The sequence below is a fragment of the Trachemys scripta genome, chromosome 2 (assembly GCF_013100865.1).
Source record: "Trachemys scripta elegans isolate TJP31775 chromosome 2, CAS_Tse_1.0, whole genome shotgun sequence".
Taxonomy (NCBI): Eukaryota; Metazoa; Chordata; order Testudines; family Emydidae; genus Trachemys; species Trachemys scripta.
This window is the reverse complement of record NC_048299.1, coordinates 197,037,700-197,311,528: the sequence shown is the minus strand read 5'-3', so window position 1 is coordinate 197,311,528 and position 273,829 is coordinate 197,037,700. Positions and strand designations below refer to the sequence as shown.

Genomic DNA, 273,829 nt, shown 5'->3' with positions numbered 1-273,829 from the left:
GTACTATTGTTTCTTTATGTAATGGAGGCATTTGAATACAGGGCTGTCCCAGTTGTGACCTTTGAGGGTAACTGTAATAACTTTCATTTATTAATTGAAAATGTTTCCTGAGCCTTTGACTGTGATTTTTAAATAGTCTGCATTAACCTGATGGTTACAGGGAGGACAGAAAGGACACTGCCTCCTACCACTTCCTCTGTAGCTTTAGGAACATCTCTGTGAGTCAGGAGCCCTCTAAGCCAGCGTTTTTCAAAGTTTGGGTTGCGACCCAGTACGGGGTCACAGCATGTCAGGCACTGGGTCGCTCTGGTCAGCACCGCCAACCGGGACATTAAAAGTCCCATTGGCAGTGCTGCCCAGCTAAGGCAGGCTAGTGCCTACCTGTTCTGACACTGCGCTGCGCCCTGGAAGCAGCCAGCAGCGGATCCAGCTTCTAGGCAGGGGGGCCACGGGGCTCCATGCGCTGCCCCTGCTCTCAGCACCGGCAGGAACGTAGTGCCTACAGGCGAGAGTCGCGCGAAGCTGCTTGTGCGCCTCCGCCTAGGAGCCAGACCTGCTGCTGGCCGCTTCCGGGGCACAGCGCTATCCTTGGCGCCAAGACAGGCGGGAAGTCTGCCACTGACCGGGAGCTGCTGGAGGTAAGTCCGTACCCCAACCCCACGCCCCTGCCCCAGCCCTGAACCCCTCCCCTGAAACCTGGAGCCCTTCCCACACCCCAAACCCCTCATCCCCAGCTCCGTTGGGTCACGGGCATCAACAGTTTTCTTCAACTAGGTCCCCAGAAAAAAAGTTTGAAAACCACTGCTCTACGCAGCTGCTGTCCCTTCCCTGCTCTAGCTTCCTCTGCTGGCTGGCTGTTGCTCTGGACAGGAGGGAGAACAGAATTGACGGGAGCGTAACTGGTTCTGTCTAAGCCTAGCTGAGCACCTAAGAAAGGATTGCTCCCCTCCGCTACCCAACTACCTGGGTATCCTGAGTAGAGGAGGGGGAAGAGAAGCTGGGAACCAGCTACATGTCTCTGATTCTCTCCTTCAGATCCCCCACTGGTTAGAGCAGCTGTCATTTGCATCAGCTGATTCATTTCTCAAGGAACCGTGCACCAGCCTTGACTAATTGGGGTCATAGCACACATTGCCATTTCTGCTCTCCTCAGACACCTCTCCACCCCAGTATGTTCTCTGCACTAGGTGCTGCAGGGAGGGGAGGCAAGGCAGCCAGTTATGCTAGTTCCTTTAGCCACTGGGGATTCCTCCATGTTGGAGGAATCAACTAGTGCAAAGGCAGCAGAACCCCACCCAGGAGTGCCACAGAAGAGTGGAACAGGGCAGAGAATCTGCCCCAAAGTAATTATGGCCCCTTGACCTCTTTGCAATAATGGGTTAAATCTTGGGTCCATTGAAATAAATGGGTATTTTGCTACCAACTTTAGTGGAGCTAGGATTTTGTCTAACATGTTCTACCTTCAGATTGAATTGAATGCTACTGTTCTAATAGCATTGTAAATCTCACATCTGTGATAACTGAAAAGCATGTTCTGAGACAGATGCAACATTTCGTTGCATTTACTATAATGGACTTAGCAATTAGTTGCCTAGTAGGTGGTACTCAGCCTCTGGCTTATGAATACATAATTTCTTTATATCTAGATGGGAGGAGAGTCCTGAATCTGGAAAGGCGGTCCTGAAATTTCTTTGTTGAAAACAAGGGTTATGGTTTGGAAAAGGTTCACAGGCCTATCAGATCTCTAGTGACAATCACAGCTATGCTGTCTAGACACAGACTCTGTTCTATTAAGAACATGAGAACCGCCATACTGAGTCAGACCAAAGCCACTTGCAGCTTATGAGCCTCAGTCTGAGTATCACTGCCTTAAGCCATGCCCTCACTACCACTTATGTCGCTCAGGGGCGTGAAGAAAACACCACCCTGAGTGACAAGTTTTGCTGGCATAACTGGTAGTGTGCTCAGTGCTATATCGGTGGGAGAGTTTCTCCCGCCAACATAGTTACTGCCGCTCATTGGGGGTGGTTTAATTGTCGATAGAAGAGCTCTCTCCTGTCAGAATAGAGCAGCTATATAGGAGATCTTGCAGCTGCATATTTTCATCAGTACAGCTGTGCCACTGTAAGCTCTCTAATGTAGACATAGCCTTCGAGTCTGCGGACCACAGGGCGAAAACCACCAGGTTTAATGCAAGTAGTTTAGTACATATTGTAAGGGACCAGTCCAGATAGACCCGTTAACACCTCTGTAGTATGTAGGACAAAAAGAAAGGGTTGTTGGTGGGATACAAATTGTTGTAATCCAGTGTCTGTGTTCAGTCCATGGATTTTTGGTGTATAGCAGAGTAATGAATTTAAGCTCCTCTCAAGTCACAGGGCAAAAAGAGGTAACAAGCTACTGTACCTTGAATGGTCCCTTACAATGTGTGCTAACTACTTATGCTGTTCCACCTTGCATTTTACTGTGACACTGGGAATTCCTTTCCCAGGCCTGAAGAAGAGTTGTGTGTGGCTGGAAAGCTTCTCTGTCACCAACTGACGTTGGTTCAGTAAAAGATATATTGTGTCACCTACCTTGTCTCCCTAACATGGCAATAAGCAGTTTGCAGTGGTAGGCAAAGAGTTTGATCTTTATCTTCAGTAAATCAATTCCCAGGCTCACCAAATCAAACACGAAAGGAGGATGTTATCTTAACGGATGGTATTTCCTCCCTCAAATACACAGATGTGGGGGTGGGGAAGTGGAAAGCTAATGTGGTACATATCTGCACCTCCTCTCTCTTTCCCTGACCTGCCTGCCCTCCTTCTCAACCCCAAATGCATCAAGCAGAGTTCAGGAAGGAAATCAACTCATTTGGAGGAGTGCAGAGAATACTGAGAGCAAGTCTATACTACAAAATTAAAGCAACCTAAGTTACATCGACATACCGCCACTGCAGTAATTTAATCGGTTTTACACGTACACACTACGTTCCTTGTGTCGGCAGTCTATGTCCTCACCAGGAGCGCTTGCACCGATTTAACTGCCAGCGTGGGACATTGTGGGACTGTTTCTGAAAAGCAGCAACTGTCAATGTAAGCAACGGAGTGTCTACCCTGACACTACATCAACCTAACTACTTGTGGAAGTGGCATTATTAAGGCAGTGTAGTGGGCAAGTTGCATCGGTGGGAGCTACATTTTAGTGTAGACACTTAGGTTGACATACGGCAGTTTATGTTGACCTAACTCTAATGTAGATCAGGCCTGAGTTTAGACTAGGAACAGGAATCTGTTCAGATGTTCCTTGCACTCCAGCCTCCTCCCCCTGGAAAAAGTGGGGCCATTGCAGATCCTCCTGCTCTAGCAGATCTTATGGTATATGGAAAGGCAGAGGGACTAGCTGAAGGGTCTGTGATTCTGGCATCAAGAGCTAGCAGTACTGTCCCACCAGACAACAGATACAGATTTTGTTAGGTGGGTTAATCCCTGGATTCCAGGACACTTGGTCTGACTAATTAAAACTCTTTGCCCAAATCAGGGTTGCAAATTGGAGGATGGGCCTAAGTATGGGAATCATTCAAAAAGGAATAAAGAATAAGACAGAATATCTTATTGCCCTTATATAAATCCATGGTACACCCACATCTTGAATACTGTGTACAGATGTGGTCTCCTCATCTCAAAAAAGATATACTGGCATTAGAAAAGGTTCAGAGAAGGGCAACTAAAATGATTAGGGGTTTGGAATGGGTCCCATATGAGGAGAGATTAAAGAGGCTAGGACTTTTCAGCTTGGAAAAGAGGAGACTAAGGGGGGATATGATAGAACTAGGGGCCACCAAATGAAATTAGTGGGCATCAGGTTTAAAACAAATAAAAGGAAGTTCTTCAAGTGATTGTTCATGTCCATTCCAAGCAGGTGTGTGCGCGCCACCAGAAGATTTTCCCTTAGCAGCGTCTATAAGGTAGGCCTGGGTGCCCCCTGGAGTGGCGCCTCCATGGCACCCAATATAGGGGCCAGCTGACCCTCCGCCCCCTCAGTTCCTTCTTACTGCCAGTGACAGCTGGCTGGAACTTTGCTGCGCTCTTGCAGCAAGCCTAGCTGTCTCAGTTCATGTATATAATTCTGATTCTCATAGTTTTATAGTTAGTGATAGTTGTAAGTTAGCTAGCTGTTGGGGGGTTCCCCCCACCCAAATCAAACCCTGTCCCCTCCTGGGGCATGCCCAGGTCCCCAGGGTTTAAACTCTGTGTGGTCTTCGGAAAGTTTATACCAAAGAGTGACCCGCACTCTTCCTGCTTGAGGTGCCTCGGAGAGGGCCACCAGAAAGATTGGTGCCGTATCTGCAAGGGGTTCCATCCCAGGACTCTCAAAGATAGAGAGCAGAGACTTAGAGTTCTTCTGATGGAGGCGACCCTATGGCCACACACGGACCCCGAACCTGCTGACCCAGCGCCTAGCACCTCGTCCTCAGTGCGCAGCGCTCCGGCACCTCTAGTAAGAGAAGAGGCCCAGTCTAAGGACGCCAGGCCCCGGCACCGGAGAGACTCGGGACATAGGAGGTAGGCCTCCATGCGGCACCGCTAACCATCCCCAGTGCCCATGAAAAAGAAGAAGCCAGTGAGGGGTCGGTCACCCCACCAGGACCTTAAAAGGCCGGTGGCGTCCACAAGTGTGGTGGGACAAGCTGTGCAACTGGAGCCTCCTCCCAAGGTTGCGCTGACTCCCGCCCCTGTTGGGGTCCAGTCGAGTCTGGACCGGTCCAGGTCCCTGGACCATTGCGAGGACGTGCACCTCCCATCGACACCAGAGGCGTTCGAGGTGGCTTCGGACCTGATAAGTCTGCCGGTGCTGACCTACCCGCGCTGGAAGGAAGAGCCACCAGTAACTACCCGGCCCCTGATCCAATCAAGGCGCAAACCGACCATGATGGCGCCACAGTCCCCGCCTCACACTGTTCCGGCACTGCCGGCGCAGAGGGAAGTGCCTCCTCATTCCCTGGCCTCGCAGCACCACTCGCTGGCACCACTGCCCCCTTTTGGTCTTCATACTCAGAGACCTTGGAGTTGGAGGGGGAATCCTATCACTCCAACAGATCAAGGAGCCAGAGGTCAGCTTCACAGAGAAGTCAGCAACCTTACCTGGCGCTGTGGCAGCAGCATTGGCAGTGGCCTTTCTGAACTCCCTGGGCAGGTGCACGGTCCATGCTTCAGATCTGCGTCGGTCTCCGTAACATCGGTAGCTCCAGCGCAATTGCCTCTACCAGTGGCACCACCGTTCGAGAGGGGTGTGCCACCTATTCAACAGGATCCGGCACTGCCTCGTCAGACACCAGCACCGATGGAGGCCATGTCTTCGACGCCGCAGGCACCGCCCAGCACGCCTCATCGTTCGGCGTCGACCCCAGTACCGGTCACGGTGCCGCCCCCTCCATCTGCACTGGCCACACAACCCGAGTACCGTGTGCTGCGGGACCCTGCAGAAGCTGAGGGTAGCGACGAAGGTCGTCTGCTGGCGACTTCCTCCTCTTCCTCGCCGGACGAAGCCATTGCGGGGACTTCGACGGCACTGGCTCTGGAGGACAACCAGGTGCTTCAGCAACTGCTCAGACGAGCTGCCCAGAGCCTGGCTATTCAGGCTGAGGAGGTCGAGGTGGGTGTGGACCCGATAGTTAACATCTTAGCTCCCTCGAGCCCATCTAGGGTCGCTTTACCGTTAATCAAGCATGTGTTGTTCTTCTTCGAGTGATTGTTCATGTCCATTCCAAGCAGGTGTGCGTGCGCCGCGTGCACGCTAGCCAGAAGATTTTACTATAGCATCATCCGTAGGGTCGGCTTCGGCGCCCCCTAGAGTGGTGCCTTCATGGCGCTGTATATAGGGGCCAGCCGACCCTCCACCCCCTCAGTTCCTTCTTACCGCCGGTGACGGCTAGCTGGAACTTCGCTTGCTCTTCAGCAATCATGGCAGTGTTCCATCTTAGTTGTAAATAGTTAGTCAGTTTGTTAGTTTAGTGTTAGTTTAGATAGATAGTTGTTGGGAGTTTTTTTCCCAATGTTTTCGTCACCCTATTGGGGCATACCCGGGTCCCCAGGGTTCAAACTCTGCAGGGACTGCGGGAAACTTATGCTGAAGAGTGACCCACACTCTTCGTGCTTAAGGTGCCTCGGGGAGAGCCACCAAAGAGACAGGTGCAGTATCTGCAGGGCATTTCGCCTCAGGACTCTCAAAGATAGAGAGCAGAGACTTAAAGTCCTCCTAATGGAAGCGGCCCTGAGGCCACAATCGGACCCTGGGCCTGCCGATCAGACACCCAGCACTTCACCCTCGGCGCGCAGTGCCCCGGCACCGGTGATAAGTCGTGAGGCCAAAGCCTCCAAACCCCGGCACTGGAGAGAGTCAGCACACAAGAAATTGGCCTTGGTGAGATATCGTCAGTGCGTTAAAAAGAAGAGGCCGGTGAGGGAACATTCCCCCCACCAGGACCCTAAGGAGCTGGCGCCGTCCACGAGTGCTGCGGGACAGGCCGCACCGCAGACCCATTCTGCTATCCCGTTGACTCCCGCCCCAGAGAGGGTACGGTTGAGTCCGGACAGGCCTAGATCCCCGGACATCATAGAGGAAGTGCGCCTCCCATTGACACCAGAGGCGTTCGAGGCTGCCTCAGACCTCTTCAGCCTGCCGGTGTCGCCGCAGGAGAGAACCTCTGGATTCCGCTCGACCCCAGTTACAATCTCGGGGCAAACCAGCAATGCTATTGCCACGCTCCCCACACCGTGCCACCCCAGTGGCACCGGCGCAGAGGGAACTTTCTCCGGTCCAGCGGCACCGATCCCCGGTGACAGTGGGTACCGCCCCTCCTATGTCCTCGTACTCGGAGACTTCTGACTCAGAGGCGGACTCATACCACTCCAATAGATCGAGGAGCAGACGATTGGCCTCGCGTGCAAGTGCCCAGCCTTACCCGCCACAGTGGCAGCAACAGTGGCCACCCCCCCGCCCCCAGTGGCCGTCCTGGATACCATGGGCCTACCATCAGTCTGGGGGTCAGGCGTATGGACCCCGCTCACGGGCTGCATCGGTCTCCTCGACGTCGGTGGCCCCGCCGCTAATGCCCCCACACCGGCACCGCCGTCTGACAGGAGTGTGCCACAACGGGACACGGCACCGCCTAGTCAGGCACCGGCACCGATGGGGACCATGCTCCCAACGCCTCAGGCACCGCCCAGTATGCCTCGCCACTCGGTGTCGACCCTGGTACCGGCCGCAGTGCCGCATCCTGAACCCGCACCGGCCGCACAGCCTGAGTACCGTGTGCCACAGGCCCTGTTAGAGGTAGAGGGTATAGAAGAAGGCCCTCTTCAGGGGATCTTCTCCTTGTCCTCGCCGGATGAGGCAATAGCGGGAACGTCAGCGGCACCGGCTCTAGAGGACAATAGGGTCCTCCAACAGCTGCTTACGCGAGCAGTCCAGAGCCTCTCGATCCAAACGGAGGAGATCGATGCAGATACTGATCTGGTGGTGGACATCCTGACCCCGTCAGGCCCATCCAGGGTAGCCCTGCCTCTCATAAAGACCATTGCAGACACAACCCGCACCTTGTGGCAGACGCCAGCCTCATTGGTCCCCACGGCTAAAAGGACTGAGAGGCGATATTTTGTTCCATCCAAGGGCTATGAACATCTTTATACACAACCTCCCCCGGGCTCCCTAGTAGTAGATGCGGCCAACCAGAGGGAACACCAAGGGTTCCAGGGAGCTACGCCAAAAAATAGAGAAGCCAAGAAGTTGGACCTGTTCGGGCGAAAGGTGTATTTGACAGGGGGTCTTCAGTTGCGCATAGCCAATCAGCAGGCCATAGTGAGCCAGTATGGACACAAGTGTTCGGCTTTGTCTAGGTTCGCGGAACTCCTTCACCAGGAATCGCGAACCGAGTTTTCAGCCCTGGTCGAGGAGGGAAAATTGATTATCCGAGCTTCCCTCCAGGCAACCTTGGACGCGGCTGATTCAGCTTCGCGCACGCTGGTGACTTGTCTGGTCATGAGGCGGGGAGCCTGGCTTCAAGTTTCAGGCCTCTCACATGAGGTCCAACAGACAATCCAAGACCTCCCCTTCAAAGGGCCTATGCTCTTCTCGGAGAAGACGGATAAGAGGCTTCATAGCCTAAAGGATTCACGGGCTACCCTTCGCTCACTAGGCCTACACACCCCAGTCACTCAGTGTAGGCAGTTCAGGCCGCCACAGGCCCCACGGCTGTACCAGCCTCAAAATCGCATGGACACATTGCGCAGAAGGGCAAGGACAGGCAGAAGGAGGCAACAACAGCAGCCCACCAGCCAGTCATCTGCCCCACCAAGGCCTCCACAGGGGCCTAGACCACCATTTTGATGGCCTGGTCGAGGATGACCTACCAGTCAGAACTCTGGATCCTACCAACCTTACCTTTTCGTCATGTCTGTCCCCCTTCTATCGTGTGTGGGCCCAGATCACATCGGACAGTTGGGTGCTTCGCACGGTAGAGAGGGGATATTCTATCCCGTTCTCTTCTCTCCCGCCCCACCAGCCCCCTCTCCCAGTCCCTCTTCAGGGACCCCTCTCACGAGCAACTTCTAATTCAGGAAGTGCAGCCCCTCCTCGCAGCAGGGGCAGTAGAGGATGTTCTTCAGGAGCTATGGGGTAGGGGCTTCTATTCCCGCTATTTCCTAATACCGAAAGTGAAAGGGGGCCTCAGACCTATTTTGGACTTGCGGCGTCTCAACAAGTTTGTAAAGGAGCTCAAGTTCCGCATGGTCTCCTTGTCCTCCATCATACCTTCCATGGATCCAGGAGACTGGTATGCCGCCCCCGACTTAAAGGACGCATACTTTCACATTGCAATAATCCCTCAGCACAGGCGTTACCTCAGATTTGTCGTGGGCAACGCCCATCTACAGTTTACGGTTCTTCCCTTTGGACTGTCAGCAGCCCCAAGGGTCTTCACAAAGTGCATGGCAGTCATGGCAGCCTTCCTGCGCAAGCACGGTATTCAGGTGTTTCCCTACCTGGACGATTGGCTCATCAAGGGCCGTGCCAAGGCACAAGTGGTCTTCATCAGGCAGACCTTCCTCGAGCTCGGCCTCTTACTGAACGAGGCCAAGTCCACACTTTCTCCAACCCAAAGAATCGAATTTATAGGGGCGGTTCTGGACTCGACACATGCCAGAGCATACCTCTCAGAAGCCAGGTTCCAGACTATATCCAACATTATTCGCGGCCTCCAACGTTACCCGAGCACCACAGCAAGAAATTGGCTCAAGTTGCTAGGGCACATGGGGGCATGTACCTATGTGGTGAGCCACGCCAGACTCAGACTGCGTCCGCTCCAGTCCTGGTTGGCAGGGGTGTATTGGCCAGTCAGGGACTCCCTAGAATCTGGTGATGCTACCTCGGCCAGTGTTGGACTCCCTCCCATGGTGGCTCACCCATAGGAGTGTCTTTCCTCGGCCCCGAGTCCTCCCTATCCCTGGTAACAGACACATCGGATGTGGGATGGGGTGCACATCTGAGCGACCTCAGGACCCAAGGCCTTTGGTCACGGGAAGACCTTTCATTACACATCAGTGTCAGGGAATTACTAGCGGTGCGCCTCGCTTGCATAGCCTTCAAATCCCAGCTGGCGGGCAGGTGCGTTTCTGTCCTCACGGACAAAACTCCAACGATGTTCTATATCAACAAAAAGGGTGGTGCTCGCTCCTCTCCCCTGTGCCGGGAAGCCCTCGCATTATGAGACTTTTGCGTACAGAACGTAATTCACCTGACAGCATCCTACCTCCCGGGGACGCAGAATGGGCTTGCAGATGCCCTCAGCCGCTCGTTCCAAGGTCATGAGTGGTCTATCTGCTGGGATATAGTACTCTCAATTTTCCGGCTCTGGGGTCATCCCCAGGTGGACCTGTTTGCCTCCAGAGAGAACAGGAAGTGTCACCAATTCTGCTCCCTCATGGGACGCAGTCCGGGGTCTCTAACGGATGCCTTCCTCCTTTCTTGGGCAGACGGGCTATTTTATGCCTTTCCCCCGGTTCCTATGGTTCACAGAGTAATCCTCAAGGCCCGCAGAGATCACGCTCGTGTCATCCTGATAGTGCCGGCGTGGCCACGCCAGCTCTGGTACATGTCGCTCCTGCATATGTCTACACGGGTACCCCTCAGGTTGCCCTTACTCCCGGACTTGATCACACAGGATCGGGGTCGCCTGCGTCACCTGAATCTGGAGTTGTTCCACCTCACAACCTGGATGCTCCATGGCTAAACCCCGTGGAGATGCAATGCTCGCACCAGGTTAGGCAGGTCCTTCTCAGTAGCAGGAAGCCCTCAACAAAGGACCACGTACTTGGCCAAGTGTAAGTGCTTCTCCCTCTGGGCCAAACAATGGGGTCAGGCTCCCTTGCTTGCCCCGGTCCCTCTCATATTGTTCTATTTGCTACACCTGGGACTCTCCCTCTCTTCGGTTCGAGTACACCTTGCTGCAATCTCGGCGTTTCACCCTGGAGTGGGGGGTACCTCAGTGTTTGCGGACCCACTCATTGATCGCTTCCTCAAGGGCCTTGACAGGTTGTTCCCGCACATTCATCAACCTGTCCCTGCTTGGGACCTCAATTTGGTCCTGTCCATCCTCACAGGGCCCCCCTTCAAGCCACTGGCTTCATGTTCGCTGTTATATCTTTCATATAAAGTCGCGTTCTTGGTGGCTATCACATCAGCCCGGAGGGTGTCGGAACTCAGAGCACTGACATCTGACCCTCCATACACCGTCTTCCACAAAGACAAGGTCCAACTCAGGCTGCACCCAGCGTTCCTTCCTAAGGTGGTTTCCTCATCTCACATGGGTCAAGACATTTTTCTCCTGGTGCACTCCTCGGCTAAGGAGCGTAGGCTGCATTCCCTGGACGTTCGCAGTGCCCTCGCGTTCTACGTTGAAAGGACAAGACCTTTCAGGAAATCAACCCAACTTTTTGTTGCGGTGACCGACAGGATGAAGGGGCTCCCGGTCTCTTCACAGCGGATCTCCTCTTGGATCAAAACCTGCATCTGGGAATGCTACAGTCGGGCTAACATTCCAGCCCTGCTAATCATGGCCCACTCCACAAGACCACAGGCCTCTTCCGCTGCATTCCTGGCCCAGGTCCCGGCACAGGAAATTTGTAGAGCGGCCACGTGGTCCTCAATCCACACTTTCACGGCACACTATGCCATCACGCACCAGGCCAGAGACGATGCAGCCTTTGGCCACCGCGCAGTACTCCAGTCTGCTGTGACATCCGACCCCACCACCTAGGTTCAGGCCAGTGAGTCATCTGCTTGGAATGGACATGAACAATCACTCGAAGAAGAAAAAACGGTTACTCACCTTTTTGTAACGGTTGTTCTTCGAGATGTGTTGTTCATGTCCATTCCAATACCCACCCTCCTGTCCCTCTGTCGGAGTGTCGGCAAGAAGGAACTGAGGGGGTCGAGGGTCGGCTGGCCCCTATGTACAGCGCCATGAAGGCGCCACTCCAGGGGGCACCTAAGCAAACCCTATGGACACTGCTATAGTAAAATCTTCCGGCTGGCGTGCACGCGGCGCGCACACACCTGCTTGGAATGGACATGAACAACACATCTCGAAGAACAACAGTTACAAAAAGGTGAGTAACCGTTTTTTCATGTCCATTCCAATACCCACTCTCCTACCCCTCCGTCGGAGTGTTGGCAAGAAGGAAGTGAGGGGCTGGAGGGTCGGCAGGCCCCTATATTGGGCGCCATGGAGGCGCCACTCCAGGGGGCGCCCAGGCTGACCCTATGGATGCTGCTAAGGGAAAATCTTCCGGCTGCTGTGCACGCGGTGTGCACACACCTGCTTGGAATGGACATGAACAACACATCTCAAAGAACAACAGTTACGAGAAGGTGAGTAACCATTTTTTCTTTTCCACACAGTGCACAGTCAACCTGTGGAACTCCTTGCCTGAGGAGGTTGTGAAGGCTAGGACTATAACAGGGTTTAAAAGAGAACCAGATAAATTCATGGAGGTTAAGTCCATTAATGGCTATTAGCCAGGATGGGAAAGGAATGGTGTCCCTAGCCTCTGTTTGTCAGAGGGTGGAGATGGATGGCAGGAGAGAGATCACTTGATCATTACCTGTTAGGTTCACTCCCTCCGGGACACCTGGCATTGGTCACTGTCGGTAAACAGGATACTGGGATGGATGGACCTTTGGTCTGACCCAGTATTACCATTTTTATGTTCTTATGGGCTTCACTGTCTCTTTCAAACTAATATTTTCCATTTAGTAGTACAAGTATGTCTAAAATCAAAATATTGCATATACAGCATGGACCCTAACACATCAAGTTTCTCATTGTTACCATGGCTGGTTGTCAATATACTATTGCATAAACCTGGGCCTTGTTCAAGAACACATTTATTCTTTCCTTGTGTCTGTAATTTCCTAAAATATATATGTATGTTCCAATGACAAGTGTGTCTTCGGTCTTTGGAAGGTTGGTATCTTTAATCAATTGTACTTATGTCTTGAATGTGAACTGTAAAAATAAAGTATACAGCTTTAAGGAAACTTAATAGGATCATGCAACATAATAGGGTAAAACATAAAGCTTTTAACCGTACCCAGATAACAAATTAACATTTTGATTCCAGAAGGGAAATAAGCTTTGAATGGCATGTGCACTAATGGAGAATGCCCATTAGGGGTCACTGGAGTGCTACATGTAAAAGAAGCATGTACAATGCACCCTGTTAAACCAGGAACTGGGTTTGTACTTTTTTACTACATTGAAAGCAGAAGTTCAGATGCTTTGAAAGAAGAAGAATATTTCAGTGTTTTTTTTAAATGTCAAAGTAGTGAACATTTGTAAACTCTGAAGATACTATGGCGAAAACAATGCAAGTATTGTAGTGATACAAGGAAACTTTTTTGAGGAACTGAACGTGAAAAGATCCTTTCTATAAACAAAGAATTGTGTATGTCCCTTAATATATCTCCTCCTGCTGAATAGATGTTTTAGCTAGTTTCCAGTGAGCTGTTTCCTATTATTTAATACTAAATTCATGAATATACTTGCTAAAGAGTAATTTTTGAACTTTTCTAAAATCTAAATTCATTGCTTCTGTGCCTCTTGCGTTTCCTAGCGCATGAATCTACCAAAAGTGAACAATCCTGCAAGTGACTTAAGTCTTGTGATTACAGAATAATAGGGCACAACTTGTAATTGTAAAGTCTCATCATTACATTTTTAGGATTGCTACTCAATGTGAGTTAGTAGTTATTGGTGGCTTTTTGAAACAATGTTTTTTCTTTTGGCTATCAACAAAACATGAATAATGTACTGAGGGTGAAGGATGCCATTCCATAGGAACACAAAATTTAAATTTGTGCATTGCGTTAATTATAGGTACAGTAAAACCCTGCTTATCGGATCTAATTGGGACTAGGGCCGGATCAGATGATCTAAAATTTGGATAATCGTGAGAATGGGCAGAGTTTTCTATCCATTATTTTAAGATGTGGAGTTGTTTTTTAAACCAGCTGACCCCTCCCGGAAAAGCATTAAAACATACCCCCCATCTCCCTTCTTATCTACTTAACACAATATACAAACAATTAGTTGTTGTAAACAATGTTTTGGTCACTTATTACCAGGAAAACTGCTCTGAGTTTTTAACAAGTTGTATTTGATCAATTTTACACTCTCTAACCCTGAATGTTATAGGGACCATCTACAAAGTCTGTTTAATGTTGCACAAGTCACCATCTCTATTTAGCTTGTTTACACATAACATCAAACAGTACCATTTTTAAAAAATGCAAACATGATCATTCTTACAAAGCATTAAAACATAGTTCCCTATATTTACAGTGTACATGAACCATCACTTCCAGTAAAGTTTTTAAAAATGCACTAATGATCTTTTTAAATTGCAACAACAGCAATACTAATGGTAGCAACTACCTACAATAACACTATGTAATCTGCATAAAGTATCCAATTAAAACACAGTACTGTGTACAGCACAGTGGTAGGTACAGCAGCACTCATCTTTATAATGGCTGGAAAAAATCTGACAGTTTGTGTTGTTTTAGTTGAGAGCTTCTCTTCTTCATTGCACGATCATGGAGTTGGTATCAGGCTGTTGTTCCAAGTACTGAAGGAAGAGGTTTCCCGCTATTGCAGCATCACAGTGAGAAATTTTTTCCATCAATTCTTCCTCTGCAGAATCTTCAGCTTCAGCATCACTGTCAGCATGTAGTACAGTCTGCATGATTTAAACACCATCCAGTAACTGATGGCCAGGGTCATTAGCATCATTTTCAAGCCAATCTGCAACATCATCTTCATCAACTTCTGTGCAGCCAGTAGTCTGTGGAAGAGGTCAACAAATGCACTGGTCTCTTTAGCTGCCAATGCTGCTGTTGCAACTGCAAGTTAACTGTCCTGAGCATCAGCAATAACTTCAGGCCACAGATTTTTCCAAGATTGACCTGGGGATGTCTTCCCATCCTACTGCAACCCTGTATATAGCATCCTTTGATACTGATATTTTTCCAGTGCTGCAACATGTTGCCTTCGTTCTCAGATGCTTCATCAGACATCAATAGTCAAGTAAGGAGATGCTGTTTATAGCGCCGTTTTAGACTCTCCAGCACGCCTTGGTCCATAGGCTGCGCAAGAAATGTTATGTTTGGAGGGAGAAAAACCCCCAGAAGATCAGGTCATCTTGGGAGGTTAGCCCTCTGTCATTAGGGTGAGCGGGTGTGTTGTTCAGTAGTAAAAGAGTTTTTGGTGGGATGTCGTTCAGATGAGCCCATACATTTGGTACAAAATTTTAAAATACCAATCACAGAACAAAGCACTGTCCATCCACGCTTTTCCCTGTGATTGGTAGATGATGGGCAAAGCATTCGTGTTTGCATTTTTAAGTGCATGCGGATTCATTGCTTTACCGATGACAGTTAACAGGAGCTTGTGTGTACCACTGGCATTAGCACAGGCCAGGATTGTTAAACTTTCTTGGCTCAGTTTTAGCCAGGTGCAGATCTTTCCGTTCTGGCAGCAAATGTTTTTGATGGCAACATCTTCCAATACAAACCAGTCTCATCGTCATCTCAGTTGTAAACTTGTTTTGGTGACAAGTTGTGCTCGACTAAGATATCTTGCAACTCTTTTTTTTTTTTTTTTTTTATAAATAACTCCCAAATTGGCAGACAGCTTTTCCTCGGTGACTGTTAGTTGTCAGATGTTGTAACACTTTTTAAACCAACTGAGCCATCCCTGACTAGCAGAGAAACATCCATCCCCGCCTAAAGTTTGATTAAAGCTCTTAGCCTTCTTGCATAGTAAAGGACCATAAATAGGAATGCCTTCCTCTCTCGCCTGTATAACCACCAGTAAAGGGCATCACCTAGACCAGTGTCCTTTGGTTGCTTTGTGGTCTTACGGGATGCAGAGTTATTCATGCTGTGTTTAAGAATTTGCTTGGCATTGTGTTTGATGTCCGATACTGTGCTTTCTCCAATGTTATAATCTAGGGCTATTTTTGCCAGTGACTCTCCTTTTTTTATTTTATTAATCATTTCTATTTTAGCATCCAATGACAGTACTACACGTTTTCACATAGTAGTCGTCATTTTACAAGGTTGAAAAGGCACAACTCTTAGAGTAGCGTTGCCATACAGGTGATGTCAATTTCCCATAGTCCTGTGTGCATGCTGGTTGTTCAGTTAATATGGAGAGCTGGATAATGGAGGCTCGGCTAAACAGGGTTCTGCTGTATTTGAAGATGTCCCTTTCTGTACCTTCTTTTGTTGTTCAGCATTGTACTAAGAGACAGAGTATTATATTATCATAGAAGTTAGAAATGAATATTTTGTCACCAGGGCTGGTTTGGATAGAAAAATATAAATATGTTATGCCAACCCCTTTAAGATGATCAGTTCCAGCTGAGGGAATCCAGTGCACTCTAGTCCCCATCAGGTAAAATAGCTATGAAATAGTTAACTAATTTTTTCTGAATGCTAATTTTATATTTTCTCATTTAAGATTTTAGTTTCTTTCAGAGGAGTTGGCTTGTTCACTGTATCTCCATTGTCGGTGTCACTAGGGAGAGGCGAATCTATTTCTTTCTGGCATGAAAGTTGCTATCTCTTCTGCTCATGAGGGGTTTCTCCTGCCAACACGGAAAGCAGTATTTAATCAAGACATTGGCTCTCACTCTAAAACGCTGTCTCCTGGTTCCTACAGTAAGGGTAACATCAGCCATGGGTCCCTCTTGACATGTCACTATGGACAATACTTACTACACGTCACAGCCCTAGTCAAGCTCCTCATCTGGATATTCACCAGGCTGGTGTGTTTAGGTCCCCCTACACTGGAGCCATGTGCTCTTAAGATCTGTGCTTAAGCTTAGTGCCTCAGTACTGTTTCGTTCTTTGTTGTCTCTGGCACACAATTACCCATCCACAGAAGTGGGAACTTGGAATCCAACTACGTTAGGCCCCCAAGACCAGTGTAGTCCCATCACCAAAGAACACCCTTGTTGCTTCTGAACAGCCTTTCCCAAAGCTACAACCTTGTGGGCACTCTGATCTACAAGGATAGGGGATAGTTAAAACACCTAAATAACACACAGATGTTGCAAGAGGTTCCAAAAACAATCACACTTTACTTTAGACAGCATAAGAAATACATGGACCTAGACAAGACAATAAAACCCCTATATGCCATTTCTTCACCACTCTTCAGCATTTGGGACAGTGTCCTTTTAGTATTCCAGGTCCCCGCTCTTGGACCTCTCTCCTCATGTCTTCTCAACTGGAATATGGACTTTTGCCTCTCAGTCTTCAGCCAGCTTCATCTGACCTTGACTGGTCCCACAATAAAAGTCCTCTGCCACCAAAAGTCTGTGCCTTTGTCTTTTTAAACCTGTGCTCTGACCTCTGTCCCTTTCTTCTCTTCCTTTGGGGATTTTCCACATTCCACTCCCTGAAGATAAACATGGACAAACTGGGTTTTTTTCCAGCTCAGGCAGCCTCCTTAGTGTTAATCCCAGAGCCCTGGCAGGGCTATGGGTACAACTTCTTTTTTTGGTTTCATGGCTTCTTTGAGAGAGGATGTGTGATATGTGTCAGGGACCTTTTCAGCCCATGGATGACTCAATACACATTGCACATTCAATTATGAAGTAATTTCATAAAATTAATCAGAATTCATAAATTATGCATAGGTTCCTCAAATTGTCACACTTCACATGCCATTGTCCGTTGGTAGGAAGTCCCAAAGGTGGCATAGGATCATGGATCCTAATAAACTGCCTGGAACCCAAAATCTGTCAAGGTTCTACTGTATTGAGTCCCCGCTCAGAGAAAGTGGTATGCAATATTGCAAATACAAGGAAATAAGTAATTCAGCAAGACAATCATAGTGCTGGGGTCTGCCAGGGTAGAAAGAAACCTGGTCTTTGACAACATTGAAATAGCCAGGAATCTAAAATACAAAACAGACATCTTCTCCAGGAGGCCTGGGAACTGCTCCCAAAGGTGTTTCTAGTTATACACCAGAAGCAGGACATATTCCAAGTGGAACTGTTAGCCATCTAGGGAAACTAAAACGTCCAAAGCTGCATCTGCAGATCCATAGGCTTGCCGGCCCTCAGAGAACAGTGGCTTTGTTGCTTCTATAACATTTTGGTTAATTTCCTTCTAGTCCTACAGAAGATGACGTCCTGGCCTTAGTTAACCTGTGGTCTCAAACTGATCAGGAGACCCTGCTTTCCAGAACTGCTAGACTTCTATAATTCAGGTGCTTTTAAAATTCTAGCTGTCCTGCAGAAAGCGGTTTTCCCTTGCCTCCAGGAGTTCTGTGTTCAGTGCAATTTATGCTAGAGGACAGGAAATCTTTAGTGGCAGGCAGAACTTTATGGCTCCTGGACTGTCCATAGTCCAGGCTTTTAGGAAAACACAGAAGTTGCACTGGCTTAACTTAAATCAAGTTAAAAACAGCATTAGTTTAGTTACACTGGTGCAAATCTCTGTATGGCCATGCTTATTGGTTTGAAACTGGTTATATCTGTTTAGCTTGTACCAGTAAGCTTAGGTCTCGTCTACGCACAAATGTGCACCAAAATAACTACATTGGTTGTAATTCATGCTTTCTGCAAGTCTGTGTGTGGACACTTATTTTGGTTTGAGTGTCTTATTGATTTTATCCTGTCCATTTTACTGACTTAAGCTAAATCAATATAGTACACTTTTACTCTGAAATAAGTGTCCGCATACAGAAGTGCACTGAAATAACAAATGGTGAGAATTACTACCAATTTAGTTATTTCTCTGCAAGTTTATGTGCAGACCAGGAAGCTAAACAAGATTAAAATGGCCAAAAATGGGGGAAGAGGGACTTGCACCACTTTAACAGAATTGCTTTATAATCAAACCTTTATTTAAATTAGTGCAACTTTGTGTAGACCAGGTCTAAGGGTGGGGAAAAAGCAATGTGAGTTAATGCTAACCAAACACTATACGCTAAAGAGAAAATTAGTTCATTAATAAATGAGAAAATTAATCAAAAAGGGCTGTGATGGTTTTTCTTTTCTCTCTTTTTTTTTAAGATGTCTTCACCTAGGAAAAATGAACCATGGAAGTGAGATAGATATAAATTTTTATTTATAAGAGATACTTGGAACACACATGAATTGCCCCATGTGGATGGTAGCAGTAAGGAAGTTAGCAAACAAACTTACTCTAGCTCTGAAAAATATTTTTGAAAAGTCATAAAGAATGGTAAGGGTCAAAAAGAGAAGAGAAGTGCACAATTACCCTCTAGTAAGTCAATCTTCAAACAAATAATTATCTGAGAAAACAAAACACTAACAAAAGCAACATTGTTTTATAAAGAATAATACTTTTTATAATTACAAAATGCACAGTAGACACACCTGGATTTTAAAGGATAGAAAGATCTTGTCAAAATTGGCATGGATACAAAGATGGTTTAATGGAATGAAATACTCTATAAAGGACAATAAACAAAAGGTTCCCAAGTATTTACCCATGTAGAGCCCATGTCTGTTGTGCAGGCATATGCGGTGGAATCCAAGGTAAGTAACAATGCTTTATCATAAATGATGATGTATCAAGGAGGGAGATGATTCTGGGAATTTCGTAGGCCCTTACCCTGCGAAGACTTAAGTGCGTGTCTAACTTCATTGAAATCAGTGGAACTACTCACAGAGCGTAGAATTACATACATGCTTTAAGTCTTTGCAGCATCTGGATCATTTTGATCAGCTGTAAGTTCAGTCTAATTGAATATGAAAGTAAAAAGCACACCAATAAACTGGTAGGTATTACTGTGAGGACTGATGAGATGCGACAGCAATACCTGGAAAGGTGAGAAAGCCGGGCAGTCCACAACAAACTGAGATACAAACTTGAGCAAATGCAAATAAACTTTGCCAAATAAGATTTTTCAAAACACTCTAAAAATACATGCCATTGATTCAGTGGGAGGGAGAAACTTGGAAAGCCGCAATGCTGAGAGAGACCCTGGGATGAATTTCAAATTGAATCTTATTTTGTTAGTTCTGGTCCTTATTTGTAACCTCCCTTGATCCCTTCCTAACATTTCTACCGTCACATCTCCCAAGTTGGAATGATGTGCTAATATGCATAAAATGAACATCTTCATTGATGATCCGAAAATCAGGGGAAAAGAAAATGACCTAAGTCTGTGGCACCCTGCTCAAAACGTCCTATCCACACAATGTATTTTAATGCAACGATAATAATAATTCACAATTAACTACAATTGTGGACTTTAATTTCTAAATTATAAAATATTGTGCTCATATTCTATGAGCTACTCTATGTAACTTCTTGTTCCTACCACTCTGATCTTGTCCTCCTTTCCCTCTACCTCTTATACATACACCCTTTCTCTATTAGTTTGGTCAACCAACTTTTTTGCATCTTGTCTCCATTCCGGTTGTAAGCTTTGGGGGAATGGATTGTCTCTTGTGTTTTCATAGTGTCTAGCACAATGGGGCTCTTCTCCTCCTGACTGGGGCTGCTGAGTGCTACTCTGATACAAATAATTTTATCCAGGTGATTGCCAACATGGCAGTAATTGCCATTTAAGAGGCTGAGGTTAAGGAGTGAACTTAGCTGTATGCTCTTTTTGGCCAGGGGAGGCTGAAGGGCAGCACATGTTTGGAAAGGGAAGAATTCCATTTCCCCACAGTTGTGCTAGTCCCTGTTGATGCATAACATAGCTGCCAGCTAACGTTCATGCTGGCACAGGTAATAAAAACCCCAAAGTGGGAAAGAGGTAGGAGAGCTTCTGTGACCAATTACATTTCCCACTCCCTGGGAAGTGGGAACCCCACAATGCTAAGCTAATAAACCAAAGAAAAGACCCACACTTCTTTGCAAAATTTTTCAATATCTAAAACTAATTTTGAGACTTATAATTTCTTCTTTACAGCTATTCAGGAAAGAAAGGTCTGATCAAGCATCTCCTTGAGTTGTCCAATCATTTGGAAGGGGTAAACTATTTTTTTTTAACTCTTGTACTGTATTTAATTTTGACCATAAGCCTTGCAGAAATGGGAGTATGCATAAGTTACTGAGGTCTCTTGACGGAAACATTTTTTCCTAGGAGGGGTGCAGGAACTTCTTGTGAATCCCAGTAATGATTAGTGGGACGATGACAACAATCCCCTGTACTAGCTGCCAGTGCTGCCGGTCCTGATGCGGATGACACAAAGTTGGGCAGTATTGCCAGTACGGAGAAGGACTGAATATCATAAAAGAAGATCTGGATGATCATGAAAACTGGAGAAATAGAAATGGGATTAAATTTAATAGTGGAAAGTGCAAGGTCATGCATTTAAGGACTAATAACAAGAATTTTTGCTATAAACTGAGGAGTTATCAGTTGGAAGTTACAGAGGAGGAGAAAAACCTGGGTGTATTGGTTGATCATAGGATGACCAGGATTTTTGGATGACCACACCAATTTGATGTGGCCGTGAAAAAGACTAATTTGGTTTAGTCTTGAAATCAGATGAAGGTTTCTAACCATCAGAGGAGTGCCTTCCAAGGGGAGTAGTGGGAGGAAAAAAAATCTAACTGGCTTCAAGACTGAGCTTGATAAATCTATGGAGGGGATGATATGAGGTGACTGTCTACAATGTCATGTAGCCAGTCTGTGACTGCTATCAGCAAATACCTGATGGGACACTAGATGGGGAAGGCTCCAAATTATTACAGGGAGTTCTTTCCGAGGTGTCTGGCTGGTGGGTCTTGCCCACATGCTCAATGTCTAACTGATCACCATATTTGGGGTTGGGAAGGAATTTCCCCCCCCCTCAGATTGGCTGTGGGGTTTTTTTTGCCTTCCTCTGCAGCATGGTGCGGGGTCACTTGCTGGCTTAAACTAATGTAAATGGTGGATTCTTCTAACTTGAAGTCTTTAAATCACGATTTGTGGACTTCGGTAACTCAGACAGAGGTCCTGAGTCTATTACAGGAGTGTGTGGGTGAGGTTCCGTGGCCTGTAATGTGCAGGAGGTCAGATTAGATTATGATGAGGTCCCTTCTGGCCTTAATGCCTGTGAGTAAGATTTTGGACACCCCCGTGAAAATCAAAATGCCCATTTTTTACTGTTGGTGAAACTAGTTGATGCCAAAACTTAGCTAGAGGATCAAAACCTTGGATCTGGGTTCATATCCAAGTTCACACTTTGAACCTCTCTGTAAATGACTAATTTTGAACAATGAATCTGAACCCTCCTCCAAACCCTAAGCAGAGTTTCAAAGTGGGATTTTGAGCTTGAGTCCATTCAGATATATGCAGTTGGACTTTCCCAATTATAAAGGCATGAAGTTCATATCCTGGTGTGTGCCCATCTCTTCTCCAGACTATTTGAATATACCAGCTTTTTGTGCTAATCCTGTAGAGAAGTTAATTTCACGCCCTTCTCCTCAGAAGGTTAATACACTCATAAAAATTGAGGGGGTCACATGGTCTGGCTGATAGAACAGCAATGTGCATCTCAAGCTCCTGCTGACCTGGGTTTAGGAAACTATAGTTAAGGATAATTTAGCCTGCTGAACTTTTCAAAAGGGCACCATAATGTCTCAGCCTGATCTGTGGCACAATGCTGAAGAACAAAGAAACCTAAAGAAAGTAGAAAAGAAAACGTCTCAGGAAACATCAGATACCAAAGGGAGGAACTGCAGATGAAACCAACAATCAAGACAGTAATTGCTGAAATGACAATCAACATGTCACTGTGGCAGGATGCACACATTGAAGAACTAGAAAGCAAAACTCAGAACATAGGTTACAGAGTAAATAAAATAGACAAAGCAGTTAAAGAGAAGGACCTACCAATTTCAAATCTGGAAGACCTACCAGCAGACAACGGGATGCAGAAGGCTAACCTAGAGGATCCTGAGAACCAAGGTCAATATGAGATTATAAGAATTATAGACCTCCCTGTTGGAACAGAGGAGAAAAACCCCATTGTTGTATTTTTTTTTTCAACATGCTATATTGGGAATGAAAACTAAAAATGGTTCTATTAGAAATGAATGGACCCTACCACCACAGGCAAACAGCAGCAGGTCAAGGACTACCATGATCCATTTTCATAATGGATTGGTCAGTAATGGATACGAGTATCTTTAAGGATGAGGAAAGATGTCAGGAATGCAGGATTTGGCCACCACTTCTTTGTCTTGCATGTTGGTATCTCCAAAACACAAAATTAAGTTTCCAGCTACAAAATGTGATTCCAGTTTGGTCATGGAGATCTAAAATTAGCAAAAAAAAAAATTTTTTAAATTTGTTACAGTCTCTCTCAGCTGCGCTCATGCACAAATATGGCATTACAAAGTCTTGGTTTCTTTTTTAAGAGATTGCCTCCTGCTTCTTCCCCAGGCACCCAGGAGACACTGCTTCCCTATGTTCCCCTCCCAGGCATCGGCATGCTGCCCCTCACAAACCCAAAGGGGGCTAGGGATGAGGGGATAGTCTCTAATAAAAATACAAGGTGATCAATGCAATCTATCACTTTTCAGTCAATGTTGGGAGCCCTGGTTCAATTCCAACCATGTGCCTGATCCTTTGACCCTCTCTCAATGGGCCTGATTTTGATTTTACATACACCTGTTTTTTAAACCAGTATAAAATTCTTGACATCAGTGGAGTTATTCCTGATTTATCCCAGTATAAGTGAAATCAAAATCAGGCCTAGTGGGACTACTCACAGCAGTATTGACTATCTACATACATAAGAGTTGTTGTCTTGGGTCCTGCAACTCACCCATAAGAGTTCATACTTGCTTTATAGAAAGGAAATATATAAACAGAACCCATCTCTCTCCTTCTATAGACAGCTTCTCTTTAGTAACAGTGCCACACATCTCCTATGTCATAGTACAAATTATTGGCAAAACAGCAAGAAATGTTATCAACTGTTTTATCCATGAACTCTTTTTATATGCACACTTTAATTCTAGTACAATTCCAATGCATACACAGAACTGAGAAGTGGCTCAGTCAACAGTTATATGAAAGCATAAATTCCAGTCAACCTCTTTCAACTCCAACACCAGTGTGAATAACAAATGGAGGGCAATTTGCTTATCTGGTGGAGTGGATTACAAGAGACACCCCTCCCTCCCCATTATACAGGGAAGTAAAAAATAAGATTAAAATTATAGAAGATAGATTAGAGATTGAGGAAAATACTGCATGAAGAAGGGGGAAAACATTTCCCCTTTCACCTGAAAGTAATGCATAGTAGATGGTGTAGAAGCATAGCTTTGTGTTTATCTAGCAGTTACAATTTAATATTCTTTATCACAGCCTGTCTCTTTGCCCCCATCACCTTTCCACTGGCATCAACTAGAAGAGACAAGGATTCAAACAAGGGTAATTTCCCCATGGTCTTTGCTTGGCAGTATTTTTGCCTTAGTCAACAGCAAGTTGAAGTTTAAAGGATGCACTGTCACTCCAACTAATTTCCCCCATACACCTTTTCTTACCAGGGTTAACCACTCAGTCAGTCAGCTAAGAAACTAGCATCCCCCTCTCCCTTGCTTGTGCCACCATGCAGGCTCAGACTGAGAACATCACCATAATCTCATTAGGACTTTGAATTTGCAGCTGGGGCTTGAATTCCCACCACAGAAGGGCGGTGGGCTAATGCAATCAAACAGAAATTAGCATTGTAAGCCATTGCATGCTGTCCACCTAATGCTCTGAAAACAGACTAGACAGCTTCCCTTCCTCCTGACCTTCATTATTTAAAGAACACTTACAGAATATGCACAAATGGAGAAGCGATTCAGAGAGAACAATACTATAGTTCTTCCTCAACTATGAAAAAAAAATCAAATGGGGAAATAATTGTTTATCTGGCTGAAACTATATTTCGGGAGTTTTCTGTCAGTTTGCTGACCTTGCCCATTTTTTTTCAATATTCCCATCACAGATTGTTTTTGATATATGATTATTTTATTTGTATAGCAGCAACAGTGTTCTAAGGATTGACAGACAAGCGTGAAGCAAAGAGCCTCAAAGAGTTTATAATCTACAAACTCTACAAATTAAATAGATCTGCTATTTTTCATTCGCTCTGTTGTACACTTTCAGATCTTACCTATGCCATATGTTATCATGTATTTGCGATTAGAAGAAGGCACACAGAAGGACTCAGAATATGTCCTCTGTTTTAAGCAACTGTGTGACTAACCGTGTCACACCAGGCAAGCAAGTTCAAAGATGCAGCTGTGTAGAATTTTCTGAGTAGTATACTGACTATTCACTCTACTATCAGTGCTTGTGTCTGTTCAGTAACTGTGGTGATGGCCTTCCACGTCTGGCTTACAGGTTGTGTTGCAGAGTCTCTCTGGAAGCTGGAAGCCTCGAGAGGATCAAAGGGGAGTGTGCTTGAATAAAACCAGACTAAAATACTAACTGTAAGTAAAAGATAAATAGTCGGTGTATCAGATGAGGGTGAGCTATTGCTACAATCAGAAGCTGTATTGAAATGGAATAATTTACAGAGAAGGGGACAAAACCCGTCTCTCACTATAAAACCTAGGGAATTAGGAATAACCTCCTGCAAGATTTGTTGCAGTTACAAGCTATTTAAAACAAAATGCTGCATTTTGGAGACAAAAAAAAAATTGCCTTCCATTGTCTTTAGGGTCCAGGGATGAAAGTCAGCTTTGGAAAGGATGGTTTATCAATATTATTATTACAGTATTGACAATCCATTCCAAAATCATGAGTTTAAAAAAAATGCTGAACTGGGAGTTCTATTTATTAGCCTTCTGGTTTTTTAGCCTTTGGGATACATTTGGAACTTGTTTTCAAGTGTCTTTCAGCAGCCGTGAAGGCTGGAAATGTTGTCGTTAAAATTAAGGCCAAGATATTCACCTACTAACAGACTCCGGGAAGTGGAGCTGCAAAAGAAAGACCAAATGTCATGAAACTTGCAATAAAATCAGAGGAGTTGGCAACAGTACACTAGGATGCCAGTAGCTTACCACATTTACTGCAACTTGGAGGCAAGCACTGTAGGTGCTTCAGCTGATAGGCCTTGTAGATGTTAGCCCTAATTCAGGCCCATGGCTACTAGGGCTGGCAGGAAAGGGAAAGTTTAGATACCCTAGATACAGAGGCTTAAACAGTTACAGTTCAAAGTGAGCAGTAGCAGTTCCTGTTTGGGTCTCTGGGGAAGTCCAGTTGAGAGTCAGGGATCTTCATGTCTAGTGCCTGGAGCTCCATCTCCTGTCTTGTCTCTAATCCAGCAAATAGGCATTTGCAGGTTTCCAGGGCTAATGTCTCTCATTGGGGTCCCTCTGCACTGACTCCCTGCCCAGGTGCTGCTGCTCCCCCATAAGTCCCACAGAGACCTGCACGTAGCTGTAACATCCAGCAGTCACCACCTGTTCCACAGATGGCTCTGTCCACAATTCGTGGGGCTTCGCTCCAGCTTCCTGATGCCATGTGGCACCTGTTGCTAAACAGAGCCTGAACACTTACTGGTTCAGGACCTTTCCCCTTATCTGGCCAGGGGAAAATGAAGTGCAGTAGGGAGGGAGCTGAAGGGAGTTGTAGTTCCCTCCTTTGCAGATGCATCACATGAGATAACTTCACTTTCTGAAGAGCTGTTTTTTATGGTGGTTTACTTCTACAAGAAGAGACAAATATGGTGCTAAGTCTAACCCCTTTGGTCACATTGGAGGCTTGCACAGTTTGGAACCCCTGTTAGCCAGATTATCTTATTTTTGTAGTAAATAAGTGCCATGATTTAAAAATGTTCCAAACTTTCTGAAAATAATTCAGACCTATTCAGTGATTCCATGCCAATGTAAGTCAATGGTAATACTTCGGTTGACTTAAATGGAGCAGGATTTCAGCCCTTGACTCTGTCCTCTGGTGATGCCATAAGGGGAAAACTATGTAAAATATCTAACTTGTTTTTAAAAAATCAGTTTAACCTAGACCACAGATACTAAAATGCCTAACTATAATCATACAGTTCCTTTATGACATTACTACAGAGCAGAGTTAAGGTTGTTTGGGTACCTTAACTATGCATGTTTCACTTTATCATGTTTGGATTTTTTTAAGTGTAACCTAAATCCTGAATATCCTGGTTTCTAATACTTGGGTTTCAAATAATTATAACATCTCTAATATATTCTACCCTTAAGTCACAGATATACAACTCCATTTTAATGCAGTTTTATCTGAGAATGTCCTTAGTTTTTAAAAATGGTTTAGAAGTTCATGTATGAACACTAAACAAGAAGCCCAAAGACAATATGACCATTTGGTATTTCTAATTATATGAAGATATATAATATCAACCCTCAATCATTTTTTGTTAACTTTTAAGGGCAAATTCTCCAGTATACCAGAGCAGCATATAGCAGCCAGAGGAAGACAATATGAGGCTGAGAGGTGAGAAGAAATTCATTGCTGATTGAAGGAAGTAGTAAGAAATGAGAGCAGGTATGGGGAGAGGAAGTTGATCTGCTCCCTCTTCTCGGTGCTTAGAGTCTGTGGCAGCACCAAGCCTCATCATGCAGCTGCTGCCAACCACCTGAGAGCAGGTGGGGTTAGAGCCAGCTGAGGGAAGAAGCTATAATGCAGGGATTGAGAGCAAAATTAGAAAGCAGTGCTGCAGGAGTTTCCCTAGCTCCCTGTCTTTCCACTTTCCCAGTCTCCATGGCAGAGCCAGTCCTTCTGGATTCCAATTGTATTGGTTGATGGGCACTTTCCCAGCCCAGGACCCAGATCTAGGAAACCTGCTTAATTCACCTTTGGTGGGTATAGAGGTAGGAAGGGCAAAATTATGCAGAACCTTGAAGGTGAGGAGGATGTGAAGCTTCAATTTCATAGAGGAAGGATGGGGAGAGCTAGTGTAAGGATTCTGAAGATGGTAGTAACATGGTCCAAGTGGTGCATGGTGAAGATGATTTTTTTTTTTTTTTTGATGCAATGTTCTGAATGGACTGGAGTTGAACAAGATGGAGATCAGGGATGCAAGGGAGGAGCAGGAAGAGGAAGAGATTGCAGTAGTAGCAATGAAGGGATAACCAAGGAGTTGACCAGTGTTTGAGCTATAGAGACAGAGTACCAGAGTAACACAAACCTTGCACCAGAATAGCTGTCAGTGATGCTTTTGTTTCTTTTTTTAGTTCGGAATGTTGAGAAGAGAATTTAATTTCCCTGATGTAATCACACACGAAAGAAGGATATTAGGCTAGAATGCAGGATACATTTCATATCTTTTTAATACGTGTCTGTTTCTTGAAATTAAAAGCTCTATTTTTGTTGTGAAAAAGGTCTGACATACAGGATCTACAATAAAGGGGTTTTAAGTTACAAATGATAGGCTTAAAACACTACTAACAAGCTGCAATTTTAATACACGCTAAAGATTTTTCTTGCCCTTCAAAGACAAGAAGAAGCAGTTACAAAAACGGATGCACTTCTCTGGAGTGTGGGGATATGGAAGTTTGCCGCTTATCATGATTGCCATTCTTGGCCAGAAGAAAGGAGAATTCACCTCTCCCATGGTATCCAGGAGCAGTACAAGACCATTGACAATGTACAGTTGACCGATAGTAATAACAGGCCAGGTATGTACTGTTCTTTGTTCCTACAATTGTTGTCATAAGAAATTATTCATATTGTTGCATTTTCAATTGTACAGAGTTTGTCACTACAAGGAAGCATCTGAATTTTAATATCAGCGCTTTGGATGGTCTCATTCTCCTCTGTTGACAGCACCAGTAGTAATTCATGTGAAAGCAGAAATGACTAGTACTCAAAATAGAAAATATAAAAGGTCAGTGTTGGACCACTACTATTTCATGTGAAGAAAAATATTGTGCATCATCATTAACATGAAGATGGTAACAAAACCAGAATCGGTACAAAATCAATTCATTTGCAATAGTGAATTAAAAATGAGAAACAGTACAAACTTAATTTGTTCTTGGAATCAGACTGTAATACTATGGTCCTCCTCATATACCACATTATGCTTCCATACTCAGGAACAGTGCTACTCACCATATAAGAACTGAAGAGCCACTTTTTCAACTAATGGGAAACAGAGGCACAAAATAATAGTGCCACAAAGGCCTGTATTGTGATGTGTGCATCTGTATATTTTGAGGATGTGTTGTTCCAACAAATTACAACTGGTATTGATGCAGTGTCACAACATAACATTCTCATACTTTCTTGCTCCCTTCACCCCTCCTCCCTCCGCAGTGCTTAATTTCTAGCCCTGGCACCTCTAGGCTTGGCAATTTATAGCCCAACACCTTTGGGCTTGGCTGCATCAGTTCTGAATGTAAAAAAATTCCTTGAGCCCTGGCATCTAATTGCTTGAGCCTTGGCCACTTTTTCATTACAAATTAAGCATTGCCCCTCTCCTATTTAAAAGGGGCATGTATGGGGAGCAGGGGCAGAGAAAGAGGTTGAAGTGTTTCTGGTTACTAAGGCTGTAAAGCAAGAACTTCCCAGCCATGCTATAATGCAAGGGGCATCGTGGTCATGAAGGGCTTACAATTGTTAGAGGTGTTTGTTTTGGAGACATGCATAACCCAAATAGGCTTTGCTTCACTTTGTCTCCAGCCAGCTACTCTTTGTGTCTCACCCGCCAGAATGTCAGATGTTACTTGATTTTACTTATACTGTTCTGTGGATTTTGTCTAATTTCACCATGACAAAATTGTACCCATATGTATTATACAAGACCAGTTGGTCGCCATGGCTCCCAAAACTGTCATTTCCCATCCAGATCTTTGTAAAAAGACAGAACCTGAGCCTAGGTCTTCACTACCAGCATGTGTCTGGAAGCAGTGCCTTTGGGATAGGGTGACCAGATAGGATGTGAAAAATCAGGATGGAGGGGGAGGGATAATAGGTTGCCTATGTAAGACAAAGCCCCTACTATCAGGATGGTCCCAATAATATCAGGACATCTGGTCACCCTACTTTGGGATGACTAGAATGCCAAATGTTAGTTTTCCATACTTTGTTGTGCAAAGTGTTCTTGGCTTCTAACCTACAGGATGCTTTTTTTTTAAATGAGGCCAAAAGTTGCGTCCATAACCAATGATAACTTCCAGCCAAAACTGCTGAAAGATTACTGCAAGAAGTTACTGCTGTATTCCCACGTTTCATTTTGGACCTTACAAACCATTCAACTTTATTTCTTTGAATGTCCCTATGTTTTCTGTTTCATTTTTTCTGAGAATTTTATTTCTACTATGAACCACATTTTTTTTTTACTTTTCCTGTATGCTATTCTTATTCACATCATTTTTAATGATTTTTACATCTTAATTAAGTATTTATCTCAATAATCACCAGTTTAATTATATGATGGATAATAAGTATTTCATTTTTATATTTGTAACATATTTTTGTTGCCTTTTGTAAAATACTTTGAGTTTCCTCTTGCATAATAGGGGAAGGGAACAGAAAGGCTCATTAATATTCTCTTATCTTTTATTGTTCCTGATACTTCTATCATATCTCCTCTTACACGTTCCCAAACATGACTAATCTTTTACAATTTCTTTGAGTATGCAACTCTGTGATTGGAAAGGAAGTGTGGTTTTGTGGTTGGAGCCTGGAAATCAGTCCTTATTTCTATTCTCTTGCTTGCAACTTTACCAATTTGGGATTAGAAGCAATGCCATGTGATTTATGTGTCTATCAAAACCAAGCACAACTTGAATTTCAGATATGGGGTGTTTGTCACAAACAATCTCTAAAACAAGAATGGGTTGGATAAATCATTTGGTGAAAAGGTTAAAGATGGATTCCAGTTCAGGTGACATGATCACATGTCACTGCAAGACTTAATTGCCCACTTGCCAGCACACAGGTATACTGGAAGACTTACAGGTAAAAAACAGCCATCTGCAGACAATTGTCCTGGTTAATGGGAGTCATCAAGATTCCAAACCACCATTAATGGCCACACTTTGCATAATTACAATAGGCCCTCAGAGTTATATTTCATATTTCTAGTTTCAGATACAAGAGTGGTACATTTATACAAATAGGATGATCGTACCCAGTAGATTATAAGCTTTGTAATGATACCTTACAAGAGACCTTTTGCATGAAGAATACTCCAGTTGCATTATATTCACTCATTAGCATATTTTTATAAAACCATATAGACTGCAGCGTCACAACAGGATCACAGTCCTGATCTATTTTTTCTTTGGAGATGAGATAGCATCATGTCCTTATTAGTTCTAAAAGCCTTACAGACAAAGCTAAAATCCACCTATCACTTACGCTTTTGTAACTTCATTGACTCCATCTGTGTTACTGAGAGATGCTTTTGACCTAAGAAACACAACCAGGGATAAGTGTCTGATGATAACACTTCTAGTATCTCATGTGAGTAACTTGCTGCTAGTAACTAACCTAAGGGTACGTCTACACTACCCGCCGGATCGGCAGGTAGCGATCGATCTATCGGGGATCGATTTATTGCATGTAGTGTAGATGCGATAAATCGATCCCTGATCGCTCTCCTGTCGACTGCTGAACTCCAGCTCGGTGAGAGGCAGGAGCAAAGTCAACGGGGGAGCCGCAGCCATCAATCCCGCGCCGCGAGGACGCGAAGTAAGTAATTTTAATTCGATCTAAGATATGCAACTTCAGCTACGAGAATAGCATAGCTGAAGTCGATGTATCTTAGATCAATCCCCTCCCCCCCAGTGTAGACCAGGCCTAAGAGGCTAGAATTGCTGCCGATGTAAGCAGAGTTAGGATGAGCTTTACCCTGACATCTGGTGGTGAATTGTGGTGAGTTGTGAAAAAGAACTTCAGAGGCTGATCTTGTTTGCATAGGCACACCCACCCTGCCTAGCATGAGCCCAAATGGTCACTTTGGCTGCTGTGGGATCCCCAGATTCTCTGTTATTGGGGCAGGAAGAATAAAGTGTTGTTACCCTGATTAGGTACCCTGAATCAAGGACAATGAAACTGTTTTATGACAGAGGGACTCGCCATCAACTAAGTAGCACTCGCTAGACAAGGGACATAGGTTTCAAAACCCAGTGAATTGAGAGAGGTTGGGGACAGGTATTTGTACCTGATGGTATGGGCCCCTTTTGAGAGCCTGAAATACCAATTGCACTGCCTCCTCTCTACTGTGGAATATCAGAGCTAATTTTATATTCCATTAGTAGCCTAGTTACAGGCTGCTGAGCTGAATTCACTTCAGGTCAATGGTGCACCAGCACTGGGGTTCCCCTACTACAAGCTGAAATACTAGAGAGCTAAAATTACTAAGAGCTGAAATCACTGAGTGCTGTGGGGGGGCCTGAAGATATGTTGCTGAGCGGCTGGCAGAGCCATTTGCGGGACAACTGGAGCGGCTCGTGGGACTGCTGGTGGAGCGGAGCAGTTCACAGAATGGCTGGAGCAGCTCACGGGACAGCTGGTGGAGCAGCTGGTGGAGTAGCTCGCGGTGAAGGCTGCAGCAGAACCCCATGGAGAGACTGGGCAGTTGACCTTGGACCACGTAAGGTGCCCCTTAACACCGCTGTGCCCCCCCCCCCCACAGGCAGGGAGGTAAAACTCTGCAGATAAACTTTTGAACTCTGGGGCTGCACTGACCAGGGACAGAGACTTTTAGGTTATTGGACTTTTGGGACTTTGGGTGATTTTTGGGTTGCTGGACATAAGACCCTGAGGGGAAAAGGATACTGCCAAACTTACTTGGGGGGGTTGGAGTGGGTCTTTTGCTCATGGTTTGTGTTATGCTCATAACACCCAATTTTACAGAGGCAGAAATTGAGGCACAGATTTATGTGTATTTCCCAAGCTCATACAAAGTCTGTTGCAGAGCTGGAAACTAAACCCAGATCATTTCAGTCCCAGTGCAGAGCTTTAAACAAAAGATCATCCTTTCTTCCTCAAGAAGTGGCAGGAGCAAGAGTGTAGGGTCAAAATAGTTGATATAAAGTTAAAAAAACAACCTGGGATATATGCCCCTCTAAATGTATTGCTCCTCTTACTCCCCTCCACCCCTTTGTTGTCAGTGGGGGACACTATCCCACTTCAACAAATATCTTAAATAAACCCTAACAGCTGAAATATGGATCTCTGATTAGTTGTCTGATGTTGTATCCTATTCCTTTTAAAAATATATTAATTTTGAGTACTGAATGATGCAAATGGTTGGTTCAAACCAACCTCAGATCTGAATAGCTACAAACTTTGGAGAAGTCTAGTGTAGAGTCCAAAATGTACATCTTGGACTAGTCTCCAGTTCTTGTTACAGAACTGTAACCATTTGGTGCTAAATCTGACATTTTTTCAGTGTATCCTACTCCTGATATGGTACTATACAGAACGTTTTGTTGCTTTTTCAAAATATTTCTGTGTTGAACTTTTACTGTCTTTTTATGAATGACTCCATTGTTGGGCCACTCATTACAGATGCAGGAAAGACTGCATATAATGTTTGGGCCATTCGTATTTCTGCAGAACACAAACTGCTGTCTAATGAAAACTGCATAAAAAGCTAATAAAGCCAAGCAAAACTTGTGCCTTTTCCTCATGGAGACAAAGGTACCACATAGGGCCGGCACAACCCATTAGGCGACCTAGCCGGTTGCCTAGGACGCTAACATTTTGGGGGCGGCGACTGTGGCGAACTGATCTTCGGCTGCCCTGGTCGTCGTCGGCATTTCAGGGGTGGAACCGTCCGCCACCTCTGTCAGGGGCGGCATTTTGGGGGCGGGACCTTCCACCGCCTAGAGCGGCAAAAAGGCTGGCGGCGCTCCTGGTACCATGTTTGAATTCACAAATAGGTGCAAGGGGCTTAAATTCCTTGCTGGAATAGGGTTGACCACTGTCCATCTATCACTGATGCTAACTTCCTGTGAATTAGATGTGTCTGTACTCAGATGGCCCCTATCACCTTAGTACTTGAACACCTCATAAACAATGAATTTGTCCTCCTCGCAGCATATGGAAGGCAAAGTTACTTACCTGTAATGCTGCTTCTTTGAAGATGATGTCGTACAGGATTCCCACTGTTGGGTTTCCACTTCCTAGTGTAAAACAGATTTGAACTCCCCAAGGTTTTAGATTTCTGGTACTGAGAGGCACTTACAACTTGGCACGAGCTCCCATGTTCCAGTCTAACCACCTCAGCTCCTTCTAGAACCATCCCAGTCAGTTTTAGAATGACCAAGAACAGGCGTCGGCAACCTTTCAGAAGTGGTGTGCCAAGTCTTCATTTATTCACCCTAATTTAAGGTTTCGCATGCTAATAACACATTATAATGTTTTTAGAAGGTCTCTTTCTATAAGTCTATACTATATAACTAAACTATTTTTGTATGTAAAGTAAATAAGGTTTTTAAAATGTTTTAAAAGCTTCATTTAAATTAAATTAAAATGCAGAGCCCCCAGACCGGTGGCAGGACATGGGCAGTGTGAGTGCCACTGAAAATCAGCTCACGTGCCGCCTTTGGCACGTGTGCCATAGGTTGCCCACCCCTGACCAAGAAGCAAGAGCTCCCCTGAAAATGCCAATTGCACAAATCACAAGTGTGAAATCTCCAGAAGTCACTCTGTGAGAATCATCTCAAGGATGGGAATAATCCAGGCCTTGGCAGTAACACACCATTGTAGTACAGAACCTTAAACTCTGAGGGAAGGTGTGGGAGTGGGAACTGCATGTGAGGATACCATCAAAGAAGAAGAATTACATAAGCAACTTTCCTCAGCCCTGACAGGACAACAGATGCATTTAGGACTAAGCCACTTTCCTAAGCTATCACAGTCAGAATACTTGGAAGAAGCAATTATTCTGGACTTTCACAGACAAACTAGGGATCAGTTGCCTCTAAACCCAGACTTAACTCAGCGGGAGGAAAAATCCCACCCCCCCCCCCCCCCGCCCCATACACAAACTAGGAAGCAGCCACTAAAGCCTGAGACCAAAGGCTTAGCAGCAACTGCAAATGGATTAATTGGAACTACTGAAGAGGGGAGAGACCAAAGCTTCCTGAAGTGCAACTGCATCCTAGAAGGAGCTGAAGCAGGAATGAAAAAAATCCAGGGTGCAGTCTGTGGAGAGCTCCTTCCCAAATGTTGGTCAAAGAGGAACTGATTGAAAAGATTTTAGGGTGAGATGAGGCAGTGATAGCTGGAACAAAACAATGAGGGAGATTCTGATATGTTTGCTGTCAAAAATAGCTCAAATTTAACCAGGGAGTTAATCATATTGAATGCCTATTCTAAAACTTGTATTTGTTACCCTTGGACATATATTTTCCGCACCAGCAACTTTCTTCAGTCCAACTGCACACCAGCAATGGATAATTTATTATGATATCCTAAGAATATTTTGTTCCCTGAGAACTGACACTTGTCCCTGTTGATTATCCAAACTAATAACAAAGTCTACGTATACTCCTCTGCAGGTAGGCTTTTAAACATATGTTCCATAGATCTGTGAAATATTTCAGGTGCTGATTGTAATATCCAAAAAAACCCTTTCCAAACTGTATTCAATATCCGTATCTTCGCATGCTCATTGTGAAGCTTCAATTGCCAGACTCTGTGAAAAGTGTCTGTCTTCGGTAAGTAGCAAGCATTAATCTTTCTCCTCATTTGAGTATCTAATAAATTAACTCTGTCTCTGTATGTGAGCATTCAGCTCCTTAGCATCCATGAATACATAAAGTGCACCATTTTTCTTTTTGACATGCCAGATTTAGCCCAGTCTGTGACTGTCACAGTGATTCTTAAATTGCATTCAGTCTCTCCATTTAAGTGTAGCCAAAACCACCAGTCAGTATCTGGAGTTGTGCACTTCCTCACATGCTGCTTACTATTTGTTGTAGAACTGAAGGCTTGAATGCATCTGTTGTAGTATAGATTTTTTTTTTTTTTGCATTGCACACTTACCGCGGCATTTAAAAATATATAACATTATTTTGCAGGGTAACAGAGTCACGATTCAGTTCAGATTCAGCACAGGCTAGTAGACCAATTATCTGTTCAATGTTTGTTGAATGAGCTGCATGGAATGAATTTTGTGTTGTCACTCTGATTCCCAGTGAATACTATTTATTTGAAATTAGATGACAATTTTTTTGTTTGTGATTTATTTTTTATTTTTTTAACACTAAGGCTTGATCGTGAACACTAGGGATTGAGCATTCAGATACCTGAAAACCGAACTGTTGGTTAATTTTGACTGGTCATATGGCTTTTGTTCCCTTACTGAATGACTGTTTGTTTGTTTGCATTATTGTAGCTCCCAGGAGTCCTGATCAAAAAGCGGGGTCTTTTTGTGATTGGCCATGTACAAACAAGTAATAAGACACTCCCTGCCCCTGTGAAATCATGATACCGGTATAACTCCTTTAATCCAGAGTAAGGCTTAAAGTAACAGGGTCTTTGAATCTCTCAGGAACAGGAAGCAGTTTAGGGAGAGATTGTACAAAAACTGGATTAGAGAATTTTAGAAAATGTTAAACTTTCCTTTCTGGGCTACACACACATTATTAGTATTATTTATTTAATTTGATATTATGTTAGCACTCAGAGGTCTTTATTGGGATTGGTAGTCTTTTGTGCTAGACAATACAATTGACCCCTGCCATGAAGAGTTTACAATCCGCGAAGAACAGCAACATATAGAAGGGGGCTGATAAGATTGTCTGTCAATCTAATTTATCTATCTATACAGTCACATCCATTTGCTTTTTTGTAAAATATTAATGTGCTTCAACTAACTCTCAGCCTCGCTGGTTGATTTATTGTGGTATGGCAGAAGTGGATCCTTAAGAGATTTGAAATAGGAGAGGGTAGTAGCCTTGGCTTATATTACTATAAGATGTACTGGCCGGGGGCAGAGTTTACGTTTAGTTTTGTCTCATATTCATACAAAATAACTGTAAACTTTTGTGCAAGGGCTCCTGCAAAGGGATTAGGGAACCTTGCAAGTCTGTGGTTTCAAACAATATCTGGTGTGAATGGTCAGGTGTAAAATTCACTTTCCATGATCACTTTTGCGAGTAAAACTGAAATCCTCAAGTGTCTGCATAAGCCAAGCACACAAAGGGCTCCAACACAGCTAAAACAAATTAATGGTTAAATTTTTATGACTGTGTATTTGTATTACAGTGCCACCCAAAGGCCCCAGTCAGGATCAAGGCCCCATTATGCTAGGTGCTGTACAAGCATATAGTAAGAAAGTCCTAGCCCCAAAGAGTTTATAACCTAACTTAAGACAAGAAAAAACAAATGGAGGGGCTGGGGGAAAAGAATGAGGGTGAACCTGATAGGAACACACAATTTCACAGATTTGCTATGTGCATTATTAGCAAGTTTCAAGTAAAAAAAAATGGTTTGATATTTAAAAAAAAACAAAAACAAAAAAAACCCCACCTCAGATATATGATATCCATAATCCTTATGGGGCATCTACCTAGCCAACTACACATGGACAGATTTGTGTGGTATGCACCTAGCTCTAATATTAGGATCTTCCTCTTATTCACACTAAGGGCCATTTACACCATGCTGGCAATGTAAAGCCTTAAAGTGGGCATTGCATACACAGCAGGGGAATCGGGGGATTAGGCCCTAATACTAGAGCTAGGCACACACCACAAAAATCTGCCAAATGTATTTAGCTAGGCAGGTGCTCAGTAAGGATTACTGATATTGTATTTCTTGTTTATTTATGTAATAGACACCCACATTAAGCCCATTGCACTGCCAGAGCAATTTAAACAGGTCTTTGTGTAAATGAAAATTAGGCCTTTATTGTAATGTATGTTTTGCTGTCTCTTGCTTTGTTTCATTTATATACGCTTTCAGCTCCTTCCTTATTTTGTTTGAATAGTGATGTAAACAAATCTCATTTTGCCACCCAGCTGATTTTCTGCTGCCTGTAAATAGAGGGGATAACTAGTCCAGTTTTACCCTTCTGTGACAGATGTTGTTACAAGGCAAGCTGCACCTCTGCTCCCTTTCTGAGTGTACCCCTCAGGTATCAGGCCTCATGTCTTTACCTCTCCTGGCGTGGAATTCTGCAAGTCTCAGATTCTTAGAGTGGGCCCTGAGCTATATTCTGGCACCAGCAGTTCTTCTCTTCAGGAGTCTGTGACAGTAGTGAATACAGTGACAAAACAGCCTTCTGAAACCAAAGTATTGTTTATTTCCACAGTAGAAACTAAGCATTACATGGAAAGGGATTTGAAAACAATAGTCTAGATATGTCTGTCTTACCTAAAGGCTTATCAGCCCCTAATGGTAATCTAGGCAGGCCTAACTTCTTCAGAGACCCCAACAAGTCCTTTTTCTGTCCTGGGTTTCTCTCAACAACCGTAAGTGTTTGCAGAGAAATGGCTTATCTTGAACCATTCGTTTTCCTTCATTCCTGTTTTACTTTACATCACCCTATTACCCTAAACCAATATATTCATACAGTAAATAGTGCAATAACCAGGTCAACATATATGATATAATTCCTCAATTAGTGCAGAGCAGCTCCACTTCCATCATGAGACATTTAATTAAAAAAGGAAGTGGAAGTGGAGAGGTATCATGGAGCTCCATTCTGTGCTTAAAAAATAACAAAAAGCTGAGTGGTGGTGGCGGCAACGTATACAGAGCAAAGGAAACCCTCTGAGTTATGGGCAGATCCATCACTAGCAGCAGTTTTCATGATAATTAACATTACTTTTAGGGTGGGAGAGAACAATGCTATCTACATAACACTAAAATGTTAGAAAAAGAGAACAGATGCATTGTGTACATGTACAACTCAAGTCATCCAACTGATAAGTAATTATGTTAACAAGAAAGCAACAATACAGCTGCCTGTTAGAAAAGATTGATATATGTAATGATATGTTACAAAGGCTACTGCCGTAAAGTACTGCTATAAACTGTTCTGCTAAATAGAGGTCAAGCAGAGTCACTGTATGTTGCTCCTGCTGACACATGGCTATCCTGTGTGATTAGTAATCATTGAATACTGATTTTATGTGCTAGAATAGAAGGGCTGGCTTAAATCTAAAAACATATTTTTGTTTTAAATGTGTTGTGTGAATTGTAATGCTTGCAAAAGGAGCTGACCTGATGTCTCTAGAGACCAGTCTTCTCTTTTTGTGCAGGACATGCACAGACAGGCAGCAGCAAGTGCAAACTTTGACAGACTGCTCAAAAATGCCTCCTAAGCTGACTTAGAAGAAGTGCTTGTAGAGGCAAAAGCAGTTCATTTTTCTATAGCTGAACCTCCAGTGGTGATCCCAACTGAGGAAACTGTAAGCAGAAAGAGAAGCTAAAGTTTTCAAGTAAAATATAGTAATTATCTACATCATATTAAGGGTTTGAAATAATTTAAAATACTCCCATTCACTTCAGTAGGTATTGGACCTGGCCCTACCAGCAGAAGACAGAAATTCACCCATGGACTTTCCATGATTTCCTCAGACCTTTAAATCAGGCCTTCTCCAAAGTGCTGCCCCTTATAGAGACTCTTCAGGACCTTTTTTTAGATCTGAACAAAAGCAACAACACCACCGAGCCAAAAGCAAAGCACAAACTGCTTTGGCTGCAGATAACCTCCTGTGGAATGGTAACAGTTTCAGACTGTCACTAAGCAAGCTCTCTATTCTAGAACTTAGCCACCCAAACATCTATAAGATACCTTTGTGGTGATTTACTGCAGTGATGCCTGCAAATGGTTGCAGAGACCAGTTTTATTATATACAGCAGTTCTGTTTTATATAGTCTTTCATAATCACATGCTTTACAAAATAATACAATGTCTGTATAGGCACTCAGCAATAGCTCATACATACCCTTGGCCATAAAAACCTCTTCTACTGAAAGAGTAAACTTTCCTCAGGATACCAGTTATTGCAATTTTTTAATAAATAGAAGTGCCAAGTGGTCTTTAAAGCCATAAATCACCCCAGTTTCTTGAATATCTCATCCAGAGAATGGTACCTTTACTGCAACACCCTCTCTAATGCACTACAGAAGCAGATATAGATATAAATCTAAATTCTAGTGTGGCACTTGAACTCAGGCTGGCGCTATCCGTTGGTCACTTGGTTAGTGTACATTGACTCTGCAAGGGAGGAGTGGTTATCTGGCTTTCTGACATTCAGCAATGCCTGGTGGCTTCCACCTTTCACAGTAATACATTGTATTTCTAATAATATAGAGTGGGAGTTTCAACAGTGCCAAAGAATGTTAGGTACTCAACTTCCAGTGACTTGAGAGCTGGACCACTAACTTCCATAAGCACCTTTGAAAGCACCTTCTATTCAGAACTTTACACACGAATGAATTAAGCCTCACAACACCTTTGTGAGATAAGTATTTATTTATTATCCTCTTTTGACAGATGAGGACACTGAGCCACGGTGAGTCAGCGCAAGAGACAGAAATCCCCTGACTCTCACTGCTGTGCTTCAACCACTAGATTGGGTGGGCCCCTTCTGTGCTTTAATCCCTCCTTCCTTTCATTTACTATGTAGACAGGGCTGCCCCGAGGGGGGGCAAGTGGGGCAATTTGCCCCAGGCCCCACAGAGTTGCCCCCCCGAGCATATAGTATTCTATAGTATTGCAACTTTTTTATGGAAGAGGCCCCTAAATTGCTTTGCCCCGGGCCCCCTGAATCCTCTGGGCAGCCCTGTATGTAGATGCCTTCCAAATTTAACTACTACAGTTTTATACCAATGTATCCAGCAGACACCAGAGGGACTGTTCCATGCCTTTTTGATTTCAGCACACAGCCAGCTACTTGCTTATCCTCTGGGTAACTAGACCTGCTTGGGGGTTACTTTGTGTCTTCAGCAAAGATATAATGCAGGTGGCAGATTGTTGTTGTTTTGTTGTGGCGAACCTATGGGGAAAGATTCTTTGCAAAGCAGTGAACGCTAAAAAAAAGTATTTAACCTGAAATAGTACATAGCCAATGGCTGAAGAATTACATTCCCTCAAATCTGGGTTTATTATAAGTAGTAACTGGTCCAGGAACCCTTATAAAAACGCATACAGGGAGCTCTAGGAAAAAGTGGCTTGCATAGAGCAGTTTGGCTCGGTGACAGAGGGGGGAGGATCATGCGCACAGACTGGGGAAGCGTCAGGACTGGAGAGAGAGACAGCAGCGTTTGCAGTTTCCCTATTTCAGCAGGAGGAGGAAGGACCCTGAGAAGACTGGAGGGTGCAGGCGAGAGAGAAGGAGGGATGGGAATGAGATGGGGGGGTAGCCGTTGGAGTCTGATGAATGATGGTTTGTGAGCTAAGGGAAAAGAAGAGAAGGAACCTGGAAAATAGTCATTTGCAGCGGACCAAAGAAAAAGCGAGACGATTTTTCGGGCTGCAAAATAACTTGAGCTGCATCAAGCTGATCCAGAGAGAGGGAAGAGCGGCAGGGGCAGGAGGAGAAGGCTGCCACTAAGGGATTTGCCTTCATTTTATTGAAACAAGCCAGTGCTTAAAAGAAACAGACGAGGGTGGGGGCTGAGGAGGGGCAGGCGCGCGGGGGAGGGGGGCTAAAGAAGAAAAGTGTGAGGCTTGTGGTTGGGGAGCGGCAGAAGTGATGAGAAAACAAACGGCAAGGCTGGGGGAGGCTGCTCGTGCTGCTGCGCTCTGCCGAGAGGCTCGCTGCCGCTGCTGCTATTCCTGTGGGTGGACAGGATTAAAGAGCCTCAAGTGCCCGACACCCCCAGGGCTGCGGCTGCTGCTGCCTCTGCCTGGACCATGGAGACTTTAAATGGCACCAGCCCAAGTGATAACCTCAAGCAACAGCAGCAGGGCCACCACCACCCCCACGCTGAGAAGAAGAGACTGAACCGAGCCCCTTCCCCGGCCAGACCCTTCCTCAAGGATCTCCACGGCCGGGCATCGTCTGCCAAGCCCCCGCCGGTGCCGCCCAAATCCCCCAGCCTCTCGGGCAAGTCGCCGCAGCAGCCGGGCCCCCCGCCTCAATCCGCCGGGCTCCTGGCCACCCAGAGCCGCCTCTCCAGGCGCAGCGGTTCCCAGGGCGCGAAGGCAGCGGCAGCAGCCGGGACAGGCGGCCGAGCGGGCAGCGCCAAAGCCTCCCTGTGGAGCAAGAAGGCGGCCCGAGCCCAGGAGCAAGGGGGCGGCAAGGCCGGGGGGGAACCGGGCCACCCGCCCGGCAAAGGCAGGAAGGGGAAGAGAGGCGCCCCCCCGCAGCAGGGGGGATCTCTGGCATCAGCCGCCGGGCCCGGGCTGGGCAGCGGCCATGTGGCCGGGGCGGCTCCGGCCAGGCTCAGCCACACGGACAGCAGCTCCGACCTGTCCGACTGCCCCTCCGAGCCGCTCTCCGATGAGCAGCGACCGGCCCAGGCCGCCAGCAGCGACGCCGAGTCCGGCACCGGCTCCAGCGACCGGGAGCAGCCGCCTGCCCCGGGCCGAGCGGGCACCCCGGTGCCTGGGGCCAGCCACCCGCTGGGCGCCCAGCCTTCCCCGGAGAGCCCCGCCGGCCAAGGGGCGGCGCAGCCAGCTCCGCCCTGTAGCCCGCAGCCCGCCTCGTCCGCCCCCGCGGCGGGCAAAGGCAGCGCGCCCGGGGAAGAAGAGGCGAGCTGGGGGCGAGCCGCCGAGAACATGCGGCTGGGCAGCAAAGCGCCCGCCCCCTGCCAGCCGCCGGCGGAGGAGGAGGAGCTGCTGCGGGAGATCGAGGAGCTGCGCTCGGAAAATGATTATCTCAAGGTAAACAGCGCCGAGGGGAGGAGCCAGCGGGTTTTCGCATCCTCCCAGCCCAGGGAGGCGGTGGGGCATCTTCCTCCTCCGGGGACCTGGGGCTGAGCACGTGCGGATGGTTGGGTGGGGCTGGAGCTGGTGTGTTGGAGGGGGGATGGTCTGTGCGTGCATCTGGGGTAGATGGCAATTGCTGGGTTCTTTCCCTCTCCAGGTAAACGGGGTGGGGGTTGTGCTCGTGGTGTAGAGGGATCATGCTGGGGGATGCGTGGATGGGCGAAGGGCTATGTTCATTGAGTATGGATGTGACTCAGTTGTTGGGCACTTCCCCGTCAACTATTTGACAGTGCAGTAAAACTGGCACTTAGGGCTCCAGTGGCTCTAACGGTTGTGATGCTTGGTCTCCAGTACAAGGCATTGTAGTAGGCTGGATGAAACTTTTGGAAGAAGAGGGGTGTTGACGGCTCTATTTTGATTCTTAAAAAATATAGTCTTCCATAAAAGGTCTGCTGTACTGGGATATCTGCTGAAAGGAATCCAGTACATTACTCCAAGCCAGTGTGTGGCAACAGAAGCAATAAGGGTTGGATTCTTTAATTAAAATGCCGTAATTGTGTCAGTCTAAATTCAGAAGGTGTTATTCTGAAACCGAACTAAAGCTAGCATCTCTTGGGCGTAAATCACCCACCAAAATCAGTGTTCAAATTTTGCATGTTATATTCACCAAAACTGTGTAAAATAAATATGGACACACAGTATAAGTACATGACCATTTGACCTTTTGACAGCAGTGTGAAGATCTCCCAGGAAGTAGTGCCATGGCAAAGCTAAAAAGGGCAGATACAGGATCACATGCATTAGTTCCTTTTCTCTATAAAAGCCTGATTTGTGAAGTCTCTGAATGCATATAAATCCAGTGCAGTGTGCACTGTAAGGCTGTTATGGTTAGCCGGTGTGTGATATTTCAACAATCCCTACATTTTCTTTCTATCCAAAGCATTATGCTTTCTCTGTTGAATACACACGAAATATCTTCCACAGTTTAGCTTTTCTTTAAACTTTTTTTTCCTCACTTGAAATGGTAACAATGACTTAGTGTTATACTGTCCATTGTTATATTACTTTATCATAGCAAACCCAAGTCATTAATTGTGAAGTACTAACAGGTTCTGGCTGAGATCAAGATCAACAACTAAAGGCATATTTACACTATTATCCTAGTGTAAAAATACACTTTTCTGTATTAATTCTGCCTCCTCTCACTTCTCTATGTATTCTATCCCCTTTAATTGGGACTGCTACTGGCTGAACTGGTCCGCTGGAACCTTTAACTGGACATGTACATATGTATGATCTTTTGGTATGGCAAAGAGATTACATTCATAAAGCTCTATAAATAAAATAAACTGAGCTAACTGGGTAACCACACATACCATACACTGGTTCTTGGATACAATCTTTGTTCTCTGGTTTTGCAAAAGCCTCATCCTGCAGGCTTTGCTCAAACAAAACTGCCATTGAAGCCAGTAGGAGTTTTATCTGAGTAAGGACTGCACCAGAACAGAGCCCAAAGAACAGGTGATTTGGGTAACCCTGAAGGAGAGAAGGATGATACATTGGCAGAAAGAGGGACAGGAATTATGAAAATCTAGTGATTTGAGTAAGGACAAACCCACACTTAAAACTCTGCATTGGTACAAATGCACTGATGCAGTTGCCAGGGCCAGCTCCAGGCACCAGCCGAGCAAGTTTGTGCTTGGGGCGGCAGCTTCTATGGGGCGGCAGCGGCGCAGAGGAGGGGAGCGCCCTGCTGGCAGCGGGCTGCATGCTCCGTCTGTCCCAGCCAGTGCCAGGTCTGTAGCAAGCCCGGCAGGGCAGCCCACGTCTTTCCCTCCCCGCCGACCGGAGCGGAGCGGAGCCTTCCCGGCAGGCAGTGCAGCGGTCGGGGCCGTGAGGCGAGCGCCCCGCTGAAGCCTTGGCTGCCCCCCTTCTCTCTCTCCCCCCGCTCTTTCCCCTTCCCCCCTGCTAGCCGGGGCACGTCTGCAGTGCAGGGAGTTCCCCTGCATCCTGGCTCCGGCCGCCCCGCAGGCTTTTTTTTTTTATTTTCCTGTTTTGCCGCTCCGGCCGCACCGGAGGTTTTTTTTTTTTTTTTTTTCCTCCTTGCTTTTCCGCTCTGGCCGCACTGCAAGTTTTTATTTATTTTTTTCCTGCTTTGCTGCTCCGGCCGCGCCACAGGTATTTTTGTTTTTTTTTTTCTTTTGGGGCGGCAAAAAAGCCAGAGCCGGCCCTGGCAGTTGCGCTGCTGTAGTGCTTTAATTAAGACACTCTATGTCAACAGGAGAGCTCTCTCCTGTTGGCGTAGTTAATCCACCTCCCTGAATGGCGGTAGCTATGTCAATGGGAGAAGCCCTCCCGCCAACATAGCACTGTCTACATGGGGGGTTAGATCGATATAATGACATCGCTCAGAAGTATGGATTTTTCGCACTACTGAGTGACATAGTTATACTGATATAGGTCTGTAGTGTAAACCAGACCTAAGAGATAGGAAACAATTTTCATCATAGCAAAGAATTAACAACAAGGTGCCTCAACATTCTGTAGGTCCAGTGTTGCTCATGATTTGGAAAGGGGAGAGAGCAGTGACATAGGAAAGCTTGTAGTTGATTCAAATTTGTTTAGGTTACTCAGGTCCAAAGAGGATTGGGAGGAACTCCAGAGGAATCTAACCAAGCTAGGGGGGATGGATAACACAATGGCAATGAAGTTCAGTATTGAAAAGTATATTGGAGAGGAAAAATGAAATACTCATACTACTTACTGGGTTCTAAATTAACTATGTTAACTCAGGAAAGATATCTGAGCATCACTGTAGACAACTCCATGAAAACCTCTGCCCTACATGCAGCTGAAAAAGCAAACAAAATGTTACATTGCTGAGGAATAACATGGAAAATGTAATGGTGCATCTGCATCTGGAATACTGTGTGCAGTACTGGTCACCCATCTCAAAAAGAATATTGCAGAATTGGGGTTGAGGCAAGAGCAAAGAGACAAATGATTAGGGGCATGGAAAAACTCTCCTATGAAGAGAGGTGGAACAGAGTGGGATTCTTTATTTTAGAAAGGAGGTAAGGGGGCATGATCAAAGTATATAAATAATGAATAGTATAGAGAACAAATGTTGGATTTCTGATCTCCTTGTCTCATAACACAAGAATGGGGGGAGGGGACATTCAATGAAAAAGGTAGAAAATTCAGAGCCAATAAAAGGAAACACTTTTTCATGTAACAAGCAATTAACTCTGGAATTCATTGCCATGGGATGTCTTTGAAGCCAAAATCCTAGCAATATGAAAAAAGGGAATTGGACAATTATATGGATAACAAGGATATCCAAAGTTAATACTAAGAAATTTTGGAAAACATATTAAACTTCATGCTTCAGTGTTTAACACAATCTGTAACTATTAAGGAGTAGGAGATTTAATGTGGGAGGACAGATTATCACACAACTGATTACTGTGAAGTTTTTTGCACCTTCCTCTGAAGCATCTGATGCTGGCCATTGTCAGAGACAGGAGACTGGATGAGATGAACCATCGATCTGATCCAGTGAGGCAATTCCTATGTTAAAGAAATCAGTTTAACATCATTTCAAACTACTTCCTCTGTGTTATAGTTCTAGTCTTGTGTCCTTCATTTTGAGTTATCACCTGCAGCAGTTGGGGCCCTATAGTTGTGTACTCTGCTTGTCTTGAATGTTGACTTTATTAATGTGTATTCATAAAAACATTTTTCCATTCTAAAAATCAAAACCACAACATTGTACATGTGGTGAGCTAGTTTTAATATCATATTATTTTGTATATATATAATCTTAAAATTCTACTTTCCTCTCTGATAAGGAGGCTAGCTTTTTTTTTTTTTTTTTTTTTGCTTTAATTGAAGGTGGTTTAAAGAATAATGGATAAACTGTCAGTCATAGATGGACAAATGATGAGGTAAATCCCAAAAGATACCATTAATTTGTTGAGCATGTTCATTTGGTGAATTCTCTTGTGTGTAGTCCAGAAGGCAAGGCCAGCCATCACTATCCATTCACCCGTTTCCCTCCTACCAGCTGGGACATGGCAGTTGGTGCAAATAATTTGAAGAAACGTTTCTGGTGTTAATCTGATATGCAGTATATTTTCTTACAAAAAAGCTTCAGATCATGGTACTGTTTCAGTCAGATTTATTATAGTGCTAGATATTAATAGAAATTAAAAAGAATTGAATCAACAAACAGAATTATTTACTTCTATTTATATTTTTAAGATGCTGTTGTCTTTTTTCCCTCCGGTATGCTATGCACAAGCCTTTGCTGAATAAGGTGCTGGTCCTGCAAAGAGGAAAGCATGTGCTTAACTGGACACACAGTGGGCCAGATCTTCAGTTTAGCTATGCCAGTTTACACCAGCTGAGGATCTGGCCCCAGGAGTGCCCTCCTACAGCATGTAAAGTTAAGCCTGTGTGTAAATCTTTGCAGGATGAAGATCTAGCTGCATAATCTCACTGCTGTAACCCCCATCTTTTACCTTTTTCCCCATCCTTTCAACTATGTCTAAAGGTTCTTCAGGTCATCTTTGTTGTATTCGTAGAGCTTGTCTACATGGCGGGGTTATGTGCTTAAGAAATATGTGATTTCTAAAACGTACTAACGTGTTGCGCATTAATTGGTGCATGTAGATCCTGTTGTTGTGCACTAAAAGTTCCATAAGTGCACATTAACATACTGCTGTTTCAAACAGCACTGCATTAAAGCACACTAGGGACCCTTTAGTGCGCACCAGTGGGGTCTAAATGGACTAATTAATGCGTAACATATTAGTGCACTTTAGAAATCACCCCCCTCACCCTCCAGGAGAGTACCTTACTTCTCCATGTAGACAAGCCCTAAGTTATCTATCACACTTCTGGGTATTATAAACCAGTAAATAATAATAATTAGAAAAATTATGTAGAATACCAGTTTTTAAAATGACCAGTGCAAAAATACACAAACAGGAAACTTATATTTCATTATTTCTTCAATGTATTAGCCTTCACATAAGCACTTCAAGAAGTGCAAATTGTGAGATAAAAAAGAGGATTTTTGTCATGTTTTTTTTTTAATAAAGTTAGATCTCAAGCAAATCAATTTCTTTGAAATCAGACTAGTTTATTTTACCAACAGGCCTTAGGACCTGGTTTAAAATCCATAGTATACCAGGACATCACCATCCAGTTCTTATATTGTGATGGCATTTCATAATTGACTCATTTTCATGTGTTTTAGCAAGCCTCTTTGCCTAGGTAGTTTTATTTAATCTATACAGAAAGAATGGAACCTTCCAATAACTTATATAAGGTATCATGTTATTTTCTGAGGCAAAGTTGTCACATCCACTGTGAAATGTCGTGACTGTTGAGACAGTGAAACCACAAAGCATTCAGGCAGAAAGAGAATAAAAGCTAAGAGAACAAATTTTAATAAATGAATAAGCCCTAGAAGAAGCTAAGCTTTAAATGTACCTAAATGTTTTTAAATCAACCTTGTTTAGAATATTAAAGTGATACATGTAAATTATTACTATTTTTCAGGTTTACTTTGCAGACTGCAGTCCGTGGAAAAGGATAAATGATATACTAGTCCTGGGGGGGAGAGAGAGGTATGTGTGAGTGACTGAGAGAGAGAGAGAAAACTCACTAAGGGCTTTATCTGGTGCTCACTGAAATCAGTGGTGCAAGATTGGACCTTAAAGGGTTTTCTCTTGCTCCCTTTCGCATCAGTAAGAGTTTTACCACTGGCTTAGTGGCACCAGAATCAGGGACCAAATTTTACTCGTTCAAAATTTCCTTGCTTTCGCTTCACATCAGATTAATTCAAATCAAATGAATTAAGGAAATGCTTATTTTAAGTAAAGAAATTTATTGGGAATAGTGATAATATTAAATAATGGATTTTGCTATTCAAAAATAAAGGTGGACCCTTGATAAGAGATGCTGCTTTATAAATCCTCCCATCTTAAGTACTTTGCATGTTTAATGAACAGTGTATGCAAAAAGGTCCTAAGCAAAACTTGAGCACTTATTACAGTCATTAAAGTGCAACTAGTGCTTTCTCACATATACACTATTGGGTAGTTTTCACTGTGTATCAAGTAGCATAACTTGAAAATGCCATGAATGTTGCTACACTGCAGGCTAGCACAAACTGTTCTCACAAACAGCATATCCCCTAAAATAGCACTTACATTCTTAGATGAATGTCTTGCTTTGTCTTTCTTAGCAGTGACTTATGCTGTATTTCATTGGAAAAGGGGGTATTCCTGGGTGGGAATATTAATTTTTGTTTAAAATTACAATATGTATAACATGGTTATGCTATGCTTCACAACTTTCAGCTTCTTTTACATTGTAGCCCTTCTCAATTCAATGCTTCTGGATCATGTGTTTGAAAATGACATACAAAGGTGTTTGGATCAATATACATCAGATAGACTACATGATAGTTTCCATTCAATGACCTACAGTAACTTGGTGTGTGTCGTAGGATCTCTATATGACACGAATGATCAGAACTGATGTGACTAATATTTTCATTTAGCAAGGGTTACAGAGGTTAGTAAAGCAAAAGTTATTGTAGTCTTTCTTTGACATGCCCCTTTCCACACCTAATATGCATTAGTCATGTGGAAGAATAGAGGTGGTAACCCTAGGCATCAAAATAATGTGAATCATTTCAGACACAGGGTCAGTCAGCTGTTAGAATGAAATGTCAGTTTGGTAAACAATGGCAGTAGGTCCATGTGCTTTGTTAGCCACAGCTGTGGCTCTGCTGAAAACATTTAATTGTCCAGGGGGCAGCAGAGTGGATTATTTGTATAATGTGATAGACAATAGTTTCCATCTGTAGGTTTTAGTAGATTATAGTAACATTGCACTAGCCAGATGACTACTCCAATTGTTCCAATGGTAGCAGCTAAGGAAATGTACTGAAACAGTAATAGCTCTGATTATTTGAATAAAATGCATAAGCTCACAAATGCATAATTCTGCTTTCTGTTTTCCACTGTGGAAAAGCAAAACTTCCCTAAAATCACAGGTATTAATCATGTTAGAATTGTCAGAATTCTAAAATTGTTTTGTGCAGCCAACATACTGTATGATAATGTAATGCTACTTGCTCACAACTGATACCAACATTTAAGGATCAATTTAGGAATTTTAAAGTGGTTTGACAGTTTGATAGCTGAATAATAATTTGACGCATGCAGGGAATTTGCAGTTCATTGGCACATTTTGAAAAAGGCAAAAATACTATTGTTTGATTAAATCAAAAACAATCTTCTTGGGGCATATTCATCTCTAGTGTAATTCTGCTGAAGGCATTGGAGTTACAATTGGGATCAAATTCATCCCTGGTGTAACATGGTAACCTACATAATGTTTGCAGTGTTGTTGTAGCCGCTTTGGTTCCAGGCTCAGAGAAACAAGGTAGGTGGGGTAATATCTTTTATTGGAGCAACTTCTGTTGGTTTAAGGTACAAGCTTTTCAGCTACACAGGTCTGCGGAAGGAAGCAGTTTCTGAGCTAAAAAATACAAGTTGGGACAGATTTCTAAGCAGAAGGGGTAATGCGTGGAGGTGGTCACTTGAAATAAATTGGGAATTGAGGTTTAGATCGTTATGTGTAAAGGGTTTGAAGTGTGCAGTTAAGGGTAGCAGGCAATGTGATGTGTTACAAATTGTTGTAATGAGCCATAATTCCAGTGTCTCTGTTAAGTCCATGGTTTTTAGGTGTCAAGCCGAGTTATGAATTTAAGTTCCCAGGCCTGCCTTTTGAAGGTGAACAGGTTTCCTCTGAGGACAAGTATTGAAAGATCAGATATAGTGTGATCACTTTGTGAAAAAGTAATCGCCCATGTGATATGGTGTTTTTGTCTTTTATCATTTTCCTGTGTGAGTTCATTCAAGAGCATAGTGATAACTTGTGTAGCTCAAAAGCTTGTACCTTCCACCAACAGAAGTTGGTCCAATAAAAGATTACCTCAACTACCTTGTCTCAACCTACATAATGACATTATGAGATACTTAAAATATGAAAATGGGAATGACATAAAATTGCAACTCATGAATCTTTTTAAAAATTTGACATTTATCAGGGGTTACCTAGAACTTACGCAGTCACTAGAACCTCGGCAGTTAATGCTATCTTTTTTTCACTGATTTTAATATATAACCTCCTAATTCCAGTGCAAATATTGTCATACATTATAAGCATAAATTGTGTTCCATTTTGTTGGATATTTAAAAAGTTGCTTGTATGTTTTTCAATGTGTGTAATTAGTAGGGCTGTTGATTAATCACAGTTAACTCATGCGATTACCTCAAAGATAATTACGATTAAAAAAATAATTGTGATTAATCGCAGTTTTAATCACACTGTGAAACAATAGAATACCAATTGAAATTTATTAAATATTTTTGGATGTTTTTCTGCATTTTCAAATATACTGATTTCAGTATACAACTGTGTTGTACAGAATACAAAGTGTACAGTGCTCACTTGATATTATTATATTAGATAACAAATATTTGCACTGTAAAATTATTAACAAAAGAAATAGTATTTTTCAATTCACCTCATACAAATACTGTAGTGCAATCTCTTTATCGTGCAAGTGCAATTTACAAATGTAGATTTTTTTTTTTGTTATATAACTGCACTCAAAACCAAAACAATGTAAAACTTTAGCGCCTACAAGTCTACTCAGTTCTACTTCTTGTTCAGCCAATTGCTAAGACAAACAGGTTTGTTTACATTTACGGGAGATAATGCTGCCTGCTTCTTATTTATAATGTCACCTGAAAGTGAGAAAAGGCGTTCGCCTGGTACTTTTGTAGCCAGCATTGCAAGGTACTGATATGTCAGATATGCTAAACCAGTGGTCTCCAACAATTTAAGCACAAGATCACTTTTTGAATGTAGGTACAACCCAGGATCTACCCCGCCCCTTCCCTGAGACCCCGCCCCTTCCCTGAGGCCCCGCCCCACTCACTCCATCCCCCTCCCTCTGTCGCTCACTCTCCCCCACCCTCACTCAGTTTCAGCAGGCTGGGGCAGGGGATTGGAGTGCGGGAGAGGGTGTGGGCTCTGGGCTGAGGGCGAGGGGTTCGGAGTGTGAAAGAGTGCTCCAGGCTGAGCTTGGGGCAGGGGGTTGGGGTGCATCAGGGGTGAAGGGTGCAACCTCTTGGAGGGAGTTTGGGTGCATGAGGAGGCTCTGGGATGGGGCAGGGGGTTGGGGTGCAGGCTTCCGCCAGGAGGTGCTTACCCTGAGTGGCAGCACAGTGGGGCTAAGGCAGGCTCCCTGCCTGTCCTGGCCCCACACCACTTCTGGAAGCTGCTAGCACGGCCCTGCGGCCCTGGGGGGGGGGAAGGGGTCACATGACTTTGTGTGCTGACTCTCCCTGCAGGCACCGCCCCTGCAGCTCCCATTGGCCGCAGTTCCCCGTTCCTGGCCAGTGGAGCTGCGGGGGCAGTGCCTACAGGCAGGAGCGGAGCACGGAGACTCTCTCCCTCACCACGCAGGGACATGCTGGCTGCTTCCCGGAGCGGCGCGGGGCCAGAGCAGGAAGGGAGTCTGCCTTTAGCCCTGCTGTACCGCCAGACTGTTAGCAGCCGGAGACTACGATTGACTGGCAGAGGCTCCACAACTGTCTACCGGTTGGTGACCACTGCTAACATTTGTATGCCCCTTCATTCTTTGGCTACCATTCCAGAGGACATGCTTCCATGCTGATGACGTTTGTTAAAAAATAATGCATTAATTAAATTTGTGACTGAACTCCTTGGCAGAGAATTGTATGTCTCTTGCTCTGTTTTACTCGCATTCTGCCATATATTTCATGTTATAGCAATCTCGGATGATGATCCAGCACATGTTATTTGTTTTAAGAACATTTTCACAGCAGATTTGACAAAATGAAAAGAAGGTACAAATGTGAGATTTCTAAAGATAGCTACAGCACTTGACCCAAGGTTTAAGAATCTGAAGTGCCTTCCAACATCTGAGAGGGACGAGGTGTGGAGCATCCTTTCAGAAGTCTTAAAAGTCCAATGCAGACACTACAGAACCCGAACCACCAAAAAAGAAAATCAACCTTCTGTTGGCGGCATCTGACTCAGATGATTAAAATGAACATGCATCGGTCCACACTTTGAATCATTATCAAGCAGTACCTGTTATCAGGATGGACACATTGTCTCTGGAATGATGGTTGGAGCATGACAGGTGACATTACAAACAAGAAGAGGGCAGCATTATCTCCTGCAAATGTAAACAAACTGCCTTATGTTGACCAACTGTGTTGTGTAGCCCAGGTCATAGTTTCACAGAAGGAAACCTCTGAGGGTATGTCTATGTTGCAAAGAAAAACACATTGCACCAAGTCTCAGAGCCCAGGTCAATTGACTTGATGCGGTCCCACCAGTCTGTGCTTGTTTCCCGGGCCCAGAATCGGCGTTCCACGGAATGAACCTGCCCCAGTGACACCATGATTTCCACATTGCTGGGGCCTGTGCCTTGTGAGAGGTCTATGTCCATGTCAATTTCCTCATCACTCTCTTCGCCGCGCTGCAATCGCCTCCTCGGCTGGTCCGGGTTTCGCCTTGGCATGTCCTGGCTCTGCATATACTCCAGGACAATGCGCGTGGTGTTCATAGTGCTCATAATTGCCGCGGTGATCTGAGCGGGCTCCATGATCCCAGTGCTAGCTATGGCGCCTGGTCAGAAAAAAGGCGCGAAACTAGTATCTGATGGACCAGGAGAAGGAGGGAGGGCGGGAGGGAGGGAGGGAGGGAGGGCCGAGTGACGACATGGCGTACAGGTACAGGAACAGGGAATTAAAATCAAGAAAGGTGGCTGTGCATCAGGGAGAAACACAAACAACTGTCACACAGAATGGTCCCCCCAAAGATTAAACTGAAAACCCTGGGCTTAGCAGGCCGTTGATTTCACAGAGGAAGGGGAAGCAAATGAATACAGAACAAATCTATTTTTTACATCTTAAGCTGGCAGCCGATGGTGCAGCATGAGTGATAGCCTCTCCAGTATGATGATGACGGATACCAGTCATAATATACCATCGTCTGCCAAAAGGCAAGGGGCTGCTGCTGTGTAGCAATGCAGCCCCACGTCCGCCAGCCCCACGTCCGCCAGCACCCAGCATCGCCCTCGGTCTCTTCTGGGTGCTTAGCAGACAATACTGGGCAATTGGCAGAAAATAGTATACTACGATTGGTAGCCATCATCCTCGAAACAGTAGCATGTCTGCCCAGGTGGCCATGATTGACAGCCACTCCAGTACGACGACGATGGGTACCAATCATAATATACCATCGCCTACCAAAGGGCAAGGGGCTGGTGCAATGCAGCCCTACGGTTGCCAGCCCCACGGCTATCACTCATGCTACACCGTCTACCGCCAAAAGGCAGTTAGCAGCTGCTGCTGTGTAGCAATGCAGTCCCACGTCTGCCGGCACCCAGAGGACATATGGTGACGGTGAGCTCAGCTGAGCTGAGCGGGCTCCATGCTTGCCGTGGTATGTTGTCTGCACAGGTAACCCAGGTAAAAAGGTGCGAATCTATTGTCTGCCGTTGCTGTGACGGGGGGGGGGGGGGGCCTGACGACATGTACCCAGAACCGCCCGCGACACTGTTTTTGCATCATCCGGGCATTGGGATCTCAACCCAGAATTCAAAGGGGCGGCGGAGACTGCGGGAACTGTGGGATAGCTGTGGGATAGCTACCCATACTGCAATGCTCCGGCAGTCGACGCTAGCCTCGTACTGTGGACGCGGTCCGCCGACTAGAGCACCAAGAGCATTTTATGTGGGGACACACACAATCGGCTGTATACAACCGATTTCAATAAAACCGGCTTCTATAAATTCGAACTAATTCCGTAGTGTAGACATACCCTTAGGCTTGTGAGATTCGGGCTGTTGGCCAAAAATAGCAGTGTAGACTTTCCTGCTTAGGCTGAATTCTGCGCTCTGAGACTCTTCCCGCCCCCCCCACCTTAGTTTCAGAGTCTGGGCTCTAGCCCGAGTGAGACTGTCTGCATTGCTATTTTTAGCTCTGCAGCTTGAGCCCCATTAGCCTGAGTTAATTGATCTGGACTCTGAGACTATGCCATGGATTTTTTTTTTTTTTTTTTTTTTGCAGTGTAGACATACCCAAAGACTATGAAGTCTGGAAAACTTGCAGAGTTTTCACTGAGGCACTTTGGGCCTGATAAACTATTATCCTCTAGGAACAGAATAATAAATGTGTGAATGATCAGATACTCACAAGTAGATAATCAAAGTGTAAGAAAGAGTAAATTAAGTTCTTGGCTTATAAAGTTGTGCCTGACTGGTTACACTCAGAAAAGTTCAATTACTGAATCTTTGGCTTCCTGAGTTTGTTGCTACTAAATTCTCTTTATTTGTTCTGGAACGAGAAGACTGTATTGTCAGACATTGTAAGCATAAATGACATTCCATTTGGCTGGATCTAAAAAAAAGTTGTGTGTTTTCTAGTTAAAAATCTTTGCTTTATCTCCAGTAATTCCATTTCTTTGTTTGTGTAATTAGACTGACATCTGGAAAGAAGAACTGCTTAACTTTTTTCTAAGCAATATTCTCTCTCTTCCAGGACTTCAGTGGGAGCAGAATCAGGCTCTTGTCATCATGAGATGAGAGGAGACTCAAAGTGCTTAGCATGTTTAGCCTAAATAAAAGAAGGCTGAGGGGCGATATGATTACTCTCTATAAATACACCAGAGGGATAAATACCAGGGAGGGAGAGAAGTTATTTAAGTTAAGCACTAATGTGGACACAATAACAAATGGATATAAACTGGCCATCAACAAGCTTAGGTTTGAAATTACATGAAGGTTTCTATCCATCAGGGAGTGAAGTTCTGGAACAGCCTTCCAAGGGAAGCAGTGGGGGCAAAAATTCAAGACTGAGCTTGATAACTTTATGGAGGGGATGTTCTGATGAGACTGCCTATAATGGCACGTAGCTGATCTGCAACTGCTAGCAGCAAATATCTCCAACGGCCAGTGATGAGATACTAGATGGGGAGGGCTCTGCGTTACTACAGAGAATTCTTTCCCACGTGTCTGGTTGTTGGGTCCTGCCCACATGCTCAGTGTGTAACTGACTGCCGTATTTGCGGTTGGGAAGGAATTTTCTCCCGGTACGATTGGCAGAGACCCTCGGTTTTTTTTTCACCTTCTGCAGCATGGGGCATGGGTCACTTGCAGGTTTAAACTAGTGTAAATGTAACTTGAAGTCTTTAAATCATGATTTGAGGACTTCTGTAACTCAGTCAGAAGTTAGGGTCTATTACAGGAGTGCTGGGTGAGTTTCTGTGGCCTACAATGTGCAGGAGGTCAGGCTAGATCAGTGGTCACCAACTGGTAGGTTGTGATCGACAGGTCGATCCTGAAGCTTCTGACAGGCGATCGTGATCTCCGGCTGCTAAAAGTCTGGCGGTGCAGCGGGGCTAAGGCAGGCTCCCTGCCTGCCCAGTCCCCATGCTGCTCCTGGAAGCGGCCAGCACATCCCTGCGATCCCTGGGAGTGGGGGGCATGGGGTCTCTGCGTGTTGCTCCTGGCTGCGGGCACTGCTCCCATTAGCTGGGAATGGGGAACTGCGGCCAATGGGAGCTGTTGGGGTGGTGCCTGCAGGGAGGGGCAGTGTGCGGAGCCACATGCCCACCCCCAGGGGCCGCAGGGACGTGCTGGCCACATGGGGCCGGGGCAGGCAGGGAACCTGTCTTAGCTCTGCTGCACCGCCACCTGGGAGCCATCCAAGGTAAGCACCGCCCGGTGGGAGCCTGCACTCATCCCACACCCCAACCCCCTGCCCCAGCCCTGAGCCCCCTCCAGAAGCCAGCACCCCAAATCCCCTCCTGCACCCCTGTACGTCCTCCTGCATCCCAACACTGCCCCAGCCTGGAGCCCCCTCTGCACCCAAACTCCCTCACCCCCTTCTGCACCCCAATCCCATGCCCCAGCCTAGTGAAAGTGAGTGAGGGTGGAAGAGAGGGAGGGGGGATGGAATGAGCAGGGTGGGGCCTCGAGGAAGGGGCAGGGCCTTGGGGAAGGGATGGGGTAGGTCCTGGATTGCACTTAAATTCAAAAAGTGATCTTGTGTGTAAAAAGGTTGGAGACCACTAGCCTAGATGATCATGATGCTCCGTTCAGACTGTAAAGTTTGTGAGTCTATCAGACATGCAGAGAAGTAAAGATCATCATGCTCTCCACCTTGTCTTGCAATTGAAATGGCCACTTTGGGATATTGGAGCAGAGTGTATATATATCAGGACCCTGTTTAAGTATAGGTCCATCCTCTCAGTAATATATTCTTTTATAAACCATATCAGATCAGTTCTCCTTTACTAGATGAACAAACAGACATTTCTTTTATGTATTTATTTACTTTGATGTCTACTAAGTGCCCATTCCAAGTTCTCTATGCAATTTTACAACATTCAAATATACTATCATAACACACGTAAGAAGCAATATCCTAATAATGTTTGTTCACCCACAATAATAATGAAAACAAACCTTAATGAAGGCATGGGTTGAATCCATCCGTCATTTCCAACTCTCTCTCAACCAGACTGAATCTTTTTCTTACGCTTCTAAGTTTGGGAGCTATTAACGTTCTGCGTCTCCTGTGCTTATGCTTTAACTTCGATGATGACTGACGTGTTTTCCTCTAGTGTGGCTTGATTAGTACATTTAAAAACCTGGGCCATTATAGTTTCAACTGTAATTTCCACTTCTCTGAGTCTTTTCTCCATGTCTGTTGTGAGGATTGCAAATTGTCACTCTTACTATTCACATCATCTCAGAGGCTTCAAATAGAATTCTTTCAAGTCAAATAACCAAACCTTCAGGCTAGTCTCTCTGGTAGTGTATTTATGCTTTGGGAGTTCCCCCTGAGAGGTCTGCCAGGCTGATGTGTGCAGTGTAAAAAGGAGGCATCTTTCTCGTTCTTGGCTGTGGGCGTTTATTTAGATGTGTTTCAGGACCTGGTTTTCATTGAGCACTGAGTCTGATGTATGCTATTTTATAGTATACTATGATCAGGTTTAAAAAAAGGGAGCCCATGTACTGACATTCAATGGTTACATGCCTGCTCTCTTTAGCAACAGACTCCGCCCTTTAACACCACTCGAAACACCTTTAGGGCTGAGCACCTTTAGAGAAGAATAAACTGTTATTGAACAATTTTTTCATTTAAAATGGACAAACATGCATCTCTTTTGCATGGGCATACCTGTCTTTTTGCCACTGTGTTTGTTTTCTTCATTAGGAGCAAGGTCAGACCTTTATTTTGGACAATGAAAGGGTAACCCCTTTCTCCATAAATTATGTTGAGGTTCTCTGTCTCTCACATAGAATCTCCAAGTGCTATCGTGCAAAATCACATTCTGAAACCACATCTGATGTTTGGATCTGACTTGATATTTCAGAGTAATAGAACTTTGACTTTGCACCAGCAGTTCCACTTTTTAGTATTTAAAATAGATTTTCCTGATTTTCACATGAAGATGTTCAGTCTATTCCTTTTCGCTTGGCTGGAGAGTTGTGCATTGATCCAAGCTCCAGAAAACATGAGTGGAACATTTCTAAGGCTGCCCATGTAGCAGTGTCAGGGATAACAATATGTGCAGAATATAGCTATTTTCCCACAACATACTATGAAACCAACAAGTTCCTTGGGGTACATATTAGCAAAAGCTATTTTTTATTTTATCTATTTGTTTATTTAGTGCTAAATACTATATGAAGAACACCATGGGGGTGAAGACTACTTTTCTTATTCCCTTATGTGCTCAGAAATGTTTGTGCCATCATTTGAAATGTGCACTCAAATGCCTTGTTGTACAACTCTGAAACTCACCCACGTGCTGAAGAACAGCCCCTTTGCCATCGAAAAGATTAAGAGGGTGGGTTCTAGTGCATTAAGAGGGTGATTTCTAGTTCATCCCCAAAGTTATATTTGAAAGAAATGAAATCTTATGAAGATATAAAAGAGCCCAGAGGCAGGCAAGTATAACAAATTATGACAGGCTTGCAAACTAAGAGCTGTGAGCAGAAAGGTTACGTGAATTTAACATGTGTAGTCTACAGTAAAAACAAAGGGCAGAGATGAATGTCTACAGAAATATAATTCACACCAGCTTGAGCAATTTTGCTGGGAATCATTAGGATGGAATGATTGAAGGAGGGGACTGGAGTCAACTGTCCAGCTAATAGAGGCCCCAGGATGAGACCTGGGTGACCATTGGCAGGAGGTTCTAGTCTAGAGACTAGTTGGTTGAGAATTTGAGACAGGGAAGAAGTCAAGAGTGGACCATTTGGAGGTTCTTAAGAAGCAGCAAAGTGGGCTCAATTTTTCTTAGCTTCACTGCTCATTAAGGTCAAGTTCATCTGTCCATGTTTGTGAACAGGCATAGTTTGATTTGGGGTTGACACATGTTATGCTCTAGGGGTATTGGGGACTTTGGTTTGACTGGGATAGTTGTTTCAACAGTTGGGATTGTTAGTGGGATGACAAGAGATTAACTTTCCAATTTGGATTGCAATTAGTAGTTTTTGATATGTGCATAATCCTTATAGCCATAATTACTTCAACCCCTTTATTGGATTATTTGCTTCTGGGAAGCGGCCAGATTACCCAGATGCAAGTACTGGATTGGATGAGAAGGAAGTGTAAAGGATGCTAAAACTGTTATCTGTAGGCACTACTTGGGGTTCATGCCTGAAGGATGAGTCTTTGCTTTTGGCATGTGGAGTAAGGGTATGGAGTTAGAAACAGTGCCCCATGAATTCTGCAGCTATGGATGCCATCCACTACCGTGATATTGTACTTCGGAATCTTTCATTTCAAATCAAATAATGTTTCTAACCCTTATGGTTGTGAAGATAATTTAAAAAATGTGAACCAGCATAGTCTTTCTGAGTCAGCGGTGAGCCTTAAACAATAGATCTGACATGTATGAATGTTCCATTCATCTTAATGTGTTGTTAACTCTGAAATCTAAAGATGCTAATTTTAAAGTCAACACTTAAATATTAGCTAATAACACATTACCAAGCTGTCATCCTCATGTTCCAAAGACACAACTGTCCCCTAAGCTGCTGCTGAAAACTCCAGCTTCCCTCCCGCTTAAAAAATTTAAAGTGCTGCTATGCGTTATTTATACAGAAATGTACAGCATAGTGAAAATGTGGGGACAGCAAAAACAAACCAAAAAACGTAAAAAACAAAACAAAATTTATTAAAATAAACAAGGCTGGATTACTTTATTACATTTTTAATTTCATATTTCATTCATTAAAAAGCTTCTGTTTAAACAAATGTTCTTGCCAGTTTCATTTATGTTCAGTCTTCTACACCAGAATGCTATAGAAATCTGATTCAGTTTACCATGGAGTACACAGGGCCTGGATTATATGGTGTATATAGTATTTTGAAAGAATTCTGTTCAATTTGGTGTGTGTAGGGTTTAGTTCATTGTTATAGTATGTTATTTGTGGTTAATTAATTGACTTGCAACTTAATGGTTAACTTCATTGCAGAGTTAACTCCCATTTTTTACACTCGAGTTACTCCTCCTGAGTTAGCCTAGCTTGAATAAGAGTAACCACACTGAAATAACACTTGAATTGCTGTGTCCACACTGATGCTGCACTCACTTGTGTTTTTCCCTAAGACTTCTGAGAGCACATTCCGTGATTCTTAATGCTGCAGTATGTTGAGCCATGTTATGAGTTCTTTCACAATGTATTGTGTGAGAACTTGTCTGTCCTTTCTGAGCACCCAGGGAGTATTGTGGGAAGGCATTGGAGGACTGGAGGTAGTCAAGCCTGCATCCACACTGCAATATTATTTTGCTAGCAGCTGATGAGATGTGCGCACTCAAGCTTTAGCCTATATCCCTTGATGAGCTAGCTAGTTCAGGTTGAAAAATACTCCTGGTAAGGGTTTTTGTGTGTGAAAGAGAGTTGAGTTAGTTGCAACACTCAATTTATAACTCAAGTTAACTTTGCAGTGAAGATAAGCCCTTGTTGTTAATAAAGTTAAGCAAAGTTGGATGCATCTTCTTTTGGCCAGGATGTTGTAAAGAGAACAAGCATCCAATACTCATTCGTTAGCAAAGATAAGATGGGAGATAACGAGCTTAAGGTGGAACAAGATAAATTTAGGTTAAATATTGGGAGAAATAAAACTACATATACAGTTGGGCCAATGGCCAACATAACATAAGAACATAAGAATGGCCATACTGGGTCAGACCAAAGGTCCATCCAGCCCGGTATCTGTCTACCGACAGTGGCCAATGCCAGGTGCCCCAGAGGGAGTGAACCTAACAGGTAATGATCAAGTGATCTCTCTCCTGCCATCCATCTCCACCCTCTGACAAACAGAGGCTAGGGACACCATTCCTTACCCATCCTGGCTAATAGCCATTAATGGACTTAACCTTTATGAATTTATCCAGTTCTCTTTTAAACGCTGTTATGGTCCTAGCCTTCACAACCTCCACAGGCAAGGAGTTCCACGAGTTGACTGCGCTGCGTGAAGAAGACCTTCCTTTTATTTGTTTTAAACCTGCTGCCCATTAATTTCATTTGGTGGCCCTTAGTTCTTATATTATGGGAACAAGTAAATAACGTTTCCTTATTCACGTTCTCCACATCACTCATGATTTTATATATTTCTATCATATCCCCCCTTAGTGTCCTCTTTTCCAAGCTGAAAAGTCCTAGCCTCTTTAATCTCTCCTCATATGGAGAGATTTTTTTGAGATGAGGAGACCGCATCTGTATGCATTATTCAAGATGTGAGTGTACCATGGATTTATATAAGGGCAATAAGATATTCTCCGTTTTATTCTCTATCCCCTTTTTAATGATTCCTAACATCCTGTTTGCTTGTTTGACTGCCACTGCACACTGCGAGGACGTCTTCAGAGAACTACCCACGATGACTCCAAGATCTCTTTCCTGATTAGTTGTAGCTAAATTAGCCCCCATCATATTGTATGTATAGTTGGGGTTATTTTTTCCAATGTGCATTACTTTACATTTATCCACATTAAATTTCATTTGCCATTTTGTTGATCTATCGCTTAGTTTTGTGAGATCTTTTTGAAGTTCTTCACATTCTGCTTTGGTCTTAACTATCTTGAGCAGTTTAGTATTATCTGCAAACTTTGCCACCTCACTGTTTACCCCTTTATCCAGATTATTTATGAATAAGTTGAATAGGATTGGTCCTAGGACTGACCCTTGGGGAACACCACTAGTTACCCCTCTCCATTCTGAAAATTTATCATTTATTCCTACCCTTTGTTCCCTGTCTTTTAACCAGTTCTCAGTCCATGAAAGGATCTTCCCTCTTATCCCATGACAATTTAATTTACATAAGAGCCTTTGGTGAGGGACCTTGTCAAAGGCTTTCTGGAAATCTAAGTACACTATGTCCACTGGATCCCCCTTGTCCACATGTTTGTTGACCCCTTCAAAGAACTCTAATAGATTAGTAAGACATGATTTCCCTTTACAGAAACCATGTTGACTTTTGCCCAACAATTTATGTTCTACTGTGTCTGACAATTTTATTATTTACTATTGTTTCAACTAATTCGCCCAGTACTGACATTAGACTTTCCGGTCTGTAATTGCCGGGATTACCTCTGGAGCCCTTTTTAAATATTGGCTTTACATTAGCTATCTTCCAGTCACTGTGTACAGAAGCTGATTTAAAGGATAGGTTACAAACCATAGTTAATAGTTCTGCAATTTCACATTTGAGTTCTTTCAGAACTCTTGGGTGAAAGCCATCTGGGCCCAGTGACTTGTTACTATAAAGTTGATCAATTAATTCCAAAACCTCCTCTAGTGACACTTCAATCTGTGACAATTCCTCAGATTTGCTCAGGTTTGGGAATCTCCCTAACATCCTCAGCTCTGAAGACTGAAGCAAAGAATTCATTAAGTTTCTCTGCAATGACTTTATCGTCTTTAAGTGCTCCTTTTGTATCTCGATCGTCCAGGGGCCCCACTGGTTGTTTAGCAGGCTTCCTGCTTCTGATGTACTTAAAAACCATTTTGTTATTACCTTTTGAGTTTTTGGCTAGCTGTTCTTCAAACTCCTTTTTGGCATTTCTTATTACATTTTTACACATAATTTAGCAGTGTTTATGCTCCTTTCTGTTTACCTCACTAGGATTTGACTTCCACTTTTTAAAAGATGCCTTTTTATCTCTCACTGCTTCTTTCACATGGTTGTTAAGCCACGGTGGCTCTTTTTTAGTTTTTTACTGTATTTTTTAATTTGGGGTATACATTTAAATTGGGCGTGTCTTTGAAAAGCGTCCATGCAGCTTGCAGGGATTTCACTCTAGTCACTGTACCTTTTAATTTCTGTTTAACTAACCTCCTCATTCACAAGGGAAGTTGTGAAATCACTATCATTGGATACAGTCAAGGCTAGATTAAACACACACCTATTAGAAGTGATTTAGAAATACATTAATCTTGCCATGTTGCAGGGGACTGGCATAAAATGATGCATCCAGAGTGATTCATGACAAGTCTGTAAGTCCCACATCAGAGTTACCACTTGTTAGGGTAACTTGATAATTTTCAGTTATGTTTGAGTTTAAAGGGACATTGCCAACTAGGCCAGTGTGTGGCTAGCTCCTGTGTAGGCATCTTGGGTTTGATGGTGGAGGTGAAGACAAAGGAGCTCCCACCTCTTTTTTCCAGCTCAAGGGCTGGTCAGGAACCTGTTGATGAGTATGTTCCCTGCTCCTCCTTTGGTCTTGTGGGTATTAGGTAAGTGAAAGGAGGGAGGGGAGGGAAACATTGTGGGAAGGTTTGGGTCACAACCCTACCTTTCTACTTCCATTCTAGCCTGCATTTGAAAGGGGGACATGTACACCCCTGTCAAGGATTGGATAACTTCCATGCTAGTGAGCACTGCTTCAGAACCCCTGGCAGAATTTTTAGTAAGACATGAACAATATGATAGTTACTGATGTTTATATTACTGTAAAAATAAACAGTTTATATGGAAATAATTTTGTGGAAATGTTTCCATTTACGTTAAGCTTTGTAAAAACAGCATACAGTTATCCTGGAACTAGAACGTGCAAAATAAAAGGTGTTGAATACCCACTGTGATTGACACTGTACAAATACATGTATAGACAAGATCCCTGTCCCAGGGAGATTACAATCTAAGACCCCGATCCAGCGAACACTTACAAACATGCTCAACTTTACACATGTGAGTAGTTCCATTGAAGTGAATAGTACCATCCATGTGTACAATTAAGCTTGTGCAACAGTGTTTGCAGGATGGGGCATAAGAAGACAAGTCACATAAGATGTGTGTGTTGGGGTGTGTGTGTGGGGGGAAAAAAAGAGTAGGAACTGAAAACTTAGAAAGGGGAACAAGAAGGATGTCATCTGCTTTAGCTTGTGCATGTTTTAGAAGCAAGAAATTTAATTATTAGCTAAAAGTAGGCAGGAGACAACTCTGAAAATACTGCAGACATATTATGTAACAGTTTTTTCCTGTGAATATTGCTAATAGTGCTTGATTCTGTTGCTCATTAAAATACATAACTATGCCTTTTTGATTTGGCTAATAATCTACTGCAGCTGTATCAGTCGTTCTGGAGGATTTTATGGTGGAGAACATCTCTTGTCCTTGCTCTTTGCCTTGGCACGAGTCCATTCTTATTTTAAACTTCATTAATAATAGAGCTGTAGAGATCCCCTGAGCCACCATGTAGTAATTTAATGGCCTATACCCTGAGCTGGAAGGCCTATATAAGAGTTTTAACTCAAAAGCGTCAATCACGCACAGATTAAATGACTGGGAATGATAGAGCTTATCCTCTTCCAGAAGCGGTTTACCCTGCTGTAAACCTTAATATCTGACTTTAGCGGGCATGTTCCTCTCCTGGTATAATTTAGAATTGGGACAATTAAAAGATTTTAGGGATGGCATGGCCTGTTTACATTCGTGTTGACACAGATATTTTTCTGAACACGTGATTCTGGGATTGGCAAGTGTGTCTGTGCGCACACCCTGCATAGGTGAGGGAGGGGGTTTTCAACTGACTGGGAATTCAATGTGCATGCACTAAAAGACTTGGACATAAAGCATTCTGATGTGGAACAGTTGATTATTTGACTGTAAATTGAAAAGTTCATGTTGCAAAGATTTATTAAAGCAGGAAAGAACATTTTATTTCTTCAAAGCACTCTCTATTATAAAGACATCACACAGAGAAGTTCAGGCGCTTAAGTAGGTTTGCTATAATTCTGATGAAATAAACAATCAGCTAAGATAATGGCTAATTATTATGTAAATTTCATTTTAATTCATTAGGGGAAGGAAAGGGGAAGGTGTTATCGGTTTCAGGAGACAGATACACATCCTGGTAACCCTGGTCCATTCTTAATTACCATGGCAATTAAAACAAATAGAACAGACATTCATTAATGTAATTCAACATAACTATTCTAGTAAGGGATAATATTGATATTCCCGTGACATCTGGAACTGCATATTGGAATCTACATCACCTTTTTGATATTGTATCTTGACAAGCAAGTTTCTTTTTTATTCTCCTGGATGAGATTTAGAGATATAATGGAGAGGTGTTTTGACTTTTCACAGGATGAATTGGATGAACTTCGGGCTGAAATGGAGGAGATGCGTGACAGTTATTTAGAGGAAGATGTTTATCAGCTGCAGGAACTCCGGAAAGAGCTGGACCGTGCAAACAAGAACTGCCGCATCCTGCAGTATCGTCTCAGGAAAGCAGAACAGAAAAGTTTGAAAGTTGCGCAGACAGGCCAAGTGGATGGAGAGCTCATTAGAAGTTTGGAGCAAGATTTAAAGGTGGGTAAGGTACTTGTATGGAATATATTCATAGCAAAAAGTGAAAGGGCACAATCTTAGTCTTTGGTCAAAATAACAGATATAAAAGTAACATAAAACAATTATTTGTATTTCTCAAAATATCAGACCCAGTGTCCTTATTTCTTGGCAGAGAGCAAATATGCAACTTAACGTCATGAAAAAGGGACTTAACTAAATGAAAACTATACACAAATTCAAATGAAAGGAACACTTATCAAGTTACATTTATATCTTCTTCACTTTTGCCTTATCCTGTCAATCAGGGTTGGTGGCTGTTGTTGTTCATCTCCAAGTGTTATTGTCAAGAGCATCTTCCAAGCTGACATCAACCTCCTTCATGTTCTTCTTCAGAGTCTCAAACTACCTTTTTCTGGGTCTCCCTCATGGTCTTTGTCCCATGATTACTAGCTCTTGTCCTCTCTGGCCAACATATCCCAGATCTCATCATCTCAAGTGACCCAGCCATCTCAGTCAATGCTCCCTCAGCTGCATGTGGCCAGAATACAATAGCCTTTGCCCATTTTTTATCGCCATCAGGTGAAGCAGTTGCATGCTGCTTCCAGTTGATGCCCTAGTATTGTACTGATATATTCTCTGAAGATGAAGACCATAGAGCATGTGTGACTGGCACAACTTTTACAAAGCACCCACCGGGCTGATGTTCTTGGTTTGAAATTGAAGTTCCTTCTCCCATATGGACTGCCTGCCACATCTAACGAGCCCCACCTGCCCATAGCAATCTGGCTATAAAGTGCCAAACACCCCCACCTTTTACACTCTCACTTCCAGTTAAGAACTTCTCTGCCATGAGAAGGCAAGTGGTAGGAGTTTAGCAGTCAGAGGCTTTGTATTGTGCCAACTGCATGAGGCATTTTAGGGAGTGAGAACTGATCCTCAAACCCACCTCAGCCATAATAGTTCTTTGGGAGTTATTTTCATAGATTTCTTGTAAAAATGATTTTCTTTCTGTATTACCAAAATTCTTAGAATCCTGTATCTAAATTTTAAAAATCTAATATATTTTCAACATTTATGCTGTTTATTTCCTTTTTTTGCATTTCACTTAGCTTGGAAAATTGAAAATAGACTAATAAAAATCATGTTTCCTTTTAGTCAGTTCCAATTCATGGTGATCATCCATTAGCAGTTTGGTACCATGTTTGGGTTGCAGACACTGTTGAAAAATACCATTCCTATAAAAATAAACAGTTTATATTGAAATAATTTTGTGGAAACGTTTCCATTTACGTTAAGCTTTGTAAAAACAGCATACAGTTATCCTGGAACTAGAACGTGCAAAATTAAAAGCTTCCTGCAGCTGCTAATTGTATTACAGTCCAAAATCAGCTTCACTTTTCTAAATATGTTTGGGGGAAATATTCATCGTTGCCCATGTTAAGTTGAACCTAGCAAACCTGTGTAGTCTTCTTTATTTTTTGGTTTTCTTATCACTTTTACCTAGTACTGACTGCTGTTGATGCAGCAAGACCTGGTAGATGAGGCTGCCACACAGTTGCTGTTTTGATCAAAATGCTGATCTGTCAATTTTAACAGTATAACTCCTGCATTTTTATTATTATTATTATTACTATTATGCTATCCCTAGGGTTTCTGAGCTTGATGTGTCAAGGGAAATGCTTTGATAGGTCTAAAGTTCCCATCTTCATTTTCTCCATTGGAAACATGAATGTAAATGAATAAGAACTATGGTTTGAGTATTCAAAACTGGGTCTAATAATTTAAATTGAAGATCCCTTGATTATCCAAGATTGTAATGTGTGTGTATATATATTGCATGTTCAGGTAGTTAGACTTCATATGGGATGTTTATGCCATTCTAACCAGGTAGCCAAAGATGTATCTGTCAGACTGCACCATGAACTGGAGAGTGTGGAGGAGAAACGTGTTAAAGCAGAAGATGAGAATGAAATCCTTCGGCAGCAGATCATTGAGGTGGAAATATCCAAACAAGCACTGCAAAATGAGCTGGAAAGATTGAAAGAGGTAAGCACTAGCCAGGAAAATCATGCCAAACCATGTTCTTGGGTTAAATGGAAACTTGTTATCAAAACATCTTAGAATATTTCGGAAACAAAGAATATTAAAATACCTGCTGCCATTGGAGTTGCTGATACAATTGGCACTGATAATCATCTGCAAAATATTTTTAAATGCCCAGCGGCATTCATAATTTAGAAACCATTGTGAAGCCATCAACTATTTTTTATCCAGTGCCCATCACAGTGCGTATATCCCATTTTATACAGTACGGACTAGATCAGGGATCGGCCACCTTTGGCACGCGGTCTGTCAGGGAAATCCGCTGGTGGGCCGGGATAGTTTGTTTACCTACAGCGTCTGCAGGTTCAACTGATCGCAGCTCCCACTGGCCGCGGTTCACTGTTCCAGGCCAATGGGAGCTGCAGGAAGTGGCGTGGGCCGAGGGATAGGCTGGCTGCTGCTTTCCGCAGCCCCCATTGGCCTGGAACAGCGAACCGCAGCCAGTGGGAGGTGCAATCAGCCGAACCTGTGGACGCTGCAGGTAAACAAACCATCCTGGCCCACCAGCGGATTTCCCTGGTGGGCTGCGTGCCAAAGGTTGCCAATCCCTGGACTAGGTCCTGCGTGTCTCAGTTTTTACTCAGGCAAAACTCCCATTGACTTCAATATGATAATGTAAGATCTGGAAATTTTGCTTACGTTAGGTTTGAGTAAATCTTACAAGATTTGTTCCTGAAAGGTTAATTTAGATTTACAGAGTAAATCTTGGCTTACTTTACTTGCTGACATCAGAGGGACTATTGGCGGAGCAAGGCAGATAGGAATTGGTTTGTAATGCACAAAAACCATTGAATTGAGAAACAAAAATGCTGCGTGTTAGGAAAAGGAATAATTTCTATTGTACTTGACACATATTCATAATGGATAAAATGATGCTGCTTGGAAGGAAGTGAGGTGAGGAATGGAGGACACAATAAAGGAAGATGGAAGACCAAACATGGCCCATATCCTGATCTATAGTAGCATCTCTTTTCTTGTCACAGTACAGCATGTTGGTAGCCCACTGTCTCTGGTCGTTCTTAACCCAGATTGAGATAGAACATTTAAACATAATGAGGTAAGGCATTTATCCTCTGAGCTGTGGACAGATTTAGAGAGCTAGTGTAATGATGTGTTTATTTTAATCTTTCAAACAGTTCTTGTGAATCAACTGGCACAAAGCCTGATTCATTTGTATAAGGTTGACAAACCGTATTTAATTTCTGTGTGCATTTAGGTTGTGAGGAGAATGAGTTCATTGCAACAATTTTGGAGCTTACTATACATAAAGTGGCAGCTCCTCAGCTGGTGTCAACTTCAGTGGAGCTATGTCAGTTTATACCAGCTGAGGATTTTCCCCAAAAGGACAGTCTGGCTGATGCCTTAGTTATAGAGGGTTTTGTTTATTTGTTTTTTTTACTTTAAGCTATTTGCAGATGTTGTGCTTATAGGGCATCATAATTTGCTAAAAGAAATGGCAAGCGCATGCCATACAAAACCCTTCCATCCGCTATACAAGCTAATTTTTATAACTGGCTATGCATTGTTCTAATGTAGTGGTTATCAAACTGCAATCCACAGAGCCTCCTGCCTGGTGGTCTTTAGGAGGAGGTATTTTGAGAACAAAGGTATGGCTGATCAGAGCAATGGGAGACCAAATGGTCCAACAAAGGAAAATTCACTAGGGAAAGGATAGAACAGTAAGATTCAGTCAAGCTGAGGACCTGTTAGGGAATAGGTAAGGCATAAGCCCGAGTCATTTATTGAAAACGTACCAAATATTTGTATGTATTGAGTGCCGGAGATTCACTTGGCACTGAAAATGAAGAAGACATAGTTCCTGCCCTAAAGAGCTTACAACCAAATAAGTGGAAAATGTCATTTCTCTTCAGCATTATTTGATAGAGACAAAGCTGTAAAAGAATATAGTGTAGACATGCTGGTAGGAAAGTTAGTCCATTGGTGATCAGTAGAAAAGCCAGCCTAAAGGCTGTTCAGAAAACCCTTCATCTTTTGTATACTGTAGTGTTCTTGGAGGCCTTTGCAAGGTGTGATGATGGCCTCAGAACCAGGAAGCTGTATAACTATCTCGGTCATTCTTTTAATAAATAAATAAACAAGGCTTCTGTTCAGATTGCTGTGATCCACCATGCCACGTTTAAATGTTTTAATCTGGAAGGAGGGGAGAAGAATGTGTTTCCTGCTCAAGATGAGGATAGTAATGCATACTGAGAGACAAACTCTGGTCCCTCCCACCTGGCCACAGCACGCCCTTAACCAGAGAAACGATGCTCAATAGCTGTGCAGATGGGAGGTAGATAGGATTTGGAGACCCTGCACCACATTCTGCAGAGCTCTGCATTGTAAGAGCAACCTGCAACCAAGTGCAGAGGGAGAGGAGGAGTGGCAAAGTGGGGTGTCAGGAAGGGGCAATCTATCTAGTTATGTGGGATAGGATGGATGTGCACTGGCTGTGAGGACTGCTACAGCCCTGTGGTTGCAGTAGTGGCTGTAATGTGCCTTTGTGACTATTATGCAGGACGGGGAGTAGGACTACTCCTTCCTCCCAGCCTCTGACAGAGGTTTCCAGTGTGTAGCTTGTCCCTCATGCCTATGTCCTGGGATCTAGGATTTGGCCTTTATGGTTGGATAGTAGTTGGGATAATGTTGTAGATAAAATTATATATATAAAAAAACCTACAATAAAAGAATGTTGAAGATGTGAAGACTAGCTCTCATAAGTTAGGAAATGCCAGAATTAAGGCTTCCTGTGCAACCATAATGTGGCCCCCTTGTGCAACCATAATTTGACCCTCTTGGTGCATGTGCATTATGATACAGTCTTTTAAATTACATGGTTACAAACTGTTTTTTCCAAAGGGCCCCTTCCCTATTCGAGGCATAGGTTGGATGGTGCTCACTGAGTGGGTAGTTAATGTATAAAAATTTGATTATCAGCTCTTTAGTCTAGCAGACAAAGATATAACAAGATCCAATGTCTGGAAGCTGAAGCTAGACAAATTCAGACGGGAAATAAGGTGAAAAAATGTAACAGTGAGGGTAATTAACTGTTGGAACAATTTACCAAAGGTCACAGTGCATTCTCCATCATTGGCAATTGTTAAATCAAGACTGCATGTTTTTCTAAAAGATCTACTCTAGTTCAAACAGGAATTAATTCAGGGAAGTTCTATGGCCTGTGTTATACAGAAGGTCAGACTAGATGATCAGTGGTCCCTTCTGGCTTTATAATCTATGAATTTCTCTTTATCCTCATCATTCAACATGTGACTCCATGCATTATTTACTGCACACCATCCAAACATTGAACCAAAGAGAATTATTGATTTCCTCTTGGGTTTTCTTATGGTGTTCTCTCATCATAGTATCCCAGTGCTTCACAAACATTAATGAATTTATCTTCATAATGCCCTTGTGAGATGAAGTAATATTATCCCAGGTTTAGAGATGGGGAACTGATGCACAGAACTGTCAAAAGTATCAACTCCTTTTGAGTCTATATCTGAGATGCCTAGGACCTGATTGTTTCAGAATACTTAGCATTTTATAGCACTTTATATATTCAGAGCAGAGCTCCCTTTAGCTGAGCTGCAGCTGTCAGTGCTAGCACTTCAGCAAATCAGACCCCAGTTGTCTCAATTTGGGTACCCAAAAAATTAAGGAACACACGGTGGACACCAGTGAAAATGTTAGTTTATACAATTTGCCCAGCATCAAATAGGTGGTAGAGGCAGGAATAGAATTCAACTTTCTAGGGCAACATTCAACTGCTTTAACCATGAAACCCTCCTTTCTCTTCCTGCAATACCCTGCCTCGTTCACTACACACCTTCCAGTTTCTGCAGCAAATGAAGCAGGGGTCTTACAGGCAACAGCCTCCTTCACTACACAATCCTGATTCATCCCCAGAGTGGATGCATCCTGTGAACTGAATAAGGCAGCGATCCTGTGAGAGAAATAATATGTGATCATGTAATTAAAGACTGCATCATAATGTGTGTTCACAAGAAGGCTGAATTAAGGTTGCACAGGCAACCTCTATTTCAGTCATTTCCTAACCTTTGAGTGCCTGACTTTGCAACCTTTATGTTCTTTTAACCTTTGCGTGTGTGTAATTTTCTAAGATTTTTTTTTTAAGTTTACAAATTGAGAACACAAATTCCATTGTGTGGTACCATAATGACCACCCCCCCTTCAACCTCTCATGGGTCAACATCAGTGTTGGAATCTTTAGAGCCTCATTCTTGGAAATGACTGAACCATTTTAGCTGAAACTAAGAAAAACAACATAGAAGCCTGAGACAGTCACCCATCATGGAAAATTTCAACCTGAGTGGTTTATGTTTGGCAAAATTATAAGCAATGAAAACAGGTCCTTATAATGGAAAGCATCAGTCAACCTTAGCTTTAAGTGACACTACTTGTGCTGCCTACAATATGGTTCAGAATAATCCATTCTCCAAACTTCAGTAGCTGCCTAGAAATGGCAATGAACCACCCCCGCTCCACGTTGCACAAAAGTATTGAAAATGCATAGAGCTTGCTTCTTTTCCCTGAGAGGAGAATAGTTTGTGTCTCTTATTTGCAGCTGCTAAATGTATATTTTGATGTATTCTTTGTGCTTGGAGTTTTCAGCCAGCAAAGAGAAAAAGACAGACAGTGACATGGCAGGGTTCAAGTTGCTTAAAAAGGGTAGCCCTGCTGAAAAAGACAAAGAATGGGGAGGATTAGGAATGAGGTAGCAGCTGCAGAAAGATTTGACATGAATGTTATAAAACGGTTTAGCAAGAAATGAATGAGATTGTGTAACCAGGGAGAAAGGGGGATTTATTTTCTGTGGAAAAGCCCTATTGAGCAGCTGATAACCTTCCTCTGTTGTCATTGAAGGCAAAAGAGCTGGGGGGGAGGAGAGCAATCTGAGATTGTCACTTTCTCTGTCATTGGGAGCTGTGACATAACTGCCTTCTCCTAGTTCCCCCTGTCCTGCACAGGCTCTCTGAGCTAATTCAAAGATAAAATCATTTGCATTTAGAATCCTTTCCCTTAGCAGGCATGAATGGTGTTCTCCAGATTTCTTTATTCAGGAAATCACTTCCAGTTATTGGGGGGCCTTTATTGTAACTTAGGCTTGTTATCATTCTCCAGAAGGAAGGTACAGGTAGAATGGGAAAGCAAGAGAGTGAGAGGAGACAGGTCCTGTTCATTTTCATCTGAGGGGATGGAGAAATGAAAGTCTGGGGACCAGCAGTACTCTTGTTAGGGTGCATGAATTTAGATGAAAACTAAAGCATACTGTAAATGAGGTTCCGCAGGATGCTGCAAACTCTTTAGGACAATTGTGTCTCCCAATGCTCTTTATTTTGGAAGATCACATGGTAATAGAGATACTCTCATGTACCCGTCCCAGCCCTCAGCCCCACCCTACCCTTCCACTGCTTGGCTCTTGGAAAGTTCTTACTACAAAATACCACATAGTGCTCGAACAACCGCAGCTCAAGAACCGCTACTTTCAAGTAAAAGTTAATTTTCTGTTGTGGTTGAAATATTGTTCTGTTTAACAAAATGGAAGGCTGTATTAAGACACTAATAAAAATAGAAGTGATGGGTCACTGAACTGGCTTTATCCTATCCTGTTTAGAGCCAAATTCCAACCAGAGAGACACATGCACAACTCCCTTTGAAGGCAGTGGAAGTAGAAAGGATGTGTCTGAGAGAAAAATTTAGCTTTATTTACATGATATGGTAAAACAAGCTGGAGGTTACTTTTCAGGGCTGTGCACAGGGAGTTATCCTCAGGGTCCAGACCAACTGCTGGCTGCTCCTTGACTAACTGCTGCTAGGCAACAAATGAGCCCAATTCTGCTGCCTTGGAACTGACAGAGTGGCCACAGCCCCTGATTGGCTGCTGATTTAGCAGCACTGCTTATAAGCCTGGCCCCCACAACAGATAAGCGACTCCTCAATGTGTATCATGCCCACACCTGCATTTGCCCTTGTTTCAGTCTCCTCTCTGGTGTAAATATACAAGGTATGAGGTAAAGATGGATCAGGCTTCAATTCCTTTGGCACAGTTGGCAGAATTTACTCCTCTAGTATATCATTTGGAGAACACATATCCTATAATCTATTAAGCTAAGACTCTATGCTTATATGGTTATGGTAGTGCTTGACAGTCTTCAGTCACTTCTCTAGTGACGCTAGAGGGTGGATTCTCATAGCTTCTTGATTCTTTGTATCAAAAGCAATTATATTTTTTTCATGCACCTTTTGTTTCTGTTAGCTAGCACCAGGTTTGAATTGTAGGAATTGGTTGGGCACCAATGCAAGAAGAGGGGAGAGAGAACCAGTAAAGTACAGAGTCAAGTAACATTTAAAAAGCATAGCAAAGTTATCCTGTTGATATGGTAATCCTATTTAGGGGTTACCAACCATGAGAGCTATAGTAGTGAAGTCTTCTGCAATGATTAGTGAAGAAATTGAGAGGCAAAATGTTCTCCTGTAGTGCAATTTTGTAGTGTCTGACTTTTTTTAACTTGGAAAAATAATGAACCAGAAGACTCCAATATCAGCCACTAAATACATTCTGATCATGCACATCATTCTAGGTATTTCTTACTACAGTCCATGTTTGGCAGCAGTCATTTGATTGTGTTTACAAGCCCAGTGCCACAATTTGAGTATAATATTCTGGGAATGATTAATTAACAATGCCTCTGCTGATCATAGTCTAGCTTTTTAAAACATGCCTGCAAACCTCATCTCATGGTACTCAAACTGGGCACAGCCTCCAAAGAACACTGTCTTCCTATAAATCAGACTGTCCACAGCCTCACTCCTTGAGGCTTTTATAGACCTCAGCTGACCTTTACATGTAGATAATGTTACTGTTTGGGATGATGACATTCACAGTGGGAAAGTGATCTACCGTAGCTGCAGATTTGCCCAAATGCCAGTTAGTTACAATGAAACCTGCCTAATAAATTAGCTGAGATTTGGCAAATGCCAGATTGTAGGCACTTTTGTTTTTAAATATTTTTGAAGCCTTTTGGTATGAAAACTAGTGCAGATCTAAGCCCCCGAAAGTTCACAACATGCATCCATTTCCCTTTCTTCCATCCCACTGCCAAATACACCCTCCCCCCCTAAAAAAACCCCTCAAACATGTTCTGTATCATATGTGCTGTGGACTCGGCCACTGTGGTGCAAGCTGTGGTCAAGGTATCATCCTGAATATTCAGTCTTTTATTGTGAAATTCCTTTGGGGTTAACTCTGTGATGAAGCTTAACCCCCATCACCTGCAAGACTAGTGAATGCACCCAGTTAGTCATGCTCTGCACTTGGGGAGGTGAGTACCTAATTGGCTCCTGGCCAGAGTGGGCAGAGCTAAGCCATTATAAGTAGACTGAAAGAGGTCAGTTGAGGGGGAAGACTATAGGAGAGACAGGGTTAGGGTAACAGACAGAAATAATGGGGACAGCATGTAACAGAGGCAGCATAGGCTCCTGTGAGAGAAGCCGCAAAATAGGGATTTTGCAAGTACAAGAAGAGAACTTCAGTAGTCCAAGGGGGCAGAAGAATTATCCAGATTTAGTTGGACTTGTTGGTAATACCCCAGATGGGGGTTTGAACTTTGTGATTTGGCCGGAGGGGCTGAACCACAGAAGATCTGGAGTCAGCAGCAGGCAGCCAGCAGGAGGCACTGAAGTTGAAGATAGTGGCAACATCCCGCACTGATGCAAGGGGGCATTTGAAGGGTGAGTGAGCCCTACCACATATTGGTACTAGCATGGGATTGTGGAGACTCACCTCTGAGGAAGGAGGGAGATACCAACTGCCTTAGAGGGGCAGACGGACAGACTAAATCTCTCTTTTTTTTTTTTTTTTTTTTCCCCCCCTTCTTTCCTGTGGGGAACCTGGAGGCTGTAATCCGCATGCTGGCAGCCCAGCACAAGCAGACGCATGCCTTTTGTTGCATCTATTACAAGGACAGCAACAACAGCAAGAGGCTCAACAGGCTCGGCAAGAACATTTCCTGTCATGCCTAGTGAAATGGACCCCAGGGTCCTGGGTAGTTTCTGACGAAGAAAATTCTGCCAGAGCAGTATCCGGCCTAGCAAAATTGGGCCCAGCTGATGACCCAGAGGCATTTTGCGCAGCTTCAAGGGGGTAGTGACCGCAGCAGGATGGACTGAATCCTCTTGGGCAGCTCGAGAGGCCCTGTTCCTCTTGGGAGAAGCTCAAGCGGCCTGCCAAGCTTTGTCTGATGAGCAGGCGCAGTTCCGTAGAATTGTAAAAGATGCAATTTAGCATAGGCTGGGACTGAGCCTGTCCCCTGAGGGGTGTGCCCTAATGTGGCAGCGCAGCATTTACGAGATCTGGCAACACTGGCTGCTATTAAACACAAACTCCTTAGATAAGGTGGTGGATCTTTCATAGATTCTAGGACTGGAAGGGATCTTGAGAGGTCATCGAGTCCAATCCCCTGCCCGCATGGCAGGACCAAATACTGTCTAGACCATCCCTGATAGACATTTATCTCACCTACTTTTAAATATCTCCAGAGACGGAGATTCCACAACCTCCCTAGGCAATTTATTCCAGTGTTTAACCACCCTGACAGTTAGGAACTTTTTCCTAATGTCCAACCTAGACCTCCCTTGCTGCAGTTTAAGCCCATTGCTTCTTGTTCTATCCTTAGAGGCTAAGGTGAACAAGTTTTCTCCCTCCTCCTTATGACACCCTTTTAGATACCTGAAAACTGCTATCATGTCCCCTCTCAGTCTTCTCTTTTCCAAACTAAATAAACCCAATTCTTTCAGCCTTCCTTCATAGGTCATGTTCTCAAGACCTTTAATCATTCTTGTTGCTCTTCTCTGGACCCTCTCCAATTTCTCCACATCTTTCTTGAAATGCGGTGCCCAGAACTGGACACAATACTCCAGCTGAGGCCTAACCAGCGCAGAGTAGAGCGGAAGAATGACTTCTTGTGTCTTGCTCACAACACACCTGTTAATACATCCCAGAATCATGTTTGCTTTTTTTGCAACAGCATCACACTGTTGACTCATATTTAGCTTGTGGTCCACTATAACCCCTAGATCCCTTTCTGCCGTACTCCTTCCTAGATAGTCTCTTCCCATTCTGTATGTGTGAAACTGATTGTTCCTTCCTAAGTGGAGCACTTTGCATTTGTCTTTGTTAAACTTCATCCTGTTTACCTCAGACCATTTCTCCAATTTGTCCAGATCATTTTGAATTATGACCCTGTCCTCCAAAGCAGTTGCAATCCCTCCCAGTTTGGTATCATCCGCAAACTTAATAAGCGTACTTTCTATGCCAATATCTAAGTTGTTAATGAAGATATTGAACAGAGCTGGTCCCAAAACAGACCCCTGCGGAACCCCACTTGTTATGCCTTTCCAGCAGGATTGGGAACCATTAACAACAACTCTCTGAGTACGGTTATCCAGCCAGTTATGCACCCACCTTATAGTAGCCCCATCTAAATTGTATTTGCCTAGTTTATCGATAAGAATATCATGCGAGACCGTGTCAAATGCCTTACTAAAGTCTAGGTATACCACATCCACAGCTTCTCCCTTATCCACAAGACTTGTTATCCTATCAAAAAAAGCTATCAGATTGGTTTGACACAATTTGTTCTTTACAAATCAATGCTGACTATTCCCTATCACCTTACCACTTCCAAGTGTTTGCAGATGATTTCCTTAATTAGTTGCTCCATTATCTTCCCTGGCACAGAAGTTAAACTAACTGGTCTGTAGTTTCCTGGGTTGTTTTTATTTCCCTTTTTATAGATGGGCACTATATTTGCCCTTTTCCAGTCTTCTGGAATCTCTCCCGTCTCCCATGATTTTCCAAAGATAATAGCTAGAGGCTCAGCTACCTCCTCTATTAGCTCCTTGAGTATTCTAGGATGGATTTCATCGAGCCCTGGTGACTTGCAGGCATCTAACTTTTCTAAGTGATTTTTAACTTGTTTTTTTTTATTTTTATCTGCTAAACCTACCCCCTTCCCATTAGCATTCACTATGTTAGGCATTCCTTCAGACTTCTTGGTGAAGACTGAAACAAAGAAGTCATTAAGCATCTCTGCCATTTCTAGGTTTCCTGTTACTGTTTCTCCCTCTTCACTGAGCAGTGGGCCTACCCTGTCTTTGGTCTTCCTCTTGCTTCTAATGTATTGATAAAAAGTCGTCTTGTTTCCCTTTATTCCCCTAGCTAGTTTGAGCTCATTTTGTGCCTTTGCCTTTCTAATCTTGCCCCTGCATTCTTGTGTTGTTTGCCTATATTCATCCTTTGTAATCCGTCCTAGTTTCCATTTTTTATATGACTCCTTTTTATTTTTTAGATCATGCAAGATCCCATGGTTAAGCCAAGGCGGTCTTTTGCCACATTTTCTATCTTTCCTAACTAGCGGAATAGCTTGCTTTTGGGCCCTTAATAGTATCCCTTTGAAAAACTGCCAACTCTCCTCAGTTGTTTTTCCTCTCAGTCTTGATTCCCATGGGACCTTACCTATCAGCTCTCTGAGCTTACCAAAATCCGTCTTCCTGAAATCCATTGTCTCTATTTTGCTGTTCTCCCGTCTACCCTTCCTTAGAATTGCAAGCTCTATGATTTCATGATCACTTTCACCCAAGCTGCCTTCTACTTTCAAATTCTCAACGAGTTCCTCTCTATTTGTTAAAATCAAGTCTAGAACAGCTTCCCCCCCAGTAGCTTTTTCAAACCTTCTGAAATAAAAAGTTGTCTGCAATGCAGTCCAAGAATATGTTGGATAGTCTGTGCCGCCCTGTGTTATTTTCCCAACATATATTTGGATAGTTGAAGTCCCCCATCACCACCAAATCTTGGGCTTTGGATGATTTTGTTAGTTGTTTAAAAAAAGCCTCATCCACCTCTTCCACCTGGTTAGGTGGCCTGTAGTAGACTCCTAGCATGACATCACCCTTGTTTTTTACCCCTTTTAGCCTAACTCAGAGACTCTCAACACTTCCGTCTCCTATGTCCATCTCCACCTCAGTCCAAGTGTGTACATTTTTAATATATAAGGCAACACCTCCTCCCTTTTTCCCCTGTCTATCCTTCCTGAGCAAGCTGTACACCTCCACACCAACATTCCAATCATGTGTATTATCCCACCAAGTTTCAGTGATGCCAACAATATCATAGTTGTGGGTATTTATTAGCACTTCCAGTTCTTCCTGCTTATTACCCATACTTCTCGCATTTGTATATAGGCATCTAAGATACTAGTTTGATCTTGCCTCCCAGTTTTGTCCTGACCCTCCTTCCTCTCTGCCAATATAGCCCACACTCCCTCTTGTTTCCGACCCATCTCCCAGGTCTCCATGTTCCCCACTTACCTGTGGGCTTTGCTCACTTGTCCCCGTCAAACCTAGTTTAAAGCCCTCCTCACTAGGTTAGCCAGTCTGTGTCCAAATAGGGTCTTTCGAGGAGGGGAAAGGTGAACGCCATCTCTGCCTAGCAGTCCTTCCTCTAATAGCATCCCGTGGTCGAGGAAGCCAAAGCCCTCCTGGTGACACCATCTTCGCAGCCAGGCATTCACCTCCATGATGCATCCGTCTCTGCCCGGGACCCTATCTTTGACAGGAAGAATCGAAGAGAATACCACCTGCGCTCCAAACTCCTTCACCCGTACTCCCAGAGCCCTCCAGTCACTCTTGATCTGCTCAGTGTCACACCTCGCAGTATCATTTGTGCCCACATAGATGAGTAGCATGGGGTAGTAGTCAGAGGGCTGTATAATCCTCGACAATGCCTCCGTAACGTCTCGGATACGGGCTCCTGGCAGGCAGCATACCTCCCGAGATGAAATGTCAGGGCGACAGATGGGCGCCTCCGTCCCCCTCAGCAGAGAGTCTCCGACCACCACTACCCTACGTTTCCTATTCGCAGTGGTGGCAGCAGACCTCCCAGCCTTAGGGGTACGAGGCTTCTCCTCCTTTACTGTAGGGGGTGATTCCTTCTTTCCTGTATCAAGAAGAGCATAATGGTTACCTATTACCACGGCGGGAGGGTTCGGAGCAGGGGTGGAGCACTGCCTGCTGCCAGAAGTAACCAGCTGCCAGTGTCCACCCTGAGCCATCTCCTCCTCCACTAGTGGTGTATCAGCAGTCCTGTGTACTGGGACAGCTACCTCCTCTGTCTCCACATGGACACAGTCCAGGAATTGCTTGTGGATTCGGATGCTCCTCAACCTAGCCACCTCCTCCTGTAGCTCTCCCACCTGCTGTCTGAGAGATTCCACCAGCAGGCACCTTTCACATTGGATGGTCCCCCCGGCCTGGATATCAGTAAGTGGAGATTACAAATTACAGTCTCTGCAAAACCACACCAGGATCTGGGTAGAAGCATCCAGATTCAGGCACTCTGTCTGGCTACAGGCGCAGGTGGAGGAGACAGAAGCAGTGCTGGCACAGGTGTTGCAGGTCTTCCTAACCATCATAAGCCTCCCTCTGTCAAACTCCCTCTCAAACTTCCCTGTCTGCAGCCCCCTGTCCACTGAAAGGGTTGTTTAAGCAAGAAGTTTTGAATGTAGTTGGTTTATAGGTTTTAAGGGGAATAAAGGGAAAACAGATAGAACCGGCAAGGGACCCTTGCCCCTTTCCCGCTCCTCTTCCAAACTCCCTTGCGAAACTCCCTGTTAGCAGCCCCTGTTCGCAAACGCTCCCTGTCGCTTGTGCGCTGCTTTATAAAGCCCTGGCCTGTATGAATGCCCCGCCCACTGATTAAGGCTCAGCCACTTACCAGAGGCTTCTAGCTTTCAAACCTTCCTTTGAAGCTCACAGCTTCCAACTGTCAGCCACAGCGCACGGTCCTTCAAACAACCAACCAAACAAACAGACTGACAAACACAAGCTCAGCACACAGCAAGTTACCCCCAAACACAAACACACACTACAGACAGTCACTTACCCCAAAAGGGTGCTGTATTGTTCCTCCTTCACCTGGAGAACTCCCTTGCAAAACTCCCTGTTAGCAGCCCCTGGTTGCAAAATCTTAGAACAATTCCTAATGCCTGCTGGAGCCCAAAGCTGGGTCAGGATGTTTTAACCAACTTCTACTGATGAGGCGGTGGAGAGGGCGGAGGCCTACATGGAAGGGGGTAATACTGAACCCTCTGGTTGCTGGGTTAGTTCCAGGGGATGTTCAAGCAAGGAAGGCGACAGAGAACTCTGACCCTGGGATGGCATGGAGCACACATGGGGGGGGGGGGGGGAGAAGTTCTTAGGCAATCTGGTATCTAAGAAACTGAAAGAGGTGTGGTGCCTTAGTCATCACAAGGTGCCTGGGACAGGCACCTGGGTGGGTGAGAACACAGTTGTGTATTTCTGGTGTGGCCAACCGAGTAATAAATGACCGCCCACACATGAAGTGCTGCTGTTTGGATTGCTACTACCGCCCACTCTATTCTCTCAGTACGGGGTGCACTCCAGTGTACCTAAGTGCTAAAGAGGCTGGCCCTGAAATGAGAGGACTGATTGGCTCCAGATGTGGGCAGATGCTAGTTTGGGAGATTAGTCTCCTGACTGAAAATAGTCTGGTACATGTTTCATGTGGGCATGGAGAGACACGAATCTACCTGACAGCGGAAGTAGAGGGAGATATACAAGTCAGAGGAACAAATTGAGGGTTGGTGCAGTAAAAGACCTCCCTTGGCCCAAAATTGTGGGTAGAAGCTGGCCTAATTTCCCAGCACTATTACAAGACAAAGTACTGCATGGATGAGTTGACCATAAGATGACCATCCCCCAAACATGGTCTGTTGGACAAGGTGGCCCAAAGGTAGGACCAGAGTGCGTGGACACAACGGACTGAAAGAAGTTAGTCACGAGAGGTGAACAAGAAATGCCAGGTCAATTACAGGCCATGGAGACACAGTCACGGAAGGCAAACCAAGAGCTGAAGGAGATGAAAGCCTCATGATAATAGAAGAGGCCACAAAACAAGAGCAAGACCTGGTTCTGACAATGCTTGACCTGGTGTTGAAAAGAATTGTTGGCAGCAACTCGAATAGGAGCTAGCTGCTCTGTGAAGCATGGAAACACCAGACAAGGGTGCCCTGGCTTCTAGAAGCCAAGAGCAGATCCCTGCCAAGAGGAAGCTAATTGGGTGAGTTCATGGGAAATGGGCATCCTAAGTGTGGAGATGGGAGAAGCTGCCTTGATCGTGGACCCTGACCCACCACCTCAAGGGTGACCACAGGAGGACACACCATCTGTGGAGATTTTGCAGATGTGGGAACTTCGAGAGAGATTAACTGCTGCAGAGGAGGCCCTGCAAATACACATCCAAGAGAGAGGATATTGGAAGGAATGTTATGAAGATGTGCTAGATAAAAAGTTCTTTGTTCACCCGAATACAGGATGTAGAGGAAGAGGTGGAGTGGCTACAGGGCCCCATACAGTGAAGGGGAGAGAGTACCCTGAGGGGTTCTACCTTGAGAGAGAATGTGTGTACGTGTACATGTACGTGTGTGTGTGTGTGTGTGAGAGAGAGATGGGGCTTAACACCCATCATCTGCAAAGCTAGTGATTGCACCCAATCAGTTCTGCTCTGCACCTGGGGTGTTGAGTGGCTAATTGGCTCCTGGCCAGAGAGGGTGGAGCTAAGCCATTATAAGTAGACTGAAGGAATTCGGTAGAGGGGGAGACTGCAGAAGAGACAGGTCTATCTGGCTGAGAGAAGCCCAGGGCTAGGGTAACAGAGGTAGCACAGGCTCCTTTGAGATAGGGTTTTGCAAGGACAAGGAGAGGACTTCAGTAGTTCAAAGGGGAAGAAGAATTATCCAGATTCATTGGGACTTTTTCATGCTACCCCAGAAGGGGTTTGAACTCTCTGACTTGGCCAGAGGGCTGAGCCACAGAAGATCTGGAGTCAGAGGAAGGCAGACAGCAGAAGGCGCTGAAGTTGAAGATAAAGGTAACATCCCACAACAATGCAAGGGAGTGCTCAAGGGGGAGTGATTGAGCCCACCATAACGCTGACTCTTTTCCCCTAGACTTGCAAAGTGGTACATGAAAGTTTACTCTAGAAACTCCCTATTAAAGCTAACAAATCCCCATGTGCTGTTGTAGAAAAGTATGGGCAGCACTGCAGAATTCTATTTGCTCTCTCACTTGGAATGTACGGAGAAATATTTTACGTTTGCTTTTTCATTGTCATCCTCATCATGGCCTGGGTAAGACTTTGTGCCTAGTAAATTTTAATGATGGTTTCATATGTTAGTCCTATGTTGGCAACATAAGAATCTTTTTTTATATGGAACTTCTTTAGCTGGGCAGATATTTACTATATCTTTGGAATAATTGTGAACGTCCTTTGCTTTCTCACTCTCTGGTGAACTACTCCTGACCAACTTCTAGTTTGTATAGTCCTGTAAAGGGATTGTCACACAGTGGTTTCTTTTACATTTATACAGAAGCAAAGGAACTTACCAAGGCTGACGAGCACTTGAGGTTGCATTGCTGCATGCAGATGTAATTTTCACCTCTTTCCAGATTTGCCCATTTCACCTGAGGGGAGTCCATTGCCTACTCTCCCTCAGGCTTTCCTTCTGAGGACAGTAATTATAATCTCTGCTTGGTGGCCAGTAGGTGGAGACTGGAAAGGGTGCTGCTTCATTGCAGCCCCAGGACACCACACCACCTGTCCCCTTCCTGTCCATCACTGCTCACTTTGGGAGCAGTACTGAATGTTTATGGGCTCCCTGTCGAAGGGATGCTGTGAATAGTTTTTGTTTGGTTGGTTTTGGCCATAGCAGGGGCCCTCCAGAGGAGTCTGTGTGGACAGGAGCCACCACAGAACCCAGATGCACCTGGCATCCATTGTACAAATCAGTGAGCTCTGGCTGAATGAAGATGGGTGTAGCCAGCATGAAGCACTGTTCAGCTGATGCTTGTGTGAGCTGGCATCCCAGACAAACACAGGCGTGCAGTCTCTGTGACATGTGACTTTCATCTCTTGCTTTGGCTGGCTAGCAGTGAACAAATGCCAATTGTTTTCATATCACATCTACAGTAATTTCATCCATGCATCTGGAGCTCTGGTTAGTGGGATGGAAAAGAGTAGGAGACAGTCTGTCAAAGTGAGAACAGGCAATTTTCTGAGATGCATATTGCCTTACCAAGGTTCCCAGATTGTGTGCAGCTCATGTTGTGGTGCCGGGCATAGAAACAAGTGTCACATCAGACAACATGAAACCCTGAGTGCAGAACTGTCAAGAAATTATTAGGCATGTGAAAAAAGTCAGTGAGTTATTGATTTTTCTGTTCTTCCTTGAAAGAGTTAATCAATTTCTCTTTACAAATTAATTATTTACAGTAGCTTCTGTACAAGTTTCTTTAAAAAGTGAAGATATAATTGATTGTAAAGATGTCAAATGAATTATTAACATCATAGCATTCAAATAATCACAGACTGAATGAGCAGACAGCTTTTTAAAATTCCGGGGTATTTAAACCTCCTGGTTTTGCCAAGATTTTCACTATTACTATACTCTTTTATCAGGGGGTAGCCGTGTTAGTCTGTATCTACAAAAACAACAAAGAGTCTGGTGGCACCTTAAAGACTAACAGATCTGTTAGTCTTTAAGGTGCCACCAGACTCTTTGTTGTTTTTATACTCTTTTAAATATACACTTAAATATACATAGCTATCAGTCAAGAAATATAGATCTTCAATAGAAACCCTTGGTGGTTTTCAGAAGATCTAGTGCAGCTGCATGTCTTGTGTTGCTTTGATCAATAAAGAAGTTATCAATCTTTCCCTTCTCCTCCCATTACTGATAGAGTGGTGAGTGGAAACAGAATTGAAGTATTTTGTTTTCTGTTTTCATCGCTTGGTTTGTGGAAATCTGAAGTTTCTGTTAATACTAATTGAGAATACATCCGTGAACCGAGTTTCTAAAAGTCCTCACATTTGGGCCTAACAGGCTTGTATTTCTTGGATCTGTTTTTCTTTTATTATTCATAAAATTTGTACCTAACAGCTAATGACTCTGTGAGGAGAAGGAGGATAGAATCGTAGGATTGGAAGGGACCTTGAGAGGTCATCTAGTCCAGTGGTTCTCAAACTAAGGTTGCTGCTTGTTCAGGGAAAGCCCCTGGCAGGCTGGGCCAGTTTGTTTACCTGCCACGTCCGCAGGTTCGGCCCATCGCAGCTCCCAGTGGCCACGGTTCACCGTCCCAGGCCAATGGGAGCTGCAGGAAGCAGCACAGACCGAGGGACGTACTGGCTGCCACTTCCTGCAGTCCCCATTGGCCTGGAGTGGCGAACCGCGGCCACTGGGAGCTGCGATCAGCCAAACCTGCGGACGTGGCAGGTAAACAAACTGGCCCGGCCCGCCAGGGGCTTTCCCTGAACAAGAGGCAGCACTAGTTTGAGAACTACTGATCTAGTCCAGTCTCCTGCACTCATGGCAGGATGAAGTAGTATCTACACCATCCCTGACGGGTGTTTGTCTAAGCTGCTCCTAAAAACCTCCAATGAGGGAGATTCCACAATCTCCATAGACAATTTATTCAAGTGCTTAACCACCCACAACAAGCAAGTTTTTCCTAATGGCCAACCTGAACTGCCCTTGCTGCAATTTAAGCCCATTGCTTCTTGTCCTATCCTCAGAGGTTAAGAGGAATAATTTTTCTCCCTCCACCTTGTACTTGAAAACTGTTATTATGTTCCCACTCCATCTTCTCTTCTCCAGACTAAACAAACCCATTTTTTTTTCAATCTTCCCTCATAGATCATGTTTTCTAGACCTTGAATCATTTTTTTGCTCTTCTCTGGACTTTCTCCAATTTGTCCACCTCTTTCCTGAAATATGGAACCCAGAACTGGACACAATACTCCAGTTGAGTCCTAATCAGCGCAGAGTAGAGCGGAAGAATTACTTCTTGTGTCTTGCTTACAACACTCCTGCTCATACATCCCAGAATGATGGTTTTTTTTTTTTTTTTTTCAATAGTATTACACTGTTGACTCATATTTAGCTTGTGGTCCACTATGATCCACCCCTAGATCCCTTTCTGCAGTACTCCTTCGTAGGCAATAATTTCCCATTTTGTATGTGTGCAATTGATTGTTCCTTCCTAAGTGGAGTACTTTGTATTTGGCCTTATTGAATTTCATTCTGTTTACTTCAGACCATTTCTCCAGTTTGTCCAGATCATTTTGAATTTTAATCCTATTCTCCAAAGCACTCGCAACCCCTCCCAGCTTGGTATCGTCCGTGAATTTTATAAATGTACTCTCTATGCCATTATCTAAATCACTGGTGAAGATGGTGAACAGAACCGGACCCACAACTGATCCCTATGGGACACCACTCGATATGCCCTTCCAGCTTGACTAGTCTCTGGGAATGGTTTTCCAACCAGTTATGTACCTGCCATCCATCTAGGTTCTGTTTCCCTAGTTTGTTTATAAGAAGATCATGCAAGACAGTATCAAAAGCCTTACTAAAGTCCAGGTATACCACATCTACCGCTTCCTCCTCCCCCCTCCCACATCCACAAGGCCTGTTACTCTGTCAAAGAAAGCTATTAGGTTGGTTTGAACTGCTTTGTTCTTGACAAATCCATGCTGACTGTTACTTATCAACTTCTTATCTTCTAGGTGTGTGCAAACTGATTGCTTAATTATTTGCTCCGTTATCTTTCCTGGGACTGAAGTTAAGCTGACTGGTCTGTAATTCCCCGAGTTGTCCTTATTCCCCTTTTCATAGATTGGATAGCTTGAGTTGTCTGTCATCTTAGCATTACTACAGTAGAACCTCAGAGTTACAAAGTGACCGATCAACCACACACCTCATTTGGAACTGGAAGTACGCAATCAGGCAGCAGCAGAGACCCTTCCCCTCCACCTTCCCCCCCCCCCCCCAAAGTGTATACCATGCAGTACTGTGTTAAATGTAAACTTTGAAAAAATAAAGGGAAAGTTTAAAAAATAGATTTGACGAGGTAAGGAAACTGTTTCTGTGCTTGCTGCATTTAAATTAAGATGGTTAAAAACAGCATTTTTGTTCTGCATAGTAAAGTTTCAAAGCTGTATTAAGTCACTCTTCAGTTGTAAACGTTTGAAAGAACAACCATAACATATTGTTCAGAGTTATGAACCACCTCCATTCCTGAGGTGTTCATAATTCTGAGATTCTACTGTATTGTGCTACAATACTTGTATAAATGATGTGAGTTTTCTCTGCAGAAGACACCTGTTAATTCAATTTCTTTAGTGGCATTTTTCCCAATTACATTATTTTTCCATGAGAGTTTATCCTCTCAGTTTGCAAGCATTTTTGAAAGATGTTGTAATGGAGAATTTACAGTGTCTACTGGGTCACCATTTGGCCTAAATATTCCTGATGTTTTGCCTATTTTTGCTAAGTAATTGGACCAGCTGATAATATACAGCAAACCCCAGTAGAAAAATCTTGAGAAATGGCGCTTAAAGATGTAAATTGGTTCCTTAGAAATGCCTCTACATAGACCACACTAGCATGAATACAGTGAGAGTTTATTTCTGTTGGAGTATCAGAGGGGTAGCCGTGTTAGTCTGAATCTGTAAAAAGCAACAGAGGGTCCTGTGGCACCTTTGAGACTAACAGAAGTACTGGGAGCATAAGCTTTCGTGGGTAAGAACCTCACTTCTTCAGATGCAAGTGGTGGAAATCTCCAGAGGCAGGTATATATCAGTGTGGAGATAACGAGGTTAGTTCAGTCAGGGAGGGTGAGGTGCTCTGCTAGCAGTTGAGGTGTGAACACCAAGGGAGGAGAAACTGTTTCTGTAGTTGGATAGCCATTCACAGTCTTTGTTTAATCCTGATCTGATGGTGTCAAATTTGCAAATGAACTGGAGCTCAGCAGTTTCTCTTTGGAGTCTGGTCCTGAAGTTTTTTTGCTGTAAGATGGCTACCTTTACATCTGCTATTGTGTGGCCAGGGAGGTTGAAGTGTTCTCCTACAGGTTTTTGTATATTGCCATTCCTGATATCTGACTTGTGTCCATTTATCCTCTTGCGTAGTGACTGTCCAGTTTGGCCAATGTACATAGCAGAGGGGCATTGCTGGCATATGATGGCATATATAACATTGGTGGGCATGCAGGTGAATGAGCCGGTGATGTTGTAGCTGATCTGGTTAGGTCCAGTGATGGTGTTGCTGGTGTAGATATGTGGGCAGAGTTGGCGTCGAGGTTTGTTGCATGGGTTGGTTCCTGAGTTAGAGTTGTTATGGTGCGGTGCGTGGTTGCTGGTGAGAATATGCTTAAGGTTGGCAGGTTGTCTGTGGGCGAGGACTGGCCTGCCTCCCAAGGTCTGTGAAAGTGAGGGATCATTGTCCAGGATGGGTTGTAGATCACTGATGATGCGTTGGAGAGGTTTAAACTGAGGACTGTAGGTGATGGCCAGTGGAGTTCTGTTGGTTTATTTTCTGGGCCTGTCTTGTAGCAGGAGGCTTCTGGGTACACGTCTGGCTCTGTTGATTTGTTTCTTTATTTCCGTGTGTGGGTATTGTAGTTTTAAGAATGCTTGGTGAAGATCTTGTAGGTGTTGGTCTCTGTCTGAGGGGTTGGAGCAGATGCGATTGTACCTCAGTGCTTGGCTGTAGACGATGGATCGTGTGGTGTGACCGGGGTGGAAGCTGGAGGCATGAAGGTAGGCGTAGCAGTCGGTGGGTTTTCGGTATAGGGTGGTGTTAATGTGGCCATCGCTTATTTGTACGGTGGTGTCCAGGAAGTGGACCTCCCGTGTAGATTGGTCCAGGCTGAGGTTGATGGTGGGGTGGAAGCTGTTGAAAGCATGGTGGAATTCTTCCAGGGTCTCCTTCCCATGGGTCCAGATGATGAAGATGTCATCAATATAGCGTAGGTAGAGAAGGGGCATGAGTGGACGAGAGCTGAGGAAGCGTTGTTCCAGGTCAGCCATAAAAATGTTGGCATATTGTGGGGCCATGCGGGTGCCCATAGCGGTGCCACTGGTCTGGAGGTATATATTGTCACCAAATTTGAAATAATTGTGCGTGAGGATAAAGTCACAGAACTCAGCAATAAGTTGTGCTGTGTCATCATCAGGGATACCGTTCCTGACAGCTTGTATTCCATCTGTATGTGGGATGTTTGTGTAGAGAGCCTCTACATCCATGGTGGCTAGGATGGTGTTTTCTGGGAGGTCACCAATGCATTGTAGTTTTCTCAGGAAATCTGTGGTGTCACGGAGATAGCTGGGAGTGCTGGTGGCGTAGGGTCTGAGTAGGGAGTCCACATATCCAGACAGTCCTTCAGTGAGAGTGCCAATGCCCGAGATGATGGGGCGTCCAGGATTTCCAGGTTTGTGGATCTTAGGTAGTAGATAGAATAACCCCGGTCGGGGCTCTAAGGGTATGTTGATTTGTTCCTGTGTTAGTGTAGGGAGTGTCCTGAGTAGATGGTGCAGTTTCTTAGTGTATTCCTCAGTGGGATCTGAGGAAAGCGGCCTGTAGAATTTGGTATTGGAGAGTTGTCTGGCAGCCTCCTTCTGGTAGTCAGACCTGTTCATGATGACAACAGCACCTCCTTTATCAGCCTCTTTGATGATAATGTCAGGGTGGTTTCTGAGGCTGTGGATGGCATTGCGTTCTGCACGACTTAGGTTATGAGGCAAGCGGTGTTGTTTTTCCACAATTTCTGCCTGTGCACGTCGGCGGAAGCATTCTATGTATAGGTCCAGACTGTCATTTCGACCCTCAGGAGGAGTCCATGTGGACAGGAGATTTACATTACACATCTCACCTCTCTACAAAGGAAAAAGGACCATAAGCTGTCTAAAATCCTTCCTGCCACATGGGGCCACAACAGGGGTACCCCTAACTCACCCAGCAATATCGTCAATTTATCCAGCTACACACTCAACCCAGCAGAAGAGTCTGTCCTATCTCGGGGACTCTCCTTTTGCCCCAGCACCCCCACGAACATGATACAGTTCTGTGGTGATCTGGAAGCCTACTTTCGCCGCCTCCGACTCAAAGAATACTTTCATGATAACACTGAACAGCGCACTGATACACAGATACCCTCCCACCAACAACACAGGAAGAAGAACTCCACATGGACTCCTCCTGAGGGTCGAAATGACAGTCTGGACCTATACATAGAATCAGATCAGCTACAACATCACCGGCTCATTCACCTGCACGTCCACCAGTGTTATATATGCCATCATATGCCAGCAATGCCCCTCTGCTATGTACATTGGCCAAACTGGACAGTCACTACGCAAGAGGATAAATGGACACAAGTCAGACATCAGGAATGGCAATATACAAAAACCTGTAGGAGAACACTTCAACCTCCCTGGCCACACAATAGCAGATGTAAAGGTAGCCATCTTACAGCAAAAAAACTTCAGGACCAGACTCCAAAGAGAAACTGCTGAGCTCCAGTTCATTTGCAAATTTGACACCATCAGATCAGGATTAAACAAAGACTGTGAATGGCTATCCAACTACAGAAACAGTTTCTCCTCCCTTGGTGTTCACACCTCAACTGCTAGCAGAGCACTTCACCCTCCCTGATTGAACTAACCTCGTTATCTCCACACTGATATATACCTGCCTCTGGAGATTTCCACCACTTGCATCTGAAGTGAGGTTCTTACCCACGAAAGCTTATGCTCCCAGTACTTCTGTTAGTCTCAAAGGTGCCACAGGACCCTCTGTTTCTGTTTGAGAAGTTCCATTTCAAGAGTACTATGTGCTGTCAGAGATAAATTGATTAAAACCAAACATTTACACAGTGCATTTCACATTCAAAGCAAACATGAACTAACTTACTATGTTAGATAGTTTAAATAGTACAATCCCTATATTACAACTATGAAAACTGAGACACTTGGCCAAATTCTGCTCTGTCTCATCAGTTTAAGTCTAGAATACTCCCTTGAAGTCAGTGGAGTTACTCTGAATTTAAACTGGTGAAAATGAGAGCAGACTTCAGCACATAGAGCTCCAAATTCAGTAGTGATGTAAACAATGGTATGAGGTCAGTTTTCTGTTGTCCTCCAGCCCTTTTATGTTGCTCCAGTAGTAACAAAGGGGCCATAAACACAACTATCCTCGCTGGGAAATATCCCTAGTGTAGGAGCTTCTCCAGATAGTGTAGAGGTGATCATGTTCTATACTCACCCTCGTTACTGGGGTACAGATCAGGGAGAGGATGTGGCAAGAGCCCCACTGTGCTCTATCTTGGATGACACATAAGAATGAGACCAAACATCCATCTAGCCCAGTATCCTGTCTTCCGACAGTAGCCAATGTCAGGTGCCCCAGAGGAAATGAACAAAACAGGTAATCATCAAGTGATCCATTCCCTGTCACTCATTCCCAGCTTCTGGCAAACAGAGGCTAGGGACACCATCCCTGCTCATCCTGGCTAATAGCCATTGATGAATCCATCCTCCATGAATTTATCTAGTTCTTTTTTGAACCCTGGTATAGTCTTGGCCTTCCAACATCTTCTGGCAAAGAGTTCCACAGGTTGACTGTGCATTGTGTGAAGAAATAATTCCTTTTGTTTCTTTTAAACCTGCTGCCTATTAATTTCATTTGGTGACCCCTAGTTCTTGTGTTATGAGAAGGAGTAAATAACACTTCCTTATTTACTTTCTCCACACCAGTCATGATTTTATAGACCTCAATCATATCCCCCCTTAGTCACCGCTTTTCCAAGCTGAAAAGTCCCAGTCTTATTGATATCTCCACTCCATACCGCTAATCATTTTTGTTGCCCTTTTCTGAACCTTTTGAGATGGGGTGACCACATCTGCACGCAGTATTCGAGGTGTGGGCGTATCATGGATTTATATAGAGGCAATATGATATTTTCTCTCTTATTATCTATCCCTTTCTTAATGATGCCCAACATTCTGTTTGCTTTTTTGACTGCTGCTGCACATTGAGTGGATGTTTTCAGAAAACTATCCACAATGACTCCAAGATCTCTTTCTTGAGTGGTAACAGCTAATTTAGACCCTATTACATTATATGTATAGTTGGGATTGTGTTTTCCAATGTGTATTACTTTGCATTTCTTAACATTGAATTTCATCTGCCATTTTGTTGCCCAGTCACCTAGTTTTGAGAGATCCTTTTGTAGCTCTTCACAGTCTGCCTGGGACTTAACTATCTTGAGTAGTTTTGTATATCTGCAAATTTTGCCACCTCACTGTTTACCCCTTTTTCCAGATCATTTATGAATATGTTCAAAAGGACTGGTCCCAGTACAGCCCCTTGGGAGACACCACTATTTATTTCTCTCCATCCTGAAAACTGACCATTTATTCCTATTCTTTGTTTCATATCTTTTAACCAGTTACCAATCCATGAGAGGACCTTCCCTCTTATCCCATGACAGCTAACTTTGCTTAAGAGCCTTCGGTGAGGGATCTTGTTAAAGGCTTTCTGAAAATCTAAGTACTCTATATCCACTGGATCCCCCTTGTCCACATGCTTGTTGACGCCCTCAAAGAATTCTAGTATTTGGTTAGGCATGATTTCCCTTTACAAAAACCATGTTGACTCTTCTCCAACAAATTATGTTCATCTATGTGTCTTGAAAGTTTTGTTCTTTACTACAGTTTCAACCAGTTTGCCTGGTACTGAAGTCAGGCTTACCAGCCTGTAACTGCCAGGATCACCTCTGGAGCCCTTTTTAAAAATTGGCGTCACATTAGCTATCCTCCAGTCATTTGGTACAGAAGCTGATTTAAATGATAGGTTACAAACTACAGTTAGTAGTTCTGCAATTTCACATTTGAGTTTTCCTTCAGAACTCTTGGGTGAATACCGTCTGGTCCTGGTGTCTTATTACTGTTTAGTTTATCAGTTTGTTCCCAAACATCCTCTAATGACACCTCGATCTTGGACAGTTCCTCAGATTTGTCACCTAAACAGAATGGCTCAGGTTTGGGAATCGCCCTCACATCCTCAGCCGTGAAGACTGATGCAAAGAATTCATTTAGTTTCTCCTCAATGGCCTTATCATCCTTGAGTGCTCCTTTAGCAACTTGATCGTCCAGTGGCCCCACTGGTTATTTAGCAAGCTTTCTCTTCTGATGTACTTAATTTTTTTTTTTTTTGGCTATAACTTGTTGGATGTATTCTTAGATAAAAGCCCACAAGCTTAAATTAGAGCAACCCTGAGGTGGCTCTAAGTCACCGAAGGCTCGATAGACCCCAGATCAGCCTCAAAATATAGACACACAAAGGTGGTGGTAAGTCATCTTTTCCCCACTCCTTCTCGATTCATGCAGTTCTCTTCAGCATCATTTTCTGCTATGTGCAGGACAGAGAAAACAAAGCAGAAACTGAATGTTATTAAGGCAAACATTTCAAACTATGGGATTAAAGTAATAAAAAGATACAGCAAACAGCTCTGGTGTCTGCTTAGATCCAAGAAGTCACTGCAGCTTTAAAATGAACTTTTTCAATATTTTTGTTAAATTAGACTTCTTTTTTCATTGAACAGAGTAAATTAATTACTTGTCTTTTTATATTATTGTACTAGCTGAGTTCCCAGGCATCTGACTATGTTCTTTTTGGTCTTCTAAGGCCTTGTGATCCTTGCTACAGTCTCTGTTGTAGGGACTCTTTCCTCCCAAGACTGTGAACTGGGATATTAACTGGGAAGGCCAATCTTCCTGTGCCTTCAGTTCTAGCCGCTTTGGAGTCCCCAGGGTTTTTGTTTGTTTGTTGCTACAGGCGTGAGACAGTTGGGCTGAACATACTTTCTTCTGTCTTATTTCTTTAAATGTCGGCAAACACAGAATAAGCAATATAGTTCCCATACCACTATTTAAAGGGCCAGACAACTGATTTATGGAGGGTTAGTGAGATGATTTTTTGAGATATTGCCAAGGCAATTCAATCATTACACACACAAACTGTCTATGTAGGAGTGACTCATTTAGGTCCCTCCCCAACCTCCTGCTGCAGGAGGGTAGCCTGGCAGTCAGTTTAAATGGCTTTACATTTTCCAGGTTATGCACACAAGGAAAATAGCTGGGAAGTTAGCTTTTCTTTAGAAAACTAAGCCTGAGATTCTCCTGCCAGCTTCTCCTTGTGGTATCTTCCCCTCCTTTCCCCCATCTACTCTGTCCTTTGCTGTGACCTCCTTCCTCTGCAGTTTTCCCTTTCTCTGTAGGGGGTCTCATGTCCTCTTCCTTTCCCCTCATGGAGTTTCTCTTGCTTTCCACCTCCAGCTTTTTCTATGCATTCTCTAGATATGGAGGCCAAGGATTGGATTTGGATTTGAGTCTGCTGCCTTCTGATTTGCTGCCACAGGGACAGCAGGCTCCAGTGGCCAGATTTGAGTGCAGATTAAAAAACACTAATTTTATTTTTATTCTGGATAAAAGTCTCCCCTTCTACGAGCAGGAAAACTGGAAATTTTACAACCTGTTTTTTTGTGAGATTTCCGGTGCTACCTGTTCCAAATTGTGTTGGAAATATTGTGAGAACAACCTTTTTTGATGTAATTTGGCACTTCCATTTCTGGCTCTGGCCTGAGTCTGAAAGTGCAGAGAGAAGAGGAAATAGAAAATAATGAAATTGACTAGCTAACTTTTTTTTCTTAGCCCAACAGTGTTTGATTTGAGCTTTGGGTCAAGTTTTTGGGTTCTCCGTATTTTAGCTGAATGGATTGCCTATCATTCCTGGGAGCTGTAACAGACAGCAATTCAAGCAGGGCAGCATGGTTGAAATCCAAAGACAATTTCTTCTGTTTGCCTCTGCCACCTGATAATGATCCAGCAGTTGTAAAAGTAATCATGGTGTAAAACTTTCATCATATGTTCTTTAGAAAGATATAGAATGCAGGGAGAGTTTCTGCATTTCTCTTTAGGAAGATTAGACCATAGCAGTGCCTGGAGTAGCCTTTCACTAAACATACTTCCTATATGTAATTTTGGGGAGGAAGAAAAAATGAAGTATTGTATAAAGTATGTTCTCTGTATGTTCCTACTGAGTCGATATCAATATGCATCACGTAGAACAGGGGCAGGCAAACTTTTTGGCCCAAGGGCCACATCTGGGTATGGAAATTGTATGGTGGGCCATGAATGCTCACGAAATTAGAGGTTGGGGTGCGTGAGGGATGAGGGCGCTGGCTGGGGGTACAGGCTCTGGGGTGGGGCCAGAAATGAGGAGTTCAGGGTATGCAAGGGGGCTCCGGGCTGGGGCAGGGGTGTGGTGGGAGGGGTGAAGTCTCTGGCTGGAGGTGTGGGCTCTGGGGTTCAGGAGGGTGGGACTGAGGGGTTTGGAGGGCGGGATGGGGATTCAGGGCTGGGGTAAGGGGTTGGGGTGCAGGAGGGGGTCACGGGTGCAGGCTCCCGGCAGCGCTTACCTCAAGCAGTTCCTGGAAGCAGCAGCATGTCCCCACTCTGGCTCCTATGTGGAGCCGCAGCCAGGCGGCTCTGCACACTGCCCCTGCAGCTCCCATTGGCCCCGCTTGCTGGCCAATGGGAGCTGCGAGTGTGGCGCTTGGGGCGGGGGCAGCGTGCGGAGCCCCCTGGCTGCCCCTAAGCATGGGAGCCAAAGTGGGGGCATGTTGCTGCTTCCGGGAGCAATCCCCTGACTCTGGTCCCCGGCAGAAGCTTGAGGGCCTGATTAAAACAACTGAAGGGATGGATGCAGCCCCAGAGCCGCAGTTTGCCCACCCCTGATCTGGAAGCTCAGTACTGCTGTTTCTTGGCTGCAAGGGGACTGGTAGAAACAATTTGGTGATGTTTCCTTGATCACATTAAAGGGAGAACAACATCATCATGCAAGAAGAAATCCCTTTGTGTAATTGACTGCTGGCTCTCAAGTGCCCATGGATTAGCTTTCTTTGAAAAGTAATGGCCCTAGATAGGTTGTGAGTGTGACAGTCATTGTTATGTTAATTCTTTCAAGAATTAACCTGGTGTTGCAGAAAGATCTTGTGATAAATGAAGGGGCGGGGGGACTTAAAGGTTACAAGCAAAACAAAAGCACCTGGGGTTCGCACAGAGGAATCCACAAGCCATAATGAAATAAAAGGGATAAAGCTAATCGCGTCTTCCTAGACATTTCCTATCTATTTACGTATCTGGGGTTTTAAATGGGTAGTTTCTAGGTATGATACTGATGATTTTTTCATATCTGGACCAAGATTCTTACAGCATAACTGCTGCCCCGTCTGCCTCTCCCCAGGAGAACAACAGACAGACAAAAGAAGAGTCTTTTCTCCTTTTTAAAAAGTTCTAGCTTTCCCATTGTCTCTTTTGGCCAGGTATCCACTCACTTCCTTTTACCTATGCATCGCAGTGAGACTTTTTAATGCTTTACAGGTAGAGCAATTAGAGAACAGCTACTAAGAGGGATTTTATAGCTCCTGGCTGGCTGGGTGTCCATAAAAGGGAGCTACCCACCCCCCTTCATTTATCATAGATCTCTTTGAACTGTATATATTTTTCTAGTCAGAAACAAAGATAATTTTTGTCCTTTTGCTAATTGGTTAGTTTTCCTAAAATAATTAGCATTTAAGTCCTAGTATAATCATGAAGATGCCAAGTGTTTTCAAGAGTAATTTGGATCAGTCACTGAAAGGTTTTATGTCCTTTCTTGACCAAACCCCAACACTCGGTTAACTAATCTAGAAGGAGTCATTGATTTAATTGTGGCAGCATTATTCCAGCAGACATAATCAAAGGGGACGGGAGCACTAATTAGAATCCAAATGCTATATTTTTAAGCACATTCCAATAGTTCTTTAAAAATAGAAGAGCCCTTTGCCACCCTCTTAACCAGTCGGTACCTTGTTTAGTTACTTATTGGTCTTTTGTCTGTTGCTTTGAGGAACTGTAACTGAATTTTACTCAGCTGCCCATGAAAAAGGAGAATTGATGTAATATACAATTTCCAGAAATTCTGGAGCAGTTGTAAAGGGTTAAGAGGAAACAGTAAGATGGATCTCCCACCGCTGAAGTCTCATTTTACCTCATTGCCGGTGCTTGCTGGAAGGCAGCCAGATTAGTGATAAACACATTAGGAGATTTTTAACCGGGGTTGAGAAATAGAAAAGCTTCTGATATTTCTCTTCTAGTTTTAAATCCATTCCTTCTCCCTCCCCTGGTTTGTTTTGTTGCTATTGCCTGGGGTTGCTTTCACAATCAAGCCATTCAAATAAATAAGTAATATTTTTAACTTTACATTTGAAATTCTTTATACAATTTTTTTTAAATGCAGCACTAAATAATTATTCAAACACTTGGGAATTGAATTATTATTTTTGGGACTACTGAAATACTATCCACACACCAGAAGACATGGTAGAAAAGATGTATTCCAAAAGTAAATGGATTTTTATTTTGTGCTATTATAAAGATACTAAAAGTTAACTTTGCCAATTAAGAGGTTGCTGGAAACTAAAAGCATGTGCCTATACATTTAGTTTCATGAAGATAACCCTGCTGTTTCTAATAGGAGCTATATGATCAGTCAGAAGCTGGGCTCATAGTATTCACACCATGAACAATTTTTCTTTGGCTTTTGAGTTTGACAGAAGATGAAGGATCTGGCCAGAAACGAAGAGGTGTCAGAATGATCAATATTACCAGTAGCCCTCTTTTTAAGAACAGCTGGTGCTACAGTACTTTTTTATTTAAATGGCAGAGTTAGGTTTTTGAAGCTTGCAAGTATTGTGTGTCACTTACGGTTACTGGTCTGGCTGCACCGCTGTCCCTTCCCAGGGTGTCTGAGTTCACTCCAGAGGTGTAAGGCCTTGGGCCTTTACATCTCTTGGGGAATTCCAGAATTTGCCTACTCTCAGACCAGGACCTCAGTTACAGTCCCTTCGGTACTTCAGCAGGTCCCACTGGAGTCTGGACCCTACTGTTGCCTTCTCAGTAGTAGTTAATACACTGGGACCACACAGCCTTCTCAAACAGGGTTGTTTAATGTTAACAGCAGGAAGACAGCATTCAGACATGGGTAAAAATAACACAGAGAGGCTGAACCTCATGGGTATGTCTACTCGGGCTCACAGGGATCAGGCTGCTGGGCTGTTTCATTGCTGTGTAGACTTCCGGGCTTGGGCTGTAGCCTGGGCACTGGGACCCTGTGGGTGACCTTTCTCATACTCACATAAATGAAAAGAAAACATGTGCAAGTGTATACCACAACTAAAGAATAGTAGACTTGGCCCTTACAGCACACCACCTATCCTGGGAGCTCATTGCAAGTTACAAACACTGATGAATTAAGGATTGCAATTCTGTGTGTGAGTGAAAGATTTTATTGATGGGGAAGCTGAGGCACAGAGGAGTGAAGTGATTGGCCAATGTCATGCAAGAAGTCAGTGACACACCTGGGAATAGACACCCCTGGTGTAAAGGGACCGGGGGTGTCTATTCCCAGGTGTGTCACTGAATTCCTGAATGACATGGGCCAATCTTGTGCTTTAACCGTGTACTGCATCTTTTTTGTTTCTGTGCTCTACAGTATGGGCATTTGCTTGGGTTTGATGCCATAGAAATTTTATAACAACTGTAGGAAAGACCTTGTGTATTATTAAAGTGTAACTATATCCCATCCAGGGATTAAATTGATTGCATTTTTTGTTTTAAATGGGATGTTTAGAAGATTTTTTTTAATGCATCTAAAAATATCTGATTACAGATGTATTAATGTAAACAAGACTGCTTCCATTATGAGTCTCCTTTCAGACATGATGTTTCAAATCATTGCTTTCTGCAGAAAATTTTAAACCAGAATCATTTCTGCTTTTTCCCCCCTAACACAAAAATTGCCTGTAATTACAAGTACATCTCACTTAATCACCACACTTCCAGTCTGTCTGACTTTTTTAGGTTTGTTCTTATTAGGCTTACTTAATGTGGAGAGAATAATAAAAGTTTTATTTCCTGCTTGACAAGAGAGGAAAATGGACAGCAACCCAATTATAGGGGGGGAAAAGGCTGAAGAACCAAACAATCACATTTAAACAAATTAAAAATTGAGAAAGATCGATTTTTAAAAAAAGACGCCACACACCTCTAAAAAATAATAGGCATTTTTAATGCATAGTATCATGTACATCTATTCATTTAATACTTGGTGTACTACTGTTAGTCATAATGAATTTGCTGTTCATGAGTTCTTGTTTCCATAGGTTTTGATAGTCTGCATTCATTAAGAATTAGCTAAGGGGCATTTTAAATTGTGCTTGAATTGAGTCAACTGATTGTTTGCCAGAAACCAGTAAGACTTAATAGTCATAGCTTCACAGGTGTTATCATCAAATTAAACTATGGGAGAGAGAGGGGAAACTAAGCTGATTGTTGAGATGAAGATACCACACTGTATGTGACACATAATTAGTCTGTGGAACTCATTGCTTAGCAGGATTCAAAAAAGGACTAGACATGTATATGGATCCAAAGTTATCAGAGTACGTATAAAAAACCCATCAAGAGTTTTAGAAGGCATACAAAACCATGTGTTTCAGAACTTAAGCCACTGTCAGTGACATCATGCTGGACAAGACTGGCCACTAGTTTGAGACGTATGGCAGTTTCTATGCTTCTAGGCATCTGACAAAGCAAGCAGATCACTGAAGGCTCAGTTCAGTTCTACAGTTGGTGGTCTCCAAGGATATGTCTACACTGCAATTAGATACCTGCAGCCAGTCCCTATCAGCTGACTTGGGGTCGTGGAGCTTGGGCTAAATGGCTGTTTAATTGTAGTGTACAAATACATTACAAGTAAGAGGAAGACCAAGGACAGGTAGGCCCATTACTCAATGAGGGGGGAAAAACAATAACAAAAAATGTGGAAATGGCAGAGGTGCTTAATGACTTCTTTGTTTCGGTTTTCACCAAGAAGGTTGGTGGTGATTGGACATCTAACATAGTGAATGCCAGTGAAAATGAGGCAGGATCAGAGGCTAAAATAGGGAAAGAACAAATTAAAAATTACTTAGATGTCTTCAAGTCACCAGGGCCTGATGAAATGCATCCTAGAATATTCAAGGAACTGACTGAGGAGATATCTGAGGCATTAGCGATTCTCTTTGAAAAGTTATGGAAGATGGGAAAGATTCCAGAAGACGGGAAAATGATACTATATTTGCCCATCTATTAAAAGGGAAATAAGGACAACCCAGGGAATTACAGACCAGTCAGCTTAACTTCTGTACCTGGGAAGATAATGGAGCAAATAAGTAAGCAATGAATTTGCAAACATCTAGAAGATAATAAGGTGATAAGTAACAGTCAGCATGGATTTGTCAAGAACAAATAGTGTCAAACCAAACTGATAGCTTTCTTTGACAGGGTAACAAGCTTTGTGGATGTGGGGAAGCGGTAGACATGGTATACCTTGACTTTAGTAAATCTTTTGATATTGTCTCGCATGACCTTCTCATAAACAAACTAGGAAATTACTATAAGATGGGTGCATAACTGGTTGGAAAACTGTTCCCAGAGAGTAGTCATCAGTGACTCACAGTCATGCTGGAAGGGCATAATGAGTGGGATTCCGCACGGATCAGTTCTGGGTCCAGTTCTGTTCAATAACTTCTTCAATTATTTAGATAATGGCTTAGAGAGTACACTTATAAAGTTTGCAGATGATACCAAGCTGTGGGGAGGGGGTGGTTGCAAGTGCTTTGGAGGATATGATTATAATTCAAAATGATCTGGACAAACTGGAGAAATGGTCTAAAGTAAATAGGATGATATTCAATAAGGACAAGTGCAAAGTACTCCACATAGAAAGGAACAATCAGTTGCACACATACAAAATGGTAAATGACTGCCTACTGCAGAAAAGGATCTGGGGGTGCATCATAGTGGACCTCAAGCTAACTATGAGTCAGCAGTGTAACACTGTTGCGAAAAAAAGCAAACATCATCCTGGGATATATGAGCAGGAGTGTTGTAAGCAAGACACGAGAAGTAATTCTTCTGCTCTATTCCGTGCTGATTAGGACTCAACTGGAGTATTGTGTCCAGTTCTGGGTGCCACATTTCAGGAAAGATGTGGACAAATTGGAGAAAGTCCAGAGAAGAGCAAAAAAAAAAATGATTAAAGGTCTAGAAAACATGACATATGAGGGAAGATTGAAAAAACTGAGGTTGTTTAGTCTGGTACAAGAAGGAGGGAGAAAAATTGTTCTTAACCTCTGAGGATAGGATAAGAAGCAATGGGCTTAAATTGCAGCAAGGGAGGTTTAGGACATTAGAAAAATCTTCTTAGCTGTCAGGGTGGTTAAACACTTGAATAAATTGCCTAGGGAGGTTGTGGAATCTCTATCATTGGAGATGATTAAGAGCAGGGTTAGACAAACTCGTGTCAGGGATGGTCTAGATAATACTTAGCTCTGCCATGAGTGCAGGGGACTGGACTAGATGACCTCTCAAGGTGCCTTCCAGTCCTATGATTCTAGTGTAAACGTCTGGGTTTGTGCTGTAGCCTGAGCTCTGGGACCCTCCCACCTCGCAAGGTCCTAGAATCCAGGCTCCAGCCAAGGCCAAAAATCTTCATTGCAATTATACATCCCCTTAGCCTCAGCCCCTTAGTCCGAGTCAGTTGGCATGGGCCAGCCGCACATTTTTAATTGCAGTGTAGACATACCCTAAAAGGTTTATGGGACACCTGGTGTCAGCAGTTGTGGAAGTCTGTGGCAGACTAGCCAAAAATTAAAGCCACATCCAAGCAGTAATAAAGCAGAAAGGGGAAAAAAATCTGCCTCTGTCTGGAAGTTTGTTTCAGTTCACCAAACCAGGCAGTTAGAGTGCTTTTATTAGAAATTTGGTTCAGAAGTGTTTGCCTTAAAACTTTTACAAAGCAAAGAAAGAAAGTGGGTTAAGTTGCTCAAAGATTTCAGGAAAGACCAAATACCGGTAGCACATCCTTATCCACTTCATCTAGGGAAATGGCTGTGTTAATATACAGTAAAAACTGTTTTATCCAACACTTCACCAACCAGAAAGCTCTATAAACCGGCATTTTTTATCTTAATTGAAATTCCAGTTTATAATTCGGTTGGCGCGGGGTTGGCAGGGGGTTGGGGTGCAGGAGGGGGTGTGGCGCGCAGGCTCTGGACGGGAGTTTGGGTGTGGTACGGGGCTCTGGGCAGTGGGTTGGGGCATGGGAGGGGTTTCAGGGTGCCGGATCTGGGTGGTGCTCATTTCAGTCAGCTCACCGCAAGCGGTGACCTGTCCTGGCTGCTTCTAGGTGGAGGTGCGGCAGGCGGCTCTGTGCGCTGCCTCTGCCCTCAGGCTCCGCCCCTGCAACTCCCATTGGCCACGGTTCCCAGCCAATAGGAGCTGCAGAACTAGTGCTCGGGGTGGGGCAGGGGCAGCGCACGAAGCCGCCTGCCGCGCCTCCGCCTAGGAGCAGCCAGGACAGGTCGCCGCTTGCGGGAAGCCGCCCAAGGTGAGCGCCCCCTGGACCCAGCACCCCGCACCCCCTCACGTGCCTTAACCAACTATCTCAAGCTCCCTCCTGCACAAAAACTCCCTCCCAGAGCCTGAGCCCTGCACTCCCTCTCATGCCCCAACCCCCAGCCCCGCACCCCCTCCCACACCCAAAGTCCCTCCCTCTTAATTAACCAGCATTTTTCACTTACTGGCACCCCCCATTCCTCCAGAATGCCAGATAAAACAGCTTTTACTATACTCCCTTATCTCCCAGGATACCTTGCTCCAGCCCAGAGCTGCAGTCTGTCTGTCAGAAGACTACATCCAGCAATTCAGAGACAGAACAGCTGGGAAGTGGCCTGAGCTAACCTTACCCTCAGCATTGGTTAGGGAGGGGAATTTCAGCTCAAACTACTCATGGAACTCTTAGTCTTGGGCAGGGATGGCCAACCTGTGGCTCTGGAGCCACATGCGTCTCTTCAGAAGTTAATATGCGGCTCCTTGTATAGGCACCGACTCCGGGGCTGAAGCACAGGCTCCAACTTTCCAATGTGCCGGGGTGTGCTCACTCCTCAACCCCTGGCTCTGCCACAGGCCCTGCCCTCACTCCACCCCTTCCTGCGCCCTCCCCTGAGCCTGCCTTGCCCTCGCTCCTCCCCCCGAACCTCCTACACATCATGAAACCACTGATCGGTGGGGCTGCCAGTGGGTGGGAGGTGCTGGGAGTGGGGGGAGGGGCGGAGCTGATCGGTGGGGCTGCCGACATATTACTGTGGCTCTTTGGCAATGTACATGGGTAAATTCTGGCTCCTTCTCAGGCTCAGGTTGGCCACCCCTGGTCTTGGGCCTTAAAAGCCAAGTCAGCAAAACCCCAGGCTGACTCCCTGAGATGACGTCCTCTCTTTGTGACTTTGTTTGCTGTCCTACAGGTAAGTTTTAAGAGGCATGGAACAAGGAAGTGCTACCCCAGGATGGCACTTTCACCAGCCTTAAAGGGCTGGTACATCATATTACGGGTAGCTGTCTGGATTTTTCACACTTCAGTGGCTGTGGGGCACCAAATCAGACTTTAACAGCATGGTGCCCTTGACAGTGTCTAACCTTATAATTGTATTTGGCTGATGCCAGGAAATGGGACTACATTGTTCATAGTCAATGAATTCCACTGTTAGGAATATGAATGATTATTCTTGCTGCTGCTGTTTTATAGATTCTCCTCAGTTTTGTTCTTTGTTAATTTCAACAAAAAAGGCTTTTATTTGAATGTGCAATATTCCGAATATACTTTTCAAATAAATTATGGATGCTGAGATCCTTTGCATTCTACAATGCAGGTTAGAGTAAGCAGCATTATTAGATTGCTGCTGTCTTTGCTTCCAAGCATTGTGGAAAACCCCTAAATTAGTTCACGGAGGGAAAGAGTGGATGTCCTTTACAGCTGAAGCTACATAACCACATTAAATTAGAATAGATTATTTTCAAAAACTGCAATGTGCCAGAGATGATCCTGAGTCTAACCCCCAAATTTAAGGTGTATTACAAAATCTGAACTGGGGGCTGGATCCAAATTTCGCAAATGGCCCCTAATTTTATAATAGGCTGGAGAAAAACTCCAGATCCAAACACCTCTCACATCTGAGACATTAGCAATCCAAATTCAGATGTGGGGGCGTAGGCGTAATTTGACTTCTATATTTGGTGGGGGGCAGCTCCAGTCAGGCCAATGGGGCCACATGTGGGGGTGGGGCAAATTCTGCAACTGCCCAAAGCTTGTAGTTGGGGGAGGGGGTAAAAGCCCCCCTAAAAGCCCCCCCCCAACTATATCCATGTGTTGAGGCATCAGCCCATTTCTATAACATGAACAGGTACTGATTCTCTTTCCCTTAGAAATATTATTCATCCTAGTAAACCAATTACTAAGATAAATTTTCCCTAGCAAAATTAGTAAAATCTGTGTCCTGAAACATTTTATTGTTTACTGTTATAATGATTCATAATGGAAGAGACTTTCTGGAAGTATAATCAGTATTTCGCTCACATGAAGGTCTTTATCTTCTTGACCCTCTCCTAATGGAGGAAGAAGCGAAAGATATTTTTGCCCAGGATTAATTAGTTGGCAAATAAAAAAGTCACGGTGACAGGTCAATGGATTTATGTAACAGTGATTATAATATAAACATTCAACTATTTTTTGTATTTAATCTTCTCGCCTTTGTCACTGAATTCCAAACTTCCTGCCCAGTTTTCCAATTACCTATTGCATTCTCATTATTGTATTTCTTCTGTCAGTTGGGATTTTCCTCCTGCATTCAGTTTGAGCATTTTCTTTTTAAACTTCAGTTATCCAATATTAGTAGTATTTTAGTCAATCGTATACCTTGGAAAGACATGCTTCTGACTAGCTGATGTAATACAATTTTAGCAGGCTTTAGATTAACATAATTAACAGGCCAATTTAATCCCAGGCATATTAAAATACGGCTAAATGCTGGACCTCCCATGCAAAGTTGAAGTAAATAGGATTTGTGTGGGTAGGATATCTGAGACGAATTGAGGAGACCAGCTGCATAGCAGGTACATTATCATTTGTACAGTCTGTGAGTTGTAGTAGTAACTGGAGTCCACATACAGAGGATTTAGGGCTGTGGATCCATATAGTGGCATATCCATTGATCAATCTCTCAGTTCACCCCAGCAATAGCCCCTGTTCTCTCCTCACGATGAGACACTATGCAATAGACTCTCTGCAATGTGTAAGGTGTACAGCCTCTTTTCCACATTGGTATTGGAGGAGATAGAACCCAACTGTGAAATAAACTCTGTGTGTGTGACTTATTTTCTTGCTGATATGAATGCTTGCAGAGATCCTGTAGATTTGTAAATCTTTGAAAAGGATCATTTAAAACTTATTAGGTCACTGTTTGTATCTGCCAGTTCTATCACACGCAGGAAAAGGATAAATCATTATTTTAAATTTTGGCAAGGCGTGGGTATTGTGGGTGTAGGTCACAGATGCTGTGTATTAGAAAGAGAATTGCATCCTTTTAGTGACTGGAACCGGAAAGAAAGAATTGTGTACAACTGCAGATAATGGTTATAGAGAAGACTAGTAATTTGAAAAATTGGTAAAGAAACCAGGATTAGACAGGAATTAGTTATGTGTAGAAGGTTCAGTGGAAATTTGAATCCAAAAGGTTTTGGAGTTCCTTTAAATTTTTATTTATTGTGATTTTGAATTGAATCACTATCTTTGTAAACTGTTGTACAAGCTGCTGGGAGCAGTGGTGACCCTGCATGCTTTCCATGGGCCTAGCCAACATCTTACAACAGATGGAACAAGTGACTTTTTAAAATGGTGGTGTAAGTACTTTGGAGGAGTTCAATAAATAATACAAAAATAAGTCTAAGTAATAATGCTAAACTACCCCACACAAACGGAAGATGTTTAAAGACATACCTTGTGGTTCGTAACCTGACACAGAGTTCACCACAACAGATACTAAAAAGAAACAAAAATAAAAATCACCTCTCAAAAAATAGGTAACTTCTGTGGTATACAAGAGTTCCCTTCAATAAATCTCTTAGGGCAGCTGCCTTGTCAAAGAAGTTTTGACTTGAAACATGTGTCTCCTGGTGTTTGTTTTATCCTTAACAAGTGTTGAAATAGTTTCTTACTGTAGCATAGAAGGGATGTGGGTTTACCTATTAGCACACATATGTGTGTTTACATTTACAGTTATAAACATGAGTAGTCCCACTGGACTTAGTGGGACAACTCATGCATAATTGTTTTCAGGATCAGGGCCTTAGGTAAGTAAATAACCAGGGCCAGCCAGACGGTGGGTTAAAGCCACGTTTACATTAAGGATGGGGTGGCTGCCGAAGAGCTGGCATTGCAGTGGGGGCCCTGAGAAAAATTTTGGGTGACTCAACCAGAATTCCTCTACTATCTTTTAGGGAGCATGCATTTCAATAGGAGCCCCCCCCACCACCTCCCTTTGAACAGGTGCAAGAAATGTTTCCCCTTCAGACTGGCTCAACCTCTGTGAGCTAGGAGAGGGAGAGGTGTGGGACATGGTCCTTTGAGGAGCACAGCTGGGATCCTTTCACCCCCTAGGTGTGCCTGATCCCTGGGGTGGGCAAATCACAGTCCTTGCACCTTGTCCTTCACCCTCTCTTTCTGCTTGTGCACCCAAGCCAGACATCATCCAACCCTAAAACTTCCTGTCTGTCTCCTCCTGCCTCACCTCAGACTTACCCACTTCCATTAACCTAGTTTTGTAATTTTATAAAAGAATATAGTTTGCACTTAAGTATGCTGCATGATTTCTCAGTGCTGACGGATACGTCCAACAAAGGTTTGAAGGATTTAATCTATTATCTTTTTATGTGCTAAGAATCAATATAGAGCAGATGGAAAAGTGACGTGATCAGGAATTGGTATCTAGAGATAGGGATCTCACACAGAGTTAATGAAAAAAATGGTAGATCACAATTCCACATGAGATGAGTGTCTTTATTTTAGTAAATAAGCAGCAGAGGCACAAGCAAAGAGAATTGGAAGACCTGGTTAACTAGTTAATATTTTCAACAGCACTTAGAGGGATGTAAAGTGTGACACTGATCGTTTTTATTATTTTCAGGTATTGAATGGTGGGTTGGGGAAGGGCAGACTAAACTTTTAAATGTTTTTATGTTTTTTTGTTTGTTTACTCTTTTTGGTTCTGGTTGCGGAGGATTTTCTGGTTTTCTTGTGGGGAGGGGAGTTTGTTTGTTTGGATCCCTGTTTTCTATTTCTTGGGTCTTCATAGCTTTGTCTAAATAATTTATGTAATCTGGAGATATTCCTGTTTTGTAGAACTGTGGGCCCAATCATTTCACCATGATCCATGGGTGGAAGGGACTCTCTGAGGATGAATCATATCTTGTCATGAGGAAAGGAGGTTCTACCATCTCTGCAGCATAGGTCTGTAGCCCCAGACCTGTGGGCCAGGAGAATGAGCACTGATCCCATTCCCCCCATGCCCACACAAAATGAGTATAGCCCCTGCACTGACTACACTAACTTTCCACTGAACTCCCTCTAACGTGGAGTTTTCCCCACCCCTCCTTTAAGAGCTGGTTCTCAGGCTGGCTGGGGAAACCATGACAACATGGCTCTTTGGAGCCAACTTGCGCAGGAAGGGGGAGAGATGCTACTGAGGGCACAGAGCAAATACAAAGCCCTGAGGGCTCTGCAGGGATGATGCTGGTCTCCCTCTGGGATTCACTGGGGGACAAACCCCTCACATAATTAAGGACAAAGGCCCAGGTCCTCAAAAGGTATTCTGGTGCCTGACTCCCATTGATATAAGAGAGTTAGGCCCCTAAATAGCTTTAGGTCTGGGCCAAAATCTACCAACCTCCCTGCCTTGTTACCCTCTCCTGTGGGTTATTCTATAGCAGGATGTCACAGGGTGGAATGGCCTTTGTGGGAGATGGGCTCAGCCCCTACCTGTGACTGATCAGCTATCTCCCAGGTGGTTGTATTGTCTTCATTTAGACTGCTCGAAGGAATGGAGATCCACACAGGATAAGGTGAATTAAACAGCGTTCTGTTTAAAAGGCTTTCAGATACATACTCTGCTCACATACACACAACAGAGAACTAGTATATCAGAGTCACTTCCTGTGCCTCTCAGAGAGACAGTGCACTAGTTACCCAGTTGTGCATGAATACAATACACCCCCTCTCCCCGCCCTCCCCCCCCCCCCCCCCCCGGTAAACAAAGAGAAGTGTGGCGATGCCACTGCTAATGTTCCTGCTTAATAACAGCATTTGGGCATATCACAGTCCTTCCATTTGTTGGGTTTAAATCTTCTCCCATATGTGGAGTGAGTGTTGGTTCCTGTAGGCACAGCTGTAGTGTCATCAAGTGGCTGTGCTTGTGTTGGTTATAACAGTGTTGTCTCTTCTCTCTGTCCAGTGGGCAGTTCTAAGTGGTGTTTGTATTGCAGTTAGTGTGCTCTTCGCTTGTTATTTCAGCATCACAGCACACATTTTCCTCATTAGGTGTGGTTATACTAAGAAGAGCAGGCCTCGGAATTCTGTTATTTTGCCTAAAATGTCCATTCTCTGTGTGTATAACATATGACTTGGGTTGTTCTGCTCAGGGCCGGCTCCAGGCACCAACAAACCAAGCAGGTGCTTGGGGCGGCACATTTTCAGGGGCAGCACATCCAGCCAGCCTTTTTTTTTTTTTTTGCGCTTGGGTGGCAAAAGCCTAGAGCCAGCCCTGACAGCAGCAGCGCGTCCTGCACCGGGGGTGCCCTGGGGCTGCTGTGGTTCGCGTCGGGGAGCAGCACCCGCACCTTATGGCTGGGCCGGGCAGGCTCCGAACTGGGGACACTCGGGCTGGGGGCCACCCCTCAGGGCACAGGGAGCCGCCTGCAGGTGCCGCAGGGCGGCCGCCCCCCAGGGCCACAGCCAGGGCTGGGCAAAGCGGCCAGAGCCGCCCAGGGACTGCAGCAGGCCGGCCAGGAGCAGCAGCGGAGCCATAGAGGGCGGGGCACTGCCGTGCGGGGCCCACAGCCCACTCTCCGGGGCTCCATTCCCTCTGGAGTTGCCCTGCCCCGGCTCCTCAGCCCCCTGCCGGGGCGGTCCCCAGCTCTGTCCTTCCCGGTCCCGGCTGGTCCTGGAGGCGGGAGCCCCGGCTGGAGAGACTCTGGGCTGAGGCACGGCCCGGGAGCCCCACTGCTTAACCCCGACCCTGCCAGCGCTGGACCGGCTGGAGGCGAGGGGGGAGCGGGCGGAGTCAGCGCTGGTGGGGGGGATGGCCAGCACTGGGGCGGCAGGCGGTGTGGGTGGGGTGGGGGGAGAGCCCAGAGTTGGGGTGGCGGGGGGGGGGGGGGGGGGAGAGAGCCGAGGGCTGGGGTGTGGGGCAGCTAAAAAAATGTTTGCTTGGGGCGGCAAAAAACCTAGAGCCGGACCTGGTTCTGCTGGTTCAGTTATCTTACCTCTATGCCGCTGACTACTTGAGCTCCACATCATTATGCTGGAATTTCTTGTAAGAAGTTTCAATGTTCTAGCATTTTTATGATGATAGGATTTCTGTCTTCTTCCATTCCTCCAGCTCTGTTTTTATTTTGTCATGATTTGCAACTCTGTGCATTAGAAGAGACTCCTTTGCAGATATTACTGATTTGAGCCTTCTGTTCATTAACATCTGTGTGGGTGAAGCCCCTGAACCTATAGGTGTGTTCCGGTAGTTTAAATATTTCAAGATAAGGGTCTTGACCACCTTCATGTTCTGTGGTAAGTATCCTCTTGGCTATCTATACATATTTTTCAGCTAGTCCATTCAGCTGTGGATGATACAGACTGCTAGACATGTGTATGAAACCCCAATCCTTTGCAAACCTTCAGAATTCCTGATATGTATGTAGTGTGGTCCATTATCTGAAATTAGCTCATCACAAATGTCATGTTTGGTGAATATTGCCTTGATGTGATTCACTATAGTGCTGGCTAATATGTTGTGTAGTTCAAAAAATGATTTTAACCATCAGCAGGTAGTATTTCCTTTGTGTTCAAATAGATGAGTTACCAGTTGCCAGGCTCTGCTAGGTGCGTCACAAATTGTCGTAGGTTTCTTGCAGTTCTGTTTCAGGTACTTTGCACAAATGCAATAGTTTCTGATCATTTCTTTTATTTGTGGTTTCATGTTGGGCCAAAGTGTGCCTTTTGCCCAGCTTTTGCATTGTACCATATCGAGGTGTTCTTCATTAATCTTTTTCAGAATCTCCAGATGCATTTTCTTTGGAATTACTATTTCAGCACTAATCCATTCTCCACAGTGAACTCTGCTTTTTTTCCATCTGCAAAGTCTCTAATAGTCAAGGAATTTGTTGTGGTGGGGTTTTTTTTTGTTTGTTTTCTTGGGGATTTTTGTGCAGGTCATTCTGACCTTATTATTTCTTTCAAAAGGTTCATTGCATTGTCACTCTGTTTTTCTCACTATTTTTATAGCTTATTTTTAGACACGGGTAAGTGTTGTAGTATCAGGTTTATCTATTTTCCAACTCTTCCTCATCTTCCTTCTACATAATTGTGTGGGAGAAAATCTGCTATAGGAATTTCTTTTCTATGTGTGTATTTCACTTTCAGGGTGTACCTTTGTAACTTTAAGATCCTGCGCTGAAGTCTTGGCAGTGCAGAAGCTCACAGGCTTGTTAAGAATGCGCTCTAGAGCAGTGATACTTAAACTGAGGCTTGTGAGCCATAAGTGGCTCTTTAATGTGTCTGCTGTGGCTCTTTGCAGCACATGATATTAAAACACCACGTGATTTAATGATTAACTAATCTAAGTTATTAACCAATCAGGATGCTTTTACTGTGGTGTTAACCAATTAAGTTATCAGTTTCCACTAAGTTATTAACTTATTAGCTGTGAGAAATATATATGTTTATATAATATATATAGTTCTATAGTAAATGAAACAATGAATTCACACTACTGTGGCTCTTTTTGTTCCATAGGCTGGACTTCCTACTCCACTTTGGGCCTTGTTATTAATAGTAGTTATTATGGTACATGCACTACTGGCACTGCGTTTTTAGACAGTTTGATTTTGCAGTATACCAGTAGACATCCCATCCTTCAAATGCATCAGGAAATCTTTTCTTAATTTCCTCTGCTGTGAGACATCCTTTTATTGATTTCACTGCCATTAGGATTTTCCATCCAGTGTAATGATTTTAAAACTGTCTGCCTCAATGCTTATTTTTCTGGCGTTTTTATTACATAGGACAAATGGCAAAATCTCGATTTCTTGTACCTACATTTAATATTACATTTCCCCGGTATGAGGAGTGATGCCCCCCGTATCCTGCTACTCTTGCTGATACAGATGATGTTATTGTCATGGTGAGGGCTAGACTTTCCCTTTATTCTGTCTCAGGGATGCAGCTTACTTGTACCCCAATGTCAATTTTGAATTTCATGGATCCATTAACAAAGTTACATATGCTTCACCACTATCCTTTTCAGTGGTGTAAGTAGAATTCATTTCTTACTGGTACGCTGCACCAGCTAAAGGGGAGTGGGCACCTGACCTCCCCATATGACTCCTCATGTGACCCCAGCCTGGAGCCCTGCGCTCTCCCACCCTCCCATCCCCATGATCCATCCCATGTTACTTGGGGGTGAGGGGATCTGTGCTCCTCCCGCTGTGACGGAGACTTCTGAACTGCAGGGCTTTCCTGGGAACCGCAGCAGTGAAAGGAACAGAACGTGGGGCCGCTGGGCGGCCCCACACCGGCAGCTCCTCCGGTGCAGCTGTACCACCCCCAGCCCTGTCCTCTGGCAGGGCTGCCTACAGACCCCAGCCAGGAGCCGCTAGACACAGCTGCATGGAAAGGCTTGGGGTGGTACAGCCACCTCGGAGGAACTGCCAGCGTTGGGCTGCCCGGCGGCCACACATTCTCCTCTTCCTGTGTTTTTCTGGTACAGCATATAAGGTTGCCAACTTTCTAATTCCAGAAAACTGAACACCTTTGCCCCTCCCGCTGCCCCACCCTCTGAGGCCCTGGCCCCACCCCCGCTCCCTCCATCCCCGCTCCCTCCGTCGCTTGCTCTCCCCCTGCCCCTCGCTCATGCTCATTTTTACTGCAAGGCCCAAACAGGCATATTTATTGTTTTGACAGATGTATTATGCTAAGTTCAGGTTTTATTTCTTACGGGATGCTAGAGCTGGCAGCAAAATAGTCAACAAGGATAATTTAAAAAAAAAAATTTCACAAAGGTTTTCATAATTCTTTCAGTCCCCTCTTCCCATTTTTCTTAACCAGCTCCATGTTTTTTGTTCACTAAAGTTATTGTAATTTTATGTGTGGAATTAGGACCTCACATTATCACAGCTGCAGTGGGGCCTTTAATTGATTCCTGAAGCCCAAATACAAATCCCTAGAGCACAACCACAGAAATGCACCTGTCCAGATACCTATATAATTAAATCTGTAGAAACTGACTCCCACACCTACATGCAGATACACACATGTATTCATGTGTACACATCTAGAATTCACTAACACATATACTTCCACATTATTTATTATTACTGTGTTGTTGCACTCCATATGTTTTAGGGAAATATGCTTATGAGTGTGAATATGATGTAACTGGAATATGCTTTATCCAAAAGGTCTCTTGTAAGGTATCATTACAAAGCTTATAATCTACTGAGTGTGTTCATACTATGTATGCATGTATCATTCTTGTATCTGAAGCTAGAAATATGAAGTATAGCTCTGAGGTCCTATATACAAAGTGTGGGCCATTAAAGGTGTTTTAGAATCTTGATGGCTCCCATTGACTAGGACAATTGGTTGTAAATGGCTCTGTTTACTACACAAAGACACACAGTCTCTTACACACATACAATGCATGCATGCACACAGTTGCCTACACAGAGACACTTTTTCATACACTTTTCCAGGGGCTGCCTAAACCACCCAGCTGGGAAGGAAGGAGGGTGGGCTGGAGGGGAAAAGATGGGGATTTGTGGAGGAGAGAGGATGGGGAGGGAACGAGGCCAAGGACGAGAGCAAGGTGGGGGTGAGAGAGGGCAGTGAAGGAGAGAAGAGGGGGTGTGAGGAGTATGTGGGATCGGTGGGAATGCAGGGGAAGGCAGAAGACTACAGGTGCATGAGGATGTGGTGGGCACAGGTGTGTATAGGGACACAATGGGAGTGCAGCAGTGTTTGGAGGTGAATGGAGTTCAGGGGTGAGGGACGTGAGGGTGGCGGCTTTGGGAGGTGGAGAGGATGGGTGGGAGAGCCCTGTAAGGGGTACAGGGCTGGGATAGATAAGTGTGGGGGCAGGATGGGATGGGATGCAGTGAGGGGGATAGGGGTGCAGGGGGGTTGGGATGGGGAGGGATGCAATGATGGGGGTAGGTGGGGGAGTGGAACGGGAAGGATGCTGTGAGGGGGATAGGGGTGCGGGGGGGTTGGGACGGGAAAGGATGCAGTGAGGGGGATGGGGGTGCAGCCCCATTCCCAGCACTCAGAAATGGGGATACACATACCTCCAACTCCTGGGTGCCAGCAGTGGGGCAACAGACCACAATTCACCGCAGGGCACACACTGTAGTGCAAGCCCAGCCACGCGAGAAGTGAAAGGAGAAGAGAGTTGGGCAACAGTGGGAAAGGCGCACACCATGCGACCCCTCAACAGCTGCCTGCTAAGCTCTCGAGTGGCACTAGTTCCTCCCTTGCCCTGACCCAGCCAATGGGAGCAGCACGCAGACCCACCCTGGCAGCCCTTAAGGCTAGGAGCTAGACATGCCGGCTGCTTCGCGACCTGGGAGCTGCGCGGTCCGCGGCGTGGCGGCTAGCAAGGAACCTGCCAGCTCCACGCGAACCAGACATTCAACGGCCCAGTCAGCAGTGCTGACCAGAGTTGCCAGGATCCCTTTTGGACTGTGTGTTCCAGTCCAAAACCGGACACCCAGTCACCCTAGTGCTATAAATATCTTACTGGTACAGCGTACCAGACCAGACCACCTACTTGCACCACCTGGCACGTGCACATTGAGACTGGTTTCTTTTACTCTTTGCACGTCTCTTGTGCCCTGGATATTCTAATGGCTTTTTCTAATGTTAAGGTGTAGTCATTTTTCTTGTATTTCTTTTGAGTTTGATCTCTTTGAGAGCCTAGCTTCAGCATATCACCCTCATCCGTGAAAGCACAATCTTCGTTATCAATTGTAGCTGGGTTAACCACTCATCAGTTGTTTCAGTAGGTCCCTGATTTCTCTCATAGAAATGTTTTCTTTGTATGGAGGTGTTTTTCTTTGGAAAACAATAGGCCTCAAATAACTCAACAGCCAGGCTGGATTTTTCCTATCTGCTTCAGTGAGCTTGCCACTAGAGACCCATGCTGTGCAGATGTCCTGGTCTTTGCCCGATACATATCAGAAAATGAGCAACTTCTGAGCTGCAGACCACTTATCTGTCTCAGATCCCTCACAGATCAGCTCCATTAACTCTTTTCACCCAGTCAGTTCTTTGCAATGCTTCTGGTTTCAAAGTCCATAGGCAGTACATTTCCTGCATAATTCTGCACAAGAGCCAGACTTAATTTTTACTCCTGACACCATGTATTATCTTTGTTTATACTTCTGCAGAAATGAAGATCCACACAGGATAGGGTAAACAAGAGTTCTGTTTACAAGGCTTCAAATACACACTTTGCTCTCAGCAGTACAACTCACCACGTACAGACCAGAAAGCCAGTATATCAAAGTCACTACATGCGACCTCTCTCAAAGGGACAGTGCACCAGTTACTTAATTGTGTATGAATACAATACAGGGGTGAGAAAAAGCACCCACAAGCAGTTCACTTGGCTGTGAGATCTGCAGGGAGCAAGAGATCCTAGGTGACAGGAAAGAACCTTGTTTTATATGTGGCTCTGGGACAGATGGCCTGGAAAATGCAATCCTGCAGGGAGCAGGAGGAGGGAGCAGACAGGTTCTCCTTGACTGAGGCAGAGACCTGCAGGAGACTCTGGGTCATGGGGAAAGGATACAATTTATATGTTGAACTTACCCAGGGCTGTTTTATTTGGCAATATAAAACTCAGGCTCTGAAGAAAGAGACAGCAATCCTCTGGCTGCTGAGAGTGTTTTTGGATGCACTGGCTGGCCTGATTAACACATAAATATCTAGATAGCCTAAGCCTTGCTATTGCCTTCAGTGGAGCAAGGTTGGGCACCAAACTGGTAAAAAAAAATATTGGATATGAATCTAATACCATAATCTGTATTGAAATATGATTCTGAAGTATGTAAGTTAGTGGTAAATTCAAATTTGTGATTATTTTATTTATTTGGGCTATGTATATTGTTTATTCGGTCTGAGTATTTGTGATTTTATCTGTAATTTAAAAATATTGAAAATATGTGGAAAAAATAGTGAAAATATTTATTTTATCACATACTGCCTCAACTTAATAAAATGATGATCAAGTCAAGAGAATAATTTTAGAGCCTAAATCTGCAAACCCGTACTCGCATGACAAGGCTTACTGTAACCCCATTGAAGCCAATGGGACTACACCTTGTGAGAGAGGATTTGCAGAACTGAACTAGTATTGCCACCCTCAGACATTCAAAAATTACGAGTCAGGCCCCCAAAAATCCATGAAATTGCTTTAAAAATAATGAGCTATTAAAAATAACTGATGTTTTGGGTTTTTTTGAAGTGAGGGTTTGTCTCCTGGGTTTTGAGTCTTTAGAGGCCAAACGGTTTTCTCTGCAGGTAGAAAATGTCTCTGCCCTAGACATCTACACTGTTTAGCTGAGACTCTCATGTAATCATCTGGTCCTAGGAGCTGGAGCTTTAAGAAAAATACCAAATATCATATGGGACTACGTCAACACTGGGAGCTAAGGGTGTGATTTCCTCTGCTCATGGACACATACTCACACCAGCTCTCATCAAGCGAGTGCGAGTATAAATAGCAGCATAGCCGTGGTAGCAGAGGCAAGGTTGAGCCGCTCCAAGAACATACCCACTGGTTTCAGGTGGGTTTGTATTCGGCACAGGTCATCCGTGCCTCCACTGCCACTCCACAGACATGAATACAACCTTGAGTAAAATCACAGCAAGACAGTGTGACCCAAGGACCCATTGGTGCCAATGAGCAGAGGGCCCAGGAGTTGCATAGGGTTTTACAGAGATTCATATGCATAATAGTTCACCAAACAGTGGCATGCGAGGTCTCTACCAAGAGCCAGTAGCTCACTGGTCATCATAATTATTGCAAGATGTTTGTACGGGAAATAGTTTGAGAGATGTAAAATATTCAGGTTCCAAAACTGTTGAAGAAAAACTTGTTGCCTGAGTTGAGATGAGCTTTGGTGGCCAACTCAGTCAGCATACAGAACAATGGACATTTGTGCAGACAGACTGGGTTTACTGTCTGCAAATCCTCAGGCCCATATCTGACCCAAAAGTAAGATAAGTCCCTGAAGGTAAGAGACAACAGTCTATAACTGCATTTTAAAAGGGTTGGACCAACTTCTGTTGGTGAGAGAGAGAAGCTTTCAAACTTACACAGCTTTGTGGATCCTTCACCAAGGAGACAAGCTGACAGCATGATTGTCTCATGAGAAGAGGGTCACAGTCAGCCTGGCCAAAAGCACTCATGAGCAATACTTTATTAGACATGAGAGTATCTTATTAATTAAGTCTAGGCTCTAGAATGCATGTGATCATTTTATTTTATTTGTAATCATTTGTTTCCAGTACTACTTCTTGCTATTACTTGAATCTCTGTGCTTTGTTACATACAGGGCCGGCTCCAGGCACCAGCGCAGGAAGAGGGTGCTTGGGGCGGCCAATGGAAAGGGGCGGCACGTCCGGGTTTTCGGCGGCGGGTCCCTCGGTCCCTCTCAGGGGGAACGACTGCCGCCAAATTGCCGTCGAAGAATGAAGTGGCGCGGTACAGCTGCCGCCGAAGTGCCGCCGATCGCAGCTTTATCTTTTTTTTTTCTTTCTTCTTTTTCTTTTTTCTTTCCCCCTTCACTGCTTGGGGCGGCAAAAAAGCTGGAGCCGGCTCTGGTTACATAAACCTATCTTTGATTTCACTATAAACATATCTAAGTGTGTTAAGTAGAGAGGTGGTCTCAGGTGTGACTGGTAAGCTGGGGTGTACTGTTTTTTTGGAAGCAGCAAATCTGTGAATGCTGTGAAAATCCAGTAGGTCAGGATCTGGACACTCCAGGGAGACGTTCAAGGTTTGGGTTGTGCCAGTCACTGACCTGTAGAGTTACGCGTGGCGTGCGAGACCTAGAGAGGAGTGCTTGTGTTGCCTGTAGCCAGTGGAGTTGGGGAGGTGACTCCTGGCAGGCACAGACAAGGCTTCCTCATGCAAATGTCAGGTGGTAGCGAGGTGCCTCACAACCCTGGGTGCCCCCGGGAGCATCAGAGAGAGAGAATAGGTGAAGAAGAAAATGTATTTTTAACAAAGGTTCGAAATGAGAATGGCAGTCTGTGATGTAGAGAAATACAAGAAGACTGTTCCAGACAGTAAGTGTGGCAAAGAAAGAGGCTCTCACACACTCACAGGGTATGTCTGCATAGCAGCTGGGAGGTGTAATTTCCCATGTGGGTACACATACCCGGGTTAGCTCTGTTTGAACTAACATGCTGAAATTAGCAGCGTGGCCATGGTAGCACAACCAACGGCTCGGACTAGCCGCCCCGAGTACATATGCAGGAGGTCAGATGGGATCGTTCTTAGGTGGCTAACCTGAGCTACTGCCCATGCCATCACAGCCACACTGCTAGTTTTAGCACACTAGCTCAAGCAGAACTAGGAACTACATCTCCCAGTTGCTGTCTAAGCATACCAATAGTGGCAAGGCTATATGGAGAGGAGTCCCGGGCCAGGTAATAGGGCAACTAGGAGTGCAGAGAAAAGAACAAGATCATAGAGGCTTTTAAAAATAAGTGCACTTGTGAAATAAATGGGTTGGCCACTGACATTATTTGAGGGTAGGAGTGATTTTAGTTGTGCTTGTTTGCACATGTGAGAAGGTGGGCAGCAGCATTCTGCATGCCAAAGTCTGGAGAGCTGGGAATTAGAGGCCATTTGAGAAGGAAGTTTTTACTTCCTTTCATACTCCCTTTTTAGACAGAGTCAGATGATGGGGGATTAATCTTCACTTTCATGCAGCTTTGCTTTTCAAAATATTAGTGACATGTCTTTTGTCCTTCCTCAGGAATTCAGTGTGTCTAATGTTTGATCCAGACTTTTGTAGTCTGTATTCAGCTAAACCTGAAACGCTAAGTTGTTTGTAGAGGGTCTTACCTAAAATTTAATAAGGGCCAAATGGAGGCTTAAATATTCTGAGGTGATATGATGGAGTGCTGGGGATTGACAGGTTATTGCCATGTGGTGTTTCACTTAGGTTATTGAAGGGCAGTGAATCATAGACCAACAGCCGTGCTTTTGCTCCTATTGAAATCAAATGCCAAATCTCCTATTAGTGTCAGTAATGTAGTATTGGACCCTTAGAAGGGCTTTTAATATGATGAGACTTGTGACTCCTTAGGTAAATCACTTGCCTTTTATCTCCTAGACTGTGATTTGATTACAATATCAGATCTTGGAAGAAGTGGCATTGTTGAACACAAATCAATCCTTTGTGGAGCGTGGCAGGTACCACACAAGCACCAGATATATGATCATTCAGCATCACTGGCAGTCTTTGCTAGGAAGAGAATTTAATATAAGAAATTGTCTAGCTTTTCTGGGGTGAGTGGACAACTCTAGATAAATCCATATTAAGGCAATGCAGAGAAACTCAAGCTGAGTCTATGTGGAAGCTGGCATGCTGTTAAATATGCAGTTCTGTTAGTAAAGTGCCCAGCCCCTGACCTTTACAAACACCTGTTATTCATCCCAAAACCAGAAAGCAGATTATTGTATTTTCTGGCAAATTTACTGTAGTATTCAATTCATGCTAAGAATTTCTCACATTGTTGGAGTTGGAAAACCTTAACGCTTTCCACCATAAATTTTAATATGTGTAGTGGACCAAGAGGAATGCTTTCATGACAAGTAAATGCATTGAGATTTGATAGTAGTGAAATGTGGCAGAGAAGAGAATTTTTCCATGGATTCTTCAGTGTATGTTTACAAAGGGAAGACTAAAAGGAGAAAAGGGGGAGAGAGAAACCATATTTTTGAAAATGAATGTAAAATGACAATGATTTAAAGTAAAAAGAAATAAAATCAGAAGATAGCAAGAGTGGAATAGTATTAAATTATTGGTAAGTTCTTCTAAGTAAAGCACTGTATACTTAAGAAACACTTGCAGTATAAAGAACAGGAGTACTTGTGGCACCTTAGAGACTATTTATTTGAGCATAAACTTTCGTGGGCTACAGCCCACTTCTTTGCTTATGCTCATGGGCTATAGCCCATGAAAGCTTATGCTCTAATAAATTTGTTAGTCTCTAAGGTGCCACAAGTACTCCTGTTCTTCTTTTTGCGGATACAGACTAACACGGCTGCTGCTCTGAAACTTGCAGTATATTTCTTCTATTGGAACACCCAATGCCCAAATAGACCAAATCTCTCTTTTTCGAGAGAGAGTAGTCCCATATTTTCCAATGGCCAGTACAGATCCTTTGAATATACTTTGTATATATGATTTCCATGATACATGCTGGACCCTCTGAAAACATGGGAAAAGTCATCTTGGTATCTTCTGCTATTAGCACAGACAACAACAAATGACAATAGAACCTGTTCCTGAATCATGACTTTTGCTCTAGGGTGTGGTATTTTAATGCCGTTTTTAGTTCACTAGGTATATGAAGTTCACTATGAGATGTCTGTGAATGCTGTTAGCCTATGGTGCTGCAGTCAACCTGTCACATATAGTTTCCATTTTTAGTACTGCTCTAAATGGAGAGCCCCATACTTGCTTCTGATAACCTTCTAACAGACTTTTCAATTTACCTGCATAGTATACAGTAGTGGGTATATGACAGAACCATGAATCATTTGATTAATAGAATACTCTTCACACACAGGATCACAGAACTTTACAATATGAAACAGTACAAACGAGGCAATGAATTAATCATCCTAAGTAGAGCTGGTTGGGAATTTTCCTTCAAAATGTCTCTTTTCAACTGAAAATATAGTTCTCTCAAAATCAGAATTTTCTGGAGGAAAATTTTGATTTTGCTGAAATTTTTCAGTTTCCCCAAGGAAAATTGAAACTAAATATTTAATTTTGCATTGACCTGAATTGAAATAATTTGGTTTGTAGAACCAAAGTGAAGTACTGAATTTTAGCTCATTTTGATATTTAACTGTGTCTGCCTGAGTTGTCACTGTACCTGGTGGCAGTCAGCTGACCATAGTACATCACTGTAGACCAACTGGAAGCCTGGTGCTTAGAGGAAAATGGGGCCATGCGGCACCACGGCAGCTCAGGTGGACACAGTTCAATGTCAAACCGAGCCAAAACAAAACGTTTAAATTCAGCTCAACAAAACCAAAATGCAACTATTTTATTTGGGAATGTCAAAACATTTCATTTTGGTCAATAATGTCCAGGTTGAACATTTCAACATTTCTCAATCTAAATTTTTCTGAACCTTCTGTTCGAAAAATTTGGAATTTTTCTCTAATTTGGTATGAAAACAAATGTCAAAATATGGAAATTTTCTATTTTACAGAAACTCAGATTTCCAATTAGCTCTAATAATAAGATATAATCACAGTGATTGAGAGACAAAAACACATGCAGCCGGGACTTCCTCTGTTTTTTCTCTTCTTTCTCAAAATACAAAACTCACGTGTGTACTATTAGTGGTTGTATATTAATGCTAGAACTTCTTGATTAGAGCTGCAGAGTATAGCTAGGGTTATCATCTGTCTGGCTTTTATGGATTTGCCAGTTGCCAGAAAAATAATTTAATCTGCTGGGGTTTTTTTTACGTGGGTCTAAAGCAGTGGTGGGCAACCTGCAGCTTGTCAGGGTAATCTGCTCGCAGGCCGCCAGACAGTTTGTTTACATTTGCATGGCCCTCCGCAGCTCCCAGTGGCCGCAGTTTGCTGTTCCCGGCCCATAGGAGCTGCGGGAAGTGGCGTGGGCCACAGGACATGCTGGCCGCTGCTTCCTGCAGCTCCCATGGGCCAGGAATGGTGAACTGCGGCTACTGGGAGCTGCGGCGGCTCTGCCTGTGGACGGTCCATGTAAACAAACTGTCTCGCAGCCCGCCAGCGGATTACCCTGATGGGCTGCATGCGGCCTATGGGCCGCAGGTTGCCCACCACTGACTTAGAAGGACCTGGCCCCTACCCTGAAGACTTTACATCAGTGTTTCCCAAACTTGGGGCACCGCTTGTGTAGGGAAAGCCCTTGGTGGGGAAAGCCCTTTGTTTACCTGCCGCTTCCACGGGTTCAGCTGATCGTGGCTCCCACTGGCCGCGGTTCATGGGAGTTGCTGGAAGTGGCAGTCAGTACGTCCCGCGGCCAGTGGGAGCCGCGATCTGCCGAACCTGCGGACTCGGCAGGTAAACAAACCGGCCTGGCCCACCAGGGGCTTTCCCTACACAAGCAGTGTCCCAAGTTTGGGAAACACTGCTTTACATCTAAATTTTAGACATGAAATAAAAAAAAATCCACTAATTTCTCTTGTATATTTTAAATAGAGATTGGTTTAACCTGTAAAGTTTGGATCTCAAACTTTTTAAAGCATTAAAGCTGCAGTTTGGATCAGTCTTCTTAAATTTTGAGGTGTTTGGATGGATTGTGATTGTTTAACCCATTACAAGAAGGAAGCCATCCACAAAGTCTGGATCCTGAACAGGATCTGAACTACTGAAACATTTGGGGCTATTCATATTTCAAATTTGGTGTTAGCCCATTTTTAATGACATCTTTTTATACATTTTCTGCAGTATCTCCATTTTGCAAGTTTTATGAAGGCTGGATTACATAAAGTAATCAATGTGTTAATCAATTTTAGACCCAATAGGAGCAGCAGATCTTGCAGTGGCTGGCTAAGAGAAACTATACTATGTTTAATTTTTTTCCCCAAAGCTCACATTACTATTCCTGTAATTTTGACATATTATATTTAAATTGGCATGATATTTAATTTCCCCAGAAGAAATATTTAAAATAGAGCTATCTAAACATATTGTATATGTATGTATATTTATATATTTGGATCTTTTATCCACCTTTTGACAAGTTAAACATTCAAAATCTATATTCCATAATTGGGCCATATGCAGTACTCTTCTAAGATGTGTGTGTGTGTGGGGGGGGGGAGATTCTGCTGTATCATTTCTCGGCTGAAGAGCTCCTCAAAACTTTTCATTTTTGAAAAAGATTAGTGATATGAATCATATAATTCAAACACAAATACTGTATTGTGGAATTTGTAGCCTCCATTATCACAGTTGCTCAGGTCCCGGACTGCATTTGCAATGTCTACAAAGAAGATAATTTGGGAAAAATGTATATGCAGTAAGTAAAGTTTTCCAAGTGGGTCAAATTAAAGCCACATCTTCAGTTGCAGTAATAAAAGACAGATGAACACTTACAAAATCTTATTTTTTAAGATTTCCTTTTCATTTCTCCTGATGCCTTTGGTGGCCAAATTTTTTTTTTTTTTTTTTGGAGGGTGCGCTTTTGATACTTATGGGGAGACTGTTGCTTAAGACTGAAACAGCTGTGTCACTTCAGCCTTACTCATCACGAGACCAAAAGATTGTGACAATTTCCATTAAAGTCCCTGCTTTGTTGCTTTCAGCACATGATGTTGGGATTTGACTTTTTTTATCCTGTGTTCTACAGAGCTTCCTCCATTTAAAATTAAAAATTGGTGGACATGATTAATTTATCCAGGGCTATCAGTGTGTGTGACACTTTTTGAAAGCAAATTAAAAATGACAGGTTCCTGCTCCTAAGAGCTTGCCTTTTTAAATTTAAACATAACTCAGCCAGGGGTGGCAATGGGTAAAGGGTGAAGAAGAGGGATATGAAGGGAGGAGGGTTATCCGTTATTGATTGTGTGATTTATTCATTGTTTACAACTTTAAAATATATATTAAAATTTGAGGAAAGTGGAGCAAAGGTTTAGGTGGAGGGGTAGAGTTAAGTTAAAGGGCTTGGTTAAGGTACACTAACAGCTCCATATATTATATAGAAGAAGATTGGCTTTGGATATCTGTGTTTGAGGCAAAAACTTAAAGACATAGCATCAAATTCTGCTCTCCCATCCCATGATACAGAATTTGGCCCATAATGGTTGACTTAAGGCTCCCGATCAGAGGGAGCGTGGATCCAAAATAGCCACTTAAATGGCATTTCAGATAAATCTGCATAATTCAAAACACTTAATATTTAATTGTATGTTGTAAAATATTCAAGGCTGTGCAAACTTGGCAGTCATTGTCCAGCTTCTATGGATAATAACATCTGGAGTTACAATGGTAGGGATTTTTTTAAAATAGTTTTGGTAGGGATATTAGCCCTCATGCTACAGAAGTTAACCTCTGACAGATGGGTGTTAGGAAGAAACTTTCCCCATAGGCTACCGACCTGCCTACTGAGGGATGTCTTGCACCTGTGTCTGAAGCAGCTAGTATTGGCCATTGTTGAAATCAGAATAATAGGCTACAAGGACCACTGACCTGCTCCAGTACGGCTGATCTTGTTTCTGCTAAAATAATATCGCAATTTACAAGGAGTCAAGAATAGTTTGTAGTTCTGGAACGGGTTAATTCCTTCGAGGGAAAGAAATTAGTTGGCACAGACCAGAGAGATTCCTTCCTATTCTACTTTATTTATGATATGCTTCTGCAGGCACTTAGGTGGGTTTCTAAGTTGTGTCATATTGCTGTTTTTGTTGGTGTGGAAGAGGGATCCCGTAATTATTACCCCTATAACAATTCAGACTTAGTCACTCATTTCACAACTGTGGCTTTGGTTTACTTTTAACAAGCCTAATTAGTTTGTTCTAGGTTTGTTTGGGGTTGAGGGAGCAAAGATTGGGTAAAGTATCAGAGGGGTAGCCGTGTTAGTCTGAATCTGTAAAAAGCAACAGAGGGTCCTGTGGCACCTTTAAGACTAACAGAAGTATTGGGAGCATAAGCTTTCGTGGGTAAGAACCTCACTTCTTCAGATGCAAGTAATGGAAATTTCCAGAAGCAGGTCTAAATCAGTATGGAGATAACGAGGTTAGTTCAATCAGGGAGGGTGCTGACTAACTCCAAGGCTGAATTTGTTTGCTACCTCAAAGGTTTAGAAAAAGTGTGATTGCTATCATGTGGGGTCCCCTATATCTTTTCTGTGTTTAAGTAGAGTGAGAGAAATGACTATAATTAATTGTGGCTTTTAAAATGTATATTATTAGTGTTCATGCAATTTAAAAAAAAATAATCTCAGTATATTTATTTGTAATAACTTTCTGGTTTTTAAGTTGTTTAAGTATTGTACTCAGGAGTTAGCCAAGGTTAGCAACGATATTTTATTTTTTTCTAAATATGAATTCATGATATATAATAGCTAGGAGTTGATCTTTGAAGTTCTCATTGTCTGAGGTAATAACTGGGTAACCTTAACTACAGCTGTTGCTCCAGATACAATACTTAGCAGTTATGTAGAGCTTTTCATCACCAGAGCACGCCTATTTACTACTTGCAGTACTCCTATGAGGAAGGTATGTGTGCATCATTATGTCCATTTTACACACAGGCAAACTGAGGCCCAGAAATTAAGTTGCTTAGTTTAGGCCATAAAGAAGGTCATGATTAAAGCTGGGAATAGAACTCAGGAGCTGTTGGTTTGTGGATTTGTGGTTGGATCTATAGACCTTGGTCATCTATCTATAAAAGTACAGGATATAAATCTTTAAAGAAAAGAAACCTTCATCCTAAGTAGCATGCAGTGATTCTAAGCTGTGAGAGGTTTTGGATTTACTTTTCTTTATTTGATATTTGGCTGCATGAACCCTCTAGTTGAATTTTAAGACTGAATACCTGAGAATCTTCTACTGAATGTGCAATCTCTTCAAGACTCCTAAGAAAAGTCTGTGTGCTTTGGGAACGTTTGCATCATAAACATCCAAGTGTAAGTAGCTAGGGGAAAAAGATCCAATATTCTCTCTCTTTTTCTTCTTCAGTTAACAACTTCTTGACAACCGTGCACAAAGGTCCATGCATGCGTATACACACAGAGGCTTAGCTGAGTTTAAAACTTGGCTTGAATGGGTTTGTATTAGCCTTGTGGGCTCTGTGCCACTTTGTCACCAAAGTTATCCGCTCTTATTTGGGGCTGATGTAATTTACCGGCATTGCGTCATGTCAAAAGAGTAAAGCAACTTTGCGGACTCTAAAGCTTCAGTGAATCTATTTGTTTGTGACAGAGTGATAGAGAACCAGAAGCAGTGTCATAAGGAAGTTAAAAATTGCCAAAAGTGCCCGAAATGTCAATCTGTCTTTAGTCTGGAGCAGCCAGTTGACAGAATCCTTTCAAATTAATTTTAAAAAAAACCCCGAACTGTAAGATTTTTTTTCTCCCCCCAAATTTGTTGTGTTGTCATGAAGACAAATTCAGCGAAAATATAAGGCCCAGAACAGATTTAAAATCGTGAACATTTTGTTGACAAAAATGCAGACAAATTGATCAAGTATGTTTTCAAAAAGGGGGTTGGCTGCTTTTTGTGATCAGTGGTTGAGAGAAAATTGCCTTTGAATGGAAAGATTTAAATAGCTCAGTACAAAGGAAATATAACACAAAATGCCTTTGAGTTTATTATTAAAATCCAGTTAAAAAGAAAATACTGCTTCTGCAGTTATTGCCTTATATTGTTTGTTTATTGCCTTACTAGATTGCCTTATATTGTTTGTTTATTGCCTTACTAGATTGCCTTATATTGTTTCCTGCAGTGTAGAATAGCCTAGAACACTGGTCTATATATAGGGACTAGAAACGCCAGCTTCTCTTTGCATGTGTGAAAAAGTTATCCCACCATTTTAACTGTTGTTTCCAGTGTTCAGCTCTTTGATTTAAGGCTTTATTAACCTTTATTAAGCTTGGCAAACTTGTCTGGCCTGTATGGAGAAGCTTAATTTTTAAATCAAAATTGGATGTTTTTCTAAAAGATATGCTCTCGTTCAGCAGTTCTCAAATTTTTTGAGCTGAACCCCTTTCCCCCCTCCCCCTTTTCAGTTACAGTTTTGGGTTGTGCCCCCGCCCAACCCAGATAAAACACACATGCAAAAGTATGCTTGACTAACTGAGACCTTAACACAACTTTAATTAACTTACCTACACCTATATGCAGTGCTTAATTTGTAATGAAACTAGTGTCTGGGCTCAAGCAATTTTTTTACTTCATAACTGATGCAGCAACTGATGCTATGAACTGCCAGGGGCTATGAACTGCCAAGCCTAGGGGTGCCGGGGCTCAGCCCTGGCACAAATTAAGCACCGCCGATAAGTTTCAAATACACAGATACTTACCAATGGCACAGCCAAGGCTCCCTCAGCAGCAGGCTGCTTCTACCTTGCAGCCAAGCTGCACCGCTAGGGCAGGGCCAATATCTGCCCCTTGGATTTTCAGGGTGGAGGAAGGTGCATCTCATGGTCTCTGGGGGCAGAGCCAGCACTGGGCATGGAGGCTGCCGGGAGTGGAAATCGGTGCGGCACACTGACCCACAGTCTGGGTGGTCTGCTGAGGTGAATCAGGGGGTGGAAATGGTGTTCCCTCCCTGCCCTCTGTGGGGGCTGGCCCAGACCCCATCGCATAGGGCTGGCACAAGCCTCTTGGTGTCACTTCTCACCTCCCCCCCCCCAATGTTCCTCTGTGCCCCCCTAATGGAGCACATCCCCAATTTGAAAACCTCTGCTATAGTTAAAGGAGAATTATTTTGGGGAAATTCCATGGCCTATATTATACAGGAGGGCAGACTAGGTGATCACAGTGATCTCTCCTGGCCTTGGAATCAATGAATTCAAGAAAAATTGAGGAAATAACAATTGACTTCAAAAGAAGGCTTTAAAGGTTTCTTTTCTTTTGAAATGTTAGTGGAAGGGTGATCTCCTCTAACCTAGAATAATTAAACTTACTGCTTAACAGCACCTAATTGCAAAGTTCTAAAAGTCTCCTTAATCTGCTTCCAACTTCTCTCCTCCAGTGCCCAATCCTTCGGCCCTTATTCACAGGATTATCATGTTGTACAATCTGGACTATTGAACAGCAGTGCCCTCTTAGTTCTCCAGCCTAGGGTGCCTTTTACCCCGCTTTGCTGTCAGAATATCCACTCCTGGCCTGTTCACACAGCCTTCAGCATGCAAATTCACTCCCAGCTAAATACATGAGCACTTTGACCAGTCATTCATGAATTACATATAGGGTGACACCCGCAAATTCCTAGTTCCAGCCTTGACCCCCCAGAAAAGTGCGTCTTTTACTGCTTAGTGCCCTTCTGAACAGTATAAGCTCATAGAAAGTCCATCATTTCATCAAAGGAAAATGATAATGCACCAGCCTTGTTATTCCAAATGGAGTTTCACACATGCTTTAATCCAAACACACCGGTTAAGATAAAACAATAAAATACATTTATTTACTCCAGAAAGATAGATTTTAAGTGATTACAAGTGACGATGCATAAAAGTCAGGATTTGTTACAAAAGAAAATAAAAGAGTAAAATGCAAGCTAATACCTAACTTAACAAGTTAAGTGAATTTAAAAGCAGAAGGTTTTGTCTCACCATATGCAACAGCAATCTGTACTAGCTGAAAAGCCTTACAGCTAGGACCACCCCTCCCCCAGTTCAATGATGTTTTCTTTGTCCTCTGAGCATTGTAGCTGCCGTGAGTAAAGGGAGGGGGAGGGAGAGAGCAGTGAGTAGGAGGCCACTGTCTCTCATTCTTAAACCACTCTCCTTTCTTTGAGAGGAGCTCAGCTGGGGTGCAGGCAACAAGCAGTCACTTGTGGAGGCAAGGTTTGAACCGTCCCTGTAATGAAATGTAATTGTCATGTTTACACCTTTCCCCCTGCTGGAAAATGGCAGCTTAAGCAGGTGATAGCCCTTTAACCCCTGGCTAGGGCCAGTGTGTCTTTGTCTCTGAAAAACTGGTTTGTGGGTATTACCCAGAATTACAGCATATTTTAGTAACAGTCATACAGTAGAATCTTATAACTTCACATATTTCAACAGGATAATGATATTCAGCAGATTGTGACTTTTCAAAGGATACCTCACAAGACATACTTTGTACAAATTTATCATAGTCTTGTAAAAGCAGTGAACATAATTATATATAGACTGTCACACATGTGAGTAGGTATTTTAGTTAGTATGTCAGGGTGTTACTGTGAAAAACTGTATTTGATAACTTGAGAATGTACCAAATGGCTAGTTGGATCAATGCACATTCACGACTAAAAAAGATGTAGAAAAATGACCAATCTGTTCTAAAGAAAGACGTTTAAGTAGAACAGAAACAGCAGTAGTGGACCCTTTGGAAAGTTTGTTATTCAGCCAGCCCTGGTAAAATCTGACAAGTGTGTAACTGGCATAAATATTTAGTCATGACCATAATAGGGCCATGATTCTGCAATCCTTACAGATGTGAAGTTGGTGGTTGGCTGCTTGCATCATTAATGATCACTCACAGTAGTGAGTGCTGCAGGATCAGCTCTAGGTTTCCAGTTTCCTCTGAGATATTCCAGGAACAGAAAACTGGCATTGGGTCTGTTTTTTTTCTCTTCAGCCTGTTGTTTTCTGGGGGAGGGGAGGTTGGTGGGTTTTTTTGGTCTTTCTCTCCATTAGCCTCCAGTTAGCTAAAAAAAAAAAGAAAAGTTATATTTAAAGAGGATTCTTGCTGACTCAGTTGAAAGGAATGCAGAACCTACTTGTTTCAGTTTACAGTAAGTATCTGCAAGTTACTGGTGAAATCATAGCAACAAGTGATAGTGTATAGATACTGCTGTATACGTGCCCAGTGACAGAAAGTAACTTCATAAACCAACACATGACCCAGTACACATTAGTGAGAACCATAGTATGCTTTATTCTCTTAAAAGGGGGAAGTTCTTTCAATGTTTGAGGTTGCAACCACCTTCCATTTTAGCTTTCACTATAACTTTTGATTGGAAAATCTATTTAGCCTGGAAATTGCCAATTTTAGTTTGAAGGTTTTGGAGATGTGTACAGGTTTGAAGAAAATTGAGTAACCCGTCATTAAAAATAATACCCTTAACTATAAATACTTACTCCAGTCTAAAGTTACTTTGTCTCCTCCTAACTCTAAAACAGCTTGTTATTACTTTCTCAAGCTTTCCATGTAGTGAAATCCCATTGGAAATTCATAGCTTAACTATAAAAAACTAAGTTGTAATTAAGCGGGTATTAATGATTTTTGTTTGGGACCCATCCTGCTTCCACACTGGTCAAAGGAAGGTTTCTGGCATTCTCTTCAGAGAGAACAGGATGTGTGTGCATGCGCGCAGATGTGTGCACAAGCGAGTGCATGTTGTCCTCCTTTTGACTGCGTTCAACTTAAATAGAACATAAGGGTCTTAGTTAAGCCAACTGAGCTGTTCATTTACCTCAGCGGTAGAGACCTGTGTTTTTGAAGCTCTGTAGATATGTGTGATGAATTTTAATTGTAGAATATATGCAGTCATGGAAAATGTTGACCTATTGAAACATTGTAAGCTGAAAAAAATGGGGTACTATACAAATCGTGTGATGTTTGCATTTTTCTGGTCTTTTGTATTCCTTTGGAAAAGTAAACCATGTATATGTGGGGCCAGTTCTACCCTTCATTTCTCCCACTTCCTCTTCAGAGACACAAGGCCTGATTCTCCGCTGCCTTGCACTTGTGTAGTCACTTACACCTAAGTCAAGTGAGTATACACCGCTGCCCAGTCAGAAGGGTAGCATTTTACACCCACTTTGCATTGACTTTGCATAGGTATAAATGGCTGCACAAGGAGCAAGGTAGTAGAGAATCAGGTCCTCAATATGAACTGATGTGTATTTAGGGATTTCTTAGGAAATGAAACTACATCCTCTCTACTTTATATTTTAATTCATCCAGATTCTGCAGTTAGGGCTTTTGTGCTTCCTTGGGGGCTTCTGTGAGACTGATTTGAGGGGCTGGGGAGAAAGTAAGAAGGGAAGTGTGGAGATTAAATCCAGACCCGGTGCTAAAGGAGCAAATTCTATTGGCTTAATTCCTCCTCCTCCCCTTCCACTGCTCCATAGTTGATGACATTGTAAATTAATGTGGACTTTATTAAGAAAGTTAGAAGTTTAGAAAAAAACAGGTTAAAAGTGGTCAAGTATTCAGGACTTCAAACTATTTTTAAAGCAACAAGCACATCAAGGTTTATAAAATATTTTTTAAAAATAATGAATCTGTTAAAGACTTTCCCTGGGGAAAATCTGAATATTTAAAAGTTTCATCACTATTCAAAATGCCTTTGAAACTCTATTTTATAAACATTTTGAGTCCCATTGTATATATTTTACTGGACAGAATAAGCATCCAAGTAAGTTCTCATGAGAACGTCTTCAGGACCATATAAGGAGAAAACTACAAATCTATTGTTCATATAATTGTGGAGTGTAACTGTATGCTCTCTGACCATACTTACTGCTGCTTAGAGCATATACTTTTTTTGCAGTGGTTGCAAGAGCTTGTGTGTCCTGATTTACACAAACTACTGTCCTGTTTGTTATTTCTAGCTGCACAACTGAATAAAGACTGTACAGACCAGGATATTCTAAAGTGACTAGAGATATCAGGTGCCCCAGTTTTGGGGTGCCCATCTTAAAACACTTTAATGAGGCCATATTTTTCAGAGGAAGAAGGGGGCTTAGCATTTTCAAAATATCAGATTCCTTTAAAATGTCACCAAGTCCCTCACCCCCCAAAAACCAAAACAAAAAACACCCCAACAACTGAGGTTATTGAGATCACTAGTCACTTTAGAAGATCTTGGCAACAATGCACAATGTGTCTGTTTAAAATAAATAAATAAATATATAGTCACTATGTGCTAGTCCTACAGTACTTGCTTAGTCTTTTCTCATGAAAACATCTGTATAGCAATTCATATTCTACCATGCTTTAGGTGGGGACTGTATTTTTCTGACGATTGACAAGGTAGCCCACAGATAAGTTTTTGAGGACCAACTCCTTGTAGTTAGTTTAGGATAGGAAGAAAGAGGTGGCTTAAAAGAAAAAAATTTCCACAAGAATTTTAAATTAGAAGAATGAGAAACATGTTCACTTTTTTTATAATGGTTTCTATCATTGGAGAAATATTGCTAATCTCAAAAAAGTATAGGTTTACACTGTCCCCTCACTCCGCTGTTTATATCCATTCTAACTCATACACAGTATTCTCAATCTTCATTCTTCTTTACCCAAGCTAGAATAAAGTTCAAAGTGCTATCAGTCCTCATGCTATATAGGGCAGAAGATGATTACCAGGTGGGATCAGGTACTTTTACTTCATAGTATAGTATTACAAAACTAGGTTCAATATTTGGGTTGGTGACACACCTTTCCCTGAAGCAATCATCATAGGCTAGTATTGGAGTCAGGGTATTGAACTACATTGGTTTCTGCTAGTACAGTAGTAGGGTGTAGTAAGTTCCTATTTAGCAGTTGTTCAGAACATACTTTAGGAGCCGTAATTTTGTTCATAAATATTAATTAGTATTATTAAGTCGTGTATTTATTATATTTCAGGGAGTGTGATACTAAAGCTGTGTATGAACCTTTCATAATGAAACCTAAAAGCCAGTAACGCTTGCCGGCTTTTGGGGTTCATTATTATCTCAGAGCTTGCCTGAAGTTCACCGAGGTTCAACATAATAGCAGGTAAATTAGAGGGTGTATTATGATAGGCCTAAAACCGCAAATCAGTTAACATTTGGGTGAAAACGGGAATTGCCTTAGGCCTAGATCTGTCAGTTCCAGAGTTAAAGGGTGGGAGTAGTGAGAGCTCAGGTGTCTCTGTTTCAGGACAAGAGCCCAGGTCTGTTAGAGAGATGGGGGTGGGGGGTGGGATGGGAGCTGTGGGAATGAGAATCTAAGTTTCTTTAGTAACATGCTTGGTAAAATTGTGTGATCCCAATTAGTTTAGCCTTGATAAATCCCAAACCATGCCTGCCAAACATCCCAGTTTGGCTGGAATATTCCTAGGTTGTTTAACACCATTGTAGGAAGCTAGTGACCCAGCCAATGTCCCAGATATGGGAGCTTCCCCACGGCAGGCATGAGCTCAATTTCTTGGCTCCCCTACCCTCCCTGAACAATAACTAGGACTGCTAGCTGGGTTGAACTGCTGGTTGTTTTTCTGTACAGAAGGGGATGTTGCTATAGAGCAGCTCATCCTCAGGCCTCTACTGCCCCCCTATCCCCCGAGCTGGACTGGGGCCAGCAGATCTCCCCAAACTCACTTTAGCTTTTTTCTACAGTTGTGTTTGGATTTTAGGATTGTGGCCAGACCTGGAGTACAGTAACACAATATGTTTGGTTTGGTTTTTAGCTCACCCCCTAGATTTTGTAAATGCAATAGAGGGTTTTGAAACTGGAACTTGAGAAGTGAATATTTTGCTTCACGCTGTTTATTTCGTAATCAATAGGTTTTCTATATTTCATCAGAAAAAAATAGTATTCTCTGAATTTTCCTCACTAGATACAAAGTGAGCTTGTCCTTTTAAATGTTGGTTATATGTTTCATTCAGAAAAACAAACACACAAACAAAAACCCAAACAAACCCATTTCTCCTTGCACAATCCATCTGCCTGAGGAGATCAACTGAAATCTGGTTTTTAGTGGGAGTTTTTTGGTCCATATTTCCCTGGATCCTAGAACTCTACATAAAGTACATTCTTCTATCTACCAGTAGCATTGCTAATGCCCTGGGACCTAAGTGAGTGAGTCCATCTCATCCTAAGCTATAAGCTGACCACATCTAGGGGATCTGGTTTGTTTCCATTATTTAACTTTAAAATAAATGTCTCAAGCTGTTAGAAGCAGTGAAATGTAGAATATATGGGTATTTGAGCAACCCTAGAAATAGAGGATTGGGAGTGGAAGTTAGAAAGGGAAAAAATGTAGACTAAATTGCAGGGGTTAGAGAGATTTCCTCCCTCTTAGGTCTAGTTAAACTGTGGATTAGATTCCCAAGGGACGTGGTAAAAGTTATTGCTATGTTTAATTCATGTAAAGCTGGACTAAACAAGGCACTTGGAAATAAAATATAATATAGGAAACAGTACTGTGTTGGCAGGGAAGGATAACCTAATGGAGCTTTTCCATCTCTGATCTCTATGAAAACTTACTGTAAGTGTACAATATGAGTACGCCTATAGCACCAAATTCTGCACTCTTGAGGCGCACACACACATGTTGCCTGCGTAAGGATTGCTGGTTTGGCCTGTTGCTACTCCAAATGTCTGGGGTGGCAAATTTTGTCTCTTTATTCTAGGAAAAAGCGAGTAGCCTCCCCCACCCCCCAATTTGCTACATTTTGCCATGAGTGGAACAGAAATGTGTCCATCTGAGTGATGAGGCTTTACTTTGGAGAGTAGTTGAGCAACAGAAGTTGCAGTTTGCTGTGATTCACGAGCAAAATTGGACCCATATAAAGTGCAATATTTAGACTCCCTAAGGGACAGGGGTTCTCAGCCTTTTCAGACTACTGAATCCCTTTCATGAGTCTAAAGCCTGAGTCCTGCCACCTGAGGCTGTAGCATGTAACTTAACTTTATGGGACCCCCTGTGGTGTGAGACCCCAGGTAGTTGCCTTCCTTGCCACCCCCTGAATGCCAGCCCTGCACTTGCAACCCCCCATAACCCATCCTGAGACACACCCCCTTGAGGCTTGCGACCCCCAGGTTGAGAAATACTACTCTAGATGAGTTAATGTACCCCTGGAAGCCCTCTGCGTACCCCCAGGGGTACATATTCCCCTGGTTGAGAACCACTGCTATAGGCTGAGCGTAGAGGGGGAGGAGGATTGTATCAGGCATGTCAGCAGCACTCAAGAAATGCTGAAAGCCAATAGTGTTGGAGTAGTGTGTAAGTTCCTTGCCTACAGCTTGATCCTGCAAGGTTCTGAGTACCTTCAATTCCCATTGAAGCCAGGGGGCCTGATTCTGTTCCCAGAAACTTCTGCCATGAAGCAGGACTGAACTCAGTGAGATTGTGAGGTCACTTAGCACCTCACAGATTCAGGCTTTTACTGCAGCAGTGCTCTACCGTGTTGAAGGACATGAAGGCCTGGCCTTCATCCCACCATCCTTTATTCATTTTAACACCCTGTCAGCCCTGAATGCCACATGGAGGTGAGAGAGCCTGTGTGGATCTCAGTGGCTCTTGCCTCTATAGAAGGAGGAATTGCCACATCCACAGCATAATTCCTTTCCCCCACAGTAGTCGCTGTGTGGTTTGCTAGCTAGATAGACTGGGAGCCTGAGTGGCTCTGCCAAATTCATACCCCTCTCCTTTATGAAAGATTGTCCAGTAACTTAAGCTTTTCCCTCTGTGCTCTGGAACTGGGGGTAAGAGAATCTGTGCTTATGCTTTTGCAGATCCAGTGGCCTTGAACCTTTGCAAGGATAGCACAGAGGGTCAGTGATTGATCACTTAGGCCCCAAACCTGCACTGGCATCTGAGAGCACAGACCCTGCACCCATACAGAGTCCCACTGATTTCACTGGGACTTCATATAGGCAAAGGAAATATGCTGGCACAGGACCAAGGCCCTAACCCAAAGGCTGGAATAGTGGCTATGCGGCTGTGCTGTAGGCCTGAGCCCTGCCCCCTAGGCTTGAAGAGGTTGGAGGCTGAACTCCAAACCCCTAGAGCCCAGGATACCTCCATGAAGCTCATAACTCAGGCTTAATTCAGTTTTTAGAATTTCACCCAAAGTGAAACACAGATGTTGCACGCAGTGTCACAGCTCTGTCAGGAACATATGTACAAGAGGAATGAGGTGTGATCATTTCCTTTAATGACCTACATTAACAGCAGTTACTGAATGTTACTGGATAACATTGGGGTGACCACCCGTCCCAAATTGGGTGGGAGAGTCCTGGGGAGGGGAGGGATAGCTCAGTGGCTTGAGCATTGGCCTGCTAAACTCAGGGTTGTGAGTTCAATCCTTGAGGGGGCCATTATAGGGATCTGGGGCAAAAATCTGTTTGGGGATGGGTCCTGCTTTGAGGAGAGAGTTGGACTAGATGACCTCCTGAGATCCCTTCCAACCCTGATATTCTATGATTTATTTTTTGGGGGGAGGGAGAGCTCAGTGGTTTGAGCATTGGGCTGAGAAACCCAGGGTTGTGAGTTCAGTCCTTGAGGGGGCCACTTAGGGATCTGGGGCAAAATCAGTACTTGGTCCTGCTAGTGAAGGCAGGGGGCTGGACTTGATGACCTTTCAGGGTCCTTTCCAGTTCTATGAGATAGGTATATCTCCATATATTATATTAAATGCAGAAGTCCTGGGCTGAATAACTCTGAGACAGCATTTGTCCCAGATTCTCTGGGGCAGCACTCCGTGCCTGCCTGAGGTTCAGGGGTGGCGCTAGCCTCTTCCCGGTGTGTGTGGCGGTGGGCTGAGGTGGACCTTAACCTCCTCTCGCCTTGAGGCCCCACCCTCTGGCCAGGCCAGAATCTGCAACCAGGCTGTGGTAAGAGCCACCCAGGGAGCCCGGGCCACTGTGGAGCGCCCTGGACCCTCCACCCATCCTGGGCGGTGCACCCTGGAGTGTTGGAACACGAGCTGGGGGCTGCTCTTGCAGCCCAGGGCAAGTGGAGTGTCCAGAAAGAAGGGAAGGGGAAGAGGAGGAGCAAGGGGCAGGACCACAGTTCCAGCACCAGTGGTCCCTTACTTCTACACAGGTTCTGGCAGTCCTGCGGGCATCTCCAAATTGGCCAGGGCCCCGTTAATCCACCATTGGTTGCAGGCCCATAACCTTTCATTCTACTGGGACTGAAGACTGCAGACCTTCCTGGTTTCCTGCCAGCGAGCCTGCCTGGCTTCTACACAGCTCACCTGTCTGAGAGCTGGAAACATGACTCCCATGCTTGCAGCTCCCCAGCAGCTTAGACTCCCAGGGCACCCAGGTTCCATGGTTCCATTCCTTGTACCAATGCATGCTCCTGAGCTAGACTCTGCTATTTCTTAATTGTCATTGTTGTTGCTCCAGCTAGACTCATGTGGTGGTGAGCACTCTCCATTCCACCAGAACTGGCTTTATCTGTATGTTAACTCGCTATCCCACATGACTTGCTGTGTATACATTTTTCTGGGACGATATGTCCCCGTTCAGTAAAACAGTTGCAGACATTGTAAGAGAGGGTTGGTGTGTGTATGTGTGTGTCTGTCTGTGTAAAGTAAAAAGATGGAGCTTGTTTGAGGTTCAGGTTTGTTAGAAAAAATATCATAGATCTTGAAAGTTTTAACTCTCAGCCTAATATAATATATACAGCAAGAATGAGAGCCGTCTTGCAGTGAACAATGCCCTTACAGCTGTAAACTGATAGATGGGCAAAGGGGATTATAAAGGTTATCTGAGGCATGTCCAATGCAGAGGGATCATGTTGGTTGGCCTTTAATCTTTCTACTTCTTAAAATTGCATTTAATACTTCTTAGAAACAGCATGTTGTTCTAGTCCTGGGAAGATGGAATATGCTTGGGTTTATAGTTGTCTGCTCTGTACATGGAGAATTTTTCTTTCCTTCTTCACCAATTAACAGTTTTCTACTTATTAATTCATGAATGTTGAATGCGTAGAGTACCGGATGGCTCTGATTATCTTCCTCTGTAGAAGTGTTTGAGAGAATTCTCTCAATTGCTTTTATTGGATTCTTTGCCACTTGCATCTCTTTACTCCTATATCCTAAATGCCCCTTCCTCCAGATACCGAGGAGCAGGTTTATTTTCACCTTTCTCATCATTCTAGGTCAAGATGCTGCATTAATCTACTGATCAGTAAGAGTATATTGTTGGGGTTGTATTCATCTCCCCTCCCCTCCTTTAATGTCAGTCTGCCAAACCCCTACTCTTTACCTCCTCTCCCCACAGCCCTGGTACCGAACACTTTTCTAAGATTGTACTCCTAAAGCCACAACCACATTTCAGCAATTTGTTTATGACAGTAGAAAATGAAATAATTGTATTTCTATTTGTATTCTTCTTCTTAAACACATAGATTGCTTGTGCTGCAAGAAACAGCACGCTGAGAGTTTACTAATCAGCAGCAAATACTCTTGTATTATGCTCCTTTAGAAATGTAAAAACATGAATCTCCTTCCTCAGCACCACCCACTACACTCAACACCTTTTCCTATAGTCCTTACTGACTAGTTGACCTCTAACAGCACCAGACTGAAGATTTTGTGAGGTGGCAAGGGGAGATTTGGTACAGTCCTTAAAGAACAAAATCACTGTTCATAGAAAATAGGTAGAAGAGTGGATTATTTCACAGGCTAATTTAAAGCAGCAACATTTTCAGTGATGAATGGTACAGAAAATTTGAGTAATGAAATTTTGACAGCATAGTCATTTGGTAGAGGGTCACTTTCACTAATAGTCTAGACAGCCTGTTCCACAACTGTCACAAAACCTGTCATCATCACATAGCAGAGGCAAATATCTGTAATATAAAGGCTTATAAAAATTCTGCTTCTTCAGAAATTGTCATAGTTTACCCTCTTGCGTTTTGCCTTGAGTGAGCTAAACAACAAATAGAGGTTTTGGAGTCACTAATTAGTTGGCTTGGGATGTAGGAATTCCTTGTGTGGACTATAAATGTTACTTCAATGTGTACCATGCATAGAATAGCCCACCAGACTTTGGTGTTTCTCTGAGCATGAATAAAAGGAGGTTATGCCACGTACCATGGTGTACAGCTCTTAATTTACTAATAAGAACATTTTCATGCTATCTCATGGATTTTTGTGAGTCATACGTACTTTGAATAACATAAGCTCTTTGGGGCAGGTCTGTCTCTGTGTTGGTACTGTGCCTAATACAATGGGGCCCTGATCCTGATGGGCTGCTAGTATAATACAAATAGTAATGTAATCAATCTCTATTTTGCTGCAACTGCTGTGTTATGCCCCAGTTCTCCATGGGGCCTACATGGAGCTCAGTGCAAGATCAGGGTTTTAATTACCATACTGTATGCAATGGCAGCTCTATCATGGGAGATTATGGGTATACTGTGGGGGATGGGGACGTGGAGGAAAGCAACCAATTATCTAGCATATGCATTAGCTCTATATTACTATTTACAACTCTGTCTGGAGTTCCCTGATGACTCTCTGGAACCTGATTTTCTCATTTGGTGTATGAGCTTGAAGTGAAGCTACACAACAGAATAGTAGTAGTGAGTGTCTCTGTGATGTTGGAATTTAAAGGATAGATGCAGCATGGGGAATTCATGTTTAATAGCTGCTTCAGCTGAGAGATGACAGTGCTCATTATGACCCATTTCTTTTCTGCACATCAGTATCAGATCACTGGTTTAGCAGGAGGGAAGAGAAAAATACTGCATAAATGAATCTATAGCTGAATTCCTGCTGATTTCTTCAGGTGTAAAGGAATAACTAGAGGAAAGAGGAGTCCAGTCTCAGCATATTCATTGCTTCAGGTAGTGTGGAGTGTGTACATATACACTATATAAAAAAGACTTTATGGCTTAATGAAAATTTGGCTTTTTTTCAGTGAAGAACTCCACACAAAAAGGGAATGAATACAAAATTTAGAAGAATTACATGAGAGAGTGATGTATAAACTCCAAAGTAAATGCCACCCACCCGCATCAATGGGTGGGGGAAATTGACGGGGCCAGTGGTGAAAGGGGGATAGTCCCAGTGGCAAGGGAGGAAGACTCTCATCAGTGGACAATATGTAGCTCCTCCCCCTCAGAGTCCTTGGCACCCATTGGCCAGCTGGGGGAGAAGGGTGCTGATTGGTCAACATTCCCTGGCTCCCAGGATTTAGCCCAGCACAGGGGTCCCGTGGAGCCTCTTTTGGCTCTGTTCCAGCAGCCCCACCCTGCCCACCTGAACTAGGAATGGAAACCAGCCTGACAGATGCTGTGGATCTAGCCGATTGCCTGTTTAAAGGGTCAGAAAGGAATTTTTCCTCCCATAGGCCAATGGGTGGAGGACCAGGGAGTTTTTTGCCTTCCTTGCAGCACCTGCAAGCCACAGTGGGTTAAGTGGGAACACGCTTTACTACCTAACTGGGGGGGGTGGTGTTTATTTGTCGCCACTTGTAGCTGATTTCTGGTGCAGTTAAGGGTGTGATATTGTGAAGTCTATATGGTTTTATAAAAACATGATAATATAATGTAACTGGAATATGCTTCATGCAAAAGGTCTCTTGTAAGGTATCATTACGAAGCTTATAATCTACTGAGCATGATCATCCTATTTGTATAAATGTACCACTCTTGTATCTAAAACTAGAAATATAAAATATAACTTTGTAATTATGCAAAGTGTGGGCCATTAATGGTGGTTTGGAATCTTGATGACTCCCATTAATCAGGACCATTGTCTGCAAATGGCTGTGTTTACCTGTGAGTCTTCCTGTATATGTGTGTGCTGGCAAGTGGGTAATAAAGTCTTGCAGTGACATGTGATCATGTCACCTGAACTGGAATTCATCTTTAACCTGGTGCTTTTCCAGTGTGGGGGGGGGGGTGGAAACCCTGAGGGACAAAGGGTTCCTGCCTTATGCAAAAGATATATAAAGGGGTGGAAGAGAACAAAGGGGAGAAGACCCATCATGAAGAATCCCCTAGCTACCACCTAAGCTGGAACAAGAGCTGTACCAGGGGAAAGAATTGTTCCCAGGCCAGGAAGGTGTCCAGTCTGAGAAAAAACTTACTGAAGCATCTCTGAGGGTGAGATTATCTGTATTCAGTTTTATTAGACATAGATTTGCGCATTTTATTTTATTTTGCTTGGTTATTTCCTTTGTTCTGTCTGTTACTACTTGGAACCACTTAAATCCTACTGTCTGTATTTAATAAAATCACTTTTTACCTATTAATTAACTCAGAGTATGTATTAATACCTGGGGGAGCAAACAACTGTGCATATCTCTCTATCAGTGTTATAGAGGGTGAACAGTTTATGAGTTTGTCCTGCATAAACTTTATACAGGGTAAAACGGATTTATTTGGGTTTAAACCCCTTTAGGAGTTGGGCATCTGAGTGCTAAAGACAAACACTCTTCTGTGAGCTGTTTTCAGGTAAACCTGCAGCTTTGGGGCAAGTAATTCAGACCCTGGGTCTATGTTGGAGCAGACGGGAGTGTCTGGCTCAGCAAGACAGGGTGCTGGAGTCCTGAGCTGGCCGGGAAAACAGGAATAGAAGTACATTTGGTGGCAGCTCCCAATTTCTGTGATCCAATCCATCACAAAGGGAATCAAATGAACGATTCCCAGAGGTAAAAGACCTGGAGCTCATATGATAGGGTGAGACCCTGTGGCCTTTGTGGGCCAAGATCACCATCCTACTGCACCCTCTGTCCCTCTTTTGCGGGGAGGGTGTTAGGACTCAGAGAGAGCTGAGTCCTGGGGAGTAGGCTGAGGAGAGCCTACCCCGCATTACAGGGTTATACAGTACGGAGCCCTGGAACCAATTAAATGCCCGGTATAAGAGAGGATGGGTGAGTAGCGCTCCTCCCTTATGTTAAAATTTAATAAAAATTGTGGCCTGTTGCTTAATTCCATGCATGTGTCTGTCTTCCTTTTGCCACTGTATCCACATCAAAGGATGTAGGGTGTCCCTTGCAGGAACTCAGTTCGACTGGTCATGTCTCTGGGGTGCAGCTTGGCCGGGATTAGATTGAGCACTCATCCATTCCCAGTATTTGTAATAAAATAAATTTTAAAAGGATTTCATTCAGACACCCTTGTCAGCCTCAGCTGACCAAATCTTAAATGAAATGTTCTTCTGTAACTGGTCATTCTGCAAGATCAGCCAGCTCCATTTCACTGTTGTTCAGAGCTGCACTCTTGTCAGTAAGTCCTTCAGAAAGCAGGTGGCTCCCTGCTGCTTCCTTCCATGCTCATGTTCCCAGACATGTCAGCCTGAATCATATGTAAATGGCCAGCCCATGAAATCTCACAACAATATCAGTCAGCAACAGCAAAAGGCTTTGGGAAGCAATGAATAATGACTGATGCCATGAACTAATCACAAGAGACCAAAAAAACAACCATCCAAAGTCCTCATTTGTGAGCATATTACGATAGCATAATGAATTGCTAGGGGAATTCAAGTCGGTGTTGATTGCTGATGTGCTATGCTGCTTGTTTACTCTAGGGAAATTTATGGCTTTCATCCTGAACACTGGCTTGTGATGCTTACGATATTTCAGACATGGCTTACTTTGCTTGACCATGTGGATGATTAATGGAATAGCATTTATAGGCTCCTCATAAAGAGATCATATGGGGATAAATGTAGATACATATCAGTTACATGAAGCTCCATTTTATCAAAGCTCAATGTGGCATCTTTTTGCAGGGGCCTGCAGCAAATGAAAGGCAATTAGTATTTCACAGTTCCATTAGCTATCCTCCAGATATACATTAGGATCTGCATGGAAAAAATCTCAGTAATGCCCTGTACATTCAAATGTTCATCAAGGAGCCACATGATATAAAGTGTAGGATATTTCTAAGCCATAATTTCAGATTGGCTTCTAGCTCCTCTATTTAAAGTACAGATGAGGAACCACAAGAAAGGTTTGGAAAGCCAGGATATTGTACCCTGAAATAGATATGTAGTGTTAGAAATACTAGTACTAGGAGCTAGTACTCCTTGCTGTGTGTATGGGTGATACGGGAAGTGACTATCAGGATGCTTTCACTGATTAGCCGAAAGCTACATCTCCATTCCTCCACTTCACAAACATTTCCAATTCATTTTTTTCCAGTAGTGCATGTGTAGAAATGTCTTATTTGCAGTTGATTTGGGAGAGACAAGCCTTTTCACAAAAATATTTTAGTTGTACCATTCTCTGTCTCAGTAACTGACCAGATTGTGATTCACCCTAAAAGGGTGTGAAAGGGAGAAGAGTGGGAGGAATTTTCCTATCCTGTACCCAGTGCAAGCAGGGCCGGCTCTAGGCACCAGCTTGTCGAGCAGGTGCTTGGGGCGGCCGCTCCGGAGAGGGGCAGCACGTCCAGTTATTCGGCGGCAATTCGGCGGACGGTCCCTGACTCCGCCTGGGAGCGAAGGACCTCCCGCCAAATTGCCGCCACAGATCGCGATCGTGGCTTTTTTGTTTGTTTTTTGTTTTGTTTTGGCTGCTTGGGGCAGCCAAAACCCTGGAGCCGGCCTTGAGTGCAAGGGCCATCTCCTGCCTCACTTCTTCCATTGCCTGGACACAGGGATTTTGCAAGTCTAGCACTGCTGGTCTCTCCAAAAGAGATGCTTCTTCACCTGCCGCAAGAGATGAGCTGGCATGGCTTGGGACCCTGCATGCTACTCCCTCCCAGTGAAGCTCTGGTGGAACTTCTACTGGGGTCCTGCCTTTCTCCTGAGATCATGGGAAATGTCAGGAAAAAATGCTTCTGGGAACTTTCAATAGCATCCTCACTCTACATCCCACTAAGTGGGTTGTGGCTTAAGCTATGGTACATATCAATATTGATAACAGAGGACACTAAGGTTTTCATTCATGGTGAAAAAGATTTCACAGTTGCTGTGCTAAGGCTTCTGTCACATCTCTGCATATAAGCTTTTATAACCCCCTCTTCCTCCACAAATGCAGGAAAAGCTTCATAAAAATGTTAATACTTAACCTGTTTATTTTTGTATCATGTTGATCATATAAAGATATATCCACCATTTAGCCTCTCTTTGAAGGTAATTATATTTAGTAGCTGGCCATTGGAGTCTCTGTTCTGCATGCAGAACATTTGTTGTTGTTCTAATAAATACTTATATTTGGTGAAGTCCATGCTTCTGTTTACACATTAAACTCCCTTCTCGTCAAGTATTCACCTTCTCTTTGTTCAAATCCCTTTATAAAGTATGTTTCTTCTAATTTGCTTATCAACATTAATCTACCAACAAAAGAAGTATCATTATAGAAAGAAATGTTTTATAATTATCCCATAGTGATGTAAAACATTATTCTTAAATCCATCTTGTAACTATCTGTCATACTGTGGACCTGATCTCTTCTGTCTTATGCTGGTATCAATCAGGAGTGTCTCAGTTTAAATATTTGGATCTGCACTAGTGTAAAACAGTCGTGAAAGAAGAATCAGCCCAATATGTCAATATTGTATTTTTCTGAAAACAAAAATATGTATAATGGATCCAGGATAGTGTCTTATTTTGTCTTGTTCATTTGGTGAACACACTGGCGCTTAACAAATAACAAGTGATCATAAATTTACCCTTTGAGATGCTAGCAAATAGCCATGGTTTTTTGGGTGGTTTGTGTGGGTTTTTTGCACACACCAGTAGTCCCAATGAGGCCATTTCAACTACTGGTGTGTATGAAGCAAGTACTATTTGGCCCCTGATGTATGCTTTTTATGTGCCTTTTTTTACATAAATATCCCTCTCTGCATACATTACTTTCTAATAATGCAAACAGAAATTATGATGAGCCATTCCAAAGCCTAGTGTCTTGATAGCAGTTTCTCATGGCATGTGGAAAATTATTTACACAATTCATAACCAGCACTGATACTTGTGCATAATTCCCCACATATCACAGTGGGAAAAATTGCCCATAGGGCCAGATTTTCAAAAGCTGGCCTCCCTTTTGCAAATGCAACCATTGGTATACACCAAGTAGCTACCACAGTTGCATGCAAAATACAGATGTGCCAAACTCTTGAAGACAATTCAGAGTGGTAGCCATGTAAGCAGAAACAGAGGGTGTAGGAAACTGGAGAAGGAAAAAAACTCAGAAGAAGAGTTCCAAATCTTTCTATACCTCTTTCAACTTGTCCTTTCCTCCCCCTCCTCCCTTCTGGATCTGTCTGTCATTGAGTCATTCTCTCCCTCCCGTTCTCACTGAGGTGTTTTATAGATTCCAAGGCCAGAAGGGACCACTTTGGTCGTTTAGTCTGACCTCCTGCATAACACAGGACATAGAACTTCCCCAAAATAATTTCTGGAGTATATCTCTTAGAAAAACATCTAATTTTGATTTTAAATTACCTTCCCTGTCAAAAATGTACACTTTATTTCCAGTATCAATTTGTCTAGCTTCAACTTCAGTGATTGGATCATGTTATACCTTTCCCTTCTAGATCAAAGAGCCCATTATCAAATATTAGTTCCCCATGTAAGTATTTATAGACGATAATCCATAACCTTCTTTTTTTAAACTAAATAGATTGAGCTTCTTGAGTCATCACTGTACAGCAGGTTTTCTAATCCTTCAATCATTCTTGTGGTTCCTCTCTGAACCCTCTCCAATTTATCAACATCCTTCTTGAATAGTGGGCACCGATATTCCAACAGCAGTCATACGAATGCCAAATACAGAGATAAAATAACCTTTCTACTCCTACTCGAGATTCCTCTGTTTATGCATCCCAGGATCTTATTAACTCTTTTGGCCACAGCATCTCACTGGGAGCTCTTGGTCAGTTGATTATCCAACCTGACCCTCAGATCTTTTTCAGTGTCACTGCTTCTTTAGAGTTTCCCATCCCTTAAATATGGCCTACATTCTTTGCTCTTAGGTGTGTACATTTACATTTAGCTGTATTCAAATGTGTATTGTGCCCAGTTTACCAAGCAATCCAGATGCTCTGTATCAGTGACCTGTCTTCTTCATTATTTACCATTCCCCCAATGTTTATGTCACCTGCAAACTCTCCTTTAGGTTTCCGGTCACATTCCCCACTTTGGGGTTTCTCACCTTTCCCTGAGGGTTCTGCTTTTTGGGTACATCCTTTTTCCACCTCCCTTCCATTGCCCCTCTCACCCTTTCTTCACAGGACTCATCTTCCGTGTCCTTGTCTTTGCTTCATCCCTTGCTTGGCCTCTTCCGCCCTTCCACTCTATTCACTGTATAGGGGAGAGTATCTGTCAGTTCTTCACAGGCTCCTTCTGCTTCCCCTTATCTGCGGCTGCCCTCATGTCTCCCACACTCCTTCTACTGGCGGGTTAAATGGGGGTTAACTATCGGCGGTAGAGCTGAGTAGGGCATAGATCCTCTTTGCTCTCCATGTACTCCCTGCTTGTGCTGTTCCACTCTGCAGAAGCAACTGCAGCTCTGGCTCCTTGGTGGGGGATGCAGTGAAAGCAAGGATTCTATCTGTCACTCCTAACTGCTGTCCTGCCAGCCCAACCTCTATTGAGGAAATAAAGACTGATGGGCGGTAATGCCCCCTATTGGCTGCTCATGGTAACAGGCTACAGCCATTGCATCCATACACATTTATTATAAGCTTCTAAAAATGTCATGGAACATGTTAACAGCAGTTCTCCTGTGACGGGTTGGGTCACAGAAACCTCCTTTGGGACTGCCACCTGACGTGCCTAGACTACCTCTCAGCCTGTTTTCCCTGCCAGCTTGGGACTTCAGTAAAACCTTGCCTTGTTTGAGCCAGACACGCTTGCCTGCTGCAAACACAGATCCAGGTCTGAACCACGTCCCCCACAAGCTGCAGGCTTGACTGTAAACAGCTAAGAAGTGCTTCTGTCTCCAGCACTCAGATACCCAGCTCCCAATAGGAGTCAAACTCCAAATAATTCAGTTTTACCCTCTATAAAGCTTATACAAGGTAAACCCATAAATTGTTCGCCCTCTATAACACTGATAGAGAGATATGCACAACTGTTTGCCCCTCCTCCCCCCAGGTATTAATACTTACTCTGGGTTAATTAATAAGTAAAAAATGATTTTATTAAATATAAAAAGTAGGATTTAAGTGGTTCCAAGTAATAACAGACAGAACAAAGTGAATTACCAAGCAAAATAAAACAAAACATGCAAATCTAAGCCTAGTACAGTAGGAAACTAAATGCAGGCAAATCTCACTCTCAGAGATGTTCCAATAAGCTTATTTGACAGACTAGCCTCCTTCTAGTCTAGGTGCAGCAATCACTCACACCCCTGTGGTTACTGTTCTTTGTTCCAGTTTCTTTCAGGCATCCTTTGGGGTGGAGAGGCTATCTCTTGAGCCAGCTGAAGACAAAGTGGAGGGGTTTCCAATGGGCTTATATAGCCTCCCTCTTGTGGGTGGAAACCCCTTTCTCCTCCTGTGTAGACTTACAGCTACAAGATGGAGTTTTGGAATCAACTGGGCAAGTCACATGTCCATGCATGACTCAGTGCTTTACAGGCCGATGCCATATTAGCCCGAATGTTCCCAGGAAAGCTCAGATATGGATTGGTGTCTATCAAGGTCCATTGTTGGCCAAGTACTCCCAATTACTTGAATAACCCCTTCACGCTATGTTGACCAAATCTGCCTTAGGTGCTTTCTACAACAAACACTTTAAATACAAACAAGAGCCAATGTTCATAACTTCAGATATAAAAATGATACATGCATACAAATAGGATGAATACATTCAGTAGAACATGACCTTTGCAAAGATATATTACATGGCATATGTAGCATAAAACATATTCCAGTTATGACATATTTACATTCATAAGCATATTTCTATAAAGCATTATGGGGTGCAACCTCACATCTCCTTCTTAGCAAAGAGCACTCCTGAGGCTTCCTGTTCTAGTGAAACATCCACTTCTATCAAGTAGCAACCTATCTTCAGAGACAATTTTTGTTGACCTTGTCTACTATCGGTGGTCTTCAAGTACATGGCTGGTTTCCTGGGTATGGAAGCATAGCAATATGAGAATTGGCCTCCTTGCATAAATTAAAATTGCCTCCCCAATCCCATTTCCTGCTCACCATTTAGAAGTGCTCCTTTCCTACACTCCTTTAACTTCACTCACTCAAATGGTGCATCTTAATCCACACTACCAACTTCTTCTGTTTAAAATAGTTCACACCACCCTTAGTCCCAGTTAGAGGGTCTGGTGGTTTCTGCCCCATACTCCTTTGCATCCTGTGCCCATAGGGGTGGAGCGGGGATCTTGCATTCCTCCCATACATGCACTAATCAAGGGTGTGGGGATCATTGGTCTCGCACTCTTCTCTCACTCAGGCTTATGCACAACTATTTTGCCCACCCCTCCTACCCTACACACAGCTTTATGTAGTCTCATTCTGTACCTCACCACCCTGCTCTCTACATACTCACATTCTCTTGCTCACTCGAATTTTGCGCACAGGTGCTATAGAATGGCAGGCTGCTGCCATACCGTTTCTGGGCCAGGGAGGAGGTGCTTCTGCACTAAAACAATATGCAAACTCCTTTTTCAAGCTAAATACAATACCTGTGCTACAGGTCAAGGTTCCTCTCCTAGTGATCTGATCTGTATCTATTATTCTCAATTTTGCACACACCCTATCACCATAGATCTGTCCATTTGTATAAAGAGGACTGCACAGGATTCTGACTGAAGCCCAGCAGCACAACTCCTTCATTAGTTGGAGGGTCCACTAAGAGTAAGTGAGATCTTCTTCTTTCCCCTCCCCCCCCCTTTCCCCCCCCCCCAAAAAAGCAGCCAGAACTGAATCCACTACCTCTCAAGAAAGTGAGAGACTGGAACTGGGAATTGAACCTGGGACTTTCCCACATGGCAATATAGACCAGTGTCCCAGCCTAATGGTGTTCTGTTTGTAGAGGAATTTGATCAGAAAGTGGCACTAATGCAAAGCAGAGGGGAACAACAAGCTGGTCCTATGACTTAGGGTCCATCTTTCTGCTCTAAACTATAACTTGTTACCATGTGGGTTTCGATTTTCATCTCTTCAGTGCTAGATGGAATAGACCACTTCCAAAGCCATGTTCAGCCCTATTTGCTACTTCCCCGTGATATTGTGCTATCTCTCAGCCAGCTAAAGCTTGTCTCCCTTTCCTTGCATTTCCCACTACTGTTGCTTACAGATGAAAAAGGGCTGTATTACTTTCTGGTGAACGTTATAAAGTTACAATAGTATCACACAGCATCTTCATGTTGTATAATAGCCATTTCTGTATTCAGTTTAGTGCATGGCAGGACCAGGGGGTCTTCCACACTTTGACTTGTGCATTTGCGTTTCAAGTATGAGTAGTAAGTGTTTGTGCATAGAGGCCCCAACTGAGACTGGGGCCTCATTGTGCTAGGACAGCCCCGCCTCCAAGAGTTTACAATCTAAATAAGCAAAATAAGTGAGACCAAAAGCACACATGTATTCACATCCTACACTCTACTGTAATAATCTTTGTACAAAATATGCCTTGTGAGCTATCATTTGAAAACTAATAACTCTCTGATCAATAATATAGTGAAACATATGTAGCAACATTATATCTAAAGTATGAAATTCCCCTGTATGATGTTCTTAACATCGAACTACGTAGCCCAGGCAGAAGTATCCTGAAAGAAGAAATGTGTGTTCACTTCAGCTTACACAGAAGTAGTAAACAGGGTCCTTTAGACAACCAGGAGAAGAGATGGCAGGAGACAAAGCAAATTTGAATTTCAGCAAAAACAGGTGAGAGGAAAGAACATGGAGCCTCCTTCATCACCAGACTCCATGTTGTCTTCTTTACTGTTTGAATAAACTTTGCTTTGAAGGGCAGCTAATCCTTAAAAGAATCCTCTTCAAAAGTTAACTGGACTATAAAAGAAAGGGGCAGAAAATCCCAAGCGATTTTCTCTCTCTCTCTCTCATCTAAGAAGACAAAACCAGCCATTTGACTTTGGGGGGTAGATCCTGACCTGAGAATTTGGTCAGCCATGTTGATGGTAACAGGTGGTAAGGCTTTTACCTTGAACCAAGTTTAGCTTGTTTAGTTTTCACTACTAAAAAGCATTTTATCTTTATTTCTCTTGTAACCATTTCTGACTTTAATACCTGATCCTTGAGTTTACTCAAAACCCTATCTTCTTTTGTTTGTTTTATTTTTTTAATATGAACCAATCCATTGCTGTGTTTAAACTTGAATTGTTAGATAAAGTAGCAGACTGTTGATATAGACCAGTGTCCCAGCCTAATGGTGTTCTGTTTGTAGAGGAATCTGATCAGAAAGTGGCACTAATGCAAAGCAGAGGGGAACAACAAGCTGGTCCTATGACTTAGGGTCCATCTTTCTGCTCTAAACTATAACTTGTTACCATGTGGGCAACGGACCTATAATATCTGATCTGTCCAGGAGCGGGCTGGACAGTGCAGAACACATGTTTGGGGGAAAATTCAAGACTGGGAGTCTGTTGGGGTTACCCTGCAAGTAAAAAGCAAGGCGGGTGGAAGTCATAATGTGGGTGGTGTGTTGCTGACAGGCTGCTGGAGCCAGAGCTGCAGCTGTACACACACACACTCAGGGTGTGACCTGTAGGCTGTTGGCTGTTTGTGAGCAGCCCAGGTTGTGGGGCAGGCGGTGACACAATCTCTGACTGGTCTGGATTGCATCCCAGAATGTGACAATAGCCTACGAATGGGAACAAAGATGGAGGCATGGAGAGGTGAACTGACTCGCATACGGTCACACAACAGGATGGTGGTCACAATCTCCTGAGTCACATCTCCTGAGTCCTAGGGGAGAGCCCCATTCACTGGACCACATTGCCTCTCCAGCTATTGACTTCATCCAAATGTAGATGTGTTTCCTGAATAAGATGGTGTTGGGGTGGGGGAAAAGGTATTGTTATCCTTGATGGACATGTGAAAAGTTTTCAAATAATAATTTCGATATTTTAAAATATTTTTGTAAAATATATTTGTTTGCAGAGGACCTTTTATCCTAGCATGACTTCATGTTAGCTATAGGAAATCATTGCATTAAGCTGGAAAGCAGATTAACTCTCTGAACATCTAAAAATACAAATTGTAGAATATCTTGTACATATGGTAGTGGATGAGTAAGTTTTAGATAGTTTTGCTGTTTATAACACACAAGGGATTTAGTTTAGGAGTGCATTAATTATAATCTATAGTAGTTTAATAGCTAAAATAACCCCAATAGCCAGGGACCAAGAGGCAATAGATAGTTTTTATTTGGATTCCCACATTTTGTGTGTCCTTAGTTAGAATTCAGAATGTGTTGTCTACCAGCTGATAGCTAGACACTAGAGTGGATTTACCTATTTAGTAGAGTTCCTCCCTCCTCTCCCATCCCGTGACTGGAGAAGCAAAGCCAGAGACCTGTTCTTACTGAACTAACTGAACACCGTTATAAATCTGGAGTAACGCTATTGAAGCTTAGAGCGTAACACTTGATTTATCCCCTACAGTTCAGAGCAGAATTTGACCGAATGGAGGTTTTGCCATTGACTTTAATGGCACCAGGATTGGGCTCCAAGGCGATCATAATCTGTAGGCAGCAATCCTGCCAAGTGCCCCAAAAGGAAGCCTTGCCTCTGAGCAAACCAGTAGGAACAATGCTGAGCTTGTGTTAGCTGGAAATTGTTCACAATTGCACAAAAATAAATGAAAGTTGTCCTGATAAAATCCTCCTGTGTAGTGAAGCTGCCGTGCTCTTAGATTTATGATTAGGGAGTATCATCCTCCTTTTGAGGCCTCATTTGAAGGCTATTTAATTTTATTGAACAAAAATAAATCTTTTCTGTCGAGTACTAGCTCTATGAAAGTCTGCCCCTTCCCTCCTTAAAGTGGTCAACTTGCAACAGATTTTCTTTTTACACAAACATGGAGCAAGCCATTAAAGGCAGTAGAAGAGGGAAGTAGCCTAAAGTAGCTAGATTTGGGAGATGGGAGGAGTCTGAAAGCTCAGCCGTGGACTGATGAGGAGGGTGGGTGAGGAGGGTGCTTCTTCTTGGAATGTTATAAGTGGTTGGAATACAAGAAGCAAGATGGTCGGTTTTGAATCCAGGCTACTCTGTAGATTTGTAGCCTGCCAGCTTCTTTGCCTAATAATGGATATTATCATTTCTCTTCCAAACTTTAACCTACCGAAGCCAAATTCCAGCTTCATGGAAGTGGATGCCATTCACTTGCACCCGTTGACTTTAGCCCTAAAATAGAAAATTCAGATAAACAGAACTAATGACTTTGATACCTGCTGTAAACATATAAGAAAAAAACTATTCCTTTTCCTTTGGATGGCCAAAGACTGTTGAAACTTGAAACAGTGGTAATTGTTTCATTTCTGGGTCCTAGGTGTAAAAGCAATTGCCTGTGAAATGATATTCAAAAATGAATAAAGCTGTAAAGTTTTTATCCAACTTGCAAAATAAATTCAGTACTCAAGTGAGGCAGCTAGTAGGCTGTCTTTAATCAAGCACTTCCATGTATGCGACAGGCAAGGATTAGGCTGTGTTGCTTACACATAAGTAGTCTTCCCTTTTCCTACACTACTTTTCTGCACTGTTTCCAAAATATGTTTCATATCCATTGTGAATAACATTCTTGGATTTCTCCCAGATCAATCAAACATAAATCACTTCTGCAGAAAGCAGGTTTTGCCACAAGTTGGGGGGATAGGGAACAGACTTCCTTCTTTGGTGAACTTTTAACTACTGCAATTACATTTTACTGTAAATGGCTTTGATTAGCAAAAGCTAATAGAAAAGAGTCTGATTTTCTTATGGTGTCAGTTTTATGAAGGTGATGGTCTCTGCCAACTGCGGGGGGTTTGGGTGCAACTAGTAAATAATCGGGAATTGCTTGTATCTGTTTCAGAGCTCACTGAAGAGAAGAGGCAGCCGGGAAATGCACAAAGAAAAGAAGACATTCACCCAGGTACCATTTTCAAGAATGTGTGATGATTTTCATAATCATGTGACAATAAAATGGGGAAAACTAGAAGTCTCTCTTTACTGGGTGTTGACAGAACCACCAAAAATGTCAAACAGACCTGATTAGACTTAATCCACTGAGACATTTCAGATAATTTAGAAGCAATTTAGGACGTGAATTTGATTTTTAAACTCTGCAGCTCTTCAGTTTTATTCTCATCTCTGGTATCTAGACTCAGGCTAACTTTTTTCTTTTTTTCAGGAAAATAAAATCACCTTGCCTCATAAAGTAATTGGATCATAGCTCAGGGACTAACTAAATTTATACATGGTGCCAAAGTCTTTGTGCTAATGAGCATCATGGCACCAGATGGAGTTCACACACTGAAACAACACCTAATGTGTTCTGGTGTCAGAGCCCAAGGTTTGGTTTCTCGTGTGAGGTGAACAGCATGTGAACTTAAAAATATTTGCTTCCTCTAGCTCAGTTAAAATAAAGAGGCTGTGCTATCTGCCCCCCCCCCCCCCCCCTTGAATGCTGATTTTATTGAATTTCCATAGGCTGATTCTCCCCAGGAAAGCAGTCGTCCCGGATTCCTTTCCTTTTTGTGCTGACTGCAGTGGTTGAAGTCTTTTCTGGTCTCCATTCCATTAGCGAGTTAATAACGCTGAGATGAGGGTAGGGTTTCAGATCACTGTGAAGAGGAGTCAATAGCAGCATCACAGCTCTGTTGGAGAGAGAGAGAGAGATTGTACCTCCGGTTTTTCTCTCTAGTTCCCCTCAGCCCCCATCTGCAAACTGAATATATTAATGTGATTTCATCCTTATAGGTTTTTTCTAAGTTGATGGAATCTTAAAATTCATTGATTTGTAATAATACAACACTTAGCACTTTATGTCATCACCAGCCCCTGCGGCATGGGTAAGATGGGGAAGGGAGATTTACTGCACCAGTGGTATCTGGAAGCACCCGACCTGCAGAGAACACAGGCAGACACAATGCCGCCTCTAGGAAACAAATGTAGGAATTCATCGGAAGCAGCCTTTGAAAGGGTGCAATGTACTCTCCTCCCAAATGGCCAGCTGATGAGCAGAGACTACCGATAACTCTTGATGGGGGGGGGGGTAAAATTTAAAGGTCAGGGGGCATGTGATCGCACCATACGTTGCCTATAGCCCCTGTCCCACTCCCCCTGCAGCTCCCACACCCGCTTCAAGCCGGCACCACCTTGCCTCCTCTCCTTTCACATCTCCTTCCCCACTTACTTCTCCCATTGCCTCCTCGCTACTGGCTCGGTGCAGACCGGACACCTACTGCCAAGCAGGTAACTGCAGCTGCAGGCAAGGAAGGGATGGGACTCAGAGGGCTTTGCCGCATCCTTTCTGGCAGAGCTGCGCTGTCAGCCCCATCTCTCTTCCCTGCTCTGGGCATCTCTTAGTGGAGCTCAGCGGGAGCTCTAGGTACTGGTGCCTTTCTCAGGCACATCCCCCTGAGCTGGGCTCAGCCCAACTCCCAACCTGGCAGAAATCTGGGAGGGGGGAGCACATGACCCCATGTGCCCCCCGCCACAGCAACACCTGTGATGAGGATGATTATTTAAATGATCAGCTATTTGGGGCCGGGTTTTTTTCTACGTGTCTGTAAAGCACCTGGCAAACTATTGGGTTTATATAAATGATTATAAGCAAGGGCTTGGTCATGCCCACTTCAGGTTGTCTGGTGCAGCTGGCAGGACAAACATTCTTTTTCCATGCACTCAGGGAAAGCAAGCAGGTTCACAAACAGAGGATTCCTTATGCTCCCATCCCCAGCCCCTCCCCCCCGCAGTGCCCCAAGAACAGTCAGAATTTGATCCTATGCCTTTATAAAGATCTTTACAAACATTGACTAACTCACTTTCACATCACCTTGGTGTGGGATAGGCAAGAAAATATTATAATCCCCACATTGTAGTCACAGAGAGGCTAAAGCCCAGGTCCTCAAAGGTATCCTCATTGAAATAAGTGGGAGTTAGTTGCCTAAATACCTTTTGAGAATCTGGACCTAAGTGACTTGTCCAAGATCACAAAGTGACTCTTTATGTCTCATGTCCACTCTTTTTTGGACTGATTTTGCAAGCAAAGGTGACCATGAATTTAGATTCTAATAGTAGCTTGATGCGATCTGTGGACTTAAATATTCATAGACTACATCAGGACCAATTTCTCACCTACTGTGTGTTCACAGTGGGAAAATATGCAGAACTGTTCCATCCTCCGCAGTGCAGACCCAGTAAATACCCTGTAAAATTATTTTGAAATAAAGGGAAAACAAAACAAGTCTTTTAGTAGTGCTTCTCCACCATTAAGTATATTGAAGAAAAAAGTTTCTATTCAGCAAAGCTACAGAATGGAGCTACTTGGGAAATGCCAGGCAGCAATCAAAACACAAAGGAAACAGCACAAGGTAGGAGGGTTGGCACTCAGACAGCTGCTTGGGTACTAGCAATGGTACCTTGTCGTCAGACTTCCAATGCAATAAATGCTTAACCATCTTCTGCCTGGCAATACCCTTGAGCAGGTGGTTGTGAGGAGATAGTAGTTTGTCTCTATTTCTCTTTGTGTCTGCTTGCAAGCAAAAGAAATACCATATTTTGGAATTTCTGATCAGATCCTCAATCTCATGACAGAATTGACACCAGTGGTGGGCAACCTGGGGCCCATCAGGGTAATCCGCTGCTGGACCACAAGACAGTTTGTTTACATCGACCGTCCACAAGCACAGCCGCCCACGGCTCCCAGTGGCTCGCGAGCCAATTTTTGATGGCACGCGGCGGCGGGCTGAGCGGCTCAGGCCACCACTGCTCTGGGGTTCTGGCTGCTGCCCCGTTGCCAGCCGGGGTCCCAGCCACCAGCCCCACTCAGCACCTGCTGCTGGCCTGGGGACCCCCAGGGAACCCCAGGCTGGCAGCAGGCTGAGCAGGCTGGCGGCTGAGACCCTGGCTGGCAGGAGCCAGTGTCCGGAACCCCAGAGTGGCGGCGGGCTGAGCCACTCAGCCCGCTGCCAGCCTGGGGTTCCATTCACTCAGACAGCGGCAGGCTGAGCAGGGCTGGCGGTGGGCTGAGCAGGGCCTGGGATCCTTGTCTGGGGTTCCAGCCATCAGCCCTGCTCAGCCCGCTGCTTGTCTGGGGTCCAGCCGCTGGCCCTGCTCAGCCCGCTGCCGGTCTGGGGTTCCATTCACCCAGACAGGCAGCGGGCTGAGTGGGGCCGGTGGCCGGGACCCCAGTCCGGTAGCAGGCTGAGCCGCTCAGTCCGCTGCCGGTCTGGGGTTCCATCTGCCAGCTCCTGACAGCCGGGATCCCGGCCGCCGGCCCCCCTCAGCCCGCTACCAGCCTGGGGTTCTGCTCACCCAGGCCGGCAGGAGGCTGAGTGGGGCCGGCAGCCAGAAACCCTGAACGGCAGCAGGCTGAGTGCTGCCGGCACCTCACGCTGGCAGCGGACTGAGCCACTCAGCCCTCCGCCGGCCCTGCTCAGCCCGCCACGACCCACTCAGCCTGCTGCCAGCTGAGTGAATGGAACCCCAGGTTGGCAGCAGGTTGAGCAGGGCCAGCGGCTGGACCCCAGACCGGCAGCGGGCTGAGCGGGGCTGGTGGCTGGAACCCCAGACAAGTATCCCAGGCAAGGATCACACTAAATTGATAAGATCTGCATTTTAATTTTATTTTAAATGAAGCTTCTTAACTATTTTAAAAACCTTATTTACTTTAAATACAACAATGATTTATTTATATAATATAGACATAGAGAGACACCTTCTACAAAAGTTAAAATGTATTACTGGCACGCGAAACCTTAAATTACAGTGAACTTGGCACACCATTTCTGAAAGGTTGCTGACTCCTGGTGTAGGGTGTCCTACATTCTACTTCTTTAAAATTGACATCAACTGGTCAAGAAATCATTGATATTTCTTGTACACAAAGCTTCTGAAGGGACATGTACATGAGAGTTGGAATTTTATACTTCTGGCATGCATAGACATTACTGACAAATCTGTTCTGAGCATTTTATCCCCTTGGAAAAGCTCTTGAAGGATTGAGATTTTCTGTTAGCATGCATGTGAACTAGGGAAATAGCTATGTCACCTTTCCAAAGGGAATCCATATTTGGTAGTTGGGATTAACATCCAGCAATTCTGTTGTCTTGTATCTGTCTTTTTTCCCCATGATTTTGAATGGAAACAACTTTTGGGGGTTTTTTTGTTCTGCTTTGTCAGTTGTGAAAAAGATTGTTAGACTTACTATTATCTATCATACTTTAACACTTTAGTCAAAAGACTAATAACATTATAAGAATAATAACCAATGGTGCTTTTCTGCTGGTAAAACAACACTTAACTGCGGAAGTATTCAACTTGCGTTGAGCAATGAAGTTGGACACAAGCATTAAGGGCCTGGCACAAAATCCATTGAAGTCAATGAGAATTTTTCTTTCTTTTTTTTTTAAAGCAGACACATTCATCTTGTATTGCCTCAAGAATAGCTAGGAGACTATTGTTTATCGGCTTGAAATCCAATGCAAATTAAGTCTGAAATTCTCCTTTACCTTAATGGGACCAGGATCAAGCCTGTACAGCTAACACCAATGAAAAAGATATGTGTGATGACTGTTGCTTTTAGAGTGTGTATGAATGAAGTTATCAACAAAAAGGGAGATAAAAGAACCTGGGTAATTACGCAGGAATTTCCAGGAAAACATACAGATTGCTGGGCTTGGCAGCCAACAAAAGCAGACAAATAAGATGAATTCTATTGGATTTCAAAGAAAGCATAAAGGGAATTTCATATGAGAGCATTTATGGCAGTTTAAAAAAAATGTGGGACTTGTCTAAATTTGATTTTATATGTTCTCAAGTATACAAATAACTGTTCTTAATTTCCTTACAGATGAATCCAGCACTGATCTAGACAAAACTGTTCTTAAAAGTAAAGTCTATAATGGTGATGATAAACTTATTGTCAGAACAAAAAAGAAAAACAATGCATTCTTTAGAGTACAAAACCCCATTCTGCAGCACCGAATAAAGATGTTTTACTCTTAAAGCCAGATTTAGCCAAAACAAGCAAAACCTTCCAGGGATTTCAGTGGAAGCTGCATAAACTTTTGTCATGGCTGAATTTGGTACTTAATTTCCAACATCTAATTGCTAGTGAAGATGCAAGCAACTTGCAAACATCTGAGACTTCACAATTGAAGCTGTGTGTGCGTGTGCTTGTGTATGAGAATGCAAATATATTAACACAGATAAGGAATCTATTGTAAAGACGCTCATTATAATTGTTAGTAGTTTATACCTTCTTGAACGTATTTATAAAAAATCAAAGTATTGGTGCCAGAGCAATTATGACCACTGTCTTAACCAATCAACCGAATTTGTATTTGTTTTGATCTGTTTGATTCTGTTACTCCTGCTCATCACTGAGATAATTGGCAGCTTTGATTTTTTTGGAGGTGTATGAATCTTTTGTTTACATATTTCATGTTCTCACTTAGCCTGTTAACTTCCTTACTGTTTTTTAAAAACCATATCTTGCTTCCAGGAAAGCCAGGGCCAAAACTCCCACTGACTTCAATGGAGCAGAACTGGGCCATAGTTGCCCAATTTACTCTGTATCTGTTGTAACTGAAATTAAATAATTAGTGTATATTTGAACAGAGGTAGTGATAGATTATTGTAAGTAACAGATGTTGATGATGATGTAATGAGGTGTACTTTAGGAATTAAACTCCCCCAGGCAGATTGCATAGTCTTAATTAGTCTTGTTCCAAATTTTTATCTAAACTGGGTGACTAATTAAAATAGTCAATTAAAATGGGCATTTCTTCTTCTGACTTTTGTTTCACTTACTGTGCGTTGTAACAAAAACTGTACTTGTGAATTGTAACACAGTGTTGCTGAAACTGAAATGGAGGGTCCATAGCTTCTTGTACATGTTTTCCTCATGGCCCTCCCAGCCAGGGATTTCCCTACACCCCCCCTGAATTTCCCCAACATCCCCCCTCCCCCCAACAGTTTTGTGAACTTGTTACATGCAGTGTTGCCAAATTAGTGATTGTTTGGAAATTTGAATTGAAATTGAAATGTTAATACACACTTTAAAAGCATATAAAGTGTATGATATAATACATGTATCTGAAAAAGTATAATAGATTTGAAAAGTATGAACATAGACTAGCTTCCTTATACAGCTGTTTTTTATGACAGCGTCAGTGCATTCATTTTGTTGATGTTGGCCAACCTAATAATTTCAAATCATGATTTGTAAGCAAAGTCTAATTGAGCTCTCCCTGACAGCTAGTGGCTGCGGGGGAAAGGCTTCAGGACCAGATTGTATTTACATTCACACCTAATCTACCTAGGTATCCAGCAAACAGAGCTGTGTTGACCAAGTGATACATTGGGGCTGGGTTACAAATCACTTGAATGTGAGCGGGGGGGCGGGGGGAGAGCGCGGGGGGAGGAGGGGGAATGAAATGTTGTTGTTCTTATTGTATGAGTAAAGGGCAGTAGAACTGTACTTAGCCTGTGCCGATTGAGGGCATCAAGAGAGAGGGTGGGGACAGGTGTTTTGCTTGATGGTCTGTCTGAGTCACAAGTACTATTTGACCTGCCCCTCTCCACTGCTTAAAAACAGAGCTGATTAGGCTCCTTTTGTTAAGTGACCACATCAGCTGACGTCACCGATAATCGGGTCTAAGTGCTTAGACCTGCTGTGGGACAGTGTTTCTGTGGAAGAGATGGCCCAGTCTGCACTAGCAGCAAGGTTCCTCCATTGAGAGCTCAGCTGAAATCACTGAGAGCTGGGTGGAACCTTAAGAGACCAACTCGCAGAGGTCACAGTGGCAGGTGGCAGCAGAATGTGACGGCGCAGGGCCATTGGCAACAGAGTGATGGAGTGAACGGTGGCACAACGACCAACAGTGGTCAGAGCGAACAGTGAGCAGTTGGAGAAACAAGCAAGATGTCTTCTTGCCCCCCAACTGGGAGGTGAACTCATGTGAAAGCACCTCTGAACTCTGAGTCTCCACTGACCAAGGACAGCAACGGTGAGTGTTAATGAGGCTGTTAAGAATGCTGGAGACACAACACAGTTCATGCGAACAAACATGTCTGTGGCATCATACTTTCTATTTAAGTACCACACTACAAACTGGAGGCCAATGTTAAGTGCATTGTCACTTGTTCATCCTGAAGTTGAACACTTGTTCTGAACAAGACCAGCAAATGATCAATATCTTTCTGCTAGAAACTCAACTGACTGGCTAGAAGCATGTGGTGCAACAGTGAAAGACTCAACAATTGAAAAAGTGAAGAACTCTCTCACCACATTCAAAAAATTTGCATGGATGGCTGATGAATGCACCGATGCAAATGGGCATCAAGTATTAAGTCATTGTGTACGTTATCCTGATGTCCATGGTAGGCCAGTAGATGCATTTTTTAGATGTTCAAGTTATAGAAGACAAATCAGCTGCATCTGTGACAACCCACATCTTAGAAGAGTTAAATGCTTGTCAATTGGACCCCAAACAGATGGCTGCTTGTGCATTTGATGAAGCTGCAAACTTCTCTGGAAGACAGGGTGGAGTACAAGCTTTGCTCAGAGAAAAGTGTAACCCTAATCTCTCCTATACACACTGTAGAGGCCATCTACTCCAACTAGCGCTAGTATGAGCTGCAGACTCTTCAAAAGACATTAAAAAAGCTATACATTTAATGTCTTCGTTATATTCTTTTTTCAGCAAGAGTCCAAAAAGACTGAATATCTTGGAAAATATAGAAGATACACTGGGACTGAAGTTCAAATTAGTCCAACCTGGGAAAACCCTCTGGCTTTCTCATGAGCAATCCTTGGCTGTTGTCTTAAAATTACTCCAGCCGTTATTACTGGCTTTGGAAAGTATCTACCAAGATGGGATGGATCTAAGTAGTGAGGCTGGTGGATTACTTTTGTTACTACGTTCAGAGAAGACTATTGCCATTCTCTCTCTCGTAAGTCTACTGTTGAAACCACTCCAGGCATCTGCTACAACAATAGTAGATCTTTGTCCAGCAATAGAAGCTACATTTGGATCAATCAGAGATCTATCCATTGAAAAAGTACTGGAAGAAACAAAGACTTCAGTCAAGAAGTTGACTAATGAAGGAATTTATATTGAATCCTTAAGTGAAGAGAACAAGAAGTGTTTGTTAAGACAACTGAAAAAGTACACAGACTTGATTCTTAAGTCGACAGCAGCGACTTCTAGATTCTACTCAACCTCTACGTAGCTTTTACAGACCCCTGTCCTATAAAGCACAGACAGTTGAGTGTAGTGAGGCACTACCAGCAATGGGGCTGCCATGTGCTCAGGACAGAATAGAGAATTTGAACACAGAGTAGAATATCATATGACAAATGAATGAAGATTTGACTTCAACTTCTTTTTTATCATCACTAGTGGCTCGACCCGATCTTTATGCTGTGTTTCCTGGGCTGAAAGAAGTAGGAATTCATCTCTTGCTACTCCCAGTCACAACAGCTACCGTTGAGCATTCTTTTTCATCATTGAATAGAATTTTGTGTTCTGAAAGAAGTCGCCTTCTGCCTGATCATGTGAATGAACTAATAAGCATATTAATTGAAGGAATGGAAGTACCGGACACACAAGAAGCCACCAAAAATGAATGCATTGCATTCAAGAAGTTCATTAAAAGAGTTGTGCAAAATTATAACAAGAAACCAAGGAAGATGTAGATGTAGTGCTTCATAGAAGGCTCGAGTAGCCAACTTTAATTTGTGTGATGATTTTAAAACATGAGTTAAATCTAATAAAATAGTCATGAAACATTTTTCAGTTTTTACTGTGGTGCCATACAGCCCACCTTCACCCTCATGGTCTCACCCCTCATCGGCCCTGACTCCCCCCCTGTAAATTCGATTCCCCCCCGCATTTCAATTCCTGGGGAAAACACTGCTTCCAGCAACGTTGACAAAACCTACAACCTCAAGAAATTATCTTTCAAAGACTGCCTTCCATAATTATACTGATGCTGATAACTGCGTCTCTTCGGAGACCAAATACCTACATCTCCATGACAAATAATAAAAGTGAATAATGCAAGAGAATAGTTCATCTTAAAATTTACTTAATCTTGCCTCTTATTTCTATGTAATACACATTAGAGATGTGGTTTTAAAATATCCCCAAAACAAAATCTCTTATTTAAGAGACTGTGCTTGCTTTAAAGTGAAAGTTTTCTAATGGGCTGGGTTTGGATTTTACAGAGGTGCTAGGATGACCATATTTCCCTAAACTGAAAATGGGACACTGGGAGTGGATATGACCCTTCTGCCCCAGTCCTTCTCCCTCCTATTTTTCTCCATCCCCTCCTCTCTGTCCCTCTCCCTGACCCACTCTGCTCCTATTTCCCTCCTCCCCTGCCCTCTCCTCACTTCTCTGCATTGAGAGAATATGAGCTGCCAGGCATCGCTGTGCGGGATTGGCCCAAGCCAATGTCACAGAACCAGTGCTTAATTTGTGCTGGGGCTGAGCCCTGGCACCTTTAGGCTTGGCAATTCATAGCCCTCGCACCTCTGGGATCCCAGCTAACAGCCGCCACTCTCCGGCCGCTCAGCTCTGAAGGCGCCACCACTGCCAGCAGCAGCACAGAAGTAAAGGTGTCAATACACCATACTATGCCACCCTTACTTCTGCGCTGCTGCTGGAGGCAGCATTGCCTTCGGAGCTGGCCAGCAGCCGCCTTTCTCCAGCTGCTCCAGCCAGTGCTTAATTTATGCCGGAGCTGAACCCCGGCACCTCTTTCATTACAAATTAAGCACTGCATGGATGTCACAACTCTTTTGGCCAAACTGGGCATTTTGTCCAATTTACTCTTGCCCGAACATTCCTCTGCACCCTCCTAGGGTAAGAGCAAACGGGACAAATGCCCAGTTTTGCCAAAAAAGTCATGACGTCCAGGATGGAGCTTAAAAAGGGGACTGTCCCAGCTAAAACAGGATGTATGGTCACCTGAGTTAGTGTATTCCTTTTCACTGTCATCTCTGGAGAGCTGGGCTCACACATAGTTTATATCACTGGTGACATGATGGTCACATCCTATTTCCCAACAATAGCAACAACAATCGTGCTTCTCATTTTCAAGAGGATTTACAAACATGTCCTGTGTCACAAAATGTTGTGAGGATTCTTTAGTCAAAGTCTAGTGCATGCTTTTCATTATGGCAAAACAACCACACAGTTTGACACACTTCCGAATGTTTGACACACTGCTGGGAAGACGACTGAGTGGAGAAATGAGAAGCAACCTCATTTGTACAGTTAGCCTCTGCTTCATGCATGCTAAAAATTATCTAATTTATAATTAAAATTAAAAGGAAATAGTTCAAACAAAATACTACACCGTTTCATTTGAATCATTTTTTGTTGTTCATAAAGTTTGTGCAATCTTTGATAAGACCTTGTTGTCTGCAAAACACATCAGCACAGTTATGCTATGATTTTTCTATTCATCTGGAAACTATGTTAATTTTACCAGGCCCAAGCCGTGAAATGTATCAGCTTTATTTGTGATTTGCACAGCGTGCGCTCTTGCTCTCTCTCTTTCAATTGTATGTATGTTTGAAATTTCAAAGGAAAAAATGTGAAGATTTTGGTACTTAAACAATTGATTATGCCTTTATTATATAATAATTCTTTTTTGCGGGGGGGCTCTTTCTATTGGCAGGAGGACAGTGCTGACTTGAAGTGCCAGCTTCAGTTTGCCAAAGAAGAAGCAGTGCTAATGCGTAAGAAAATGGCCAAGCTGGGGAGGGAGAAAGATGAACTGGAACAGGAGCTCCAGAAGTACAAGTCCATCTATGGAGATGTGGATAGTCCACTCCCTATCGGGGAGGCAGGAGGGCCACCCAGCACCAGAGAGGCTGAGCTAAAACTTCGTCTGAAACTGGTGGAAGAGGAAGCTAACATACTGGGCAGGAAGATAGTTGAACTGGAGGTGGAGAACAGAGGTATTAAAGCTGAGATGGAGGACATGAGATGCCAGTATGAGAGAGAGTGTCTTAGCCGGGACCACATTTCAAGCATTCCTACCTCGCCATACGGTGACTCGATGGAGTCGGCAACAGAGCTGCGCCGTCACTTGCAGTTTGTTGAAGAAGAGGCGGAGCTGTTGAGGAGATCGATCTCTGAGATTGAGGATCACAACAAACAACTAACCAATGAACTGAACAAATTCAAGTTTGAGCCCAGTCAGGAGTCCAGCTGGCTGGATGATGGTGCCTCTAAATGCAGTGGATCCCTACAAGAGGAGTTGAAATCAGCGAGGATGCAAATCAATGAACTGAGTGGAAAAGTGATGAAACTCCAGTATGAGAATCGTGTGTTGATGTCCAATGTGCAGCGCTATGATCTTGTCTCTCACCTAGGGCTGCGCACTTCAAGTCCCAGGGACAGTGATGCTGAGAGTGATGCAGGAAAGAAAGAGAGTGACAGTGAAGAGGGCCACCCAACTGAGCCAAAGAGAGAAGGACCCATTGGGGGTGAGAGTGACTCAGAAGAAGTTTATGAGAAGACGTCAGGTTTTGAGAGTGGTAAGCCATCAGAAGTTAGCGACCTCTGTTCTACTGAGTTAATGAGAGTGAAAGAGGACACTGAGTCTTTAATTAACATCAAACGAGAGGCTGAACGGCTTGAAAGGACAGTGCTCCATCTCATCACTGACACTGATAGTTTAATTTATGATGCCAAGGTGCACATCACCAGCAGTCCCTCCTCTGAGCAGGGTTTCAAAAGTGATGGAGAGAGAAGTGAGGATAAAAATGAACCAGAACTTCTGGACACTATCAATTCAAGGATGAAAGCTTTCCGTAAAGAACTACAGACCTTCCTGGAGAAGGTTGATCACATCGGGGAAGGCCTCAAAGAACAAATGGAAGACCTCTCCCCTTTGCCCCACCTGACAGAGTCTTCCAGTTTTCTGTCCACAATGACATCCATGTCTCGAGACTCACCCATTGGTAACCTAGGAAAGGAGTTAATTACAGACTTCCAGGTAAGTGGGCTTCTTCTTTGCTTTCCCTCTGCTTATTGTTTCTCTTTCTTGCTGGCATTGCTACTCTAGAGCTAATTTCGCACACAGCTGCTTTATGATTTCAAATTGGCAGTGTATTACAGTCTAAAATGTAAAACAAACCCTTTTTAATGTTTTTATGCTCAACTACTTTGGTTCAGAGGCGGTTCCTCATGGTAAAAAGGCTAATCCGATGAAAGCAATAGGTACCTGGGGTTTTTGTTGTCTCTAGCAGCAACATTTCCTGATGAAGATGTGATTAGTTAAAAAATCCAAAGTAAATTTTCCTGTCAAAAGCAATTAGAAGCCTTGCTAATGAATGTATAGAGTTCTTTATTGTGCTCTCTTTTAAAAGAATGAGGCTTGTTCTCAAAAGCCTTGCCAAAAAAACAAAATAAAATAAAATTTCTAAGTGATGTTTTTTGAAAAGCCTGCTTACAGCTCACTCACATAACCGAGGGGCGAGTGAGAAGCACTAGCCAGCGAAGGACTGCCTTTCGTAAAGCGTTGCCAATGGGCGCATGTCTCAACTGCCACACTGGATATAGCTTTTCTGCACAGCACAAGTAAGGAAGGAAGAGCCTTGTATCCCGTATCCTTCATGACTTGTATGCTTGCTGTTGGTTTGACTCATGCATCCTCATTGCATGCGCCTCATAACCAGTGTTTGCATTATTTTTTCCTCTCTTTCTCTTTTTTGCTTTTCAGATGTTTCAGCCCATCATTTTGCTCATCCTCATTTTAGTTTTGTTCTCTTCACTTTCTTATGCCACTGTATTTAAGTTGTTTTTTCTGTTCACGCTTTTCTTTGTCTTGTAGTTTTTTTTCCAGTTGTCTACCTTACCCATTTTTGTTTTCTTTATTCCCTCCTGTCCTTTGTTTTTGTTATAAACCGCCCATGCACCTAACAGTCCAAACTGAGGGATCAGATGGAGTGGCAGCTCAGCCAAGATCGTGGAGAGGAGCAAGAGATTCACCACCACCGAGCCACCACCGAGCCACACCGCAGAGCTGATGGAGACATTAAACTCTACAGGCCAGGCGACAAGGGCTGTTTCAGTCTAGAGGTCAGCACAGCAGCCCATTCTACTAACTGCCTCCTGCTGCCTTGGAGGGGATATAAGTTTCAGCCACAGAAGTGGAGGGGGCGGGGAAGGGAGGGTGAACAAGCTAGGTGAAACACTGCAACTTTGCTGTGACGTTTTCAGCAAACATATTTAAATATTCATAAATTTCACAAAAGCAAATGCACTCTTATTTTGGGGCTTATCACACTGCTCCCAGTAGCCTTGCCTGATGGAAGAATAACATTTGGCTCAAGGCTCAAATAAAATAAAATACAATATGCTCTCTGGAAGGGACTTTGTGCCCTTGAGGGAGATGGTGTGCTTGTGCTTCCGTGCCCCCAGGTTTCATCTTGGATTTTAAATGTTTTGAAGGCTAGAGATGCTCGGGATGGGGCTACATAGTGCACAGCACTGTAATTCCTAACAGGCAGCAGGACAGCATACAGTCTCAAAAAAATTATTTAAACAGAATTATCAGATGCTGTCGGTCTGACATATTTCTATATTTGTCAAATATAAAAGCTAACACATTTTTATTTTAAAATCTCCCCCACTCAGAGGCTCAAGGCATGCTTTGCTGTACCAGGTTAAAATGTAGCTTAAACTGATTTGGTATAAACACAGATTGGCTACAGCAGGGGTTCTCAACCTTTTTCTTTCTGAGGACCCCCCAACATGCTATAAAAACTCCACGGCCCACCTGTGCCACAGTAACTGATTTTCTGCATATAAAAGCCAGGGCCGGCTTTAGGGGGTAGCAAACAGGGAAATTGCCTGGGGCCCCTGCCAGTGGGAGCCCCATGAAGCTAAGCTGCTCAGGCTTTGGCTTCAGCCCCAGGTGGTGGGGCTCAGGGCCTCACGCTTCAGCCCCATGTGGTAGGGCTTCGGCTTTCTGCCCTGGGCCCCCATGGGTCTGATGCTGACCCTGCTTGACAGACCCCCGAAACCTGCTTGTGGCCCCTCAGGGGTTCCCGGACTCCTGATTGAGAACCACTGGGCTACAACATGGTTTCTGCTTTTTTTGTACTGTCTGGTCAATCTCCTTACCTAAACTAGCAAGTGGCATTTAAACATTGTTCTACAGATTAGCCCCATTCACACTGGCCTGCCAAACCTAGAAACTGGTTTAAATGGAAATAAGAAGTCGTTAAAGGGAGCTGAGTTTAAACATGGTTCTTTAATTCTGAAGCTCCATGTAGATAAAGACCTTAAAATATACAAGAAGCAGATAATTCAATCTGGAAGAAGGAAGATGCTGGCTGTGAGAGCTGGTAATTGTGATGAACAGACAATAGGCACTAGAGATCAGAGGCAGAGCTGGGGAGGGGAGGCATGCTCCTCACCGGCTGGTGGCCAAACAGATCAATTCCATCCTGAATTTCAAAGGCAGAGTGGCTCTCCTTCACTGAGCACAGGTAACCTTTTTTTTACCTTCTTGCCAGCAGTTGATGGGAGTAGCATAAGTAGTATTTAATTTACTGCCTCTCTCTCTTTACCCATCAAAGGTAAACTTCAAAACAGATATCTGCTAAAACATAAATAACAGTAAGTCAGTGGTTGGGAGTCAAACTTTCTCTTTAGATGTGGAAAACTGGAAGATGAGGGAGTTGAGTCCTTTCATTCAATACCTATCTGGAACAATTCCTAGTGAGAATTTCAGCAAGTATGGATCAGAAAATGATTTGAGTTAATGTTTAAAATCTTTCTGTTTAAACACTCTTACCATTAGTAGTTCCCTGCTGCCTGATTTTAACCTTCTCTTTGTATTATAAACCCTATATTTATCAAGCTACATGACTTGGGTAATTTTGGCACAAACGATTTGCCATCTACCAAAATGAGATGTTACCTAAAGTAAACTGTCAAAAGCTGAGCAGATGGTGGGAGTAGTTTTCACATCAAGGAGACCTTAGCCTGGCACACAAAAGCAGGTAGCTATAACTGAAGGTACAAGAATATCCACTCGAGATCCAACTGTGCTGGAGACACGAGTGTGGATGGGACACTCATAAAAGGGACCGAGGTAAGAAGGCATTAGTGACAAGCACACTTGTTTAAATACAATTTATTGAAGCTACGGGGAACATTACATTACACTGTCATATGTTGAAATGATTGGGAATACCCGTGGTTTGAAATGCCATGAAGATCATCCAGTATTCCACCTTGGAGCTGGGTACCTACATAGTTATTGGTTCAATACAGGATAACTGGATGAAACCAGTTATACAGGAAGTCAGCCTAGATAATCTAATGTTCTCTTCTGGCCTTGAGGTCTATGAAAACATAAAATGAGAACCAAATGAAGCATAAAGTTCCCCAAATGATTTTTTTAAATTGCTTTTGCTTTTCTTTTCTTAAATTTATTTTCTTTGAGACTGAGTTTGCAAAATCCAGAAATACTAAGTCACCTATTTTTTTGCCAGGTGAATGAGTAGAAAACATAGTTTTCAAGTGCAAAAAGTTATTTTTGTCATTGTAAAGAATAGAGATGAAAATTCATGTCCAAAAGCAGAAATGTCAAAAAGTAAACTTCTACCTAGTTTTGTTTCAGGAATGAAAATTTTCACACAGCTCCAGTAGGTAATAATGATTAGCTTTCTTCTTACTGTGTATGGCCTTTCAAAGAGATAGACATGTTTCAGTTATGCAAACAATTCTTTTGTAAGCACGCAAGTCCATTTTTTTCCAAGCCAAATTTTAAAGGGAACGTTTCCCATGAGCAACTTCCATTTACCCATTTCTCCTGTATAAACTATTTGAAAAATAAGCATTGTGGGAGCCTAATTGTTTGATTAAATACAATAGATGAAGACTGCCTTATGCCTGAACCGCCCTGTAGCCTAACTGTAAACATCTGCCTTTGTTTGGTTTTTGCACTGCTGTTGTTAGTGTAACAGTATTATTAGAATGTCTTTGCATATTAAAGACTTGGGTTAGATTCACAGTCCAATGGAAATTATTTCTTGAAATTGTCTTAAGAATGGGACTTTGTTTTCTTGCTGAAAACAAGTAATTGAATTGCTTTGGTAGTCGGGAGGAGGCCGGCGCCCACTGAGGTGAATATTCAATACATTACTCATGGTTTGAGCTCTGTTATGGTGGGTGGGAGAACTGGTTCTGTAAAATCCAGAGGGAAATCAAGTGAGTAAACAAGAATTGTTATCAGTAAAAGAGGCCAGAGGGATTAGAGAAAGTAGCACAATGCTTTAAGAAGCAAATGCATAGCATAGATCAAAGATTGCTATGGCAACCTATACAGATCAGTGAAAATTGACAAATATTTCATCTGATGAATTTCATCTCTTTTTCTGTTAGTGGAATATCTATAAGCAGAATGCAATTTCCTCATATTTTTTTCAAATGTAGTAGACAATTTTTCCTCAATTTTTTTTAATCTTTGGATTGGTCACGAACAGTTTGCTGTGAGCATTTGATACTTGATGTTCTAAAAGTCAAGTTGTATTGCTTAACTAAGGTTAGGCAAATAAACCACATGGTATTGCTTCTGTTTCTCAGCTGAATGAGTGCATAAGCACTTCTGGCACAAATAGTCATGCATAAATTTTAAATTTGGATTTTGTGATTACTTACATAGACAACTTTCATATTCTTTGCACGTACTTTCTGTGACCAAACATGACAGGAAATTTTTGCCTCTCACATGTTTGCAAGAAGTGAACACTAAAGCCATAACTAAGGCAGAATCCTTTAAAAAAATCTTTTTGGGTAACTTTTCATGAAAAATGTTTTCACCAAGTTCTAGTACTAAAGGGTAACAATGAAAGATGTTTTACACTTAGACTTTAGAATGGGCTAGTGAAAATTGCTTTATCTAGTTTTGCTATTTATTGTCCGCATATTAAATGTAAGCAGCTATATTAAACTAATTTATGGGTTGAAATTAAATCAACCAATTATAGATATTTTCAAGTAAAATGTGTCACTTCATCCTTAATTCCTACTTTGTATCTACATGGGATCTTCTGTATGATCAGAGAGAGCTATGATATCTGGCCACATCAGGACAGAATTGTAGCTTTTATGCCGACTGTCCTGTTTTTGTTTGTTTCAGATAGTCTCTTTGCATTCCTTTAAGGCAATTTTTGTAAATCCATTTGAGGGCTTTTCAGTAATATGACGTTTACAATGTATCCCAACCATGTGCTGAAATTTTACACATCATTCCCTTTTTACACTGATATAGTATTCCATCTTCATGCATTGCATATTATGTGTACTGAACAAAAAGCCATAAAATAGAAAACGTACCCATCACTTTTCAAAGTTGTGGGAAGCAGAATGACAAATTGGTACTAGATTACTGACAATATTCCTTCTCACTAGGATTAGGGGTAGTAAGAATGGTGCACTTTGATACATAGTATTCTCTTGTTCTATGTAAAATATCACTACTGATTGACAGTATAATGGCCTGAAAGACCCATTATGATGTAAATCTTAATATCCAAAGTCTAGGGCCTTGTCTACACTACGAGAGTAGTTCGAATTTACTTGCATCGAATTTTTGGAATCGATATTGCAAAGTCGAACGTCTGTGTCCACACTAAGGACAGTAATTCGACTTTGTGAGTCCACACTAACGGTGAAAGCGTCGACATTCGAAGCAGTGCACTGTGGTCAGCTATCCCACAGTTCCCGCAGTCCCCTCTGCCCATTGGAATTCTGGGTGTAGCCGGCAATGCCTTCTGGGTAACAAAATGTGTCGAGGGTGCTTTTGGGTAACTGTCGTCATCCGTCCATCACTCCCGCCCTCCCTCCCTGAAAGCGCCGGCGGGAAATCAGTTCGCGCACTTTTCCAGTCATTGACAGCGCGGATGCCACAGCACTGCGAGCATGGAGCACGCTGCGACCATCGCTGCAGTTGTGGCCGCTCTCAACGCCTCGCAGCTTATCATACACCTTTCCCTGAGGCAGATGCAGAAAAGTCAGGCGAGGAGGCTACGGCACCGCGGTGATGTCCTGAAGTCTGAGAGTAGCACAGACCTCTCAGAAAGCAGGGGACCCAGCGCCGAGGACATCACGATGGCAATGGGTCATGTTGATGCCGTGGAACGGCGATTCTGGGCACGGGAAACAAGCACTGAGTGGTGGGACCGCATAGTGCTGCAGGTCTGGGATGAATCCCAGTGGCTGCGAAACTTTCGCATGCGGAAGGGAACTTTCCTGGAACTTTGTGAGTTGCTGTCCCCTGCCCTGAAGCGCAATGACACCCGGTTGCGAGCTGCACTGAGTGTACAGAAGCGAGTGGCCATAGCCCTCTGGAAGCTTGCAACGCCAGACAGCTACCGGTCAGTCGCGAACCAGTTCGGGGTGGGCAAATCTACCGTGGGGGTTGTTGTGATGCAAGTAGCCAAGGCAATCGTTGATGTACTGCTGCCAAAGGTAGTGACCCTGGGAAACGTGGAGGCGATCATAGATGGCTTCGCAGCGATGGGATTCCCAAACTGCGGTGGGGCCATAGATGGAACTCACATCCCTATTCTGGCACCGGACCACCAAGCCACCCAGTACATTAACCGAAAGGGCTATTTTTCCATGGTGCTGCAAGCACTGGTGGACCACAGGGGACGTTTTACCAACATCTACGTGGGATGGCCGGGCAAGGTTCATGACGCTCGTGTTTTCAGGAACTCTGGTCTGTTTAGACGGCTGCAACAAGGTATTTACTTCCCGGACCACAAAATAACTGTTGGGGATGTGGAGATGCCTATAGTCATCCTCGGGGACCCAGCCTACCCGCTAATGCCCTGGCTCATGAAGCCCTATACTGGCGCCCTGGACACTGAAAAAGAACTCTTCAACTACCGGCTGAGCAAGTGCAGAATGGTGGTGGAGTGTGCTTTTGGCCGTCTCAAGGGGAGATGGAGAAGCTTGATGACTCGCTGTGATCTCAGCGAAACCAATATCCCCATTGTTATAGCAGCTTGCTGTGTGCTCCACAATCTCTGTGAGAGCAAGGGGGAGACCTTTATGGCGGGGTGGGAGGTTGATGAAAATAGCCTGGCTGCTGATTACGCTCAGCCAGACAGCCGGGCGATTAGAAGAGACCTGCGGGAAGCGCTGTGCATCCGGGAGGCTTTGAAAGCAAAGTTCCTGAGTGAGCAGGGTAACCTGTGACTTTTAAGTTTGTGTACAGAGAAGCTGAACCTGCCCCCGTTTCTTTACCCAGTTAATGTTGACTATCCTACCCAGTTACATACCCCCTTCACCCCCTTCCAACACACGTTTCGAAATAAAAATAGTTCTACTTTGTTAAAGCACACCGTTTTTTTTAATACTGTTTTCGCGGGAATTTTTTAAAACTGGGACGCAGACTGTGGTGCGGAGCGGGTGTAGTGTAGTGACGCGAATGAAGCTTCTAAACTCAAGGATTGACGGGCTCCGCTGCGGTGGGATGGTTGTTTCAACGGAGCCTGTCACCCCTCCTGATCGGGACTGTGTGTATGGGGGGGCTATGTGACTTTGTGGCAGGGGGAGGACGATTACAGATCCCCTGCTGCATGGCTCTGTGATCCTGCATAAGGACTGCCGCTTAAGATCTGTAACTGCCCTCCCCCGCCACAAAGTCACAGAGCAACCCACCCCCCACCACATAACATGAAAACAACCTCCCAGACTAACCAGGGTAACTAGTCACTGCATCACTGCACTGTGTATGTGCCCTGCTGCTGTGCCTGCCCCCGCCTATGTACCCTGCCAAAGGTGACTGTCCTGTCCAATTACCAACCCCCTTTCCCCTCCTCCTCCAAAAGAACATGATTGAAACAGTAGTTAACATGAACGTATTTTTTATTATCAACTACACATGGAACTGGGAGGTGAAACTTGGACGGGGGCTTGTGTCAGGCGGGAAGGAAAGAACTTTTCAAGTTTTGGGGAATGAGAGCCTTCTGCTACTAGAGCTCTCTGCAGGGGTGGAGTGAGAGTTAGCAGGGACTCTGCCGCCTCTCCTTCTTTGCACTTTGGGTGAGGTGGGTATGGGACTTGGTGGCGGGGGAGGGCGGTTAGAGATGGACTGCAGCGGGGCTCTGTCCTCCTGCCTCCGTTCCTGCAGAACATCCACAAGGCGCCGGAGCGTGTCTGTTTGCTCCCTCAGTAGTCCAAGCAGCGTTTGAGTCGCCTGCTGGTCTTCCTGCCGCCACCTCTCCTCCCGATCCATGTTTGCTTGCTGCATTTGGGTCAATTTCTCCCGCCACTGGGTCTGCTGTGCTGCCTGGGCTTGGGAACAGGCCATAAGTTCAGAGAACATGTCCTCCCGTGTCCTCTTCTTCCTATGCCTAATCTTCGCTAGCCTCTGGGAGTGTGATGCCAGGCTAGGTTGTGAGACAGTCGCAGATGTGGCTGTGGGAATGGGAAAAAGGGAGTGAATTCCTCAGAAAGATAAATGTAGTTGTGAACAAAGAACATAGTCTTTCTCTGTGAACAAGACCATGCACAGCACCTATCACATGCGCACTCAGCACAAGGTCGAATTCTCGGCCTTCGCATTCAGTGCCTGGGGTCTTCCACAGCACATTTGAGAAGCGGGGCAGCACAACGGAATTTCTGTTGCAGGCAGACATGGTAAGCCGTAGACTTGTGGCAGTTTAAAACTTTTATATTACCACTGGCCTCATTTCACATTTAAAGCAATGTCAGTACCTGCTGCCAGCAATCCGGCAAGCGGGAACTCTGCCCCTGTCCCACCCCCTCGCGGCTGTCCCCAGGAACGATCCCTTTCGGCAGCCCCTCTCCCGCCTCCACCGCGTGGCTGCAAACCAGCGGTTACAGTTCTGTAAAGGAACGAGCAAGCAGTCCCAACACTAACATTCCCCTACCTAATTCAAAGCAGGTCACCATGGGCGACATCACCCTGATGAGGATCTCTGACAGCGAGAGAGAGAGAATGCTCCGGGAAAGCCTCCAAAGACCAGGGCCGTATGCCGCCCTGCTGTGCAGAGCAATGATTCCCGAGTACTTGATAGTCTCGTGGCGCGGCAACGTGTCGTACTTCGGAGGACCCAATAAGGCCGCTCTCCCCAGGAACCTCATGCAACGGCTTTCCAATTACCTCCAGGAGAGCTTCATCGAGATGTCCCGGGAGGATTACTGCTCTATCCCTGCACATATAGACCGCATCTTACTCTAGCTGCAGTAGCAGGGACTAAACAGTAGAGCGGCTTGGGCAGGACAATCACGGAAAACCGGACATTGCTAGATTTTTTTTCAAAACTTGCACTGCCCATGACTGAACCGTTAAGTGCCTAGGGCAAACTAATCATGAACAACCCATTCTTTTAATTGTTAATATTCCTGTTCTGTTAAAAATAAATGTTTAGATGTTTACAACACTTACTGGATGATCCTTCACCAGATTCTGTGTCCGGGGTAACGGCTGGGGAGGGTTGGTAGGGGATCTCTGTAAGGGTGATGAAGAGATCCTGGCTGTCGGGGAAATCAGCGTTGTGAGCGCTGCCGACTGCCTCGTCCTCCTTATCTCCTTCCTCATCTTCCCCGTCCGCTAACATGTCCGAGGAACCGGCCGTGGACAATATCCCATCCTCAGAGTCCACGGTCAGTGGTGGGGTAGTGGTGGCGGCCGCACCGAGGATGGAATGCAGTGCCTCATAGAAACGGGATGTCTGGGGATGGGATCCGGAGCGTCCGTTTGCCTCTTTGGTCTTCTGGTAGCCTTGTCTCAGCTCCTTGATTTTCACGCGGCACTGCGTTACATCCCGGCTGTATCCTCTCTCTGACATGTCTTTAGAGATCTTCTCATAGATCTTTGCATTCCGTTTCTTGGAGCGCAGCTCAGAAAGCACGGACTCATCGCCCCACACAGCGATGAGATCCAATACTTCCCGATCAGTCCATGCTGGGGCCCTCTTTCTATTCACAGACTGCACGGCCATCACTGCTGGAGAGCTCTGCATCGTTGCCAGTGCTGCTGTGATCGCCACGATGTCCAGACAGGAAATGAGATTCAAACTGGCCAGACAGGAAAAGGAATTCAAATTCAAATTTTCCCGGGGCTTTTCCTGTGTGGCTGGTCAGAGCATCCGAGCTCGTACTGCTGTCCAGAGCGTCAACAGAGTGGTGCACTGTGGGATAGCTCCCGGAGCTATTAGCGTCGATTTCCATCCACACCTAGCCTAATTCGACATGGCCATGTCGAATTTAGCACTACTCCCCTCGTCGGGGAGGAGTACAGAAGTCGAATTAAAGAGACCTCTATGTCGAACTAAATAGCATCGCAGTGTGGACGGGTGCAGGGTTAATTCGATGTAATGGCGCTAACTTCGACATAAACGCCTAGTGTAGACCAGGCCTAAGTGAACTCATGAGGACTTTGTGTACTTTCCAAATAATGGTCCAGATTTTCAAAGGCTTTGGCTTACATGTTTTAATAAAATCTGGCATTCTTTGTGCAAACAAATACACAGGTGGATAACTGCACAATTATCTATTTTGCACCATTAATGTGGTATACACATTAATTTTTGGGGTGCAATTTAGGCTGTAACCTTTGAGAATTTGTGTATCATATGCAAAAGCAATGTGTAATGCATGAGAAATTGCTGTGAAATTTAGCTTATTGTTTACTTGCAACATTCAGATTTCAAATGTAAATTTGGCCATTTTGGAATGTATTTATTGTGGGGTGCAAATACTAAAGGGACATAATACACATATGAAATGTTTATTGTTTAGCTTCCTCAGAGGAAGAGGGGGAAAGCCATCCACATCTACAATCCTCATTTTGCTGCCTCTGAATTGAAAAATGACTAAAACAAGTAGTCTATGAAATGTGATACTCATAATTCTTGAATGTAGGCTGGTTTCTAATTCAAAAGAATCAAATTGGATATGTTTAAAAAGCCTTCAAAAACAGATTCAACAAAGGGGGGGGAACAATCAGATGTTTTAATTTTAGTCAGGTTGGTTTTGATTGTGGTCCAGCAAAAGGGGTTTAGGTGGATGGTCTTGGGATGGCTTATCATCAGATACCAATTTCTGCAAACTTCTTGCTTTTGCGAAGTGTGATAAATGTGTAAAGCAAGTCATCACAGAACCATAGGGCTCTATCACAAGAATAATAGACTGGAGCTGACAAGAGGCAGGCCTTTGAGGGGGGAGCAAAGAGATTTTAGTGCAACGAATAATATTTAGACAAAACCCTGGCTGTGTGGATGATATTTGTTTAAATGTGTGCTTGAGGTAAGAGAATCAGTATGGATTAGCGTCTTCTGGAGTGAAAACAGGTGAGAGGGGTGTTCAGTGTCTCAGCAGCAGAGCTTTGGAATTGGCCTGCAAAGGCGACAAGAACTGAAGCACTTTGGAAAATGTAATTTGGGTTCACTGAAAATTTTAAATTATTGTCAAGGTGCAAATGTAGTGTGCTGTTCAGTGGTGCTGTGGTGGAGTAACGCTAGATTGTAGTTCATGTTGTGTTGTGTTTGTGTGTTTTTATTTTAGTGAGTTTGTGTCCTGACATATATAAAGTTAGTGTTATTCAGTGGATGTCTTATCTGGGACACCATGGTAAATGGAATTTGTGCCTAGTGGTTTCTGTCCCAGTTGTAGCAAATGCATTAATAAGAGGGAGAGATAATGGAAGTTAACAGAAAATCTTATGTCTATAATTGTCTCCCAGTGCTGTAGCAATGCTGCTTGCAAAAACAAATCCACAACAGTTATGCAGATGACATCTATAAATACACCTCTACTCTGATATAATGCTGTCCTCAGGAGCCAAAAAATATTACCGCCTTATAGGTGAAACCGCATTATATCGAACTTGCTTTGATCCGCTGGAGTGTGCAGTCCCGCCCTCCTTCCCCTGGAGCGCTGCTTTACCGCGTTATATCTGAATTCGTGTTATATCGGGTCGCATTATATCGGGGTAGAGGTGTACCACGATACTGTAGTTCTATCAGGGGCCTGATTTGCAAAGATGAGCATGCAGAATTGCAGACACTGTACCATGCGTCTAAAATTGCATACATAGGCAGAAAAGATAAATATTTTCATATTCATTATTCAAAGTACAATCACCGGGCTGAGCAGCCCCATTCCCCACTGAAGTTAATCTGAGTTCTTGCCACTTATCAGAACTAAGCCCAATGTTTATAACATAAATAAAAAATATGAAGAAACTTTGAGTTTCAAAGTGATGAAAAGCTGTGCAGTTCTTCATGTGTCTACTAAATTACATTAGAGCACATGCAATTTATTGCTTTAAAAATTCATCCTCCATAATAAGGCAGAAGCAGGCTAATTGCAGGAGAAAAGATTTAAACTTTTAAAAGTGCTTATAAAACTACATCACCTCTGACAGTGCATTCAGTCTTTCACCAGTAGTTCCAACTATTATAACATATTTCATACTCTCAAGGTTCCCACTCATGCTGCCATCTTATCGATAAATGGCATAAGAGATTGGGGGTTTTTTTCTTGTCCCATTTTGCGGGCATGGTCTACTCTTGATGTGTATGTAGCTATGTAACTCCCATTAACACTAGTGAAGAACAAAGCATCGACTCCTAGCAAGTTACCATTTTTATTGATATATCAAATAAGTAAAGTCATGTTGGGAAAAAGACAAAGAAAATACAAATGTAAGGATTTTCAGCTTCCAATTTCATTAACTGCAAGACAAACAGTATCTTTCTAACTCCCTAAATATGACATTACTGTAGAGAGAGTGATATAAAAATCAAATGTATTTTGAAATAATTACTTTTGTAGATAAATCCTGTTATTGCCATTTCCTAACCATATGGGAGGGGTTTGTTAATGATTATTATTGGCAATAAAGAATTACCTGTAGAATAGTTGTTTTCACCAGATAAAATTGCTGCTAAGACATCACATGGCTTTGGATAATCTCAAATTAATGAAGCAGGCAACATGCTTTTCTGAAATTGCACATGAACTGACCTAATGCATTGATTTTCATAAATTGTGTTCTAAAAGAATGCTAATTAGAATAGCAAGAACACAAAGATCACTAAAGAAAAACATCTTTCTCTTGCTGCATGGGGAAACTGATTTGATATAACTCCTGCACACAAAGAAGAGATTAGTCGTCAAAGAATTTTAAAGATTATATAACCAGCTCCTGAGTTTAAAACGAAAAGAAAATCTGCCCTTGGATATATATGCAGCTCCGATTGAAATCAGTGGTTTCCCACCTACTTCCAACACCAGAATTTGGGCTTATGTAGTGAAAATGTTTGTAGAAGTATTATGCACAAGAAAAATTAGACATGGTAGATAATATGATAACTTTACATTGGTCAGTTTCTGTATATGGGATAAGGGTTTAAAAATTAGAGCAGGGCTAAACTTTTCAGACCAGCACTTTATTCGCTGAAAAATGCAGGTTTGGTCAAACCCAAATTCTTTGCAAATTTGACATGAATTCACCTAATAGTTTCAAGACTTACATGTCATTCACCAAATGGCTGGAGGAGAAGGAGGTGGTGGTGGTGGTGATAGTGATAGTGCCCTTTTTATAACTTTTAGCCGATTGGTCAGGGCACTACCTCAATCGTCCTGAAGAAGAGATTTGAACCTGGGTTTCCTTCAGCCCAGATGAATGCTTTGACCACTGGGCTAAAGTTACAAGGAGTGTATCACTACCTGCTCCTCCTCCCTCCCATTTTGTAAATCTAGACCTTTAAAAATGATTGAAAAAGTCTGTTTGGGGTGAAACAAAACATGTTCCATTTTACCCTAAATAGATTTTTTCAATTCACCGAACTTGTTCGCAATTTTTTGATTGTTAGCCAAACTGAAATTTTTATTTCTATTTTTTTTTACAATTGCCAGAGAACTGAAAAAATCAGTTCATTCCTCCAGCTCTATTAAAAATCTCTCTTTTCAGGCATAGAACAGACGTGCACAAGTCAATTATACAGCATAGTACCAATTAAAGTAGGAACCAGTTGGCCCAGAGAGAGTGTGTATGGTAGCTTTAATTGGCTGATAAAAAGTTAGAATGCACCCTTTCAGGCCTCAAATAGTCCTGTTTCTGCTCTGACAGGTAACTAAAAATGTTTCTTTTTGTGTTGAAAAGTTTTCCATATCAAGTTACTGTTACATGTGAGAAGAAAACTGAGTTTGACTGTCAGATCCATAACTGGGAATTAGCCAAGACCTAAATGTGTGGCAAAGACCCAAAATGAGAGATACAAAAAGTGATTAGTGCAGGAAAATAAATGCTGTGAGATTAATTTTTTTTGGTGTAAATAACTATGTCTGTGACCTTAGCTTCATGACTGAAATAATTGTTGTTAATAAAATTTGAAGGGGACACCAAATTGGTATGGAACATAAGTAATTTTGAGCCTGAAGGCTTGTCTACACTACCTGCTGGATCGGCAGACAGTCATTGATCCAGAGGGGGTAGATTTATTGAGTCTCTAATATAGACGCGATAAATCGACTGCTGAGCACTCTCCCGTCGACTCTGGTACTCCACCAGAACGAGAAGCATAAGCTGAGTCGACGGGAGAGCGTCAGCTGTCGACTTACTTACCGCAGTGAAAACACTGCGGTAAGTAGATCTAAGTACGTCGACTTCAGCTACGCTATTCATGTAGCTGAACGTGCATATCTTAGATCGATCCCGCACGGTAGTGTAGACAAGCCCTGAGTGAGTAATATCACTAAAAATGAGAGATATTTGAGAGGTCTGGTCAGATCCCAGAGTGAGTTTGCAAGACTAACATTTAGAATAAAGATGAAATACAATAATCAGGGATTCCACTACTTGATTTGTTTAGAGTCACTTTTCAAAGTAGAAATGTTAGTAAGGTACAGCTGTAACTTGTGTAGAAGCCTGTCCCATATCTGAAGAAAGGGACCTTTTCAACCTGGAACATTATGTATTACATCTAATAAATGAGATCACATTATCTGATTTTTTTTAAAGGTACGGTATGGCTAATCTCTCTGCAAGGATGCTAAAAGTGAATACCTTTCATCACAGTGGATTGGATACCCCTCCAGATACTATAAGTAGCTTATAAACAGGGTCTGATTCTGTAACCTTGTAGTAGTTCCAGTTACTTCAATGACACTGCTTATAAAAGGGCTGCAGGATCAGGCCTGAAGGGAATATACAACATGTAACATTAAGATCCTATTTTTATATTTTATTAGGAAGCCACATAAGAAATCCTCACAGATATTTAAGGCATTGCTACATATGTGCACATCCTGCTTTGCTTATAACTGTATGTATACGTGTAAGTCACGAAGATGTCTGTCCTACAGATTTTTTACACCATTAACACACACTGTCCACTAAACATGTCCCTTTGTCCTACTGATCAGCTCAGGGATTCCCATGTTTTACCTGTACAGAATGTATCGATACAGGAGCTTCAGGCTCAACTTGAGCAGGAGACGAGACTTCACCAAGAGGAGCAAGAAAAGTTTACAGAGAGGATCATTCAGGTAAATGCAAAACCCATCCACTGGTACAGACATTTGGCCAGAGCCTGCACAATGAAACATTGTTTGTCAAAAACAAGGGAATTGTGTCTACATGTTACTACTATTCACTCCCAAAAGCATCAACTTTATTTATTTATTTATTTATTTAAGAATCTAGAAGCTGGTTGAATGTAAATTGACCTAATTTCTGTATCTTTGTGTCCCTGTGTATCTTCTTGATAGAGAATCAGCCAAAAAAACCCACATGAGCTGCTATATTCGTGATCATATAAGAAGAAGTGGTTGCTGCTTCTTTACCCCTTCAGCTCTCTATGAGACAGTGGAACTGCACTTGCTTGAACTCCAGGAGCAAAGTTGGATGTTGTAGGCCTGATTCTGATCTCACTTAGCTCCCTGAAGTCAATGGAGTTACACCAGTATACAGGCGATGAAAATCAGGACCTCTTTATTTTTCAGTGCTTTGCTTCCCTGTCTTTTATTGCTCATGTTCAGTGTACATAACTTGAAATTGGCTATATTTGCCCCCACCTTTTTGAAGACTTGGATTCATAGATCCTGGCTGTTTTTAACCAAATGTCCATTTCAGTTCAAAGGAACAAGGCTCTGTTAACACAAGTTATATTCATTTACACATTCAAAAATGAAGCTTACAATAGTTTCCTTTTTAGTGTATTGTTTCTGGCAACATTAAGTGGCAATGGACTAAAGTCTGCCCTCTGTATGCAACTCCATGGGCATGATTGGGAGTTGTACACACACTTTTGGCCCATAATATCTATTTTTGTTTTAAACTACTTTTAAGGTCAATTATGAACCTGTAAATTGTTTGGTGGGTAAATATTCCTGATTCAATCAGGAATTGATTTACAAGGATTTACTGTTGCTAAGAGTATTTATTAATATGCCAGTTTTACTCCAAAATCCTTCTAACAGAAGAGGTAACATGTTGTATGTGCATTTTGGATAACTGATTTTGTTAGCTTAGTTCTGGGCTAAAAACTTTTTAAAGGGTTCATTATTTAGTAAAGTGCTTGTCATGGAATGGCAGGTCGCAAATAGGATTCTGAATGTTTTAGGGGTAATTAGATACATATTTTATTTTATTTCATTTCATTTTATTGGTAATAGGAATTATTGGTCTGGTTTTCTGTCCACTTTCCTGAAGATGAATTCCAAGTGTTCTCTATAGCTATGAGGTGTTTGTTGCAGGAAATATTCTGTATGGTTTAAGGCATTGTGGTGGCTAGTTTACTATGGCTTTCATTTGTACTGGATTGGTAACTAACAAGAGAGGCAGTTATTTAATAGTCTTATGATATGACAGGAAACAAAACAATATGAAATGGCATCTCTAAACAATGGCTCTGCATTCCTTTTCTAAATGCCTTTTCCTCATTAGTAAGCATCCACATTCAGTTAAAACAGAAATATATTGGCATTCATGTAGGAGTATGTGACTGCTGAAAGGAAATTTATGTAACTCTTATTGGTGCCAGGTCAATCCATTGCCTGCTTTTCACTTACACAGTAAGACGTTGCATTGAAAAATGACTTTTCTGGCCAAAGTTTGGTGTCAAATAAATTATAATAGGGTTTAAATTGCAAACTGTGAGACTGTGAGCTATTCTTGGTGCTTATGGGGCTGGAACTCAGACTATTCTGAGTCTCAGTATGCTTATGTCTTCAACCACAGTGCATCTGTGCTTCAGCCTTGTGCAGAAACTGTAGGAGTTCACCATGAGCCAGCTCAAACAGCCCTTTTAAGTATGAATCCTCAGTGCTAATGTAAAAAGGCCAAGACTTGTGTTTGATACCAAATATAAAAGACAAAGGAACTCTGTTTCTTGAGAGTGGGATGAAGATATATTCTTAACAAAAGGAGTGACTGTGCAGGGAGGGGAGAAAAATTAAAATTCTTGGGTGTTGTAGGGATTATTATACTCTCATTTTATAGGAGTAGGTGGAAATTCAGTCATTAAATGAATTTTGTATGAAGCAGTTGTAAGGTCAGGGCCATGCAGGGAACATATTGAAAAGATGCAATGAAGAGAGGAAGGAAAGTATGTAGGACATAAATGTGTTTTATGTAGCAGCATTGTTGTTATGCATCTTTAAAGTGAATTAACTGTACATTCCCTCAGCAGGTTATTTGCATATGGTTAATTAATTGAGGGCTGCAAGCTGTGGTCTTCTGATTCCTCAAAAGTCAGAACTCTTGCCAAATTAAGTAGCTAATATTGATTAAAATTAGAGATTTCAGTTTGTCTCACCCATCAGCAGCACCCTATTGATACTGTGTGTGTTGTTCCATTAAAGCTGGAGGAGGAGCATCTGCAGACCTTGCGGAGGAAAGATTTGGAGGTGCAGAGCTTGACTTTGCAGAATAAATTGGAGGAGAAGACCTGGGGTCAGGAGAAAAGTTTGATGCAGCAAGAACTCAGGCATTTCAAGCAGAATACCTTCCTTCTGTATGTGAAACTGAAGTGGCTGCTGAAACACTGGCAGCAAGGCAAGCAAATAGAAGAGGAAGGAGAGGACATACTGGAGGTAACAGGCCCGTCTTATTCAGTGGAATGAAACTGCAAGGATGTGTAGAGTTGCTAGTTCTGTCATGAGCAAAATGAATATTTAGATATCCCTGTTTTCATGCAAACCTCAACTCAACCAACTATGGAGCCACACCAGCCCTCCATAATCGTGAGTTTAAAAGGGACTGAAATGGAATTTAAAGTTAAAGTTACTGGCCTTTTTAAAATAGTTTTGTAAAGAGGGATGACCCATATGACATCTCTGAATTACTGCTCTCTCATCTTTAAAACAAAACCCCCAGCTAGCACAAATATATGGAGCAATAAGTGGGCTAAGGATTAAAATCTGTTTGGATGGTTTGAGTGTGTGATGGGTTCGCCACTGTGATGGGTTGGATCACAGAAACCCCCTTGGGAGCTGCCACCCGATGTGCAAAGACTACCCCTACTCCTGTTTTCCCAGCTAGCTCAGGACTCCAGCACCCTGTCTTGCTGAGCCAGACACTCCCGTCTGCTCCAACACAGACCCAGGGTCTGAATCACTTGTCCCAGAGCTGCAAACAGCTCCCAGAAGTGTGCTTGTCTTTAGCACTCAGATGCCCAACTCCCAATGGGGTCTAAACCCAAATAAATCCGTTTTACCCTGCATAAAGCTTATGCAGGGCAAACTTATAAATTGTTTGCCCTCTATAACGCTGATAGAGAGAGATGCACAGTTGTTTGCTCCCCCAGGTATTAATACATACTCTGAGTAAATTACTAAATACAAAATGATTTTATTAAATACAGACAGTAGGATTTAAGTGGTTCCAAGTAGTAACAGACAGAACAAAGTAAGTCACCAAGCAAAATAAAATAAAATGCGCAAATCTATGTCTAATCAAACTGAATACAGATAATCTCACCCTCAGAGATGCTTCAGTAAGCTTTTTCTCAGACTGGACACCTTCCAGGCCTGGGCACAATTCTTTCCCCTGGTCAGCTTTTGTTGCAGCTCAGTTGATAGCTAGGGGATTCTTCATGATGGCTCCTCTCCCCTTTGTTCTGTTCCACCCCTTTATATATCTTTTGCATAAGGCGGGAACCCTTTGTCCCTCTGGGTTTCCACCCCCCCTCACTGGAAAAGCACCAGGTTAAAGATGGATTCCAGTTCAGGTGACATGATCACATGTCACTGCAAGACTTCATTGCCCACTTCAGCACACACATATACAGGTAAACATAGCCATCTGCAGACAATGGTCCTTGTTAATGGGAGTCATCAAGATTCCAAACCATCATTACTGGCCCACACTTTACATAATTACAATAGGCCCTCAGAGTTATATTTTATATTTCTAGTTTTAGATACAAGAGTGGTACATTTCTACGAATAGGATGATCACACTCAGTAGATTATAAGCTTTATAATGATACCTTACAAGAGACTTTTTGCACAAAGCATATCCCAGTTGCATTATATTCAGTTATTATCAAATCTTTATAAAACTATCCTAGTTACATTATATTCACTTATTATCATGTTTTTATAAAACCATATAGACTGCACAACGTCACAGAGTGATGTTGCTTTTTCACGTTTATGTACTGTGTGCTCCTCAAAAAGCCCTCAGGAATACAGATGAAGAGGTGCTATGTTTTCATACTGGCAATAAAGTCACACACTTCTTGTGGGAATTCAGCAGTGATTCATCCATATTGATTCCTTTTCCCCACCGAAACATATCACCATCAGCACTCACATCACCATTATGGTGTTCCTCCATGGAGCACCTAATAATTTAGGCCAAGGTTTTCAAAACTAGTGATTTTGGGTGGCCAATTTGAGACCCCTTAAAAGGCATTTGATTTTCAGACAGTAAGCACCACTCTGAAAGAAGGCAGCCAGAATCACATACACACATTGGGAAATCTTGGCCTTATTAAACCTGGTACGCTGCCACCACCAAGTGATTTAACAAGAAACAGGGAAAGGACCACTTGGAGTTCCTCTTCCCCCAAAATATCCCCCCAAGCCCTTACACCCCCTTTCCTGGGGAGGCTTGAGAATAATATCCTAACCAATTGGTTACAAAGTGATCAAAGACCCAAACCTCTGGGTCTTTGGACAATGGAAAAAATCAGGTTCTTAAAAGAAGGATTTTATTAAAAGAAAATGTAAAAATTATTTCTGTAAAATCAGGATGGAAAATAACTTTACAGGGTAATCAGATTCAAAGAGCCCAGAGGAACCCCTCTAGCCTAAGTTTCAAAGTTACAACAAAACAGGGATAAACTTCCCTCTAGCAAAGGTAAAATTCACAAATTGAGAAAACAAAGATAAACTAATACGCCTTGCCTGGCTGTTACTTACAAGTTTGAAATATAAGAGACTTGTTCAGAAAGATTTGGGGAGAGCATGGGTTGATGTCCGGTCCCTCTTAGTCCCAAGAGCAAACACCACCAAAACAAAGAGTACAAACAAAAGCCTTTCTCCCCCACCAAGATTTGAAAGTATCTTGTCCCCTTATTGATCCTTTGGGTCAGGTGTCAGCCAGGTTACCTGAGCTTCTTAATCCTTTACAGGTAAAAGGATTTTGGTGCCTCTGGCCAGGAGGGATTTTATAGTAGTGTATAGACTGTTACCCTTCCCTTTATATTCTTGCGGCAAGTTAAAGAAGTATGGGCTGGATAAATGGACTATAAGCTTGCTAGATCGTCGGGCTCAACGGGTAGTGATCAATGGCTCCATGTCTAGTTGGCAGCTGGTATCAAGCCAAGTGCCCCAAGGGTTGGTCCTGGGGCCGGTTTTGTTCAATATCTTCATTAATGATCTGGAGGATGGCGTGGACTGCACCCTCAGCAAGTTTGCAGATGACACTAAACTGGGAGGAGTGGTAGATACGCTGGAGGATAGGGATAGGATATAGAGGGACCTAGACAGATTAGAGGAATTGAGCCAAAAGAAATATGATGAGCTTCAACAAGGACAAATGCAGAGTCCTTCACTTAGGATGGAAGAATCCCATGCACTGCTACAGAATAGGGACCGAGTGGATAGGCAGAAGTTCTGCAGAAAAGGACCTGGGGTTACAGTGGACGAGAAGCTGGATATGAGTCAACAGTGTGCCCTTGTTGCCAAGAAGGCTAATGGCATTTTGGGCTGTATAAGTAAGAGAATTGCCAGCAGATCCAGGGATGTGATCATTCCCCTCTATTTGACATTGGTGAGGCCTCATCTGGAGTAATGTGTCCAGTTTTGGGCCCCACACTACAAGAAGGATGTGGAAAAATTGGAGAGAGTCCAGCAGAGGGCAACAAAAATGATTAGGGGGCTGGAGCACATGACTTATGAGGAGAGGCTGAGGGAACTGGGATTGTTTAGTCTGCAGAAGAGAAGAATGAAGGGGGATTTGATAGCTGCTTTCAACTACCTGAAAGGGGGTTCCTAAGAAGATGGATCTAGACTGTTCTCAGTGGTACCAGGTGACAGAACAAGGAGTAATGGTCTCGAGCTGCAGTGGGGGAGGTCTAGGTTGGATATTAGGAAAAAATTTGTCACTAGGAGGGTGGTGAAACACTGGAATGGGTTCCCTAGGGAGGTGGTGGAATCGCCTTCCTTAGAAATGTTTAAGGTCAGGCTTGACAAAGCCGTGGCTGGGATGATTTAGTTGGGGATTAGGTCCTGCTTTGAGCAGGGGGTGGGACTAGATGACCTCCTGAGGTCCCTTCCAACCCTGATATTCTATTATTCTATTAAATAAAATGATTGGGAGAGAGGCATTTTCTCAATCTGCTGCTCTAACCAAAATTCCTGGGGAGGGACGAATTATCCTTCAAATTCATGTAATTCCCAAACCATCTTCTAAGTAATTGTTTCATGTATTGCTAATATTTATGTACCTCCTGTCCATGGTGTCTTTTCTTTCAGCATTTCCTGGTCTATAGTTGGTGCAGGTGTTTGTGCTACCAAATTAGGCAGAATGAATAATCTTCAAGACGAGTGACCATTTATAAATGCTGCAGTACTCTTTTGCGTAAACTAAACCCACACCTAATAGCAAAACATCTTTTCTGTTTTCTGTTGTTTAATAACATTCTCACTAGCATACAGAATATGATTTAATAAATTGCAACACACAAGGAGATCCCTTTTCTCCAGTCTTCAGTGGATTTTTTTTGTCACTGTACAGTTAATACAGGAACAGTGTCTGTAGAGTTCATTGTCTTGCCATTTTAGATTGAACACCTCGATGCCCTACCAGAATTTGGCATTCAGTCTGAAAGAAAGGGAGATGACCCAGAACAAGATGAGGAGGAGGATGACCTTGTGTTTGCACTGACGGATTACTCCCAACATTCCACAGCAGAGAGCACTGACCATGGACCACAGCTGCAGACTGCAGAACTATTGCAGCATCAAAAGCAGGTACCACACCAGAAGGGAGTTACACATCATACCTTGGGAATTAATGCTCTAGATTTTTTTAGTCGCATCCATTTTGTTTTGCTGCTGTTCTATTTTATCTTAGTACCTAGAATTGTACACAACTTCAATCCTAGCTACACAGCAACTTTAATGGGTTTCATCCATTATATCTATATTTAATAGGGAGTCATGTGATTACTACTGTCCTCTTGACAGATGCTAGGAGTGAAAAAATCCCATTTCCTCTTGTGGCTGCTTGCCCAGAAAAATATATCAATATCTGATGGCTTGCAGAATTTACATACTCATCTTTCCTGAGCATTTTACCATCTAGCCATTAGAAAGGAGGGGTGCTTTTTATTTCATTTAAATATTTTAAGAATCTGGCACATGTATTTAATGTCTTCCATAAAAATGAAGGAAAAGTAATGTCAAAGTTCTGTGACATCATTTTTAAATGGCTAAAGGCAAATCCTATCCGGTCCTCCCAGCGATCTCCTGTGCCATGCCTGCCTTGGGGTTGGACTAGGCAAATGTGAAGAATTTATCTATAATAAATGGAATCAACTCAGCAGTTAGGGTTCAAGTTGGGAATATATTTTTAAATGGCTCAGGCTAAGTATTGAATATTACTAAACAGAGTAAAACTTAATACAAAAGAATATACTATTAACAGTTAACAGGTGTTCCAGTAGGAGAGTAAAACAAAATGCAGTAAGTTATTATTCCTTTTAACTTCCATCTTTTGTACACAAATGTTGCTCTAATTTAACTCTGACCCTTGTGCATTATGATTAGGACTGCGATTTAGTCACGGAGGTCTCAGAAGTCACAGAATCAGTGACTTTCAGCAGCCTCCGTGACTTCAGCCTGTGGTGGTCAGGAGCTGCAGGGTACCCCACCGCCCGCTGGGGCAGAAAGCTGTGGGGTACCCTCGCCACCTCTGGTGGCCCCCGGAGCTCCCAGATGCCGTGGGCGGTGGGGGTACCCCCAGCTTTCTGCTGCTGCTGGCGGCGGGGGAACCTCCCAGCTCCCTGCTGCTGAGAACGGCGCAGCAGGGGAACCCCAAGCTCCCAGCTGCCCAGGACAACGGGGAACCCCCCCAGCTCCTAGTGGGCAGCAGTGGGGAACCCCCAGTTTCCTGCCACTGGGGCAGCTCAGGAACCCCGAGCTCCGAGCTGTCAGAGATGGCAGGGAACCCCCAAGGTCCTGGCCAGTCTGGGCTGCCAGGGGTGGCGGGCAGCTCCGGGCTGCTGCAGAGGAACCCAAGCTCCTGGCCCCCGGAGTTGGCGGGGAACCCCCTGAGCTCCCAGCCCCCACAGGCAGGGGGGACGCCTGGAGCTGCAGGCGACTGGGGTACCCTGCAGCCTCCAGCTGCTCCAGGCAGCTCCTAGTCTCTGCAGCAGCCCCACTTGAGGTAGAATGGGGATCCACAGATCCCCATTTTGTCAGGGATATTTTTAGTAAAAGTTAGGGACAGGTCACAGTTTCCGTGAATTTTTCTGTTATGCCCATGACCTGTCCGTGACTTTTACTAAAAATATCCGTGACAAACTCTTAGCCTTTATTATGATGAATTTTGTCTATAGTTACGTGATCACATACTATTTTTCCACAGGACTCATGCTTCATTCAGTGTTCAGTTTGGAAAGTGTGTGGTAAATTAGACAGCTATTCAACATTTATTTTTGTGATCACTGAGCAGTGACCATACCCCTGCCTAATTCACTTCATATTCCTGCCTTCATTTGCTGCATACCAGTCATCCTGTCCATTGAGAACCCAACTGTCCTGTATGACACCAGTGTAAATTCTGATTTCTTCAGATTTATATTAAGTAATTGCAAATAGAAGTTGGTCCTAGATTCTATTCTATCCTATATAGGTTTTTATACTGTGGTAATCAGCAAAATATCTGAGCCCCTTCCAGTAGTGTACTAAGCCTTGTGACTACACAACTGTCACACGTTGTTTGTTCTCTCATCCTCTCCCCCAAAAAAGAAGTGATGTGGAATGGAGTGTCTTGCTTTAGTAGGGTGTGGCTTGTTTTGTTTATATGATCTGTTGCAATGTTTTTGTTAGAGAAGTCAAGGTCAAAGAAATGAGCCTTGCCTTTGGAGTGGAAGGTGGGGAGTTTTGGGCCCCTTCCTCCAAGGGCAAACTGCAGTCTGGCTTAGCCACTCTCATCACTGGGAAGTGGGGGGGAAGAGTAGGGTGTCCCGGCCTCTCCACCTGCTACTCTGGCCCCCGACCCAGGGACCCTCTAACACAGGGTTGGGCAAACTTTTTGGCCCGAGGACCACATCTGGGTATGGAAATTGTATGGCAGGCCACGAATGCTCACAAAATTGGAGGTTGGGGTATGAGAGGAGGGTGAGGGCTCCGGCTGGGGGTGCAGACTCTGGGGTGGGGCCAGAAATGAGGAGTTCAGGGTGCAGGAGGGAGACTCTGGGCTGGGACAAGGGGCTGGGGTGCGGGGTAGGGGGTTAGGGAAACGGTGGGGGCGACGGACCTGTCTGGTTTTAAGATTAAGTTGGATAAGTTTATGGAGCGAATGGTTTAATGGTAAAACATAGTAGCCAAGGAAAACCAAGCAATGGTACGTGAATAGCATAATGGCCAACAAGGGTCAGGCTAGAGACTCTTGCCTATATGCTCGGGGTATTACTGATCGCCATATTTGGGGTCAGGAAGGAATTTTCCTCCAGGGTAGATTGGCTCAGCCTCTGGAGGTTTTTCGCCTTCCTCCGCAGCATGGGGCAGGGATCACTAGCAGGAGGGTCTCAGCCGATTGAAGTCACTAAAACACAGGATTGGGGACTTCAACGGCAGAGTCCAGGGAAGGATCTTGCGGCCTGCAGCATGCAGGGGGTCAGACCAGATGATCATAATGGTCCCTTCTGACCTTAAAGTCTATGAGTCTATGAGGGCTCTGGCTGGGGGTGCAGGCTCTGGGGTGGGGCTGGGGGTGTAGGAGGGTGCTCTGGGTTGGGACTGAGGGGTTCGGAGGGCAGGAGGGGGATCAGGGCTGGGGCAGAAGGTTGGGGCACAGGAGGGGGTCAGGAGTGCATGCTCCAGGCAGCGCTTATGTCAAGCAGCTCCCGGAAGCAGTGGCATGTCCCCCCTCCGGTTCCTACATGGAGAATTCTTTGAAATTCTCAAGAGGCTCTGAGCTGCCCCATCCCCAGGTGCTGCCCCTGCAACTCCCATTGGCTGCAGTTCCCAGCCAATGGGAGCTGCAGGGGTGGTGCTTGGGGCAGAAGCAGTTTACGCAGGGCTGGCTCCAGGCACCAGCGCAGCAAGCAGGTACTTGGGGCGGCCAACGGAAAGGGGTGGCACTTTCAGATCTTTGGCGGCAATTCGGCAGCGGGTCCCTCAGTCCCTCTCGGAGGGAAGGACTTGCCGCCGAATTGCTGCCGAAGAATGAAGTGGTGGTGGTAGAGCTGCCGCCGAAGTGCTGCTGATCACTGCTTGGGGTGGCAAAAACGCTGGAGCCGGCCCTGAGTGTACGGAGCCCCCTGCCTGCCCCTATGTGTAGGAGCTGTACGGGGTCATGCTGCTGCTTCCGGGAGCCACACGGAGCCACGGGCCCGACCCCGCTCCCCGGCGGGAGCTCAAGGGCCAGATTTAAATGTCTGATGGGCCGGATGCGGCCTCCAAGCCATAGTTTGCCCATCCCTGGTCTAGCGGCAGCCACTTACTGCCCTCCTCCAACTCTCCTCTACTGCCTGCTTCCCTGGGCCACTTCCCCATAGCCCCAGCACCTTCTCTGCCCCTTTGTGTCAGGGCTCCAGGCTGGCAGTCGTCAGCCTAGAGCTTCCCCCGCCTCTGCTGACCCTGCCCAGCCCTGCTCTGTCTTAGGTGCTTCTCTCTCTTGGAGCCAGTTCTTCTCCCTTTGCCCTCCAGGGAGAGACTCCACTCTTCTCTGCCCTGCAACCTCCACTTGAATGGCTCCCAATAAGCCCTTCCAGGATTGGCTGGGGCCCTGCGCAGCCTCTCTGGCTTGCTTTAACCCCTTCCATGCCAGACTGGGGCAGCTGCCCACTACACGACACACTTAGGACTGGGGGAAACCACGGCGTAGAGGGAGCCTGCAAGAAAATGAATACTGTCTCAGGCTGTATTAACTTCCCACTGGAATCTCCACGGGGTTTAGGGAATAGTATGTGTATCTGCATTCCCTAGTCTTCTCCCTCTAACTTCCTCTGCCCTCCCAGATGTGCAGACAGTCCAAGTTCTCCATGGAGTCTGGAGAGGAGGGGCCATGGTGCTGTGGGGACATGCTTTCCATTCACATTGAAGGGCATCGACTCTCAGAGGGGCCCCCTATGTGAGGATCCACAGGACATGATCTGGTCGTACACTATTAATACAGTATTTGTGATTGCTGTGTGATCTAATAGATCCATTCTAGGAAACAGTTTGTCTCCATCCTATAGTAAGACTAGGATTGTTTCTAGGGAGTTTACAGGACTCTTGCACCTACTTCTTAGGTTCAAGGCTTAGTGTGTGTGTGTGTCTGTGCACGCGTGACACAGATGAAACCACAAAAGTATGGTCTATAGAGAGCTGCATACTGTTCTTACAGCCTGTGAACAACGGGAGTGCATTTTGCCTTTGCTTTTTGACCTTCAGTAACTGAGAACTCCATTCTCTAGGTACAATGTAGTGAAAGGTACCCAAAGCCTTTGTCCAGTACATGTTATCACGTAAAATGCGCTACCAAGATTTTATTAATTTGGTTAGTCTGGCACTCACATGTCTGACTTAGGAAGGGTTTAGTATTAATAATCTTGTTGGAGGTCAGAAGCTGCCCTTTCTGGGAATGTAGCAAGGGTGACCAGATGTCCCGATTTTATAGGGACAGTCCTGATTTTTGGGTCTTTTTCTTATATAGGCTCCTATTACCCCCCCACCCCGTCCCGATTTTTCACACTTGCTGTCTGGTCACCCTAAATGTAGCTCACCAGTCCCTTATATATCACCATGGTCTCCTCCCGAGAATGAGGCTGAGGCGCAGGGCATTGAAGAGATGCTTATAAACATATCATATAATTGCATTCATCTTGTAGACTAAATTAGTCTACGAATGAGTAAAATAAATATAAACTAGTACCATCTCAATAAGCCTCAGCCATATATTAGCTTTTCAAGTACAGCCTTAGACAGCAATCTCACCAATCAAGAATATATGAATAAAATATGTCCTCTCTGAAAGAATCATTGCTCTGAGATTAATGTCAATTAAATTGGCAACAGTGGTAAGTAGCATGCATATAATTCATTTTTGTAAGTGTTACGTGCTCTTCTAATTCAGCATTTCCAGCAATCTCACTTAAGGAAATGACTCATAGTAACAAATCATGTCTCAGTACCCCTGCTGATAGAAGCAGATATTTCTAATGAATACTGCATGGGGCTCCGGTGGATTTGTGAGGGCAAAACAAGTTTTCTACCTTCTAACCAGGAAATACGTATTGTGTGACTACTGCAAGAATAGTAAGTTTGCTAAATATTAGTTATTTCAAGAGCTATACTGGATTTCATTGTATATTATACTGTATGGCATATACCACACTCCTCAATTTCCAAGCACCCTGTATTTGACAGATACATTGAGAGTTAAAATGGTTTACTGCTATTGGGCTTCCAGCTAATTATTAGTGGCAAGAAAGGGTCATATCACTCTCTAATACGAAAAAGAGAAACCTTGTTGCAGGCTAATTCTGATCCTGGAGCCAATTTAGGGCTCTGTAAGAGCCATATTCTGCTCTCAGATACACTATTATATGTTTGGCTCAAAATGTCAATTTTGCTGCCAAAGTAGGGCACGACACTGCATGCCCTCTATACGTCGAACCCCCACTGAATTCCATGAGATTGCAGGATCTGGCCCTGACTCTATACACATTACAGAATTTCCAGTGTAAACCTCAGTTTATAAATTATTCCAGATTTTAAAAATACTTCATTAATACATATTTATTAGTGATAACAAAATTGGAGCAAAGAAGGTGTCACCCCACTTTCCCTAATGGAATCCCAGTACCAAAAGTGAGTTCCGTGGAAGCTCTGAGAGATGTCTGGGCGCAATATTTGAAATAGACCTTGGCCACTCATAGCTGCTAAAAGCCACCGAGGAGCACATAGCTCATTAGTGGTTGATTTCTTCAACATCTCCCTCAAAGAAGTTAGCCTGCAAACCTCCCTGAACATGCATTTCTTCTTCGAGTGATTGCTCATGTGTATTCCACAATAGGTGTGCGTGCTTGCCCCATGCACTGGTGCCAGAAGTTTTTCCCTTAGCAGTACCCGTAGTGGAGCATCCCTAGCGACCCCTGGAGTGACGCCTCCATGGCGCAGTATAAGGGGCGCTGCACACTCCCCCCACTCTCAGTTCCTTCTTGCTGCCAGTGAAGGTGCTTCGGAACTGCTCTGCTCCAGCTTTGCTGTAGCTCGTCCCCAGAACTGCTTGTTTGTTCAGTGTGTGGTACCTGTAGTTAGTTAGTTGATTAATCTAGTTTAGTTTAACTAGAACGCCTGGGCCGGGGCATGCCCCGGGCCCTGGGTTTTAAGTCGTGCGACACTTGTAGGTGACCTATGCCAGTGAATGATCAGCACGCGGACTGTTTACGCTGTTTGAGGGAAACCCATCTCAGCGATCGCTGCAAGATCTGCAAATCGTTTATGCCTTGGACCAAGAAAGAAAGGGACATTAGGCTCCAGGCTATTCTGATGGAGTCGGCGCTGACCCCGGCTCGGGTGCACCGCTCCAAGTTGGCTCCGTGTGATCCCGCGGTGTCTGTGCGCAGCGACCCTTCGGCACGATCGACTAGTAGGCACCGCTCCCCGTCCATGGGGCACGCCAGGAAGGCTAGGAAGAGGCCTTCTTCACGGCAGCACTGGAGTAAACCCGGGGCAGAGACTAGACCCATGTTGCAGTCCTCGATCCTCCACCGGCCTCTAGGCCTCCGACTCAAGTCGAGCGGAGTAGCCTGGCCCATTTGGAGCAGGCCTCCCTGGATGTCTGGATGCCCTCCACAACGGAGGCCCTGCAGGTGGCCCGGGATGTCATGTCCAGGCCAGTACCAGGAGCACTGCCGATGTCGGCCCCACGCTCCAGAGGCAAGCCATCACTGGGATCTCCACAGTCACCCCCAACTCGGTACTGGTCTCGGTTGAGGGAACATTCCTGACACCGTTCTCTGCCCAGCGACCATTCCGTGCAAAGTCCACGTGGGTTGCCATCAACTCCCACCAAGTTGTCTGGTTGGATTCCATCGGACCGAGACTCCCGGCACCGCTCCGCCTCAAGGAGCGAACACAGAGGGAACTGAGGCCAACAACGCCAAAGATCCTCGTCTCGGAGGGGCTATCTCAGCTGGTTACGACATGAATGCCGACGCCGTTCTCGTTCGTCGTCCCACTCATGGGTCCACCCGCCGGAGCCGATCGTGGAGCAGCTGTTACCGACGGTACCGGTCCTCCACGTCGGGATTGCGGTTCCGTGGTCGGCACTGGGCAGAGTGGCCTTGCCTCTCCACGAAGGGGTGGCAAAAATTTCAAACGCCCTGTGGCAAACCCCAGCCTCATTGGCCCCCATCTCTAAGAGAGCGGAATGCAAGTATTTTGTGCCCACCAAGGGGCATGAATACTTGTACATCCACCCTGCTCCCAACTCCCTGGTGGTCGAGTCGGTCAACCACAGGGAACGGCAGGACCAACCAACCCCTACCCCAAAAAATAAAGATTCAAGGAGGCTGGATTCATGTGGAAGGAAAATTTATTCATCCTCAAGTTTCCAGTTACGGGTGGCAAACCACCAGGCTCTCCTGGGCCGGTATGAGTTAAATCTGTGGGGCTCTCTGCCCAAGTTTGAGGACTTCCTCCAGGAGTGCTACAGGAAGGAGTTCAAGGCGCTGGTGGAAGGGGGTACAGCAGCTGCCAGGGCAATATGGCAGGCAGCTTCAGATGCAGGGGACACGGCCGTGCGGTCCATGGCCTCCATGGTGTCCATGAGAAGGGCATCATGGCTCCTGCTCTCTGGGCTGTCCAGCGAGGCGCAGACCTCCTGCTGGACCTTCCATTTGATGGCAAAGCTCTGTTTGCGGAACAAATGGATACAAAGCTGCATGGCCTGAAAGACTCCCGCATGACACACCAGACTCTGGGTCTGTATGTTCTGGCTCCAGCTAAATCTAAGTTCAAGCTGCAGCAGACTCCCACCCTGGCCACCCACTCAAAATACGAGACCACTTATAAGAAGTCGCGGGACTATAAGAAGCGCCCTCAAAGGCAGTCTCGACCTGCCCCTCAGCCTGGGTGCTCCAAGGGCAAGCAGGCGGGGAAAAGGCAGTTTTGACGGGATGCCCGGGGGCGCCCTGCCAGTTCTCATCAGGGATCCAGCCTCAATAAAGCTTCCCTTCTCCAATCGTTTTGTGCTTTTCTCCCGGAGTGGTCGCAGCTGACCTCGGACCGATGGGTCCTCAACACCATCTCCCAGGGCTACACCCTCCAGTTTACTTCCACTCCACCCAACCATCCTCCACCCCCATCCCTCCTGTGGGACCCCTCTCATGAAGCTCTGCTTGAGCAGGAAGTGGGGTGGCTCCTGGACCTCTGAGCAGTGGAAGCGGTACCGGGGAAGTTCAAAAGCAAGGGGTACTACTTCTGTTATTTCCTTATCCCAAAGGCCAATGGGGGCTCAAACCCATCTTGGACCTGCGAGGTCTGAACCAGTACATGCTGAAACTTAAGTTCTGCATGGTCTCCCTGGCCTCCATCATCCCCTCCCTGGATCCCGGGGACTGGTATGCCGCCCTCAATTTGCAGGAGGCGTACTTCCACATTCATATATTCGAGGGGCACAGACGCTTCCTCTGTTTCATGGTAGGGCAGGAACACTACCAATTTACGGTCCTCCTGTTTGGCCTGTCCACTGCCCCCAGGGTATTCACGAAATGTATGTTGATGGTAGCAGCCTACCTCAGGCACCGGGGGGTCCAGATCTTCCCCTATCTGGACAACTGGTTAGTCAAGGGCAGCTCCCGGTCGCAGGTGTGGGATCATGTGTCGATCCTTCTGTCCACATGCACCACTTTTGGCCTGTGAGTAAACAACACCAAGTCCATGTTAGTCCCAGTACATCACATAGAGTTTATCGGGGCAGTCCTGAACAACTTGTCAGCCAGAGCCTCCCTCCCACTGGACAGGTTCGAGACCCTGAAGGGGCTCATCGACACGGTCACAAGGTTTCCGGTGACAACAGCCAGAGCATGCCTCCAGCTCTTGGGTCACATGTCGGCGTGCACGTATGTGGTCCGTCACGCCAGACTCAGGATGAGGCACCTCCAGCTCTGATTGGCCTCGGTGTTCTCCCAGGCCAGGGACAGGATGGACAAAATCTTCACGATGCCTGAGCCAATGATCTCCCTGCGGTGGTGATCCTCCCCGAGAAACATGCTCCAAGGGGTCCCGTTCAGGGGCAGGGCCCCATTGCTGGAACTGGTGTCAGATGTGTCGGATCTCGGATGGGGGGCCCATGTGGGGAACATTCAGACCCATGGTCTGTGGTCGGCTCAGGACCTGACCCTCCACATAAACGTCAAGGAGCTCAGGGCGGTGCGGCTGGCGTGCATGGCCTTCCGCGTGCACCTGGAGGGCCGGGTGGTCAGGGTTCTCACGGATAACACGGCCTTAATGTTTTACATCAACAGGCAAGGCGGGGCCCAATCCTCTACCCTCTGGCACGAAGCCCTCAGGCTATGGGACTTTTGTATAGCCCACGACATCTGCCTACAGGCCTTCCACCTACCGGGCTCCCGGAACTCTGGGCCGGATTGCTTGAGCAGGGACTTCTCTCAGCACGAGTGTTCTCTCCACCCAGATGTGGTGCACAGACTTTTCCAAGTGTAGGGAATTCCCCATGTGGACCTGTTCATGACTCGGCCCCGGTTCTGCTCCGGGGGGGGCTGGGATGGGGCGCTATCTCCGATGCCTTCCTCCTGTGCTGGTCAGGTCAGCTTCTCTATGCCTTTCCCCCATTCCCGCTGATCAGCAGGGTCCTGGAAAAGATAAAGACAGACAAGGCCCGGGTCCTTCTGATCGACCCAGCATGGCCCAGGCAGCATTGGTATGGGATCCTCACAGGCCTGGCGGTCGCCCCACCGTGGCCGTTGCCGTCCTGCCCGGACCTACTCTTCCAGAACCAGGGCCACCTCCTCCACCCCAACCTAGCGGCACTCCACCTCACGGCGTGGCTGCTCAACGGTTAGGCCGGGAGGAAGGACGTGGTCGGAAGGGGTTCAATGCGTCCTCTTAGAAAGCAGGCGACCCTCCACGCGCCGAGCCTACTTGGCAAAGTGGTCTCGGTTTTACAGATGTGTGGATGAACGAGACGTTTCCCCAGTGGCTGCCCTGATCCAGCTGATTCTGAACTACCTCCTTCACCATAAAGCCCAGGGGCTGGCACCCTCATCAGTCAAGGTGCACCTGGCAGCCATATCAGCCTTCTACCCAGTGGTGCAGTGCCACACAGTATTCTCCCATGCTATGACTGGCTGATTCCTTAAGGGGTTGGATTGTCTCTTCCCATATGTTTAGGCCCCCAGTTCCGCAGTGGGACCTAAACCTGTGTTGGCCCGCCTCATGGGCCCCCGGTTTGAGCCACTAGCTACGTGCTCCTGGTCGTACCTCTCGTGGAAGGTAGCCTTCCTGGTGGCGATCACGTTGGCTAGGAGGGTCTCAGAACTCAGGGCCCTGACCTCCAAGCCCCTGTTCACGGTGTTCCATAAGGATAAGGTCCAGCTCCGACCACATCCTTTGTTCCTCCGGGAGGTGGTCTCTGCCTATCACATGGGTCAGGACATTTTTCTGCTGGTTCTCTGCCCCAAGCCCCATACGTCCAGTGAGGAACGCCACCTCAACACACTGGATGTGAGATGGGCTCTGGCTTTTTACCTGGAGCGGACTAAGCTGTTCAGAACGTCCTCGCAGCTGTTCGTCGACTTGGCCAAGCGCATGAAGGGAAGGCCGATCTCCACTCAGCGGCTCTCCAACTGGATCACCTCGTCCATCCGTACCTGTTATGACCTGGCGGGAATCCCTCCACCACCAATTGTGAGGGCACCCTTGACTAGGGCGCAGGCCTCATCGGCTGCCTTTTTAGCCCATGTCCCCATTCAGGACATTTATAGGGCTGCCATATGGTCTTCAGTTCACACGTTCACCTCGCATTATGCAATCATCTCCCAGACCAGGGAGGACACCAGGTTCGGCAGGGCCGTACTCTGTCCCGAGAGTTTGTGAACTCCTACCCACCTCCAATAGATATAGCTTGGAATCACCTATTGTGGAATACACGTGAGCAATTGTGACAATGCGGTTCTGGTGGAACCCAACTGAGAGTGCCAACTCAGGACAAATTGCTCAAACAGGGCAGTTACAGCCCAAGGCTGGGTTTTTTTCCACCTCTAAGGCAAACCAAACCAGCCAGACTAGGAGGACTTCGGTCTCACCCCTTGGCTAACCGCAAGTCTCACAAACAATCTCCTTAGACACCCCAGTTTCCCAGTATTACCACCAGTGCCACTCGTTATGGGGACAAATGGTTATGAAAACCAATACCCCAGTAAAAGAAAAAGGTTCTCCTGATCCCAAAGGACCAAGCCCCAGACCCAGGTCAATATACAAATCAGATCTTACTCACAAATCACGCTGTTGCCAATCCTTTAGAATCTAAAATCTAAAGGTTTATTCATAAAAGGAAAAAGATAGAGATGAGAGTTAGAATTGGTTAAATGGAATCAATTACATACAGTAATGGCAAAGTTCTTGGTTCAGGCTTGCAGCAGCGATGGAATAAACTGCAGGTTCAAATCAAGTCTCTGGAATACATCCCCCACTGGGATGGGTCCTCAGTCCTTTGTTCAAAGCTTCAGCTTGTAGCAAAGTTCCTCCAGAGGTATGAAGCAGGATTGAAGACCAGATGGAGATGAGGCATCAGCCTTATATAGTCTTTTCCAGGTGTAAGAACACCTTTGTTCTTACTGTGGAAAATTACAGCAAAATGGAGTCTGGAGTCACATGGGCCAATCCCTGCATACATTGCTGAGTTACAAGGCGTATCTGCCTTCTCTCAATGGGTCCACTGTATAGCTGATGGTCCTTAATGGGCCATCAAGCAGGCTAGGCAGAGCTAACACCATGTTGTCTGGGATGTCACCCAGCAGCATAGCCTAAGTTTGAAATGCAGATAGTATAGAGCCAATATTCCTAACTTCAACTACAAAATTGATACATACATATAGACAGCATAATTATAACCAGTAAACCATAACCTTGTCTTAGATACCCCATTTAACCCCCTTTACACGATCTGGGTGCCACTACAGGACCTTGGTTGCAACAATGATCTATATGGTCCCAGAGTATATCAATAACGTCACAGCAATCACTCGAAGAAGAAAATACAGTTACCTTTTCCGTAACTGGTGTTCTTCGAGATGTGTTGCTCATGTCTATTCCACATCCCGCCCTCCTTCCCCTCTGTCGAAGTTGTGTGGCAAGAAGGAACTGAGGATGGGGGGAGCGTGCAGCGCCCCTTATACCGCGCCATAGAGGCGCCACTCCAGGGGTCGCTGGGGCGCTCCCCTACGGATACTGCTAGGGGAAAAACTTCCAGCACCGGTGCACGTGGCGAGCACGCACACCTATTGTGGAATAGACACGAGCAACACATCTCAAACACCAGTTACGGAAAAGGTAACTATCTTTTATCCAGTCAGGCCTCAAGAAACCAACACTTGACCCTAAAGATCCTGTTTTAGAGCTGTCAGCCACTCAGCTGTAGGATACCTGTTCCACAGAGTCTGCCCTGGGAACAGACACCCCCCATTCTGGGACCCTAGAGGGAAGTACTTCCTCTCCAGAGACACTCTCACTATTCTATACCATAGAATCGCAGAAATTTTGGGCTGGAAGGGACTTTGAGAAGTTATCATGTTTAGCCCTCTGTTCTGTGGCAGGACCAGGTAACCTAAACCATCCCTGAGTGGTGTTTTGTTCATCCTGTTTTTAAAAACCTCTAGTGATGGGGATTCCACAGCCTTCCTAGGAAACATATTTCAGATCTTAACTATCATTATAGCTAGAAAGTTTTTTCCTAATATCTAACCTATATCTCTCTTGCTACATAAAAAGCCCATTACTACTTGCCCTACCTTCAGTGGACATGGAGAACAGTTGACCACCATCTTCTTTATACCAGCCCTTAATATATTTGAAGACTGTTATCTGGTTCCCCCTCAGTCTTCTTTTCTCAAGATTATACATGCCCAGTTTTTTTAACCTTTCCTCATCGGTCAGGTTTTCTAAACCTTTTTATCATTTTTGTTGCTCCCCTCTGGACTCTCTCCAATTTGTTCACATCTTTCCTAAAGCGTGGTGGCCAGAATTGGACACAGGACTCCAGCTGAGGCCTCACCAGTGCTGAGCAGAGCAGGATAATCACCTTTCGTGCCTTTCACATGACACTCCTATTAATGCGCGTCAGAATTATATTCGCCTTTTTCACAGCTGTATCACATTGTTGACTCATATTCAATTTGTGGTCACTATAATTCCCAGATCACTTTCAGCAGTACTACCGCCTACCCAGTTATTCCCCATTTTGTAGTTTTGTATTTGATTTTTACTTCCAAAGTGAACTTTGCACTTACCTTTATTGAATTTCTTCTTCAATACTGACCAATTCTCCCAGTCCTTGCACCCTTCCAACTTAGTGTCATCTTCAGATTTTATAAGTGTACTCTCCGCTCTTTTATCCAAATCATTAATGAAAATATTTAATAATACCGGACTCAGGAATGACCTCTGTGGGATTAGATATGCCGTCCCCTTTTGACAGAGAACCATTGATAACTACTCTTTGAGTACTGTCTTTCAACCAGTTGTGCACCAACCTTATAGTGATTTCATTTAGACCACATTTCCCTGGTTTGCTTATGAGAATATCATGTGGGACCGTGTCAAAAGCCCTACTGACATTAAGATATATCACATCTGCTGCTTGCCCCCATCCACTATACCAGTAACCCTGTCAAAGTGGAAATGAGGTTGGTTTGGCATAATTTGTTCTTGACAAATTCATGCTGACTATTCCTTATAATCTGTTATCCTCTAGATGCTGATGAACTGATGTAGATTGTTTAATAATTTGTTCCACGTATCTTTCCAGATATTAAAGTTAGGCTGACTGATCTATAATTCCCTAGGTCCTCTTTATTCCCCTTTCTCCAGTTTTCTGGGACCTCACCTATCTTCCAGGAGTTCTCAAAGATAATTTATAATGGTTCCGAGATTTCCTTAAGTAACCTAGGATGAATTTAATCAGGCCCTGCTGACTTGAATACGTTTAACTATTCTTTAACCTGCTTTTCCCTGCTTTGGCTTGTGTTCCTTCCTCCTTATTAATATTAATTGTGTTGAGTATCTGGTCACCATTAACCTTTTAGTGAAGACTGAAGCAAAACTGACATTAAACATAACCTTTTTGATGTCATCAGTTATTAGCTCTCCTTCCCCTCTAAGTAGAGGACCTACACTTTCCTTCATCTTTTTCTTGCTTCTAATGCATTTATAGAACCTCTTTTAGTAGCATGTCCCTTGCTAGATATAACTCATTTTGTGCCTTTCTGATTTTGTACCTACATGCTTGTGTTGTTCTTTTGTACTCCTCCTTAGCAATTTGTCCATACTTCTCCTTTTTGTAGGATTCCTTTTTGAATTTTAGGTCATTAAAGCGCTCCTGAGGGAACCATATTGGCCTCTTACTATTCTTCCCATTTTTCCTTTGCATTGGTATAGTTTGCAGTTGTCCTTTAATATTGTCTTCTTGAGAAACTTCCAGCTCTGGATATATGGCAGTGTATCTATGTGTGGCTGGTGGGATTAGAGCCACAGCTCCAGCACCTGTGGAGGGAACAGAGCTCAGTAGCAAGTGCTGTGGGTAGGAGGGGGGTCTCCTCTCAAGATTGCATTTCCTTGCTGTGGTTGGTGTTTCAGGCTGGACAGTGCAGAGATGAAGGGGGTCTGGATTTGGACCAGGCAAGTTTCACACTTCCTATTAAGAAGGAGTTCCTGTAATAATGTGTTTGTGACTGAGAGAAGGAGGTCTGGAAAGGGGTTTACTATAAGTCTGAGTAACTTGTGTTCATGTTTAATGGGTTATGGGCTGGCTGGGTTTATCTCCTGCTGCTGCAGACTCTTACACCCCTCTCTCGAAAGAGGAATTGCATGGAAGAAAATTCGTAACACCGAGGCCTCTTGTTGTAGGTGCTCTGTTTTTGATACCTACCTTGAGACACGTGGGATGTTGGACACTCAAAAACTGAGGCACCCCAAATCAATAGCTTCTTTTAAGAATGATGGCCTTAACCATTAAAATGCTGGTTAATCTCCAAGTGAACATCCCCTTAGGGATTGGCCATTTTCCTAATGTTTGTGGGGGAGAGGAGTGCTGGAGAGGAGGGAGGGGTTGGTTCTTGGTGCTGGGAAACTGGGTAGATAGAGACTCTTGAGAGGAACAATCCCCTCTGTCACTACTCTCTGCACACCCCATATGACTCTTACTTCAGCCTGTCCTTCCTGACATAATCCAACTCTCCGTGATGCTGACTTACTCCCTCAGGCTAGGAACCAGCCTGGGTTATATCAAAAGTTCAGGCCAGGAAGAACTGACATGGAACTAGCAATGTACAAGAGCAGAGAAGAAAGGCAGCAGGGAGGCAAGCAGGCAGAGTGAGGCTGGCATCCCAGTGGAGGGGGGCTTTTAATATTGCTTGAAGGGAAGTGTGAGGGTTGGTGGTTTGGTAGTTGTTGCCTAGGGAATGGATCATGTTGGTTGAGTGGAAGGGGTGAAATGCCTGCTGTGTGGTGTGAAACAGGGGAGAGGAAATAAGAGAGTTTACTTATCTCTGCTCCCTCAGTAAAGTGCAGTAAAAACAAATATATTCATATTTTGTGCTCTGGAGGTTCAAGCAAAATCCCCAGTTATATTTTTGGCTTATACAATATTTGTCTTTCTTTCAAAGCTTGGTTTTAAAAAAAAGCCTTAAGGAATAGTAATTAGTATTTAAATGTACTAGAATGATTTGCACCAAGATCCAGCTCCACTCTTGTCTGGCTCGGCGACCACAGAGAGGAAGCATGCTTCTTGAGATCTCCTCTGTTGTGACGGCTCCTAACCTTTTGTTTGTGACTCTCTACCAGACCAAGCTGCTGGCAGGTCCCTGACTGCTGCTAAAATGTTAAATGACATTCTCAAGGGAGGGAGGGGGGAAATGGATTGAGATGATCCCAAACTAATGTTTGCTCTGCCACTTGAACCCAAACTTCTCCAGGCTGGAGGGGAAGGAGTGGTCAGATCATGGATTTATAACTACACATCCAAATAGTCTTTATATTGAATTAATATTTACTATTTTTTCCTGGGAACTTCCTTGGGGGTTTCAGAATGCAGATAAAATCATTGATAGTGAAAACTTGCTGTAAACTCTTATTTCCTTCTCACACAGACCAATCCTTGGCTGTAGCAGACAGGCACACAGTAACTTTAAGCTACCTTTGTGCTTCTTTGATCTTACGTCAGCTATGCACCAGTTGGTACTCCTTTGCTCTACTGTACAGTGACTGCCAATATCCCCAGGGGACAGCCTATTATGGTAACCAGGGATCACCAGCGTGCAGGGAAGCCCAGCCATGCCCCATTTCCTCTGACTTCATCCAATATACCGGCCCATGGAGGAGCAGGAAGGACATAAGAGCTATTATTTGATATCAGTGGGATTACTCATTTAAAATTAAGTATGTGTTTATGTGCTTTGCTGGTCAAGTCCAGAGCAGATAGAAATATGCAGGACTGAGCCCTAGATCTCCTCAAAGACTCTTAAATAAAATAAATATGAAGTTTCTAGACAAAGCCATTTTAATCATTGTGGCGTTACCAGCAACAGTCAAAGAATTTTCTAAAATTTCTCCTAATTTTTGTAAAGACCCTGGTCTCAGAAACAACTTATCTAAACCCCTTCAAATTTGCTCAACCCCAAAATAATCCTTCTCTGACTACAGACCACAGATGAGGAATTTCAAGCAGAAAGGACAGTGAGGAAATTACAGGGATGTGATCAAAATTGGGTTTATATTAGCAAGCTAGTTAGAACTCCAGCTACCATAGGGAATGTCTATATCGAGTCCATAATAGTGACTTTCATAGCACTCATGTAGAGATAGGCATTAGCCCTCTGCTAATCTATATTTTGTGGCTCCATAGCCTCTTCTCTAGAACAGCTAATTACTTTTTGTTTATTAAATAAATCTAGTTTTTACATGATTTTATGGTTGAAGTTTTACATGCACAGACATCAGGCAATTCAAAGCTATGATTCCTGTGGCAAACATAATCAATTTAAAAATAACACTTCTGTCTGAAATTTGTTACCTATCGCAGTTATAGTTTACACCTGAGATCACTAAAACTAAAAGAGATTAGAAAAGTAATATTTTCCCCCAGTTGGTTTATGCAGAGCGTTTAACAGCACTTTGTGAATGATTATTTTCACTGTTTTCACTCAGTTCATGTGAGTCTTTACACTGCAACAGGGGGAGGAATGTTTTTTAAATGTAGGAAAATACGATAGTAAAACCAGGAGGATTTGCAGAGAGGCAGGTGTAATGCCCAAAACTACTTTTAACTTTGTGTTAATTGACTAGAGGGGAGGCGTTCAAGGCACAAATGGCAGCTAGGTCCCTAGTCCAAATGGCAGTTAGGCGTCTATATCCCATTGACTTTCAGTTGGAGTTAGGTGCCTAACTGCCATTTGTGCCTTTGAAAATCTCCCCCTCTATTCCAGTTGATGGTGTCTCTATAACTTGGCTCCATTGTAGAGGAGCCAAATCCTAGACCCATCAGTGTGGGGAGGCGACTCAGATAGCCATGAGGAGGTAGGCATGGAGGCTCTTCCAGTTCTTAACCAGGATGAAGGAGGACAGTTGAGCTGGGAGGTATCCTATTTCCTTCTGAGAAAGAAGAGGGAAGGGATAGAGCTTCTGCTGGGGAGCAGAAGTCCTCTAGAGGTTAAATTGTTTTGTCATGAAAAGTGTATTTTTGAGATTCTTTTAGTTGCTTTCACAGTGTGTGTGTTTACCCTACAGCAAAAGGATTGGTGTGTCCTGTAATACAAGGGAGTAGAGAGACTAATAAAGTTTGGCCTGTGGCCACACAGAGGATAACTTTGAACTTGTGCTGAATACTTTTGTGGAATATTTGATGCAAGCAGAGGGGAAGCTCCAGGAGAATGTACTAAGTTCTTATAGTGCAAATTGCTCTTATTTTCCTACAGTTCTTAATTCTGCCCCTTTTCCCACCTGCACAATCTTTCAGTTATATTGATAGAGAAACACCTTGTTAGGCCACAGCAGAGAACACAGAATAAAATCCTTGAGTAAGCGTGCCTCATGGACTCTTGTGGGGCCAGATTTTGAAGTGCTCAGAACGTAATACTTTCCATTGTGATATTTCAGATTTTCAAAAGACTCACTTATTTTTGGCATCTAAACAAGAGCTGAGCGCTTCTGAAAATCTGGTCCTCATTGGACAGTAGAATAAAACTCATGGGGGTAACTGTAACATCACATTGACATGTTGATAAATAGGGGATGGTATGTACATATTCAGCATGTGGCAGTATGTAATGTTTTAATGTGCATTAAGTAACAATGGTCTTAATTCTGCTTCTTGGGTGTGCCTGTTTTTAAACCCTGTGCTATACAGTATTGCATGTAGCAACAGTTCATTTCTTCCTTCAGTCCAAACAGATTACTGTTAAGTCAATGAGTCACCTGCAGTTATTTCCCCATGTGTATAGCATTTTATTTTCTAATGAACCATATGGAACTCCTGGGGGAATTCTGCACCAATTTTGCTGAAATTAACATGCGTGCAGAATTTCCTTTCTCCCACAGAAATGGGCTGCAGTGCTGTTGACCTCCACTAGAGACTGCATAAAAGACCCTGCTGGGGGAGGGACCTAGAGGATTCCTGGCAGCTGTAATTCCCAGCATGCCCTGAGGGAAGGAGATGGCAGCACGCAGGAAACTCCATACAAGCCTGGGACCAAGCATCAGGCTGTTTCTCCCTCAGGATCCCTGGGCTCTGGGGGGAAGAGGAGGGAGTGTCTGGACTGGGGAGACCATGGCTGGGCTCTGGGAGAGAGGGGGTGGGTGTCTGGATTCTGGGGGGCAGGGGGTGTGTGGGTATCTGGGCCAGAGGGGTCTATAACTGGGCTTGGGGGGGCACCGTGGCTGGGCTTGGGGGGGGAGTGTTGTGGGTGTCTGGCCCCCCCGGCTGGGCTCTGGGCTGGGGGAAGGGAGCAGTGAAACAGGAACTGGGTTGTCATAGGGGTTTCTTTAACTCTCTAATTTTGGGGGAATTTTTATGTGTGTCTGTATTGTTACAGACATACTTGCTGACAGGTATTTTGAAATAAATTACCAAAATAATTGAAACGGGTGTGATTATGTAGTGTTATTTTGACAAATAAAATGTGCATAATTTTGCATAATTTTAAAATATTGTGCTCAGAATGTTTATTTTTTTGGCACATACTTTTTATTGTTTTGGTGCAGAACGCCCCCAGGAATAATATGGTTTGGAATAATGTAAAATATAATTTTTCTAAGGCTACTTGGCATGTTTGATTAGTTATTACAGTTTGGTTTTCCATGCAAAATTCTGTATTTAAAACTACACTGGAAAATACTACTAGAAAATACTATATTGTACTAGAAAATATTATATTGAGAGTAAACCTGCATTGGTGGGGGACAGAACAGCTGATCTAATGCGACTTTTAGCTCTCTAATTTCTGATTCTTTGTAAGCCCATGCTACAGAACCATAGAACTGAAGTCTGCAAAATCTGGTGTGAATCTTTATTGCAATATACTGTCTATAGACCAAGGGATCACTAGCAAGATTTTAGCCAGTCCCTAAAGAGAACTAAATGAGATTTACATGGCATGGCACTTTTGGTTTTACGAGCTACTTTTTGCAATTAGCATTTAATTTTAGGTCAATAATTGCAAATGATTATGGAAAAAAATATTTATATTGGTCTCATGGGTCCCAACCAAACAACTGGGGCTGAACAACCTTGAACTCTGGGGGTTGTTTAAAATCCAGCCCAGATTTGGAATCTTCAGATGGCCACTATCTTTATAATGGGACAGACCAGTTCCTCAGATACAATCACACCTAGATTTTGGGGTGTTGCAAATGTAGATCTGAATTTTGCAATGTGAATTCTTTTTGTCTCTTGTTTAAATTGCTGCGAGCATTAATTGTCCCATCTGAATATAACCCCCATATTTGGACTTCATTGGGGACCAGATCAGAAGAATAGTTAGAAGCCAGAAAGTGACAAAGTTATTGAGAAAATAGAAGTAATTAGTCAAGTATCTGTGCATCAAATCAGCTAATTTAAGTCTTCTCAAGGTAGCAGTGTTAACTTACACATTAATGAAAGCCGGCAGAATAATTTGTAATGAATTTATTCAATGAGTTTTCCCACTTTTTCTGCTCATAAATTGTCTGCTAACAGATTGTTATTCAAAATAATTTGTTAAGTAGATTCTGTGCATAATTCTTGATCTATAACTCATTTGTGAGACTTTATTTTGAAAATTTGATTGGAGCTTTGATTCATCACATAAATCACATTATACATTTCTGTTCCTTAATTGGATGAGTGCAACTATTAGAAACAGGTTTCGAGGGATTACTTTTGATTTATTGACTGACTGAATATGAATTTTTCACAAATATTCTACAATATTTTGCTTAAAGTTCACTGCCTGGTGCTGTTCACTAGAATATTTGCAGAAAGCAAACAGCAAAAGGCTCATCAATGTTGACAAAATGTATGTGCCCAGCTCTCAGGTTAACCCTGAACTAAACTTTTACTTTGCCTGGTTTCTGCCTAACACTGTATCTGTCATAGAACATTTTAAATGCAACAAAAATATTCCCACAGTTTGGACAGGGATTTGCTCTCTGGTCATATGCGGAAAGAGAAAAAGTAGACCGCATAGCATACTTGCTTCCAAAACAGACTGCACCCATACTCAACGCCATCCTATACAGAAGTGCACAGGGTTGAGGGTGCCTCTGAAGAGCAGAATAAAGAATCATTCTGCATCTAAACAACACTGCTCTGCTCAAAATGGAGACTTTCAAACATTGTCTGTAATGCCAAAGCATCAGAAATGGATCCTTTATCATCTTCTGTAATTTACACATACTTGAGTTTTGGTGCTCAGGAGATGACTGCATGAGATACACAGTTGCACATGTAAGATCAGAAATGATTTCTTGGCTTGAAATTAGAAATTTAAGAGCCACAGAAGTTATAATTTATGGCCTCAATCTTGAGAGATGCTGAGTACCTCCTTCAAGATACTGTGCGTGCCCTCAACTTCCACGAAAGATGCTGAGCACCTTGCAGGATCAGATCCTTTGAACACTGACACTGCATAGAGACTATTTCTCTTTTGGTTTTTTCGTAAGATGCTCTTACCCTATGTGTTTGATCCTCTTCTCCTTCATGCAGTTGACAAGAATGTGAGCATTTTCCTTCTGAAGAAGAGGGAGGATTAATAATTATTTTGGTTTTTGTTCCTGCAGGCAAGTGAAAACCGGCGGCTCTTAAATGCTCTGAAAACCTTGTTGGACGACTTCCGTTCTGAGCTCCGGGATGATGAACGAGAGCGACGTGGGCTCCAGCAACAGTATGCCACAGACAAGGCAGCTTGGGAGGTGGAATGGACGGAGCTGAAGTGTCGTCTGGAGCAGGTACTGTACCCATGATCAGTGCCAAAAGACAGGTGACTTTTTATTTAAAGGCCTGATTCCCAAGCTGGTTTGGAGCTAAGTGAAAGTAATTGATGAGAATTGGTTTTAATCACTTGCTGGAATAAGAAGTCCATGAGAGTCACATAAGAGATCATATTTATTTATTTTAGGCCAGTTTCCTGCAGCCTACCTCACCTGAGTAGTGCCTTACTCCATGGGTAGCCCCATTGACTTCACTTACATCAGGGTGACTATTAATGGAGTAAGCTACTATTCAGTATGATCAAGGGTAGAGGAATCTGGCCCTTTATTTTATTATAAGAATGGGTTGGTAATTGCTCAGCAAAGGGGTGTGTGGGTGTCTGTATCTGATTGGTGTATGGATAAGAAAACGTTTCTTGATATTCTGGTGTTTCCCTAATAATTCCTCATTTGCTCAAGTAAATAAGCCATGATGCTAGGTCAGTGCCTCAGAATGGTACATCAATAACTGCTCTACTAGATGCTTTTTGACAAGAAAACAGTCCATTAATAATAAACCATCAGATCAGTAGGTTAATGTTTAAACCAGCAAGTCAGAGCCACTGGATGATGCTGTGTTGTGTCCAGTTGAAGGGGATGCTTTGTCTGCCTGTTGTTGTAGGCTATTATTAGAATCATATATATCAATTCATGGGCCTGGTGCTGCAGTGCTCTGTACTGCTGATCACAGGAGATGCTCTGCTTTCTGTGGTGGTATAAAAACAAGCTAGCAGAAAACCACTAGGATTCATTTCTGAATCTGATGGACTAAAGTATTAGTGTATGGCATTGAAGGGGCAAAATTGAGTGTTTTAGGTCCTGTTGGAAAGATTTGTAGCTTTGTATCATCTGTAGAAGGATGTTTAGCTTTAAATCATCTGTAGAAAGCAGATACAATATAAAATATTCACTAAACAGATGACACGTTTTAGAGGATTTACTGTACATCAGAGCACTGTCAAGAGACTGAATCTGACTCACAGCATTCAGACCTGAACACTTCTTTCCCAGTTTGTGTGCTAGAGGCTTTTTTCTCAGAGTACAAGAGTAGATTTTATTTATATGTAGTGGTATTGAAATCAGTTTTCTGATCAAATGCTTATAAGTGTATACAAATATTCTGATAATTGATTGTTTTTAAAAAAACACCCTTGATGGCAATTTTTCTTAAATTAACGTTTAAATGGGAGTAAAGAACAAAACATAAGAAAAGAGGAAAACTGCAGTTGATAGCATGGAGTTTGTGTGCGTTCATGTTTTTGTGGAGGTGTACGTTTGCCATTCAGATAGAAAAATAGTCAGCACCATGATTGGCATTAGTGGGTGGAGGAGTGTTGCTCACTACATACTGGCAGGAAAAAATAGATTTCAGTCTTTAGCACCCTCCAAACTAGTGGTTATATCAGGCTCAGTAATATCCCTCTAGCTATCTTTATCATTGTGAGTCTTGCCCACATGCTCAGGGTTTAGCTGATCGCCATATTTGGGGTCGGGAAGAAATTTTCCTCCAGGGCAGATTGGCAGAGGCTCTGGGGGGTTTTCGCCTTCCTCTGCAGCATGGGGCCCGGGTCACTTGCTGGAGGATTCTCTGCACCTTGAAGTCTTTAAATCACGATTTGAGGACTTCAGTAGCTCAGACATAGGTTAGGGGTTTGATACAGGAGTGGGTGGGTTAGATTCTGTGGCCTGCATTGTGCAGGAAGTCTGACTAGACGATCATAATGGTCCCTTCTGACCTTAAAGTCTATGATTCTATGATGGTGTGATCCTACCGGTAATATTTCCTGTCACATGGCAGTTGTTGGGTGGTGGTTGGTTCTTCCCCCACCCTACTCCCCAAAATCAATGCAAAGAATAAAACTGATCAGCATGTAACACATGGAGATCATCTCTTACCAATATCCGAGTGATATCTGCACATCGTGACATTAGACAAGCCCACTAATGAAATATCAATAAAGATACCACATAAATCATCAGAATGTCAATTATGATAGTCCCAGAAATCATCCCACTGCGATATTACAGGTGTACTCACAACCACAAGGAAGACAGAAATAACAAAACATAACACTAGCTGTTCAAAAACCAAAACATTCTATGTAGGTTCATTCTCAAAATCAGTGGGAGAGGAACTGGTGAATGACTTATGCAATGACAGCTTTGAGTAGTTGCAGTAACATCATTTCATATTCTGTGAAAACGTGGAATAATAAAAACTTTAATCAATCAACCAGGTCAGTCACGTCAATCATGGTGCAACCTACTATGTCATGGTGATGGGAGGCACCATCTTACCTGTTATAAAGAATAGGGGTTACCATAAGGGGGAATGAGGAGTGCAGCTCCCCCACCTCTGGTAAAAGCAGAGGAAGAGCTTCCCCTTCTCTTCCTGGCTAGGTTCCACACTAAGGATACTTCTACACTGGAGCTAAAGGTGTAATTCCCAGTTCAGGCAGACAAACCTGTGCTAGCTCTGATCAAGCTAGCGCACTAAAAATAACAGTAGAGCTGCAGTACCATGAGTTGCAGGACAGGCTAGTCCACCCACCCCATGTACAATCCTGTCTGAAACCCTAGGTACAGACTCAGGACAGCTAGCTGATCCCACTGCCTGTGCAGCCACTGTTATTTTTAGCTCCCTAGCTTCATCAGAGCTAGTGCAGGTATGTTTACCCAAGCTGAGAATTATTGCTCCAGCATAGACATACCCTAGGAAGTGCTCCCTCTCTTCCTGGGCAGATGTAGTGAGATCTGTTCCTCCTGGGACAATCTTCTTTAACCAGTGAGTGAGAGAACTATGAAGACACGCAACAATGAATAAAAGAATCAGTGACTTCCTGGTTTCTCTTGCTCTCCTGACTACTATAGTTTACCTGTGAAGCAGTAAGTAAGATTAGAAAGAGTATTTTCCTTGAGATGTTCACCTGTTAATTTATGGTTACTGAAGCAAGTTTGAAATTTTGATGGCTGGGGATCCCTGTGTAGAGGTGGGGGAAGAAAACTCTCCTGGTAGCCAGTCATGATAATATACCTGCTGCTTTTGAGTACAACAGGAAGATTTAATAGAATGCACATTAAAAATGAAAACCTTGACCTACAGGATTGTGAGTGTGTCTTACTTTTCAGGAAGGCCCTTGGGCTTTGGTTTTAAGATAATGAAAGAGAATGATGGGCCAACCAAAGATCTTGCTTTTCTGGGCATTTAGAAGAGCTTGGAGTTTGGGAGATATCAGTATAACAACCAAACCCTGCTTTGTGTTGCACAGGTGCACTTGGGGCAGAGAAGCTGCAGGACAACTCTTCCTCCTTCAGGTTCATTTCTGCAGTGTGGGGAAGACAACCTGTGCTCTTTTGGTTCTCCAAAACCAAGGAATTGTGGTCTGGCAGCTTTGGAGGTGTTGTCTGGTCACCAGCTTCCCTGCTAATAATCTGAAATCTATTGTGGACTCTACAGGAGTTGCATGACACTCCCTTTTTAGAGCACATCCCTCTCTCCCACTGAGCTATCCTACCTTTCACAGGCAAGATGGCATAGGGACCTCCCATTTGTTTGGCACCAGGCCAGTCCGCCATGCCTTCTTTTGTTCATCCAAGGCGAAGATTTTGCTCTAAGATATATAGGCAACAAGTGTTACGAGGAGAATGAGATAGAGAGAGAATGTGTCTTGCTAAGGTTTGCTTTTTGTCCTGTAATTTCCTAAACAAAAGAATAAATTTACTTACAAAGGATGATGATGATGCAAACTCCACACATTAGAAGAAGATTGCAAAAGCAAGGGGCTTGCTTTTTGGCCTGCATTTGATGTTTCAGTGCTGCAGGACATCTTGAGAATTAGTACTGGTCTCTGGCAAGTCTCCACAACATAACACGCTAGCCACAGCTATTGCATGTTGTGACATTATTCCCCTAGGTTTTAACAAAGTTGTAGGGTTGAGATTGCACTCTAGCAGCCAGCACCTGGGGCTTCTGTTGTAGGATGGGAAATTTGAAGATGTGTTAATGTCCCCTGAAGGGGACCTCTAAATATTTCAAAACTCTGTCCTAAATGACCCATTGTTGGGCTAAGAGATAAAAAAACACATAAAAGTTACTTCACCTGACTCTTTAGGTTCCTTGACTGTATTGGCTGACCCAGGCTTTGCATAAAACCCTAACATGCATAATTCTGTGGTGTGACAGCTACCAAGTAAACCCAGCAGGAGCTAACAGCTAACCCATAGTCTTCCAAGGGAGATCAAACAATAGTAAAAACAATCCTCCACCCCCGCCCCACTCCACCCCTGCACCCGGAAAAATCCCATTACACGCAATGCCATATCCTGCACTAAAATGGCTTGGCTGACCCTCAGTGGGCTGGCTGCAGTGGTAGTTGTGACTCCTCAATCTACTGTCTGCTGTGGCATCAAGTGGAACTGGAGCCATTTGGACACACATTTGACAGTTGTAACCAAAAATAAGAAGTTTTTTCTTTGTTATTTACATTATGAGCTTGGAAATTGGCAACATTTGCTACATCTTTCTCAGTTAATGAAGTGAGTACATTTTTGAGCTAAATTTTGGAAATCCTTTCTGGGCGTGCACCAGGATGTGCGGGGGAAGGAAGAGAACAAATTGGCTACTCTTGAAGCCTTATGTCCACCTGAGTGGCTAAACTGCACTGGAGAATTTGGCCAGTGATGCCTGTCTAAGTTATAATACCATCCAGCGCTCCCCCAGGAGCAGTGTAGCTCTGCACCACCCAAGAGTAGACAGTGCCTAATATGCATGATTGAGTATTATGTTTGCAGGTCACCTTTAGCCATCACTAGATATCGGGGTGAGCGAGGAGCTTATTCAAGGAAGACAAAAACTTGGAGAGAAATAGAAATAAAAACAGTCAACTGAGGGGCACAAGACCATGCTTGTAAATGTTCATTTCGGGTATAAAGGTGAATGGAACATCATTGCCATCAGAATGAGTATAGAGAGAGGGGTAGCTGGATTTAATCTACTCTATGTAGATACTGTATTTCTAATGGGCCTGTTGCTCTGTTATCTTGATGTGAAAGAATGAGAAGCTTTTGAGGCTGACACATTTGTGCTAAAATGAAATTAATGCATAGCACGTTTTTACTTCAGACGTTTTCTGTAGTTATTTATTTAGGATGGGATTTTAAAAAGTGCTGCTCCCCATATTTCCTATCTAGTAACTTATACAGTTCTTGTTGCAGTGGAATCTGAGCCCTTCAGAATCATTAATGGATTTTATCGTCCCAACACTCCTGTGTTCGGTAGATATTATCCTCATTTTATAGAGAGGAAATTGAGGCACCAGGTATATGATGTGACTTGCCTAAGGTCATCTAGGAATTCTGTGGCAGAGTTGCATATTCATCCCAGATCGCCTGAATTCAATTTCAGTACCCTATCTGCCAGCTAGATCATCCTAACTTTCAGAGTATGTCTACGCTGGAGCTAGAAGGTGAAATTTCGAGCTTGAGGAAACATAGCTGCACTATCTCCAGTTGAGCTAGCATGCTAAAAATAGACATGTACCCGTGGTCTCGGATGGGATCATACTCAGGGCGGCTAGCCCATTCCACCACTTGCATTGCCCTAGCTATGAGTCTATATTTAGCATAATAGCTCAATCAGAGAAAGCACAGGTATGTATCTTTGAGCTGAGAATTACACCTCTCAGCTCCGGTGTAAACGTACCCTAACTCTGCCTAACTCTGGTCCCATTCAAGTCAAGGGAAGTTTGATCATTGACCAGTAAGAGCCGAGATAGACAAATGCTGAGGGCTTTTGAAATTTCAGCTTTATTGTTTTACTCTCTGTTTTTAGGAACCCCCTCTTAGAAGTTTGACATTTCTACCCTTTCTGTTTTAATTTTTTCATTTGGCAAACATTACTTTTTCTCCTATGTTGAAGAGAGCTAAACCTGGCACCTGTGTTTCTGGTTGTTCATCAACAACTTCAGCTTATTGAGGCAAATTCTGCCAGTGTGATCCCTTTGTAGTCAGACCTCACTTCAGTAGGCTTTCACAGGTATAAATGGGTGTAAAAAAAGACCCAGTGTCTGTAATATCCCAATACATCTGTGTCTGGGCACAGTACCATCAGATGTTGTCAGCACAGGGCTAGAAATAATACAGTACTTGTTAGCTAACTGCTGCAGAGACAGCCTAGGCAGTGGGACACATTGTTTATTGTGGACATTGCTAAGATTAGCTATTCGTGTGTTTGCTTTTTAAATAAGAGGATCAGAGAAGTGAGAGGTAGAAGAGATCGATTAGGTCTATTTGTCACTCCCAGTGCCCAATGCCGGATTGTTCCCTAGAGCTCACAGTAGTACAGTTTTAAATTACTCAAGGGATGGGATTTCCACCATTCCCTTTGGGAGACTGTTTCATAGTCTTTAGGCATCACTGTTGGGCAACTTACCCTGAGATTCAGCATGAATTTCCTGTTGCTCAGACAGGTATTTCGAACTGGACATATTTCCCAGGAATAACCGTTTTAAAGTGTTGTTGTCTTCTTTCACAGAAGGTGTGCTTTTCCCAACAGATAGGTCTCCTGTGTGTATTCAGAGTAATTGCTTCTTACTTTAGAGACAAAAATGAGTTTTCACTTCTTTTTACTCCTGTTTGCCTGCAGATCCAAGGGAGAAGCGCCTGAATCGATTCTGGTTCACACATCATTGACAGAGTTGTTAATGAAGTTCCAGTTTCAGGGCCAAATTCTTCCCTTCATTACATGTATAGAAACCCAATAGAACACAATGGGCCAGATCCTCTGGTCCAGCTAAGCTGTCTTCAGCACAAACTGAAGGAGAGCGGAGGGAGGCAGTGTTAGGTAACTTTTAGTGGGGCAGACTGAAAGTAAGACCCCAGTCCTAGTTTAAAGGCTGCTCAAGGGATCACTCCAAATGCCAGAGATTATTGAGGCCTGGGGATGCCCCAGCTACACCCTTTTGTCCTGATGCTTTCCCCTTCACCAGGAGCCATGAGTAAGGGTGGGATAAGAGCCTCTGTGTGCTACCTGAAGATTACTTTGTACAGAGGGACTCCCAGGGGACAAATCCAGTGGCTTTAGGGGCTGCTTTGCACTGATGCAGCCTTGCAAAGCCGCCCAAGCATAGCTGAGGACCGGCCCATTGTGCTTACACAGGTATCGTGATGAAGTCAGAATTAGGCCCTGTGTTACCTTTATTGCCAGTGATATGCACAAGCCAGAAAGAGCCAGTGTGACTGTCAGATCCCAGGATGGGTTTGCAGAACTGGCATTTAGGAAAATTACCTTTTTATTGGTAAACTGAACAGACTGGATCTGGAAACTGTTAACATTAAAAACAAGGAGTCCTCACAGTATCATTATTTTCATTACTTTTCCTAAGCAAAACTGCATTTTAAGGTTAGTGATACTTTGGGTGTGAAAACATTAACAGTATCACTTTATAATTACATTCTTTGTCTAGCACAAGCTTTACCTGGGAAATAAGACTAACTAACAGCTTCTCATTTTATTGGCAGCTGGAAGGGAAGAATGAAAAAGCCCAGGGGGAAGCTGTCCTGACCACTGATTCAAAGGGAGCTTTTAAGAGGGAGAGAGAGGAGCACAAGAAATTGCTGGCTGACAGTCACAGCTTGGTGATGGACCTACGATGGCAACTCCAGCACAGTGAGAAGAATTGGAACAGGGAAAAGATGGAGCTTCAGGATAGATTGGACAGAGACCGGCGAGAGTGGGAGCGACAAAAGAAGGAATTGCTAAGGAGGATAGAACAGGTAAGAGGGCATTGGCTGATCAGGTGACTAGCTGAATATGCTAATTTATACATATTATCCAAATTCAGATCACGGTCAAGAAACGTTATTAAGAAATTGCACAGGAATAAGTTGGGTTCTTTGCCACATCGGTGTTTCTCATAATATGCAATGATAAAAATACAGTGGGGAGAGGGGTTGGGGACGGGAAGGGAAACACAGTATCTTGCATGGATTATTAGCATCTGAGAAAGCAGTTCCAAGTTAATGGTCATTTCCTTCCTCGTTCCATTTACCAAACGCATGCACAATCACATTGATTGTCTCCATCCGAAACCTTTTATGCATCTTTTTTTCTTGCTGAAAATCTAAATCCGACAGTTAGGGTTAGTCTAGGGGGTTGCCACCCGTCCGGTTTTAGGCTTGTGTGTCCAGGCGTCACTTGACGAGCCCTGATGTCTGGCTTTTGTGATCTGGGGAGGAAGAGGCAGAGAAGGGGACGGGGCCTGGGAAAGAAGCAGAGCGGGTGCGTGGTCTGGGAGTACAGTTACCAACCATTAGAAAGGTGGCAACCCTATCTTAGTCAAGATTTGGCAGATCTTTCACTGCCCAGAAAATCTGACCATCCATAAATTCACCACCAAAGATGCAGCAGCTATGACAGTTCAGTCTCAATTTGAATTATTCCCTCTAGTAAAGTAATGCACGTGATGATGCTGAAGAAGCCAGTCTGATAACAGCTAAGTAGCTACAGTAAGGCCAAATATTCAAATGCTGCTTCTGATACTGCTTATACACAGTTTTTGCCCATCCCATTTCTGTTACACATTTGGCAATTGTACATCTAACTACTCAGTTTTCATGCCCAAATGCTCAGGAGACACTGATTTGAACGTTTGACATCAAGTAGACACAATGGCATTATTATTTGTCTGGAAAAGACGCACAGACAGACTCACACATGCAAGTTGAATAGGAAAAGGTAAAATACAGTTTTTGGCTGACCGTTGTTACGATCAAAATTATGCATCAGAAGAACAGAAAACAATTGAAATTCTAGTTTGCATTTTACCAGTTACTTTCTGTCTATGGGACATCAAAAGCTGAATTGCACCAGATTAGTGTGTGCTCTTTAAGCAGCAGTTACTCTTGGGTGTTATACAAATTAGCTTTTCGTGCTAAATTGGTGAAAGTCTGGTGTTCTTCATAACCAGTTTATGAAAAGGGTACATTTTCTGTATTGCACTCTCCCACCTTATGTGCTTCAGTGAGGAGCTAAAGAAGACCCACTAGGCAATACATATTGTGGGTTAAAGAGTACTCCTAATTTATTCCAGGGTGTTTGAACACGGAGAATTCAGGAAAAATCCGACACTATTGATAATTCTTGAAACCATCACAGAATCACAGAATATCAGGGTTGGAAGGGACCTCAGGAGGTCATCTAGTCCATCCCCCTACTCAAAGCAGGACCAATCCCCAACTAAATCATCCCAGCCAAGGCTTTGTCAAGCCTCACCTGAAAAACCTCTAAGGAAGGAGATTCCACCACCTCCCTAGGTAACCCATTCCATCCATCACTACATGTGGGAGAAGACAGGGCTTGCAAAAGGGGCTATCTGGGCAAGAAGAAAGGAGGGCAGACATAGACAGCTGTGCAGACAGAGGAAAAAATTTGAAACTGATTCAACCTCTCTCTCTTCATTTATAATAATAATAAATAACATTCTGCATTTCTTTATCATCTTGTAGCCTAGGATCTTTGAAGGTGCTTTGCAAACATTAATGAATTAGGCTGCACAACACCCTCTAATTTAGGTAAATATTATAATGTCTGTTTTTCAGATGTGGCAACTAAGGCACGGGACCTACTTCCTGTGGCAGAATTGCTAATAGAAACCCCTTAACTCTCAGTTTTGTGGGGTGTTTTAACAGCTTAATCTTTCTCTGGCTTGACTGGACTGATGGTCTCCCATGGTGTCTAGAATGGCGTTCTAATGCGAAAACCTCTGATCTCCTCCCAAGGGTGTACTTGGTTCCCAAATAAAACAGGAAATTCATAGCTGTAAAAAAGTTTCCCTGTGTGTTAAAGGGACACGGGTGCAAACATTTGTTTACAGATGCTTCAGTACCTGTTTGGGGGTTTAGTTTGCTGTCCCTGTGAAGTTCGTTTTGTTTTGTACGCAATATCACCCTTGTGTCTGTTCAATACTCTGGGGGAATTTAACATGATTAGAAGCTGAAAATTAGGGGGGAAATAATTTTTAATGTTTCCTAGCCTTTAATTTTCTTTAAACCAGATGGAACCTATCTGTATCATCCTGAGTAGACTACTTACTAGCTCTCAATTCACCCTGGAACTGGTTCTTTTTGTTATTGTTCAGAAACAGAGTGAGAATTAGTTGTATATGTTATGCAATAAAGTGTTTGTTTGCAGTATCACTGATAGATTCCAGTTTCAGTCTCAAATCACTAGAGAGGAAAGTAATATATTTTTCATTACTGTATAGAAAGAGTGTCAGTTTTCCAACCAGTGCTCTGGATTTGTGTTCTCAAATCCTTTCAATTATTAATTCTTAGAACTCAGGCATTTTCCAGACAGCCATAAATGCATAAGTGAATATTTAAGTGGATCTATATACAACACATAGCCAGCCTCCAAAGAATTAACTGAGTTTGTATACATAATTTCTAGTCTGCCATTTTTAAAAATGTCCTGGAATAGTAACCTGGATTCAGTTTCTCGACAGCTTTTCCTATATTATGCATTACTACAGCAATGCTTTAAATGCATCTGTGTAAGAAATGTAGGGCCTAATCTAAAGTCCACTGTAGTAAATGAAAAGTCCTTATAGCATTTTCATTTACTCTAACACCAGTATTTGTGAAATTACTTGAGCAGTCACATGAAGGATATGTTTTAGATCTGTGTGATTTGCTAAGGAAACAATGTATACATTGCTCTCAGATCTGCTTGGACATGAAATTTGTCTTTTACCCAAAAAAGGAGATTAGAAATTCCCCTCCTTTTTCTCAACTGTAATGGCATAGGGCAGATCTTCACAAAAGATGTTGTCAGGTTTCTGTGACATACGGCTCTGAACATCCAAAAATAAAATCAACCTATTTCCAAAGGACCAAGCAGTCAAAAATAGCATTTTGAAAATATGGCTATCTGACCATATAAATTCACAAAGCCATCTATGTTTATGAGCAAGCATTTCCCTGTATGGCAGGAAACTACCAGAGATTTGCAGGCTTTTAGTTCAATATCCTTTCAGCTCTTAGTCATGTTCTGCTTTATATGGAAGCAATTAGCATATCTCTAAACCTTATCTTTACAGTGTTTTGCTCTGTACACTCAGTGTATGGGGAAAATACACAGAATGTATGCTTGAAAATAGAATCTAGAAGATAACAAAATCATATTTCCCAAGTTTCATACTCATGCTTTCTGCTTATCGGTCTTCATAGTTCCTACATAATACATGAGAGAGAGAGAGACATACAAATTATGAAATATTTTGTTTTGGATAGTTTATGGGAATATTACTCAGACATAAAAAGCTTGGTGACCTAATTCTTTTCACAGCTTTTAAATATTCGCTCTTCAACTTCATTGTCACTGTATTACCCTTTGGGACCTCATCCTGTATTATAATATCAAGCTTCATTTTGCCCTGATCACACCACCTAGCACTTAAAATTCTTAAATTAATTACGTTCAAAGTTGTTTTTCTTTGTAGGTATGAACATGAGCATTTCATCTCTCTTCTCCCAGTGTGCATGTGTGTATACATACCAACATTTCAACTGTTGCCAACATTTCAAAAAAGTGCCTAATTGGTTTGGTGCCAAAAGTTTTGGGTTCCCTGAGCCACCTTAAAGTGGAATGATTTTTAGATGTTGAGGTTTTAGCACTTTCTGAAAATCAGGCCCCTTTAAAGTATCTCAAGTTGGACACCCAAAATCACTAGTCACTTTTGAAAATTTAGACTAATATTTCTCATTTCCACAGAACCATAGAAATATAGGACTGGAAGGAAGTTCAAGAGGTCATCTAGTTCAGTGTTTCTCAACAACCAGTCCGTGGACCAGCGCCAGTCCCTGAAATCTCCCTGCCACAGTTTAGGAAAGTAGCAAGCCAGTGCCTGGTATCAAAAAGGTTGAGAAACGTTGATCTAGTCCATCCCCCCATGCTGAGTCAGGATTAAGTATACCTAGACCATCCCTGACTGGTGCTTGTCTAACCTGTTCTTAAAAGCCTCCAATGATGAGGATTCTACAGCCTCCACTGGAAGCCTACTCCAGTGCTTAACTATACCTTACAGTCTGAAAGCTTTTTCTAATATCTAACTCGAATCTCCCTTGCTGCAAACTAAGCTGTTTACTTTTCCCTGTCCTCAGCGACATGGAGAACAGTTGATCACGATCCTCTTTATGAAAATCTTGTATATATTTGAAGACTCTTATGTCCTCCTTCAGCCTTCTCTTCTCAAGACTAAACATGCGTAGTGCTTTTAGCCTCTCTTCATAGGCCATGTTTTCCAAATCTCTTATCATTTTTGTTGCTCTCTTCTGGACTCACTCCAGTTTGTTCATATCTTGCTTAAACTATGGTGCCCAGAATTGGACACAGTACTTCAGCGGAGGCCTCACCAGTGCTGAATAGAGCCCAACAACTACTCTGTATCTTACATCTGACACTCCTGTTAATACACCCCAGAACGGCATTTGGGTTTTTTTTCAGCTGCACTACATTGTTGACTGATATTCAATTTGTACTCCACTATACCACCCCAGTTCCTTTTCCACAGCCAGTCGTTCCCCATTTTACAGTTGTGCATTTGATTTTTCCTTCCTAAGTGTAATACTTTGCACTCGTCTTTACTGAACGTCATCTTATCATTTATCTTCATTTCAGTTGTTTAACATTTATAGGCTAATCCAGTAAACCATATTGATTTGCCGTACAGCTCCAAAGACGGGTAGTATTAGAAAGGCATATGAAAATCATGTAGGGTTTGCAACTGGACACGTGTACAAGGAAAAGGAAAAAATATGTACTAACTATTTCTCCTTACAATTGAATCCCTAAGGCTAGGTCAATACTACCCGCCTGAATCGGCGGGTAGAAATCGACCTCTCGGGGATCGATTTATCGCGTCCCATCGGGACGCGACAATCGATCCCCGAATCGGCGCTCTAACTCCACCAGCGGAGGTGGTAGTAAGCGCCGACGACAAAAAGCCGCAGAAGTCGATTTTGCCGCCGTCCTCACAACGGGGTAAGTCGGCTGCAATATGTCGAATTCAGCTATGCTATTCACGTAGCTGAATTTGCGTATCTTAAATCGACTCCCCGCTGTAGTGTAGATGTACCCTTAGTTAGTTACTGTAAATTAAGTTGTTTGAGATGTCCTATAAAATTACCCAAATCCTGAAGTTTTATTCAATTTTTATTCAGTTCTTACTCAATGGTATTGGTCCATTACTAGATGGAAATGATAGAATTATCAATAAAAATGCGAAAAAGGTGGAAGTGTTCAATAAATATTGGGGGAAAAACAGATGATGTCATATATATGCTGATGATAACACTTTCCATTCCACTAGTATCTAAGGAGGATGTTAAATGGCAGGTTCTAAAATCAGACATTTTTAAATCAGCAGGTCCAGAGAACTTGCATCCAAGAGTTTTAAAAGAGATGGCTGAGGAGGTCACTGGATCATTGAATGTTGATTTTCAATAAGTTGTGGAACACCAGGGAAGTTTCAGAAGACTGGAAGAAAGCTAATTTTTTGCCAGTATTTAAAAAGGATAAATGAGATGACCGGGGTAATTATAGGACAGCCAGTCTGACATCAATCCTTGGCAAGATAATAGAGTGGACTCAAATAATAAAGAATTAAAGGAAAATAATATAATTCATGCCAATCAGCATGGATTAATGGAAAATAGATCCTGTCAAACTAAGCTGATATATATATTTTTGATGAGATTACAAGTTTGGTTGATAAAGGGAATTGTCTTGATGTAATATACTTAGACTTCTGTAAGGCATTTGATTTGATACCACCCAAAATTTTGATTTAAAAAACTAGATTTACTTTAAATTTTAAAACTAGATTTAAAAAATTAACATGGCACAATTGAATAGATTTAAAGCTGTCTTAACTGTTAGCTCTCAAAATGTAATTGCAAACAGGGAATCATCATTGAGTGGATGTGTTTCTAGTGGGGTCCCTATGATATTTAACATTTTTATCAATGACCTGGAAGAAAACATAAAATCAGCAATGATAAAGATTGCAGATGACACAAAACTTGGAGGAGTGGCAAATAACAAAGGGGACAGGTCATTGGTTCAGAGCAATTGGGATCGCTTGGTAAGCTGGGTGCAAGCAAACAGTATGTGTTTTAATATGGCTAACTATAAATGTATACATCCAGGAAGAAAGACTGTAGGCCATACTTAGAGGATGGGGGACTCTATCCTGGTAAACAGTGACTCTGAAAAAGATTTGGGGGTCATGATGGATAATCAGCCGAACACAAGATTCCAGTGTGGCACTATGGCCAAAAGGGCTTTTGTGATCCTTGGATGCATAAACAAGGAAATCTTGAGTAGAAGTAGAGAAGATATTTTACCCATATATTTGGCACTGGCATGACTGCTGCTAGAATACTATGTCCAGTTCTGGTGCTCATAATTCAAGACGGATGTTGATAAGTTAGAGAGGGTTAAGAGAAGAGGCACAAGAATGATTAAAGGATTAGAAAACATGCCTCTCATTGATAGATTCAAAGAGCTCAATATGTTTAGTTTAACAAAGAGAAGGTGGTGATTTGATTGTAGTCAATAAGTATCTTCATGGGTGTAGAGATCCCTCGGTCTTCAGTGGGGAGGGAGGCCACTCTGCCTCATTGTATTGGGCGGTAGCCCTCAGGCTGAGGTCTCACTGGCGGGGCCGAGCTGTAAGTAGTCTATAGTTCTGGGCCCGTCTAACAATCAACAACAATCTGGTGCCCTTTTCTCCACCCTTGGGCAGGGCAGCACACTGAGCAGCCCTTCAGCTGGGGCTGACGGTAAATAGCAGTCTGGAGCCCTAGCCCTTTGGGTGGGGCCCAGCGGGGAGCAGGCTGTAGCCTAAGCCTCCTGGCCAAGGCAGCCAGCAAATACACACAGTCTAGAGCCCTAGCCCCTGGCAGGGCAGAGTGGAGGGCAGGCTTTAGCCTCAGCATGTGGGCTAAGACAGTCAGCAATACACACATCTTGGGGTTCCGGTAGGGCTGAGCACCCATACAGTCTGGGGGCTCTGGAAGGATGAGCACCCGGGAGTCTAGAGCCCTAGCTCAATAGACAGTAGGTCCACACAGGCCTCCTGGCCTATGGCGGGGAGTTGGCCACCCCAGGGGTGGGGTAGCAGGGGGACGTGGGCCCACCCAACTCGCCATGTCCCAACCCAGGGCCCTATCAGTGGTGGAGAGGTCCACCACTCAGTCAGTGGGGATGCAGTCACAAAACACCGACATAGAGGCAATCAGCCACAGAGCCAAACAGTTGTCAGCTGCCCCTGGGCTACTTCCTACCTCCCCAGGGTTTGATACTTCTGAAATCCACAGGTCCTCGGGCTCCTCTGGGTACGCAGTGGACGGTAGTCCTGGCAACTCCCCATCTGGGTCCGTCTCCTCCAGGGTCAGGGTGCTTCAGAGCGCAGATTCAGCTCCAAGGTGCCACAGCAGAGCTGAGGAGTCCGTCTCCTTTGCTGGCTCCCACTCAGCTGAGCTGCAGGGCCCTCCCTTTATATTTCCTGTCCTGTCCTTTTACTTACGGTGAGGGGGGTGGGGTGGATTTGACCCCGTCAGCCAGGGGAGTGTAGTGATCCCTCGCTCTCCAGTCCAGGGGGAGGCCACTCTGCCTCACTACAATGGGGGACAAATAGTTAATAATGAGCTTGTGATGGTCTTCGTTCATGGAGAGCACTGCCTAGTGGTCAGGGCTTAGGCCCTTCAAACTGCAGGGTGGGGGAGTTGATAGGAGAGCCTGGGCCCTCCCACTCCACTAAGCTCTGGCCCAGGGCCCTGTGAGGGCCATCAGTGATCTGACTGCCAGGAGTGACTTAAGGGTGCCCTCCCTGAGCCACTCCTACCCCAGTCCTCCCAAGATTGTCCAAAGTTCGCCATCTGTGCAGTAGGTGTGCAGGAGGTCAGCTCACTGCTTGGCACCTCCTTGTGGCCATGTGTGGTGTTGTGGCTCCCTCTCTCTCAGCGTGGCAGCTGCCTCTTCTTGTGGCGTGACCCTCAGCCAGGTTCGTTCCAAATCTCTCCCCTACTGTGGTAGTCCATAAACAAAAGAAGGGGAATTAGTGTGTCCATATTGGGGAGGAGGGGGATGCCTCCCTCTCAGGGCGCATCTAAAGCGGGTCCTCCCTTCCCTCATGGGAGACCTTTGAGCAGTTGTTGTAGGGAGAGATCCTGCTTTCCCTCAGCTTTGCTCTCAGGAGCTGCAAGGTGCAGATCTGCTCTCTTCCCTGCTCTGCCCCCAAGTGAGCTGTTCTGCTTCCCTTTACCACCTCCTCCTCCAGTCTGTGCATCTCTTGCAGTTGTGGTGGGGCTGACTGAGCCAAGACTAGCTCCTTAATCCTTTATTGCCCAGTGACAGGTTTGTGTATTCCATCATAGGGCTCTTCAGTCTAGCAGGTATAACACAATATTCAGACTGGAAATAAGGCATACGTTAATAAGTGAGAGTATTTAATCATTGGAACAGTTTATCAAGTGTAATGGTAGATTCTCCATCACTGACAATTTTTAAATCTAGATTGAATGTGTTTCTAAAAGTTATGCTCTAGGAATTATATTGGGAAAGGCCAATAGTCTGTGCTATTCAGGAGGTCAGACTGGACGATCAGAGTGGTTCCTTCTGGTCTTGAAAATTATAAATAAGCAGAACTCCCATTATTTCAATGAGAGGTTTTGCCTAAGTAAAAATTAAGAACCTTAGGATCTGGTACAGAAAGATTTTTTGACACGACAGGTGCTGTATGGAATTTCGGTATTCATCATCTCAAATTCACTCACTGAGCTCCAAAATTTCTTTTTTATTCACATGTGCATTGAAAACTTTTTAAGCTTGAAGTCCTCCATTGAATATTACATACCCAGTACTCTGTTCCTACCTAATGAATTCCACCTGTAGCTTATTTGCCTCATGGACTTCCTAAAAAGCCTTCTTATCCAAACCTTTTCAGGCAGTTTTAGCAGCAAATATGAGTTACAAGTGATATTCCTGCTGGAATTCCTTGTTTTTGGAAATATCATTTTTAGTCATGTTACAGTTACAACTGCAATGAAAGTTGCCTACGCTATTAATTTTTGAAAATGTCATTAGTTCATCCATATTTGTGGCTCCACCCGTTCCCCGTCCATTTTTGAGAAGTACAGACTAGTCACTTTAATGGTTCTCATGCACATATGCACCTTCTCTGAACATGCCTTGCATGCCTTAGTCCTTAACTAGTATTCTGACAATCCTGTAGTGTGCTCACCTTGTCTTTTTTAGCCATGCAGTAGTTCCACATAGTTTTGAAAATCTAGTTCTAATCCTTTGTTAAAAGGAATTTTCACGGTTTAGATCTAGAGTGTAGACTGAAGATTGCTAACAAGGGGCAGCCCTCATATTATTGAGTCAGAAGACAATCATGATTATTTTGATGGAACTTCAGAACACTCCTGGAGCTTATAATTACATTTCTTTGGGATATGGTAGTGAGAGAAATTTAAATACAGGGGTAACTGTGTGACATTTAAGGACCTGTGTTCTGCAGGAGGTCAGATTAGATGTTCTACTGATCCCTTTTGGCCTTACACTTTATGAACTTATGATATTAACTCCAGACTTTGCCCTGGTATACACTACGAATTTAGGTCAGTATAACTGCATCACTCAGGGGTGTGGAAAATGCCGGTGTAGTCAGCGCTAAGTCGATGGGAGGACTTCTCCTATCAGTATAGCTACTGCCTCTCGGGGAGGTGGAATACATATGATGATGGGAGAAGCTCTTCCCTCGGCGTAGGCAGCGTCTTCACTAAGCGTTACAGTGACGCAGCTACAACTGCAGCGCTGTCACTGTAGATAAGCCCTTTGCCTTGCTTTTTTTTAAATTCAGATTTCAAATAGTGGTTTTTTTGTTTGTTTTAAAAAGAGCATTTAAAAACACAAAGGACAAGATTTCAGAATCTTGGGAACAGCTCCCTATTTGGAGATGAACACATACTGTAGTGTTAGTTTCGTCAGAGCCAAGCAGTGATACGCCGAGGTCCGAACTGAAGGTACATCCACACTTCAAACTGGAGGTATAATTTCCAGCTTGAGAAGATGTACCCTAAAAATGACAGGGTAGCCATGGTGATGTGGGCAGCATAAGAGGCTAACCACCTCAAATATGTTCCTACTGACTCAGGTGGGATCACAGTCAGGACAGCTAACCACATGCGCCTCCGTGGCTACCCTGCTATTTTTAGCACACTAGCCCACTCAGCCCTAGTGCAGGTATGTCTACTTGAGCTGGGAATTACATGTCCAGCTTGAAGTGTCAATGTACCCTAAGACTACTTTCCTCTGAGTGCCATATCTGGATTGCTTCCAAGGAAATTCCTGAGTTTCTCAGCTCCATGTCAGTCTTTGATTGCTGCAAACCTTTATTTTGTATCCTGTTCTATTTGTTCTGTTCCAGATACTATCATGGTAATGTAAAAAAAAATTCTTTTGGTTTGATCCCTTTAATAATTTCTGAATTTTGGCAAATAATATAATTTTCGCAATTAACCAGTTAAAATTATTAAGTTCTAAATGTGTGGTTTGTGGAGAGCTAACTGCAAGCTGCAATGCAGAATCAAATATTGTTGAAAATATACATGGGTTTGGCTCTTGATGTGGATTTTCCTCCACTTTTTCTCTGGTCCCTTGCATTCAAGTGTCCTCTCATGGTAAGATGCTGCATTTTCCCTATTGTAGAATCCTTCATTCTCTGCATTGTACATTCAGTGAATGGTATAAACCTGTTCACTTCTCTTGAATATTTTGGAAGTTGTCAAGTCAAATGAAACTTCCCTGAGCTGCAAAGTCCACAGTGAAGGGCCAAAGTCTCAGAAGGCCAAGTTCTACAGAAAAGACAGAGGTGTTGAGCTACTGCAAATAATCCATGCTAACTTCAATTTTAATTTGCTCTTTTTTCAGCTTCAAAAAGAAGTGAGCACACGAAAAGGAGACAGCATTCTTTGTGACCAGAAGGAGAGTAGCCTTCGTCCATTTTCAACCCAGGGAAACCTTTATGTGCCTCATCCAATGGGGGCAAGGTCCTATTCTGATTCAGATGCCATACAGTTTGATGATCAGTCGCTGTCGAAGCTGAAGGAAAGTGATAGGTGCACTGCCACAGAAAACCTCTTTCTCGATTCATTGTCTCTTGATTCTCCTGATGAATCTGATGAGCCTCGGCCTCAGAGATTGGAGCGGGAGAAGTTCTTGACTTGCTTAACTGAAGTATGTTTGTTTATTCCTATCATGTTTTCAATTATACTGTAATCATTATAGCTGTCATGCTATGTGAAGGGGGAGGCTTTATTAGACACTCCTTGCAGTAATTTGGTGGTGAGTTTGATTGAATTTTAACGTTGCCTCTTGTTATGAGCTGATTGGGTTGGTGTTGATCACTGGATATAATTGGAGGTTAGTCAGGCCAGTCTAAAGAAACCAGAAGGCCCGTAAGAATTTCCTGATTCTTGGGCCAGGGGAATGAGTTGAAGAGTTAGAAATAGATCATTGTTTATTTTTGATTATGCAAGGAGTTACAAGGATTTAAAGCTCTTCCTGTTTTAAAAGGGGCAGGAGCTCTATTTTGACAGGCGCTCAGGTCAAACAATTTCATTGTCAAAAACTATCTTAAAGTGCCATTAAACATCAGTAAAACAGTAAGTGCTATCAAGAGGTAATGTTGATTGTTTAGAAAGGATATGAAGGAGTCCTAAGTAACTGTTGATCTTTAAAAGTCCCTTGCTCTGATACCTCAGCATAACATCCAGGGAGTTCCAGAGTCTCATAACAAAGAGCAATGACGAAGGAAATTATTAGGACACAATGGGTGAAATCCAGGCCCCACTGAAGATGGTAGCAAAACTCCAGTTGACTTCAATAGACCCAGGATTTGACCCAATGAGATTACCTTATAGTAGGCCAGGGTAACATCCCTTTGGCCTCCATGGTTTCCATCAGAAACAATACGTTCTGGTTACTTTAGGCTAAGCCAAACTTGCATGCAAAACTACATATTATATTGGTGATCGCTAGGAAACTGTTAGGTGCCACAACTGTACAGTTTACTATCTCATTTGAAATTACAAAAACACTGAAGCACCAAAGAATTAAAATCTTCCTTTTTAGTCTCTCTTTGCATGTTAATTGATATTACAAAACAAATATGCAACAGATCTTGAAAAGACGGGTGACAACAGCTTCTATATTGTTTGCAGTTTTCAAATTGCAGCTTTTGTAACAGACAACTTTCTGCATTCCTGAAAACTCAGATTTGTGTACATAGGTCAGGCAGTTAGACATCTGAATACTGTTTTCAGCATGTAAATGCTGTTTGCGTGTACAAATTGTAGCTAACAGGTGAACAGAAACTTTCACATCCAAAAATGCAGGCACATACATAGAGACTGCTTTTGCAATTCGGCCATTCTGGAAACATGTTTGTTAGGTAAGTCAAACCATGAGCCCCCTATTTTACCTCACAAAGCTATTTGGCTTCACCATGTAACTTCAGTTGGGTTTTTGAAGCTTGTGGAAAATTGTTCCAAGCCTTTGTTAAAAAATTTAAAGGTATTCAAAATGTGATCTCATGCCAGCAATTAAATTGTTGCTTAACAGACCAACAAAACATCAGGCTGGTTGGAAGGAACAGGAAGAAGGATAAATGATTTAGGAAATATAAGAATATTTTTCTGAAATTATAAATGCTTGTGTGTCTGTGGGAAGGTGCACATGTACACACATATAGTATTTAATTTTCCTCCATGGGAAAAAATGTAACTATATAGCTGTTGTGGTGGGGTTCCCGGTTTATTTTCTCTGGGTGGCTCATTTCATATGTGCTCAGATTACAAGCAAAAAAACATTTTTTCCTATTTCCAGTGCTGTAACCTCAGCAGTCAGTTCTGTGAGTCAAGTGGTTTTGGATCCCACTCCCCATTTTCTCCCTTCGCTGCCATTAATAAAAGTTCTGCATGTAAAATTAGACCCTCAGTGACTTTTGTTCAGCCTCCTTGTTTTCAAATTATGTTTTAATGAAACTTGTACAAACTCATTTTCTTCAGCAGGTTTCCTTAGGTGTAACTGAGTGGAGCTTAATAAGCAGCTCTCTCTCTCTCTCACACACACACACACACTCTCTCTCTCTCTCTCTCTCTCTCTCTCTTAGCTGCATTGGCTTTGCAGTACTAACAGCAATAAAAGTCAGTAAAAACGGAGGGCCTGATTCTCCATTCCTTGACCCCAGTATAAGAGAATGGAGAATCAGGCACCTAGTCCTCAGATACAACTGAGGATATACATACAGGAATGAGATTTCTTGAATCAAAGGGTGCTGGTTTTGACTAGTCACTTTTAGGAGTAGTATTGTTCTTGGAAAAGTGCTGGTTTTCCTGGGGTCAGATTAAAGCCATTAATACTAAAAGTTTTTTGTTCCTGAATTTGTACATTTTTGTTACCTGGCTTGTATTTTGTATAATTTATTGGAAATCTAAATAGTTAAAACAATAGCTCTAGACCAACTGCATCAGGAAAGTATGAGCTTAAAAAAGCTGATTATGAAAATTGTCACTAGGGAATAATTGCTGTAACAGCATCTTAATCCTGTGAGCTATCTGTAGGTATTTCCTTATGAAACAAGTAATAGTCTTCCCACATATTTAATATAACTAGTTTAATGAGTTTCAACTGATAGCATTTGTTAGTGCCTGGAGAATTTGTAATGAAATCTTATGTCAAAGGACTACATTTTTGTCTCTTATCTCAGCACAGCTAGGTCTCTGTTTTTCACTCATGCAGATGTGATCCAGAACTTGAATTTTTAATTGTGGAGAAAGGTCATTTAAAGCTCATTGTTCTCTGTGATAAGTTGGACTATAAACATTTAAGAATGCTTTAGGTTTGGGGTATAATCGCTGATATGAGTGATCCCATTGATTCTACTGGGAATGATAGCATTCATACATGTGTATTAACGAAAGAATATCCACACATACCCCTCACAAATACCCTATCCAGGAAGAAGTCTGTCATTTTGAAAAAGGATTTTCAAGAACTTGTGGAACTACCCAGAGACAAATGACAAAATGCCCTACAGGTGCAAAATATTGCTATTATGTCCTCTATAAAGGTTCAGAAGTAACTGGTTTTTTTTTTTTCCAGGAAGAAGAAACGCACAAGGGAAATCTTCAAAGGTGAGTAAAACTGACAGGAAAAGCACCAAACATCCAGGTGATGAGATTTTGGGCTTTGCCGCAAGCCCTTAACAAAGGTAGTATATAGCTTTGCTGCCTCGGAACCAGATTAGTGGATTTACTCAGAGATTAATTTGTCTCAGTATGGTTCTACTCTTTCTTGACTAAATAAATTGGGCCAAATTAAGCCCTGGTGTAAGTAGATTTACCTCTGAAGTTAGCGGAGCTGCAACATACACCAACATTGAATCTGGCCCTAGTCTTGATTAAAAAATTCACAACAGATTTGTTTAAACCACTATAACATTGCTCTATAAATCTCATCGCTTTTTAAAATCCTGGGTGGCTCATCTAGTTTGAGTTTGCTCATTGGGTTTGCATAGATAATTATGGTGATTTACATTTTTATATAGTCCCTTTTATCTAGAACAGTGGTTTCCAACCTTTTTTCATTTGTGGACTCCTAAAAAATTTCAAATGGAGGTGCAGACCCCTTTGGAAATCCTATACATAGTCTGTGGACCCCCAGGGGTCCATGGACCACAGGTTGAAAACCACTGATCTAGAAAGATTCCAGTGTTTTACAATATTCCTTACAGTCCAGTAAATAGGAAGATTCAATTAGATGCTTTAAATTGTATAAACTAACAAACTTTATGGAAACCCAAGAATTCTTTGAAATTTCTCATAGTTTCTCTAACCACTCATATTCACTTTCACTAAGTTGCAGCATAAGCTGAACTCACCGAACTAGGTAAATATGACAGCCTCTAGACCTGATCCTATAAGGTGCCAAGCACCAGCTATGAAGTGTTTGCAACCTCAGGTGCCTGTGAGGGCTCACTGGCTTCACTGAAAGTTAAGGATACTCAGCACCTCTCTTTGTACTTTTCTGCTATTTGCAGCCTTACAAATGTGTGTCATAGTGTTGTAAAGATACATTTTTCATGGATAATATATATTGAAAACTGTTGTAAAGCTGCATATTTTAAACCTTTACCAAGCAGTAGTTCTTGAGAAAATGTTTGCATTATGCAGCAATTCAAAAAGCAATAAAGGGAACTTTTAATAAATAGATTTTGAATGTGAGCTGGTTATATGGATTAATTTTCCCTCTGTTTTAAAGCAGAAATATTTCTATAAGGGTTTTCAATTATTTAATTTATGTTTTGTTTTTTTCCCTCAGGGCAGTGTCTGTTTCCTCCATGTCAGAATTCCACCGTTTGATGGATATTTCTCCATTCCTTCCTGAAAAGACCTTGCCTTCATCTAGTAGTAAGGAGGATATAACACCTCCTCTGTCCCCTGATGATCTGAAATACATTGAAGAGTTCAACAAAAACTGGGATTATAGTAACACCAGGATCCATAGTGGAGTTACAGAAAAGCCTGCAGAAGCCTGGGCAGAAAGGACAGAAAATGGGAAAGTAAGAAGTGATTCAACTTCAGATCCATTCCAAGCATCATCATGGTACCTTACCACCAGTGTTACTATGACAACCAATACCATGACGAACCCAGAGCCCTGCCAGAAGCAGCCACTGAGGAGTCACATTGTAACAGAAAAAATGGGGGTTAAGGTCTTTCACAGTCCGCCAGTTATCCGTAGGCTTGATAACTCAGCAGTAGCTGGTAATGGAGTGAAAAAACAGGTTGAGCCAGACTTTTTGTTTTCTGTGACCAAAGCTAAAGGGAGTGTGGGTGAGACAAAAGGTGCTTCCTCAGATGTGTTTGGGAGATGGTCTTGTGATCTCACCAAACACCATAAAGATTTTTTGGAAAGTGGTCTTCATCCTATTGAGCATCCTATTTGCACTGCTGTGGGTTTTGCCTCATCCTTGCAGAGCCTGGAACTGTCCAAGAACATGAGTGACGATATGAAGGAAGTAGCTTACTCTGTCAGAAATGCAATACGTTCTAACTCTAATTCGACAGAGCCTCAGTTTAAGGACATAGCTTGTCAAACCAATGGTATAAGAACTACAGGGACACAGACCACCCAGACAATCAGTGTTGGCTTACAGACAGAAACCTTGCGCAGCATCACCAGCAGTCCACACAAGTGTCTGACACCAAAGGGGGGCTCCACACCAATCTCATCACCATCAAGAAGTTTAAGGAGCAGGCAGGTAGCCCCTGCCATCGAAAAGGTCCAGGCCAAGTTTGAACGCACGTGCTGTTCTCCCAAATATGGTTCTCCAAAATTACAAAGAAAAATCCTCCCAAAAACAGATCAGCCAAATAACCGGACTTTACCAGGCACACCTCAGAAAGGATTCAGTGAGTCTGCTTGGGCTAGGTCAACTACTACAAGGGAGAGCCCAGTTCATACCACCATCAATGATGGCCTCTCCAGTTTGTTCAATATTATTGACCATACCCCTGTTGTTCAAGAGACCCTCCAAAAATGCACCAGGTCTAGCAGCCGATCTAGGTCAGCAGAACCGAGATCAGAACTGGGTCCCATGCAGGAAATGTGCACAAGTGCCCGTGGCCGGTCACCCAGTCCTCTCCGTTTGGGTGCAGAGATGGAAAAGGAAGAAGAGTCTGAGGCAACAAGTATCAGGCAGGATTTATCTGCTCCTCCGGGGTATACGCTTACAGAAAATGCTGCCAGGATCTTGAATAAGAAACTTTTGGAACATGCCTTAAAGGAAGAGAAAAGGCTAGCTTCACGCAGCCCACCGAGTCTTAGCAATGACAACAGCACAGGAGAAATATTCAAAGTAGAACCAGGGTCCATTGAGGTAATGAGTTTTTTTTCCCCTTCTATAATTAATTATTCTTTTCTTTCAGGAAATATCTTATTAGTTCTTTTATTAGTAATTGTTATTATAATTAGTTTATTATTATTTTATTTGTATTGTGGTATCTCCTGCAAGCCTCAGTTGCGGACCTGTTGTGCTAGGCACTGTACAAACACGCAATAAAAATGTGGTCCCTACCCCAAAAAGTTTACAATCTAAGTAGATTATGTTTTAAAATATTACTTAAGTAAACGTATGCTTTAAAGAATAAAGCTGACATATGCTAGTGGCTCTCCCCAGAATACCAGGAGTAAGAGTTACCTATCACATTGGAAAATACAGATGTGCTAGGCCCGGCAGGTTTTGAGGGAATGTAAATATTATCTTGGAAGAAAGGGTAATAACATTTCTGTTCAAGAATGAGTAATTGGTTTTAACAAGTCAGATGAAGAGAACAGTACATACATTTAATTTCCCTCCCTCTCCTTCCCACAGGAGTGACTTTACTGTAACTTTTGTGGATATCTCTGAATAAACTTGGCTCTGCTGTGTAGATTCTGTGTTTATGTAAGTCAATAAATAACACAAAGCTTGGAAATTTACTACTGTAGCCTTGCAAAATTATTGTGAAAATTGATTGGTCAAAGCATAAACCTACCATTACAGTGAAGAAATACCTATTGCTGTTTTACTCAGCTGTCTAAAAAATGTACCATTCATAATGTATCCCAGCAGATATGCATAAACATCATGGGTCAGATCTCCAGCTACAGCCAAAGAGAGTGTACAACATAGATCAAGGTGGTGTGCAAAGACAGACTAAAGCTCAATTATTAACTATTATCTAACATCCCTTGCCAGCTTGGGTTCTAACCTGGGTACAGCACTGTCATGTTGGTCAGTGATTGTCTCCTGGTGATGGATAAAAACAAGTAGTCAAGATTCTCTGGCCCCTTTATGTCACTCCAATAGCCAGTGCTCCTCTGCATTCCCAGCTGCTGGAATGCCTTCTTGGGATCATAGGCAGCTGGGTGCAATTTAGAGACACTCTGTCTGGTCTAAGTGGTGCAGACGGCTGAACCAGTGGCTGAACTGGCCCCTGGCCAGCCCCAGGACTAGGGAGTTGCAAAAGTGGCATGATGTTCCGGTGGACTGGAGGATCTGTTCCCAGGTCTCCATGCTGCTACTACTAGATTTCTCAGCTGCCTTCTACACAATGGATCATGAGGTGGTGTTGACATTTCTGCGATGCTTGGTGGGACCTGCCTTTAGGTGGCCTCATTCCTTTCTGTTAGGGAGTACCAAGAAGGCAATATTGCATATTTGCTCTTCTGCCCCAAGGGTTTCTCTCTTGCGTCACCTCAGGTGTCCGTGCTGTTATCTCTCTAGTTCAATGTGTATGTGAGACCAATAGCAGAATTAGTGAGGAGATACTGGCGGAAGTGTTTTCAGTTTGCAGATGACGTCCAGCTCTATACCTTTATCTTGTCCAGCCTGAGGTGTGTGTGGTTGAGTGCCTTCCTCAGTGTCTGTGTGAGTCTGAGGTATGTATGAGAACTAGCTGGCCAAGACTCAGTCCAGATAAAAAAGAGATTATTATGGTGGGTTAGGGGAATCAACCAGAGAATTCAACTGAAATTTTGTTGCCCTCCTACCCCTGCCTTATTATGGCTGTTTGTCTACATTTGTCGACAAAATTCTCAAGTTGGGGTCTGGTTAGATTCCTGGCTACCATCAAATAGCAGCAGTCAAGGACAGCTTTTCTCCACCTTGCTGTGGTCAGGGGGTTGTGACCTTTCCTCCCGGACTTGGACTTTGCTTCCATGATTATCCCTTTAGCTAGGACTGCTGGAATGTGCTCTATAAGAGCTACATCCGTTTGGAAGTGGCAACTGGTGCAGTGGCCCCATTGTTAGGTGGAGTATCTCACCCTGAGCATGTGACACCAGTGTTCTCATTTTATCTGCACTGACTGCTTCTTGGTTTCTGGGTGGAGTTTAAAGTGCTGATGTTGACCTGTTAAAATCCTAATGGTCTGGGTCTTACTTAATCTGTCCTGTCTCCTGTGGCCTCTCTCAGGTCAGTGAAGGTGCTCAAGCTAGAGGTCCCCTGGGTATATAAGAGGGGGAGCAGCTAGCAGGGTACTTATCATCAGGGCCCCTCTATTTTGGAATTCACTCCTTTGCATGGCCCCAAATAGCACCAATTTGTTGACTTTCAGGGCATGCCATAATCTCTGTTCTTCTAAACAGGCATTTAGAGCGGGATGAGGGAGGTGTTGGGGATCTGAGTGGTGGGAGATTTTGTCCTGCAATTTTTCTTTCTGTGACTGGTTGTTTTAAATGAGTGAAGTTTGCTCTTGTTTTGTTTTTAATAGTTATTGGACATATTTTCAATTGATAACAGAGCATCTAGATCTTTCATGTCGGTGCCCTTTATGTTTAAATTGAAATAAGTGAGAGAGACAGAGAGAGAGAAAGAGAGAGTGTATGTGTGGAGAGAGAGAGACACACAAACAATTTTTGCATTATCTGTAAAAATCAATGGAAGTGTGCACGTACCTCAGAATAAACAAAAGTGGAGAAAGCCGCTTTGCTGTCTTGGACTATCTTGGCCATGTATATATTTTTTTGGTTTATTTGAAAACCAGAAGTATAGCTGATGGATTACTGTTCCCATATAATTACATTTGTAAAAATATGTGTTGTACTCTCACAGCTTCACCTCAGCTTTGCTTTCAAGTTATCATTGAAAACTCTGGAATTCCATGTGTACCTTTGAAATGTCACAACAAATTTCCAGTATATAAAAGCTGAAGTTGTGCCACATCACCACAAATTGCTGTTGGCAAAAGTAACTAACTTCAAAACATGGGTATGGTGTCTGGTGATAGCCATACCTGATGCGATTTATCAGATAATCACAATGCTCATGGCAGACGACTGCAGCTCTTTGAAAATTCTCAAAACCAAAATGATGCCCATTGACCAACTCTTAGGATGTCAGGCCTCAGAGCCATTCCAGGGACCATGTCCCTTTTAAGAGTTAGATTGTGTCATTTACACACAGCGTTGTGCAGGGAGTGATGCAGAATTACAGCACCCCAGGGGAAGGGAGGCACCAGAGAGACACCGCCTCAGGCAGGCACAATTTTTTCTGGGGCTTCCCCACATGCAGGGGTTGCACAATGTATTCCATCTGCTCCCTCAGTGCACCAGCCTCATGAGGAGCAGAGGAGGTAAAGCCGTGAGACTGCCTCTTTCCCACCCTTTTATACCTTCTGTTGAGCATCTTTTTCTCCAGGGAAGTGGTAGACGGAAGCAGCCCCCTGTGCGTCCCAGAATGCAGGGACTGGGGGAGTGCATGGGAGGCTCTCACACAGCCACACACAGCGGAGGGGAAGCTTCTTGCTTCCCCTTTGCAAGGCCCACTCATAGTCTGGCACTGAGTAAACATTTGGTTTTGACAGGGGATTAGTTGCTAGCTGCACAGGTTACAGCCATAGCGTCCCATCCCCTCCCAGGAACGTGCGCTGTTCCCCTGAAGGGGTAACTTTGTGAGCTTCACTCAGATGTGTTAATTTTCCAAAATGTGGTGGGGTTTTAAAGAGACATGTTTGTGGAATGTTGATTTGTTGTTGGAAACGAAGCTGTAAATAAGTTTAGGATCTGAATATGCCTTGGGTTACTTATGGATTACACTGTCCACATATGTCTGAGCCTCACCTAGAAGGCATGCTATGCTGAGTGAAATGCCATGTCAGTGCTGCTGCTGCCACCACCTCTCTGTGTAGGATTTTTGCGGTGTCTCTTCTTTACTTACCTATCTCCAGCCAATAGAAGTGACCATCACACCAAAGAGACCATTCCCTTCTTTGTAGTCATGGCATGATACATTAATTACTCCTGGGGACATTCTGCGCCAAAAAATTTAAAATTCTGTGCATAATATTTTAAAATTATGCACATTTTATTTGTCAAAATAACACTACATAATCACACCAGTTTCAATTATTTTGGTAATTTATTTCAAAATACCAGTCAGCAAGTATGTCTGTAACAATACAGACACACACAAAAATTCCCCCAAGATTAGAGAGTTAAAGAAACCCCTATGACAACCCAGTCCCTGTTTCTCTGCCTCATGCTTGGTCCCAGGTTCCAGGAGATTCCTGCGCACCGCTGTCTCCTTCCCTCAGGGTGTGCTGGGAATTGCAGCTGCCAGGAACCCTCTGTCTCCCTCAACTCTTCTCCCTCCCCTTCCTCCCCGCCCGTGTCTTCTATGTGCGAGCTGGGCTCTGCCAGGTCCAGCGGTCCCTAGTGGCAGCCAGCAGCACTGCAGCCCATTTCTGTGGGAGAAAGGAAATTCTGCACACACAACATTAATTTCTGCAAAATTCAGCATTGCGCAGTGGTGCAGAATTTCCTGAGGCGTAATTAATGACTTTAAAACCTGCATGGAGCACCAGTTGGCAGCTTTTTTTGTTTGAACTTCTGGAGTTGCAGTTATTTCCTTTTACATTTCTGCTGAAACGCTGGAATTTATTTTCAATATCTAGCTACACACAATGGTAATAGCTCTGTTTGCATTCTAACTTGCTCAGAGCTGCTTACAAGCAAATTCATATCCACCACCAGATTTGGCCTACCAGTGCCTTATCCTGCTAATTCACTAAACCACTATTGTAGCAGGTAGTCGTGGGGTTTATAAATATTGCCATTGATAACTTTAGCAGGTTAGACACAAAAAAGTGACATGAAGATTCCTTTTCTGAGCCTGGCAGGTACTTAGAGCATTATATAGGTCACATTATCATACTGGGGCTGAAGAAGAGAAAACACTCCTGGAAGGCATATCCAGCAAGAAACCTAATCTTTCCACCTCTGTTCTTAATGGCTGAGTAATTGCTGAACATACCCAGCTGAACCACTCAGGAATTGGGCGGAGGGAAGATGGCATCAGAGTAAAGTGCTTTTACTTCAGCTGAGCCTCCCTTTTACTGTCATTAAATGGACTAAGAAGGAAGGGTGAAGCAAATATCTATCAAAGCCTTATATGGCTTCAGAGTAACATAAAACATCAGTGGGTTTTTCTTTGTTATGAATTTACAGATATTCTCTCACTTAAAATCAAACGAAGGAAAAAACAACCCTGCAGTATTCCTCCTTCATGGTAACATTGTTTTCCCTCACCTAAATATGAATTGTCAAAGGATAGCATATATCTTTCTCCACTTAGAAGGAATGCTTGGATTCTTTAATGCTATGTCCATTTCTAAGACAGTGCAAGGTTGGTTGGTTTGTTCTCTAAATCTGATTGTTAGAGTCTTTTCTCTTAGCCCTCCCATGACATCTGGTAACATGATATGAGCAGTAGTGACGTCTGATGAGCTCTTCCTTTCTGAGTATACATCTTAACTTAAAAAAAAACAACTGTCCAACCTATTTGCTTTCTTTTTTTCTTTTTCTTTTTTCTATCCTGTCCAGAACCAAACTGTCTTACTAACTGCCCCCTGGGGACTCTAACCCTGCCTGCCTCACTGCTGTAAGTTCTTTCTACCTTGTTTCCACAACTGACTGAAAGCTTTAGTTTTGAAACTTTGAGCTAGTGGAGATATGTAAGTAGCAATAACAACTACAATACTTGAGGTAGCCAAGAACATCCAATAGCAGCTGATTCCTATACAGTTCTGCCCTTGAAATGTTTCTTTCTGACTTGGAATAGTATACTTTAAAGATTGGCCTATTCTGCCTTCTGCCATCATTATGTTGGACATGAACATTGATAGCTCCCACTAGCTTCCTTGAGATTTAAATGGACACTGTCAGGTCAAATGTAGGCCAAAATTTAAATTCTGTGAATATAAGCTTTTACAAAACCTAGGACCAATATAAATGTATCCATGATTCCCTCCAATTTTCCTCCCTCCCTTCCTCCCTCCAATTTTCAATGGCAATACTTTTCCAACAAATACTCACAACCCTGTAGTGTTTTCAACAATCTAAAAGTGAAACTGACTAGAAACAAAAATTTGAAATTATCTAGCCCATTTTTATGATCTAAGCTTAGAAACATGAACAATCAATTATCAGAATAAATAACCAAAAGGAAATGTCATTTTTATAAATTACAGTTTTAATGATCGATGGTAGTTGCATGAAATTTAGATTTTTAAAAATAATATTTTGGCAGTGTTCTTTTAATTCTTTCATTTCCTTCACGCATTCTAAGAGCATAGACCGATAATTAGGATTAATGTGCATGTTATCATGACTCCTAGAAAAGATTAATTTTTCAGCCAACACATTAAAAGACTGTGCTGCCAGTTACCTGTGTGCCCTGAAGCACCAGGACTTGCTTGTGCAATGTGTGTTGGGCTGTACATGTATATATCACCAATAAGAATGAGGAGGACTTAACCCTGCCTTTCTGTCAAAGCTGACTAACATCTGTGGCTATATTACATAGATAGCCAAAATTGTTTACCATTGCCATAATATTGACTCCCTCTCGGTTTGCTAAAAGCAAACAACGCTAGAAAAATGTAATTAAAAGCTGCTATTTCAATAGAGACACAAGCCCAGAAAAATACAGTCTCAGCTCATCCTGTTGTGCCTCCTGTAGGTATTGGTGCACATAGGGACTTCTGTTAGAAAGTCTCAGCACAGTACGACATACTGTGTATTCCTTAGGCACAACAGGATAAGGTGAAGTAAGGACACAGAGGCAGTATCCTTACTAGTATTGAGTTATACTTCAATCTTAATGTTGTTTTAACAGAGAGTTGTTTTTAAGTTTGTAGTACAAATGTGTATGTCTGCAGGTGATCGTAGGGCTCTTTGCTAACCAGCACTTATGTCATTCACAATATAGTACTGCTCTCCAGAAATGCTGAGGGCATCTCAATAGAACATGATCTTAAACAGTAATGTGGTGTTACTGATCACACTTTTAGCTGCCTACTGTGTAAAGGTTAGGGGTTGGCCCTTCTCAGAGGCTTGCTGAGCTCTAGTGATACTCTCCTCCACAACCTACATATGTATGTGCCGCACACACAGGTAGTCTGATGTCCTCTGGCTCTCTTGTTCCACAACATTCATCTTCCTTCCCATTTTATTGTCTGAGATACTTCTGTATTACATCATCTTGCGTATCATATCATGTTACCTAATTCAATATTTCTTAGTCACTTTCCTCTCTCTCTCCATACATAGCATGGCATGATATTAAATTTTTTACTTCCTATTTATTGCTCTACTGGTATTTTAGTTTTGTTTTTGGGTTTTTTGGCTTATCATTCGTTAGCTCTTCCTTTGCATCATTTGATTTATAAGCTCTGCCTTCATATTTTGCCAGTTTGTATTCAGATTTTATTATAGTAACTTGCACATAACTCTTTCACCCTTTACAGCGATCTCTCTTCAGTGTATACATTTCTATATGTTGACAAACTTGGCTGATTTGCTTTTATAGTTTCTAAGCTATTCAGTAAGCCTCAGAAATTGAAGATTTTTGCTTTGGTAGCACAAGGCAGCCACGCTTCAAGTAATCAGTCAACTTGATGTAATGGGCATGCAAAACATGCATGAAATCTATCTGTTCTGTGGGAGAAGTCTATCAATATTAGAAGTAATTATCAACTTTTAAATATAAATAGGGTGCCGGTGTGAAAAATCACAAGTGCTGTTTGTCTCTACTTGCATAGAAGGCCTACAGATCCTGCTGCAGTGAGAAGATGTTGTAGCAAATTAAATTTTCAGCCCTGCAGATTTTCATCCTTTTTTTAATTGTGGATATCCATCTTTAACCTACAGTACCACTGAATTCCTGTAACTCAGGCGCAGTCAGTTGGCAACAAGGATTGATACGTTGTAGATATTCAGTTCAAGTTGTTAAGCAAGTCTCCTCTCTAACGTGGTTGGAAGCAGTAACTAGTCCCATGCTTAGTACTCTCCAGCTAAGCAAGTCTTGCCTGCATTTCAGTCTGACCTCTGAAGCAGAGGAATGAGTGAGTGCCTGCCTTTCACCTCACTTGCAAATGAAATACCTGCCACTGTGCTCCCAGTTTAGCATTTTGAAGCAATGTGATGGATAGTGGGGTTTATTGAATTATCATGCAAATATATCTTTCAGTTCTTTTTCTTGTAGTCCAAGGAATATTAGCAAACGGAAGTTTGTCAACTGCTTCAGTTCACCAAAACCTTCTCTCTTTTCTTCTTTCCTTTTCTGTTCCATCAGTCACAGACGTAAATGTAGATATTTTTGTGTGCAGAAAAGTGTGCTGCTTGGTTTTGTTCCCTCTCACAAGATGCTTAGTTATCATTTGGTTTTTTTGCACATGTAAATGGGCAGTATACAAGTTACTAATATTTTTTCCATCTGTTTTCTGCAAAGGAACTACCTTGTTCCGCACTAGCTCCGTCCCTAGAATCCTGCTTCTCACGGCCAGAGAGACCAGCAAATCGGCGCCCACCTTCAAGATGGGCTTCACATTCCCCTACTGCCTCACAATCTCAGTCAACTGGAGATTTGACTTCCTTTGAGGAATATGGAAGCAAGGAACTGCCGATGGAGAACCCAAACCAGTGATGCAAGCCTGCATGAATTATCACGGGAAGAATTCACTGTAATTTGCATTTTAGCACGATCACCATGGCCCGTCTTTCTCAACAAAGAGAGATCTAGTTGTTGAGGTCAACGAATGTTTTCAAGCTCAGCTGCTGAATGTCCAACCTGTGAAACAGCGATGTTTCTAGAATGAAACAGTTAACGTGCCTGTAATAACTTAATTTTTTCATAGCTCAGAAAACTATTTTTGTCTCCATCTTTTCTACATACAGTCTATTAACAAAAAAGGTAAAATGATATAAATATAAAGAATAAGATTTAAAATAAAATGTAAGTTTTAAGGGAAACTGAATGCACTCTCTCTCCCCCAGTACTGACTGCCTTTTTGTTATATTTGCACTGTTGTGTTTTTTATTTTGGTTATTTGGGGGGGGGGGTCTGAGGGTTTTTTGTTTTGTTGTCCCCATGTAAAACTAGGGTCTTTTTAAAGTTAATTTTATTCTATTTTAATGTCAGTGTCACCAATTTTAAAAGAGGAAGGTTCTTAGGGATGCTTCATATTGTCAGAAGCAGTACATTTTAAGTAGTGAAAGCCATTAAGGTAGTTGACTAGAATTGAATTAAATAAGCTGGAGGGGAATACAGGTAAACACACCACATTTAAAAGAGAAAAGAATGCCTCAGAAAGTCTTGTGAAGTTAGCTGTATAATACACATACAATACTTGACTTGCATGCCTTTGGGTTCCTAGCACTTTAGTGCATGTACATACTGTTGCTCTACTCGTACCATCACATAAATGTGAGTCAACCCGTTTCACTGTAATATTGTTGTGAAAGTATCTGTACTGTACTTTTATTGTTGGTATTCTAGAATTGACTATACAAAAAAAGTTTTTAAATTATTGTTAACAGTTCAGCTGGCTATGTACAGTGTTTACTGAGAACTTTCTTTGTTTTGGGAAAACATTGAGAACTCTGGGCATACTAAATTGTGATTGGTCTTGTTTGAGTCTGTTTGAGACCATGTGAAGTGGAAATAAAACCCTCAATATTTACAAACTGCTAGAGTGCTTCAGAATGTTTGTTTCTGATCTGCGATTCTCTATGTTCATTCAACTGAGAACACTTCCTTCTTCTACAAAAGGAAAGCAGCAAAAGTTTGTTTAAAGAATTGAGATATTGACATACATACACACTCTGGGCCTGCTTCAATGCCCAATGGAAAGACCTCCCCCACAGATTTCAGTGGGCATTGGATCAGGCCCTGCATGCAAATATGATCTAACCAATTTAGAGAATTTCTTGTTTTCTTTACTGTATTCTGCAAAAAACAGAGGTCAGGACTTTTTTTCCCCAACTCCTTTGATAAATTATTTTTGGGGTGTGGTTTCCAATCATTTGTTTGTGTGAAAATAAGCACACGTGTAATTTCTGTTCAGTACTTTTTGTGAATGTTAAATATAGCTACATTATCTTGATTTTTTTAACTTACTTTGGTCACCATCAGTATGCCAACATTTATCCAGGTAGCACGCAGAGGTATTTTGAGACATTGCTATCTGCCTAGACTGTTTATAGGAAATGACTTCACAACGTCCACTACCACTCTGGTGGCAACTGTCCATTTATGGTTTTGCTGCAGTGCCCGTTCCTGTAATATCTAAGTGCTAAACTGAATTGATATCTTTAAAGCAATGTTCATGGTGGAATTAGAGTGAACTCAGTTCTTCTCTTCTAGGGTTGTTTTTTCTTGCCATGTTCGTATTTCCTTGTTGTCTGTTAAGGCAAGAAGACTTTGGCAAATGAGTGAACCTTAGTGTTCTAAAGAGGGCAAGCCTATACTTCCTCCTAGAATTTGTTCCAAAAGTGAGTACCTTTGCCTTTGAAGACTTTCTCCCTGGCTTTCACAAGCTTCATCCTAGACCTTGTTATCAGCATTTTCCCAGAGATCACAGCTGACAAAGGAGGGTCACGGAGAAAAAGAGATGCCCTAATTGTGGGTAAGTGTTGAGTTTTTTATGTCAACCAATGTATGATGCATCACTGCTATTCTGTTGGGGCAGCAAATATTTTCTTACTTTTTTTATGTGAGCAACTATTAATTTTCACTGAATTACTGTGTTATTTGATTCAAAATGTTTGAGAGACATCACTGGAGCAAGGAAAAGATTTTCTGAAAGTGAACATTTTGTTGCTCCATTGCTTAAAGCTTTTATAGCTAGAAAACCTTTTGTAATAATTACTTGGTTTTCTGCACAAGTATTAACTGATAACTCAGAACACTGTGCTGGCCATCTCAATCCTGAAGTTTCAGTTCAGCCCTTGCATTCCTCAACCTCTCTCTCTCTCTCTCACTCTCTGTTTAAAAGGTCCAAGAATGGTTGCAGTTATTACAAAAGTGGTATTATATCTCAAAGTCAGAAAAAGTCCCTGACTGCCTTCAAATCTTACAAATGCTAAAACAGCCATGTTAGAGAAGACGGAGTTGGTGGACATTGTTTCTTAGGTTGGCAAAGTGTTCTCTCCGAGATCAAATATGTTATTGTACGGGTGAATGAACAATACTGAAGATCACAGAGATCAAAGTGCAAATTTGTTTCTTACGATATTCATAGTAATTTTTTTTTATTTTAAATAATGCAGCGCAAAAGTGCACATAACTGGTTAATGGCTTGCTACCATAAAGTGATATTTGCTTCTGAAATCAGCGACTACAGCCAGCCCAAGGGATTAGGACCTGAAATAGTAAGATGTCTGAGGATAAACAGCTTGCTGCACTTTGTCAAGTCAACTGCTTACATAACAGCAGGACTCTCTAAAACCAGAGAGAAGGATGGAGCACAGAAAGAGAAGGTCAGCACATAGAAATTCTTCAAATGATCTTAAAATACCATTAAAAAAACATAAAATCCTTTCTAGTCTAATTAGCGAATACAACAGCAGCATCCAAAATGTTACACATTTCCACAGGCTCTTTGGAATCATCAAGGCTTTTATCTTCCAATACTGCTGCAGGTGATGGGGGGAGGAAGGGGTTTCTTTTTATCCTGGCACATTCTATAAATACTTAAATAAATCTTTACATGAATTATAGGCCTGTAATCCAGCTAAGGTTATTTTAAGGGAAGTCTGAGATAAAGTAAAAGCCCAGATGTCAGAAAGCTTGTGGGTAATTCAGTATCTGTTAGGTTGTTGAATTATTACCTCACCAAAAAATGCAGGCAAGAGAATCCTAGTAGACTGCCACACAAATTCACACTTCAAAGGGTGTGAATGTGACTGTCCTGGCTGCTCCTGATGAGATTGAAATATATAGCTGGGTTTCATTGAGCCTTGTTGGCACCTGACCCCTTGGCCTTGAGATACGCCTAGTGTTCTGACTTCAATGCAACTCTCTGTGATCTATTCAATAGGGATGTGTTCTTGCATTGTGTCTCACCAGCAGGACTCCATCGCAATTCCGCTCTTCCTCCAACCAGCATGTGAGGGCTCAGGGACAAGCGGCACCTGTAATCTCCCCCAGTCTCTACCATAGGCATTCTCTCCACGTGACAGGCCTCTATCTGCACACTTCCCAGAGTGGAACCCCATGGTCCAGCCTACATTACACTAGCTCACCAGACTACAACACCTCCTATTCCCACTGACCTGCCAGTTATAGGGTGCGTGGTGCTTTATACTTCCTTGCAGTCCCTCACAACTGCACCCCTCAACTGCTACCTTTACTGTTCTGCCCTTGGAACCCTGTGATTCTGCTACTCTCAGACTGGATGCCAGGGTGGTAGTCCACCATTTTCCAACTGTGTTAGCACTACAAGCCCCACTGCAATTGGCACCTGCAAGACACTCCTCTCCAGGTGCCAGTGGTTGGTTAAAGTGACTTAGAACAGCGCCTTCCAAACAGCCATGTTGCCCATTTGCCCAAAGGTAACCTGGAAGCAGGGAGAAAGGATTAAACCCACAATGGGCCCGCACCCTAGGTCTTGCCTACAGCTCATCACCTCTCCCAAATCTTAGGTGAGCCTAGCTGTCCCAGACATCCCACAGAGCCCCTGCCTTAGTTCCATGGTCCTGCTGCAGGCTTTGTCTTTATCTGGGCAGGAGACAGTCTCTCCTCCTGTAGTGTCTGTCTGTCACTCTCTCTCTCCCCACCCCCCCCTTCTCTCTACGTGTCTGTCCTGCCGAGTCTATCTCTGAGCAGCTGCTGCCTGCTCACCTACCTTTTTCTCTCTAGGCATCGGTTTTTAGAAGTTTATTGTTCTTTTGATCTTAAGCTCTGGCCCTGGAAAAAATAGGCCTGTTAACCTGGCTAGCAACAGGCAGGTAGTAATTCCCAATGACTAGATCACCCATTGTTTTCCTAAGAACCCTGGTATTATTCTCATTGGAGATACTTTATCTCTGTCATTGTTTTGTTTCCTGCTTGTTCCTCTTTTGATTTATCTCCATTCAGCCAGCCAGAACAAATCAAGGAGGTAAATTGAGGTACATATAATTTTCATATAAAATAATACTGGTATCTCCTTCGTTCTCCACACAGTCAAATCTGCTTTCTAGACAGGCTTACCGACTTCAGGCAGGCTCTGCATCCATTTTCCAGCTGGTGATACCTCTAAAGCTTTACAAGGTCAAGGGCCACTTTCAGAAGAGAGGCCATACTTCTCAGCTACTTCTCATCGGGCTTCTGGATAGCCCTCCAACTCATGGCCCTATTCCCTAAGAGCAGAGATCCAAGACCTGCTGCTCAAAATGGCCATTTTCCCATTTCTTCTGGTGGCAAGATGTTAAGGCTTCTCTATATTTCATTGCCTGTAAAGATACTGGAGACTGGAGGCTCTCGCCTGGTCCTGAACTTGTATTTTGTCAGCAAGCTTCGCAAACCAATTTCCATATGACTGTCTTTACTGACCCAAGTTCAGCCTAGAGTCCATGCTGGCTTTCACTAGTGGAGGTCTCCAGCCGTGGAACATCAGTCAGGCACGAGGTGATAACAGTGCAGCCTTTCTTCCACCAGTTGGTTTGAGAAGTCCAGTGTTACCCAAAAAGTGAGCAACCCTAGTCAAAGAGAGGCTGTGGCTAGGGCAGCTGGGGCTGCACTGATTCAGTGCATCTCCTAGGCAGCTTCTGCCATTGGGACCCCCAGTTGTAACTTAAAATTATCCTCCCCTCGCAGGAGCCCTCCTGAAAGGGTAGGTGGCGGGAATACCTCCGGCTCTCCCTAATGGGCACGGGGACCCAGTTTGCACAAGGCTGTGTGACTTTAGTCCTATGTCTATAAGGTAAGATGAGAGAAGAGAGGATTGTGGTAAAAAGAGAGGCAACTTCCCCTTTTCTTTCTAGCAAGGTAGTGTGGTTCAGCTGCACCAAAAATAGTTATACCTGAATGGAAAGAGAGAAAATTATTTTGCACATTGAAATTTAAACTGAGATCAGCCTTACAATGTCCTCTTTACATGTGCTGAGTATTACCAGGTAAGAGACTGCTGCTGCAACATACAATGTGAATCCTATCAAATGCTAACAAAGGTGAATTTTGTTTTGTGTTATTAAATGCCTGGATTTTTACACTTTAATGAGATTTTAATCCCTCCAGTAGGATGTCCTGGACACAGACATTTTCTTCAAATCTCACTCTACATGCTTCTCCTTTGCTCTTCAGCACTTCGAATCCCCATGCATTAGGATCTGGAAGTAAAAGTCAAGAGAAAACGTACCATATCAAAGACATATTTTAGACTGGTACTTTTCTTATTGGATTCACTGCTTCTGAAACACCAAAACCTGCAAAAATGAACCATTTTAGCTTCCAAAGTCTTCCTGTAAGTTGCAACCTTGGTCTTTCCACCTTGTCTTCTTATCTGCAGTATGAGTTGACTAGCACACTTTTGAGCAATTTAAAAGAATACATAATTATTATAATAATAATCCTCTCAAGCTGTATTTCTCCACCTCCCTCTCCTCCCTAGGCTTTTGTACCCAAGCTCCAGCCACAATGTCACACAGCTATTTTTAGCCCGGTAGCATGAGCTCAAATCTGTCTTGTTTCTTTGAGGTTCACAGACTGGAATTGAAATTCACCTCTAATCTTCATTTAGCGCCTCCCAATGAGGTTATTGTAGGCACAGAGAAGCTATATGCATTCCTTTGTCTGACTTCCTTCATGTTACATTAGTAAAATAGAAACAGGCATCTGACGAAGTGGGTATTCACCCACGAACGCTTATGCTCCAGTACATCTGTTAGTCTTAAAGGTGCCACAGGACTCTCTGTTGCTTTTTACAGATGCAGACTAACACGGCTACCCCTCTGATAGTAGAATAGAAGAACACTTAATTACTGTCCACACATGTACATATGTTAAGGCAGTCATTTTATCAGCTAATTCCATGACAAAACTCATGACTTTTGAGAGGGGTATTTTCTTAGTGCAAGTTTACATGTTTTGTCATGGAAATCATATCTCTGACAAAATCACTGCCCTGGTTCTACGAATTAGCTCTGTTCCCCTTCCCACACGAGGTGGCCAACAACAACAACAATATGTTTCCACCACATATTTATATTTCCAATGCAACAAAAGGAAGTGTGGTTTTGTATGTCCCTCTTATGTGCTTAATAAACATATATATGTACAGTCATACAAAAAGCCAGCATCAACACAATGGTAACGTTGAGAAAACAAGCACCCAAGAGTCAGGAAAGGCAGAAGTAAGACCCTTAACCCTAAGGAATGTACCTTAAAATAATGGGGCTGGTTCGAATCTCACTTAAACCTGTTTTATGCCAGTGTGACTCTGATGGAGTTACTCCTGTTTTGTGCCAGGGTACTTTACAGAGTTGGACCCACTGCCTCTCTCTTATTTTATTTCTCAAAGTAATGCGATGTGTAATAGACAACAAGCAACAGTTCTATAACTGTGTTTGATGGATGAGCTCCTGTTGCAGAAGAGAATTCAAACTCCTGAAGGGACTGACATGCTAGCTGATGCCATGTTAAAGGGCAAAGTGATTACCCAACAGTAGAAAGATAACGTAGCATTATTCCCTGAATTATAAAACCTCTTTACAGCAAGAGAGGAAGCAAAATTATGTTATTTATTCAGAAACTGCAGCATTACAGTTCGACATGTCAGCACTAATCATCTCCCCCTTTATGTGGATTACCTTTTACTCAGCAAATTATTAGCACATTTTTCTAGAACTGACCTAAATAATTTAGTAGAAACAGTAGAGTCAGACGACTTTGACTATACTTTTGGTTAGAAGGACTACAGGGACAGTGATTAGCAGTCTTCCTGACTTACATTAATTCTTCTTAAAGAACTGTGAAAAACTCTATTGTGGACCCAATCCTACAAACCCTTAGTGCTAAGGATAGTGTGCGCTTTGTTTAGAAGTCCCATTTAGTTAGTAAGTCCTATGATTAGCCCAGAACTAGGGATGCTGGTCTTTCCAAGCCCAGAGGCACCAACCTCCAATTCTAATCACCTGAAAGCCAACTCGGAGGATCTTTGTGGTGCATTCTACCAAGCAGATGAGATAAAAGATCCTCAGATTAGATGGAAGGAATTCCGAAGCAGAAATGGGAAACAGGCACCAGCATGAAAAAAAGGAGCGAACCTATTGTATCTGAGGCCACTCTTGATCTGAAAAAAAAAAAAACCCACCCAAAATTAAATTGCCATTTGAGATAATTAGTGTGTTCCCTAAATTTACAGTGGCCCACATACCGGAAACATCCAGGTTTCTGCCTCTATTTTCTTGTCACAGTAGTCAAGGACTCAGTACCAGCTGGGATAAATTCACACACACATAATTGAAGCCCTTAGAGCTTGTCGGGCAGGGACTAGCCAAATTGAAGACGCAATTTGACATCTTTAACCTTGAAGTCCATTAGGCCAGGCTTCAAGTGATTCTAGTCTCTGTCAGGGTGACACACAATGCTGACAGAGAAGCTTATTAACCTTGTGTATTATGGCAATGCAGACACAGTAATTACAGCCTCGAAGCAATGGTTTAAACACCGAGTAGTGTATCATGTACAGGAAGTTCACTGCTAGCTGTTTGGAGACAGTAACCCAAAGGTTACTGTTCAGAGGCAAAATACATGCAGCAACATATTCCATGTTAACAAACTTTTTAAAGAAATATATAGCGGAAAAGTGACCACTTTTAAACAATTAACCCAGAAACAGAAGGCAACTGAATCAAATGCATGCAGGAGTATGGAGTACCAGAGTATACTGCACCATGGCTGGGGCCACAAACAAACCTCTCCCAATTTTTGCTTTACATTGTAGATAAAATGTTCAGTTTTCAACATTTATTTCATGAGGAAAATAAAATTGGGGAAAAGGGAGGTTTTTTGTTTTTGTTTTTTTGTTTGTTTGTTTTTTACCTCCTGGAATGGGCCAGCTGGATTTTTTTCTTTACTTTTTAGCACTACTTGTAATTCTTGCTTCTAGCCCTGCTCCCATTCCTCCCTGGGAAATAGCAGAGCCAACAGCCAGGTCTTGAAAAATGAAGAGCAACAACGCTTATTATTATTCTTCAGTTTAAATCCGTTCACTTGTGGTTTTAAACGTATTTGTTCAGGGAAGCTCAACCTAAAATAAGAAGATAAAGTACAACTATAACAGGGGTTCTCAAACTGGGGGTTGGGACCCCTCAGGGGGTCACGAGGTTATTACATGGGGGTCGCAAGCTGTCAGCCTCCACCCCAAACCCCTCTTTGCCTCCAGCATTTATAATGGTGTTAAATATATTTAAAAGTATTTTTAATGTATAAGGGGGTCGCACGCAGAGGCTTGCTGTGTGAAAGGGGTCACCAGTACAAAAGTTTGAGAGCCACTGAACTATAATATATACCTTTAAATGTGGGCTAAATGGTCAGTCAAAACCATGCTTTAATTAGCTTTGTATTTCTTTGTGAGTAAAGGCTGGCATTTTCTATGCTCATGAAAGACTAGGATTTACAATGGCAAAAAAAAATCTCTAGGGAATATGTCATAGGTCATTTTCTTTCCTTCCTTACTCATTTTTGCTGGTAAATTTCAGTTCTTTTTCATTAGGTTTCTTGCATTTGGCTCCCTCCCTGAATAGAGGAAACACATAGGCATTACCGAATGATGTGTACATTCTCTTCCTAGCTTTCTCACAGAGCGTTTGGCTTCCCAGCAAGCAGCTCAGAGTACTATCATGAATGTAAAACAAGCTCTAGCTTTAGGCAGCAACATACAGCACACTGGCACACACATCAAATTGCATACAAAGCCTTCTCCATTCCAGAATTGTTTTAGAAGGTGCTGCTAGGGTGTGTAAATATAGAACATCTGTCCGATGTGGCATGGCTTTGGAGTGCTTTATAATGAATGTTAAAAATATCCACACATTCCATTATAAGTGCATATGTTTTGCTAATGCTGCTAAAAGTTACATGGTCCCTCATCGTTATTTTGAAAGATTATTGTGAATAACTGAAAAATTAGCCCCTTGAACTCTTTACCTCAGGTTATGAACAATGGGGAAGATTGCACGAATCTAAATGTAAAACCAGCCAAATTACTTGGACTGTGCTTGGTTGATTGGATTTTCTGGGAAGCCTGGATTTTGGCAATAGGGGCCAGGGCAGACTCAGATGGAGGGCACTAATGTTCACTTAGTGGGGCTGTGCAGGTATCTGGAAGGCAATCAGGTTGGGAGCACTTGTTATTAGGGTAACCACTGCTTGCACTCAGTGATGGACACCCAATATTTTACAAATGGGAAAAATGAACATAGGTGTTAAGTCCCAAATGAAATCAAAAGGAGTTGTGGGTACTCAGCATCTGTAGAACCTCATCTTCAGGTGTCTATAGTTGGGCACCCAAAATTTGGTTATATTCTACCCTAGTCTACTCAAGTTCTTATACCACACTCCTCCCTGTAGTATTTGAGTGCCTTCCAGTAGTACCTTGAACAACATGACTAACATCTGTCGCATGTTTGTTCTCTCATCCTCTAACGGGGGTGAGAAATGTGTGCAGTGGAATTTTTTTAACGATATATAGGTTAAAATCCAAGGATCAAGATAAGGATCAAGACCTTAAACTTGATTGGATAGTCTAGGACAGGGATTGGCAACCTTTGGCACGTGGCCTGTCAGGGAAATCTGCTGGTGGGCCGGGACGCTTTGTTTACCTGCAGCGTCCGCGGGTTCGGCCAATCTCAGCTCCCACTGGACACGGTTCGCTGTTCCAGGCCAATGGGGGCTGCGGGAAGCGGCGCGGGCCGAGGGATGTGCTGGCTGCCACTTCCCACAGTCCCCGTTGGCCTGGAACGGCGAACCGCGGCCAGTGGGAGTTGCGATTGGCCAAACCTGCGGATGCTGCAGGTAAACAAACCATCCCGGCCCGCCAGCAGATTTCCCTGATGGGCCGTGTGCCAAAGGTTGCCGATCCCTGGTCTAGGGGAAGCCAGTGTACGGAGCAGAGGATGGTTTGGTGTGATTGCAGTAGCTCATGTTGCTGAGGAGACTCACTGCTGTGTTCTGTACTAGCTGGAGCTTCCTAAGCACAGATGACTTCATATCCAGGTATATTACACTGCTGTAGTCCAGGTGACAAAGGTGTGAATAACTGAGGCCAGATCATTGTTGCAGAGGATGGAACAGTGTCTCCTAGCCAACTGGGGTAAAATCTGTTTAAGGCCTTTGCAGGAGTCGGGGACAGAACTCAAGGTGCTCGGGCACTACATTGATGTGCCCAACAACTACATATCAGAAATTTGTGGTGCCCACTCTTGTGTTCAGGCCACACCTGTCTTTTCATTATCCTGATAATACAATAATCTTGCTCTGGGTGCCTTCATGACATGTCCTTAGCAGTAAAAAAGGCCTGACATTCCTAGCCTTTATAGAGTGGCAAAGTGATTATGGAAATGTCAGGTTCTATTCAGTATGGCTTACATCTAGATATTAAACAAGTCAATTGGTAAAGTGAAGCTGAGAAGAAAATGGATTTTTTGCTTTATCAATAATAATGTATATCTTGTTTTGAATATTATCAGAACATTTTTAATGGTTTACCCTTATTTTGGTATATGTAATAGCATTGTATCTAGGCGCTTGGGTTTGTATTTCTGATAGAATCATGGCTGATCTCAAATAAGCTTTATACAAAGAGAAATATTTTGTATTAAAAGATTTTTATGGTGTCTATTACATTTGGGCAGGTCAGGAACAGATCTTCAAAGCAATTCTGGGAACATGGATTCTCTGAGTTCAGGGTGCAGTGCTTACAGAGCCTCAGGGAGTATATTAACATAGCGGCAGAACTACACAAGATAGAACCACTTACCGTCATTTTAATAACTCCACGTTGATGCTTTTTAACTAGCTAGATCCTATAATTGAGGGGATTTTTACTGAACATTTCTTCTGTTTGAAGAATTTTTTATTTACTTGGAATGGGAGAATATCATTTGGAAAATTACTAGTCTAAACAGATGTATTTCATGTCAGAACTAATAGGGAGTGTGACTGGGTGCCTGGGATGGACCGTACTGAGAATGCCACACTCAGGGCAGACAGCAAGAATCAGGGCAGAAAATCCCCAGAAACATGGGGGAGTTCTATTTGCTTCCCCTCAACTGACTCTGATTATGGAGGCTTCCGCCCTCAGTTGTGGAGCTCACCTGGGAACTCTGCAAACTCAGGGGCTATGGTTTGGCCAGAATTTTGCTCTTCATTTAAAGGTAAGAGAGTTCAGTGCCATTCGTCTAGCTTGCCACACATTCCTTCCCCACATTGGCTATGCTCTATGTGAACAGACAGGGAGGGGCCTGAACAACATTTCTTTGCCAAGAGGCTGCTTTGGGACTTCTTATCTCCACCTTAAGCCTCTCATCTTTCAGGTATCCAGAACAGTCTGGCAGATTGACTTAGTAGGTATTTCACCAGTCACTGCAGAGTGGTCTCTCCGCATAAATATAGTCAGATACATTTTCCAAGTCTGGGGCATTCTCACATAGACCTGTTAGCAATCCATATCAACAGGAAGTGTTGTCAGTTTTGTTCACAAGCAGGATACAGTCCAGAGTCTGACAGACTCCTGTTGCCCTGGACAGACAAGCTCATGTATGCATCTCCTCCAGGTCCACTCCTACTCAGTGTTGTTAAAAATCAAGCAGGACTATGCTCAAGTGATATGCATAGCATCAGCGTGGCCTCACCAGCATTTGTTTTCCATTCTGCAGAGTCTCTCAGTCAGGGTTCCATTGACACTACCCCCAGACCCAGACATGATGTCACAGGACTACAGTCACCTCCTCCAACCCAATCTAGAGGCCCTTCACCTTACAGCCTGGATGTGCCAGGGTTAACACCTCAGGCGGAGGTCTGTTCAAAGGAGATATGAAATGTCCTCTTGAATTGTAGAAAGCCACCTACTAGATCTCTAAGTCAAAATGGAAGAGACTCTTTGTCTGGCCTCAGCAAAAAGGAGTTTCCCTGGTCCAGGCTCCAATACAACATGTGCTGGACTATTTGTTATACCTAACCTGAAACAACAAAGTCTTGCCATTAGTTCCATCAGGGTTCACCTAGACGCTATCTTCGCTTACCACACTTTCACTGATAATGGCTCATTTCTCTAATCCCATGTCATTCCAGGTTTTTTGGTTTGTTTGCTTTTTTGAAGGGTCTGAACTGGTTATACTCCCAAGTACAGGATCCTATTTCAATTTGGGTCATAAAATTAGTGTTATAAAAACTAATGGGTCTTCCCTTTGAACCACGGGCTATCTGTTCATTGCTCCATCTCTTAGTGAAGGTAGCCTTATTGGTGGCATTTACCTCAGTGAGGAGAATAGGTGAAGTAAGAGCTCAGGTATCTGACCCACCATATACAATCTTCTAGACGGATAAAGTATGCCTATGCCCTCATCCAAAGTTTCTCTCCACCGTGGCTTCACACTCCCACATCAATCAGGTAATACATTTACCAACTTTCTTCCCTAAGTCTAATGCTCATAAGGATGAGGAGAGACTTCATACATTAGATGTTAGGAGAGTATTAATGTTCTACTTGGACAGGACTAAATCATTTACATTATTTCCATAGCAGTCATAGCAGTCCTGGACAGGATGAAGGGTCTTCCAGTCTCATCTCAGAGAATCTCATCATGGAGTTACTCCTGTATAGGTTTGTGCAACAATTTGACCAATATAACTCCGCCGATCAGGGTGCCAACACATTCAACCAGTTCACACACTCACTCTGCAACCTTTTTAGCTCAAGTGTCTATTCTGAACATTTGTAGAGCTACAACTTAGGCTTCTATTCATACTTTTGCTTCTCATTATGCCATCTCTCAATAGTCTAGAGATGATGCCAGATTTGGACATGTAGTCCTTCAGTCTTTATTTGGGCAGACACTGATCACACCTCCGGATTGAACTGCATGTGAGTCACCTGAAGTGGAATGGGCATGTGCTATCACTCAAAGAAAAAAAGGTTACTAACCTGTTCTGTAAATTTTGTTCTTCAAGATGTGTTACACATGTCCATTCCACGACCTGCCCACCTTCCCCTCTTTAGTGGAGTCTGTCAGGTAAGAAGGAACTGGGGGCGGGGAGAGGCACAACTCTGTCCCTTATACGATGGGTTGCATGCACTTCCCACTCAGGGAAAATTCTCCATTGCTAGTGCAGTGCAGTGGAGTGGACGTGTGCAATACATCTTGAGGAACAAGAGTTACAGAACAGAGGGTAGTAAATTTTCTCCTCAGCCCTGTGCCATCTCTATTCCTGCAGAGGGGCTGTTGGAGCTTGTACCCTGTTTTTCAAAATCTCAGCGCAGGAGAGGCAGAGGAGCTATGCCACTATTCCAGCCCATAGGCTAGAACAGCAGCCACAAAGGGGCTACCCTGGAGCCATGTGGCCTGTCTGTGGTGTTTACTTGGATTCCATCGTCCCAACAGTTGTGGAGTACTCTGCACAAAGGCCAATTGCTCTGGCTTTTTGTGGAATGGGGAGCGATTGCTTGTCACCCACACTAAACGGAACAGCTCAGGCTGGAAGCATCACTCCCCTGCTTTCAGCGGTTGCCCAGTAATCAGTGGTTCAGCAGTATCCAGACTCGACTTCACTCCCACTGGCTTTCTCTGCTGTGGGGTCAGTGAAAGGGAATGCTGAGCTGAGTGATATCACTGCAGTCAGGTCAGCTGGTGGCATTCACAGATCTGCCCACATTTACGTTTCCTGTTATTTTTCAAGAGTTACATCAGAAACCAATAGCATAAAATGCAATGTTTCAGTAAAATTCCTACCCAAACATGTGAAATTCCTCTGCAGCGGATCCTATAAAAACACTGTTACTGAAATCAGTTTGCTAAAAACTCTACTGAGAGGCCCAGGTTACTATAACATGTAGATACATTTTAATATACATACCATTGTTCTGGAAGGTGAATGAGGAGCCCAAATACCTGACAGAAACACGCTGTCTGTAGGCATGTCAGACTGGCATTGATATTTGCCTCTGAGCCAGCAGTGGCTTCCTGCCATCTCACAACACAAGCAAAAACAGACACGGCAGGCAGCAAGTCTATAGTAGGTGTTTGTTTACCCAACAAATATGGTGCTGCAGATCTACAGGCTGATCGCTAGCATTGCCTGGAGCCTTTCCCTTACATTTATATTGTACAGACACTGCAACTGCTTCTGAGTTTAAAAGAAACAAAGTTGTGCCATATTTTGCATATATTACTGTATATGGTACCAAGATTCGTACTTCACCGGTTTGTCATTATCTAGCAGTAAAGCATCTATTCCAGGATCAGATCTTCCGAGATGGGAGTTCCACAACAGCACAGCAACCCTCCGATTGCATGTTATCTTTCATATATCACTGAGGTGCTTTCTCTCTCTCTCTCTCTCTCTCTCAAATAGCTCCATTGCGGAATTCAAACTTGATGATGAGTCTCATAACTTGGCCCATTGCCCTTTTTATGGTCACAGTCGGTTGTGAGGGGACTCAACTGTCTACTTCTAAGCCAACTGGGTCCCTGAGTTTGATCATTGTTCCTAGCTCCGGGTCTGTGAGGCACGTTCCCAGGCCCAGACCCCTGGTCTGAACACTTCCCTGGGATATGGCACTCCACCGTCCAGCACCCCAGACCCTGGAACCTATGCCTCAGACCTCCCAACCTCCTAGTCTCTTACACATGCTCCCTCAGAGTCCCACCTAGGCTGCGGTCACTCTGGCTTCCAGTTTATCCCCTTTGGGAACACCGTGGGAGGAAAGTGATGAACACAGGCTTAACAAAGACATTTCTTAACGGTGGCTTCTTTACTCTAAAGCACTATACCTGTGCTACTCAGGCCTCAGTGGTTCAGGAGCTAAATTAGCAATCAACATTATCCAAAAGAGCCACAGTAGTGTGAATTCATTGGTGCATTTACTATAGTACGTGTGTGTGTGTGTGTGTGTGTGTGTTATTCTCACAGCAAATAAGTTAATAACTTAGTGCAAATTGTTAACTTAATTGGTTAATAACATAGTAAAACCAGCCTGATTGGTTAGTAATTAAATCACATAGTGTTTTAATATCATGTGCTGCAAAGAGATGCAAGAGACACATTTAAGAGCCACTTGCAGCTCTCATGCCTTCGTCTAGAGTTACAGACCTTTGAAAAATAACATAAATCCTGAGAGACTCTCTCCCTAGTCTAATCTCTCCCCTTCTGTTCCAAGGGCTTGTCAGTATGTCAGACTAGGCACAGTCCCTCCTACCTTCTCTGTCTCCAGCCAGTTCTTGTATGTACAAGGCAAGGAGTCCTGCTAAGAGAACTGCTCTACTGCCACCACCCTTAAGTCTCTCTCCTTTTGCCAGGTGCCCAGGCTGAGCAGCTGCAGATCAACCAGCCAAGTGTAGAAAATCCTTTGTTGCATGGAGTTGGGGCAATAGTTGAGAGACAATCAAAGTTGATGGCCCTAGACTGTTCCATGATGTTTCTCAGTGACAGGCCTTCAATGAGGCAACAATCATCTTTTGTGGACAGGGCAGCTGCCTGATATGCACTTTTCCAAGGGTGAGGTTATACATGTGTTCAGCATAGATCACAAAATGGAGGTTACAATACAAAATGGAGGTCACAGCGTTGTGCAGACCTCTGTCACATCAGCTCCATGGAGGTGTAAGATGTGATGATATGAGATAGTCAGTACAACCCCCAAGAAGCTATTTATACCCATAGCTAAATAAGTCAATAAACATTTGTTGAACCGGTTGTATTTGTGTTGTTTCACATGATCCTGTTGTAAGCTTTGATTAAAGTATAGTCAAGGTCACATAAGGGAACCACACTCTGAAATTACCACCTGTTCTGGTGTCAGGCAGAATGTGGCCCTGGGATCCATGCCTCATCCCTATATGGCATCTGGGGTGATGCAGCTGCCACAAAGGCTCCTGCAACTACAGTAATAGCTGGGGAGTGGTGTCACTGTGGCTTTGAGGGCAAAGATTTTGCCCCTGCAGGGCACATTATCTCCTCAATGCTGTGTCATCTCTGTTTGCTTGGGCTTGCTTCTAACAGAGGTTTTCACGCAGCATCTATTACAAGATAAACTGAGTTACTGCAAACGTGTTCTATAGTAAATTGTCTGTGTGGTGGATTAGTCTGGAAAAATGACAGCAACATCATTGCTGGAAAGCCTAGTGCTAAAATAGGATATGAAATAAATTTGCCACATCAGAGATACAAGACTAAGCTTTGGTGAAAATGACTCCATCATACACTCCCAATGAAACCAGGCTTCTAAAGTAGGGTGCTGCCTTAGTTCTAGAAGACAAAGGCAAATCTTTCTAATTAAAAACTCGTTTATCAGTGTTTTGCTGTTGTTATTCGCCGTGTACACCGGCATCAGCAGCAGGCTGCTACATTCTGCATGAAAGAAACAACAGGCTAGAAAGGTCACATTTTTTTGAAAATGCTGTTAAGTATTACAGCAAGTTTTTCTCAGTTTATTAATAATTTATTTCCCTCCCCACGTGTTCCCAAAATGTCACCCTCCTGTTTCTTCATGATTCATCAGTGAGGCTTGAAACACACAAATTGCGAGATACAAAGTATTACAGCCCTCTTCTCATCCCCCCCATATGGTTCAATAAATGAAAATGACCACCCGTGTGTGTTTTTAGGGTTATCAGTTGTTATGTTTGGACTCAGCAGAGAAGACGATACAGAATGACACAGAGGGAGCTGGCAGCAACACAGCTGTCTGCTTGGCTTGCTCAATTGTTCAGGCAGCAAAACTGAAACTAAATGAAAGTGAGGCTTTGCACTGGGGTGGGGGGAGTGCTCAAACATTTAAAGAGATATGGCAACACATTCCTCCACCCTACTTAAAAAAAAAGAAAACCCATCATGCTTAGCAGTTTCTTTGTTGATGTCTGCACTAATAATGGATAACCTAAGCCCTCAAATTGAGATAGAACACTTTGTCTGAAGTTTCTTTGGGTTGACAGGAGCTTGGGTATGGCAGACACAAAAGCCCATCAGCATTGCTGTGCTGAGTACCTTCACAGAAGTGAATAGTATAGCAATGAAATGAAAGTAGCAATGCTCATCATTGCATTCAAGCAGCAGCTAATGACGGAATTCCATGTTTCTGTCCAACAATTGAAAGTAACAGGCAATGCTGTCAGCAAGGTAAAATGTCTCATACAACTGTTTGAAATGGGCCACCCTCATTACCACTACAAAAGTGATTTTTTCCTCCCTTGATATTCTACTGTTAATTGAATTGTCTCATTAGACTGACCCCCCACCTGGAAAGGCAACTCCCATCTTTTCATGTACTATGTATAAATATACCTGCGCCTGTATTTTCCACTCCATGCATCTGATGAAATGGGCTGTAGCCCACAAAAGCTTATGCCCAAATACATTTGTTAGTCTCTAAGGTGCCACAAGGACTCCTCGTTATTTTTGCTACCCCACTGAAACCTATCACAGATAGGTATGGAACTTCAGAAGTCCGAAGATAATGCTGAGAGCATCTCACTCTATTTGAGCATAGTTCTTCGAGTGAGTGTTTGTGGAAAAGAACTGCACCCATTCCATATGGTGATGCATCACAAGCCAATTGCAATGGTAGTGAAGCATCAAAGTGCATATGAACAGCTGCTTATGTCAACAGTTTCTTTGCTTCCTTAAATGCACACTCACACGCTTTAATTCATTGCCATTTTTTCTTTGCTTCTAAGAGTTCGTGTGAAGGTGCCAGTCATAGGTGCTGACTTTTGTTTTTGCCAGTGGGTGCTTTTGAAGGGGTGTGTGTTTGGGAGGGGGAGGAGAGGGCACTCTGCCAGTTTTGGCGGGAGGCTATTTTCAGCATATTTATACACTTCTTTCATATTCAAGTTACTGAATGTGTCTATCATTGGTATCTTTACTATTTTAATGATTAAATGGTTATGAACTACATAATTACATTATCATGAATTACAGTGTATTAAAATCATTGCAGTCACCTACAAGCTGTCTTCACTAACATCCCAGTTTAAAAAAATTGTCTCACTGTAGCTTTCTGGATGAAACTATCAGCAATCCTATTCACATCTAGTTCTCTGGTATTGTCTTGATGCACATTAAGGACAGATACATTATTCAGTTGCATCAGTCCCATTGGTGACTGGAGATAATTTTTAAGTGTTCTGAAGCTGGAGAATGAGTTCAGAATAATACAGGCACAGTGAGGAGGATTCTTATACATTTGCAATACTCTGGAAACATAGTGCTTCCAGAATACTGAAAATTAGTCCAAGATGTCTTTCTTGATGGGGAACAGCTAATTTAGGCACCATCATTTTGTATGTATAGTTGGGAATGGATTATATTTTGCCATGTGCATTTCTTTGCATTTAACATTGAATTTCATCTGCCATTTTGTTGCTCAGTCACCCAGTTTTGTGAGGTCCCTTTGTAACTCTTCTCAGTCTGTTTCGGACTTAACTATCTTGAGTAATTTTGTATCATCTGCAAACTTTGCCACCTCACTCTTTATCCCTTTTTGCAGATCATTTATTAATATGCTGAACAACACTGGTCCCATAAAAGCCCCTTGGGGGATACCACTATTTACATCGCTCCATTCTGAAAATGGAACATTTATTCCTACCCTTTCTTTCCTTTTAACTGGAGTGCCTGGGAATGCTTTCAGGATCATCTAAAGGTCCTTAATTTAAATTAATGACAAGCCTTTTGTTATCTTAGTCACCCTGCCTCTGTTTATAAACAAACTCCCTGCCCCAAGGGCAAAAGTTGTTAGCAACAAGGAACTCATCACATTCCACACTCAAGCTCTGGCTCTCTCCCACCCACCCCCGTGAGTGCCTGAGCCCCAGAGCACCCACGGCGTTGGCACCTATGGTGACAATACTGTCACCAGATTAGGCAGAAATTTACTGTAAAGCAGTCCTAAAAATGAATATAACTGACATGTTCTCTGGTGATGGCTTGCGAAGAACCACCTTCTTGTTCTCTGGTGATTGCCTTAAGCCTGTCCAAAGTATTCAACTGAAGGTTTGAGACAACATGAGTTTTTCAACATACTCTCAGTGCATGGTCTTCCAAATGTTGCAAAACAGCGTCCATATTTCGGAGACAATCCTCTTCTGTAACAAGGATGTCACCTGAACTCCATTCAGACCCTTCAGGATCTCATCTATGGCTTTCTGGAACAGGGCAGGTGCCAATGTGCTATTGAAAGTCAACCTGTTGTAACAAAATAAGCCTTTTAGTGTGCTGATTGTGAGATATTAGCGAGATGTTGGATCAGTCTCCATTTGTAGGTATGGGGTTAGACTAGCTGACCCTTGCAGTCCCTTCTGACCCTGTGATGCTATGATTGAGGAAATTCAATTTACTGAAACAGTGTCCACCACTAAGAGTAGCAAACAAATCTTCAATACAAGATAGTGGACACTGGTCTGCACATAAAACTGAATTCAGAATCACTTTGAAATCTCCCCAAATTCCAACGGAGCCATCCTTCTTGATCACTGGTATGACAGGTATAGACCCCTCACTGTGTGAAACTAATGACAAGACTCCAATGTTCACTAAATGCTCCAAATCAGCTTCCACCAAAGGCTTCAGAGCATAAGGCACAACTCTGGCTTTGCAATATTTTAGCTGGCTGTCAGACTTAATAGTGAGCTTCACTGACAGGGTTGCTCATCTGTCCAAGTTTTTTTTTTTCAAAAAACTTTGGAGTCTGTCCAGTATTTCTTGAAAATTTTGAGGTGCTTTCAAGATCACCTTCATCTCAGTCCAATTCATCTTGAGCTTCTCAAATCAAGATCTGCCAGATAATGGTGGATATTTCCCTTCAATCACGTACAAGGATAAAACAACTGATTGTGCATCTAGTTGAACTTTCACCTGGAGTATCCCTTTTGGGAACAACTTTTCTTAAAACCAATCTTAAAACCCTGCAGGTTTCTTCCAGAGGAACTTGTGAAAAAGTCTGGGGATAGGTAGCTGCAGAGGCGGCAGCTCAAGAACCAAGATCCATTCTTGTAGGGACTCCGTCAGCCAAGGGGGTGACCCAGATGCCGTCTCTGACTCCAGCTTATAGTGCTAGGTCATGGTCGCTGTCACTAGAGCTTGTCTTTCTACATTATGAATTCCCAACTTCTGTCCTTTCTTTGAATCAGTCTTCATAGGTGTCTTCTTGGCTGGATCGGATGGTTACTTTGTGTTGCTGGTCGTTGAACTGGGTGACAGGTCACAGCGATGTGTCCCTTCTTTTGGCACTTCCTGAAAATAAACTGGTGTGCCCAGCAATCCTTCTCAGAGTGCATAGTTTTGTGCACAATGGCTACACAGAAATGTTTTACATTCCAATGGTCTTCTGTCTCACTAATTCAGGAGATGAACTTTTTGGTTCACACTAAGTTCCAGAGAATCTGTGGTTTCCATTTCAACAGCCTTTTTGAATGTAAGCACTGATACAGTCAGTAACTTCTTCTGGACATGGTTATTGCGTAATCCAGAGACTAATCAGTCACGCAGGGCATCACTTCATGTTTATCGGAACTAACAATGCTCTGAGAACTTCCTCAGAGTGGCAACAAACTGTGCTACTGACTCTCCACTTCCCTGATGTTGCTGATGAAAATGATTATCATTTTGCTATTATTGATGGGGTAGGAGGAAAATGTTCCTGCATTGCTGCAGTGATTGTGGCGTACGTGGCAGTTCCAGGCACAGTTGGAGACAATAGATCATGCAACAATCCATATGCCTTCGGAGCCATCACTGTCAGCAAGATTGAAACTCTTTGTCTAGAATGGTGTTGCAGGTTACAAATTGCTCAAAACGTTCAAGGTACACCAACCACGATTCACAATTGTTGTGGAATTCACCAACATTGCCCACAGAAGTTACCATTTCTTTGCTCTCCTATTGGACTTCACTCTCCTGAATGCCTTTTGTTCCATTGGGAAACTTTTTTGTTACTGCACAGTCAGCACTTGTTCTGTCTCTTCTGTTCAGGTGCCAACACTGCAGACTGCAGAATTCTTCCTTTGGCTGTACTTGGGCTCCCTATGCTGGCTGTAGATCTTCAGTGCAGGCTAAGCTGTTTCTCTCTCGGCCTTCTTGCATGTGGTCAGTTAATATGGCTGCTTGCGTCTCCACATTGGTTTGTGTGCAGAACCTCTGGGAAGCAGCCTATTCTTTTATTGTATCTTCATTTGCCTACTTCCCCCTCTCTCGCTATCTGGCTCACACTGTCCCAGCAGCAACAGTGGCAGTCTATCACCTTGTGTCTCTAGGTGAACTTTTCTCCTTTTTATATAGTATTATTTGTTTACTGTTTCTTTTTTCAGGCAGAGGCAGCAGTGGCCACTCATAGGATAGAAATCCTGCATCAACAAATGTTATATTTGGACCCAGCAGAAAAGGAGATACAGACAGACACAAAGAGAGCTGATGGAAATACAGCTGTCTGCTGTGCTTGTTTTATTGTTCTGTCAGCAAAATAGAAACTAACACAAAAGTGAAGCTTTGCACTGGAGAGGAGGGAGTGCTCAAATATTTAAAGGGATAGAAGATCACATCAGTCATAAAAGGGTCATTTAACCTGAAGAATCAGGTTATCCTCTGACATACACCTGGGCCCTGACCCTGCAATCCATGTGTACCTAATGCTCTCAACGGATTTAGTGAACAGGGGCGGGGCTTAAAGGAATACAAGATTAGGCCTTTGGAGTTTGTAGTTGATACATCAATCTACTCTGACCAGACCACAGACTGCCAATATGTATGCTGGGTCTCTAGAGCTCTTAGCAAATCAATCACTTGAATTGGTCCAAGAACCAGAATGCATTAAATGCTCCAAAAATAGCAACATGCTACTAAGCTGCCAAAGAGCAACAGTTCCATAGCCAGAGTGCCTTAACGACTTGCATCCTGTGTCCTTCATCTAACCTACTCATTACAGGTGTCATGTTCCATTTTAAAATTCAGGGTCAATAGCAAGGCTCACATATAAATCCCCAAATTACATTTTAAGTGAGTAAAGGAAACAAAAGCCAGGCTAAGTGCTGAGCTGAAAACTAGCTTTCGTGTCCTCTGCTGTGCATACACCTGAGGCCTCCCACTTAATCAGCATTGGCTGATGGAGATGGCTGGCTGACCCTGAAGCTCGTGTAGACAACTCACTAAACTAAGGGTCTAATAGGTGCCTTCACCATCACCAGTTCCTCTGATTTCTCTCCCTACATGATGATTCTCCGGTCTGTCCATCTTCTCTCCTGCTGTCTCAGGACAGCTGACACCCAGGCAGAACTTTTGTCCTAGGGCAAACCACATTCCTAACTCTAGCCAAATCTTTAACCATAGCATTAAGTCTGGGCTAAATTGCACCAAAGCCCTAAATCCAACCGGACATTTAGCCACCAGACTAATCCAGTGTCCTAACCCTAACAGTAAAGCCAGAGCAAGCCAGATCCCTCATAGCAAATACACCCCAGGCTTTAACTGTAACCTCATTACACAAGCACTATCAAGCTCTGAGCTGAGTCTAAGCCCTGAAAAATACCCCTCCACCCCCAACCACAGATTTAACTTGAACACTAAATTTAAATTGAGCCTTAATCTGAAACCTAACCCTATAGTGAACCAAAGCTATCAACTTAGTTTTAGCCCTAGCCCAAGCCAAAATCCTATTCCTACATGCAGGACAAGCCAGACCCTAAACTACAGAATAACCTTACACCAGGTCAGAAAATTAATCCCCCAGACCAGTCATACTTCCAGCCAGAACCCTACTGCTGCATTAGGATTGGGGCTCTGCCTTGGCTCCTGAGCTGGAGTAATATTACGTTAGCACTGGGGATGGTTTTTACGGTTGGGATTAAAATCCTGTTTCAGATTCAGGTTTGGACTCTGGCTCAGTCTATAGCTATGTTTTAAACTAGTTTTAGGGCTTTGGTCGTACTACAGTTAGAGGGGCTGAGTCTCCACAAATTTACAACATGTGCAGTCATTTACAGCTGTGCAAAAAAAAAAAAAAAGTGGGCTAAATTCCCTGCTGTCAGAACTCTATTAAAGTGACACTGGCTGAAAAATTGGTCCAGTCATTCTGGTGTGCTAGCATTTTCTGCCCTCTTTGCACTGGGAGTAAATGAATCTACCAGGCAGTGGAGAATCAGGCCCAGAGTTTCTATAGACAGCCAGATCTGCAGCAAGTCCACCAAAAGCAGGGAGTAGGAATTGTTCAAGTGACTGCTCCCTTTTATCAGATTTCAGAGTTTAGCCCTTGGTAAAGGCCCCTCCCCCTCCCACACCCTTACATCATGCTTAAACTTCAGGGTTTTGATGAGAACTGTTTTAATACTGAAAACAAACTTTATTTAGATTGTAAGCTCATTGCAGAAGGGACTGTCTACTATTTTTTACATTGCCTAGTATCCTGGCACTGTTCTTGGCTGGTCCCCAAGTACTACCATAATAAAAACAGAATAAATAAAAATGTGCTATTACAGCAATCTCTTTACCAGGGGATGGTCTATTAGCACAATAGGTATGTTTGCTTACTGTGTAATGCTGTGGGATACCTTGGAAACTGCAGTACAAGCTCATGGTCTATCATAGGGATGACAAACTTCCCAATTCTTTATCTCAAAGCAATGGAGGAGCTAAATTCAACTTTCATTGCAAAAGGCAGTTCCAAGTGCTCCTTGCATTATAAGAATGTCCAGATATAACTTTTCAGCTCACTGTGGCATCCAGCTCTCCTAACCAGTAGCACGAAGGCAACCAAGGCCCCGATTGTGCAGTTAGAGCTGCTCAGTGGTGATGTTAATGGGGCTGTGCCCAGGGGCAAGGATCATCCTGCCCTGATCCAATTGCAGCAATAGAGCCTAAAAGTGAGAGGCAATGGGCAGAAGTTAGCGGGATAAAAAGCAGTGGCAGTTCAAAACAAATACAGTTTGCTTTCTTTAATGAGCCAGTTTGCTATCAGTTTCCTGCTGTGTACAGAAGGGATTTCTTAAATGTGGAGATGTCACAGAGGCACTGGGCGCTAAGAATATCTACAACATAAATTAATGCAACATTTAAAATAATACATGCAGCTATCACAGAAGCTTTTCCCTATGTGTACAGGACCAAAGAGAGGAAAGGGCTTAGCACCATGGAAGTTAACCTTTGGGAAAGTCTTCAGCTTGCGAAATCCACAACTGGCATTTCATGTTAAACTTGGTGTCTTGAATCCATAGCCGGGAGCTGTGGCAGATTTCACGAAGATAAATTATTCTGGTTAGCTCCTAAACCACATGCTGGAAAATATTTAAATTGGAGATAAAGTCATTCTTTCATATCACTTTGATTTGCCTCCAAAATGTTCTCCTTGTGCTCTCGTAAAATTAAGTGCCAGCCCCAGTTTTATAGTGAGTGCATTTGTTGGTTAAATGGCTTCTTTAGATTTCACTTGCCATCCTTAGGATACAGTGCGTGCTCTGCAAATGCTTTGAATAATATACTATAATATATAATATAATATGCATTGTAAATTAAGTTAATCTAAACTTTTAGCTGGGGAGCTTTGATGGCTCGAATGTTTATTTGTATGTTGATTATTCAGACTTGTGTAATTACATTCTTCCTAAATTTTCTCAGCAGTTTCAATTTCAGTTCATCACTTCCCATCCTCAACAGCTGAATAATGCTGCTGTGTACTGTGAAGATGCCAGGTTCCACCCCAGAGGAGGTTGTATTTCAGTTGTCCGTGAAATGATTAACACTCTTTCTTCTTTAGCCATACAGAGAGGCTGTGGTCAAAATCGGCGTCCCACTGTGCGAAGCGCTGTACAAACACATACAGTCTCTACTCTGAAGAGCTTACACTCGAAGCTATATGCATCCAAAATCTGTTCTCGTCACTCTCAACTGATCTACTGGCGTGGCTTTTGATTTACACGAGTGTAACTTACTGTCTAATTTGGCCCTTTGACTCAAAACTATGAACATGACCATACAAATCAGTGCATAGAGGGGGCCCTCTGCATGCAAAAGGGGCTTGGCTGCAAGTTTTCAGATTTGCTAAGGATAAAACGGGCAGGGGTAGGCCAGTGGGTGGAGGTCCTGCACATTATCATCCACCCTCCTTCAAACACCACCTAACCTAGGCAAATTCCTCAGAAGAGATAATACAGCCTTGGGCCCTACTGCCTTTCTGTGCCTCCACTCCATGGTTAGGAACCACTGATAAGCTGGCAGAGGGTTAGTTACCTCCCCTATGTAAGTGAGGATCTAGCCCTATGATAGGATTGCAGTGAGCCTCTTGGCCAACTTTGCTTTCAGGTGGTTGAAAAGTAACAGATTGCGTTTAGAGAAAGAAAATCTCTGCTCATGTGATTCTGCACCTGTTGTACTGACCTGACTCCAAGCACTCTACTCTGGTTGCCTCTCTCTCCATCAAGGCAGCAGAGACCAATTAAAGAGACCACAAGCAAAGGCAAAGGGCTGATTTTAAATAATTAATGAATGATTTAGAGCTGACTGATAAAATAGCCAGATTGACAGCTACAGCTGCCCTGACGTCACACCCATTAGAGGGACATTTTTTCTTGTTCTTTGCTTGCCCATGCTGAGACATGCTTGTTGGCCAGTCCTCTTGCTCACTGTGATGTAGAGAAAGCTCCTAGAGTGTCAGCTTGTTGGGCACGCTGTATGAATGGGCTTAGGGGGAATGTTAGCTCAAGGAGACGCAGACTGAACTGCAGTTCTACCACTTGCTTCAGCACAGCACTAGGTCTCAGTGCATTACATGCTCACATTTGTTCCCTGCTGCTTTGTATTATTAGATTCCCATCTACACATGCTAAGGGCTGCTTGTACACATCCTGAACAGAGCTCTCTCTCCCTCTTACCACACTTGTCAGATGCCTGATGGATGCTCTGAGTCCTTTCAGCCAACTAGCAAAGGGGATGGAGTTCCTTATTCCTGGCCCTGTAAAGAGGCCACATCCTGTTTAGGCTTTAACCTGAAGACTCTAACAACATCTCCAATAGCGCCTCACCTAAAATGTGGTTTTTGTTCATGGTGGGCACATATGTCTTTGATCTTCTGGTTCCTGGGTGGGGATGTGTGTGTGTGTGTGTGTGTGTGTGTGTGTGTGTGTGTGTGTGTGTNGTGTGTGTGTGTGTGTGTGTGTGTGTGTGTGTGTGTGTGTGTGTGTGTGTGTGTGTGTGCGCGCGCACACAAGTACTACTGCGCGCACACACACTGTTGTTGCATCTTTTAAGATGCTAACTTCTTAAGGCGAGAGCTTGGGGCTTTCAAAGAACTTGATTGTTCTTGCAAGCAGCGAATGTGCTGATTTATGTAAAAAATAACTGAAGTCAAAAATCATTTCTGCCATTTTCTGAGTCAAAGACAATTTGATAGCACAGCACTAAGGGGAGCTCCATACAGGTGCAGAGGCCTTGCCCCCAAGGAGCTTATTGCAGGACAGGGACCTAAGGGATCACAGTAAAATTAAACGGCCAGTACCAATTTGGGGTTTTTGATGTTCAAAAAGCACCTAGATTTTTATTATAAAAAGATAATATCAAAGGAAAACAAAAGCAACCAGCTCAAATGTGCTAGGCAGGCTTCAGTTCTGAAAACCTTGGGGTATCATACAGCCAGTTCCCTGCTGTCAGAAAGATGGAAATTCTGCCACTTCTCTAAAGCACCAGGGGTTGGTAATTGCCTGGTTACCACTGAACTCTCCAGGATGGGTTAGCCCCATATAGGAATCTTTCCCAGAATGCTTTTCTGGTAGCTGGGCCTCCAAACCTAGGAGAGGTAAGTGATTGCAATCTTAAGGTGCATCATTTTGCATCAGACCACTGCAGTCTATTCCTTCCTTCCTTCCTTCCAGTGGGTAAGTATTTTTCCCTTCTATTATGTTTTCCCTCTCTCATATTCCTGAGGATTGGTAGTCCTTCCCTATAGTGCTTTGAATGTAAAACCAAAATAAATAGGTGTTGTAGTTCCAGAGGGGAAGTAGGGTTTGTGTGTATCCAAGTGCTGCTGTTCAAGGAGTTATGCAAGAGACTTTTTAGTGCTGCAGCTGTTTTCCTTGTTTGTGTCTTTTTTTTTTATTGTACTAAAGGAATGTGTGAAAAACCTCTGCATTAATGCAATGTTAAGTTTGTGAATTTAGAGTAACACAAAAAGAAATGTAAAAATTAAGGTACACTTAGCAATGCTGCTTCCCCAACATCATGCATATGTAGAGTTCTGGAATAGGCGTGAGGCTATGGTATGTAATGAAATACTTTATGTTTAAGTATCAACCTCAGCTTCTTATACCTCTCTGGGATTTGATGACATCACACACTACTTGTGTCCCACTCTTATAGTTCTCATGGCATCAGAATGCATTAATGCCTGGGTACACAGTAGTCTTAGGACAGTGGATGCTGTCCTAATAACTACATCCTGTGCTAGAGGAATATATAATTCTCCAGACACAACAAAGGTGTGAAATGGGGTATTCTGTCACACATCTAAAAAAATCACTAATTAACAATTACAATTTATTCCTTTAAACACATACATATCAGAGTCCACCCTCCACTCGCCACCATCTAGGATTAGCCTTTCAAAAGGATCAACTCCACCCCAGATATTAGCAAAGCTTCAACAATTCAATTGCTAAAGGGGCTGTTTAAACTCATTCTGCCCCTCTGGAAATGCGAGACCTGGGTCATTAAAAGATGAGCTTGGATTTGGGGGAAAGGAAGGTTCAGATCAGTTTGCATAAGACGGGTCTTCTCTTTCACATAACTGACCCTGCCCTGCAAGGGTCCCTTCACCAGCAAGCCTGGCGTTTCTCTGACATTTCAATCCCTCCATCCTGCCTTTGATCATCCCGTTGTGATCTTCCCTCTAAAGAGTGTGCAGCTATGAATGGGAGCTGGGATTGGGCTGTTAGTGTTTTAAGATCCCTGCTGCTCCAGAGGCTGGATCAGAAATACTACAGATCACTGCTGCCAAAAGTGGGTGGGCACAAGACGGAGTAGGCTTTCAGCGGGCTCCATATGAAAACTTTTCCTGCTCCTGCAGCCCTCTAGCACAGACATCCTGCTTCAGAGAGGGGTAGGAGACCCTTGACAATTCTCTCTGGCCATCCTGCTTTGGGATGAGGAAATGGGTCAGCAGCTGATTCCCCCCTGAAGCGCGTCTCTTCCAGCTCTCTTCCAGACCTCAGCACAAAGACTGGAGATGAAACACAGCTTGGAGTGGAATTATAAAATATCTTCATAGGATAAGTCCTGGCAGAACATCTGACAGCCTTTTTGGTTTTTTATGGACCCAAGAAATATCCCAAGCCTTTGTGTGGTGTAAGGCCCCAAAATTCAGCATAAAGCACACACAGAAAAATCCAGATAGCCACGCGAATATCTAACTGTATGTGGAGTTACATAGGGAAATAATAAAATCTCATAATGGGGTGGTGGGGTTCATTTAACAAGAGCAGTATTAAAGCCTTGAGCCGAATGCCAAGATGCAACAATAGAAGAAATGTATAAAGCTACAGCATGGCGTTTAAGACATACTTTTCCCACGCATTAATGTGTAAGCTGAGTGGCAATCTTTTGTCAAGAGATGCTGTGGGAGGTGGCTGATTTTCACAGGCAAAAGTAATTGATGATTGACTAACACCAATATGATGATGTGTAAGTAAGATTAAATAGTGCCATTGGGTTGATGAAGAAGACTTGTAGAAGCAGAGGGAATCTCATGAAGGTCACATGTAGGAAAGGGATCTCTCCAGGGCTACCTCAGTAGGTTCAGGGGTTTCAGCTAAGCATCCAACCAATGGTTGCTTAACAGAACTGAACTGTCAGTCTTTTTAAGGTCCATCTATCATTGCTGAAAATGTTATTGTTGCTTCATGTTTTTTATAAAATTGCTAAAAATCGTTGTAAAATTGTTGCTGACTATGAAAGGGTGGGCAGGCCCTGTCCTTGGACTGAGAGTGAAGGGGTTTGTGACGGGTTGGATCACAGAAACCCCCTTGGGAGCTGCCACCCGATGTGCCAAGACTACTTCTGCTCCTGTTTTCCCTGCCAGCTCAGGACTCCAGCACCCTGTCTTGCTGAGCCAGACACTCCCGTCTGCTCCAACACAGACCCAGGGTCTGAATCACTTGTCCCAAAGCTGCAAGTTTACCCAAAAACAGCTCACAGTAGTGTGCTTGTCTCTAGCACTCAGATGCCCAACTCCCAATGGGGTCTAAACCCAGATAAATCCGTTTTACCCTGCATAAAGCTTATGCAGGGCAAACTCATAAATTGTTCGCCCTCTATAACACTGATAGAGAGATATGCACAGTTGTTTGCTCCCCCAGGTATTAATACATACTCTGAGTAAATTACTAAATAAAAAGTGATTTTATTAAATACAGACAGTAGGATTTAAGTGGTTCAAAGTAGTAACAGACAGAACAAAGTAAGTCACCAAGCAAAATAAAATAAAATGCGCAAATCTATGCCTAATCAAACTGAATACGGATAATCTCACCCTCAGAGATGCTTCAGTAAGTTTTTCTCAGACTGGACACCTTCCAGGCCTGGGCACAATTCTTTCCCCTGGTGCAGCTCTTGTTGCCGCTCAGGTGATAGCTAGGGGATTCTTCATGATGGCTTCTCTCCATCTCTCTTCTCTTCCCCCCTTTATATATCTTTTGCATAAGGCGGGAACTCTTTGTCTCTCTGGGTTTCCACCCCCCCTCACTGGAAAAGCACCAGGTTAAAGATGGATTCCAGTTCAGGTGACATGATCACATGTCACTGCAAGACTTCATTACTCACTTGCCAGCACACACATATACAGGAAGACTCACAGGTAAATACAGCCATCTGCAGACAATGGGAGTCATCAAGATTCCAAACCATCATTAATGGTCCACACTTTACACAATTACAATAGGCCCTCAGAGTTACATTTTATATTTCTAGTTTTAGATACAAGAGTGGTACATTTATACAAATCAGATGATCATACTCAGTAGATTATAAGCTTTGTAATGATACCTTACAAGAAACCTTTTGCATGAGGCATACCCCAGTTACTTACATTCACTTATTACCGTATTTTCTCTAAAACCAGCTCAGTTACATTATATTGACTTATTATCAAGTTTTTATAAAACCATATAGACTGCACAACGTCACAGGGTTAACCCTCCAGCCTTGGGAATCGCTGCCGCTGTTTGTAATCTGGGTAAAAGACAGCGAGGAATGGTCCAGTGCCTGATGCTATGACCTGAGGAAGGGAATAAAAGGTGAGACATATCACTTAAGAGGGAAACCCGGAGTTAAGAAAGACTGGGGAGGTCTCTCTAGGGAGACAAGGTCTGGCGGTCAAGTGGCAGAGCTCTCCTGCTCAGAGGGATCTGGAGAACTGAGAGATACCTGGGCCCTAAAGCCTGAGAAAAGGGTCAATTGGATTTGTGAGGCCCTGACTGAGAAAAGGGTGTGAAGGACCCTGAACTGAGGTGATGAGTTGAAAATAGTCTTTATTTTATTGAACTACTTCTTTTGCCCTGGAAGGGGGTGGGGCAGCTGCTCTGATTTGGCCAGAGGGCTAAATCATTTAGAAGCACTGGAATCAGCTCAGCCAAGAGTGGAAGAGTAAAGCATCTGGAGCTGGAAGAAGGGAAACTGAGGCAGGAGCCCCAGATATGAAGGTGATTATGTCACAGTGACGGAAAAGTGCTATTTGTGCATGCTGCTTTCTGTTTTTAATGAAATTGCATTTTGGTTTCAAATTTTTTCTCCTTTCATAAATCAAAACAATTATTTTACATTCTGGACTGATCACATGTGAAATCTCACTCCCTGAAATAGTCTTTGAGGTGAGCAGTCAGTTCAAAGATGCTGCTGTGTTCCAGGGGTGGTACTGCATATGCAGCAAAGGGTGAATAGAGATTGTTCTTGCAATTCGTTCATTAGTAATAAATAATGCAGAGTGTATCTAGCTGGCAGGGAAATGTGCCTATTAGATCCCAACTCTAATGCACACACTCCGATTACTACAGAAAGCCTTTTATTTCTGTTTGGGGTTTTTTATTAAGCTAATAATGCAGGTCCTATGGATAAACGTGGCCTCACACACCCTTATGCACAGCTTGGTCCTGCAAACGTCATATGAATGATCCCTAGTCTGCTGGATAAACTCATGCCATACTTCACGATTATTTTACCTGAGGATAACATTATGCTAAAATCATCCCCATTCCAAACATACAGAATCATTGAGACAAATTCATCCCTGGTTTGTATTATTGATTGCTGCGGTTTTTGCCAGTCAAGGACTTGTGCTAAGTTCTGTGCTGCCTTCCTGGAAAAAGAGGCTCTCTGCCCTCAGTACCTCAAGAACACTAAGTTCTGACCAAATGCAACAGACAGATGAGGTAACAGAAAAGCAAGCAAGTCATCCTTTGCTAATCGGGTCTCGGCTCACTCTCTGCCTGGCTGTTGTAGTCACAGGACTCACATCATGTTTGAACTTCGAACCCTGTTTGTGTTTTCCTACCTCATTTCTACAGTACGTACTTAAATGATTATCGAACCTCGCTCCTAGCTCTCAATATTTTGTCCCTTGAGAGAAGCAGGGGAAGAGATTTTTTTCCTCCTTCCCCTTCACTACCTGGGTTTCTGGCACAGATGACTCACGCCAAGTTGTCCTGTTTCCTCTCTACATCTCAGGCCTTGGGCTTACCACATACTGGGCCAGACTGCAATACAATCTTGCTTTGCTTATTTAATATTTAGAAACAAGCTATACTAAACTAATGGCTACTTTTCCTTAAAGCTCCCAGGAGTTCTATCACTCTGTCTTGAGCTCTTAATTACTTGCTTCTGGCAAAGGCACATTCAGCTGATGGAGGAGATATGGTAATTAAGTTCCTCTTT

The 273,829-nt window shown here is 43.4% G+C and overlaps 1 protein-coding gene across 7 annotated transcripts; it reads left to right on the top strand.

Annotated features, from left to right (window-relative positions):
* The first annotated feature begins 41,140 nt into the window (after window positions 1-41,140).
* On the top strand, window positions 41,141-242,418 carry MTCL1 (microtubule crosslinking factor 1). Of its 7 annotated transcripts, XM_034762627.1 has the most exons (16): window positions 41,141-42,320; window positions 65,111-65,335; window positions 67,202-67,360; window positions 151,214-151,273; window positions 162,040-163,365; window positions 164,295-164,450; window positions 178,797-178,919; window positions 181,236-181,466; window positions 185,667-185,855; window positions 207,594-207,761; window positions 215,301-215,555; window positions 226,777-227,082; window positions 230,011-230,042; window positions 231,229-232,789; window positions 238,276-238,333; window positions 241,184-241,273. In XM_034762627.1, the coding sequence occupies exons 1-15, from the start codon at window positions 41,349-41,351 to the stop codon at window positions 238,312-238,314; spliced, it is 5,802 nt and encodes a 1,933-aa protein (XP_034618518.1). In that variant the 5' UTR covers window positions 41,141-41,348; the 3' UTR covers window positions 238,315-238,333; window positions 241,184-241,273. The 7 variants fall into 7 exon arrangements, with proteins under 7 accessions (XP_034618518.1, XP_034618516.1, XP_034618515.1 ...); XM_034762625.1 differs by lacking the exon at window positions 238,276-238,333 and having other exon boundaries at window positions 178,827-178,919; window positions 241,184-242,418; XM_034762624.1 differs by lacking the exon at window positions 238,276-238,333 and having other exon boundaries at window positions 241,184-242,418.
* Window positions 242,419-273,829: the final 31,411 nt, after the last annotated feature.

Excerpts from the sequence above, each read along its gene's own strand:
- MTCL1 (XM_034762624.1), top strand. The coding sequence starts at position 41,349 with ATGGAGACTTTAAATGGCACCAGCCCAAGTGATAACCTCAAGCAACAG. Across the intron at positions 215,556-226,776 it reads TGCTAAGGAGGATAGAACAG|CTTCAAAAAGAAGTGAGCAC; the intron begins GTAAGAGGGCAT and ends CTCTTTTTTCAG. Across the intron at positions 227,083-230,010 it reads TCTTGACTTGCTTAACTGAA|GAAGAAGAAACGCACAAGGG; the intron begins GTATGTTTGTTT and ends TTTTTTTTCCAG.